This window comes from Mytilus galloprovincialis, chromosome 3, assembly GCF_965363235.1.
Source record: "Mytilus galloprovincialis chromosome 3, xbMytGall1.hap1.1, whole genome shotgun sequence".
In the NCBI taxonomy this organism is placed as follows: Eukaryota; Metazoa; Mollusca; class Bivalvia; order Mytilida; family Mytilidae; genus Mytilus; species Mytilus galloprovincialis.
Genome location: NC_134840.1, coordinates 101,471,094 through 101,759,451, shown reverse-complemented (window position 1 = coordinate 101,759,451; position 288,358 = coordinate 101,471,094). Strand labels below are relative to the sequence as shown.

At 31.9% G+C, this 288,358-nt stretch overlaps 8 protein-coding genes and 1 long non-coding RNA gene across 15 annotated transcripts in view; 5 read left to right on the top strand and 4 right to left on the bottom strand.

Annotated features, from left to right (window-relative positions):
• The window catches only part of LOC143069572 (uncharacterized), a 10,480-nt gene extending 64 nt beyond the window's left edge, over positions 1-10,416 (bottom strand). The window contains exons 1-2 of one of the 2 annotated variants that reach the window (XM_076244275.1): positions 10,314-10,416; positions 1-1,637 (exon numbers count right to left, since the gene is read on the bottom strand). The exon at positions 1-1,637 is cut by the window's left edge and continues 64 nt beyond it. In XM_076244275.1, coding sequence (XP_076100390.1) covers positions 462-1,589 — 1,128 coding nt within the window. In that variant the 5' untranslated portion in view covers positions 1,590-1,637; positions 10,314-10,416 and the 3' untranslated portion in view covers positions 1-461. Of the gene's footprint in view, positions 1,638-1,791; positions 2,163-10,313 lie in introns of those variants that run through there. The other variant, XM_076244274.1, reaches the window with a different exon arrangement.
• A 47,290-nt stretch (positions 10,417-57,706) lies between these two features.
• On the bottom strand, positions 57,707-78,449 carry LOC143069570 (zinc transporter 6-A-like). The gene is made up of 13 exons (XM_076244272.1): positions 78,316-78,449; positions 76,564-76,604; positions 75,929-76,012; positions 75,127-75,211; positions 70,804-70,846; positions 68,206-68,271; positions 63,816-63,896; positions 61,835-61,870; positions 61,018-61,161; positions 59,876-59,995; positions 59,421-59,523; positions 58,731-58,847; positions 57,707-58,272 (listed from the first exon to the last, which is right to left on the bottom strand). Exons 1-13 carry the CDS (start codon positions 78,374-78,376, stop codon positions 57,871-57,873), a joined length of 1,383 nt encoding a protein of 460 aa, XP_076100387.1. The 5' UTR covers positions 78,377-78,449; the 3' UTR covers positions 57,707-57,870.
• LOC143069571 (uncharacterized) lies at positions 71,563-74,208 on the top strand. Its single transcript, XR_012976438.1, has 3 exons — positions 71,563-71,666; positions 72,015-72,093; positions 73,718-74,208. It is a non-coding gene; the product is annotated as an uncharacterized LOC143069571 (long non-coding RNA).
• A 15-nt stretch (positions 78,450-78,464) lies between the features above and the next one.
• On the top strand, positions 78,465-157,600 carry LOC143069569 (xanthine dehydrogenase/oxidase-like). Of its 3 annotated transcripts, none has more exons than XM_076244269.1 (35): positions 78,465-78,594; positions 86,697-86,754; positions 93,823-93,919; positions 96,105-96,213; positions 103,163-103,289; positions 104,161-104,222; positions 104,722-104,793; positions 105,285-105,359; positions 106,173-106,311; positions 107,097-107,264; positions 107,854-107,930; positions 108,802-108,895; positions 111,732-111,844; positions 113,258-113,442; positions 114,215-114,377; positions 115,014-115,224; positions 117,473-117,645; positions 119,430-119,549; positions 119,915-120,136; positions 120,603-120,666; positions 122,144-122,213; positions 126,735-126,822; positions 129,827-129,913; positions 135,909-136,100; positions 137,342-137,487; positions 137,966-138,047; positions 138,837-138,932; positions 144,937-145,065; positions 145,525-145,599; positions 146,428-146,480; positions 146,786-146,903; positions 148,219-148,305; positions 148,647-148,814; positions 153,154-153,321; positions 154,189-157,600. In XM_076244269.1, the coding sequence occupies exons 1-35, from the start codon at positions 78,550-78,552 to the stop codon at positions 154,237-154,239; spliced, it is 3,984 nt and encodes a 1,327-aa protein (XP_076100384.1). In that variant the 5' UTR covers positions 78,465-78,549; the 3' UTR covers positions 154,240-157,600. The 3 variants fall into 3 exon arrangements, with proteins under 3 accessions (XP_076100384.1, XP_076100385.1, XP_076100386.1); XM_076244270.1 differs by lacking the exon at positions 135,909-136,100 and adding an exon at positions 133,140-133,331; XM_076244271.1 differs by lacking the exon at positions 135,909-136,100 and adding an exon at positions 132,780-132,971.
• Positions 157,601-158,952: 1,352 nt separating this feature from the next.
• On the bottom strand, positions 158,953-185,476 carry LOC143069568 (ectonucleoside triphosphate diphosphohydrolase 5-like). Of its 2 annotated transcripts, XM_076244267.1 has the most exons (15): positions 185,350-185,476; positions 182,629-183,069; positions 181,395-181,471; positions 181,034-181,177; positions 180,439-180,517; positions 180,060-180,095; positions 179,516-179,601; positions 174,931-175,010; positions 173,339-173,397; positions 172,963-173,047; positions 172,089-172,237; positions 170,680-170,703; positions 166,017-166,073; positions 165,523-165,629; positions 158,953-163,371 (listed from the first exon to the last, which is right to left on the bottom strand). In XM_076244267.1, exons 2-15 carry the CDS (start codon positions 183,002-183,004, stop codon positions 163,285-163,287), a joined length of 1,446 nt encoding a protein of 481 aa, XP_076100382.1. In that variant the 5' UTR covers positions 183,005-183,069; positions 185,350-185,476; the 3' UTR covers positions 158,953-163,284. The 2 variants fall into 2 exon arrangements, with proteins under 2 accessions (XP_076100382.1, XP_076100383.1); XM_076244268.1 differs by lacking the exon at positions 170,680-170,703.
• Positions 185,477-185,628: 152 nt separating this feature from the next.
• LOC143069567 (basal body-orientation factor 1-like) lies at positions 185,629-202,775 on the top strand. Its single transcript, XM_076244266.1, has 11 exons — positions 185,629-185,786; positions 188,738-188,857; positions 190,810-190,933; positions 191,217-191,426; positions 191,867-191,947; positions 192,118-192,188; positions 192,697-192,910; positions 193,811-194,082; positions 196,631-196,783; positions 200,958-201,134; positions 201,667-202,775. The coding sequence occupies exons 1-11, from the start codon at positions 185,743-185,745 to the stop codon at positions 201,737-201,739; spliced, it is 1,539 nt and encodes a 512-aa protein (XP_076100381.1). The 5' UTR covers positions 185,629-185,742; the 3' UTR covers positions 201,740-202,775.
• A 1,810-nt stretch (positions 202,776-204,585) lies between these two features.
• On the top strand, positions 204,586-217,827 carry LOC143069563 (uncharacterized). Of its 2 annotated transcripts, none has more exons than XM_076244260.1 (2): positions 204,586-204,723; positions 215,473-217,827. In XM_076244260.1, exon 2 carries the CDS (start codon positions 215,727-215,729, stop codon positions 217,155-217,157), a length of 1,431 nt encoding a protein of 476 aa, XP_076100375.1. In that variant the 5' UTR covers positions 204,586-204,723; positions 215,473-215,726; the 3' UTR covers positions 217,158-217,827. The 2 variants fall into 2 exon arrangements, with proteins under 2 accessions (XP_076100375.1, XP_076100374.1); XM_076244259.1 differs by lacking the exon at positions 204,586-204,723 and adding an exon at positions 213,717-213,769.
• A 13,116-nt stretch (positions 217,828-230,943) lies between these two features.
• On the bottom strand, positions 230,944-257,971 carry LOC143069565 (equilibrative nucleoside transporter 3-like). Of its 2 annotated transcripts, XM_076244261.1 has the most exons (13): positions 257,706-257,971; positions 253,789-253,870; positions 252,460-252,620; positions 251,362-251,459; positions 250,637-250,687; positions 249,748-249,833; positions 249,276-249,422; positions 247,847-247,877; positions 245,795-245,958; positions 241,143-241,248; positions 240,040-240,125; positions 239,307-239,509; positions 230,944-233,793 (listed from the first exon to the last, which is right to left on the bottom strand). In XM_076244261.1, exons 1-13 carry the CDS (start codon positions 257,753-257,755, stop codon positions 233,682-233,684), a joined length of 1,377 nt encoding a protein of 458 aa, XP_076100376.1. In that variant the 5' UTR covers positions 257,756-257,971; the 3' UTR covers positions 230,944-233,681. The 2 variants fall into 2 exon arrangements, with proteins under 2 accessions (XP_076100376.1, XP_076100377.1); XM_076244262.1 differs by lacking the exons at positions 252,460-252,620; positions 253,789-253,870; positions 257,706-257,971 and adding an exon at positions 252,163-252,236.
• Positions 257,972-257,987: 16 nt separating this feature from the next.
• On the top strand, positions 257,988-283,947 carry LOC143069562 (WD repeat-containing protein 43-like). The gene is made up of 17 exons (XM_076244258.1): positions 257,988-258,197; positions 267,356-267,499; positions 268,037-268,158; positions 268,466-268,583; positions 269,865-269,992; positions 270,376-270,475; positions 271,017-271,081; positions 271,481-271,643; positions 272,198-272,284; positions 272,798-272,914; positions 273,439-273,573; positions 274,349-274,467; positions 274,837-274,900; positions 275,414-275,527; positions 280,322-280,391; positions 280,623-280,681; positions 281,139-283,947. The coding sequence occupies exons 1-17, from the start codon at positions 257,988-257,990 to the stop codon at positions 281,292-281,294; spliced, it is 1,971 nt and encodes a 656-aa protein (XP_076100373.1). The 3' UTR covers positions 281,295-283,947.
• The last annotated feature ends 4,411 nt before the right edge of the window (positions 283,948-288,358 follow it).

Here is a 288,358-nt window from a genome sequence, read left to right as displayed (position 1 = left end):
ATTTTTAAACATTTGGATGATTTACCAATTAAAACATTTAGCATTAAAAAAGTCAACCTCGCACATGCCAAATTGAGAACAATAATAATTCTCTATTATCTTACATAAATGTCTTAACAAATGGAGGAATTCAAAATAATTTAATACTTTAATTAGTGATTTTTGGTATTTACTGTAAATATGGACCACCCAAAAATAGAATAACTGGACTGGTGACATGAATATAAACTTGTTTAAACAATGTTGTCAGAAAATGCCAGTTCACTGGCATGGAAAATGTGTTCAAATTACCATTTAACTCTCAAGTAACGAGTCATGGTTCACGATAAGGCTGCCTTTGTAATATCGCTGCTTTTCAGATAACAGTACAAAATATGTGAAAATAAAAAATATACCCGCATGAGTCATCATAAATTATCTAACCATTGAAAAAGTTCCTGAGAAATCACAAAACAACAAAATTAACTGTTATACAACATACAACGTAACTTGGCCGTTTCCGTTTTCAGTGATGCCACTTCTACCCGTAGTTTTAAATTCTCCTGTTCGAGCAGAGCCGCTCGGATGGCAATCTCATCTTCTTTAGCTCTTCTCATATCCCTCGATCTTTTAGCAGCTTCATTATTTTTTCGCCTCCGTTCCCAATACGCTCCATCTTTTTGTTCTTCCGGTAAAATTCTTGCACGTTTTCGGGATGATGTATAATTTCTGTGTTCAGTTGATGATGATATACCCATGAGCTGAGCAGGTCTGATGCCATTAGGACTAGGTATATTTCTAAACCCGTTAGGACTAGGTATATTTCTAAACCCGTTAGGACTGGGTCCATTTCTAAACCCGTTCTGACTGTGTTCATTTTTAACCCCGTTTGGACTTAGAGTAGAACTTGAGCTGGGTGAACTTGTCGTAGTTACGTTAGATGATGCTTTTGATTGCGATAGTGGTGATTGAGACGATTCGTGCATTTTCTCGCCCGCTAGCAACATATGATGTCGATACAAATGAAAGAATTCTTCGCTGTTTAAGTTGAGATTCTGAAAACCATGAGAATCTGACGGCACAAGTCCAGGTATGTATCCTCCCATGCCTAATGGGTCTTTAGGGTAAGATTTGAATGGACGGGTTGATGAAGACTTGTTTTGAGGATATTTAGGCGCCATGAGTGCAGCAACTGACGGAAGTGGTCCAAGCATAGGGTTAGGGATCAGTCCAGCTTGAAAAGCTGTCAACATACTTGCTACATTGTGATTCAATGACCAGTTACTGTCAGGTTCAGACTTGATTTTATTTACCAGTCCATTTATTAGAATTTTTTCCTCACTTTCTGATATTTTTCTATCATCATGATCCTGACTTAATCCAGTATCATTAGTTGATGCTGGCGATGGAACAGAGTCCGAACCTGAAATTTCATTGTCACCATTTTTTCTCTTAAACGAAAAATCCAAAGGCGAGTTACTTCTTTCCTCTGATGAATAACCATTCTCATTATTAGTATTATTTATTGATCGATAATGTTCATTATGATTAGCTCTTGAGGTTGTGTAGTGCATTTCTCCGTTATTATTAGGCGAACCATCCTCCGCCATAGCCTTCACATTAATAACTATTTACCAAACCCTTCCGGATTAATAAACCTGCAAGAACAAAAGAACGGGAAGTTTTATATAACGTGGACATTTATTTTAAATACACAACACGACATAACTGAATTATTTATACCGAATACACAAGATTTAACAGGTCGATACATACTGATATATAAATATCTAATAATATAAACTCTCTTACCTTTTTCACATTAGTAAAAATATCCTTCGAAAATAATAATTCAACTGTTACGAAAATTTATCAATATGGAATTGTGTATTGTCGTACATGTCCTTGGAAAAATGATTACGTATATTTATCAATTGCCTAACATATTCCAATTGGCTTTAGACCCTGACCTCACTTGACGCTGGTAACTTATTCTAAACTATTCGATAATTCACGTAATCCAATATTAACTAACCAATCGCGCTTTCCAACTGGATTATGGGCATGTCCATGCCTTCATTCAAGCCTTAAACACATATAAAATACGCCCCTATTGGTCAGTTTCTAACTCATGTTGCGTAAGGTGAAAAACAGTTACATGTCAAAATCTCAAGCCTCGTTTTCAAGTGAGAAATGCTGTAATCGCAAACCTACGCAAACATTTACTCTTGTGGTAATATCTAATTCATACAAATATCATTACGTGTATAAATCAATTATCTATATTCTTCTATTATATTTCTGTTGTAAAAATCAATATTTGAGATTAGAAATTTAAATGTATTTCTCAATACACAAAACGAACTGCATTTGAAATTTGAAATTCCACAGTAAATTATAGTTTGGCCATGTGTTAGTTATTTGGTCACTTAGAAAGAAAAAGGTCAGGTCACATGGCTATTTTTAGTCTGACAGGTAATACACAGTGATATATTATCTCTTGAACCAGATGTTATACACACAAATGTACTTGTTATACGTCGTATGTTGTAATTAGATTATCCAATTAAATAACGTAAACGGTACTGAACATTTTATCATAGTATTTCTATGTATATTTACTTATTATTAAAACACCTGTATGCATTTAAATGCAACATTTTGACTATATTTTTATGGCGAACCTTGTTTGTTATCGACTCCTAGTTTTTTAAGTACAGTCATATATTGTAAATCATTGTAAACAAAAAGAAATAAATGAAATTTACTCAGGCAACGCGGAAAAGTGATCTCCATTTTTGTAATTCAAGATATTCGTTTTAATTTAATGCTACAAGGAAGACGCATATAAAACATGGTAAAACCACTCTTAGATGTAAAGTTTTTCAAAATCTTATTTTTTCGACGAAAGCTTCTCGTTCACCTTCAAATACCATGCGAGCGTTAACCTCCCCCTTTTCTTCATCAACCTTTCCCCTTTTTCTCGTTTAAACAGTAAGACCAATTAAACTGTTTTAGTATCACTAGTAGTCTACTTACATGACTAAAACTGTTGTTCACTTACATATTATCATGTATGTTGGAATATAAAGATTTTTATAGAATCTATCTTTTTTCTCAATTAACATAAACCCTTTTCATGCACAATACATAAGATCACACTTTGAAAAGAAACACAGTCGCTAATTACTTGTAATTTACCAGCACATTTAATGTAAATAAACATAAGGTTTTGGTTTTTATCATTTCCGGAGAGTAATAAATTATATCTAAAGGTAATTTCTGAGATTTATACGTTGTGAAATCAAATTTAGTGTAATTTTTCTTCCTGCTGAGTTTCTTTTGATTAATATAAATAATATAAATTTCCAATAGTATGTACCCTGTAGGTGTCTTTGATTAGTCACTTTGGTAACATTTTATTCCGAAGTTTAATTGTATATTTATAATAAAGTATACAAAATAAACCATCATATCTGATTAATATAAACTAGGAGCAATTACTTTTTAAAAAGAGGAAGAAGATGCCAAAGTTGCAACCAAAAACCGCAAGTTAAAGAACAACGGCAACACCATGACTCAAAATACATGAACAACGGTTTAGTTTAAACATATTTATTTATAGTGGATTGGGAAACAAGTTTTGCAACTTATATTAATCCCTTTCACAACGGTACCAATATGAGTCAAAACATAAGAACAACGGTAACACCATGACTCAAAACACAAGAACAACAGTTACACTATGACTCAATACACATGAACAAGCACTACATCATGACACAAAACACAAGATCAACGGCAAAACAATGATTAAAACACAAGAACAACGGCAACACCATGAATCTCAACACAAAAGAACAACGACAACATCATAACTAAAAACATAGAACAACCAATACTGCATGACTTAAAACACAAGAACAACATCAACTTCATGACTAAAAACACAATAACAACGGTAACAATGTGACAAAACACAAAGAACAACGACAACACCTTGACAAAAAAACAAAATAACAACGGCAACAACATGACTCAAAACACAAGAACAACGACAACCCTTTGACTAAAAACACAAGAACAACGGGAATGCTGACTCAAAAGACAAGAACAACGGAAACACCATGACTCTAAACACAAGTACAACGACAACATCATTACCCAGAGCACAAAAACAACGGCAACACTTTAACACAAATCCAAAAAACAACGACAACACCATTACTCAAAACACAAAAGAACAACGACAACACCATGACTCAAAACACAAGACTAACGGCATTATCGTGACTCAAAACAACTGAAATTCTACAACACAAGGACTCAAAACATAAGAACAACGACAGCATTATGACTCAAAACAACGGTAACAGCAAGACTCAGAACACAAGAACTACAGCACCACTTTGTCTCAAAAAACAAGAACAACGGCAACACTATGACTCAAAACAAAAGATCATTAGTGACATCATGAATCAAAAGACAAGAACAGCTGTAGCATTATGCCTCAAAAACACAAGAACAGCTGTAGCACTATAACTTAAAACAAAAGAACAAGGGAAACATCATGGCTCAAAACAAAAGAACAAGGGAACCACCATGACTTAAAACCCTAAACTTCAACAAAAAACGACTGAGAAACGTGACGAACCCATTTGAAAGACTGAGTTTGACTCGGTTGTTTGCGGGATTACTAGTTTTTGCTCCACCAGTGGCAGATGTAATATTGTTTTAATTTGCTTGTGTTGTCTTTTGGTTTTATCAAAGTCTAACGCGAACCATTTCAAAACGAACTTTATACTTAAAAAAAAATATTTTTGGTGAGACAATTTCTCATTTACGTAATTACTTTTAACTTCATCCAGAGTAATTTTTGTTTATCATATGTTTTCCTGGAAAATTATGACTATTATTCCGGGACTATCCTTTGATATAATTCTAAGAAAAATTGGGTCAAAAATATATAAGCTAATATGGATTACTGTGACAGAGGATTTTAAATAAAGTTTTTATCTAAATAAATTATTTGTAAATAGATTAGATGAAAAATTTATTTAACATTTGAATCTGAGAAACAAAATTTTCAACTAAATTCTAAGTGTTCTTCAGTGATAGTTAACCCACAAAGAGAGAGAAAAAAAAATGAGCAAAATAAACTTAAGAATGGAGGTAATTTTATGATTTAATTTGAAATCAGCGTCAACAAAATGTATACAACAAAGAATACCTACATATATATATTTATATGCACCTGAATATACAGAAACACAAAATGAAATCTGACTGGAATATATAAGTTGGTATACAGTAAAATCATAAATTGTCATGGACAAAATTTTAATTTGCAGCTACTGAATATTTAATACCAGATAGTACATGTATTATAAACCTTGCAGATGATATAGCATTTACATCATATAAAAGCACGATATGAAATTAAACATCAAGATACACGTGATATGAAATAAACATCATATAACACGGGATTGGGAAGTAACACCTTGGGGATTTATAAAACATCATATGTCAACAACGGTCAATAGAATTAACACCACATATGACCTGCCACATAAGCTGTGATGTAACCCCTTAGAAAAACATATTAAAAAGATACGTTTCATAACATGGAGCAACCGCGGTTATTATAATTAACACATATACACCCATCATATATAAATAAAACACCCTAAAACAACCGCCAAATTTAAGAATAACATCATATAACAAAATCGTGATAATAACACCGTATAAAAACCACAGAAAATAAATATAACAGCGTATAACAACAACGGGATATATAACACCGTATAACAACTACGGGAAATAAATATAACACCGTATAACCACCACGGGAAATAATTATAACATCGTATAAAAACCACATAAAATAGTTATATCACTGTATAACAAGCACGGGAAATAAATATAAGATCGTATAACAACAACGGGGAAAAATATAACACGTATAACAACCACGGGAAATAAATATATAACACCGTATAACAACCACGGGAAATAATTATAACACCGTATAACAACCACGGGAAATAATCATAACACACCGTCTGACAACAACGGGATATAAATATAACACCGTATATTAATTACCGTATAACAACCACGGGAAATTAATATAACACTGTATAACTATCACGGGATATAAATATATCACCGTATAACCACCACGGGAAATAATTATAACATCGTATAACAACCACATGAAATAATTATATCACTGTATAACAAGCACAGGAAATAAATATAAGATCGTATAACAACAACGGGGAAAAATATAACGTATAACAACCACGGGAAATAAATATATAACACCGTATAACAACCACGGGAAATAATTATCACACCGTTTAACAACCACGGGAAATAATTATAACACCGTCTGACAACAACGGGATATAAATATATCACCGTATATACAACCACGGGAAATAAATATAACACCGTATAACAACCACGGGATATAAATATATCACCGTATAACAACTACAAGAAATAAATATAACTTCGTACAACAACCAAGGGAAAAAAATATATCACTGTATAACAACCACGGGAAATAAATATAACACCGTATAACAACCCCGGGAAATAAATATTTCACTTTTAACAAGCACGTGATGTAAATATAACACCGTATAACAACCATGGAATCTAATTTATATAACACCGTATAACAACCATGGGAAATAAATATATCACAGTATAACAAACCACGAAATGTAAATATAACACCATATAACAACCACGGAATATGAATTAACACTGTACAACAACCATAGAAAACAAATTAACACTGTATAACAACCATGAAATATAAATGTAACACCGTATAACAACCATGGAATATAAATTAACACTGTATAACAAACCACGAAATGTAAATATAACACCGTATAACAACCACGGAGTATGAATTTACACTGTACACCAACCATGGAATACAAATTAACAATGTATAACAACCATGAAATATAAATGTAACACCGTATAACAACCATGGAATATAAATTAACACTGTATAACAAACCACGAAATGTAAATATATAACACCGTACCATGGAATATAAGTTAACACTGTACAACAACCATGGGATGTAAATATAACACTGTATAACAAGCATGGGATATAAATGATATAAACTATTTTACAACCGGTGCCATCATATAACTAACTTTTCAATTATTGTGTTCTGAAAAAAAATATTCCCTTTAATATATTTTTTGAAAACATATTGTTCCTAACAACATGCAATGCACCAAAATACACGAGATACAAGTTCTGAATGATGAAAAGGGGGTCATAGAGTGCAAGGATATGGCCAATATCGTTAAAAAGAATTCAGAATTGTGAAAAATATTATATCGTCTGTTTCAAAGTTACGACATAAGCTTGTTTCCTATTTGTACCTGTGGCTTTAGAGCAGAAGCTATTTGAAAAATATTACGACTGACGATGGACATAAGCTCATATGGCCCTTGGAGCCATGTCAGCTAAACATTGTGAAAAGGGTTCATTTCATATGTTCATTAATACATTTGTTAGAAGGATATCGATAAAACGGACAATGCGGATTGGTTAGCTACATGTAATACAAAACCCAGTTTCAGTTTGAAACTAGACTCCTGCAGAAAAAATCATGCTTTTTATTATCCAGATTTATTTTTAGCACTGGTCAATATCACCTGCATTAGTGTAGGTATATTTTGTCAGTTTCATAAACTGTCATAGATTTTTTTTATATTGGTAGGGGGAGGGGGAATGAAGTCGGTTATTGAAAAAAACCCATCAAGATATATATTATATATATATATTTAACTGTACTTGAACATTTCATAGGCTCTTCTTTAGTTACCCTTTACCGTTTCAAAAATGCAAATGAGCAGTAACATTTCCGCGTGTTGTAACCTTCGGGAATGAACTTGTTTGTCTATTGCCTCCATTGATGAGTTAAAGCTATATTGTGCTGGGTATTGTGTAAGAAGTCAAGGCTACATCAGCAAGTACAGACGCATCTATGGGATGATCTGATTATGTTTTATTGATTGACGGGTTCTACAGAGAAATATACATCGCTTAATTACAAAATCATTGGTATGAAACGCTAGTGACACAACCTTGAAAAAGGTCTAATAAATTTCAGAGTTAAACGTATAATTTACAGGTAGATTTCGTTTTTAAAAAATATATGTATACATACATATTATGTATGTTTGATTGGTTGACCGATTTTCTTGAACTCCATCTGAACCTTGCGTGGGAGAATTCATCTTCTTTGGCTTGTTACTGGTATTTTAACAACACACGAGAAGAAAATGTAAAAAGCAGGCTTTTTTATCGTTATGTTTCTGATTAGATAATGAAAAACAACTTGTGAAATAGTTTATACAGCAATGAAATAAATATTAGTCATTACAAATAGAAAATGCTTCTCAACATGAAAGAGAGAATGTTTGTATGCATAAGACCTACCAATGAAATTAGTATATTATTTTCGTCTTGACAAACAACAAATAAATTGTGTAATTACGTCAGCGGAAACAAGAAAGGAAGAATTATAATGACATCAATACATTCTCGTAGGTTTGTAATAAGACAGATTGAAAAAATATATTATAGGATAGACACACTTTCTTAGGGAACACTTAAGACGGACAAATCGTTTAACAGATACTTAAAATTCTGAGGATCACTTTATAAAAGATTGAATTAACTGATGTTCTCGCACACGTTGTTAAAATATGGTTTTGTGAATACAATATGAATAGACAAATGGCCCTGAAATCATTGTTATAACCCTATTAAATCATGTTAAAGGAAACACTAAGGATAAAAGACTGTTTGTGTCTCTCTTTTCATCTTCACAATGTTTTGAACGGTAAATATTAGGTTTATGAACTGAACTTAAAGGTTATTTCAAGAGCCGTAAATTTAATTTCGAAAAATCACCCATTTTAAAGCATACATTTTCTTGATTCATGATGTCATCTATGTTTGGGTATAATAGTATTTTTGATAGTCAAATATTTGTAGGACACTTGATCGAGAAATCGCTCATGTCTGTGTTGTTTTCAGTTCTTTTTCTATTGGCATTTACGTGTTGTTCTGTATATATGCATGAGTACATTGGAGATACCAATTCTGGTTTTTACTCAACGGGATTGTTGTGTCCTATCTTATATTTTTACTGTTTTTGTTAGAATCCTTATACCTTGAAAATGTCGTTCAAACGTTGTTCCTTGAAAGTCATTGGATAACCTGAGAGGGGGTGAGGATTTCAAAAATACATATCTGGTCTTATTATAAAAAAAGATATAACATCTGTTCAAGATAGGAGTCACAAAAACAAAAGGCATGTTGTACCATAATACTGGAGATTGAAGGAAAAAGCTACTTTAACACGCTACTACATTATATAATTACAGATACGAAAATAGAAACATCATTTACAATAGCTATAAAAGATATCTTGTTGGCAACAGTTACCAATTATATAACAACTATATCGCTATTGTTCTTGAAGCAACCCTAATTATCTGTTATGGCAAGCTTAACCTATTTTTTTTATTAATATTTCTCCGCAACAATTTTGCCATCTCACACACGTTTAATGATATTTTTTCGAAGCTATTATTAAATCTATATTTTGTATATCAATATGACATGGAAAAGTATAACAGGTACAAAAATGTGTGAAACAAGAGATAATAATGAAAATAACACTCTATCAATTTGGTGCCAAACAAATGGGTTCTTAACGACCCAATAAAAATATCATATTGGGTTGTTACTAACTACTGAAATACTTCTTTGTTTCAAAATAAAAATGTCATCAATAAAAACACAAATTTAAAAATTAAGATGATTAATGTTTGCTTAACGCGAAGTGGTAAATCCAAAAATTAAAACTTGGCCGCCTTCTTTAGGACCCTATTCATTCCATTTTTAATATTGGGAAAAGATAGAAGTAGTAGAAGTTATTGTAGATATAAACGAGTTCACCTCAAAGGATCTTCCGGAAGAGGCTCTATGGATATTCAGAACAAGGCAAAATTTATGAACCAAAAATGTTAGCACGTGACCTTTCTTTTCAAAAGAATTCTTTCTGCTTGTGTACTAGTATCAGTCAATTTAAATAATCTTAAATGGCCGAACTTATAAGGAATCGTGAAATTGAGGAAATTTCCATTTAATTTTAACAATATCTTCCAATTTTATGACATAATGCATAACGAATGTACGTAAAACAAAACAAGCATGCCCATATATACGTTTACCTATATAATAAGTGAAATGAAAGTTAACAGCTACTTACAAAAACTTAAAAGTTGTTTTATCAGCTGTAATATCAGGTAAAACTTCTAGCAGACCATAGAAATTTAAAATGTCAAAACAGTCCTCAGAAGATGGTTCAAATTAACACTGAAAAAAATAAGAATTGCGTATAACGACCATTGAGAAAACTGTGCTATTAAAAAGTAACTATTGGGTCAATATATTATTGAATTACGTTTTTTTTTCTGTGTAACAAGCTGCTACCTGACAGCCAACACCTGTAACATCAAAGAATCGATCACCTTGCGACAAAGTAAACATGATCCCATGTGTTGGATAACAAACATGATATTACGACTTGTTACAGAAACTCTTATTCATTAATATTTTAATACCGCCGCGGTACGTCCACGTGTTCCAGTTAAGTTTCTACGGCGTGCGCATGTCCAAACGAAATGGATATCCAAGTTACACAATTAGGAAAATATATCAGACATATCCTGATTTATTTCTAAAAACTAGGTAAATGGACCATACTTAATCCATACTTAAAAATAGGTAAATTGCATCACTTATTCCAGACTTATATGTTAAAACAAGTAAATTGTAAATACTTATTCCCAACTTTATTAAAATAGGTAAATTGACAATACTTAATCCTGCATTGATTAAACCAGGTTAATTGTCAAATACTTATTCATGACTTGGTTAAAATATGTAAATTGACAATACTTATTCCTGACTTGGTTAAAATAGGTTAATTGACCATACTTATTCCTTACTAAGTTAAAATAGGTTAATTGACAATTATTATTCCTGACTTGATTAAAATAGGTAAATAGATCATACTTATTCCTGACTTGGTTAAGGTGTCATACCACCAATTACTCCCTCAAATTTAAAACGTATGTGAAATTAGGCCTACTCGGACAAAAAATAGTGCATTTGATGTCATTGTTCACCTAAACTAACCAACAAATTTGCAGAAATGAAACTTTTGTTGAAAGAGAAATATATTAAGACCATTTTGAACCAAATTTTACCTGTCTAAGAGTTTGCATTTAAAATTGAGGATTAATGCGCTTCATGGTATACTAATTTAAGATTTCCAGAAAACCAGGGGTTATTTTTAGTGGTACCTCCTTTCGGGAGCTCTCTTCTTTCTTATATGATTTTGAATGTATGTTGAAAATTGGCATGCAGAAAGGTGACACCTGTACAATTCAGGATATACCTAGTTTATATGAAGTTAAACTTAAGGTAAAATATTAAGAAAGCTGTGAAAATTGCAAAATTTGGTTGAACAGATAGGGACTTTTAATTGGTGGTATGACACCATAACATAGGTGAATTGACAATACTTATTCCTGACCATGTTAGTACAGGTAAATGAAAAATGTTTTTTTTCTGACTTGGTTAGTTCAGATAATTTGACAATACTTATTCCTGACTTGGTCAAAACAGGTAAATTGACAATACTTATTCCTGACTTGGTCAAAACAGGTTAATTGACAATACTTATTCTTGACTTGGTTAAAACAGGTAAATTGACAAATATTTATTCTTGACTTAGTCAAAACAGGTAAATTGGCAAATTAGTATTACTGACTTGGTTAAAACAGGAAATTAACAATACTTATTCCTGATTCGGTTAAAATAAGTAAATTGAAAATACTTATTCCACACTTGGTAAAAAAAAGTTAATTGAAAATACTTATTATTGACTTGGTTAAATCAGGTAAATTGACAATACTTATTCATGACTTGGTTAAAACAAGTGAATTGAAAATACTTATTCCCCACTTGGTTAAAATAGGTAAATTGACAATACTTAATCCTGCATTGGTTAAACCAGGTTAATTGTCGAATACTTATTCATGACTTGGTTAAAATAGGTTACTTGACCATACTTATTCTTGACTAAGTTAAAATAGATAAATTGAGAATTATTATTCCTGACTTGATTAAAATAGGTAAATAGATCATACTTATTCCTGACTTTGTTAACATAGGTAAATTGAAAATACTTATTCCTGACTATGTTAGTACAGGTAAATGAAAAATAATTTTTCCTGACTTGGTTAGTTCAGATAAAGTGACAATACTTATTCCTGACTTGGTCAAAACAGGTTAATTGACAATACTTATTCTTAACTTGGTTAAAAAAGGTAAATTGACAATATTTCTTACTGACTCTGGTAAACAGGTAAATTGACAAATATTTATTCCTGACTTAGTCAAAACAGGTAAATTGACAAATTAGTATTACTGACTTGGTTAAAATAGGAAATTAACAATACTTATTCCTGATTTGGTTAAAATAAGTAAATTGAAAATACTTATTCCAAACTTGGTAAAAAAAGGTAAATTGACAACACTTATTCCTGACTTGGTTAAACCAGGTAAATTGACAATACTTATTCATGACTTGGTTAAAATAGGTAAATTGACAATACTTAATCCTGCATTGGTTAAAACAGGTAAATTGACAAATATTTATTCCTGGCTTGGTTAAAACATGTAAATTGACAATACTTATTCCTTACGTGATTAAAATAGGTAAATTGACAACACTTATTCCAGACTTGGTCAAAACAAGTACATTGAAAATACTTATTCCCCACTTAGTTAAAATAGGTAAATTGACAACACTAAATCCTGCATTGGTGCAACCAGGTTACTTGTCAAATACTTATTCATGACTTGGTTAAAATAGGTAAATTGACAATACTTATTCTGACTTGGTTAAGATAGTTAAATTGACCATACTTATTCCTGACTAAGTTAAAATAGGTAAATTGACAATTATTATTCCTGACTTGGTTAACATAGGTAAACTGACAATACTTATTCCTATGTTAATACAGGTAAATGAAAAAGGCTTTTTCCTGATTTGGTTAGTACAGATAAATTGACAATACTTCTTACTGACTTGGTAAAACAGGTAAATTGACAAATATTTATTCCTGACTTAGTCAAAACAGGTAAATTGACAAATAAGTATTACTGACTTGGTTAAAACTGGAAATTAACAATACTATTCCTGATTTGGTTAAAATAAGTAAATTGAAAATACTTATTTCAGACTTGGTTAAAACAAGCACATTGAAAATACTTATTCCCGACTTTGTTTAAACAGGTAAATTGACAATACTTATTCCCGACTTGGTTAAAACCGGTAAATTGACAACACTTATTCCTTACTTTATTAAAACAGGTAAATTAACGATGCTTATTCCAGACTTGGTTAGAACACAACACCCTTCATGTTACTTATTAAGGCAGATACATGGTATATTACCCGACTTAAGTTAAAACTGTCCTTAACAAAAGAATTAAAAAAAAAGGTTGATACGTTTATCATTCATTTTCTTTGTCGAGTTTATACAAATAATTTTGAATCAGATATTTGAAAATATAACAAATAAAAAAGCAAAAATGTAAACATAGGATGAAAAAAGGGAAAAATATAGAGTTTATATAGTTTTCGCTCTGAATAATTAAGGGACGACATCAAAAGATCGATGTAGGATGAAAAACTTTAATCGAATAGTTTGGGGGTGGGGGTCAACATTTTTGCAAGTTTTGTTAATCTAAAATCGATTTTACATATATCCATATAGGTAAATCAACTTTTCCAAAATTAAGTTAAGAAGGGGGGTAGGGGGGTCAGCGAAAAAACTATGTGAATTAAGTTTTTTTATCCTACATTGAACTTTTGATGTCATCCCTAATTGTCTCAATTGCATTCCTTTCAGTACAGATTTTGTTTTATTAACAGTCAGAAATATAAAACGGTAATAGACATGTTTCCAAAGCCATTAGTTTTAAATGTATTTTAAATGTCCATATAAGGATTGTAAATGGACTATAGAGATAGGAGTATAGCTGATGGAAAATAAAGTGCTATATGACATTTCCCCGGGAATTTAAACTACAAATATTGTTTTCATAAATCACATTACATTCAAGCTAGTCGTAAAAATTGTCAATAAAACTATAGTTTTAGAAAGGTTTTTTGTTTGATGGTTGTATTAAATTTCAAGTGTTCTAGAATTTTATGAATGGATTAAAACACGGCTTATTGAAAATTTATTTGAAATAGAAAACACAAAAAGGCAAAAAAAATGTTTTATTCTGAACCACTTTTTCTACCATTTCATAAAATTTTTATTTTTTTTTTTTATTTATGATCAAAACACAGAGATGTAAGAACGTTTTATTATCAATTTTAATCATTCTCAATTTGACCGTCAAAAATCAGTATCTTTCAAACATTACATGCAGGATAAGGATAGAAAATAAACAAATCTGACTGGATAAAAACCAACACAAACATATAGAACCTAAGACTTCTATAAATAGTAGTTTCAGATAGAACGTACTTTTTATAATAAAACTGAATTATCAATACTTACTCCGAAGTGTATACATTTATCAAACTTACAATAAATAAAAAAATATATTTATATACAGGTGAAGTATCCCATATGTTCCATTTCCATGTAATAAAAATTTTCTAATTTTAAATGTTGTAAAAATGTAAAAACCGGAAGTGGGAAGTTGCCGTTTTTCGATATGTACGGAAATGATATTTCGGTTATTATCCTTTTCTCAAGGACCCGATTAAATCTAGTTTGCGTATTCGTCGTTTCCCGTGTTACGTTGTTTTGTATAAACTATTGAACTTGAGTAGAAACCATTGAGATTACATTTCTGTGTCTATAAAATGTACTTAACCGGGAACAATTTGAAGTGACCTTTTTGTGTTATTATATTTTTATTTTACATAAAACAATTTGAAGTGACAGAATAGTTTATTTAAATAGTATTTCACCTGGAAGTAACTTGAATAATACAGTTCATTTTAAGTACGAGCTAATTTGTTATAGTGTTTGTTTTTTATAACATTATTTTTATTGGAGAATTTCTCAATTGTTTGAAGTAAGAGTTTCAGTTGCAAGGCTGTGCCAGAAACAATGTTTCCATTGAACATTCAATTGGAACAGTCATGGAATTTCTGTGTCATATAAAGCATGGAAATTGTTTATTTATTGAAACCAAAATCATGTTCTCTTATCCAAAATTGGGGAATTATCGAAAATGAGACCGGATTCTTATTTTGCTTGATCCGCGTTGTTCTATCTTTAGTTTTATTCATTAATGTTGTATGCTTTATAGTGACCCTGGGTCAGTAAAGTCAGTGTGTATCCCATATTGTAACTACTGTCATAACTATGCAATTTTTTTGCGACTAAATAGTCAGTATATTAAAACAATATAGTTCGCTGTTTAATTAGGCCAAATATAGTTAGTGCCCCGTCATTTAGTGTTAGATTACGACTATATTGCTAGTGTCTCATTTATTATTTATTCTTTTACTGCGACAATATATTGTCAGTGTCAATTGTAATTTCAAGATGATCTTTGACTCCATGTATATAGTCAATGCCCGAATTATTGTTTAATGTTAAATTGTAACTACATAGTCAGAGTCTAATTTATTGCTCATGGCGTTACTGTGACTACGTGTGTAGTGTTCAACTATTATGCAATACGCCAGAGCTCCGGATAAGCTGCGTAACGCACGGGGTCGTGCAATGGCGCGTCCAGGCGTGTTTTGTTTGCATGCTTTAACGATAACAGGGTTAGAACTCGACAAAACTAAATCAGTTGGAACATGAAAGGCCAAACCACTTATATGAAGTCAGCATCGGAATCCAAAAGTTCTAATAAGGGACAAGTAAATCCAGATTTATGTAAATAAAATTAGACAAAAACTTTGTTTATTTTTAGTTCAAGAGTATATTATATATAATATATATTTCATTTTAGTTGATGAGTGAACACACATATTCAATATTGTGTTAATGAAAAAAAAACCTATACAAAGGAGCTTGGTGGTGAAAACCCCAATTTGATATTTGCTTGAGGGGTGACTTGGAATTAATAATGCAATTGAAAAACTATTTCACTCAATTAAAAAAAAATGGAGGGGTAAAAACCCCAATTTGTGAAGTCTTATCTGGAGCTCTTCAATGTTGTAGTGTGGCAGCACAGTCACTGTCCACTTTAATTCAGTGCTGTACTGTGACTAGACCCTCGCTCAGGTACCCCCGAGACAAAAATTTAGAAGCCAAAAATAAAAAAAAAATGTTAAAGAGCAACATTAAGGCCTATAAGCAGAAACTAAACTGTTTAATGCCGAATTTACCAACGCGCGTAGCAATCTTTGTTTTAATACAACTGGATATTTGTTTAAAATAGCTATTTAAAATTGTGATTTCAAGTAGATGTTTCTAGATCGAGTGCATGTATACTTATTTACATTTCCAATCTGTTTTACATATATTTCTATACATATTGTATCGAGCTTATTTTCTTTCACTTCGTTAATCCCGAGGCTTAAGAGCCTGGTTTCTTAGAAACTTAATGAAGAAAGCCAAAAGAATGTTGTTTATGTAACGCATTCTATAAAAAAAAATCAATAACAGTTTGTGTTCATGAGATGGAATTGTAATTATTTGATCTTTGTGCGGAAGCATTACCGGGGCAACTGCTGACCAGAGTGACGCATTGGCTTTTCTGGGGTTCCTCAAGGGGTTTCGACAATCGTTTTAAAATTGTATCGACATAATGAACTACAACTAAACTTAATCCAAGGCCATATCAAGATAAGAAGACGTGGTATGATTACCAACGAAACAACGCTCCATCAGAATACAAATGGCGTTTAAGGTAAAAGTACGGCCTTCAACAATGAGTAAAGCACATACCGCATTGTCAGCTATAAAATGCCTCGAAATGTTAAATGTAAAACAACTAAGACAACTAAAACAAGAAAACTTATTAATGTACAAAACAATAAAAGAAAAACAATATGATATACAGAAACAAACGGCAACCTCCTGACTTAGGAAAGGCATGTACAGAATGTTGTATATTCACTTCAATATGCTCAAATACGCTCTTTTGGATTATGCATGTTTATCCAAAATATCATTTCTATTTAGAAACCCACGTATATTTAGACCATAACATTCAATTTTACAGTTGTGTGTAAATTGAATGGGATGGGAGTCACTTCCTTATAGAGATGTGGGCGCATCAATTAATTCATAGTTAACATTGGATCTATTTATATCTATAAAAACTGAAAAGTTATCAAATTTTCATATTGGACCTCTAATTACGCTTTATAATCATGTCTTATCACTGAAAATTCCAAAATACGTACCATTTCAACTTATATCTCTTACTAGAATAGTCTGACCTTTGTTTCAGTAAAACAACTGTTCATCAGACTCAGTTACAATACATTAATTACAAGTAAAAAAATCATAGTTGTATTTGTTTGCAGTGTTTCGTAATTAGTTATTAATATAGCATTTTTGTCCATTGTTCTACATTCGTAATAAAAACTACACTAAAAAAAAACTAAGTGCAGATTATACGGTATGGATTTTTCTCATTGTTGAAGAACGTACGGTGACCTATAATTGCTCTGTTGGTTAGTTGTCGCATCTGCAATCATACCACATTCCCTAATTTTAATATAATTAAACAAATCTACGAAAATTTATACCCAATCTAAATTAATGAATCCTCATCATTTATTTTTACCATGAATGTATATCCATTATGTTGATGCATTTTTCTTGAGTATGATAGAGTCCTCAAGCATAGTCTCTTATAATCATGTACAGAATGGCTATATTTTATATTTCGCATTGAATGTAATGTTGTATATTATATATCATTGAGATGTGACTTTAATGAAATATTTAATAGCATTGCATGTTTATACCATGGTGTATTTCGATCTTAAAACTTTGGGCTCGCTGCGCTTTGGTGAAAGAAAACAAAGAAATAAACAGTGAGTGCAGCTGAACTCTTACAAGTTCTCTTAGAAACTAAATAATTAGATTTTTTAAAATAATTTTCCATTATTCAAGTCTTTCAAAAGAGTTTAATATATGTATATCTGAATAAATTAACACATAACGGTCACATTATATATATAAAAGTATCTGTTTCCCGAAAGATAAATACACACACAAAAATCAACATTTGAAATTGAGCATATGTCATATGCATCATTTTCTTACAAAATAAATGTCAAATTGTTCTAATACGTGGAGAAAAGGTACTCCTCGTTACAGAATCTTGGGTCGTTTTGAGTTTGGTTCAAAGCCATTTTTCTATGATGTGTGTGGATTCAAATCTAACTTTGAGGAATTATATATATACTAGCAGTAAGAATGCATCTACAAAATATGCACACTATGAAAACTTTTGTCTATATCTTAAACAAACATACGGGAAATAACTGTCAAAATACATGTATGTGTAATCTGGGTACTCTCACGTTAGCGGTTCCGAACATTTTGAGCCTACATTCTTCAGTTTCAATTTGACTCCAGTATATTAAAAAATATTTGGGGTAGTGATAGTAAGTAATATGTATTTTTTTGGTTATATATCTTTTATACATATATATAGTAGTATACATGTAGTGTATTGTACAATGTTCTTAATTATTTTAATTTGATACGGAAGTGCCTTTTGTCATATGGTGTGTTCCTTGTGGGTGCACTACTTAACGCACCTACATATAAAAAAAAAAATAAAACGTAAATTTTACGATTTTCTTTTAATTTTGATATAATTAAATGGTTGAAAATTACAATTTTTTTTTTCATTTGTATTATTCTAAAGAGATGGACGAAATCTATTGTCATAAAAATTTCCTCGGACATTTTCAAAAGCCTAATAAAGACCTAAATTATTCGGATAACAATCTGTTAACTTGTTATATATCATTTTCCTTTAAACGTAAATTCTACACAGATAAATGGAAACAGGAAAAACTATTTGCATTGAAGTTTGGCAAAGATACGGAAGCAAAATTTATCGGGAAGTTTTTTTTAAATATCAAAAGTACCTGACGAGCCTTATCCATTAACTATACCAACTTTGTTTTTTTATCGAATCTTATGATCAATGATCAAATAAATAATTACATTATCTGCTTTGTGGCATGCTGTATATTATTTTAAGCTTTCAAGGTCATACGGAGGTTAAATGTTTAAAATACCTACTTACATATTAAACATCAATCACACAAACCTCTCTCTCCGACATAATTCCAACATACATGGGGGATAGTTAATGAAATCAGTGAGAAAATAATGAAGCATCTGTTAAAAGAAGTTTAAGACGATACATGTCAACTGAAACAAAGAAAATTGTTTTAATAGCAGACGAGAATAGTTGCATTTGCCAATCAAAGTGCACATCGATATGGCACAGACACGGGGGCATTCAAAGGTCACGTGTCCTCGCACTTGTTATAGTCAGTCAGCGCGAGACTGGATTTAGAAACTGCAAATAAATTCCCTGCAAAGTTATTCAGCATTGACCCGATAAAAAATAAAGTTGAAGGGTTTATTTACGGTCAGCCGGCACTGACCGCGGTCTGACCCGTTACTGACCACATTTAAATCATCATTCGTAGATGAAATAAAATGATATTTGAATTACCCAGTTTTATCTTTTGTGGCCGTCATTCAAAATTACTTTTAAAAATTCTAAACTATTAAAACATGCCTCAAATTTCAAGTTGCACTTCTGTTGACCGGTGTCGTGTCCTCGGCGACCTAGCATTGTGTTATTGTCTAGTGCGTATTTAGTTTAATTGTATTGATCTTGTTATTAACTAAGCGTCGTTAGTTCATATGCATCTGTGAAGAGGACATGCTGCATAAATAATACCCATGGGAATCAATCGTATTTCAAATTCACAGAATAATATCTTTTCATATTTTTTCTTTTTCTTTGAATTGGTATTAAGTGGTCCACTTGTAACACTAATATAAATTGTCAAGTTAGGATAAAACAATATAAGTAAAAGTCTCTTTGCAAGAGCCAAAGTTTTCGTATATTCTTGATAGTAGTTTCGTGATGGACTTGGGTAAAACACAAACATATCTCAATAATATTTCAAATATGCAAAATATGCAAAATTTAAGATTTTTAAAAAGATCATTTTGAACGTTAGTCTTACCTATTTCATAAATCATTCATGAGTTTAAATAAAACAAAGAACGATAAAAAAAAAAACTAACAATTGAACCAGAATAATTTTAACTTTGAATAGCATCAAACTGTAAGTGGATGTTTTAAATTAACGTACGTATGTTATATTGTTTGTGTATTTTTTTTTCTCCGTGGTTATTACAAATTACACATCTAGCAAAACAAATTGGAAAACAGACCCAACCTTATTTAAAGCATTTTAATGATTATTTCCAATCTTTTAAATTGAATAAATCCTTAAGTATAAATTGCTATTTTCGCAATTTATGTTCTCGGATTTCAGCTCGTTGAACAGTAATTAAGAAAGGCAATAGAGGTGAAAACCATTTATTAATATTTGTTTACATTTGTGGGGCGGGTATTTGTGACCCATTCGCCTATGTGGTGCGGGCATGACCCATTGGCATAGCATTTTCACTCACAGTCCTATTCCGTATGTCAAAATCATATCCAACTAAAATTAGAATTATTTTAACTTCAAACGATTTTTAGGCTGCATCAAATGGGAAGTGCTATTTTGCAGATTGCAGGTTGTGGGTTGCAGGTTGCGGGTTGCAAGTTGCAAATATGAATATTGTATATGTAATAAGGTCATATTAGGGGAGTTAATACATATAAAATATACCCAATGACTGCTAAATTTAATATTATTTATTTCTTACAGTACACATGCTGTAAGGTAGAAGTATTTTGTTAGTATTTAATTTTGTCCTTTTTTTTTTTAATTATCTTCAAAATCTATAATCATCATTTTAATACATATACAAGTACCCATCTTTTGATGCTTATCATACTGCTCAATTGCTACTAACAGTTCTAAACTTTGATTCTAGTGAAGTTAAAGTAATAAAAACTTCAAATTGACATAGGCTGAACAGGTTCTATAGAACGCATTAATCTGTCTCAATCTAGTTACATAAACAATAAAATCCCAGTGGACATTCAAATTTTTGAGGCTGTAATTAAGAAATTATTCGCTTTAAATAACTATATGCCCTTTTTTGCCTAAACAGAAGCATCTAGCATCTAGCATCTCTAGCATTTATCTGGTTTCTCAAATGTCAAGTGAAACACTGCAACTTTTTTTCTATGAAACTTTATTCGAGGTGAGCAACAAAAAAGTTTCAGAAGTGTGTCCAGCTGCTTCAACGGCAATTTTCTGTATTTCTGTTTGGCCTCCCCAACTTTAAAATGGTTTGTCAGAGACAAAACACAATTATTTAGTTTACGTATAATTTCTCCAATACAGACTGAGTGACGTACTTAGATACTAAGCAGTACAAAGGGAAGCATTTTAAATCAAGTGACGTCCTAGATTTCAGGTTTTATATCTTATTAGTATCTTCCAATTACAAGTGCACATCCTAGACATGTTTTTTCAAATTATTATAACAAGTGAAACAAGTCATCACAGAAGAAACAAAAGCAACGAAACTGATCTTAACAAACATCATATGACTTTGTAGAAATAAACTTATAAAAAGAGGTTATGATAAGTTTCAAACTACTAAAGATATTAAAGATGTGAAATGCAAGATTAAAAGATGCAGTACTGTGTTAAATAGTTTTAGAAAAAAGGAAATTCCATTTACACTGGTAACTAAATATATCATCATACAGTAATAATTCTTAATAGAGCTACAAAAAACCTTGGTAGGTTTAACAAGGAGATGAATATTGTAAAACAATGTTCAATAAAATGTACAATGCCCCCCCCCCTCGCGTTTCACTTATATATTTAATATTTTTAAGTAACTCTTTTTAAAAAATGCGTTGTATATAATATTGCTGATTTTAAACTTTCATGATCATACTAGTACAAGTTTTATGAAAATCTAGTGAATTGTATCCGTGAGAACACTAGCAAGACTGGACGGATGGACAGACGGGCGTACAAACGGAAGGAAGGGCACCCAGTATTTCAATGGCAACGCGTAACGCAGGGTATATATCATGTTTGATGTAAATTGATGGATTATATTGTTAGGTGTTTATTTACTTACATCAGAATGTTGTTTAATTTAAAAGGATACCCTGACTGTAACATTGATCATAAAATTATGTAAATTAAATACACCTTCTCATGTAAATGTCCTCGTGGATTCTGGAATGTTCCATCACATTTTTAGATTTTTGCTTTTTTCATGGCAATGGGAGCTATTTTTTTAATTCCAAAGTCAGGTGCACAACAACACATGGTGGTCAACATTATGTTATAGTTCCATCATAATTGGTCCATTCAATTCCGAGAACTAAGCTGGACAAAAAAGTGTGGAATAAGAATAAGTAAAAAAGAATCTCAGAAAAGAATCGTACAAAAACAATATGTCACCCGACCTCCGTCAGGGTGACACAATAGCAATAATACCGAACCCCAAGGATAATTTAAATCGGGAAGTTCCTAATCATATGTTCAAAATCAAGACATTCTAGCATCTTAACTACAGAAAAGCAATTTATAATTTTCATATAACACATCTATCGTATTGCATTAAATAAATTTGTTATCATTCTAACCAAAATGGAGTTGTTTTTCTTAAATTCAAGATTTTACTTAAATACGTATTTAAAAAGCAGGAGAATGATAGCGTTGTCGATAACGTTACTTTTATACATTCGAGGTACTATATCGTCGAATTCTTTTCTTGTCCCAATGGCAATTAACATGATTTTATATTCTTGTATATATAAGTCTATTCAATACTGTTATTTTAATCCAGACCCTCACCATGCTCACGTTATTATAAATTTCTTATTGAGTAAATCCTTCCAAGGCAATCACAATATGTTATTTTTTGTATATGTTTTTATTAAGGAAAAGAAATAATAAAACATGATATCTTTTTTTTTCTTCAGTCAAGGACGGGATACTATACTAACTTGAAACGATTAATAGATTTTCTTTACTAATTACGAGCTTTGAAATACTACACCTATTTACTTTATAGCTCTACGTAATCATCCAGCGTTTAACAGTTCAATACTAGACTGACCTCCGTTTAACCTATCAAATATAATTGGAAATCAATTGGGAAACGTTCAATATATTGTTTTAACGAGTCGGTGCGTGCTAATGCAATGATTTAATTGTCAACAAATTGTTTGAAAAATAGTTGTGAAATGCATAGTAAAAAGTTTATGCTTTGATTTTTTTTTCAAGGTTAAATTTATCAAGGTTATGACACGTTGTCAAAAGCGCAAGTCATAAAAATGTAATATTTCTTGTAACAGATTGCATGAACATTTATTTAGCTATATGTTGTAATAATTTAAATCGATTAAACATTATTTTTTCTTTACTAAAGTCGGATTATAGGTCAATATAACAGTTAGCTCTCAATCTAAGATATTATGCAACAATTTTTTTTGAAGATTTAAACTCAAAGGTTTTGCTGTTGCTATGAAATAGAGGGGCGAAAGGTACCAGAGTCACATCCAAACTCATAAGTCGAAAAAAAACTGACAACACCACGCAGTGGCGGATCCAGCCATTTTAAAAAGGAGGGGCGGGGTTCCCAACCCAGAGTAAAGGGGGGGGGGGGTCCAACTATATGCTCCCATTCAAATGCATTGATCGACCAAAAAAAAGGGGGGGTTCCAACCCCCGGAACCCCCCTGGATCCGCCACTGCCACTGCTTAATAGGGAAAATAACAATTGTACATAAAACAGAACATATAAAACTTAAGACTGAGCAACAGGAAATCCATCAAACACTGGGGAGATCCAATGTGCTCTGGAAGGGTAGGCAGATCCTGCTCCAAATGTTGCACCCGTTGTGTTGTTCATGTTAGTACAAATCCAGTAACAAGTCTAGTTCGGTAGGCCACATTTATAAAAAGGGGTTAGGATTGTAGTTACGACATTAGGAACTTATCCGCTATCATCTGTGAAACAGATATTACATAATGGTCAACCAACTTAATTGTAATAGCGTCCGTAACATTTATGAAAGAATAATTTCAATTTCATCATTTGCAAATCTAGGTTAGATAGCTTCTTTGTGATCAGCAGCCCTCCATCAAGGAAATCATGATAGGAAATACAAGCCAGGGAATATCATATCAATTGGGAGATATATACTCTGTATACAAGAGCTTCTGGAATGTTGCTACATAGAAATGAAGAGTTCACAATTCGAAAGTTGAAATCATCTCTTTTGTCGTAAAGTTTTGATTAAAGGATATTAATAAACGCTCGTGTTCGAAAGAGAGATGAAAGATCCCAAAGGGACATTCAAACTCATAATTGAAAAATAAACTGATGACGCCATAGTCAAAAACGAAAAACACAAACACACATACACATACACATACACATACAAACAATACATTGAAAATCAAAGACGGAACAACACAAGCCCCATAAAAAAATAATCATTGAGCATTTGGAAGGCCCAGCAATGAACCGTTGTTTGTAAGAACACTTATGTAGTTTAGGTATCCAATACGGTGACGGAAGATATATATAAGTTCTTCGTCCTTGGTTGAAACTCCAAAAGAATATAGAACAGACCTATAACTACCCTGGATTCCCTCTTTTATAAGTTTCATGGGGTATATTTTGTGTTTCGAAGTGAATTGTTAATACACGTACCTTATACATTTATTAAGCAGTTTATGTGAAGTGATTTACACGTAACAACGGTGTTGTTTGTGGCATTGTTTTCGGGACAACAAAATATTTTTCATGAAGGGCATTTAAAACTCTTAAATCGAAGTGAAACTGACAATTTTATGGGGAAAAAAATTAAAGCGAAAGACGAAAAGACAAACAAAAATCATGTTCACTAAGCAAAACATAAACAGACTGAGAAAAAGAAGCCCAACCAAAAAGTAAGTCCACTCGTGTTCGAAAGAGAGGTGTAAGACACCAAAATTAAAGGGACATTTAAACTCATAGTTGAAAAATAAACTGATGACGCTATAGACAAAAAAAAAAACAAAAAAAAAAAACACAAACACACATACACATACACAAATGAATAGAAAATCAAAGACTGAGCAACACGAATGAGGCTCCTGCAGGGTCAAAAACGACCTGCGACCTCTTGGCTTTTTAGAGGCGACTTCCGACCAAAGGGCCTTCTAAAAACGACCTCCGACCTGTAAAATTTGGAAAAAACGACATCCGACCGACTTCCGTCCTCTGTGTTCGGAAAAAACGACCTGCGACCTGTACATTTCCCTTAAAAACGACCTCTCGACGAATTTAAAAAGCGACCTTGCGACCTGAGGGGGTACCCTGTGGGAGCCTCACGAATCTTATTAAAAGGACTGTGAGTGGGAAGGATAAGCTGACCATGTTCCACAGTAAGCTGCTGTCTCAGTCAGATTCTAGGGGTTTAATATTCGAAGAACTATTTTGATTAGAAAATGATATGTTTTACATCTCTGTAAATCACGAGAAATTTTAACTTTCTTAATCTTAAATTTCAAGTTAAGTTTAATGTTTTAAACAATAATATGAATTCGTCATCATAAACAGTAAGATCACAAAAATACTGAACTTAGAGGAAAATCAATTCGGAAAGTCCATAATCACATGGCAAAATCAAATAACAAAACGCATCAAAAACGAATGGACAAGAACTGTCATATTCCTGACTTGGTATATTATATTAACATAGATGCGTAAACTAAATAGACACAATAAATAAAATAGTCAAAATATGGGTACATCAGTCATCATCGTATAACAATTTTAAAAGAACACACCAATAAAAACGATGTCTTAGATAAGATGTTTTGAATATCTTGTAATTGGCAAAAAAATTATTATCCTATCCCTTTATGTGCTTTTTTATTTATATAAATGTTTTGCACATGTATGCTTGAATATAATCCATAAAAATTATATTAATGATAAAACAGTTTTTATCTTTACATTAAAAAAAATATGTATGGACGAACATACTGAGATGGCAAACATAAACTAATCTAAAAATTATTAGACTAAAACATTACTGAAAGAAAAAAGTGACAAGCAAAACATAACAAACGGGATAACACATCCTCATTTTTACGGAAATGTTGTTAACCGTGCCGGAAATTTAGTAATGATCCATGTAAACTTGTCGCTGCTTTAAATAAACTTATTCTAATAGGTTACCTATTCAACACTGTAATAAGATCATTGAATATTGTTTTTATTGGTATAGATATTGATTTTGTTATCAGTAAATTTAAAGCTAACTAAATATTACTAGTATGTTATATGCATATACATATTCATGGATCTACAATCTGTCGATACCTGTAACTTGGCATTGCACAAGGTCATGTTTTTCTCTTGCTGTTTATGACGTCTTTACACTAAATCCATTGGATGTTGGATGTGTACGGATTGATAGTTAAGTCTTAGTTGCATGATTTTTTTATTAGTTGTTAGTGGCTTTGAACTAGCTGTCAGATAACTTCGAGTATTCTCAGATCTGTTCATTGTGTCTTTTGGTTTCGGGATGTATAAGTACCGGGCCACGTCCACTTATATTTTTGTCCATCTGATGAGTTAAGCCTTTTTCAACTGATTTTTATAGTTCGTTCTTATGCTGTACTGTTATACCACTGTCCCACGTTAGGGGAGGGTTGGGATCCCGCTAACATGTTTAACGCCGCCACATTATTTATGTATGTGCCTGTCCCAATAGTTATCAAAGGTACCAGGATTATAATTTAGTACGCCAGACGCGCGTTTCGTCTACATAAGACTCATCAGTGACGCTCATATCAAAATATTTATAAAGCCAAACAATTACAAAGTTGAAGAGGATTGAGGATTCAAAATTCCAAAAAGTTGTGCCAAATACGGCTAAGGAAATCTATGCCTGGAATAAGAAAATCCTTAGTTTTTCGAAAAATTTAAACTTTTGTTAACAGGAAATTTATAAAAAAAAAAAATGACCACATTATTGATATTCATGTCAACACCGAAGTGTTGACTACTGGGCTGGTGATACCCTCGGGGACGAAACGTCCACCAGCAGTGGCATCGACCCAGTAGTGTAAATAGTTATCAAAGGTACCAGGATTATAATTTAGTACGCCAGACGCGCGTTTCGTCTACATAAGACTCATCAGTGACGCTCATATCAAAATATTTATAAAGCCAAGTCAGGAGCCTGTAATTCAGTGGTTGTCGTTTGTTTATGTGTTACATATTTGTTTTTCGTTCATTTTTTTTTACATAAATAATGCCGTTAGTTTTCTCCTTTGAATTGTTTTACATTGTCTTATCGGGGCCTTTTATAGCTGACTATGCGGTATGGGCTTTGCTCATTGTTGAAGGCCGTACGGTGACTTATAGTTGTTAATGTCTGTGTCATTTTGGTCTTTTGTAGTATGTTGTCTCATTGGCAATCATACCACATCTTCTTTTTTATATAACAGTCCAATAACACTACTTAGAAAACTAAAAAAAGCAACAAGAACTGAATACACTAAGGTGCTCTGAAATTATCATTATAGTTCTTGCCCATATGCAGACACTGTTTTGATATAGAGTATTTGTCATATAGTTCACCATTTCACTTGAAGCAGATCTGTATTTCCTGATAGCTATTTTATATTATATTTTATTTTATGTTTTTAACACATCAGAATAAGGAATAAGGAGAGGTTGTGTTACTGCCAATGTGACCAATATCAACCAAATACCAAAAGACTTGGATTTAAATATATCGGTGATCGCCCAGCCCTCCACAAAACTGAACGGGAGTTTGACTGCATAACACAATATCAGACTACAAAAACAGTTAGAAAGGGGGTTTCGAAAGCAGACTAACACAAATCACACAAACACCAAACTTAAAAGAGAATGTTTAAACCGGACAAATCTAAAAGAACTTGCAGCCACTGAAAACTAGTTCAAAGCTCATTGTAACTTATAGATAATCTTTCTTCTCCAAGACTAAAATATCAATATTTATGTACACATTCACCAGATTTAATGTATAGAAGTCTTAAACAAAAACATATCTTTGTATAATGCCATCATATAAGTATAGTGTGTAGGACCATTATTGTTCATAACTGTATATCAATACACATAGACTAAGGCGACAAAAGCTTACCGATGTTTCAATCTCGTCAATTGATAAGGTAGAAACAAATCAAAGTAATAAACAAAAACGGAGGGAATCGCATGAACCCTTATATATCATGTAGAGCCACATTTACCCCTGTAAAAATAAAGTCAACAGTGGTAAACCGCTGTTCCAAAGTTATAATTCGATTGAGAGAAAAAAAAATCCGGATAACAAAATTAAACCCAAGTAAAACACATCATCTATAGCAATACAAGGAGATAACAGAACACTGAAGTGGAACAAAAAACAAACAACAACGCAACATACATAGAAACGAACTATCAGATAACAACCGCCATATTTCTGACTTGGTACAAACTCATTTGGCTTTGCAATAATTCAATATTGCATTTTTAAGATTATAATTTAAAAGAATACAGAACCTTGTTCATGTGACTTTAAAGCTATATAATCAAAAGGTTTCTTTTAAAATATATTTGGTAAAGACTGAACGAGAAAGTTTGCCGTCCAACTTGAAGTCCTTCACATTCATGATGTTTATCGAATAACAATGGATGTGAACGCCATGTCAAATATGAAGGATGTTATTTGTTCTGCAGGGATTTCTAATCCCAACGAAACCATGAGTTTATCCCAGACGATACTGCTGATTTATTAAGCTTTGTTTGTCATTATTGTCTTCAAATCATAACTTGTTTTCAAAATATTAATTTCCGTCCAATCAATGCATTTTTAAACAGTCAAACAATATCATATCAAACATGTGGTACGTAACCGACGTTTGTCACTCCGTTTTAGTTGCCTTGTCATTTCTGAAATTCTATTAAACAGGGAATCTTAGAAGAAGCAAAATATGGAGAGTTTTGGGAGGGCAAGGAGTAATCATATATTATTACTCGATTTATTTCACTTGACTGGGCGGAGTTTAACCGATTCACTCACAATAAACCAGTCCATCTATAGATAGGTGTTTTAGGATAAACTCATCAATGAAGTGTCCAGTCATTGTTTTTTAAATTCCTTTGATGACACTGATAGGTGATTAGAAATCAGTAATAATTATAACGGCTATCATCCTTATCACACACATCTTCAAATAGACTGTCCTTATGCAAATTAAAACGTAAGCTCCCCCGATCAGTTGAAATGACATTGGTAATGCCCGCGTCACACTGTCCCGATTTATATATACGATGGACACCCGAAAGCGAAAATTGTAAGTTCGTACGAAGTTGGTTCCAATCTCGTTAAAATACCAAAAAGTGACCGAAGCAAGTACGATGAATAACGATGTCTATACGATGGTGCCGAAATTATATACGATAGCAAAAGATGGACATACGAAGGTTAACCGAAGACGGGTATTTAAGCTTCATATCTCAGCCGAAGCCTATACGATGGATCACGAAGGCTACACGATGGCTTACGAAGGCTACACGATGGATTATGATGATGCGCGATGGCCATACGATGTCTAAAAGACGTCGTGTACAGCTTACTTTTTTTATGATACGAACAGAATTTCTACAACATATCGTTTCTGTACAAGTCTGCCATGCATGTCGGGAAATCGATCTTTTTTTTTCTAATTCTTATAAAACTTAGTTTATTATCCCCTCGCCTACTACATGTAAGTTGCGTGTAAATAAAATTGTTATGGACACTCTAGAACCAAAATGCTCAAAACTTTGTATGGTGTTACTCATTAAGAATATCTTAAGCGCTATTGACTTCAAAGTTCAAAGGTCAAGGCCACAGTGGCAGTTGTAATACAAGGCAGTATCACCATTGTGGACACTCTAAAACCAATATGCTTCAAAAGATTTTAACCACATTTGGTATATTATTCCTCCTTGTAATGATCTGACATTTTTTACGTTCAAGGCCAAAGGTCAAGGTCATGCAGATGGACTTGTTTTTGCTCCTTGAAATAGCATAATGCACAGGAAATTGGTTGCTCATTTTTTACCTGCTGGTTCTAAAGACAATATTAAAGGTATTTCCAGTTACTGAATGTTTTGGTTGATTTCTAAAAAATAGTTTATGTATCAAATATGCATATTCAATTTACCATTTTCTGCATGTTTCATATACAAATATAGTGTCCATATTTGTCCCCAATATGTTACATACGAGGGGATGCCACGCTCGGCATTGCCTTGTTTGAACTGTAAAATGTGTGCTAGTCTGAAAAATCACCCATAATTATGCCCATGTTTACTGATCGGTCTTAAAGGTAAGTTAATGGGTTCGTTGGTCACTTTTATTCAAAAAGAGCTCTTTCCAGGAGAATATCATAATAATATAGACAAAAGGAAGGATGTGGGGAAAGCAACAAATGCGGCAAAATATGACGTATAGAAAACAAAAATGGTTATGGAGTAAACATTCGTGTGACAACAACTCATACGATAGATAAAAAATCAGAATAATGAAGAAAAAGTTGGTTTCCCTATATACATTTTTGTACGTGTACCTGCAGTGTTGATGTACGAGGCGCGTTTAAGATTTTCATTATGTTACTTGATATGAAAAATTGACAAGAAATAATATTTTACTTGTAAAAGTAAATCCTGAGCCTGTAATAGCTGCTATTCTTGTTCCATTCGAATTAATAGAAACAACGCTGTCGCCTTTCTTGTTCTCATAGAATCAGATGATATGAGCTCCATGTTTTGTGAACGTCTTCTTTCTTAACTGTCGTATTAGACTGACCAGTGCATTTCGCGCATGGCACTTTAAATGTATTTTAGCGCGAAAATTAACTTACATTTAGCTGGATTTATTGCCGTCGTAGTTCCATCTTGTCGCCTTCGTACTTTTATTCGATGGCAACACGACTGGATTACGAGGTCTTCACGAAGTCGTGTTGCCATCGTAAGACCGTCGGGTAGCTTCGTGATTCATTCGTGTAGACATCGTAATGTCAAAACTGCCCGATGGAAACGATGGAAACACGAATGCAATACGATGTTCAAAGATGCATTCCCGGTGACATTACGATGGTGATGATGGTGATACGAACTCAATACGAACCCTCAACATCGGACGCACCTTCGGGGATTTTTTAACATGTTAAAAAATTTAGAACCCTTCCCGAAGTTGTCCCCGAAGGCTAGAAAAGGTGGCCGATGGTTCTACGATGGTTAAAGATGGCACTACGAATAGCCCGATCTGGATACGATTAGTCCCGATTTTGAAAATTTCCATAATCGTGTTGCAATCGGCGTAAAAATCGGGACAGTGTGACGCGGGCATAATAAATGCATATTTGTTGTTCTTGGGTTTATATGATGTAATGTACTATTATTTATTTATGTATTGCTATGTCCTGAGTTTTCTTGCATTTATATACACATGGAAAAAAAGTATTGCAACACCTTGGTTTTTTAAAACTTGAAACATCAGCCTCTTATTTGGATGGAATATGATAAAATATTTGTAAAATAATATAGAAACGTAGTTAATGATAATATTGGCATTAAAACGAATAAAAAAAATGTATGAAATAAAAATGTTTTATCTAACCAAAATTTTTATAACAAAATGAAGTGTTTTTTGTACAAAAAACGTTTTACAACTTTTACTGTAGTCGAACTTTAAAAGTGGCCATAAAAGTGCGAGGTTTGGCATGCCACAAAACCAGGTTCAACCCACCATTTTTTCCTTTAAAAATGCCCTGTACCAAGTCAGGAATATGGTCATTGTTATATTATAGTTCGTTTCTGTGTGTATTACATTATTACGTTGTGTCGTTTGTTTTCTCTTATTTTTGAGTGTAAATTCACATTGCGATAAGACGTGTCACGGTACTTGTCTATCCCAAATTCATGTATTTGGTTTTGATGTTATATATATATATGTTATATTTGTTATTCTCGTGGGATTTTGTCTATATGTGTTACATTTTAGTGTTATGTCGTTGTTCTCCTCTTATATTTAATGCGTTTCCCTCGGTTTTAGTTTGTTATCCCGATTTTGTTTTTTGTCCATGGATTTATGAGTTTTGAACAGCGGTATACTACTGTTGCCTTTATTTACAATTTCAGACATTTCAAAATTAATTTTTAGATGATTGTTCACATCATGGTTGATCGTTATACGCCAAAGAATTAGTACTTTGTGCGCAGCCTCCATTCAAACGGATAACCGCATCTTAACGTCTTCTGATAAGTCGACTAATTTGTTGCTCAGGTAGCAGCACCCATTCTTGACGAAGGGTATTGTTTATTTCATGACATGTTTGAACTGGAGTGTCCTTTCGTGCACTTAACGCCCAATAGTGTCCCATATATGCTCGATATGGTTCAAATTCGGGCTACGATCGGGTCAAGGAAGATAAACCTTATTCCATTGGAACAATGGATCTTCCTCCACGATGCTAATTTCAAACTTTGACGAGCTCTGCACTATCTTGGATACGGGCAACTAAGTGTCTGTTCGTAGGCAAAGGTCCCCGAAATGGTCTTATCGCTCGATAACCAGTAGCAATGAGCCGATCTCGAACAGTTTTTGTGTAAAGCTCCTGTATGGTCATCACTCTCTTTTTAGGATTGTCTTGTTTGCAATGGGTTTCCTTCTGACCAACTTTCATTATGCTTGATTTTCCCTAGCAGATGTTATAGGGGTCTTCTTGATCTCGGAAGGTCTTTAACATCGTTTGTTGCCTGATTTTTATTCTCAAAACGACTTAAAGTGGAATGGTGATGGCCAACAATACGTGCAATTGTTACAGCGACATATCTGCTTCTCTCATGCTGATTATCTGCCATCTTGCTGCAGTTATGAGTTGTGGATGACCAATTACAAGGTGTCAATCACATAACTTTATAAATTTGTTTATTTAAAGTGTTGAAAACAGTGAAGATAAAAACATCTGTTTTATTGTTTACGAGTACAGTAGATGCATGTGCAGATAAGAACTTATCGAGTCGATATTTGTTGATTACACTCACTGACTCAGGTGATATTTAAATAATGTTTAACTAGTTCTATTTCAACAAATTATATCACAAAAAGAGAGTGTTTTTTTAATATGAATTTCAATTTGGTGTTGCAATACTTTTCCATGTTTATATATATTTTATTCCTTTCGCGTACTGTTGTAGTTATTTTACGATATTTTGTTTAGCATTTTCATATCACTGGAGGGTTTGTATTTGGTGCGATACAGGATTTCCGTTGTTTCGTTGTCGTTAATGTATTTCACTGGGTGTGATCTGATTTGTCGATTTATGAACAGTTAAAAGAAAAGCATGTTCAACTTATGCAAGAAATACACAAACTCATCTTGGGAAAACACTGACTTGAGGTAGCCAAGTCCATAGTTTTGTATCATTTGTTCATATTTTCAGCATTTGGGTCAATAACAACCGTACGATAACTGTGTAAAACATCTGGTTTTTGTTTTTATTTTTAACATATTTCCTAATACAAATGCGACTTGCAAATCAAAGGCAACAGTAGTATACCGCTGTTCGAAATTCATCAATCGATTGAGAAAAAAAAAACAAATACGGGTTACAAAATTACACTGAGGGGAACACATCAAATATAAGAGGAGAACTACGACACAACAGAAACACAACACAACATTAAAATGTAACACACACAGAAACGAACTATAATATAACAATGGCCATTTTCCTGACTTGGTACAGGACATTTAAAAAAAACATGGCATTTGTCAAATGTTATCACAGGTTTCATCTCAAATAAAGGCAACAGTAGTATACCGCTGTTTAAAACTCATAAATTCATGGACAAAAACAAAATCGTGGTAACAAACTAAAACTGAGGGAAACGCATTAAAAATAAGAGGAGAACAACGACACAACATTAAAATGTAACACACAGAAACGGACTAAGCATTAGACAAAATCCTATGAGAATAACAAATATAACATCACAACCAAATACATGAATTTGGGATAGATAAGTACCGTGACACGTCTTATAGTAATGTGAATTCACACTCAAAATGCAACCAGGAAGTCGACAACTATATCAGTTTTGCTAACAACAAAGATATACCAGAACTGTTATTGTTTTTTATGCGCATCAGAGAGATACTCATCTTCTCCTTGGTAGTAGTCTCACTTTTCATAATGTGCTCATCGTGAACTGATCTATGTCAAAGAAACATACAGTCTACATTTGAAAATGCCTGTACCAAGACAGGAATATGTAGTTCTTGTCCATTCGTTTTTGATGTGTTTTGTCATTTGATTTTGCCATGTGATTATGGACTTTCCGATTAGATTTTCATCTGAGTTTAGTATTTTTGTGATTTTATTTTAAACTAAACTTAGCTAACGAAGGAAAGATGACAGTATAGTGTTAATGATACTGATAACAATATATTTCTATCTGAACACAGACCAGTTAACCAATTTTGATCTGTGACGGTCATTTTGATCTGTCTAGAACTGAAGCGCGTATAGTGTAAACATGCCCATACATAACGTATCAACTTAATACTGTAAATTCAGAAATTATTGCGTACATTTATTATTGCGATTTTATCATTTTAGACTTAAAGTCGTTTACGATTTTGAGAAAAATCCTGTTTAATTCAAATAATAAATTTCAAAATGCGAGTTTAAATTATTGCGTTTACAACTCTGTCGCATTTTTCGCAAATAATAAAAATCTCGCAATAATTTCTGAATTTATTTGAAATGTATATGAAAACACCATACGATGGAGCAGAGGGTGTGTTACTGCTGAAAATGAGAAATTAACAATCGGAAAGTCGAAATAATCACGTTTGTCATAAATTCTCATTGAAATATGAGCCATTGACTGACAGAGCATAATCAGTATATCTGAAAACGAAATTAAAGAACTTTCCCAATGGCTTTTCTTTTTGTCTTTGAGGAGGATCTGTATGAATTCTTCTCCATATGAATACAATAACAAATTTGTCAGTAGTGGTGCATAATAAGTAACATGACAACCGCTGTTCACCGATTTCCACAAATATGTTATCACTAAAAAAGAGTCTAACATTGTAATTGTATCATCTTAGGTATATCTGTTTTTAGAATCGGCTGTTTTACGACGGGTGACGTATACGTTGCAGGAAATGCTTACCTTTCCAGAGCACCTGATTTCACTCCCGATTTTTAGTGGAGTTCGTGTTGTTTCTTATTTATTATTTATAACTGTTGATGTAAATGTCCTTTGGTTTTTTAGTCTTTGTTTACTCCTTGGTTTTTATTGTTATTGTCTTTCACAAGGCAATTTTTTTCATGACCTAAAACAAGGAATGTGAACGTTCCAAATTTTTGTAGAATACGTTCTACTTAAAGGTGTAACACCACTAATTCGGGCCCACCCAGAAGGCACATACCAGAAAGTAGTTCATATTTAACATAAATAGTTCCTATGCATGAGTTCAACTTTCTAAATATGTAGAATATTTATGTTTTTTTTGGTATCAAATGAAAGCTGAATGACTAGTGATCATTGTAGAACACGTTTTGACTGATAAATTTCGATATTTAAACAATTGCATCAAATTTAAAAAAGAGGCTACATTTTGCCTGTTTGTCAGTACCTGTTTTGGTATATCCGAAGTTCCGGGAACCAGTTCTTATATGCCATTAATGGTATGTTTATTTTTTCAGTACAAGACACTATAAAGTGTAGCTTTGACATGCAATGGATGTCACTTTATTTGAACTTAAAATGAAAGAGTTGTGTCTGCTTGAAAATGAGGAATTTAACATAGAAAGCAATGGGGCCATGAATTAGTGATGAATAAATAAAGGCAACAGTAGTTTACCGATGTTCAAACTCATAAATCCATGGACAAAAAACAAAATCGGGGTAACAAACTAAAACTGAGGGAAACGCATTAAATATAAGAGGAGAACAACGACACAACACTACAATGTAACACACACAGAAACGGACCAAGCAACAGACAAAATCCCTTCTTAAAGAGAAGATGATGTGGATCTTTTAATTGAGCACAGTTTTGAAAATTGAAAGGACTTGCTATCAAGGCATAATTATAAGGATAATGATTAACGATTTTGGGGAAGATCTTTAGGAATGTTTAAAATACACACCTGATGGACATTGTTGATTGACTATATTTCTGGTTGTCATTTTGTTTTACCGTAGAAAGACTCATAGTAAGAACGTGAGAAAGTTCTTGATTGGAACATCTTGACGACCCGGCTATATAGAAATCTAAAGTAATATTTTCTAACCAAATCTGTGAAGAAAAATAATTTGTTACTTCAACTAGGAAACTATCCCTTTTTTCATAACCCTTCACCAAAAATATTGTATCCACTATTTTGAACCACCGAAACGATTTTTAATAGAATTGCTCTAACCAAAACAAAGAAAGCTAGTGACAAAAGGGAAAAGAGTTGTTAGGCAAAGGTCTGAATATTGTAACCCGGATTTGTTTTTTTCTCGATCGATTAATGAATTTCGAACAGCGGTATACTTCTGTTGCATTTATTTATATTGAACAACCCCACTCACCATTGAAAAACAAAATTCAGGTTAATAATGCAGTTGATAACTATGCCAAAAAAATTACTCATTCGTCGTAAAAAATCTGACAAAGCCATAGCAAAAATAAAACCGGATAATTTACCAAAAAAACAACACCATAAATAACTAATAACTGAGCAACACGGAACCCACCTTGGGTTGATTGTGGATACTCCGAAAAGGAATGCAGATCCTGTTTCACATGTGGCGTTGCTCATGTAAGAACACATTCAGCGAAAAGTTTAATTCTGTGATGTCACATTGGAGGATAAGAGGATTGGATTATGATTATGAAAGTTTGAATGTATCCATCGTCATTTGTGAAACAGATATTCCCTAGTGGCAAACCAATTTGTGATAGAGTTCGTAATTTTTTTAATTTTATTTGGCAAATTTTTATTTCACTTTCAAATATATCGACGATTTTTGTCACCAAAAAAGTTGTGCCAAATACGACTAAGGTAATTTACGGCTTGGGAAAGTGTGCCAGTGTCGTTAAAATGGCAATCAGACGTCTAAACAATCCATGACTATTTCGCAGAAACATTCGGTTACTTCAGTTGTCGGGTTGATATTTTTGTTGTTTTTAATTTTTCGTCATTCTGTTTTTCGTTAATTAATGCATTTTATTTACCTCAATGCTGTATCCCTCTTTCTAACAATGACTTACTATTACAATAAGGAATTATGTTTCATGTTGTCACGAAAAATTTGAGTAATGGAGATTTTGTCCTTCATTCAACTGAAAGTATTATTATCATTTCAATAGATATTTTTTACCGAAAGCTTTAGTAATATATTTTCTAAAGCTATGATTCTTATAACGGATTTTTCTTCTTTAAAGTTTTTAATTAGTCATAAAATAAGTAATCTCGAATAAATATAATAATAAAATAAACAATCGTCATTCAAAAAACTAAAATCAATTATTAGCTTATAAGGATTAGATATATCTTTGATGACTTTTGACGTGGTTTTTATGATTAAGTTTTAAGACATATCTTATGGGAAAACAATGCCGCTCCGTATTCCTTCCTGTTTTAATACACCGAATACATTCTGTAACTTTATACTGTATGTGTGTGTGGTTATTTAATACTTGTTGGAATTTAGTTGAATATTTGTGTAAGCGAAATTTTTCATGTGTAGGGTTCGAATAACTTATTCTTTACAGTAATATAACATTTTTGGTTCCTCAACAAACCAATGCTTCGGTCCTGACAACTGCAAATGATTCAATTTAATTGTACTTTAAGTTTTATTTTAAAATGTGTCCCTATGTTTTAATTATTTAATTTGTTTGACTTTCTTAAAGTTTATGTTCAATAGAACCTGATGATGATACTTGTTGGGTCACATGTGAAGCAGAATTTGTTTACCCTTCCGAAGAAAGTTGACCTTAAAACGGTTTGATCCATCTGTAAATATTCCGAGTGTGTCCAACTTCTTATCGTTTCTTATTATTTCTTTGACGAATGACGAGTAATAAATACATAGTTCGAGACAAGTTGAACATCGGTAAACTACTATTAACTATCGTGACATTATTTTCATGACGACTGACGAATACATATATATTAGGAGACAAATTGAGCATCGATAGACTACTATTGTCTACCGCGACATTATTTTCATGACGAGTAATTAATGCATAGTACGAGACAAGTTGATCATCGGTAAACTACTGTTGTCTATCGTGACATTATTTTCATGACGACTTATAAATACATAGTACGAGACACTTTGAGCATCGGTAAACTACTTATTTTCATGACGACTTATAAATAAATCTTACGAGACACTTTGATCATCGGTTAATTACTATTGTCTATCGTGACATTATTTTCATGACTAATGATAAATAAAATTGAGAATGGAAATGGGGAATGTGTCAAAGAGACAACAACCCGACCATAGAAAAAAAACAACAGCAGAAGGTCACCAACAGGTCTTCAATGTAGCGAGACATTCCCGCACCCGGAGGCGTCCTTCAGCTGGCCCCTAAATACATAGTTCGAGACAAGTTGGTCATAGGTAAAATGCTATCTATAATGTATTCTGTAGGCGCAACTGATCTCAATCATTTTTCCTTGGTTCATATAATATATGATACCTATAAAACAATTATGCTCAACATAGTATATATTTTTAAAGGTTTTTATCGATGAAATTATTAATATGAATAGTTTACCTCCATAAAGGTTCCTTCATTTCGTATAAACAATGTCTGTCAAGGTTTATTAAGTACATTCTAATTCTCAGACGCTGTATCAATGAATAATAATGAGAAAAAATACAAAAGATTTCCGTTTTAATTTCTCCTGTTTCTGGAAGAACCTTCAGCAGGTATGATCAAACTAAAAGAATGATTCTTTAGGAACATCCTGTTATGTCTCAAATATCACATAAGTTGCTACTTTTATAATTCCTGGTTTCTATGTACTATATTTATATGAAAGGTTATGGATTAAATACGATCAACGTGAAATAAAATGTTCGTTTGAAAAAATGATTGAGGTTAAAATGGCTTAAGGATGTACTTAGGTGAGGTTTTGGAATATGTGTCAAATGTGTCAACTCCTTGGTGTTTTTCCATACAATACAATGTAAAATATTTTGCCCCATAACACCCATTTATTTTTTTCATATAAGACTTATTAGCTCATGAAAGGTTATTTACCAAAATTTTAAAAGATTCTTGATTTTCTTTCTTTTGTTTTGAGACCCAAATAATACCAATGCAAATATAAGGTAAAAGTCCGAGGCAGCCTTTTCCCGCCATATTTTAAATCTCAAATATCTCGAAAAGGAGGTCCATGACCTATTAATATTTTTAGCTTATCTTTATCCTTAATTGATGCTCCACCAGCTTATAGTATCAATTTTAATTTCTTAATTTATTAATTTTTACCTAACCTCACCTAAGTACATCCTTAATTAGAACAACATTATCCTGGCAATTTTTAAACTTGAAGTTTATTGAATAATTATTTGAGTTTTTCATTTGAAAATAACTTATAAATGGAACGAAACTGCTTCACTTCCCTAAGCACCTGATTTTGTCCACGATGTTTAATGCCAAGCGACATTCAATCTGAATTTGAAGCAATCAAATTGAACAAATTAACAAAATAAAAACGGAAAACGACATTCATTGCTTTGGCGTCCAGATAAACGTATAAGATTTAAACTAGTTCATTAGTTTCACCTTGAAATCCCAATGTAAGCATCATCTGTATACCAAGTTATAATGTTACGTCTTCACCAGGAAGATCAATGCTGTAAGAAGTCAAATTTCGTATAATGATACTTATGTTGACTTTTTGATTCAGTTTGAAGATGGATAGAATGAACCAGGAAGAACGGTGGACGATCGATATGTATATGAATAGGATGATTATTTTAAAGGAGCTACCATTTACTTTTTGTGCGGGGCTAGGATGAAGAATTATGTCCTGTCTTTTTATCTTTCACTCTATTCGGTTCTGCCTTGGTTTTATTAGTTTATCCTGCGTATTTTTTGATTTATTAGTTTATCCTGCCTAATTTTTGTTTTACATAAATTGTCATCGTGCTTTTTTGTTTGGCTAAATGTCCCATTCTTCCTTTTTTACTTAAAACTCATGTCCTGTCTTTTTAAAATCTCATCCTACCCCTCACCCATAAAAATCAAATGGTAGCTCCATAATTCGAATTATTCAGTCAGTTTTGTTGTTAATTCTTTTGTTGTTTATGTTTTATAAAATTTTCCTACAAAACATAGAAAATGTCGTATGAGACAACTCTCTACAAGAGACCGAATGACACAGTAATTAACAACTATAGGTCACCGTACGGTCTTCGGCGTTGAGCAAAACCATATCGCATAGGGTTTTTTTATTCATTCTTTTTTAGAATGAAATTTTCTCTTTTTATATATTATCATAGAACTCATTATGTGGCAGTTGTGGCCTCATTGAAATAAAGTACTAAGCCATGGATGTTTTTGTTTATGTTAAATTCTACAGTTTTTGGCATTTGTAGCTTTTTCAAGTCCGATGCTCCGGAAGTGTAGGCATACCCTGCTTCTTTTGTGGCGCCCGTCTGATTCATGACCAATGCATTCTGATTATATCCATTTGTAGAATTTATCTAATTTTCCCTTCTTGACATTGGTATTTCTGTTTGCTTGTTGTACTACCTTCCTTTTTCTCAAAAGGGGATGACACTGCCTTCTTTGTATCTTAGCATCCCCTTGGGTGTGTCACACTCTGGTCATCACAAATATATCATCAAATTAGAAACAATTTGGTGAAAAATCAGAACAATATCAATCGTCTTAACATTAATACATCTGTTAATTGTTGATGATTTGTAGATGTTGATCAGTAGGCGGTTGCAATAAATTCAAAAACAATGGAAGTTAAGCTTTGTCATCAGTACGTAGACAATGATATTCCACTTAGAAAATAAGTATAGAAAGGCATTCTATACAATCGTTTGTTACGATACAAGCAATAACGCTTAAAATTAGTGAAAATAAACTAAAATGTTAAAAAAAGAAAAAGAAATGACAAGGAATATAAATAAATATATAGAAAATCGGGTGATAAAGTTAACAAATTGAGCATCGGTAAACTTCTATTGTCTATCATGACATTATTTTAATGGCGAGTGATAAAGTTGACACACTGAGCATCGGTAAACTTCTATTGTCTATTATGACATTATTTTAATGGCGAGTGATAAAGTTGACACATTGAGCATCTGTAAACTACTGTTGTCTATTATGACATTATTTTCATGACGACTGATAAATACATAATACGAGACAAGTTAAGCCTTGGTAAACTACTATTGTCTATCGTGACATTATTTTCATGAAGACTGATAAATACATAGTACGAGACAAGTTCAGCATCGGTAAACTATTATTGTCTATCGTTACATTATTTTCATGACGAGTGATAAATACAGAGTACGAAACAAGTTGATCATAGGTAAACTACTATTGTCTATCGATACATTATTTTCATGACAAGTGATAAATACATAGAACGAGACAAGTTCAGCATCGGTAAACTATTATTGTCTATCGTTACATTATTTTCATGACGAGTGATAAATACATAGTACGAGACAAGTTGAACATCGGTAAATATCTATTGTCTATTGCAACATTATTTGTTCATAACGACTGACAAATACATAGTACGAGACAAGTTGAGCAACGGTAAATATCTATTGCAACATTATTTTTATGACGACTGATAAATACATAGAACGAGATAAGTTCAGCATCGGTAAACTACTATTGTCTTTTGTGACATTTTTTTCATGACGACTTATAAATACAAAGTACGGAACAATTTGAGCATCGGTAAACTACTATTGTCTTTCGAGACATTATTTTCATGACGAGTGATAAATACATACTACGAGACAAGTTGAGCATCGGTAAACTACTATTGTCTATTGTGACATTATGTTTATGAAGAATAATGAATTCATAGTACGAGACAAGTTGAGCATCGGTAAACTATTGTCTATAATGTATCCTGTAGGCGCACCTGATCTCAATTATTTGTCCTTGGTTCATGCGTTTTTCTCGGTTGTTTTTTTTTTGGTTTGAAAGTTCAAAATGAATAATTATCTCAATCTTCTGTTGCGATATTGGTAGGATCTATCTGTGATGATTTACAGGCGCGTTTTTCTTTTCCCTGAATCTGAAAAAGTCCCTAGAAAAGCGCATGTAGTGTGCAACTTTATCCAAATCATAGGTATGTAGCTCTACAAATTAGTTAAAACAATATATAAAGCAAATTTCTGGAGCACCTGAAATCTTTTTTTTTTTTTTGGTTCGTTTTCTCTCTGCGATGATTTACTTGATCATGCATGTTAATGTCTGTTTGTCTTTGACTTTTGTGGTACCTAAGGCACTGTTACGCTTTAGTATGCTTAGTCTGAAATATGATGGAGAAAATGTTTTTCTTTTTTGTTTATCGATATAATACCTATTATGCCTAAACATTGTATACATTTTTTAAAGGCTTTTGTCGATGAAAATATTAATATGAATAGTTTACCTGCACAAAGGTTCCTTCATTTCGTATAAACAATGTCTGTCAAGGTTTAAGTACATTCTAATTCTCAGACGCTGAATCAATGAATAATAATGAGAAAAAAGACAATCTGATATGATTTCTGTTGTATTACTCCCTTTTCTGGAAAAACCTTCAGCAGGTACGCTCAAACTAAAAGAACTAATCTTAAGGAACATCCTGTTATGTCTCGAGTATCACATAATTTGCTAATTTTATAGTTCCTGGTTTCTATGTACTACATTATTATGAAAGGTTATAAATTAAATAGGCTCAATGTGAATAAAACTGTTCGCAAGAAGAACATTGTAAGCAGAAAATGATTGAGGTTAAAATTAGCTTATTAGAACACCATTCTCCTTGCAATTTTTAATCTTGAAGTTTATTGAATAATTATTTGAGTTTTTCATTTAAAAAAAACTTATAAATGGAACAAAACTGATTCACTTCCCTATGCATCTGACTTTGTCCATGATTTGAAGTAATAAGCGCCATTTGCACTAAAAAAACCATTATTCAAACATAAAAGCAGACAACATCATGACCAAATAAATAACGACGAATAGTCAAACAATTGATACTGTAGATTCACTCTCATTCGCGGTATATCAATTTTTCGTGGTTTTCGTATGCATAGGGTAACTACGAATTCTAATGTTCAAATCTACAAAGGCTAAAAATAAAAAAATTAACAAATGACAAATTTACTATAGGCGTGTATGCACACTTTAGCATTACCACAAAATCAAATATCCACAAAAATGCAAGTGCTCCAAATTGCTTTAAATGTTTACTAGATATAAAAAAGAGGTAAAGCAAAATCATTTAACAAAGAACAAGCTTCCGAACAAAATCATTATGTGACATTTTAGGAAGACCTACATTGTACCTAATATATCAACTATCAATTATTAATAGATGTTTGTCCAGAATGGGCATAAAATATCTACCGCTGAAATTGAAATAAGCAATCAAATTGAATAAATGAACAACGCAATAACTGAAAACAACATTCATTGCTAATGCGACCAAACAAACATACAACATTTAAACTAATTCATTAGTTTCACCTTTAAATCCCAATATAAGCTTAGATGTTTACCAAGTTATAATATTACATCTTCACCGTTACGATCAATGCTGTAAGAAGTCAAATTTCGTATAATGATACTTATGTTGACTTTTTATTTCAGTTTGAAGATGGATAGAATGGACCAGGTAGAACGGTGGACGATCGATATGTCTATGAATAAAATGAATATTTTAAAGGAGCTACCATTAAATGTTTTTGTGGGGCTAGGATGAAAAATTCAGTCCTGTCTTTTTATTTTTCACTCTATTCGGTTCTGCTTTTGTTTTATTAGTTTATCCTGCCTTATATAATTTGTTTACATAAATTATCATCGTGCCTTTTCGTTTTGCTAAGTGTCCCATCCTTCCTTTTTTTTTTAACTTAAAACTCGTGTCCTGTCTTTTTCAAATCTCATCCTACCCCTAACCCATAAAAATCAAATGGTAGCTCCATAATTCGAATTATTCAGTCAGTTTTGTTGTTTATTCTTTTGTTGTTTTTTTTATAATATTTTTCTACAAAAAATAGAAGATGTCGTACGATTGCTAATGAGACAACTCTCTACAAGAGACCGAGTGACACAGTAATTAACAACTATAGGTCACTGTAGGCCTTCGGCGTTGAGCAAAACCATATCGTTTATATGGATGTTTTTGTTTATGTTCAATTCTACAGTTTTTGGGAATTTATAGCTTTTTCAAGTCGGATGCTCCGGAAGGGTAGGCATACCCTGCTTCTTTTGTGGCGCCCGTCTGATTCATGACCAATACATCATGATTTTATCCATTTATAGCATTTATCTAACTTTCCCTGCTTGACATTGCCATTTCTGTTTGCTTGATGTTCTTCTTTAATTTTTCTTGAGGGGATTATACTTCCTTTTTTGTATATCAGCATGATCCCCTTAAGGTGTTTCACACTCAGGTAATCACAAATATATTGGCAAATTAGCAACAATTTGGTGAATACTCAATATCAATATCAATCATCTTAACATTACTACAAGTGTTAATTGTTGTTGATTTGTATGTGTTGATCAGTAGGCGGTTATGTGTTTGTAAATAGATGTTTTTATGTTCTGTTAAATTGTTCCTTTTAAAATTGTTACATGATGATGACTGCTGTACCCATATTTTGACTATTTTATTAATAATGCCGCCTGTTAAGTTCACGCATCATTGTAAATATAAGGGAATTTGATGAGACTGTCAACAAAGTGAGAGGTTTAGCGTTATAAAACCAGGTTTAATCCACCATTTTCTACATTTGAAAATGCCTGTACAAAGTCAGGAATATGACAATTCTTGTCCATTCGTTTTTGATGTGTTTTGTCATCTGATTTTTCCATGTGGTAAGGGACTTTCCGATTTGATTTTCCTCCGAGTTCAGTATTTTTGTGATTTTACTTTTTACAACAAATTCAAAATCACTGGAAGTTAAGCCTTGTCATCAGTACATAGACAGTGACATTCTTCTTCGAAAATAAGTATAGAAAGGCATTTTATACAAACGTTTGTAACGATAAGAAATAAAAATGTTAAAAAAGAAAAGGTAAAGAATATAAATAAATATATAGTAAATCTGGAGTCCTTTCCCCAAGAGCCTGTGGTTTATTTGTAGATATTGGTCACACGAAAATACAACGTCCATTAGAATTAAAACACCTACATTAATAGCTTTAAGTCAGATGGCATCTGTTGTGTTACACAAATCATTCGGATAATGATGAAATAAGGACCATAAATAGAATGTTTATTTTTCATCGTGTAACTTTATTTAGTTGTTTTTGCCACGACTAAAAATATTCCAATGTTCTGTGTACTAAAACAAATCCGAGGCCGATCAGAAGTGCTCTACATATTTTTAGGAAAAAGTTTATAATTCTATCGGAAAAGCCAAAGGACCTTGTTTTTTTTTATATATATATTTGTTTAGTTATATCTATATAGTGTCGCATTTAATATATTAATCAATTGTTCTCTGATTTATCAGAATTGGTCAATAAACTAATGATAGATACCAGGATTAAAATTTTATAATTACGCCAGACGCGCGTTTCGTCTACAAAAGACTCATCAGTGACGCTCGAATAAAAAAATGTTTAAAAGGCAAAAGTATAGTACGAAGTCAAGGACACGATGCTTCATTGTTCATGGTAGTATTGACTCTTATATCTGTCATCCATATATTGTTTAGTAGACTTGTTCAGGGAGGAGATGATAGATTAGATTGATTGTCAATCCCGTATCTCTGCGAAAAGTAAAATCACAAAAATACTGAACTCGGAGGAAAATTCAAAACGGAAAGTCTTTAATCAAATGGCAAAATCAAATTCACAAACACATAAAACGAATGGATAAAAACTCTCATATTCATGGCTTGGTACAGACATTTTTATGGTTTTATAGCTAGCTCAACCTCTCACTTGTATGACATTGGGCGCATCAAATTCCATTATATAAACAATGATGCGTGAACAAAACAAACAGACATAATAGGTCAAAATGGTCAAAAATAGGGTTACAGCAGTCAACATGTTTTAGTATCTTAATCACTAAAGAAACGAACAAATATGTAACAAAGAGGAGGGCACAAAATGGTATATAGACCAAGCATATTAGCAAATACTAAAGACAAGAATACACAAATTTACCATAGTACAATAACACAATGACGGGATGTATAATAAGTACAGAGCCAAAATGAAAGACAAGCATACAAACATGTTAAACAATAGCACAATAACGGGATGCATAAGTACAGAGCCACATTATGTGTATCGAAGTAACACCAAACGGCATATGGAAAGATCTTTTTACTTACGTGTACATAGAATTGAGAAATGTGTCAAAGAGACAACAACCCGACAAAAGAACATAAAACAGCCCATGGCCACCAGTGAGTCTTCAACACAGCGAGAAAATCCCATACCAGGAATATCTGTAATCTGTAGTAAATGCCATTTGATTTTATGTTAAGATCGAAATATAAAACATTAATTGTCTGTTTTCGTTTTCTTTACCCTCTTTCTATCTTTGGCTGAGTTGTCAAAGAGACGCAGATCCTGATTTTTTTCCCTTAAAAGGAGGGGTGGTGTGGAATGTTCTTCAGTTATTCGTGTTTTAAACAAATCTTAAGAAAATAACGAGGGAATGGTTAAAAGAGTGTAAGACAAAACTTGATTCCATGTTAGTATTAAATTAACACTCATGATATCTTAATAGACTTTTTCATCTGCTTCGCATATAAGTAATGACAGTAATAAAGAAATAATTCTAAAACTGTTATTTTTTGCTCTTTGCATCTGCGTGTATTAATTCTTAAAAGTTTATATATATTCATATGTCTTATAGACTTTCTTTGTCAGTATTAGCGGATGAAAAGAGGGGGACCCGACACACATCTTTGAGAATTGATGCAGGAAAATAGTCTCTTTGCTACTCTCACCACTGCGCCACTTATAGAGTTATAACATAGCCACAACGTATCTTAAAATGGCGAAAACGCTAACTAAAATGTTCCTTAATTAAATCAAATCAAATCAAATATTTTATTTTCGTATAAACTTTACAGTTTGTGACCAACATGTATCAACACAATAAACACAATAAACATATATACATACATATCAAACATACACAATAAAAACATATAATCAAACATATTGTTATAATAATTCTTCTGTTCAAAACGGTGAAAGTCGTTCTAAATATACAATGTGCATGACATATTTTCCACTGGAAGTTACGTTCGAAACAATCTTGAGCATTTTTACATTAAATATTACTTACAAGATAAAAATCAGTCACGTTTTTAGGTCAGAAATGTTTTAGTGACCACAAGTTCATGTAATACATAAAATATTTTGTCCATATCTATATAAAATAAAATGTTGTAATAATGGTCATTGTTAACTCATGCAGGTAAAATATGCGATTAAATCTGTACCTCAAAGAAAATAGTCCATAACTGACCATCGTGGCCGGAGAAAATGAATGTCCATGTGTCAAAAGACATGACAAGAGAGGTCAACTTACATGATAACGACTAATATTAAACTTTTCCGCTAAGTCATATTAAATCATAGCTTACCATTGGTCATTTTTACATCAAAGACAAAAAATGGTGTAAGGATGTGTATTCAGGTAGCCTATTAATTCTTAATGATAAATATATTGCCATTTAGACGTTCGGACGCCATGAATTTTAGTTTAATGTGACAACTGGACAAATGTAATATTTTATAATTAGCTGTTTGGTAATAACATGTATGTTTTGCTTTTCCGAAAGCCGTACTCTTCAAGGACATCATGATGGACAATGTTTATATTACATATAAGTACAGTTATGTCAAAGGAACTCGAGCTAACAGTTAACTGGTATCTCTTCACTTACAACATATGTTATAGACAAAGTTTAATCCAGATGCGGATTTAGGAGAAGAAAGGGAGTCTCGAACTCCCCCTTTTAAGAATCTCAGAATATGGTTAAATTATACATAGGTGGATTCAGGGGGGCTAGGGACTTTCGTTCGAAAATTTTTGTTGATAAGGAATCACTAAAGCATAACTGTAGCGGGCCCCCTCTTATGGCACACAGTGTCCCCCCTAATCCCTTATAAAAAGTTCTGGATCCGCCACTGTTATAATAAAAATATAGATATACATTGTTACTATGCATAGAGTATTTACAAATCCCACCCCTTATGCCGGTTATTTTGTTAGTGGGTTCTCCTTTTTTCAGAATCCTGGATCCGCATCTGAATGGAATCATATTCATATATGCATTGGGGTAACTTCGTGAATAGCTATATTGGTATTTGGGACGAACTCGACTGTCAAACCGCCGTGCTATAGACTTCCATCATCAATTTGCTGAATAGTTAAGAGTACATTGTAAAGTATACATATTTGATGTAATTGTGGTCGATCACCTATATTAGGGTTTCCTGTTTAGTCGGAAGGGGAGAAACAAATATTGTGATTTCCGTTCGCAAGCCCTTGTTTACAAACAACAATATATATGTTAAATAATTTATTTTTATTTCGTATTACATGTAGTTGAAATTGTTGAACCATAAACTTATTTATCTGAAGAAAAGAAAAAACACTGGCGAAAGTCAATAATACAAGAAGAAATCAACACACAAAATTAATAAATAAACTATTCATATTTAAAATAATATATATATATATATATATTGTATATGTAAGCCTCGTTGCATCTAGTTTTTGTCATTTCATGTCGAAGTCTTTTCAAGCTGATTTTACGGTTTGTTTTTGTCCTAGCGTTTTAAGCCTTTCGGTGTCCTAAAGTTGCTTAAATACATTTGTTATATCATAGTCTCAATGCTGATCCTATACCAATCTCCTTACTTATATTGGTGAACGATTTGAATGAAACTCAGTTTAGCCAGGAAAGTCTGTTTCAAAGACCTGATGTTGATTTTATATGGAAAATATTGAGTTGATTTTCGACTTTTTTCATATTTTGTGAGTCTTGGGATGTAAACTCATAGTCGTTTAAATCGTCTTAGCTTTTCCGTTCGCACACCTTCAGTACACCATCACCCCCACAACCTATTGTGTACCCCTATTTTTTAAATTTTTACATATTGTGTCGGTTTGTTTTGTTCACGCATCGTTGTCAATATAATGGAATTTGATGTGACTGTCATACAAGAGAGAGGTTTAGCTAGCTATAAAACCAAGTTCAATCCACCATGTCTTTGCCAAGTTAGGAATATGACAATTTTAATTATCCATTCGTTTGATGTGTTAAAGCTTTTGATTTTGCCATTTGATTATAAGGACTTTCCTTTTGAAATTTACTCGGAGTTCAGTATTTTTTTGATTTTTTTTTATTTGGACGCCATAGTTTTCCCATTCGTACACTCTCGGTTCACCATCAACATCACAACCATTGAGAGAGAATGTAAACGGTTGTGAGGTGCTTCTGTATAACTATTTATTGCTCTATTTAAAGACATTTACTTATTTGCGCTGAGGAAGACAGAATCTGACGTCTGAAAGCAATGTGGCATAATATCATAAAGGAAAATCGGTCTACTAACACTGCAGGAGTTATTTGACGTAAAAAAAAAGTCCAAGGACATAAAGAAATCTCGGTTTAATCCGACTTTAATTGTATAGATTCCATTAATTTCATTTCTATATATGTCTCCTCTTGTCGACAACATCTTATAATCATTACGAGGTTTACGAAACAAGATAGTTGTTTGTGGTAAACAAAAACATGTGCAATTTTCACTTAATCTTACATTTTTCCTTCAAAACAACATTATTACACATAAAAAAATGAAAAATCTTATTGTTTTCTATTTTTTTTTAATTTCATATGTTTGTATTATAAGATTTCATCATTCAATTGTTACATATTGTTTACGTTAAAATACAATTATTTCTTTTTATAGTTTGAGTGGCAGCTGAGACTTAAGTAGTTGTACACAGATTAATTGTATTGGGAGTGGCGTAGCCGGAGTAGACTGGATACTAAAAAGACAGGGGACAAACTTCTGAAAGAAAGAAACAAACAAACATATTTTAACCAAAACATAATCATTTTGAAAATACATAGTCTAGAAGTAAGCCAGTTTCCTCAAAAATGTGTATTTATTAAAATTTCTGGAGATTTTCTAGCACTGCTGCTTGTCAGTATCCTTTAATGGGAAAACACCCAAATTTTTAATCTTACAAAAAAGTCAGAAAAGCCTAAGTATATCATATCTGAATAAAATTATATGCCTAAAGAAATAACTCGGGAGTGGATCGCGATTTATAAAGACAGATATTTTATAATGTCTTCTGTGTATTTTCTAATGTGTATGCGTGTTTAGTTTTTAACGAAAACATGTGTACCTGACAAACAAACCCAGGAAATAATTAAAAAATGTCATGAAATGATACCCTAACGTAATAATAAGTATATATTATTTCGCTTAACTCGGAAGTAGAGCACTGCTCGGTAAATATTTGTTTTCTATGGATTTTTATATAATTTTGCGTCTATTGTATAATAAACAGAAAAATCTATCTATTTTTCAATCACCAAAAAAGCAGGAACTAATTAAAAATGTCACAATCAACTTAAATAATAAGTCAATGTTCGCTTAGCTCTGGAGAGGAGCATGTGTAGAGAAAAAAAAACACCGTTGTTTTTTTAACGTTTTTAATACTTTGTTTTACAAATTATGAGGAACAAAAGTGTTCATATCGGAAAAGTTACCTAAACTTCTGAAAATAAAATCCATTTTTTTCATCGATAAAGACAAAATATTTAAAGATCATATTAAATTATTAAAGTTAAGACCCTTGAACATTTTTTGCCAAAGTTTACAAGGATTATATTTTAATCTACGAGCTCTTTATACAACATCACTGCAAGGTTAAAAAATATGGTGCGAAAAAAAGCCAAATGTCCAAACTAACTCTCTGTATCGACAGAAAGATTATAGTACTTAAATATTTCCAGTAATTTAAGAAAACAAAATCGCCAGCTAATATTTTACCAGTTTTACACAATTTTATTAAAATTAGATGTTTCACTCTGTCCAGCTACATCAGTTTGTCACGACAAACAAATCTAACGGAGCAAAATAAAAGATCTGGTTTAAATCAGATTAAAGTCGAATCGTATACGCCGCGACAAACAAACTAACGAAGCAAAGTGATAGATCTGATTTTTTATACAAAGATTTCGTTCATACAAATTCATAATATAATTTTACAACTAGAAAATAGGGATGGATTAGAACGGACATTTAAAAGCTGTATAGCCAGTCAAAGATAGTTGTTTGTGGTAAACAAAAACATGTGCAATTTTCACTTAATCTTACATTTTTCCTTCAAAACAACATTATTACACCAAAAAAAATGAAAAATCTTATGTTTTCTATTTTTTTTAATTTTATATGTTTGTATTATAAGATTTCATCATTCAATTGTTACATATTGTTTACGTTAAAATACAATTATTTCTTTTTATAGTTTGAGTGGCAGCTGAGACTTAAGTAGTTGTACACAGATTAATTGTATTGGGAGTGGCGTAGCCGGAGTAGACTGGATACTAAAAAGACAGGGGACAAACTTCTGAAAGAAAGAAACAAACAAACATATTTTAACCAAAACATAATCATTTTGAAAATACATAGTCTAGAAGTAAGCCAGTTTCCTAAAAAATGTGTATTTATTAAAATTTCTGGAGATTTTCTAGCACTGCTGCTTGTCAGTATCCTTTAATGGGAAAACACCCAAATTTTTAATCTTACAAAAAAAGTCAGAAAAGCCTAAGTATATCATATCTGAATAAAATTATATGCCTAAAGAAATAACTCGGGAGTCGATCGCGATTTATAAAGACAGATATTTTATAATGTCTTCTGTGTATTTTCTAATATGTATGTGTGTATAGTTTTTAACGAAAACATGTGTACCTGACAAACAAACCCAGGAAATAATTAAAAAATGTCATGAAATGATACCCTAACGTAATAATAAGTATATATTATTTCGCTTAACTCGGAAGTAGAGCACTGCTCGGTAAATATTTGTTTTCTATGGATTTTTATATAATTTTGCGTCTATTGTATAATAAACAGAAAAATCTATCTATTTTTCAATCACCAAAAAAGCAGGAACTAATTAAAAATGTCACAATCAACTTAAATAATAAGTCAATGTTCGCTTAGCTCTGGAGAGGAGCATGTGTAGAGAAAAAAAACACCGTTGTTTTTTTAACGTTTTTAATACTTTGTTTTACAAATTATGAGGAACAAAAGTGTTCATATCGGAAAAGTTACCTAAACTTCTGAAAATAAAATCCATTTTTTTCATCGATAAAGACAAAATATTTAAAGATCATATTAAATTATTAAAGTTAAGACCCTTGAACATTTTTTGCCAAAGTTTACAAGGATTATATTTTAATCTACGAGCTCTTTATACAACATCACTGCAAGGTTAAAAAATATGGTGCGAAAAAAAAGCCAAATGTCCAAACTAACTCTCTGTATCGACAGAAAGATTATAGTACTTTAATATTTCCAGTAATTTAAGAAAACAAAATCGCCAGCTAATATTTTACCAGTTTTACACAATTTTATTAAAATTAGATGTTTCACTCTGTCCAGCTACATCAGTTTGTCACGACAAACAAATCTAACGGAGCAAAATAAAAGATCTGGTTTAAATCAGATTAAAGTCGAATCGTATACGCCGCGACAAACAAACTAACGAAGCAAAGTGATAGATCTGATTTTTTATACAAAGATTTCGTTCATACAAATTCATAATATAATTTTACAACTAGAAAATTGGGATGGATTAGAACGGACATTTAAAAGCTGTATAGCCAGTCAAGGTCGTTAAAATCTTCCATTTGTTGTACCTTAATGACAGTCATATTTTGGATCATTTTTGATGGAGCAAACTCTTTCATTATCTATGCGTCGAAATATGAGGCATTCACAACTTTATAAAGTTTCAGTTTTCCATTCTCGATAAGCATATTATTCAATATTTTTACTCTTTTTTTTATTCTTAAAATATTTTTTAACATTAACAAAAACTACGGGGAAAGTTACACATAAAATCGATTGAGGATGGCCTTAAACTAAGTCTGCTTCACGAATAATTACAGTTGTTCAACTGTTAATCGAACTTTTTTGTCGTTTCTAAAAAAAAACATGCTTAATATAAGGAAACCTTATCTAAATCATTGACAATTTAATCAGACTGGAATTACAGAGCATTTTCTTTTGATTTGAATCTTCTGACAGAGTATTACTACGTCCGGTATTGATTCCGAAAATAAAATTAAATAAAAAAAACTCGTTAGATGGGAAATAAATAAAATGATAATGACCTTTCATTGACGGATTATTATTTTTCTTCTTAACTATTAGATTATTATATTTACAAAACAATTTACAGTTCAAAAGATTATAGGTTCGAGGACGTTAAGTGTATAAACTCGAATGACATATTGTCCAGTGGTAAATATTTCATTGATGTTCAGTTCAAGAATAAACAATTAATCAAATTAGGTAATGACAACCTGACTGAAAAATGTTCATTTGCTTCTTCAAAAAGGGAAAAAGAATACACAGTTTCCCTTCATTAGGTTATTGAATCTTAATGCTCAACATTATTTATGTTCTTTATATAAGACGTGGTATTACTACCAATGAGATAACTCTCCATCAGCAACTATCATCATATGACGGTCGACCTTTGCTTTACTGAAGAACAAATATATCGACTACTTCCATCCAACCAACTGGGGAAAAAACTATCCAAACTGTTTTAACTGAATTGATTCCACATTGAAATGGCCAAGACTGTCAATAAAACACAAAAAGGTTTAAATATTTTACTGACTTAGGAAGTCATACTCTGAGTACTTTGAAAGGTAAATGTTTTTCCCGCTGATAAAGATGTCAACAATAAAGTTATCAATCTGGTGCTGAAACAACTCAGTTTGGATGCGTCTTTTTGAAGAACATTGTGTTTACTTCCATAAAGAACTTACATTACTTCCATCAATTATAAAACTAATAAGTTCTAGGCCATCTGTGTGCAGTTCCTATTTTTCTTCTTTTTCTTCCGTTAAGGAGTTGACCTCATATTTGAGTGATTAACTACCTCCGCTCGGTAAAACAGGAGGCTTCTCCATTGATTAAAAGTAAATATTGACAAAATAATTAAAACTATATACACTGTACAATTTGGCAGGCTGATGTCTATATAGCCGCTGCATCTGGGGTCCAGGGCACACTGGCTAATCTGATCCTGAACTCCTCAAGTGGTGGTGCAGCTGCTACTGTGTCTGGCAGTAGGTTCCGGTCTTTTATAAAGCGAGGGAAGAAGGAGTTGTTGTATACTTCCTTAGTAGCTCTTATCTGTCTAAATCTGTGGCAACCCCTTGTTCAGTTGTCCCCAGGTGTGTAGTAGATAGCTGGTTGTATCTCCACAAATTGGTTCTGTTCCATCTTGCAGCATAGGACGAGTCGCTGTTTCATTCGTCTATACTGTAGGAGATCCCACTAGAGTTGGTCTAATAGTCCAGTGACACATCCTGGGGAAGTGTCTGTGTACTGGTTGTAAACAAATCGTACTGCTTTGCGATACCCGATCGGTATTGGTAGTGCCTGAGACATGTAATACATGTCTCTCTGGTAGTGCACTAACATTTACGGTGTTATAATACACCCATGAGTCGACGGTCAGTCTACCGTGAATCTTTGTAAAAATAAAAAAAAACTTTTTGGTAAATACAATAGTATGACAAACTCAGAATAAAAATGAGAGTTTTCTTTAGATAATTCTACATTATATTCATTATCACTTGTCATACATATCGGGGATCTTTCTTCATACCTTGAAGGTAACCCAAGGGTAAGGGAGATAACCCTTGAAATCCCTGCTACGTTTGTGTTAATAATTCTCACAAATAATTTCTTATATTCCAAATAACACAGATTATTTTACTAATGTCAAAAAACCGTGAGGTCATTATTAGGCAAGGTATACTACCCTTCTTTCGAAGTAACCCAGTACAAGACAGAAAGATTGGTTATCTGTCAGACTAGTCTACTAATAAAAGGAGGGCAGTTTACCTAACCTTATAATGAATTCACGGTTCAGCTAGCAAGCAAGCTAACAATGATATAACCTTTGCCTATACAATGAATTCGGCTTTTAAAATTGAAGTATATGGAAATGAATGAGTGCCAAACCAGACAGTCATATTATGATGAACTTTTGTGAATACTTATGAGGTTCCCACAGGGTACCCCCTCAGGTCGCAAGGTCGCTTTTAAATTCGTCGAGAGGTCGTTTTTAAGGGAAATGTACAGGTCGCAGGTCGTTTTTTTCCCAAACACAAAGAACGGAAGTCGGTCGGAGGTAGTTTTTTTCAAATTTTACAGGTCGTTTTTAGAGGGCCCTCAGGTCGGAAGTCGCCTCTAATAAGCCCAGAGGTCGCAGGTCGTTTTTGACCCTGCGGGAGCCTCATACTTATGTCTCAGATGCACAAGAGATCCTGAATTCATAACTTCAGAGACAAACATGTCTGCTTCATACCTACATTTTAAACTTGGCATGAGGGAACACTTAAAACTAGGATTTATGAAATATTGAATGATTTTAGTTTTTCAGTTTTCATATTGTGAAGTTGCCATTCTTGAGTATAAATATACCGTATACAGAACCTCTGCCATATATAGTAATCAGTTATATTGTAGGTCATGTTATTCTTATTGTGTTTCCTTTAACAAAAGATGAACAGACATTATAAAGCCATAGTTTCTATTGTAAACAATCATAGGGCACAGGTGAAACTTTTGACTATAGCAAAGTGTCGCACTTAAATTGTGGCTTATGATTGTCATAAAAATGCAGTGTAAGCTATTGCTAAGTCAAAGATGAAGAACAGGAATTAATTAACTTTTTCTTTGTAAACTGTTGATAGGAATTTTGTGTCATAAACACCTATACCATATCTCTTTGTATTTTTTGTGGACAGTATGAATGCTAACTCTTCTTTTCTTTAGGAGGTGGTGTAGTAAAAAGTGCAATAATTTGTTGAAAGTTTCTTAAGGAATGACTATAATATTTTTTCTGTCTATGAAGAAATAACATTAAAAATTTGGTGCACACTGAATAACGCGCGTAGCGGGTTATTTAACAGTGTACACCACATTTTTTATGTTATTTCGAATAGACAGAAAAAATATTACAGTCATTTCTTATAATTTAATTCTAAATTCCATTTTAAACCGTAGAAAACCATGAAAAAACGTTGATGACGTCACGGTCACATCACTAAATTATGTCTATGGGCTCATAACAAAATAACCTCAGCCAATCAGAAGACGCGTTACATCCAAAATTAAATTATTGTGAAATAACAATATACCTTGAAGTGTGGAATTTCACTTTAAGGGGGGAAAAAAGGGAGTTTAAAAGATCAGGTGAGAGAAAAAGGTTAGCAAATCCTTTATAAAGTTTAATTAAACAATACTTTTCTAAATCTTTGCTCCTTGATTTACCTAACAATTTGCTTATCTGACTAAAATGCAATTTTGAAAGTTAAGGTGGTACCTAACACTACAGGGAGATAACTCTGTAAAATCAGCTAAAAGTTTTAATTACATCATGTTGTAGGAAATGTTAAGCTTCTCAACGATCAAAATTAGTGTTGGTCAAACTGCTATATAACCAGTGTAATATTTCTGATCAAATGGTTGGTTCAAATTTTTTGAAATTTTAATAATTTTGTCAAAGGGTCAAAGTAAATACTTTGTCAAAATGTTATGAAAATTAAACGAGCCAAATTAATTTTAGTGAAGGTGTTGGGTACCACATTAATTTGGTTGTTTTGCATCAAAATAGGTAAGTATAAAAACAATTTTATTGTTTATTACAGTTTTTTTTAAAACTATTTCACTTTCATGCTGTCAAAACATTTTGATATTTTTACAAGATTTAAAAACAATATTTTTGTTTATAATACATTTATTTTTAAAACTATTTCCTTGTTATGCTGTCAAAAACTTTTGATGTTTATCAAGATTTTGTAAATAAAAACTGAAAAAGAATATATTTATAACTTTATTACATAAACAAAAATATTTGTTCAAGACTGAATCTCTATGGTATCAATTTGATTCTTCTAACGTGATGTGTAATCTTTAAAACTTGCTTTCACTCCTTGACTGTAACTATGACAACGACCTTGAGAATTTGACTTGAAAGTAAGTCACATTATGATTTTCCAGTGACATAGCTTACTCCTCTTGTTGGAGTTGATGATTTAAAGTCTGATGAAACTCCATGACTGTGCCCATGACCATGGCTATGACCATGACCTTGTCCATGACTATGACCATGACCTTGATTGTGACTATGTCCATGACCTTCAACATTTGACCTATATCCAGTGTCTAATATTGGTGATGGCCCACGTTGTTGATATTGTCCTGATGTTCCAAAGCTTTGTGAGAATGCTGGACTACCTAACATACTAAAACCTGAAGCCCTTGTCCAATCGTCTTTGAATATTTGAATGGTCAACATACTGACCATGCTAGATAACCTGCTGTAGACATGAGCTAGGACCATCTGTTCATCAGCATCACGTCTAACTCTTACTTGTACTGATCCTGCCTGAAAAAGATAATGTAACAATTTATTCCTTCAGTTAGAGATGCTGTTAAAATGTACTAAAGAATAAAATAAATATTGAGAGCTACAATGATTTGGATAAGGTTACACTGTTTTCCTCTAACTACAGTTGATATTAAAGAGTTTAAAATATATAATGCTGAAAAATTGTACCACTATTCACTTTGCATTTAATTTGTAAACCATCATGATCTATATACACTTGGAATATTTGATTCCATAATTGTGTGGAGATACTTATTATTGCAAAAAATATCTTAGCAACAGCATGCTGGAATATTTTTTTACCGAACTATTTGAAAGAAAAATATGCAAAGAACTTATCCCACCTGCTGAAATTAGTGTCTCATTGTCTAGATCATTGGAGATAACACATCATGGGAGCTTTTATTATAAAATAGGATACTAAAGTAAACATCAAACTTGTATAAAAGTCTCACCAGTGTTCCAAATGATAACGTCCAGAAATGTTCATGTCTAAACTCCAACACGCCATCTAATGTAGAGGCTTCACGTATTATTTTGTCTAACTGACTTAGTAAATGTGAGGGTGTTGTCTGAAAAATAAATAAAATTTGATCATCAAATTAACTTTCAATGAATTAAAATTTAACTAATCTGTACAGAAACTGAGTTGCAGTATGGGAACATCACTGGTAAAGACATTCTGATTGGCCAAGATGTGTTGTTGCAGTATGGGAACATCACTGGTAAAAACATTCTGATTGGCCAAGATGTGTTGTTGTAGTATGGGAATTATCATTGTTGAATTATGACAAGGGTTACATTCTGTTTAGTCAAGATAAAGTGCTGCATTACTGTAGATTAATTTATTTTTGTGAGAAAAGGTAAAAAATGTAAAATCAATTATTGCTTTTTTATGAAATTTTCCTTTCTAAGCACAGTCGAGTGATAAGAAAAATCATTACTAGACATTAAGGGCACAGGTGTTGTTTTCAATGAAAATTAACAACGTCGTCATAGGTAAAAAAGCAAAAGAAACAGATTATCATTGGACATCTCAACTTGATTGCTTTTCTTAATTTCCCAGTACCCGCTCAAGCAAGAAAATCAATCTCGTTGAGATAATCAACGATAATCTATGAACATCATTATGATATTCTTCATACCTGCAAAAGAATTTTGCCAGTGTATGCACTCATTGGAAACATAGTGCCACATGTCATGATAGCTATAGATACAGCTGCCCAAGTATCTGCTGAGTGATATAATCTATAAATAGAAATCATGTCACATGATATCATACAAAACATTGAGGAATATCAGCTAAAACAGTAAAAAGAAACAGTTCAAGATGTTGTCGTATGAATAAGGTAGTGATGACTTATCATTATTATTTTCTGAATCTAAAATTCCTATCTTTTTCATTAAAATAAATAATTCTTATTGGTTTTTGTATTGTGTTGTTGGAAAGTTATTTCATAGATATTTGTTCTTCGTCCAAAACCACACTTATTCTTATAAATTGATTTATGATATTACATGTACTGATAACCCAAGAATCAGGATAATTTGTTTTGTGCTTGTTTTATTATGTCTAGAGAATAATACAGTCTATACTTACTTGGTGTCAATAAGTATATGTGTTATAATAACTGCTATTCCTCCAGTAAAACCAATCAGGGCCATTGGGTTAATCCTTGGTAACAACAGTTTACTCAGACCAGGTATTATATGGCAGACACTACAAAAACAGAGACAATACTCAAATCAGCTATTTCAGAAATATGTCATGTGTTCTAATAACCAATTTAGACTTGACAAATTAACAGCATGATTGAGTCACAGGGACTTGGTTAGCTGATTAAATGTTTGGTGTCAACGTTAAAAGCAATGAGAACGTAATACAAACAAACAGGAAACACAAATTAAGATTTGTAAAACATTGATAAAAACAAAAATTTAATCAACCAACCAGGTCTCTGTGGGCTCTTTGACTACTGATGCCATTTTGTGCATTTCTGTAACGTAGGGTCCATGATATGCATATCTTCCTTTAAAAAACTAAAACTACAAGGGTTCATGACATTGCTAATGTCTACTCACCTCTCTGACATATCTGTCATGTGTTCCTGTAACCAGCTAGAACAAATCATGGCTACTCACTTCTCTGACATATCTGTCATGTGTTCCTGTAACCAGCTAGAACAGTTCATGGCTACTCACCTCTCTGACATATCTGTCATGTGTTCCTGTAACCAGCTAGAACAGTTCATGTCAACTCACCTCTCTGACATATCTGTCATGTGTTCCTGTAACCAGCTAGAACAGTTCATGTCAACTCACCTCTCTGACATATCTGTCATATGTTCCTGTAACCAGCTAGAACAGTTCATGGCTACTCACCTCTCTGACATATCTGTCATGTGTTCCTGTAACTAGCTAGAACAGTTCATGGCTACTCACCTCTCTGACATATCTGTCATGTGTTCCTGTAACCAGCTAGAACAGTTCATGTCAATTCACCTCTCTGACATATCTGTCATGTGTTCCTGTAACCAGCTAGAACAGTTCATGTCAACTCACCTCTCTGACATATCTGTCATTTGTTCCTGTAACCAGCTAGAACAGTTCATGTCAATTCACCTCTCTGACATATCTGTCATGTGTTCCTGTAACCAGCTAGAACAGTTCATGGCTACTCACCTCTCTGACATATCTGTCATGTGTTCCTGTAACCAGCTAGAACAGTTCATGGCTACTCACCTCTCTGACATATCTGTCATGTGTTCCTGTAACCAGCTAGAACTGGATGCATCAACCACATGGTTCATGGCTCTATTGTTTATACTGTATGTAAGGGTAAAATGCACAAAGAAGGCAAACAATGTACCTATCAACAATCTACCCCTGAAATTAAAAGAAGACACTTATTTAAACAAAAGATTTTCTAAATATATATCCATTTGTTATAAACTTTTTTTTAGCTGTGTTAAAAAAATAAATAAATATGAAATTAAGTCAATACAATGTGAAAGCTGCACTACCTGATTTCACAGTATTGTTTTATTCTTCCTTACTTGTTCAACTTTTAACATATATATTTTCTATGGCAGCTGAATAAAATAGGTTTTAAAAGTCGTATAACAGCTATAGTTTCCTAAACAAATACATATATATGTAAAGGGATCGAAAACAAGTACCGTTTTGGGTTCAACACTTCAAATGGTATCATAGTAACACTTTAATGAAAAAAATATTTAAAGGCCAAGGTCATGTAAATATCATTTTTGATATCAAGAGGAACCTCTTTAAGGGCACAGTAATTAACACTGATCTTCCCAAATTTCAAAGCATCACACAAACAGTTGATGTCATTACCTTTATTTGGTATACATATGAAGTCATCTAGAAAAACAAACAAAGTTTTAGTGTAGATAAAAGTTATATTCCAAGGACTTGTGTGGGTAAAAGTACTAAATCAAGGATTTGTGTGGAGAAACATACTAAATCAAGGACTTGTGTAGGTTGAAGTACTGAATCAAGGAGACGTATGGTTTAAAGTACTAAATCAAAGACTTACGTGTGTATATCAGGTTGTATAAACATTCGCTCTACACTGAAAGTAAACAATATGAATTTCATATTTTTCAATTTACAACACTGAAATAAATAATCAAAAATTAAAAGTTTCTGCTGAAGCAGAATTTCATAGTAATGTCAAATGTACAGGATGTATGGTTTTTTTCCTTGTTAAAGACTGCATGTTGACCTATAGTTGCTGAAATTGAAAACAAACATCTCTGTTTGATTGATGTCTCAATGGCAATCATACCACATCACCTTATCGTTGGGGATTTGGTGGCTGTTTAGTGTAAGTTGTTGCACAACTTGTTCACTAGCCTATCAACACTGAGGATGTTAGTTCTAATCCCACACTGGGCAGGTGTGCTCAACTCCAATCTTAAGTGGCCAGGATTGTTTTCTTACTGATGGTCGATAATTCTCTCAGGGCACTCCTGCGTCTTCTACCAATAAAATTTAAACACCACGAAATAGCACAATAGTGTTAAAAGTGCCCTTAAACACCAATCATTCAATCTATCAATCATTCAATCTATCAATCATTTTCATATTCATATATAAAAAATTCGTAAGGGTTCCACGGAACCCAGTGTCTCGCCTACTTTTGCTGTTAATCGCAGACTCAACAAAAATGAGGAAAAACATCAATAAAAATTTCCCTCTCGATACTGTCTTTTGATTGAAAGAAGCTTCCAAGTTTGGTAAAAAAATCCAGGATAGTTTATGAATCTAATAAATGTTTTATAAACTTTAACTGCAGACTGTATGTAATGTTAACTGGAAGAAAAACTAAGTCCGTTTATAAGTAAAATACGGAAAAAGTGAATGTTTTTTTTACAAAATTTACTTCTGAGTAATATCTTATGATCAGAAACAAGCTTTTGTCTAAGTTTGGTAGAAATTCAGGATAGTTTAAGAACATTATAAAAATTTTAAAAACTTAAACCACAAAGTAAATGATTTGTTTCTGGCAAAAAAACTAAGTCCATTTATAAGAAAAATACGGAAGAGTGGAAATTTATTTTTACAAAATTTTCTTCTTGCTACTATCTTATGATCATAAACAAGCTTCTGTCCAAGTTTGGTACAAATCAAGGATAGTTTATGAAAGTTATTAAAATTTTAAAAACTTTAACCACAGAGTGAATGTAATGCTTCCTTGCAGAAAAACTAAGTCAATTTATAAGTAAAATACGAAAAAAATGGAATTTTATTTTTACAAAATTTACTTCTGGATACTTCCTTATGATCATAAACAAGCTTCTGTCCAAGTTTGGTAGAAATTCAGTATAGTTTAAGAAAGTTATCAAAATTTCAAAAACTTTAACCACAGAGTGAACATTTGTGGACGCCGCTGCCGACGGAATGTAGGATCGCTTAGTCTCGCTTTTTCGACTAAAGTCGAAGGCTCGACAAAAAGAAGATGTGGTATGATTGCCAATGAGACAACTGTCCACAAGAGACCAAAATGACACAGACATTAACAACTATAGGCCACTGTACATATAGTTTATGACAACATATACTTTGACTCTTCTCTCAAGTTCAAAATTGTACAGCACTCTCCTCTTCCAGATACTAGATATACAAGGATTTTTATGTTGTTGGTCATTTCAAAATTATTGGTTTCCAACTTCCTGAAGTAAAGTTGACCTTATAAGAATTTTGTTATTTTTAGGTACTTTTTTTGTCAAACAGCTCTCCGACTGTTTCAGTTCTTATATATTCTTTGGCTTTAAAATATTTGGTTTGAGCATTACTGATAAATCTAGAAAAGTGCTTCGAATGCATAAAATTATTTCAAGATTAGTTTTCATTTTTTCCAGGCATAAAATTAGTGCATGCAACCAATAATTTGCTCTTCACACTACTGGTAACATTGTTCAACTTTATGGCACAACAGATTTTTCCCTTGAATACATGAATTCTTTTTTATTTTGTTCTATAACATTAATTAAGTTCAACACCAAGCCACCAACCTTTCTTTTAAAATAAACAAAGATCCTAACTGTGCCAGCATAGTACTGGCAAATACTCCTAATACTTCATACCTCTCATATCTGTAAAACAAAATGAACAAGTTCATATGTCAACCATAACATTATGTACATACTTGTTTTTCATTCACTATTTTGTACAAAATTTAGGACATTAGTTTTCTCTTTTCAATTGTTTTACAAATTTCATTTAAGGGCTTTTAATAGATGACTATGTAGTATTTGTTTTGCTCATTGATGAAGGCTGCATAGTGACCTATAGTTGTTAATATCTATATCATTTGGTCTCTTGTAGAGAGTTGTCTAATTGCCAATCATACCACATTTTCTTTTTTTATAACTACCATTGCCTTTCTAAACTGAAATGTACTTGATGAAGGTTATTCCAAAATATGGACCATAATTTGCTATTGGGCTCGTTTCCTATAACGATAGAAAAGTGATAAAAATGTGTATTACTGTAAGAAAAGTTGTAACTACATCTAACAATGCCTTTATTTTGTTTCAAAATACAAGTGTATGCTACTCTTCCCTAGAAAAAAAATTGAAATTAACAAATTTCAAAGATTATACGACCGTATTTTTGTGTCGTTTCTCGCATTACTTTTCGCTTCCGAAGTGCATAACCCTGACTGATTTATAGATAATCGTCACCGGCAAATTCGTAACTTTTGCTTTCAAATAATAACGAACATCGACCAATAAGAATAGGGATGTTAGCAAACATAATCTGTAGACTTGTTTTCGTCTTGTTTAAAAAAGGAAAATACAATTTTCAAAGAGATTGCGCCGGGGGTCTATTATTTTTCCTATGCACATAATGTTACATGCGATCTTGTGTGAAAATAAATGCCCAATGACTTGACACAATCGATTTCAGATTTGACAGACGTTATAACACACTTCGTTTCCGGATAACGATGTAAAGGGTCCTTGGAAAATTCAATCGACATTACGTCTCATATCAATGTGCCGATGCTTGTTGGATTGATTTTGCTTCAGCAGTAAATATTACTGGATATTTTAGGTGAATAAAGATAATTTAATAAAAAATACATGTTAATATACCGTTACGCTTTGAATGTACAAAGTTGGTATCTTTGTCACAATTTTTAATTATCTTTTTTTATTCACGTTCTGCAAACACTTTTCAGAAACGCAATAAACTTGTCAAAGGAGAAGTAAACTTTTACCATGCATGACTTGAAAGGAAGTACTTTATTGATTTTAGCCCACTAAAGTAGGTTAAAATGTGGAAACCATGTACAGGGCCGTAACTACCTATGAGGCAGGGGAGGCAAGTGCCTCCCCTGAATTTTCTACACCATTTTTTTTTTTTTTTTTGAAGTTATAAAATGAAATATTTACAATATGTACACGAAGAACTTGAATTTATATTATAAACAATACAAGTTTAAGATTTAACAGTGTTATCATGATACGTGATATATCTGTCATTTTCTGGACTTTTTATCGAAAGTGAACCGTTTCAGTATTTGTTTTTTTTTTGTGTGGCCGTCCGTTAAGCTGGTTATCAGCTGACTGCTACACTTTGTTCATAGAGTTTGAGTGTAGCGTAATACAGGTGGCACGGTAGTATTTCCTGGCCCATAAGGGATAATGATAGCCTTTTTGGAATTTTCACCACTTTCTAACACTGCAAAAAATTCTACATTTACAGTTAACTGAACTACTTTCATTTTATTATTCAGAAATGAATTTGAATATTTATCATGACCGTTTACTTTTTTTGCTATTTTTAAAAACCTAAGGCCACTAGTACTTTTAGGTCATTTATGGTGCAGTGAATACAAAATTTAAAAAAATTCTCAAAAATTCATTTTCATCTGTATGTAAAATTATTTCATATTTTTCTACACCTGATTCATCCCTCAGTTTGGGAAAGTATGTTCAATTGATACTGTATTTTTTGTCCAATCACACTGTTTAGATACATTGACCTAAGTACGTATACACAAACGAGCAACCTAAATTCTGGAATGCAAATACTACCGTGCCACCTACAAGCGGATTCCAGTTTAGCCGTCCGTCTGTTATTCAAACACATATGAAACTTTGCTTTCGACAATTTTGAATAAAACTTAACTATTTACATTTATTTAGGGGCTCATTTAAGCGGAGGAAGTTCCTATTGTATTGTGAATCTTGTATGATATTAGAAATTCGTTACCGGCTGAATCAGCTGTCATCTTTTTAAAACGCGTCTCTCGATCGTACGAGAACATTATGGTCAATGCCCGAGTAGTTAAACACTCCCATTCGTTGTAGCAGGGACTTTCTACACTAAGTAAATTCTAGTATTAAAAGTCCCTGGTTGTAGTTATACACATGTCTGTTCAGCTTTCAACAATATTGAAATTCAATGTCCTCGATAAAGAAAATATCTTGCGATCTCTGATCTTGCTTTATTTATTTTTTTAACTTACCAGTTTGATTTCTAACAAAAAAATCTTTAAATACAGATAATAAATGTTTTCATAAAAATTGCTTCCAGGATCCAGCAATACTGATGTTTCTTAACGTAAGGAAAACGAAGGAAAACGGGTTACTTATAGCCATGTTGAGAAAAAAATACGCGTTTTCAATGTATTTAGTCGCGGTTAATAATTATAGGTCAAAGTACGGTATTCAAGACGGAGCCTTGGCGCACCCGAACAGCAATCTCAGCTTGTTTTTTGCATAAAAATTGCTTCCAGGTTCAAGCAATACTGATGTTTCTTTAAGTAAGGAAATCGAAGAAAAACGGGTCATTTTTAGACATTTTACTGAGATCAAAAAATCGGCGCCGGGCCCCCAAACCCTGCCTCCCCTGCATTCGAACCCTAGTTACGGCCCTGATGTAGATGGTGTACAGGTCACAAATATCACATGGTGCCTATTTTAAAGATTTTAATTCCAAGTTAAAAGTTTTTTTCTTTACTGGATTTAAAGAATTTTACATTGCCAATGATTTGGAATAAATTGTATATAACTGGAATTTCAAAACCAAATATAAATACATTTTTTGGCTAAAACATCAAGAAACAACGATTATGGTATCCTGTATCAATGAAGAAATATGGAAATTTCTGAATAAATTGTACTAATTGTTTTGAAAACAAGCACATATTTAGGAGTTTTATAAAACTGTTACATTTAAGATGAATTTTAAGAAAAAGTATACTGTTCAGATTATTTAAAGCAGATTTTGCAATAAAATAAAACTAAAAAAATGCTTTCGGTTTCTTATGGTTTCCTGTCGCGTTTAAAAAAATCTTTAATTTAACATTGAAAATAGATTTTAAATATTAACATGAAGCAAGGAACACTAGTAATGGTGTTCATTTATGTCTTTTGAAATATATTGTGCAAAATAAAGAAAATAAAGATAGGTTTCCTGTTTGGTTTCCTGTCACGTAAACGGTGAATCAAAATGTATTAATTTTTTCTTGAAAAACTCAATTGTTCCATTAATACTATTCTAACACCAACACAACCCACAGAATAAAAGTTAAAGTTTTAGAACTTATAAAAAAGGATACAAAAAGAAACAAAAGGCTGAATACCAAATCATGGTCCATATGTGTCCTGTGCTTAGACATCTGTGTAGTAAATTGTTTTTTTTTAGATTGGTCTTACAACATTATTTGATTAGGGTTCTAAAAGGCAACCTCACATGATATTTTAAGTTTTTTTTATTGCAAAATAAAATAAAAATCTCTGTTTTTCACTTATTGTAGCTCAAAAATACAATGTGATGAATGTTGATTAAAATGACAGGCTTATTTTCACTAACTGTTACACACAGTAGCATTTGACACTTGTGGATTAACCAATTACCTTCCTTTTTGAATCACCATTTTCAATCTATGAAAAAAATAGTGTTGGGGGGGGGGGGGTTAAAATTAAAATTAAATGGTGAAGTTGAAATCATCCCTTCATAAATTTTACCGACACCATCACAAGTTGGTTGACCATTCTGGAATAACCATTTCACAGATGATATCAGATATGTTCCTCATGTTGTAACTACAATTCACTTCCCCTTTCACCATGAATGTGACCTACCAAATTAGACTATTTACCAGGTTTGTAATAACATGAGCAACAGGATGGGTGCCACATGTGCAGAAGGATTTGCTTACCCTTCCGGAGCACCTGAGATCTCCCCCCCCCCCAGTTTTTGGTGGGGTTCGTGCTGTTTAGTCTTTAGTTTTCTATGTTGTGTTTTTTGTACTTTTATTTGTTTATTTGTCTTATTATTTTTTTGCTATGGCATTGTTACTTCATTTTGGATCTATGAGTTTGACTGTCCCTCTAGTATCTTTTGCCCCTCTTTTATGATGAATTACAATGTATATTACTTTCATACCCAAATGAATATGTTGATGTAGGTTTCTGCATCTGTACCCATAAAGTCAACAGACATACCAATAAACTGAAAAGACAAATATGATTTTATGTTTTTGTTGGATGAAAATGTAAATGTTTAGGCTGTAAATATATACCCACAAATAACTGTTATGCCAAACAAATAAATGATGTAAATTTCTTAAACCTATTTCTTTCATAACTTGATCCTTTAAATAGAACAAGGTTCCGTTCTATTCAGATTCTTCTAAACAAAAGAAACGGTTTAAAGCCTTTTACAGTTTGAAATATTCAAAACAAAAGGGAAAATTAACATGAACTTTAATACAAAAGAAAACAAAAATAAAACAAAAGACAAAAGTTTAGAATAGATGAGAAGGATGGTCACAATATAACATCAATCAGTGACCAGGGATTGATGGAATAATACCGTAGATTACAGTTCATGGTCATCATCTTTTTTTTAGATGTTTGTTTTAAACTGTAAATATCTTCCCAGTTTTAACCAGTTTATGTTGTTAAGAAACATAAATGAATAATAACATGTGTGAAAAACATACCAGATAAAAATATTTGAATTTTGTAAATATACAAACAAACTCGAAACTAACATGGATGAAAGGGCTTAGCTTGTACACTTTTAAGGAGGCTCTCGGGTATAAGATTTTCAGAAAAAAATGAAACATTTATTTTTCATTACAAATTTTATCTTTTACCTTAAGTAGTGGTTACTTCATCATATGGTACAAAAATAATTAAAAAAAAAAAAAAATCAATTTGTGTTGGCCCCAGGTGACTTTTAAAATGTAGATATTAATAAAAAAAAGCTCCAAATTATCTCCCTTTGGTGCAAAAATGCCAATTTTTAGCATTAAAATTGAAATATCTTTTTTAAATCATCGGTGACCTATATTTTTTATTGCTGTTTTCAAATAAGCTGTACATAAAATAAAAAATGGTTAAATTTTAGCGATTTCTGTAATTTAGTTCTTTTTTTATTTCGATATTACCGCTATTTCTTCTATTAGTTCAACAGAAAAAAATGACATCAACAAAAATATATGTTTCTTTCGAAGGCAGATTGTGGGCGTAAATGAATGGTGACCCCATCTTTTTATTTCATTTTTCTATTAAGTATAAGATAAAGTTCATTTGTAGAAAAAGATAGGGAAATCCTATATCAAATAACAAAATTGATTTAGACCCGCGAGCCACCTTAAGTGAGACAAAGAGACTGGTGCATACCAAGCAAATGTTCCTAAGTTGTAAATTTTCATAATCTTTGAACAAGGAATTAAAGAAGGAGTTCTTGATTTTAATATGTTTTGTTAAAATCCAAGCACTATGTATGTATTTTGGTGAGGATTTTCGTAAAAGTTTTGATACATAAAAATATTTAACACCAAATTGCAAGTAAATGTTAACTGAAAAAAAGACGAAGTCTGGCATCTATCAGTAACTAACATGAATTTTTACTCTACAAAATAATACAACATTGCTTTGAACTTTAATTTACAAAATTAGCAAAAACTACCATGAATTTTCGTCTTACACAAGTGTTATTAACAAGACCAGGAAATAACACCTATAACAAGGTGCGATTTCATACGCAACAAAAGTGAAAATTAACATGATCTTTTATCTACAAAATAATTGAAAATTGTATTGATCTTTAATTTACAAATACATGTAATCTAACGCTTCCATAATCTTTAGGGTCTTACACAAGCTTTTTTAACAAGACAAGTAAATAACACCTATAATAAGGTGGGATTTCATACACACTTTAACAGTTTAAAGGTGAAAATTAATATGAACTCTAAATTTTGTAGTACACATGTACGTACATTTTAAGTGAAAACTAACATGAACTTTAATCTACAAAATTATTGGAAATTGCATTGAACTTTAATTTACAAAATAATCAAAATCTAGTGTACTATGATCTTTATTGTCTACACAAGTGTTAATTAAAACCAGGAAATAACACCCATATAAAGGTGCAATTTCACAATGAAGTGTTAATCATCAATATTCATTATCATATGCTGACCTTCTAATGTTGGTTGGACATGAACTTAACTTAACAACCTCAGTCTCTAGTTTCCTTTCTAGTGTTTTGTGGACTGTTTGCTATTTTCTGTTTTTTGTCTTGGTACTGTCAGTTTTTCTACTACTCATGAGTAAAAGCGGTACTTAACACTACAGAGAGATAACTCTGTTAAGTCAGCTAAACATTTTAATTACATTGTGTTGTAAAGGGAATATTGAGCTTCTCAATGATCAAAATTGGTGTTTGTCAAACTGCTATATAACCAGTGTAATTTTTCTGACAAAACAATTGGTTCAAAATTTTTGAAATTTTTATATTTTTGTAAAAGGGGTCAAAGTAAATACTTTGATAAAATTTGATGAAAATTAAACTAGCCAAATTAATTTTAGGGAAAGTGTTGGGAACCACCGTAAGAAAGTACCCTTGCTACCTTCCACATCTTCTTTTTATGTATTTTTCCAGAAAATTATGTGTCTTCATAAATAATTTCCTGAAGACTTATAGCAAAAGATTAAGAAAGTAATAAATGACAATAAAACAACTTACCTTAAACAGTCGAACATTGTGAGATAGGTATAGGCTGTTAAGGCTAGAAAAATAAAGAAAAACAACTTTTCACCAGAACATTATATCTTTTTCTTGTTAAAAAATGCATATTACCTATTGATGTCTATTTTGGTTAACTTTTGTATCTTTTTATGTGTTAGTTTTTGTTATAGAACTGAAGTGATTTTGCTGGTAATTTATAGAATGTGAAAGCAAGAGAACTTTACATTTTCCATGAGTGGAAGCCATTCTTGCTAAATTGTGATCATGGCTTGCTTTCATTTTTTTATAAATTAAACACAGCATTCAGTATTTATATTTACAGTTCTCCAAAATAAAAATATATTTGTTATTAACATTTTGAAACTGAAAAAAGAACAATAAGACAAAACTTTGGCAGAAATTGTCCATTGACCTTCAATCAACAAAAGGTCATAAAGTTCAAATTTGCAAAATGAAGATGATAAGATACATGTAGGTGTAATACCACCAAATCATGGTACGTCACATCCGGTTGCATACAAAAGTAGGCCTAAAAAAATATTCCCTTGAATTTGACAGTTGTAGAAAATTAACCCTGCATTTCAGTGTACTTAAATTTTTTTGAGTCGTAAATATGTATGTTGGATGTCTGAAAGCAGCATTCTTTTTTTATTTGATGGTCTTATAAAATATTTTGGAGCATTAAGGTTACATAGTTACCAAAGCAGGTAACCAGTAAATAACAGTGTAAAAATTGGGTTGTTTACTTCCGGTGCTGGTTACTTTCTTATATGCAATGAAATGCAGTGTGAAATTTTCACTGTATCACTGGAAAGGATTAAACTTTATACATGTAAAGTATTTCTTTGGTTGAAATAAAGGTAAATACTATACAATTTTTTAAAGTGCCAATTTAACAAAGACTAATAGGGAAAAATCAATGGTGGTATTACACCTATTTAGGGAAACTCCATGTGCACTCGTGACCTTATTGTACTTTCATTTTTAAAAGTTATTAATAAACCAGTTCATGCATTGTAAACATGGACTATTCGGAATGGATTTAGACACAGAGAGCACGTTTGAGGTAAAATTGCCTTGAAATGGGGGTTTATGGGTGTTTTCTAAGTCAAATGGGTGGACAGACGAGGCTGTATTTAGTTTACTGTGTTAAATTTTAAATTGCCCTTACAGTTTTGTTTATACACCATGTGAATTTTTTATTTCAGTGTTAACCATGTTCTGAAGAGCATTCTGTTGAAAAATCTTATATGTGAATTGGTCGGCAGATGACACTTCAGCATTAAAGTATGTATCAACTATCGTCATGTTTTTTTTGTTTTGACCGCAAAAGTTTACAATTTGCCAGTGTGCCGTCTACATTTTGCACAGACAATAAATCATTTAAACACTTATTTGCCCTGGATTTATACACATCAGAATCCAGTTTCACATACTTAAACTTTATAATTCTTACCAATTTATTTTTTGTACCAGCATTCCAAGGGACATAACCCTTTTTAAAAACATTTTGAGGTATTTTTTTATTACTCTTTCTCCCCATTTTTAGCTCACATGGCCCGAAGGGCCAAGTGAGCTTATGCCATCACTTGGCGTCCGTCGTCGTCTGTCGTCTTCATCTGTCGTCGTCATCTGTCATCGTAAACTGACATGGGGTAAAATTGATTATCAGGTCAAGATCTATTTGCCCTGAAATTTTCAGATGAATCGGACAACCCGTTGTTGGGTTGCTGCCCTGAATTGGAAATTTTAAGGAAATTTTTCTGTTTTTGGTTATTATCATGACTATTATTATAGGTAGAGATAAACTGTAAACAGCAAAAATGTTCAGCAAAGTAAGACCTAAAAATAAGTCAACATGACTGAAATGGTCAGTTGACCCCTTTAGGAGTTATTGCTTTATAGTCAATTTTTAACCTTTTTTCATAAATCTTAGTAATCTTTTACAAAAATCTTCTCCTCTGAAACTACTAAGCCAAATACTTCCAAACTTTAACTGAATGTTCCTTAGGGTATCTAGTTTATAAATTGTATCTAAAGTTTTGATCTATCAACAAACATGGTCGCCATTGCTAAAAATAGAACATAGGGGTCAAATACAGTTTTTGGCTTATAACTCAAAAACCGAAGCATTTAGAGCAAATCTGACATGGGGTAAAATTGATTATCAGGTCAAGATCTATCTGCCCTGAAATTTTCAGATGAATTGGACAACCCGTTGTTGGGTTGCTGCCCCTAAATTGGAAATGTTAAGGAAATGTTGCTGTTTTTGGTTATTATCATGAATATTATTATAGGTAAAGATAAACTGTAAACAGCAAAAATGTTCAGCAAAGTAAGACCTAAAAATAAGTCAACATGACTGAAATGGTCAGTTGACCCCTTTAGGAGTTATTGCCCTTTATAGACAATTTTTAACCATTTTTCATAAATCGTTGCTAACTTTAAAAAATCTTCTCCTCTAAAACTACTCAACCAAATTCAACCAAACTTCATTTGGTCAGTAGGGTGTATAAAATAAAGTTTGTGTTTTATTTTCTATTTCGTCAAAAAACATGGCCGAAGGCATTGTTTACCAGGAGAGCGATTCAGGCTCTTGAGAGCCTCTTGTTTAATGTAAAATACAAGAAAGTGGATTTTTGTGTAAATCTATTAGAATTAAACTGATATGAGTAAATAAAAAGACTTTAATACCAGTAACAATTAATGATTGACTGAAAGGGAACCGTTATATGTCACACTAGGGGAACAGACCAAAAACTCGTTACACATAAGGGCTTATAGAAACTTCCGTGTAGACTGTTAACATTTATAGAGACAGTTCTTTCAGCTAAAACACTTTAATTATTGATTTAACAGTACATTTATTTCATTTTTGTAGGAAAGTAATCACATTTGTTTTATTTTTTAGACAAAAAATATCAAGTTTTGATGAAAAAGGAAGGAAGGAAGAAAAATGGACCAAAACAGACCAAAACAGACCTTCAAATGAACTCTAAAAGGTGCAATGAAATTGTTTATCATCTTAAAATTGTCTTTTGTCTTCTATTTAATTGTTTGAATGCATATATCATGAGTTTATGATCAGATATTAGTCAACACTGCATTTTATTATGATACACTGAAATTAGGATTTTTCGAAGAAATTAGACTGAAATTGCCGTAGGATATGGCCTTACATTATAGTGATTTTCTCTGAAACAATAGCTCTGACTGAGACAAAACTTGACAGTTATGCTTGAAATAACTTGCAATTGGAGGGAAAAAAATTAAATTAAGTTTATTTGACATTTAGGTGTTCTTTAGGTGTAATACCACCAAATCATGGTACGTCACATCTGGTTGCATACGAAAGTAGGCCTAAAAAAATATTCCCTTGAATTTGACAGTTGTAGAAAATTAACCCTGCATTTCAGTGTACTTAAATTTTTCTGAGTCATAAATATGTATGTTGGATGTCTGAAAGCAGCCTTCTTTTTTTATTAGATGGTCTTATAAAATATTTTGGAGCGTTAACGTTACATAGTTACCAAAGCAGGTAACCAGTAAATAACAGTGTAAAAATTGGGTTGTTTACTTCCGGTGCTGGTTACTTTCTTATATGCAATGAAATGTAGTGTGAAATTTTCACTGTATCACTGGAAAGGATTAAACTTTATACATGCAAAGTATTTCTTTGGTTGAAATAAAGGTAAATACTATACAATTTTTTTAAAAGTGCCAATTTAACAAAGACTAATAGGGAAAAATCAATGGTGGTATTACACCTGTAGCTCCAAAAATATTCATCATACAATGATAACATCAAATATTTGTATCAATTTTTCATATATAGAATAAATATACATGTATAAGTAATGTAAAATGTGAATTGGAAACATATGTGGGAATCAAATGATTCACCTTTCATCCAATAAAAGACCAGCATTTGTATGATTAGGGCATCTATTTAATAGTATTATTATTATAAATGTTTTAAAATTAAAAGTGATTATGAACACCTTGATTTGTTTTTATTACAAATTGATTTATAATTCAATCACATATTATGTAATAACATGAGCAACACAACGGGTGCCACATGTGAAGCAGGATCTGCTTACCCTTTTGGAGTACCTGAGATCACCCACAGCTTTTGGTGGGCTTTGTGTTGCACAGTCTTTAGTTTTCTATGCTGTTTCTTGCGTACTATCATTTGTCTATTTGTCTTTTTCATTTTAGCCATGGCGTTTTTTTTTTTATTTATAGGTTTGACTGTTCCTCTTTCGCTCCTTTTAAATTGCTATGAATAAATGATATAACAAAGTAGTCCATACTTACCCATACTGTTGGTTGTGTGACACCATATTAACAACACAAAGGTACAAATAAAATTAAATACTAAAAATGTAAGTATCTTTTTACTCTGAAAAGAAAAAAAGATGAAAACATTCAGTATAAATATTTACTGATTAAATGCCTTACATATCAGTTGAACATTAGGGGCAGATACAGCCATTTATTTATCATGTCTAAAAGGGAGGTTCCCAACTGGGGACAAATTGGGGGTTTCAACCTTATTTTCCTTTTCAAATGCATTGATTGTAAAATAAAATAGGGGGTTCCAACTCATAGACCTCCACCCCTGGATCAGCAACTGACCCATTGGTAGCCTTTTGCTGTTTTCTGCTCTTTGGTCAGGGCGTTGTCCATTTTACACATACTTCTTTTCCATTTTCAATGGTTTCCTTTGTGCTGTTTTTGAAAATTTGGTATAGAAAACTTCTATTATTTATTACCTGTCATGTTTGATATCATGCTGCTATGTTTTCTTTATCATGTCCAATAGAATAAGCAAGTCAAACCACAAAAAGTTAAACAAACCTTGTGACAGGGGACATAACTCTATTTAGATATTAGGATATCCAACAAAAATAACTGTAATTATCTCCCTTGAAACTGACAAATTTAAAAGTTACTACATGTTTAATAGTTTCACAAATCAAAAGACAGCTTAAGAAAAAATAAAAAGATTGATAAAAATTGCCTATGTATAATAAATAGTTTGAGAGAAATGGAAATGTTAGTATCTGATCCATTTATAATCAAACGGTATAAAAATTTTTGTTTTGCCAAAATATACCTGTTGTAGTCTTGTTACATTAGATATTTCTTTGAGCACTGTTTTGAAGAAAGATTTTTGTGTAGCTAAAGGGTAAATTGTTCCCTGAAATAAAAGAAAAATATACATACACTTCAATAAGCAAAATTGCAAGCAAACAATTTTTGAAAATAGATTTATTTTTTACAGTTTAAGATCATATGATAAATAACTAGTCAATGCTATATCATATATATACAAGAAAAGGTTTGATTGTGAAATATGGAAATTAAACAGACAATATTATAGATAGGTTTAAAAAATATTGGGTTATTAAATTTGAAAAGTCACTAGTTTAGTTTTGTAAACATGGTAAATGCAAGTTACAACATCCTTAGTTAAAAAACTATCAACAGAAAGTCAATAATATATTTCTCTCAGATAAAATAAAATAAATTAAAATCACTTAGGTATTTTCTTTATAATACAATAAAAAACAGCACTTATCAGAAAGACATAATGCATTTGGAGATCCAAAATTAATGTTGACTGTAATTTTAGAGCTATCATTTGTTGGTTTCCCATGTTTTTTTTTTATTTTGGGATGGGAGGTTGCTGAGCTTGAAAAGGGGAGGGGGGACTGTCATTTATAATACTAATTAGTAATAAATACTTACAGAAGTGTAATATTTTGTTCGCTCTCTACTAAATTGGCCATCTGCAAGAAAAATAATATTTTTGTTAACTTAAACCATGTAGACTACATATTTGTAAGAACTATATAAAAAAAAAATATTCTAAAACTTTTGCTCTTTTTTTTTGTAATCAATTTTATCTACTATTAGGTGTAACACCACCATTGATTTCCCCCATTAGTCTTTTTTAAATTTGCACTTTTCAAAATATTGTGCAGAATTTATCTTTCTATCAAATAAAGAAATACTTGGCATTAGTAAAGTTTTATCCTGTCCAGTACTATAGAAAAAATTTCACATGACATTTCATTGCATATAAAAAAATTACCATCACTGGAAATTAACCAATTAATTTCTCCCCTTATTTAACCTGTGTACAAGCTTTAGTAACCATTTAACCTCAAGTTTCCAAAATAGTCTATAGAAACCCCAAATACATGTAAAAAAATAATGGTGCTTTGAAATACCTAAGACATACGTTTATGCCAAAAACCTGGGTTTTATGAGTATTATAATGTAATAAAAATGTAGGATTAATTACCTACAACTGACGTACCAAAAATATATAGGTGCTCCTATTATTGGAGGAACATTACACAGTTGTGTTCACACACATGGCAGCACCGAACACATTGTAAATCCATTTGACAATATTATCTAAACGTTTCGAAACGAAGTGAAAAATATCGTGTGCCATGTACATGTGGGCGCTTACATTTGTCACTGTATGCGCCATTTCTTGTCAATATGCGCTATAGACGCAGGGCGCAGGTCCTTCCCGATCACTGGAAACTTAGTGGGATTGAACAATTTAAAGGTTTATCTTCTGAGTTTCTTTTAATATTAAAAAAATTCCTGTTCCATTTTTTAATCCATAAGTTCTTTTATAAAGACAGTGAAATATATACATGTTACATAATTCTAATTCTATCATCACCACAATTGATATCAAATTTGTGCAATGATTGACATGAAATAATAAATGTTAAGGCTTTTATGGAGAACCTGATACATTGTATATAGAAGGAAAACTTATTTTTTAAAACAGGTTAATTTTAAATTTCTCAAGTTTTGAATAAATTGTGATCATGGTGATGTCAAATGACTAATAACTAGAATATTGAAATATATTTAGCTAAACTGAATTGAACTATTTCAAAGCTATTCTTAAAGTTTCCATTTTCCTATCAATATTAATCTTATTACAAAAAAAGTATCATCCTGTACCCTGTGCCATTTTTTTTTGGCCACTAGCTATATAGACATCACCAATAACTACTAATACATTTAAGAACAGACTTGATGAAGACTGGATGAACCAAAAATCATGTTCGCTCCCTTTCAATTTCTTACCCCACATGTTCGCATGGTCCTTTATAGCCAGTCAAAACAAAATCTTTAAAAAGAATGTGAACATGTGCATGATGTGGGGTGCGAACCTGAAAGGCAAATGTGAGTGGGAGCGATTTAGGCCGAACAGACCAGGATTCGAGAAGAATTTGATGAAGAGACTGACAGTGTTGCTATATCAGTACAAAACCTATATTTTATAAGTAAATCAAAGTTGATATATAATATAAACTTTTTAGAAAGTGTCCAAAAAAACAAAAATACTGAATCACTATTGCATTACAAATGTAACCATACTGATATTTGGAAAGACAAATACATGATATTCATTAATCTTATATTTGGAAAGACAAATACATGATATTCATTAATCTTATTTCATACCATCTAAATCTAACGAAACACTGCTTTGTATGATATCAGGGACTGAGTGGAAAGTACTCATTTCTGTGCATGGATTTGTTTACGTTTCATATTCTGGGTTAATAGGCGCTTGAAATTCTCCGCTTATTGATTCTACTGATAGCAAACGCACAAAAGATAGAGACTAATTTAGGATTATAAGGGTGCTTGCAAAAGAAAACACAAGCTTATAAAACATTAAAAACTTAACGAGTTATGTATAAGAAGGGACCACTGGTATTTTATGTAAATGGTAAAAAGGTAAGAAACATTTAAAATTACTTCACACGTAGTAATGACATTGTTGCTGAATAATTTAATGACTAAAAAATTAGAAATCTGTGTAAAAAGTACACCTTGGGCTGTCATTTGCAGTGTCCTAAAATGGGAACAATACCTGCATGCCTAACAGCCTTTTATTTTTCTCAATAAATATTTAAAGGAGATTAAACCATGTACTGACATAATTTCAATTTTCTCACAAATAAGGTTTTCTATTTCTCTAACTCCTGTTCATACTGTATGTGATGGACTTTGAAAATCAGATCAGGAGATTGGGAAATTTTGGTCAGGAGGTTTTTTATCAACATATATTTTGTCGTAAATGTAACTGTTTGATGTAGAAATTGTCTTTAAAAGTGTTTTTTCTTCAACTTTCCAACAGAATACAATATATATCTTTATCATTTTATAGTTTCATTGTAGCCTTTCTATTTGAATGATATCACATTATTAAAAAAAAAATTTAAGAAGAGTCTGTTTTCAGTTTGTTTGTTTTTTCAAATATTTGTTATTGTCTGCCTATTAATAATACACTATGACCTTGAAGTTTTTAGGCAAGTTAAAACCTTAATTAAGTGATCAAATGATAGACAAATTAATCATAAATGTCAGATTTTTTTTATATTAATTTCAATACAAGCCTTGCAAAGAAGTCTATATTCCTCAAAATTTTTTAAAATTTATGTTACAATGTATTTGTCCCAAGACATTTAAAATCATGTAGTTGCATACCTATTGTTGGTCAGTATTGATATTATTTGAAATGACATTGGAGCTGAGTTATTGTAGGGTCCCTGCTTTCCTGACCTTGAATTATTCATGAATATTCATGAACAATTCATGAATATTCATGAATAATATTCATGAATATTCATGAATATTCAAGGTAACAGTTCATGAATATTCATGAATATTCATGAATGTTAAATGGCACCTTGAATATACATGAATATTGTTTGAACTGAATAAGCTTGAATATACATGAATATTGTATGAGCTGAATAAGCTTGAATATACATGAATATTGTATGAACTGAATAACCACGATTAAACATGAATAATTATCTGTAGAATATTCATGAACATGAAATAGGATGTCTATGAATAATGCATGATTAGAATCACCATGAATGAAAAATATATATCTATCCCAATTTTGAATGCTAAATACATACTCTAGAATAACCTTGAATATTTAATGAATATTGAAAGGTTGAATATTCTAGAATAACCATGAATATTGAAAGGTTGAATATTCTAGAATAACTATGAATATTGAATGGTTGAATATTCTAGATTAACCATGAATATTGAAATAAGTGTCCTTGAGAGGTTTTTTGAAAACCAAAAGCAAATACAGACATTTAAGTTTAAAATATTTTTTAATCATGATAGCTGTGAAATATGAATTTTACAATCACTTTCATTAAAAGCTAGCAAAATTGTCCACTATTTAATCTAGAATTTAATCCAAACCTGTTTAGTCGGATAGCTTTTTGAACATTTTGTAATTATGCAATGATATTTTTTCTCATTTATCTGGGAATTGTTCAAAAATTGTTATTGTCAATAATTCTTATGTAGGCCTATCTAATGCTGGCTTGACGTCGTCCTTTGCATTGGCTTTTCTTCCTTTCATTAACTTTACCCAACCCGCTAGTTTTCTCCAAAAATGAACAGGAAAACATCTATGACACATGACTGAAAGTCACTTTTGTTGCTTATTATTTTCTTGACATCTCAGCCCCTGCGAAATGATTATGAATAGTTCATGAATGTTCATGGATGATTCATGAATGATTCATGAACATAATTCATGAATTGTTCATAAAAGATTCATGAACAGTTAATGAACTAGACATGAACTACAAATGGACAAGCACGTTCATGAACCAGTGAATAATGAACTATTCATGAACAGAAAGTGTTCATGAACTCTTTGGTTCATTAAAGTTCATGAACAAAAATAGTTCTTGAACTTTTATTATTCATGAATTGTTCATGATTTTATAGTTCATGAACACGCTTGTCCATTTGTAGTTCATGTCCTGTTCATGTATAGTTCATGAATTTTTTTATGAATGATTCATGAATTTGTTCATGAACCATACCAGTCCATGAATCATTCATGAACACATGAACTACTGTGTTTATGAACTGTTCATTAGTAATTTAATTCATGAACATTGTCTGTCCACTTGTAGTTCATGAACTGTTCATCTAAAGTTCATGAAATAATTTAAAAGGATTTTTTTGAATTTTCATTTTTTGTGTTATTATCATAAGTAAACTTCTCTTCCTGTCTGTAATTAAAATTGCTGTATCAGGACTTCCAACTAGAAATGCTAAATAACATCTTGGTGCAGTTGTTCTGCTTGAAATTCTTCACAGTTGAACAGATCTTTTAATCAATAAATGCATCTGAGTTTCCCCCTGCAAAATCAAAAATCACTCCACAAAGAATCAAAAGTCCTTGATATTTGTTTTTATAAATAAGCACTCAAGATTAAACAGTTTCTAACAGGTATAATACAATGTAATAATTTAATTTAATAAATGTTGTTTTTATTAAAATATCAATAGAGTAAGATTAATAACATGAATATCACTTCAGCCTTTTCATGACATTTCAAATAATGTACCTACCCCCCTTTTTCCCCTTTTAATTTACCCCCACACAATCATAAGAGTGGCTGAAGCATGAATTATTTTTACCTTGAAATACAATATATTGTACAAATCTATCAGTTATTCCTGAATGGAAATCATTAAACTAACACTGTAAAATGTAAAGGCTACTTTCTGGTGTTTTATATTTATTTTAATTAATCAATAATTATTATAAAATGCTTCAACAAATAGTTATTCAGCAAAAAAATATAATCAAAATATATATAATTTACTTATCTGATAACAAATCTGCTTTGTTTTGACAGCTATATTACTTCACTCCTCATCAAACATCTTCATTTGTATTGTAAGCGTCAAAAACATCATTTTGCTGACGTCATTATGACGTTTTTCTATTCCCAGTCACTTGTAATCATTTGTCTACATTGTAATCTTTTGTCAAAGTCATTGAAGCGTTTTACAATAGGTAAACGTAATTCATTAATAATGATAATTATTGACACCAGTCTGCAATGTTTGGGAAAGAATGAATTGTCATTAATCTGTCCTTATTTTCCAAGTTCCTCTATGTGCCGTATGATGGTTAAGAAAGGCACATGTTTGAACTTTGAGAGACAATCAGAAATTACATCTTTAGAAGAAAGAAATTAAGTTTACCAAATTTGTCATGATTGTAAAAACGAAACATGAGAAACATCTCCAGCTCAAAGTAAGTTACAAAACTTCAAAGTGAGTCCCAAATTTTGTATGACTCTAAAAATGTAACACTCTTCTGGCATAGTATGAAAAACAGAAAAAGGTGCTGAGCCAATATCTGTTGTTAAATGATTTTTTTTTAATGATTATTTTATTTTCTTTAATTTACCACAAAAAAGAGAGATATTTTATTTTTTCATATTTTATTTTTTTTCTCCAACTTTTTCTCTTTCTCCCAGCCTTCCTCTCCTTTCTCCTACTCCCTTTCTCCTTTCTCCTACACCCTTTCTCCTTTCTCCTACACCCTTCCTCCCTGTCTCCCTTACCCCTGTCCTCCCCCTCATACATGTATTTACACTTTTGCTATTCAACTGAATTTTGTCTCAAAATGATCTCAAGATCTGTAAATTAATAAACTAGAGGTCATGCTAAAAGCACTTTAATTGTGATGTCATGATACAATGTAATGGATGTCAAATTTTATGAGAACTTGTATGACAGTCAAATTTATGAATTTTTTTATAAACTTTATGTATTCATTTATTCATTAAAGTTCATAAAATGTTCATGAACATGTGTTATGAACAATTTATGAACATTATGAACTGACTTACAGTTCATTAAAGTTCAGAAAATATTCATGAACTGCATTTTATGAACTATTCATGAACTAAATTCATGAACGAAACTTAATGAACTCATTATGAACAGTCATGCATTGTTCATGAACATTCATGAACAGTTCATGGTGGTTCATCAGTTCATGAATTTCATCTCGCAGGGGCAGTGTTTTGTATGAAGATGTTATGAATATCACCTACATGAGCTATCTATTAAAATTATCATATATTTTTTTCATTTAACTGTGGAATACATACATGTACATGTATGTTATTCCGCATCAACAATCAAGTAAAAATATACGTATACAAAAGTCCTAGAACAAATTTCATTATCAATTTTTATGCCGTTTACCACAAATAGTTCTGAGTCATTATCATGCAGCTTTATTCATGCTTATTCATGTTTGTCACACAATGGAAAAAATATTCTAAGTCCAAAATTTATTCCTCATTATTCATTCTTATTCATGAAATGTATGCAAAAAAATTCTAAGTCCAAACATTCATTCTTATTCATGTTTATTCATATTGACAAAAAGGGTTTTATTACCACAAAAAAACAATTTTGAATGAAGGAAACTTGATTATACTATGATATAGTAAGTGACTAGCATTTTAAGAACATTTATTTGTTGTCTCCAAACAGTTATTAAGAATTCATGTATATTCCACTTAATTCATGTTTCATATTCATGAATAATTTTGACACTGGAATAGTAACCATGAATGGAAGTGGAATATTCATGAATATTCATGAATATTCTACTTTATTCATGAATACATGAATATCATGAAAGCAGGGGGTCACTGCATGGCATATTATGTTTAATTTTTATTACCATAGTTTCATTTAATAAGTTTTTTTTTGCTGTCTTTATCTCTTATTCCGAAGTCGAGAATTTCTCATTTTCTTAAAAATATTTAAAAGTTGGTTTTATTTCTTAATATGCTTATGGGACAACCATTTGATTCTGAGGGGGGCCTGGGAAATTTAAGGGGTCAGAATATCACCTTTCTTGTAGGATACACAAAAAACGCTAAACAAAATAAGTAGTCAAAATGAGGTACAGAATATATCATCTTCTTATTTTTATATACTAGTACTGATAGCATTTTTTTGAGGAATATAGTCCTAGGAAAGAGGGGTGTTATTAAAGTTATTATTATTGCAATGATAAGAATGTGCAATCTAATATCTATATACATTTGTATGGAAGTGTTTAACGACCTTGACTGGCTATACAGCCCTCGCATGGTCGGTCTAATATCTAATACATATGACTGTATAAATGCAGTTTTTCCTAAAATCACAAAAATAAATTTAAGGACATACATGTAGGTGAGGTATATCAAAGTGTCAACAGTTTATCTTAGATTTTGCAAAATTGAAACACTGAATTATGAAAAAGCAGCTCAGCTTTAATTTAAAGCTTTATGTGTTACAGTGTTCTATCTGAAATATGATGACTATAGTCCATTGAAAAGGGAACTTATTTGTGGTAAATCATTGTTTTAAGATTTTGTTGATTGATGAATATAATAAGTCCCTTTATCTATTTTCTAAATTGCGGCATAACTTCCTTCTTTTAGTTAAGATCTAAATGTAAATGATTTGATATTTATAAGCCTTGAATACAAGACAATTTCCTCTTCTCTAATGATTTATATGATATACATATCATTTTCTTGGGTTATTTGATAACCATCTTGATTTTTGTCAAGTACATCTAAAACTAGCATTACAATCCAGCATAACATTAAGTGTAAGTTTAAATGATTATGGAGAATATAACATATATATATATTCTTCCTCATCGCACTTCATGGGATGTAAATGTAATCCAACACATAAAATTTTAGACTTAAGAAAATAATTCTTGACAACCAGATATGTATTTGATTAAAATATTTTATTAAATATTAAAAACCGTTTAATTTAGTTTCTGATAACATTAAGCAGTTTATATATTAAAATTTTGTTATAAATGAATTTCATTTCAAAGGGAAATAACTCCACATCATTGTTTTTTAATATGTTAATTATCATGATTATCAGATTTCCTAGATTTGATCATGATTTCACTTTCTCCCCCCCCCCCCCCACCCCCTCTCCCATTTTTTTTTTAGATAAGTCTACTTAAGTAAAAAAATAATTAAAAGATTCTTTAAATACTTAATGTACATACATTTTTTTTATTTATCATGTTTATATTTCTTGAATATGAAAAAGAAGACAAAAATTTGGGGTAATTTACAAGAAATATTCAAACATCAATAAGAGCTCATTATAAAGTACATTTTATAAATGTTATATGGCTGCCGTTAGTATATTGTCATGTACTTTCATGATTGATTATAATAAATTACCTAGTTCACCATTCATGAATATGCGATTCACATCTGTATGCTTTTTCTGTCAGTGGTTTTTTAGCCTGCAACATTTATGTCACGAAAGTGAGACATAGAGATCTTAAATTCAATTGTTGGCTTATGTGAGAATGGGGTTGGTCAACTTTAAACTTCTGACATAAAAATTTCTTTACAAGGTGTCTGACACCAATAACTTTGTTGAACATGTTGAACTATCTTGGAATTTATAAAATTTTGTACAGAACTTGTTTATGACATATTCATGTAGAAAGGATTCAGAGCACTTGTTTTCATCAATTTTAATAGAAATAGTTCAATATCAAACCATTTAAAACATATAAATTAACTTCAAAAAGATCTATAGGGACAATTGAATTATACATTCACAAGGAAATTAGTGAATTTCAGCTGTCTGCTATCTAGATAACCCTTGATAGCAGGTGCTTTGTGACAAGTTATTTAATTACGGCTTGTTTAAACAGTAAATGTAATTACAAATCTTATAAGTTTGATGACCGAAAAGTATTTTTCAGGTAAAAATGACTACCAGTGCTTTTCTTGACTCACATCTACACTTACAATGCGACAGCTAAAATAAAACAAAAAAATCAAAGAACAATTAAGGTAGTTGGCTTCTCAGGTTCAAAATAATTAACTTTTCAAAACACTAGCATATATTGATAGGGGATTAATAAAGGAATCAAAAGAGCAAAAAAAAAAAAAAATAGGTCACCGTGCTTGTTTTCGAGATAATAGCCATTGAAATTTTGTCGGGAAAATGTTGTCTCTTGACTTTTCATAGCTTTATCATTGACAAGTTTAAGTCCTCAAAAACTATTAAAAAGTTATTAAAATTTTATAAAACTTTAACAGACAGTTTATCAATATACATGTAAAAGAATTATAAAAAGAAAAATGGGGGTCACCGGGCAAAATTTATTAAGGCAGAAAATTCCGAAAATCTGATAAAAATTCCAAAACATGACAAGCAAGCTCCCTTAATACAAATTAATGCAAGTTGTGAATAAATAAAAAAAAAAAGGGATTTCAAAGATTTTAGAATAATCTTTTTTCATGTCATTTTTTATACTTTATTGAATTGGAGATTGAAATCTTAGATGGGCATAACCCAGTGTGGGTTCGTGGTCTAGTGGATACAGTACTGAAGGTCCCGCGTGCGATTCTCACTTGAGACGTTGAATTTTCAGTACATCAGTAGGGTGATTTTCACCCTCCCACACACATCTCTGGTACCCAGACTGGAGTTAAAACTAGATTGGATACTTCGGGGGCCTCGGTAGGTCAAAGTTGTTCCCGACTTGACCTGGAGATCAATCTTCTGAAATCTCATCGGGTTGTCTGTTCCCGCAGAGAAGCCCGGCGGTTCTCTCCAGTACTTCGGCTTCCTCCACCATAATAACAGACTTCCCGGTGTCCTACACGCTTCCTTGGGCGGTGTTGGGTGGGGATTGTTCTGGTGGTGGGATAATATTGTAAAGGACACATCTCCATTAATCCTTAGGGAGTGCACATGGATCCACTGTACCCTTGCAGTCAATCAAGGGGTGTGTCTCAACTGGCGGAATCTCGAAGTACATACATACATTGCTTTTCTATTATATTATTCTATGTTAAAATGAAGGATTGCTGTCTCATTGAGTTATACCCCACTTCTTCTCAAATGATTAAACCAAAGAAATATCTATCGATTTAAAAAAAATTGTTTTAATACCATGTAACAGATTTACATTTCTATTACAGGTAGAAGATCCTGATCCTGATCCAGGTTATACTTTACTGTTCTACCTCAGAAAGAAATGTATCCTTTCAAACAAATAAACACTAAAGCTATGTAGTTTTTGGGTTTAAGATTGCATGAATTTATAACAAAACTCATATGATACTGATTTGATATCATATCTTCCACCCCTACCATGGCAAGGGTGACTTGGGAAAAGAAATATGGTCCCTAAGGATTTTTCCAGACCAACAGTAAATACCTCGCCAAAGTGGGGCATTTGTTTGGCTATACAAATTTGCAGGGATGTCCGATCAATAAACGATAATATAAAAGAAGATGTGGTATGATTGCCAATGAGACAACTATCCACAAAAGACCAAAACGACACAGACATTTTAAAACAACTATAAGTCACTGTACGGCCTAAGGCCCTTCAACAATGAGCAAAGCCCATACCGCATAGTCAGCTATAATAGGCCCCGATAAGATAAACTTGTTATCAGATTTTCTACTCATAGACATCATTCAAAACAACACAATACAGCTAACACAATAGGAAGCTGTTGTGCTTGTTTGCCTAAAAAAAGTTCACATTGTGGCTGGAGGCTGATATTCTACAATAACAAGACCTAGAAAATCTGATAACCTATATGTATTAGTGATGTACAAATGGTGAATGGCTTTTGTAAGATTATTGATATCACCTTTTATCATAAAATTAGATTAGAATATTTTAATCTATTTTTATACCCCCGCTTTAAAAAAGGGGGGGGGGGGGTATACTGTTTTACCTCTGTCTGTCAGTCCGTCCGTCCGTCCATCAGTCCGTCCGTCAGTCAGTCCGTCCTATGAAACTTTCGTCACATTTTTCTCAGGAACTACACATCCACCCTTTCTGTAATTTGGTATCAACATTTATATATGTCAGCCATACCGTGTGATGCGTTTTCAGATTCATCACTTGACAACTTCCATTTTACCGAACACTTGTCTGATTTTACACATGATAGCCAAGTTGAAAATTTTCGTCACATTTTTCTCAGGAACTACAATACAAGGATTTCTGAAATTTGGTTTCAGGATTTGTATAAGTCAGCTATACCATGTGATGCGTTTTCAGATTCATCACTTGACAACTTCCTGTTTACCGAACACTTGTCTGATTTTACACATGATAGCAAAGTTGAAAATTTTCGTCACATTTTTCTCAGGAACTACAATACAAGGATTTCTGAAATTTGGTTTCAGGATTTATATAAGTCAGCTATACCGTGTGATGCGTTTTCAGATTCATCACTCGACAACTTCCTGTTTACCGAACACTTGTATGATTTTACACATGATAGCCAAGTTGAAAATTTTCGTCACATTTTTCTCAGGAACTACAATACAAGGATTTCTGAAATTTGGTTTCAGGATTTATATAAGTCAGCTATACCGTGTGATGCGTTTTCAGATTCATCACTCGACAACTTCCTGTTTACCGAACACTTGTATGATTTTACACATGATAGCCAAGTTGAAAATTTTCGTCACATTTTTCTCAGGAACTACAATACAAGGATTTCTGAAATTTGGTTTCAGGATTTATATAAGTCAGCTATACCGTGTGATGCGTTTTCAGATTCATCACTCGACAACTTCCTGTTTACCGAACACTTGTATGATTTTACACATGATAGCCAAGTTGAAAATTTTCGTCACATTTTTCTCAGGAACTACAATACAAGGATTTCTGAAATTTGGTTTCAGGATTTATATAAGTCAGCTATACAGTGTGATGCATTTTCAGATTCATCACTCGACTACTTCCTGTTTACCGAACACTTGTATGATTTTACACATGATAACCAAGTTAAAAATTTTCGTCACATTTTTCTCAGGAACTACAATACAAGGATTTCTGAAATTTGGTTTCAGAATTTTTATATGTCAGCTATACCGTGTGATGCGTTTTCAGATTCATCACTGGACAACTTCCTGTTTACCAAACACTTGCATATTTTTACACTATTAATATTATCCACTTGCGGCGGGGTTTTTCGTCACATTTTTCTCAGGAACTACAATACAAGGATTTCTGAAATTTGGTTTCAGGATTTATATAAGTCAGCTATACGGTGTGATGAGTTTTTAGATTCATCACTCGACTACTTCCTGTTTACCGAACACTTGTATGATTTTACACATGATAACCAAGTTAAAAATTTTCGTCACATTTTTCTCAGGAACTACAATAAAAGGATTTCTGAAATTTGGTTTCAGGATTTTTATAAGTCAGCTTTACCGTGTGATGCGTTTTCAGATTCATCACTCGACAACTTCCTGTTTACTAAACACTTGCATATTTTTACACTATTAATATTATCCACTTGCGGCGGGGGTATCATCAGTGAGCAGTAGCTCGCAGTTTCACTTGTTATGAACTGAATGATCATGTATATATTTATCATTTGTGTTTATCTCATTAGTAATAAACATGATGAATATGTAAACAATACTTTCATATAAATAAGAAGATGTGGTATGAGTGCCAATGAGACAGCTCTCCATCAAAGTCACAATGTATAAGTAACAGTTATAGGTCAAAGTACTGCCTTCTACACAGAGCCTTGGCTCACTCCGAATAGCAAGCTATAAAGGGCCTCAAAAAGAATTAAGTATAAAGTAATTCAAACAGGAAAACCAATGTTCTAGTCTGTATTAGCTTGATTAAAAAGACATTAAAACAAAAACAAGTAAACATACATTGAAAGAATAAGTGTGAATGGTTCATTGCTTGTGAAATAAAAGTGTGAATTATGTATACACATGTTTGTATCTCAATATTTAGTGTCTTGTCTCAATAAAGTTATGCAAGTAATACTGAGGCCATCAGGAAGCTTTTGTGCTTGTTTGCTGCCACTGCCTCACTTGCCAAGAAAGGTTCACATTAATTGTACCTCAAGTTGATTTTATAATATCAATATATGACAACCTGATAACCTATATATATATTAGGGAAGTACAAATTGTTTATGACTTTTGTAAGATTATTGATATCAATAATGTTTATCATTGATTAGAATATTTTCACCTATTTTTGATGAACTGAGACATGACTAGAGCAGGTGTGATTTGTTATGCCCCATTTATGGACATTATGTTTTCTGGTCTGTGCGTTCGTTCCTCGGTCCCTTCGTCCGTTCCTCAGTCTGTCCCGCTTAAGGTTAAAGTTATTGGTCGAGGTAGTTTTTGATGAAGTTGAAGTGCAATCAACTTGAAACTTAGTATGTTCCCTATGATATGATCTTTCTAACTTTAATGCCAAATTAGAGATTTTACCCCATTTTAACTGTCCAATGAACATAGAAAATGATAGTGTGAATGGGGCATTCGTGTAATATGGGCACATTCTTGTTTAATTGAAGTTATTGTCTAAAAGAAATGCACTACCAAATAACTGTTCTCAGTCTATATAACATTATATTGACACATTCCCCATTTATTTAATGTATGTACATTTTTTATGTAAATATCTCAATTTATATTGGTTGGATACCAGTTTTTATACGACCGCAAAAATTTTAATTTTTCGTCGTATATTGCTATCACGTTGGCGTCGTCGTCTTGCGTCGTCGTCGTCGTCCGAATACTTTTAGTTTTCGCACTCTAACTTTAGTAAAAGTGAATAGAAATCAATGAAATTTTAACACAAGGTTTATGACCACAAAAAGAAGGTTGGGATTGATTTTGGGAGTTTTGGTCCCAACATTTTAGGAATTAGGGGCCAAAAAGGGCCCAAATGAGCATTTTCTTGGTTTTCGCACTATAACTTTAGTTTAAGTAAATAGAAATCTATGAAATTTTGACACAAGGTTTATGACCACAAAAGAAAGGTTGGGATTGATTTTGGGAGTTTTGGTTCCAACAGTTTAGGAGTTAGGGGCCAAAAAAGGGCCCAAATAAGCATTATTCTTGGTTTTCGTACAATAACTTTAGTATTAGTAAATAGAAATCAATGAAATTTAAACACAAGGTTTATGAACACAAAAGGAAGGTTGGGATTGATTTTGGGAGTTTTGGTCCCAACAGTATAGGAATAAGGGGCCAAAAAGGGGCCCAAATAAGCGTTATTCTTGGTTTTCGCACCATAACTTTAGTATAAGTTAATAGAAATCTATGAAATTTAAACACAAGGTTAATGACCATAAAAGGAAGGTTGGGTTTGATTTTGGGAGGTGTGGTCCCAACAGTTTAGGAATAAGGGGCCCAAAGGGTCCAAAATTGAACTTTGTTTGATTTCATCAAAAATTGAATAATTGGGGTTCAGTGATATTGTTTGCCTCAAATAACAGCCGAAATTCGGCCTTTTCCCCTAGAGAAAATTCCCAATTACTAAAAAAAAATGGCTTAAAATTCCTCCCAAAAAGGTCTACATTTTCCCCAAACAGTGATGGCATTGGTAGTAATGTTTGTAAATATCGTATTCATGTTATTATTTTGATATTATGAAGCACTTATGAGATCCGGTTTTCTGATCAGAATCATCATGGTGTTTGTAACACATGTGGTTTTCAATGCATTAAGTACCATCATTGCTTCTGTTTCTTTCCCCTCTCCGAAAAGTACTTTCCGGGTTAAAAATGTCTGACAACCAAAATATACATGAAAAAACAGGGCAAAAAACAGCAAAGGTCAGCAAAAAATCGGAGATGTGTTTAGAATAATATTTCCCAATTTCAATAAAAAATATACATTTTTCCCAATAAAAAACGGTAGAGGTAGTTTTGAAAAAAGACAACAATATCACTGGGGTTCTTTGATATGCCGAATCTAACTGTGTATGTAGATTCTTAATTTTTGGTCCCGTTTTCAAATTGGTCTACATTAAGGTCCAAAGGGTCCAAAATTAAACTTAGTTTGATTTTAACAAAAATTGAATCCTTGGGGTTCTTTGATATGCTGAATCTAAACATATACTTAGATTTTTGGCCCAGTTTTCAAGTTGGTCCAAATCGGGTCCAAAATTAAACTTTGTTTGATTTCATCAAAAATTGAATAATTGGGGTTCTTTGATATGCCAAATCTAACTGTGTATGTAGATTCTTAATTTTTGGTCCTGTTTTCAAATTGGTCTACATTAAAGTCCAAAGGGTCCAAAATTAAACTAAGTTTGATTTTAACAAAACTTGAATTCTTGGGCTTTTTTGATATGCTGAATCTAAACATATACTTAGATTTTTAATTATGGGCCCAGTTTTCAAGTTGGTTCAAATCAGGATCCAATATTATTATATTAAGTTTTCAGCAATAGCAAGAAATCTTCAAGTGCAATAGCAAGCAATTTTCAAATGCACAGTATTGCGCAATAGCAAGAAATCTTCAATTGCACAATATTGTGCAATAGCAAATATTTTCAGTTGCACAGTATTGCGCAATAGCAAGAAATATCTAATTGCACAATATTGCAATAGCAAGAAATTTTCAATTGGAGTTATCTTTCTTTGTCCAGAATAGTAGTTGAATCAACTTAAATCATTGTCATTTCTATAAATTTTCTGTTTACAAAACTTTAAATTTTTCGAAAAACTAAGGATTTTCTTACGCCCAGGAGTAGATTACCTTAGCCGTATTTGGCACAACTTTTAGGAATTTTTGGGTCCTCAATGCTCTTCAACTTTGTATTTGTTTGGCATTTTAACTGTTTTGATCTGAGCGTCACTGATGAGTCTTATGTAGACGAAACGCACGTCTGGCGTATTAAATTATAATCCTGGTACCTTTGATAACTATTTATACAATATACAATGTATATTCACTTTTACTACCAACTGATAAATTAAAACAATCTTTACCATTCAGTGATAACAAGCACTTTATTTTACATTTTAATATTTTATGATGTATTTAAATGAGTAGTTATTGTTGCAAACTTCATTAGGAATTTGAATTGAGATCAGTTTTAGAAAAAGGGAAAGGGGGATGTGAAAAAAAAATGGAGGGGGGGAGGTTAAATTTTTCTCATTTCAGATTTCATAAATAAAAAGAAAATTTCTTCAAACATTTTTTTGAGAGGATTAATATTCAACAGCATAGTGAATTGCTCAAAGACAAAAAAAATATTTTAAGTTCATTAGACCACATTCATTCTGTGTCAGAAACCTATGCTGTGTCAACTATTTAATCACAATCCAAATTTAGAGCTGAATCCAGCTGAAATGTTGTGTCCATACTTGCCCCAACTGTTCAGGGTTCAACCTCTGCGGTCGTATATAGCTGCACCCTGCAGAGCATCTGGTTATTGTTTGGTCTGCTGTGGATACATTATTATTGGTTGGATACCAGTTTTTATTGTTTGGTCTGCTGTGGATACATTATTATTGGTTGGATACCAGTTTTTATTGTTTGGTCTGCTGTGGATACATTATTATTGGTTGGATATCAATTTTCATGGATTTCATTGGTATTGGTAAAACACAAAATTAAACGTTCAACGAATGACAAATTTTCTAAAGGCTGGTATGAGGACCTCAGCAAAACCATGAATTTTAATATCCATGAACATGCAAGTTTTCCTTTATCCCCAAAAATTGTTACCCACGTAAGTAAATGAATCCACAGTCAAGAAATTATTAAACCTATTGTTTTCAATTATTGTGAAGGGAATACCTAGGCAAGCTGTGTCTTTCATTGATGGCAGTCACAGTGACTGAAGATGTGGTATGATTGCTTATGAGATAACTCACCATCCAAGTCATAATTTGTAAAAGTAAACCATTATACATTTTGTAGCTTAAAGTACAGCCTTCAACTATGTCAGTTTAAGAAGAACCACTATGTTCTTACTATTTATATGTAGTGGAAGTAGCATTTTAACACTTCGTTACCATGATTACTATGGAGATTATTTGCCTCCCCTTGTTAGTCATGGTTTATTGATGTTGAAACTTAGTTCAAATCTTGAAGCCTCCAATTGGGTTAGTAAATGTATTTGGATAAGTATTACTTTAGTGTATCTCATATCCATGTCACATGTGAACAGTAAATATTAAAAATATAGTTAGACATGATAAACATAGGGAGAATATGCCTAAATTTAATATAAAATGTAAACTTAGATAATTACTAGCTGTTAAAATTATTATGTCCTTAACAGTATAATAGTATGTTTGACGGGGACAAAGCTTGGTTGCGGAGAAGGGGGATGTGGTGCATGTACTGTCATGGTATCAAAATATTTACCTGACACAAAAACTGTCAAGTAAGTGTTAACTTTGATGTGTTCTTATTATACATACCAGTACTTTTGCTTGCTTTAAATTCAAAATTGAAAAATCAGGATCCTTTCAATGAGTAGTGAATTTTAATTTCTGGTTGCATAATGAATGTTTTAATTTTGGTGTATTTAAATATGGTACTTTCATCAAAAGGCAACATTGACTAATATATAACCTTGACCAAGTTCAAAATAAGCATATAAAAGATTTCAGGTAAGTGTGATACTAAAGCAAGAAAGCAAAATAAACTTAGGCCAAATAAAATAGAATGTGTGGTTCCAGTTACATCTGAAAAAAAGTTAGGGTAGGTAGGTAGGGATTTTTTTTTATTTTATATTTTCTTTTTACATTGAGTCTATTGGAGCATCATTCTGACTTTAACAGTGCTTAATGAAAAATGACAATAAAATCTTTAGGGTAGGCTAATTTCAAGACAAAAAAGTAGGGAAGGTAGGGTCACTGGAACCACACATATATTTTTATTTAGTTTTAAAAGAAATAAATCTTGGGTCAATTCTACTGATATCAAAGTATATCAGTGTTTATATATTGGTTATCCACTAATAGATATAGTTGATAATAGAAGTGGGTAAATGTGTCTAAGAGATAACAACCAAACCAGAAAACAGAAATCAGACCACAGGCACCAATGGGTCTTCAACACAGCCAACATTACTGGTGTGCTTCAGGTGCCTTTAAACAACAATGTATACTAGTCTGCAAAAATAAACACCACACTTAATACCTGTTACATAATTTTCATTGTCATGGTGATCTGCTTTAACTTTCAGACTTCTATATTGGTTTAATGTCTTTGTCAACTGAAAAAATCTAATTCCTTCCACTGCTGTAATTTCTGTCTCAAAACAACCATTAATAATGAAAAAGTATAAGTGGTATATGTCAGCAGACCATAACCTAACAACACAAATAACGAAAAGAAACTTCTATAACATGTATAAAGAATTTATTGCAAATATTTAATTTTGACTGCCAATCACTGTAACAAATACTGACAGTCTTTCTCAACCTTTTTGGTTCATCTTTTACAATCTGTCTGTCTTGTCTGTGTGTACAAAAACATCCCTTTCTTAATTGTTATGAAACTTATACAGATACAAATGTAGAAGAGATAAGAAAAGGAGAGAAGTCTAATGTTTTCCGGTCAGTAGGTCAAAGGTCAAAGTCTTTCTAAAAACTAGAAGGAAAAAATGTAAAACGGTTTCTGGATGGTTACTTGGGTTTACCTCTCTTGATTTAATTAAAATTAGATAGATGGAAGTTATGGGAGATACTTCTTATTGATTATTGGTCAACATCCAAAGGTCAAGGTCACTGTTACTAAAAATAGATAAAAAAAGTTAGTTTTTGAATGGTATCCTACTTTGAATTGTTACATATATTTATACAGGTAACAAATCAGCAATAATGATATATGTTTTACAGAGGCGGATTTAGGGGAGGGGCAGTTGGCCTGGGGCCCCCTTTTTGCGAAAAAATTTGGTTGCTTATATAGGGAATCACTGAAGAGTGACTGGAGCGGGCCCCCTCTTAGGCAGTTAGTGGGCCCCACTTATTAAAATTTCTACATCCGCCAGTGTTTTATGTCCTTATAAACATACTAGTATTTTGAATTGTTACACCGGCATTAGATGTCAAATTTATCCCATTTGAGGTTATTTAAATTCTTGAATTTGATTTGATAAATACTAAGACCTAATTCAGAACTACAAAATGTTTTTAGAAAACAATATACAAATCTGTTGGAACAAGACTTTGTAACGAAGAAGATATGGATATTTATGCATATTAAGATTTGAAAAACATTTGTAATTGCAAGAAATAAAGTTCAATAATTTCACAGAGGAAGTTAAAAAAAATTGTTCAAAGGAATTTTCCATACTTATATTTTAATTACTTTGATAAGGGAAAGCTTTCTTTATATAGTTATCAAAGGTACCAGGATTATAATTTAGTACGCAAGACACGTTTTCGTCTCCATAAGACTCATCAGTGACACTCAGATCAAAACATTTATATAGCCAAACAAGTATGGCAAATATATCACTACCCTAGCATAAGGAGACTGTTACAAATTAGAAACTGGTTAAACATTCAATCAATTATTGATAGTAATTGAAAATGAAGATGTGGACCTTTTATTTTTAGACACTTTTCTGCCAATGCTTGTCTTATACCAATATGTTCTCTACATGGAATGGCAGTCACCACTGTGGAAGGAATTGGCAGTATACAGAATGGACTTCACCCAGTACAGGTAAGATAAGTCAGACGGTATAAGCTTATGTTCAGAATATTGAATGACACACAACTATTTTTTAGCTCACCTGGCACGAAGGGCCAAGTGAGCTTTTCTCACCACTTGGCGTCCGTCGTCCGGCGTCGTCGTCCGTCGTCGTCGTCCGGCGTCGTCCGTCGTCGTCTGTCGTCGTCGTCGTTAACAATTTACATTTTGAACTTCTTCTAGAGAACCACTGAATGGAATGGAACCAAACATGGCATGAATGTTCCTTATGAGGTGCTGACCAAGTGTTGTTACTTTGTAGCCGATCCATCATCCAAGATGGCCGCCAGCGGGGGACTTAGTTTAGCATAGGACGCTATGGGAAATGCATACAAATGACTTCTTTTAGAGAACCACTGAATGGAATGAAACCAAACATGGCATGAATGTTCCTTATGAGGTGCTGACCAAGTGTTGTTACTTTGTTGCCGATCCATCATCCAAGATGGCCGCCAGCCGGGGACTTAGTTTAACATAGGACCCTATGGGAAATGCATACAAATGACTTCTTTTAGAGAACCACTGAATGGAATAAAACCAAACATAGCATGAATTATCCTTATGGGGTGCTGACCAAGTGTTGTTACTTTGTAGCCGATCCATCATCCAAGATGGCCGCCAGCGGGGGACTTAGTTACACATAGGACCCTATGGGAAATGCATACAAATGACTTCTTCTAGAGAACCACTAAATGGAATGAAACCAAACATTGCATGAATGATCCTTATGGAGTGCTGACCAATTGTTGTTACTTTGTAGCCGATCCATTATCCAAGATGGCCGCCAGCGGGGACTTAGTTTAACATAGGACCCTATTGGAAATGCATACAAATGACTTCTTCTAGTGAACCACTGAATGGAATGAAACCAAACATGGCATGAATGTTCCTTATGTGGTGCTGACCAAGTGTTGTTACTTTGTAGCCAATCCATCATCAAAGATGGCCCCCAGCAGGGGACTTAGTTTAACATAGGACCCTATGGGAAATGCATACAAATGACTTCTTCTAGAGAACCACTAAATGGAATTAAACCAAACATAGCATGAATGTTCCTTATGGAGTGCTGACCAAGTGTTGTTACTTTGTAGCTGATCCATTATCCAAGATGGCCGCCAGCGGGGGACTTAGTTTAACATAGGACCCTATTGGAAATGCATACAAATCACTTCTTCTAGTGAACCACTGAATGGAATGAAACCAAACATGGCATGAATGTTCCTTATGTGGTGCTGACCAAGTGTTGTTACTTTGTAGCCGATCCGTCATCCAAGATGGCCGCCAGTGGGGGACTTTTGAATGAAATTAAACATGTTTCTTTCCTTATAAATGAGGTTGTGTTGTCACTTTTAGCCAAATTTTATATTTTTTTATATGATTTCAAAAACCCAAGTAGAATCAGGTGAGCAATACAGGCTCTTGAGAGCCTCTAGTTTTAAAATTTATAGCATATTTGATGGACTTGACTAAGGATAAGATCATATGAAATGTCCATTGTAGTGAATATCCTCTTTTAAAAATAATAGGCATTTTTTGTGAAACCAAAATTTTTATATGATGTTTACCGAATTTTGGTGATGTGTGAGAACCTCTGAGATTAATATAATACTTTAAATTACTTCCCAAAAAAAAAAAAAGGTTGTATGAGGTTATAACATACCATTTCTGTGACTTTAAAAGATGATTTTAAGATTAAAATCAAGAAATTAAATTATTTAATTATTATAATAAAATAAGGGGATGTGGTATGATTGCCAATGAGACCACTATCCATCAAAGTATTTAAGTATTTATAGATTATCGTTGATCATCTCAACGAGATTGGTTTTCTCGCTTGAGTCGGGAGGGCAAAAGCGAGAAAAGCAATCGAGTTGAGATGACCAATGATAATCTGTTTATCGCTATTTTACCTATGATGACGTTGTCAATTTCATGTCAATTTCATTAGCAACGCCACGTGCCTCCTTAGTTTCTAGCGATAATTTTCCATCTCAAGCGAGTAGCATGATATGAAAAATTACCACAAAAAAAGATCAAAGGAAAAATGCACAAAATAGCAATAAAATATTATCTTGGTGTAGTGTATTTGTCTACAGGGTAGATTCTTTTGGTTTTTAAAGGCAGTGCTTTAAGGCCTGACTTTCAAGTCATGAGGTTCATTTTTCCTTACGCAAATCTTTGCTGGGGGTCATTTTGCAAGAAATAGATCCGGAAATTTTTAATTTTCTTCTCTACTTTTTGTGGTATGGAATGGTTTTTGTTCCCTTCATTTACATTGGGAAATAAAGAAACGATCAGTGTGTATTGTTCGTTTAAAAAATCTGTTTATTAATGTGTCTTTTGCATTATAAGCAGTCAATCTGATTACAAACTATCATTATTTGAATTCCGTGTGGAAAGAGGTCCGTTCAATTTCGAGTACTATTTGCGATCTAAAGATATTTTAAAATCATTTCACTTGTTGATATAACATGATATTACAATTAAAAGTAGACTGACCGTGAATTATATTGCATAATATACAATTTAAAGTATTTCTGTACGTGAAGCCGTATGACGTTATAGTTATTTCGGTCTCAGTTATGTAAAGTATGAAATTATCGTTCCTGAATAGGGTTCCACGAATTAAAGACAAAAAGCATCAAAAAGTGATTAGAAGCGACAATAAAATTAATATAGCGATAAGAAGCGACAATACAATTAATTTAGCGAGAAGAAGCGTCAAGAAGACTATAAAGCGACTATACATAAATAAAAAAAATATCATTGCAACAACTTATTCCCAATAGATATTAAAAAAAAACATGCATTATTTTTTTATTATAGGGGCGGTTATAAAACATTTTTTATATTACTGTACATTGATAGATAAAAATATGTTTTTATTAAGAAGAAAGGGATTGTCTAGTTTTTATTAGATATAAAAAAAAATATGTTTTATGCACACGCTAAAATTGGCAATCAAAACAAAAATGATCCAATTTTCTTTTAAAGAATTTATTGAATCAAAACCATGCAATATCATTTCCTTTCTAACAGTGAAATTCTTCTTTTTCATAGGGACATATTTGATAGGTGTAGCTTCACCCTATCACATCAAATGAGAATAGCCTCGTGAGAGAATTACGATTCGCTTGTCCCTTGTTAGTTATTGTCGCTTCGTCACTAAATTAATCTTCTTGTCGCTGTTTGTCTCTAAAATTCTTCTTGTCTCTCATAAGTGAGACCAGTCAGTTCCGTCCTTAACTTCCGTTTTTACACTGCAAAACAACCACACAATTCGCCGTTTCAGAATCTAATGCATCCTGGGTAATATTTTCAAAAGCGTACACCAAAGCGTTTTGATTGGTTTAAAACGTTATAAACAATGGAAATTCAACCAATGACGTAACGTTATTTTCACTTTGGGGTACGAACAATGAAATTACCCATGATGCTTTAGATTCTGAAACGGCCAATTAACGATGCCTAGTCCTTGTTGGTGTGTACCTGAGTGTCATTTAAGAGGAGGACATGCATTTCTAAATGACTTAATAAGAAGGAAAAGTTGGATCAACGCCATGGCTCAACGTGCGATGCAGTCGTAGAGCCCATATCAATCAGCTGTTGTTTGCAAGGCACATTTTACTGACAACGACTACGTTCAGGAAACTATTCATGGTAAAACTTTATTTTCTTTAAGAAATATATACTGTTATTTATATAATCGCCATGCAATAAACCAAAGTCTGTTTGCAACTGCAATTATCGTTTTAGAATAAAAAGGGGGGTGAATTCAAGACGTCATAATTTTTGGGATGTACAATTTCCTACAAGAGATATATCATCTGTTTGACTTTTTTTGGTTAATACTACAATTGTATGGTTTTTCTACAAGAGATATATTATACTGATAATTATTTAAGCAGTAATTATGTTAATTTAGGTTGTAATGACAAGAATTCATGAGCTAATGCCTCCAGCTCTCTTGAAAAATATCAATGACAATGTAAACAGGAACAAAGCATTGACATGAATGATGCTTTCCACCTATGTTATAGTTATTTAGGTATGTGTGTTGCACAAGTCTTTCACCAGTTTCAAAAAAGCTAAGGCAGCAACCATTTGATTTTCTGGGGGGGGGGCTATGGTTTTTTTTGGAAAAAAAAGTTTGTTTCCAGTTTTTGGAGAAAAAAATAATTTGTTTTTGATTCTGAGAAAAAAAATTGTTTGTTTCACCCTCAGCTGCCACTATATGTAATGCTAAAATTGAAAGAAAAAAAATGTTTTCGACTTGTCGCGAAAAAAATAGATTGTTTTTCGCCGCAGGCGAAAAAAAAAGTTTGCACAGAAAAAAAAACCATAGCCCCCCCCCCAGAAAATCAAATGGTTGCTGCCTAATGTTATAAAACTTTTTTCAGGGCACAAACCCCCTTTAAAGAGACTTGTCTACTGCCATTCCCATCCTATTTTCATGCACCATTTGTAAGCAAGAGACTGAATGGTTTGCAAAATTAAAAATCAGGACGGTGTCCTGCTAAACCAAAAGAACTAGACTGGATGAATATTGTAGGAGAAAGCTAGAGGAAAGTTTTGATTTGTGAAATTGGTTTTCCTGAACAGACATTCATCCTGCAGGAAACATTTATAACTGTCCACCACCAACTGACAAGCTAATGTTGAGCTTCACAGATGGATTTACTCAAACACCATCAAAATGATCAATGCCTATGTTTTCAGCACAGATTTCACAAATCATGACACACTGAGCTGTGCATTTTTTTATACCTAACAGAGTCGAAACTCAATTTTATTTTTATATAAATAAACATATACTGTATTGTGTCATTTTAGAACTTGTATTTTGCCAAAGGATGTATGAATGAAAGTAGTGAAATTCATTTTGCTTTGATAATATATAGATTTGAATTACAATTGTTCATGTTATTGTAATGCATAAAATAAGGAGATGTGGCACAATGTAAATATATGATATTCTGTGAGTTTATCAAACTAAAGGGAATAAGAAATGGGTATAAGCAGTAACAGGTACTACTGTACAATCTCCAACAATGAGAAAAACTCATACTGTAAAGAGAATTTCATATTTACAAGTAATATAAAAAAAAGAAGATGTGGTATGATTGCCAATGAGACAACTATCCACAAAAGACCAAAATGACACAAACATTAACAATTATAGGTCACCGTACGGCCTTCAACAATGAGCAAAGCCCATACCGCATATAGTCAGCTATAAAAGGCCCCAATAAGACAATGTAAAACAATTCATGCGAGAAAACTAACGGCCTTATTTATGTAAAAAAAAGAACGAAAAACAAATATGTAACACATAAACAAACGACAACCACTTAATTACAGGCTCCTGACTTGGGACAGGCACATACATGTACATAAATAATGTGGCGGAGTTAAACATGTTAGCGGGATCCCATCCCTCCCCCTAACCTGGGACAGTGGTATAACAGTACAACATAAGAACGAACTATAAAAATTAGTTGAAAAAGGCTTGACTTATCAGATAGACAAAAAATACAAGTTTTGTTTTTGCATTGAATAATTTTCTTCTATTGTCTTAAAAGCAAAAATGGAAAGTGGTTAAAATGCTAATGAGACAGCTATTACGGCCACCAGATGTCATTATTACCTTGATTAAAAACTCCTTTTTAGCTCACCTGACCTGAATCATCACTTGGTTTCGTCGTCCATAAACTTTTACAAAAAAATCTTCTCTGAAACTACTGTGCCAAATTTAACCAAACTTAGCCAAAATCATCATTGCCGTATCTAATTTAAAAAATGTGTGGTTTGACCCGGTCAACCAACCGAGATGACCACCATGGCTTAAAATAGAACATACGGGTAAATTGTAGATTTTGACTCTGAAACCAAAGCATTTAGAGCAAATCTGAGATAGGGTGAAATTGTCTCTTCAGTGAAAATCTATCTGCCCAGGAATTTTCAGACAAATCTGACAACCCGTTGATGTATTGCTGCCCCCAAATTAGCAATTTGAAGGAAATTTTGCAGAGTTTGGTTATTATTTCAAATATTATTATAGATAGAGATAAACTGTAAACAGCAATAATGTTCTGTAAAGTAAGATCTACAAATAAGTCAACATGACCAAAATTGTAAGTTGGCCCCTTAAAGAGTTATTGCCCTTTAAAGTCAATTTTTAACAATTTTCATAAATATTTGTATTTTTTGTTAATTTTTGAAAAATATTTTCAACTGTAAATACTGGGCCATGTTTATTATAGATAGAGATAATTGTAGCACCAAGAATGTTCACTAAAGAAAGATCTACAAACACATCCCCATCACCAAAAACACAATTTTGTCATTTTATATGTGTCCATTGTTTAATATGCACATAGACCGTCCAAGGTGAGCGACACATGCTCTTGAGAGTCTCTAGGTCATTAATACCGGTAGATTACTTTATCATGTTTATACTGAAAAATAATTTTGCTTGGAGGGAGAATTTAAAAAAAGTTCTGTCTTCAAAAGAGTTGACATGTTACTAAGTACATTTACCATTATGTTACTTGATGCAATACACACAGTACGGGACTTGTCAATCTTTGTGAATTATTTTTCATAGGATAGGAGTAATTGAATATGTGTATATAATCAATAATTAAAAATAGTTTTATTTACATTAAAAAGGAAAAGTTCTTATGTCTTAAAAATGCATTTCATGACGAGGTACAGAAAATGTACTGTAAACAGTAGACTATAGATATAGGTGAACTAGGTACAAGAGAACTCTAAATCTTAAATACTACAAACCACCTCTGTTCTATGGAAGATAATGATATAACTGGACTAGAAAAACACACAACCTGTAATTAACTGCCTTTACAGCGCTTTCGCGCTTTGATTTTTCTTGTCATCTGTTTAACCTTTTTTTGTATAGGAGAGAATAGCCAAGTCACATGGTTCACAGTGTGGGTTCTGTACTCCTGGAATTGTCATGTCCATGTACACACTGTTAAGAAATAATCCACAGCCTACTGGAGCAGAAATGGAAAATGCATTTGAAGGTATACTTTGTATTTGAAAAACTGTAAATTCAGAAATTATTGTTTTGTTTTTATTATTTGGAAAAAATGCGACAGGGTTGTAATCACAATAATTAAAACTTGCATTTTGAAATTTTTGATATGAATTTAACAGGATTTTTTCTCATTATCACAAAAATTATAACCGCATTTTAGTCTTACATGACAAAATTGCAATAATAATAATTCCTGCAATAATTCTGAATTAACAGTACTTAATAGTACAAGTTAAAGTTTGTATTGCAGAACAAGGTTTGATAATGGGAAAAAAGAGAGAAAAAAAGTTATATATTACTGCATCAGTCATAGCAGAAAATACAAAGAAGCACTTTTATTGCAGAGAACATTTCAGGAATATATTATAATGATTAATGGCAGATAAGACAACATATATTATTATACACCACAGGTAAAAAAAGATTTTTTTTACGAAAATAGTTCAATGTATCTACATTCTAAATCAAATTTATTTTAAATTTTTTTTTTACCATGGTTACCATACTTCATTTTGAGAAATGTTGGGAGCTTGATCTCAATATTAAATGTTGATTTCCTAGGGGGAAATAATTATCAGTTTAATTTATGATACTATTTGATATTCTACTTGCATTTTGAAGGAGATATTTTTTTAACCAATCCCATGTAGATATAAATGAAAAATAAAATGGGTTCTCCTGTTCATGTTTACATGTTATTTAAAAGAACAAAAGTAATATCTGTAAAATTATCTCCACCAGAACTGATTTTTTGTTTGCTGAAGTCATATCCTCTGATAGTTTCAAATATTTTTTTTAACACTGTAACCACTGAAATTAAATCTATAGACCTATAATTAATGTTTATATACTTACAGGTAATCTATGTAGATGTACAGGCTACAGACCTATACTGGAAGGATTTAAATCATTTACAAAGGTTTGCAGCTGAAAATAATTATATCTTATTATAAAAAAAGCCAAATAGGCGATTTGAATGTTACGGTTGTTCCAGTAGTAAACATGGAGTATTGGGACTCTTTTTTTGCCCCTGCTGCTAGGTGATTGGGAATTAAGGATAACCCCTGTCCCTTCGTCTTTCAGTGTGTTCGTCCATAAATTAATTTCCTTTCCCTTATTATAGTTTGCCTTGAAAAAATGTTATGAAAATTATACACAATGGCTAAACAAATAAATTTTAACAACAATATTGTCAAAATGTCATAATTGGATATAAGAATTTATAGTAGTACTTGTGCAATAAAATTTTGATGTAAATCTGAAGATCAAGATTGATTTTCCTGCTGCACAAGGTGCATAGATCCATATGAAAATTGATTTCATATTGCAAGGATATGCAAAAAGTATTGTTTAAAAAATGAAGAACTAGAGTTAATTATTAAGAATGTATATGTAAATTTTGTTGTTTTTTTTTATAGGAATTTTGCCAGATGGGTGAAAGTTGTTGTAAAAACACAGGAAAATGTTCTGATGGTGTTGTAGAAAATGGAGTAAGTATAAAATGTATAAAGTTACTATTTAGAATGCTACAGAACAGATTGGTTTTATATTAGGCGAGCAATTCAAAAGTTATGAGCTGTCAGACAATATTACACCTTATAGTTTGAAAATAAGTGTATTCTTGTTTGCAGCAGTTACTGGCAATCATTTTGTCATTTGACAAAACACAAAGGTAAAAAATAGTTCCTATTCTTCACACCAAAGTAGAAGTGAGGCCTTCAACCTTGAGCAAAAGGTCATGTTTTATTGCAAGATCATGAAAACCTGTACATTGGTTTGAGCAGAATAACTCACAAGACATTGATAAAAATCAAAATGAACTGTTATGCTTTTCAGGAACACTTAAAGCCAAGAATTTAATTGCCAAGGATGTATAAGACATGAAATATTTTAAGAACTATATGACTAACATGGACTTGAAAACTATATCCAAATTTGTGTGAGTGCTATACTAATATAAAATTGTGTTTTTTTATAAAAGATAGAGAATGGACAGACAAGTGAATATCTACCATTAGACTCAACACAGGATCCTATTTTCCCTCCAGAATTACGGGTAAATATCTGATATTAGATTATACTCAAGATTGTTTTGTTCTTTTAAAATTCAGATATAACCTACAATCAATTCTCATTTAATGTCAAAGTACCCAAATTGCACATAAATCTGCAAAAATCTTTCAAGCTATTTGAAACAAAACAATTTGTGATTTCATGATTTGACATTATACAGGTCTTTCAACATATGAAAATATATTTAGATATACACAAAAGGTCACAGTATCTATCAACAGATGAAGCATTCACTGGAAAAAATAAATTTATGGAAACGTCGATGTTCACAAAAAGTAATCTTTTAAAAATGAGCTAATAAAATATGTTTCATACATTCATTTCTTAAAAAACTGAATAGTAAGCATGAAGTAATGTCAAATAGTTCTAAACAACTGAAGAAATAAAACAAAACATCTGTTATTCAATTTTTAAGGATGTGAATTTAAGCATGAATGCAATTTGGGTACATTTGTGTACTCCTCATTAGACAATCATGGATAGTTTAGAGGTTGTTCTAAACCCCTTTTTCTATGATTCAATTAAGATTCAGAACTGGTGTAACTGTATATTAAATAAGGATACATCTACCAAATAAACACAAAATGGAAACTTAAGTTTAGACCATTTAAAAACTTGGGTGGATAAAAACTGTCAAAATAGGTGCAATTTGGGTACTCTCACGATAAACTCATCAATATAGTTTTATACATAACACACAATCATGCAGTCATCCTATAAAGCTAGTATAAACAAAAAATGTGCTTGAAAAATCATCTGTAAATTTGTTGTTCATTTTTTTTATTCTTTGCTCCAGACTGACCAATTTGATGTAGAAACTATTTCCTTCAAAGGAGAGAAGGTAGAATGGTACAGACCAACAACACTTAAACAACTACTAGAATTAAAAGGCAAACACCCTCAAGCTAAGCTTGTCATAGGAAATACAGAAGTTGGTATGTACCTACATGTATTTTCTGTTCACTTACAATTGTGTGTTCAAACTTAAAAATGTAACATAGAATGTTGTTCTAAAATAGAAGTATTAAGAAGATGTGGTATTGTTGCCAATGAGACAATTCTCCATCAGAGACCAAATGAGACAGAAATGAAGACATAGGTCATCGTACTGCCCTCAACAATGAGTAAAACCAATACTGCATAGTCAGCTATAAAAAACCCTGAAATGACAAATGTAAAACAATTAATTCAAGAAACTAAAAGCCTTATTTATGTTCCAAATAATGTATGAAAAACAAAAATGATACACAGCAACACACAACAACCACTGAATTACAGGCTCAATACTTGGGACAGGATACATACAGGATGTGGCTTTATCACTTTGATTTTTTAAGCAGTATTATAAAATCAGAGATGTGAAGTTCATACTAATTTGACAGCAACCGAACAACAAAGAAACGAAAGAACAAGTCTACTTGATTCTAAAATTGATTTTTTGGGGATATAAATCACCAGCCTACCTTACCTTAGAATGGAAGTACCTAAAATGTTTGAAATGTTTTTAGAAAGCAGGGTCAGCATGTGCTGTATTTTTTTTTAATGAGCACAAAAATTATCAGAAAACTTATGTTTGAATCCCATTTTTGAATAAAGCATCAGTATTGTCAAACCCATTGTAAAATACAGTTTTCTTTTTGATTTAAAAGTAAAATTAGCTTGCGCTTTAGAGATTTCTGTTCTGTTCTGTCTAAAAATATGTAATTTTTTGTTTTCACAGGTCTAGAAGTAAAGTTAAAGAATATGAATTACCCAGTTATAATTGGCTGTACTCACATACCAGAACTAAACCAAATTACAAAACTTGATAATGGGGTCAAGTTTGGGTCATCTGTAACTCTTACTGATATAGAGAATACATTAAAGACACTGATAAAAGAGCTGCCAGGTAATATTGGGTCAAGGGTCACAGATGAGTTAATTCCGGAAGTTTGTGATTTTATTTATTAAGGGGGAATAACTGTGAGATTAATTAAATATAAAGCGTTTAGAATTTTAATGCACAAATTATGCTATCAGAAATAAGTATTTTTTGTGTATTACTCATTCTTTTCTAATTTTTATTCAAATAAAACATCGCAAAAACTATGTCTATGAAAAAAACAGCATACATTTGAATCATAGAATTATTTAGGTATCAAGGTTATTTTGAGATCCAGTTTGAGACATCTGTACAAATCTTCAAAGAAATAGAATGCATATTAAAGGCATTAAAAAAAAGTATGTATATTAATCATTTTTAAAGATTTTTTTTTAATTATACAGTAATAGATAATTTGAATGGTAAAAAAATCATGTGCTTACAATTACAAGGTAGTTATATGATATCACTTTTTTAAAATAACTCGTTTGTATTTCTGTAATATGACTGACAGAAAGTAGTGGAAACTGACTAGCATAAATTTAGTAATCCTAAGTTTGTCAAATTCTACAAAAGTCCTGAAGATGTGTAAAAACATGTTTTGTTTTCATTCCAGATCACCAGACCAGAGTTTTCCAAGCTATTGTAGAAATATTACGATGGTTTGCTGGACACCAAATCAGGAATGTGGCTGTAAGTTTGACAGATAAAATAAGTAACAACATTTGGGGTAAAGATGGCATAAAAATAGCTTTATTTTTCTGGTCCCTTCTCTAATTCTGAGTGCACAAGCAATAAAGTGCATTGAAGGAACATTTTTATCATATTCACTTCAAATTCAAGCAATTTATTTATGATATAATTATACTCATTAATTTGAATTACAAAATGATTTTTATTGAAAATTACATATGATATTTATGTGTAAGGTGTATGGATCTTCGTTTTATTTAGACATAAAACACCCACAATTCCCCTTTAAAAGACAATCAGTGCAAAACATTATTAAAATATTGTATTCATAAAAGTTATGTATACATATCATTTTCTCCATTCTAACTACTAATGATTGACAAACATTTTTAAAGTTGCATTTCTATCTGTACCTCTCTGTTTGATGATCATTTTGAGATATTGCCCTCTATGTCATGGTCCAGCAATTTTGATTTGATTAATAATCTTGCTTTTCAGATTGTCTTTTTCTGAATTTCCTGCTGACAGTCGAGTCATGTCTCTGTGTCAACAGTATATTTTACATTCTATATACCATATATTGTTAGAGTAAGGTCAAGAGATCTGATACAATAAAAAGTATTCATTATCTACACTGAATTAAGAATTTCTTATTAGTATTTTTTTGTGTGAAAATTTTTATACAAAAAAGAATAACTATATATTTGAATGGTTTATACAAATACTCAGGAGTCTGTTCCACAAAAAAAAACATATGACTAAGATTGGTCTTAAGTCAAGAACAAATCAGTATACTTAACAAAATCTTGGTCATACGTTTTTTTATGAAATCGACTCCTGATGTTTAAAAGTTAACCTTGATCTATTTTAGGCTGTTGGTGGTAACATTATCACAGCTAGTCCTATATCAGATTTAAACCCACTGTTCCTTGCTGCTGGAGCTGTTCTCGAAGTGGAGTCTGCAGGTAACCAGTTTTTATAAAATCATGAAGAATCTAAAGTATGAGAGACTAAACAATAGATTATCTTACACCCAATTTTCGGTTTTGGATTATTTGAATAAACACTTTTTTTGTACAAATCATACATTTAAATGGTGTAACGAGTTTAGTTTAACTAACACCCACCAATTAGGATAACAAGAAAAAGAAGATGTGGTATGATTGCCAATGAGACAGCTCTCCACAAGAGACCAAATGACACCGAAATTAACAGCTACAGGTCACCATATTTCTTTCAACAACTAACAAAGCCAATACTACATATAAATGACCCTGAAATCATAAATGTAAAACAATTCAAGCAACAAAAGGCCTAATTAATGTACAAAAACATGAACGAAAAACAAATATGAAACCCAGCAAAAAACAACAACTGAATTACAGGCTCCTGACTTGGGACAGGAAAATACATTCTGAATTACGTGGGGTTTAACTTGTTAGCGGGATCCCAACTCTAATAAGTTCATTCAAATGGATATGGGAGGGTAGGAAGGAAATTGTTATTTTTAGACATGAGTTGTAGGTAACTTATGGTTGTATACAAACTTTATTCAAAGAAAGTTTTTTGTAGGGCTATTTTTAGAACTCTGATGTGTCCACTTTAACTTCATCTGCTCTAGATTTCTGTGTTATTTAGAGCTTATCATTGGTTTTGGTCTCTTGACCATAATTGTAAGCAGTATTATGACTTATGTTTGTTTATGTAAACTTTGTTTGTTTGTGTTAATATATTTGTTTTTTATACGACCGCAAACATTTTAATTTTTCGTCGTATATTGCTATCACGTTGGCGTCATTGTCTTGCGTCTTGCGTCGTCGTCGTCCGAATACTTTTAGTTTTCGCACTCTAACTTTAGTAAAAGTGAATAGAAATCTATGAAATTTTAACACAAGGTTTATAACCACAAAAGGAAGGTTGAGATTGATTTTGGGAGTTTTGGTCCCAAAATTTTAGAAATTAGGGGCCAAAAAGGGCCCAAATAAGCATTTTCTTGGTTTTCGCACTATAACTTTAGTTTAAGTAAATAGAAATCTATGAAATTTTGACACAAGGTTTATGACCACAAAAGGAAGGTTGGGATTGATTTTGGGAGTTTTAGTTCAAACAGTTTAGGAATTAGGGGCCAAAAAAGGGCCCAAATAAGCATTATTCTTGGTTTTCGCACAATAACTTTAGTATAAGTAAAAAGAAATCAATGAAATTTAAACACAAGGTTTATGATCACAAAAGGAAGGTTGGGATTGATTTTGGGAGTTGAGGTCTGAACAGTTTAGGAATTAGGGGCCAAAAAGGGGCCCAAGTAAGCATTATTCTTGGTTTTCGCACCATAACTTTAGTATAAGTAAATAAGAAATAGAAATTTAAACACAAGGTTTATGACCATAAAAGGAAGGTTGGGTTTGATTTTGGGAGTTTTGGTCCCAACAGGTTTTTAGGAATAAGGGGCCCAAAGGGTCCAAAATTGAACTTTGTTTGATTTCATCAAAAATTGAATAATTGGGGTTCTTTGATATGCCAGATCTAACAGTGTATGTAGATTCTTAATTTTTGGTCCCGTTTTCCAATTGGTCTACATTAAGGTCCAAAGGGTCCAAAATTAAACTTAGTTTGATTTTAACAAAAATTGAATCCTTGGGGTTCTTTGATATGCTGAATCTAAAAATGTACTTAGATTTTTGATTATTGGCCCAGTTTTCAAGTTGGTCCAAATCGGGGTCCAAAATTAAACTTTGTTTGATTTCATCAAAAATTGAATAATTGGGGTTCTTTGATATGCCAAATCTAACTGTGTATGTAGATTCTTAATTTTTAGTCCCGTTTTCAAATTGGTCTACATTAAATACCAAAGGGTCCAAAATTAAACTAAGTTTGATTTTAATAAAAATTGAAATCTTTAGCTTTTTTGATTTGCTGAATTTAATCATGTACTTAGATTTTTGATTATGGGCCCAGTTTTCAAGTTGGTTCAAATCAGGATCCAAAATTATTATATTAAGTATTGTGCAATAGCAAGAAATTTTCAATTGCACAGTATTCAGCAATAGCAAGAAATCTTCAATTGCACAGTATTGTGCAATAGCAAAAAATGTTCAATTGCACAGTATTGTGCAATAGCAAGAAATCTTCAATTGCACAGTATTGTGCAATAGCAAATATTTTCAATTGCACAGTATTGCGCAATAGCAAGAAATATATAATTGCACAATATTGTGCAATAGCAAGAAATTTTCAATTGATTGGAGTTATCTTTCTTTGTCCAGAATAGTAGTTGAATCAACTTAAATCATTGTTTTATACAATGCACAATATATATTCACTTTTACTACCAACTGATAAATTAAAACACTCTTTACCATTCAGTGATAACAAGCACTTTTTGTTACATTTTAATATTTTATGATGTATTTAAATGAGTAGTTCTTGTTGCAAACTCCATTAGAAATTTGAATTGAGATCAGTTTTGAAAAAAGGGAAAGGGGGATGTGAAAAAAAAATGGTGGGGGGGGGTTTAATTTTTCTCATTTCAGATTTCATAAATAAAAAGAAAATTTCTTCAAACATTTTTTTGAGAGGATTAATATTCAACAGCATAGTGATTGCTCAAAGACAAAAAAATTATTTTAAGTTCATTAGACCACATTCATTCTGTGTCCAAAACCTATGCTGTGTCAACTATTTAATCACAATCCAAATTTAGAGCTGAATCCAGCTTGAATGTTGTGTCCATACTTGCCCCAACCGTTGCGGAGCATCTGGTTCCTCTTGTTTTCTTCTTAATCTTAATATAATATTTTCCAGATGGTTCGAAGAGAAATATAACAATGAATGATAAGTTTTTCCTGGGATACAGAAAGACAGCTTTAAAATCAGACGAGGTTTTACTCAATGTTACTGTACCATTTACTAAGAAAGTAAGTATACTGCTTACCTGCCAACTTTTCAAAATCTCCACAGAGGATTTGAAGTGCAAGAGGACCTTATCTGTGCCTCATATATTGTAATAAGTGTTCTTAATCTAATACTATAATTTGGTAGAGTAGATATGTGCTTAAATACCCTTTAAATTTGAGTGCCCGTTTTGCTGTCTTCAATTTATACAATGAAGAATTTCAAAATTTAGGTAACACCTCGAATAACATTAACAGTACCAATTTTTCTGCACCAGATGCGCATTTCAACAAATAATAGAGGATACTCCCCATAAATTGGGCTAGTTGGCATGTCTTGTTTAGTTAACCATATTTGTTAGATTTTTGATTACTAGTGAACCAAGAGTTCTTTTTTTCACAGTTAGCGCCCAAAATGAAAAAAACTTCAAATGTATTTTTGAATGAAAATTTCGTATTTGTATACATTTTAACAAAAGTAGATTGTAATAAAGGAGTAGGTTCGGTAAGGGCAGATTTTGGCCTCAAATTTCAGGTTCATCTAACGAAAGATTTTGGACACTTTTTAAACACTTAAGGGTCTATTTCAGTTGATTCAATTAGTTAATGTGAAATATTTTAACTGATTTAGTCATTAAAAACGCTCCAATTCAAGCTTAAATATGAAAATCTATCAAATATGCCAAAAAATGTCACTTTTCAGATGGTTTTTGTCAAAAATGAAAGTGGCCGCATCCGTGTTCATCCTCAACCTTTATATATGTTATGTATTATCATCAAATACAACTTACATTTCAATATTAAGAATGAACACAAATGTGGCCACTTTCATTTAAGACGAAAACCGTCTAAAATTTGACTAAAATGCTAAAATTGTGAAGGTTTCAGTAATTTAGTATGACTTAGTGATGCTAGTACTCGATATATGTGCACTGTATTGTCAAAAACAGCCCATATTTATGTAGCAGAAGCATTCTACTTGCAAGTAAATAACTAAAAGTTTACATTTTCACAATTTTGTAAAACTGCTATATTTCGGGCCAAAAAGGTGTCTAACCGGAACCTACTCCTTTAATGATTTAGGAGAAAAAAGGTGAAAATGAAATTCTGACTAGAAAAACAAATATACTGCAGACAATTCTGTGTCTTTACTCACATTATTTGATAAAATCCAACCATAATTGCCATCAAAATGATTTTTCTGTACCCTGCCATAGGCTAAAGGTGCATTAAGCGTTACGCTTGACTGTCTTTCTGTCTCTGTACGTCTTATTGTCTTTGCAAAGCATGAACAGGGGCGTTCGTGTCCTCGGACACATTCTTATTTTAAGTATGTTATTATATGAAATATAAGTGACCAATACTTGTTGCATAAAACTGTACATTAAACGATATTAATCTTGTACATTGAATATTTTTCAAATATTAATTTTATAGAATGAATACTTTGGAGGCTACAAACAAGCCAACAGAAGAGAAGATGATATAGCTATAGTTAATGCTGGCTTCAGAGTTCTGTTTGAGGACAATACTAATGTTATTAAAGAGATGTCCATGGCCTTTGGAGGAATGGCACCCACGACAGTAATGGCTGTCAAGACTATGAAGGAGGTGGTTGGAAGGTACTGTGTTAAGGTTTGGGTAGTGGTGATTTTTTTACAATATTTACTGGAATATTTATCAAAGATACTGTAAAACAACTCAAATATTTATCAAAGATACCGTAAAACAAATTTTTATGCCCCAACTACAATAGTAGAGGGGCATTATATTTTCTGGTCTGTGCGTCCGTTCGTCCGTCCGTCTGTTCGTCCGTCCGTTCATCCATCCGTCCGTCCGTTCGTCCGTCTGTCCCACTTCAGGTTAAAGTTTTTGGTCAAGGTAGTTTTTGATGAAGTTGAAGTCCAATCGACTTCAAACTAAGTACACATGTTCCCTATGATATGATCTTTCTAATTTTAATGCCAAATTAGAGTTTTTACCCCAATTTCATGGTCCACTGAACATGGAAAATGATAGTGCGAGTGGGGCATTCGTGTACTGAGGACACATTCTTGTTCATCAAGATTTTTTGTTAAATTAGTTTTGCTCTCAGCGTCTTATTTCATAACTTACTTGTTGTGTTAACATAAAGGAATATCAAAGTTTTAAATATAATTGGCTTTTTAAGTTTTGGTTATTTTTCTTATTTAAAAGTAATAGCTTACAAAATTAGTTGCTTTACAATAAGGGCAAATAGAGATGGTTAAAGTTCAGTGAAAGGATAAGGTACTTATTGGTGTTTGAATGATATATAACAATTACTAATTCCTTGTTGACACCCTGCAGTGTGCCTCAAAGTGTTCCCATTTGATAAGAAGTAAGGTGACAGTATGTTTAATTTCTTTGTAACAGGAAGTGGGATGAAAGTTTAATAGATGATGTCTGTCGTCTGATGGCTGATGACCTTCAGTTGACCCCTGGTGCACCTGGTGGGATGGTAGAATACAGACGAACACTTACAACAAGCTTTTTCTTCAAGTTTTATTTGACAACACAGTTACAGCTTCAACAACAGGTACAGTAGACATTTTTCGTTAATTTATTTTCTGTATTTGTCTGTAACAATCGATTATACAGACATTTGCATTCTACATTCGTAATAAGTTTCCTTTGTTTTTTTGTGACTAGTTGTCTCAATGAAAATCATATCACATCACCTTATATTACAGGTATTAGAATTATTTTCAATTTTACTACTTTAGATTTAATTTATTGTTGTGGGTACCAATTTTTGTGGATTAATTAAACCTTACATATTCGTTGATATTTAATTTTGTGGTTTTGCCCAAGTCTGCATACAAGTCTATAGTAATTTTGTCATTTGTTGAAAATTTAATGTGGTTCACCTGTTCCATCAAAATCCACGAAAATTAGTACCCAACGAATAATAATGAATCTACTGTATATTCAACATAAAAAAGAAGATGAGGTATGATTGCCAATGAGACAACTCTCCATAAGATACCAAATGACACATCACAGAAATTAATAATTATAGGTCACCCTACCGCCTTCAACAATGTGCAAAGCCCATGCAGCATAGTCAGCTAAATAACAAATGTAAAACAATTCAAACAAGAAAACTAACTGCCTAATTTATGTACAAAAATTGTCAGATTTCTTTATATGTTTAGACCATTTTTTATTATAGAAGTCAGGACCAAGTAAGAAAGTGCCAAAGTCGTTTACAAGTGCTACACCTAATTTCCATAGAGATGCTAGTAAAGGTTCACAAATCTATGAGGAAGTGGCACCTGGGCAACTGCCACAAGATGCTGTTGGACGACCACTGACCCATTTGTCTGCCATGAAACAGGCCACAGGAGAAGCTATCTATGTGGATGATATGCCATCAATAGAAGGTATATTATCATCCTTAATATAGTGTCTTTTATGATATAGTATCAAATATTGCATGTAAATCTCTATGTACAACAGAAATGCAATATTTGACAATATTTTTACTTCTATTTTATGAATTTAAGGTAGCACAATACAAAGATTTTATACCTCCAATTCCCCAGTTTTAAAATGCTGTAACTATTTTTATAATATTTGAAAATTTATAAAAGTGGGATTTATGGATAGCTAATAGATTACTCTTTCAAATTAACACAATGTTAGTATTATACAACAATTATGCAATCAATTATAATGTTAACTGTGGCTACAAAATTTTATACAAATATATCATTCTTACAAGGGGTATTTGCCAAAAATACCGGTTGAAAGGTACAAATTTCCCGAGCCGTTAGGCGAGGGAAATTTGATTACCTCGAAACCGGTATTTTTGGCAAATATCCCTTGTAAGCATGATATAATTGTTTAATTCCACCGAATGTTCCAACCCAGAAAGATTATTATAATCAGGTATCGTATGAAATTTCGACTTGAATGTATAATTTGTGTATATACTGCAGCTGTGCTATTTGAGCAGTCAAATTGCATTGACCGTATATTCATTTCTTATCATTTTTTTTATGAACAGTCACTGACTGTATATATATATCTCCCTTTTTATGATAATAAGCTGCTTCTCGGCTGACTACTTCACTTTGTTCATCAGTTTCAGTGAAGCATAATTCAAGGGGATTCCGTTTTTTTGTGACCGGTTGACAATTCGTTTCTGTTGAGTTTTATTTATGACGTCATTCCCAGAATGTTTACGTCATTCGATCCAAATTCAATAATTTTTCATCTGGAACCATGAATTTGTCATATTAGAATAGAAATAATTCATTGAGTTATTTTTATACATGGTATTCCCCATCTGCCATGGTATTTGCTAGCAAATACCCCAGCATATGGAATTCCCTAATGACAAATACCCTGGCAGAGAAAAGAAAATCTCAATATATATAAATTGGTGAAAAATACCATGGTTCTCATCCAATCAAAATACAGCATTATTACATAAGGTGGAATTATACAAGAAATTTCCACTTTCTTTTGAAATTAGTTTATTTATGGTTACCCCAAGAGGGTTGATTTTATCATATGTTGTTCCTAGAGCCATTATCTACAAAAGGGTGTCTCAGATTTTGGGTAGAATGTATAGATCAAATTTTACACCTAATCAAACATTATCTACTTTTATGTGGTAAGGATGTTTACACTAATTACAGATTTATGAGAGAATGGAATACGATAGCTATGATTTGAGACATTCTTTAGTAGTTCCTACTGTGTTGATTAAGATTTCGTTAAAATTTCCTGTATAGCTATAGAGATGAAAGACCTAAAATCAGTCAAGTGAACTGACCAAAATTTTGCCATTAATTGCATAATAGTTGATTACATAATGTTTGCATAACAAAAATATTGCATTCATTTTAAAGTTTAATCTTTTATCTATCTATATATACCTCATTTGTTAATTTATATGCATTATTATGAAAGGAACAGCATTTTAAAGGTTGGAGATTGGAAGTAAAAAAAATCTTTGTATTGTGCTACCTTAATAGACCTGAAATATATGTTCATGCAATGTCATATAATGCTCCGGACAATATTTCTTAAAGATTAGGGACCTAGTGGTCTAATTATATGTAGTCAAAAACTATTATATTACTAGCCTGTCAACACTACGGTTGTTAGTTTGAATCCTGCACTTGTTTCAATGTTGGAGATACCTTTGTAACTGAGCAATCTAAATATTTCATCTACAGTGATCACTCTAGTGTCTTTTAGTAACTCTGAGGTTGTGAGTCAATCTCCAACACAGAGTTCATATCCATTCCATACATGCTTCACAATACTACAATAATACTGAGTGTAGTGTTTTGTAGTGTTGAACAGAAAGGATGTGATCTCTGCACTAGAGGTTGGTTGTGAGTTGGAATCCTACTTGTGGCCAAACAAAAATTCAACTTGGATCTTAATTATTGCCAGTTTTTTGCAAAGGTTGTTGTTCTTTCCCGATATATACTCCTAATATAGCCAAGTGAAGTTTATCATCAACTATCAAATAATCAGTCAATTAGTTTTTATCAAAAGAAGATCTCTCCATACAATGCCACTTTAATTTAAAGATTGCAGCTTTTGATACAAAGGTCATATATAGGGAAAAAAAACTACTTCAATTGGTATACATATGGGTATTTTTTGTAGGAGAGTTATATTTAGCCCTAGTTACCAGTACACAGGCTCATGCTAAATTACTGAAGGTTGATCCGACTAAGGCATTGTCAATGACAGGAGTTGTTGATTTCATCTCTCACAAAGATGTCCCAGGACATAATACTTGGGGAGTTATTCCTGAGGAGTCATTTGCTTCCACTGAGGTAACTATGAATATCTTACACTAACCCATAATAAATTACCTTGTATTTGTTATATCAAAGTGTAAGTATATTTTTAAAAAATGACCGATTTCATAAAAACGAAATTTATAAATTCCATCAACTTGAACATTGTGATTAAGAACAACAATAAAATTGATATTTAGGCCGTTTTTATTAAATAAGTTGGTTTACGGATCCGCCGACCCGAATTTTCGCTAATTCAAATAAAAATAAACGCACATTTGTCCTTAAAAATTATTTCCGCCGACCTCATATTTATCGATTTACTAAGAAAATTTTAAACGGAATTTTTGTGTTTACGTTTCGTATTCTGGTTCCTATTACTGCATTAAAAAAATCGTAAACCAGTGCACCGGAAACGTGACTGGTTAGCATTCCCTGACACCCAAAAGCGAAAAAAGGTCGCCCTGTTCTTGACGATACCAGTCGCATCCGTCATCGGACATTTTCAATTTTTAACAAGTTGATGAAACATCATTTTTTTATTGATAATTTAAGAAATTAAGACATAAACGGTTCATTATCTTAAGAAAAGAGGCTGAAGCATTGTATTTGCATAGTGTAGCAGTTTATTTGATAAAAAATACAACTCATCACCTCGAACATTTTTGCAAGTTCCGGTGCTTGTCACTCGTAAACGTACATCAACCTAAATTTCGACGGCAAAATAAGTTTGTTACTTCATTTAAACGTGATAAAAGTTGCCTCTAGTAAATGTTTAATCCATTTATTGCATTAAAAACGTCATGTTCCTTTCCAAATAACTTGTCAAACATCATTTATTTTTGTAAATTTTCTTGCATTCGTCCGCCATTTACCGATTTCTAAACTACGGATTTGAACCGGACCAGCTAAGACCGAAATCCGTACTTTTACAATAATTATTATGGACGCACCGGCGAAACAGCTGACAGACGAATATTGACCACAAAGGGAAAAATTATGTATGTCACATGCATTAAGAGACTTTTAGTTACATCTAATTGATTGGTGTCTATAATTCCCTATATTTTTTTATGGATTAAATTTGTTTCAAACTTGATTAAAGTTGCTTAACTCTGAGACTATCACAGTTAGCTAATATCAATATATTATGGACCAGGTTAATAACTTATATATTTTTTGATGAGAAACACTGAATTTCATACTTAAGATAGTTTTGAATTAAATTGTAATTGATATATTGTAATTTCTTTACATTTTTCAAAATAAAAAAAAACCAATTTAGTGCTAGATATTAAATATTTAGTTGGAAGTTTCTCACAAGAACCTAAGTAAACTTTTGATTTGAAATGTTACTTTAATTGAATACTCAGATATGAATTGAACAATATAAAAAGAACATTATTTACATATGACCCTTTATACTATAGTAAAATCCAAACATTGTAGGGCACCACACGAATGAGCACTTCTCTTTCAAATCTCACCACTTCTCCCTATCAGTTTCAAAAAGAGAAGTCACTTCTCCCTATAATTCTGAAGAAGTGTGAGCCCTGCAGATATCCGTAAACCAAATAAAAAAAACAAACTGGAAAGATCTAGATTAAATTTATTTTTTTTCCCTCCTCCTACCCTAAGTTTTTTGGGCTGATGTCCGTAAACCAACTTATTAAATAAAAACGGCCTTATTTGAGACATATACTGGAGTCGATTTCACCAAAAAAACTTACGACTAAGATTGGTTCTATATCCCATACCTAATCATGTATTTATTAAGCAAAAATGTGTAATATAATTCAGTCAATATTGTCTGTTTGTAGGTGTTGTGTATTGGACATATAATTGGAGCTGTTATAGCTGATACACAGGCTCATGCCCAGGCTGCTGCTAAAGCTGTTGATATTGAATATGAAAAACTTGACAGTATTATCACCATTAAGGTATGAAATGTTTTGCTGATTGCATGTATAGTGAGCTCAACATTTATAATATATTTTCTGGTATTTTAACACCCAACTACAACTTTTGCAACATGATTCATTATTTCATTATGATATAAGTGAATATAAGAAATAGACAAATGAAACTAAAAGTATCCAGGTTTCTTAATTCAGGATGTACCAGGAATAATTCAATTTATATACATGGAAATTCATTTGTCTATTTCTTGTTGAGCTCATTTGATTTATTCAACATCAACAATAAGCTTTAAATTTAGTATGCATTTTGTCAGCAAAAAACTCACCAGTAACTCTTGTAAACAAATATTTGAAAATTATCATTAGTATATTTGTTAAAATTGCAGGAAGCTATAGCAAAGAATTCTTACTGGACTGAAGCTAAAACTGTTAACTGTGGAGACATTGTGAAAGGTTTTGAACAAGCAGATCATGTGATAGAAGGGGAGGTACATGTAGGGGGACAGGAACACTTTTATCTAGAGACAAATGCCACCCTAGCTGTACCTAAGAATGAAGATGGGGAAATGGAATTATTTGTGTCAACACAAAACCCTACAGAAACACAGGTAGGTGGGATCTATATTTTTGATTAATGCAAAGTATTTCAGGGTTGAAAAGTTTGGACAAACCTATCTAGCCAAGGCTTTATAATGCTGATATTTCGCTGGCCTTTTGTAAGGTTTAAATTAACTATATGTGACGTTCTTTGATGATTTATGGTGTACATGTCTGTCTGGCAGGGTTCATCTGACCTTGATCATGTGTTCAGGATCTTGATAATGTTAAATATATGTGATATCTTAAGGATAAACTTGATGGAATGCTTTATTTGTTAAAATTTGATGGGAGGTGGTTATTTTAGACAGATAACCTTAACAATTTTATGAAATAAACAAAATAAAAATTGAACTAATGGCAAGGTAAAATGAAAAATTTAAAAGTGTCTTACTTTAAAAAATGTATTTATTGAGCTCCCTTTGGCTTCGTATGTGTTTTTCTTTACGCTTTCACACTTGACATATTTTTTTACAGATGGTAGTTGCTGAGACCTTAGGTGTAGCAGCAAATAAAATACTTGTTCGAGTTAAAAGATTAGGTTAGTATTTTTCTGTACCATACAAGCAACAAGTAATATGTTTATATAAAGATTAAAACATTTAAAAGACTGCAACATCAGATCAGTACAATAGAACTACTGTATTAATTCTTATAGGCAAAATATTAGGTCAATATATTATTTACAATTTTTGCTGTTTTTTATAAGTGAAGAGCAAATTAGAAATACAATTGGATCCTTGCTGGTTAAAAATTTCATACAAAGATATACTGTGGATTTATTATTATTCGTTGGATACCAATTTTCGTGGATTTCAGGGTTAAAGGTGATCCATGAAATTAAATGTTCAACAATTAACAAATTTTCTAAAGGTTTGAAGGCACACTTCGGCTAAACCACTAAATCAAATATCCATGAATATGCAAGTTTTCCTTAATTCACGAAAATTGATGCAAATGAAAAAAACTGAATCCACAGTATAATTAAGAAATAATTCATGGAAGCCATAGATTTGTTGGAAATTTACACATGGCCTGGGCCGTGATATTCGAATTTTATCCTGAGCATTAGCGAGGGATAAAATTAACGAATATCACGGCCCAGGCCATGTGTAAATTTACAACAAATCTATGGCTTCCATGAATTATTTCGATTCTAATAGGACAAATACTATCATTAAAAAACTGAAGCGATGATGGGTATACACCGTGTGTGTGGCTGTTCTATTTTACCCACTGTTCGATAAATGTAAAACAAATTTAATAAACCTGCATGAATGATTTCTTAACTAACCGCTAGAAAAAAAATGTGATTCCTTTTGTTACTTCTCAGTAAACCCAACATTTGCAATTTTAAATTTACATTTTTTATCGTAAGCTACCGTCAAATTCACTGTTGACATGTTGTAACCAAGGAGCCGCCATGTTGACTTGCTGAAATCAGTAAATGTGCGAATAATGCAATAGAACAGAAAACAAGCAACACCTACCTCAATAATTTATTTTAATGCAATTGTATCCGAGTTTAGAAGGTAAACGCAATAGAAAAACCTACAGCTTTGACGTTTTCATACGTATGACGTCATGTTTTGAAATGACGTTAATGCGCCAAAATCATTACTGGAATTTCGCGGAATTTTAATTTATTTTGTTTTTGTCCATTTTTCCGTTCTCTAATGTGTAAATTCTTTTTGTTATGCGTTAGAATCAGAATAAATGTTCTGTAGGGTTTTATTCAATTGTAACTGTTAATACAACGAAATCCACAACAGTTTACACATAGGTAACGATACATGTGGATTTACGTGGGAGGCATATTTAAACAGCCATTTGTGTACATCTTGGAGTCTGCGCTAAGTATAGATATATCGAGAATTTTATCACGGTGTTGTTTACAAAGCGAAAGAAGCACGTCATATTAGAATGATTTTTAAGACATTAGAGAGATAAAAATGAAAGGGGAGATAATAATTTTATGTGATAGGTTTTATGATAATATTTTTGTGACTTTTTTTTAGGCGGAGGATTTGGAGGAAAAGAAACGAGATCTATCTGCCTGACTACACCTGTGGCTCTAGCAGCTTATAGGTACGTTTTATCATCATAGGTTAGAGGTAGCAATCTGCCTGACTACACCTGTGGCTCTAGCAGCTTATAAGTAAGTTTTATCGTCATAGATTAGAGGTAGCAATCTGCCTGACTACACCTGTGGCTCTAGCAGCTTATAAGTAAGTTTTATCGTCATAGATTAGAGGTAGCAATCTGCCTGACTACACCTGTGGCTCTAGCAGCTTATAGGTAAGTTTTATCATCATAGGTTAGAGGTAGCAATCTGCCTGACTACACCTCTGGCTCTAGCAGCCTATAAGTAAGTTTTATCGTCGTAGATTAGAGGTAGCAATCTGCCTGACTACACCTGTTGCTCTAGCAGCTTATAAGTAAGTTTTATCATCATAGGTTAGAGGTAGCAATCTGCCTGACTACACCTGTGGCTCTAGCAGCTTATAAGTAAGTTTTATCATCATAGGTTAGAGGTAGCAATCTGCCTGACTACACCTGTGGCTCTAGCAGCTTATAAGTAAGTTTTATCATCATAGGTTAGAGGTAGCAATCTGCCTGACTACACCTGTGGCTCTAGCAGCTTATAAGTAAGTTTTATCATCATAGGTTAGAGGTAGCAATCTGCCTGACTACACCTGTGGCTCTAGCAGCTTATAAGTAAGTTTTATCATCATAGGTTAGAGGTAGCAATCTGCCTGACTACACCTGTGGCTCTAGCAGCTTATAAGTAAGTTTTATCATCATAGGTTAGAGGTAGCAATCTGCCTGACTACACCTGTGGCTCTAGCAGCTTATAAGTAAGTTTTATCATCATAGGTTAGAGGTAGCAATCTGCCTGACTACACCTGTGGCTCTAGCAGCTTATAAGTAAGTTTTATCATCATAGGTTAGAGGTAGCAATCTGCCTGACTACACCTGTGGCTCTAGCAGCTTATAAGTAAGTTTTATCATCATAGGTTAGAGGTAGCAATCTGCCTGACTACACCTGTGGCTCTAGCAGCTTATAAGTAAGTTTTATCATCATAGATTAGAGGTAGCAATCTGTCTGACTACACCTGTGGCTCTAGCAGCTTATAAGTAAGTTTTATCATCATAGATTAGAGGCAGCAATCTGCCTGACTACACTTGTGGCTCTAGCAGCTTATAAGTAAGTTTTATCATCATAGATTAGAGGTAGCAATCTGTCTGACTACACCTGTGGCTCTAGCAGCTTATAAGTAAGTTTTATCATCATAGATTAGAGGTAGCAATCTGTCTGACTACACCTGTGGCTCTAGCAGCTTATAAGTAAGTTTTATCATCATAGATTAGAGGCAGCAATCTGCCTGACTACACCTGTGGCTCTAGCAGCTTATAAGTAAGTTTTATCATCATAGATTAGAGGCAGCAATCTGCCTGACTACACCTGTGGCTCTAGCAGCTTATAAGTAAGTTTTATCATCATAGATTAGAGGTAGCAATCTGTCTGACTACACCTGTGGCTCTAGCAGCTTATAAGTAAGTTTTATCATCATAGATTAGAGGCAGCAATCTGTCTGACTACACCTGTGGCTCTAGCAGCTTATAAGTAAGTTTTATCGTCATAGGTTAGAGGTAGCAATCTGCCTGACTACACCTGTGGCTCTAGCAGCTTATAGGTACGTTTTATCATCATAGATTAGAGGTAGCAATCTGCCTGTCTACACCTGTGGCTCTAGCAGCTTATAAGTAAGTTTTATCATCATAGGTTAGAGGTAGCAATCTGCCTGACTACACCTGTGGCTCTAGCAGCTTATAAGTAAGTTTTATCATCATAGGTTAGAGGTAGCAATCTGCCTGACTACACCTGTGGCTCTAGCAGCTTATAAGTAAGTTTTATCATCATAGGTTAGAGGTAGCAATCTGCCTGACTACACCTGTGGCTCTAGCAGCTTATAAGTAAGTTTTATCATCATAGATTAGAGGTAGCAATCTGTCTGACTACACCTGTGGCTCTAGCAGCTTATAAGTAAGTTTTATCATCATAGATTAGAGGCAGCAATCTGCCTGACTACACTTGTGGCTCTAGCAGCTTATAAGTAAGTTTTATCATCATAGATTAGAGGTAGCAATCTGTCTGACTACACCTGTGGCTCTAGCAGCTTATAAGTAAGTTTTATCATCATAGATTAGAGGTAGCAATCTGTCTGACTACACCTGTGGCTCTAGCAGCTTATAAGTAAGTTTTATCATCATAGATTAGAGGCAGCAATCTGCCTGACTACACCTGTGGCTCTAGCAGCTTATAAGTAAGTTTTATCATCATAGATTAGAGGCAGCAATCTGCCTGACTACACCTGTGGCTCTAGCAGCTTATAAGTAAGTTTTATCATCATAGATTAGAGGTAGCAATCTGTCTGACTACACCTGTGGCTCTAGCAGCTTATAAGTAAGTTTTATCATCATAGATTAGAGGCAGCAATCTGTCTGACTACACCTGTGGCTCTAGCAGCTTATAAGTAAGTTTTATCGTCATAGGTTAGAGGTAGCAATCTGCCTGACTACACCTGTGGCTCTAGCAGCTTATAGGTACGTTTTATCATCATAGATTAGAGGTAGCAATCTGCCTGTCTACACCTGTGGCTCTAGCAGCTTATAAGTAAGTTTTATCGTCATAGGTTAGAGGTAGCAGTCTGTCTGACTACACCTGTGGCTCTAGCAGCTTATAAGTAAGTTTTATCGTCATAGATTAGAGGTAGCAGTCTGTCTGACTACACCTGTGGCTCTAGCAGCTTATAGGTAAGTTTTATCGTCATAGATTAGAGGTAGCAATCTGCCTGACTACACCTGTGGCTCTAGCAGCTTATAAGTAAGTTTTATCGTCATAGATTAGAGGTAGCAATCTGTCTGACTACACCTGTGGCTCTAGCAGCTTATAAGTAAGTTTTATCGTCATAGATTAGAGGCAGCAATCTGTCTGACTACACCTGTGGCTCTAGCAGCTTATAAGTAAGTTTTATCGTCATAGATTAGAGGTAGCAATCTGCCTGACTACACCTGTGGCTCTAGCAGCTTATAAGTAAGTTTTATCGTCATAGGTTAGAGGTAGCAATCTGCCTGACTACACCTGTGGCTCTAGCAGCTTATAAGTAAGTTTTATCGTCATAGATTAGAGGTAGCAATCTGCCTGACTACACCTGTGGCTCTAGCAGCTTATAAGTAAGTTTTATCGTCATAGGTTAGAGGTAGCACTGTCTGACTACACCTGTGGCTCTAGCAGCTTATAAGTAAGTTTTATCGTCATAGATTAGAGGTAGCAATCTGCCTGACTACACCTGTGGCTCTAGCAGCTTATAAGTAAGTTTTATCGTCATAGATTAGAGGTAGCAATCTGCCTGACTACACCTGTGGCTCTAGCAGCTTATAAGTAAGTTTTATCATCATAGATTAGAGGTAGCAGTCTGCCTGACTACACCTGTGGCTCTAGCAGCTTATAAGTAAGTTTTATCGTCATAGATTAGAGGTAGCAATCTGCCTGACTACACCTGTGGCTCTAGCAGCTTATAAGTAAGTTTTATCATCATAGATTAGAGGTAGCAATCTGCCTGACTACACCTGTGGCTCTAGCAGCTTATAAGTAAGTTTTATCATCATAGATTAGAGGTAGCAATCTGCCTGACTACACATGTGGCTCTAGCAGCTTATAGGTAAGTTTTATCATCATAGATTAGAGGTAGCAGTCTGCCTGACTACACCTGTGGCTCTAGCAGCTTATAAGTAAGTTTTATCGTCATAGATTAGAGATAGCAGTCTGCCTGACTACACCTGTGGCTCTAGCAGCTTATAAGTAAGTTTTATCGTCATAGATTAGAGGTAGCAGTATTTTAGCCATACATATTCAAATCTCATTGATCTTATAAGCAGCTATTTCAAAAGGAGCAAAACCCAGAAAGTTGACAAGGTAAGCCTCTATTGCTACATGTGAATCACTTGCTATGCAGGTCCACAATAAATACCTACATTTCTTTGCCCCCAACTAGGCAGAATGGGAATTAAGTGTTACCCTTGACATTCCTTACGTACATCCTAAATTGGTTTCTGTTCTCTTAATTAAAGTTGGCATCAACAAAATATTTACAGACTAATACACAATGCTTATTACCTTTAAACACATTTCAAGTTACTTTTACATTTTTCTAGTTATGTCCCTTTATAATGTTATATGCAAGTTAAAATGCAGCATTGATATATTTTTTTCTGATAGAGATTGCTTGTACTTTATAATATTGGATGACCTATAAGAAACGTTTAGATAGATATAAGAAGATGTGGTATGAGTGCCAATGAGACAACTCTCCATTGAAGTCACAATTTGTAAAAGAAAAACCATTATAGGTCATAGTACGGTCTACAACCTGGAGCCTTGGCTCACATCGAACAGCAAACTATAATGGACCGCAAAAATTACTAGTGTAAAAACCATTCTAACAGGAAAACTACAGTCCATGTAATAAACTAGAAAAGAGAAACACTTATAAACATTTAATTTATAATTGAAACATTTAATAAGGTAGTTAACATATTTTACAGACTAAAAAAGCCAGTGCGTTGTATGTTAGACAGAGATGAGGATATGCTGATAACAGGTACCAGACATCCATTCTTAGGACAATATAAGGTATTCTAGATTATAAGACAAGCACCTGTTATTTGTGAATTTTAAATGTACAAATGATAATTTTAATTTAAACTGAAGTTTTATTTAATTAAAAATCCTTTTGTCTAAATATAAAAAAGATGTCTTTTGTTCAAATATTTGAATGTTCTCTCACTGTGGTAAAGTTGTTTTGTGCTGATGCAGCATATAGAAATCACTTATCAATCAACCTATTATTTCATTACCCAAGGTTGACTTTTGTAAAGTGAAATGATATCCTGGACTTTTTCTATGTGGTAGTATGAACTGTGTGGGTGATTGTCAATTTAAATTCACCCCAAAAATTATTATTTACATAAAAATTGCAACAATGTTCATTGAAAGATTTTTTTTTGTTATTCTGGTGCCAGATTTACTTACTGTAAACCAACTAATTTCCGGAAGCGATTTATTTTTCCCAACTTTTGCATGTAGAAAAATGATGCTTATATAAATCCTCGCAAATATGTAGAACTAGAATTTTTCCATATTTAATAACATTTAGTAAATTTGAGATTCATTTAATAAATTAAACCGTGAAATGGGATAGAAAAGGGTTAATCGCGATATAAAGTATCACCGAAAATAAGTTGGTTAACAGTATTATTAAGTTGTTATAGCTAAGATGTTCCAGATGTAGTTTTAATACAATGTATGAGATTATATGTAAGAAATGCATTATGCAATAAGATAGGATACAATATTTTAGCTACCCTCATAATGTTGACTAGATAACTAAGAAACATTAAGTAAGGGAATTATGAACTGGCTGATTCTGTATTGGCCACGGTATAGATTCTCTATCAGCTGTTTATACCTTCATCCCTTAGGATCTATCGGCTTACCAGAAATTGGAAATTTTTTAATAAATGCACGCAATAATTTCTGAATTTACAGTATCACAACTGATTCTAGTTTTTATACGCCCGTCTTTTAGACGGGACGTATTATGGTATACCGTTGTCTGTCAGTCCATCTGTCCGACCGTCATCCACACTTCGGACAATAACTCAAAAACACTTTCACCAATTTCCATGAAACTTAAGTGAATTGTTTATATCTATTGACGTAAGCTCCCTTTCATTTTTTTTTAATTTCAGATTTTAAGTTTTGGATTTATGGGGCTTTATTCATAAAAAAAAGGGGGGATTTTCAACACTTCGGACAATAACTCAAAAAGGCTTTCACAAATGTCCATGAAACTTTGGTGAATTGTTTATATCTATTGATGTAAGCTCCCTTTCAATTTTTATAAATTTCAGATTTTAAGTTTTGGATTTATGGGGCTTTATTCATATAAAAGGGGGATTTTTAACACTTTGGACAATAACTCAAAAAGGCTTTCACCAATATACATGAAACTTTGGTGAATTGTTTATATATATTGATGTAAGCTCCCTTTCAATTTTTATAAATTTCAGATTTTAAGTTTTGGATTTATGGGGCTTTATTCATAAAAAAGGGGGATTTTTAACACTTCGGACAATAACTAAAAAAGGCTTTCACCAATGTACATGAAACTTTGGTGAATTGTTTATATCTATTGATGTAACAAATAATACTTAATAAAATCTGATGAAAACATAAAATTTGTAAAATCTTTAGTTCAATTTAAAACATTAAATTTCTTGTAAAAAATAGGTTCTATGAATGTCATACTATGTACTATTATTGAATGGTTGCAAGGATGAAAGCACATTAGCAGTCCCTGAGATACTAACTGTTCCCTGAGGCATATATCATTTTATGATAACATTTTTACTATCTAAGCTTTTGATAAAAATCAAAGACTGTTTTTGCATATAGGATGTTTTACTCTTGTTAAAATTGGTTGCAATTGAAATCACAAATGATACCTTAACATTGCAGCTATTTTATAGAGTTCGGTTTCGGTGGAAGGGTTGAGCACAATAAAAAATCTTATAAAACATAACTAGTCTACAATAGCACATAATAAGTGAACAAGTGACAACATAAAAATCCTAACATGTGACTAAATATTCCTTAAATGTTAAAGGGTGTCATTTTATGAAAAAAATAAGGAAATCAAGTCTCCTAAACATTTATCAATATGATCATCTTGTGAATATTCTAAACAATAAAAAGGTAATAATCATTATCCACCATATTTTAAGCACCATTTGAACAACTTTTGTATACATCTTTGTATAATTTAGTATGGATTCCTTACTGTGTTCAACAGAATCTAACTATGAGCAATATACCCCAAGAAAATTACCTTCTTTCAAACTACTATAAAATTTGGAAATCAGCCATAGAATTACTAAAACCCATAATCATATATCACTTTCCTTATATTGCACTGAAGACTTCTATGTTATATGCCAATGTTAATGATATTTGTTTTTTATGCTAAATATTGAAAAGCTGAACTAGGTTTAATCATCAGTGTCTTCTTCACTGTAATCACTGTCCTCATCATCAGAAAAATCCTCATTTTCATTCTCAGAAGAGGCCTCCTCATCATCAATGAAATCTTTATCTTCATCATCAATGAAATCCTTACTTTCATCACCTACTTCCTCATTTAGATCATAACTTTCAGTAGAGTCACTTTCACCATCTTCACGTTCCCTGTTATCTTCTTGCTGCTCCTCATTGTCATTGTAGTCTTTTTTGCCATTTTTATACGCCCATCGTCAATGAAATCCTTACTTTCATCACCTACTTCCTCATTTAGATCATAACTTTCAGTAGAGTCACTTTCACCATCTTCACTTTCCCTGTTATCTTCTTGCTGCTCCTCATTGTCATTGTAGTCTTTTTTGCCATTTTTATACGCCCGTCGTCTTTCAAACAACGGGCGTATCATGCGCTAAAGCGCAGCCCTTTATTATTAACTGTAAAAGGGAAGGTTTCGCCCAAGGTGATTTATCTACATACCACAATTTGATTTGAATTTTTACTTACTCTAAAAGGGAAGGTTTTGCCCAAAGTATTCTTCAGTATAACCATTTAATTTCAGGTTGGATTTACAAAGGAAGGCAAAGTCGTTGCTGCAGATGTAAATCTGTATAACAATGCTGGTTGTACATTCGATTTGTCTGGAGCTGTAAGTATCGGATATTCTATATAACATAAAAAAAGGGGGGAAGATTACAAGGGGATATTAAAAACTAATAAAAGGGATAAACTGATAACACCATGACTATAAATTAAACAAGGTAAAATAACAGCATAAGTTCACAAAACACTACATCAAAGAATAATTTAATTTTGGATGTAACACGTCTTCTGATTGGCTGACGTTATTTTGTTATTAGCTCATAGACATAATTTAGGCATGTGACCGTGACGTCATCAACGTTTTTTCATGGTTTTCTACGGTTTAAAATGGAATTTAGAATTAAATTATAAGAAATAACTGTAATATTTTTTCTGTCCATTCGAAATAACATAAAAAATGTGGTGCACACGGTTAAATAACCTGCTACCCGCGTTATTCAGTGTGCACCAAATTTTTTATGATATTTCTTCATAGACAGAAAAAATATTACAGTCATTCCTTAAATAAAAGAGTGAGATAAAATGAACCCAAACAAAAACGAGGGATGATGACAGGGGCTCCAGAAGGGTAAACAGATCCTGCTTCACTAGTGGCACTCATATAAAATTAAATATATTTTGAAGAAATTGTTTCTTTCATGATTCCATACTGAATAGATTTAGAGTTTTAGAGTTATAAAAAAGTCCATGAATTCTTATATTACATATCAGATGTTAGGTCACTTTTGATTGAATCATGTTTGTCGTCACTATGACAGATTATGTCTATAAAAAAATTTTGCCCAATAGAATCCATGTTTGGGTTGCTGGGATAATTCTAGTAGAATATTTAAAAAGTGATCCAATTTTAATATGAATAAACTTAACACAATTATTTTTTTCAGTTAATGTGTTTTTCTAATACTTTTTGGTAATTTTACATACATCAAATGAACAATCATTTGTAAATGCCCGAAGTCTCAAAACTGAGAAAATTAAGGTTCGAAGAAAAAAAATCAAGAATGGTCCCAAAATTTTAACTTGTTGGACCTTTATTCTTTATAAAGCTGTGGTGATTCCTAACCATAATGACCTGTGACCCCACAGCTTTATAACTTTTGGAATAGTCCTATTGTTTTTTTTATTTTTAACCATTGATAGATTTGGGACATTTAATGATTTTCATATTTAGGAGTAAAGTAATGTGTATGCATATAAATATGTATTTTAAACTGTGTATGCATATAAATATGTATTTTGAATTGCATATGCATATAAATGTATATTTTACATTTATATTAGTCTGTCATTATAAACAAACATACTGTGAAAGTACTTATTCTTGTATACATGCATTTTGTTTTTATGCCCCATTTATGGGCATTATGTTTTCTGGTCTGTGCGTCCGTTCGTCCGTCTGTTCGTTCGTCCGTTCGTTCGTCCGTCTGTCCCGCTTCAGGTTAAAGTTTTTGGTCGAGGTAGTTTTTGATGAAGTTGAAGTCTAATCAACTTGAAACTTAGTATATATGTTCTGTATGATATGATCTTTCTAATTTTAATTCCAAATTAGAGATTTAACCCCATTTTCACGGTCCACTGAACATAGAAAATGATAGTGCGGATGGGGCATCCGTGTACTGGGGACACATTCTTGTTCTATATCTATTTTGATATATTATGATCTTTGTAACCTTGATTCTGATTGGTCGTGTTTGAAAATTACAAGCTAAAATCCATCTTTTGGTGTTGTAATTGATGAGAGACTGGCACTATACAGCTCTGGTCAATTTAGTGATATTTAAAAGTGATACGTAGAAAAAGCACATAACATTTAGATGAATCCCAGTGCTAGTCGCAATAACAATCTTTTTTATCATCATACTTTGAATGAATAAGTAAAATTCACATTATTTATTTCTTATCACAGGATCCTTTTCAGACTTGAAAAAAAATAGTCACCTTCATTCAAACTCTCTCTCTTTTTTCACATCACTCACTCTGATAATGTTAATTAGGTACAATACAAAAGAAAGTCAAGCTTTTTGTATTCAATTTTATTTTTAAATCTGAGGGGATGTCATGCATATATGGTGGGAATATTGGAATGTCGAAATTTACCTGAGCTGTTACTGTGTAGATCTAAAAATTGTTCCTATAGTTTTATTTAAAATATTTATTTCTAATCATGAAAAAAATTGTAAACCAAGTTATATTCTCCAACAATTTATTTCTACTCACAACTAGAAAATAACAAGGATATAAATACCGGTAGTCATGAATATGCCAAACTTTGATCTTTTTTTATATGAATATATGAAGTTTGAAAAAATGTGAATATAAATTGCTGCAAAATCAGCTGACAAGAGCTTTAAAGGTATACATCAAAAGAAGTTGGTTTACAGAAGTTTTATATTCTATTGGTATAAAAGGAAGTAAAACAATTATTTTATTCATTTCCAAATTGTTGTCTGCTCATCTTTAAATTCTGCATCATCCATGATAACACAGTTTTCATATCCCAGACTTACATTACTCAACAACATTGCTCCCTATTGGTGACATTTAAACAGTAAACTTTTATTTTCATGCAGGAATGTTATCATGAATCTGCTGTTTCAGAAACTTATTCATTCTGGGTAATATTTTAAAAAAGTGTACACCAAAATGTTGTGATTAATTCAAAAGGTACTAAACAATGGAAATTCAACCAATGACGTAATGTTGTTTTTATTTTGGATTACGAACAATAGAATAACCCATATTCTTTTAGATTCTAAGGAGGTGAAATGATTAATGTTATTACAGGACATAGTTATAAGTAGAAATTAGGATATTCCACAAATTATGAATACACAGTAAAATTTTCTTAAAAATAGAAAGTATTCTTTGCAGGTTATCTATTATTTTTCAAACTATTTTCTGTATAAATACAGGTGGTTGAAAAATGTTTACTACTATTTGATTATTGCTACAAAATAGAGAACCTTGGACTTGTTGGCTATGCTTGTAAAACTAACATTGCATCCAATACTGCTTTTCGAGGATTTGGAGGACCTCAGGGTATGCTGATTATGGAAACTCTAATGGATGAAGTTTCTTCATTTCTCCATTTAGATCCAGATTTGGTAAAGTGATGAAAATCATGATAAATGTTTTTGATTAGGCTAGAGTTGCTTCCCTTTATTTAATCAGAATAATCCTTCTACCACTGGCATAGCTTTGTCATATTTATCTCCTTTTTCCCACCACTTGCAAAGAACTATCCCCTTTGTATATACATTGTTTTCCTTTAGGTACTTGAGCAGGCCTTATTGATGTTTGAAAATTGTTACAAAATTGAGAACTTGAGACTGACTGGTTATGTGTGTAAAACTAACATCCCTTCAAATACAGCTTTCCGGGGGTTTGGAACACCTCAGAGTATGCTGGTCACTGAAACATTCATGGATGAAATATCTGGTTCCCTTGACCATTCACCTGAACAGGTAACATTGTCACAGAAGACAGGATATGCCTTCAGCTTACAGCTCAATCACTAACACATTGTGAGAAACAATCATCCCTGATTTGGTTAGCGATTAAACAGTAAGGTGTTATGCTTATTTCTTTTTTGCTATAGGTGCTTGAGCATGCCTTATTGATGTTTTATAGTTGTTAGAAAATTGAGAACATGAGACTGAGGCGATAACTCTATTGTATTTTAAGCTCATACAGTATTAATTGGTGATTTGATGGTTACAGATCTAGCTAGATTAATTTTACTAGTGACATGTAAGCGGAATCATCAAATCACCAAATGATGCTGTCAGAGCTTAAAATACAATATTGTTATCTCCCTTTAAATGACACTCAAGATTATAACGTCAAAACATACATTTAATATCTGCAATATATTGTCTGCCCGTACTTTTCATAGCATCAATTGTGACTGGTAACAACTAACATCCCTTCAAATTCAGCTTTCCGGGAGTTGCGAACACTTCAGAGTATGCTGTTAACTGAAAAATTACTGATGAAATATCTGGTTCCCTGACCATTCACCTGAACAGGAAAATTAATAGCAGAAGACAGCTTGTGGCTTTAGCTTACAGCTTTCAGCTCAATCTCTCACTCATTACTGTAAAGTCGAAAATTTTAGCCAGGGGTTTGTGTTTTCTGATTTTGTAATCAAGAGAAATATTTATTCTCTTAAAATGGAAGGCAATTTGATTAAAGTTAGTCCTCCACACTTGCTCGTTGATGTTTATATGTCGCGAGTGGGACCCTAGACATAACCCTCAAACTCTCACGCATGACATATAAAAAATGAGGAACAAGTGCAGCAAACTAATTTTAATGAGAAAAACAAAAGAGGACCAAATGGCAAACAACAGACTACAAAAACCAACATAAATGATCCAGAAGGGTAAGTGGATTCTGTAAAGTTGCCAGATATCTCTTTCCATGAATGTGTTCTTTGAGGAACATCTGAATAACAGACAAGTTAAAGCCAAAATTTAGCTCATATGAACTCACTCAGGTACTCCACAAAATTTAAGCTCATGTAACCACAAGATCAGGTACTTCACAAAACTTAAGCTCATGTAACCACAAGATCAGGTACTGTACAAAATTTAAGCTCATTTAACCACAAGATCAGGTACTGTACAAAATGTAAACTCATGTAACCACAAGATCAGGTACTGTACAAAATTTAAGCTCATGTAACCACAAGATCAGGTACTGTACAAAATTTATGCTCATATAACCTCACGATAAAAGCATATATTACCTCACCATCAGGTACTGAACAAAATTTAAGTTCATATTACCTCACCACCAGGTACTGCAAGTATTAAGCTCATATAACCTCATGATTAGGTTCTGCACTAAATTTAAGCTCATATAACCTGACTATCGGGATGTGCACAAATTTTTTTATCTCTTATAACCTCATTATCAGGTTCTGCACAAAATTTTTGATCTTATTACTAACCTCTGGTACTTTGACCTTATTACTAACCTCAGGTACTTTGACCTTATTACAAACCTCAGGTTCTGTGATCTCATTGCTAATGATTACCTCAACTTCAGTGATTTTATTACTAACCTAAGGTAAAGTGATTTATTACTAACCTAAGGTAAAGTGACCTTATTACTAACCTAAGGTAAAGTGATTTTATTACTAACCTGAGGTAAAGTGACCTTATTACTAACCTAAGGTAAAGTGATCTTATTACTAACCTAAGGTAAAGTGACCTTATTACTAACCTTAGGTAAAGTGACCTTATTACTAACCTAAGGTAAAGTGATTTTATTACTAACCTAAGGTAAAGTGATTTTATTACTAACCTAAGGTAGCGTGACCTTATTACTAACCTAAGGTAAAGTGACCTTATTACTAACCTAAGGTAAAGTGACCTTATTACTAACCTATGGTAAAGTGACCTTATTACTAACCTATTGCTATTCTCAGGTACTCAGACACTACTATTAACCTTAGGTGATATGCCCTTATTACTAACCTTATGTTATGACCCTACTTTTTCCTGTGAAATTGTCATTTGTGAGAAACTGGCCTCTTCTTGAATTCTGTTTCTTCTACTGATAGAGAAAGCTAAAATTATGTCGTATAGAACCGCCAAGTTCTGCAATTCATGAAAACAAGGTTTTTCAATAAAAGCTTAATTTTTTTAAAGCTAGTGTTTACAATTACAAGTACTTTCACAGTGGATAGGCATAATTTACATCTCTGGTATATATTTTATAAATTGAAAGCATATACTACTTTGATTTTTTTTTTAACTTCCATGTTTATTAAATTGAAAAAAAATTAAACATGTAGAAAATATATGTTTTGTTTTCTTAAATTTTTGTTTTCAATTTTTTTTCTTTTTATATAATTTTAATTTATTTTTAAATTCATTTTTTCTTTTTCTTTTTATTATTTAAAAGGGACTGGATTAAAGCAAAAACTGTTATCTATATTTTCTATCGAACCATAGAAGTAAAATATGCCTAAATATAAAAATTTCTGCATAACTATCCTTCATACAAACATATATCAATTCTTTTTGACAAAGGTTTTAGACCGAGGTTTGTTTCACTTAGACAATGCCTATAAGATTGCCAATTTTAAAGCAGTCGGCAGGACATGTAAGACCAATATTCCCTCAAATACTGCATTCAGAGGTTTTGGTGGACCGCAGGGAATGGTTGTTGCAGAAACATTCATAGATGAAGTAGCTACTTACTTAAATTTTTGTCCAAGTCGGGTAGGTATTTTGTTTGGTAAAGATTTAAATATTGTACAGGCTTGATATCTATACTTTCCAGGTTTTATCACCACTTTTGAAAGTTGAAACAATGACGTGCAGTGTGTTGAACATTCTTTAGAGTTGGTCTCATTGGGGTCTAAGAGTGACACCTGATTTGCCAATTTTTTGGTAAATTAGTGTGACATGTGAAAGTCAAATTATTGTGAGTGATAACGGGAAACAAAGTCAGGTTGGTCTCGTGACAATACTAGTATTCTGGAAAATAATTTGTTGACTTTTTCAAAGTTGTCATGTAACAGAGAGTCAGTAATTGGAATGAAGTGGTAAGAATATATATTATTACGGTATATTGCACTTGCTTTACACTGCCTAACAGCCCTTCATTAGCAATGATATTTTAAGATTATAAATCTATTCTATTATACAACATGAATTTTAATATGACGTTCTTTTTTGGCTTTGGAAACAAAGCCATGTTCTAATTCAAATAAAACATAGGCTGCACATGATTAAAGTTACAACGCGCGTCTGGCATATATATAAAATTTAGTCCTGGTATCTATGATGAGTTTATTTACAATTGAAATTACAATGTCTGTTCAAACTCAGTTGTATTTTAAACAACACAGGAGATCAAAATGAACATTTGTGTTGGTGTTGCTTGCTAGGATATTAAATGAAATACATGTATTCCAAAAGTAAGTTTTATACATGTAAGTATTCGTTTTTTATCAAAAAAACGGTTGATTTTCTAAATTGTTTTAACTTTGTCAAATAAAATGGTTGCCTTTTGAATATGTATTATATATCCCTTTCAAAGTATAAAATTTTAAACTTTCCTATTAGAATCAAAACAATTGTATCATGCCATGCTATATGTTCATTTTAACATGGGTAGGAATTATTTTTGCCAACATTTTACACCTCACTAAATGTGCTGATTATAAAAATATTGACAAATAAGAACATTTTGTTTATTCCATCAATCCAATTTAATATAACTTTTGAAATTGTAATATTTTTTTTCAAATTTCCGCCTGATACATTAAAATAATTACGATAATATTTTATTTTATTTTAGAAAAGGTAAATCATGAAAACTTTCTAAAATATTTGTTATTTATTTCACTATCAAGTTCTCAAATTTTAAAACCACATCTGAAATAAATTATGTCTTTATTTAAGTCTTAATTAGATAACTTGAAAAACCTCTAACATATCAATTATTGTACTATCAGGTTCGTAAACTAAACATGTACAACGAAGGAGATCTGACCCACTTTGGACAGGTAGTGGAAGACTGCAACGTAAGAAAATGTTGGGAGGAATGCAAAGACAGGAGCGAATTTATAAAGAGAAAAAGAGATGTGGAAATATTCAATAGGTCAGTTATTTAAGAATGAAGTGTAATCATGATATTTCATGATTTGCATTTAATGGATGAATTTTAAGTTTTAATATTGCATTATATTTCCTTATTCTTTTCTTTATATACATCATATTAGAATTTTTAAATTGTATAGATAAAAACTAAGTTAAAAAAGAATGATTGATATCTTGCTGTAAACTTGCTACTTGTTTTCTATGTTCTCCTCCTGTTGTAGGAGGATGATATCTAAGAAAAGGAAAAAGAAGGGGAACCTAGGGATGGAAGTGGGGAGGGAAATGAGAGTAGAGGGGAGGTTGAAAAAATCATGAAAAGTCAAACAGATTCAAAGTAATGCCAGAATCTCAGAATATACACAGTATATACTGTTGGTCCAACTATGCTATGGTAGTAACCAGTTAGTCACTTTAGCATCATTATTCATTTTAAGAGGAATGCATTGGGAAGATCTGACTTATTTTGTCTCTCGTTTCAGTGAAAACCGATGGAAGAAAAGAGGGATCTGTATGATTCCTACAAAATTTGGTATTGCTTATACAGCTACTTTCTTAAATCAGGTTTGTTTAAAACATCTGATTAAATCAGGTTTGTTTAAAACATCTGATTAAATCAGGTTTGTTTAAAACATCTGATTAAATCAGGTTTGTTTAAAACATCTGATTAAATCAGGTTTGTTTAAAACATCTGATTAAATCAGGTTTGTTTAAAAGATCAGATTAAATGCTTAATGTTATATTTAATGTTTTGCTGTTGCACAAATATTTAGTACTTAAATGAATTGCATCCATGTTTGAAGAAATTTAATGTATATAAACTATCTTTGTAAAACAGATATTTGAGTTTTACATCTAATTAGTAATGTAAAGTTACATTATCAGATTAATGAAAAAATTACTGTAAATAAAACTGTAATCAGAGAAAACAAATCTCTTCTAAGTTTTGATAGATAATAATGCAATTTACATGTATAACTTGGAACAAAGAAAAACAAATTTCGTCAGATGAATACTCTGGTTTATTTGATGACTAACATGTTTTTTGCTGTTATAAAAAAAAAATGAATATAGATAGAAAAGTTTTGTAAGACAAGCATTACTCAAATAGTTCAATCGCACTCCATGTCTGATTTTCTCCTTCTCAAATGCAGCCATCTTAGATCAGCAGAAAATTAATGACTGAATTGTTCAGGTAAAGACAATCTAACTGAAATTTCTGATAATTTTTTAATTATTTTTTTCAATATTTTAATTTGTAATTAAACAATAGAAAGAACATTGTGGTAGGTAAAATTTAATAACTGAAAATTTCTGTAAAGTTTTGGACAGTTATTGTTTTTTGTGTTACAGGCAGGAGCTTTAGTTATGGTGTACAGAGATGGGTCAGTATTGGTCACTCATGGAGGTGTAGAAATGGGACAAGGACTTCACACTAAAATGATACAGGTATATTTTATAAGGTAGTTCCATTGAGGAAAAGAAATATGACAAGGTCTTCACATTCTTGTCATCTCTTTAGGTTTTGATAAGAGGGAGATAGGAAGACAGGGGTATGGAAAAATTGAAAGCAAAAAAAAACTAAAATGCTTGACAAGCTGTTTTATAATTTTATAATCTAACATACATGTTAACAAATAGATATATGGAAAAGTAGTAGATAAAAAGGGGATTAAAATGTTAGCCTTAAGCTGAAAAATAAAAGACACCATAGCCAAAAGAAAAAATTACAAAATAAAACTTTAAATAATTGTATGGGGTAATTGTCTTTGATTGCTTAAAGATGTAACTTAACTAATCAATGAAAGGGCTATTCCATTTAATTCCACCTTATGTAATAATGCTGTATTTTGATTGGATGAGAACCATGGTATTGTAACAAACCTAGGGTTACTATAAACTGTTTAACCATCATTCAGGAGGAGTGGAATCGACGGCAGTGTGAAGAAACAGATTTGTAATAAACATAACAATGATATTTATTTCAACAGTATTTTGACTTCTTCTTTCAATATAATAAACATCAAATACACATTCATCATTCAACAGATAAAGCAATAAATCGGGTGGTCAATATAAAAGGTAGTTGACGGTTCAAGAGATTGATTCAGAATGACATGTTGTTCTACAGGCTCCTATTTATGTGTTTTGGCACTTACTATGACGTTAGAGTAAACATCTAATCGTCCAATCAAAAGCAACGTTTCTTACGTCTTTTGGCTTGAAACGTTCAAGAAGACAATCCGATTTCGTTATTACTAAATAAATACTCATTATTGAGTTGTCCTCATTTTGTCCTTCTTGTCCGAATTTTATTTAAAAGCGAATAAAACCAAAAGGACATTTCTACATAATGCTATTTTTAAACGGACAGTAAATTCCTTTCTCGGTACGGCGTATGAACTTGGGTGTAATTTACATAACCTTACGCATTAGATATATCGCTTAAATAAGATCAATGAAAACCCTGTTCTATCATAAATAAACACAATGTTAATGAAAAGGGAGACACAAACATAATAAATACGCAATTTATCTGCATTGATAAAGTGTTAACTTAAACAAATAATAATATGAGATCGTAAAGTGAAAGTACAAAACGGTGTCATGGCAGATGTAAACAAGTTGAATATCACGACAAGGTTTGTCAAAATAAACCACTATATGAAGAGATAATCAAAGTATTTCATAGGTAAACATTACCAAGATATACATATAAAACTGGCCCTTATCGCTTGCAAAGTACAAATGGTTTAAATCATGAGTATGAAAGTCAATGCATTTATCAGTGTTTGTGCACACCCGAGAAGTTGACCACCCGGCAATATTCAAATAAATATATGTCATATACAATAAATAATACATTAAATAATAACAATAATAAGTCCAGATTTGTCACAATTTCCCCCACCCAAGTCTTAAAATACTCCTGTATTTTCTGGAGGTAACAGTATACCAGTACTTTTATTTTTTGTTTACTTAGTCTCTGTGTTCTTTAGTCTTTAATGGAATATATTCACACTGTTTAATTATATCATCCACACTTCTGTGTCTTCAGGGAAATCATCGTTCTGTCATCTGTAGATAATTTTAACTATTACACTCATAGCAATTTCTGATATGACATCGGACACATTTAAAAACCATAGAGAAACACTAGAGCCATTCACGAATTTCTTCCACTTATCTACAAAAACACTGTATCACTTTAACATCAAATAATAATTTCTGTTGACGCTGCAACTATAATTATTAACTACCTTGGAAATATCACAATATTCCACCAAATTTTCTAAAAAACCCCCTCTTTTCAACCAACTCTGGGGTGATCAGTCCCTATAGGCAAATCTGGGCTACGTTTCTAGAAATATCACATAACAACTGGATGCATTCACAACACTGCACCAATACTTCTTCATATACACTATATCTCAACACATGAATAATCTTATTCATAAAAAAAATAAAAATAACGAGTGATACACATTTAAACACATAAGCACAATAAATTTTGAATGACGTCTTGTCCTCTTCTTTGGTTTTAACTTCACTTCTTGCTAGATTATGAGACACTTTCTTTTATCACTTTTAACCATTTTGTGATATCGTTTCCATTATATTCTGCGAGTCTATCTATGTGAAATACTTTTCCTGCTTTCTTTGTCACTTCAATATTCCGTAATTTATTGGTACTGCACGAATTTAAATAATAAATCTTGTTCTAAAATTTTATCAAGGTAATATCACAAATAATCACATTATTTTCATAAAACATATTTTGCCAGAGTTCTCTTATGTTTGTCCATCAACGGAACCATATATACAAAATCCATTATCTGTTATTTTTCTTGACCCCCTATTTGATTTATTCTGCTATTTATAATTTGAGTCTGAATTTCATTTCCAACATCTTAAAAATCATTTAATTAACATAAAATACGACTTCTGTAACCGTCAACTCCCGAGCTATTGAATAAACGGAAGGTTGTCTCCCTGAACCGTTTCCATAGTTGTATTTGGTCTGACATTTCTAAAATTCTGTGAATTCGGGCGTTTATTCTCCCTAAATTCATGACCATTAGACATAGAACATTGTCTATAAAAATGATCAGGCGAGTCACAAATGAAGCAGGTCCTTTGATTCTGTGTATTGCCCCCATTTTGGTAATTTTTGTGGCAAAATCTAAAGTTGGATCGGTTGTTCGTATTCCGAATCTGATTTTCTAACTTATCCATTCTACTTGAAAGCATTTGAATGGTACTGTCATTATTTGGCTGTTGGGAAATTAATCTGACATTTGGGTCACCATTATTTTGCCATTCCATATCTAATTTATTTTCACTATAATTTTCATAAGAATTAACAGAGCGGACACTAGTTTTCTTTTGACTTGACTCCCCTAAAAGAGCCTCATATCTTTCAATTATATCTACAGCGTCAGCGACCGTTTTACATTCTCGATCTACACATCGACATTTCATTTCTATAGGAATCAACTTGTATAACTGATTGAGCGCCAACACTTCGTGTGCCAATGAATCTAAATTACAATAAGCTTTTTGTACCATCTGGCGGAGGTCATCACCGAGAGCAGCAACTGTTTCACCGGAATTTCTTGTTCTCATTTCAAAACGCGATAACCATCTGTTTTGTTGACGGGCACTTCCGAATCTTTCTTCTAAGCGTCGGACAAGAATACTATAAGGTCGGCGTTCATGTGTAGGAAGACTCATATAAAAAGTTCGTGCAGGGCCCTTTAAACTTGCAGCAAGTGTCAATACTCGATCTTCCGTACTCCATCTGCCGAGTTCTGCACAATCTTGAAAATGCGAAAAATATTCTTCCCAACCATCTGATCCACTATAAGCATCTGGACGAATTGTAGCAGGATTTCCAGCAATCGGCAACTGTTCACGGCAAAATCGTGGTGTATTTCCCCATTTTCGTTCATGAACGCTATTATTTTCAAAATACGAAACACCTTGTTCACTTTCAAAATTCCGTTCCGTCTCTACTGTATTTCTCTGTCTAGCTATGTCGTCTCGTACGTTGTTATTAAATTCACTGTCAATATCACCTTGTCCCTGTTTTGTTGTATTTAATGCAGAGTCTTCATTATTTTTCTCGACCGTTTCACGTTTATCCATATTAAACTCGATTTCTGAATCAGATTCGTCAGACATTGAAAATTATTACTAGTTCACTATAAATATCGTTGAAAAATTAAGATTTCTATTCAAACTTAAAAATCACAGGCGAGATATTCGATCACTGGATGACAATTATTTTTGTCATCCCACTTCTGACACCAAACTGTAACAAACCTAGGGTTACTATAAACTGTTTAACCATCATTCAGGAGGAGTGGAATCGACGGCAGTGTGAAGAAACAGATTTGTAATAAACATAACAATGATATTTATTTCAACAGTATTTTGACTTCTTCTTTCAATATAATAAACATCAAATACACATTCATCATTCAACAGATAAAGCAATAAATCGGGTGGTCAATATAAAAGGTAGTTGACGGTTCAAGAGATTGATTCAGAATGACATGTTGTTCTACAGGCTCCTATTTATGTGTTTTGGCACTTACTATGACGTTAGAGTAAACATCTAATCGTCCAATCAAAAGCAACGTTTCTTACGTCTTTTGGCTTGAAACGTTCAAGAAGACAATCCGATTTCGTTATTACTAAATAAATACTCATTATTGAGTTGTCCTCATTTTGTCCTTCTTGTCCGAATTTTATTTAAAAGCGAATAAAACCAAAAGGACATTTCTACATAATGCTATTTTTAAACGGACAGTAAATTCCTTTCTCGGTACGGCGTATGAACTTGGGTGTAATTTACATAACCTTACGCATTAGATATATCGCTTAAATAAGATCAATGAAAACCCTGTTCTATCATAAATAAACACAATGTTAATGAAAAGGGAGACACAAACATAATAAATACGCAATTTATCTGCATTGATAAAGTGTTAACTTAAACAAATAATAATATGAGATCGTAAAGTGAAAGTACAAAACAGTGTCATGGCAGATGTAAACAAGTTGAATATCACGACAAGGTTCGTCAAAATAAACCACTATATGAAGAGATAATCAAAGTATTTCATAGGTAAACATTACCAAGATATACATATAAAACTGGCCCTTATCGCTTGCAAAGTACAAATGGTTTAAATCATGAGTATGAAAGTCAATGCATTTATCAGTGTTTGTGCACACCCGAGAAGTTGACCACCCGGCAATATTCAAATAAATATATGTCATATACAATAAATAATACATTAAATAATAACAATAATAAGTCCAGATTTGTCACAGTATTTTTCACCAATTTCTATATATTGAGATTTTCTTTTCTCTGCCGGGGTATTTGCCATTAGGGAATTCCATATGCCGGGGTATTTGCTAGCAAATTCCATGGCAGATGGGAAATACCCTAGCAAATACCATGGCAGATGGGGAATACCATGTCTAAAAATAACTCAATGAATTATTTCTGTTCTAATATGACAAATTCATGGTCATTCTAAATATATGGTTCCAGATGAAATATTTAGGATAAAAAGCATCATTATTGAATTTTGACCGAATGACGTAAAAATTCCGGGAATGACGTCATAAATAAAACTCAACGAATTGTCAACCGGTCACATAAAACTGGAATCCACAATAGCTCAGCTGCAGTGTATACAAAAATTATACATTCAAGTCGAAATTTCATATGATACTTGATTATAATAAACTCTCTGAGGTGGAACATTCGGTGGAATTAAACAATTATATCATGCTTACAAGGGGTATTTGCCAAAAATACCGGTTTCGAGGTAATCAAATTTCCCTCGCCTAACGGCTCTGGAAATTTGTACCTCTCAACCGGTATTTTTGGCAAATACCCCTTGTAAGCATGATATATTTGTATAAAAATGTATGTGGGGGGTAGGAAGGACAGTTTAATTATTGAATGTTAGGCATGGGTCTTTTTTCAGTATGTGTCTATCACCATTATAATTTAATTTTGGATGTAACGCGTCTTCTGATTGGCTGACATTATTTTGTTATGAGCCCATATACATAATTTAGTCATGTGACTGTGATGTCATCAACGTTTTTCATGGTTTTCTACGGTTTAAAATGGAATTTAGAATTAAATTATAAGTAATGACTGTAATATTTTTTCTGTCTATTCGAAATAACATAAAAAATGTGGTGCACACTTTTAAATAACCCGCTACACGCGTTATGCAGTGTGCACCAAATTTTTTATGTTATTTCTTCATAAACAGAAAAAATATTACAGTCATTTCTTAAATGCAAAATTATCTTAAAAATGGTTCTTGGTTGCATGGATATTTTTAAAGTCCCTTCCTATCCTCCCTCATACATTCTATTATAATAGCCCTAATAATATCTTCATTTCTTTATATTGTAGGTTGCTAGTAGAGTTCTGAAAATTCCAACTACAAAAATACACATCAGTGAGACTAGTACAAATACTGTCCCTAATACTTCTGCCACAGCTGCTAGTGCTAGCTCTGATCTAAATGGAATGGCTGTTAAGGTAAGACTAACAAAAACTAGCTCTAACTCTGATCATTGTGGAATGGCTGTTAAGGTAAGGCTAACAAAAACTAGCTCTAGCTCTGATCATTGTGGAATGGCTGTTAAGGTAAGGCTAACAAAAACAAGCTCTAGCTCTGATCATTGTGGAATGGCTGCAAAGGATTTAAGTCTAATGGACACAAGACTTAGCTTTGATAGTGTTAAATGGCTGCAAAGGGAAGGAAAAAGAAACAGTTCTATAGATTTGATAATTGTTGAATGGCGGATTTCTTATAAGGCTTAATGACAAACAACTAAATCCCGGTGAATTTCTTAATTGAAAAGATTTACTGGCTTGTGGCAGGATATTCTCTTCAAATCTAAATGGAACTCATAATGATAATAGCTGAATGTCATTGCAGGTAAAGCAGTATTTTGTAAAAATGCAGTATAACTAAATAATATTTTATAATTTTAGGTTGCCTGCCAGACAATCTTAGAAAGAATAGAGCCCTACATCAATGCAAACCCTAAAGGGACCTGGGAAGATTGGGTAAGATGTATTATTGTATTGTGTAAGTTCAATGCCAACCCTAAAGGGACCTGGGAAGATAGGGTAAGATGTATTATTGTAGTGTGTAAGTTCAATGCCAACCCTAAAGGAACCTGGGAAGATTGGGTAAGATGTATTACTGTAGTGTGTAAGTTCAATGCCAACCCTAAAGGAACCTGGGAAGATTGGGTAAGATGTATTACTGTAGTGTGTAAGTTCACTGCCAACCCTAAAGGAACCTGGGAAGATTGGGTAAGATGTATTACTGTAGTGTGTAAGTTCAATGCCAACCCTAAAGGAACCTGGGAAGATTGGGTAAGATGTATTACTGTAGTGTGTAAGTTCAATGCCAACCCTAAAGGAACCTGGGAAGATTGGGTAAGATGTATTATTGTATTGTGTAAGTTCAATGCCAACCCTAAAGGAACCTGGGAAGATTGGGTAAGATGTATTACTGTATTGTGTAAGTTCAATGCCAACCCTAAAGGATCCTGGGAAGATAGGGTAAGATGTATTATTGTATTGTGTAAGTTTACTTCTTCATGTTCTTATTCTGTCCAGGTTTTTAGAAATTACTAACTATAGACTTGTGATATCAAAACAATCAGACCTAGATTAAGTTTTACCCAGAGTTATTTCCCTTGGCATGAGCAACACAATTTTCGAATATCATGAGTTAACCCAAATTTTCAAATTGCTCAATGTTAAGATTTTTATACTAATGTTTTTTTTTTGTGTACACTTCTTTAATAAGTTTTGGAATGGCTTATTTTTACCTGTATTTTTTTTACCAGTAGTTTTCTGAACAGATATTTATTTATTTTCCAGGTGAATTCAGCCTACTTTGACAGAGTGAGCTTATCATCTACAGGATTTTATAAGTAAGTGTATATATAAAGTTGTAAGTTCAGTAAGGACCATGTTTGGTTTCCAATAGTAGGTTCATTGGTTTCAAGATTTGGAAAAAAGTTCAAGTTGATAAATAGACATGCAAGCTAGTGAAATGTTAAAAATTTTTGTCATAATTTTTCAGATTTTGTATAGATTATACATGGGAAATCCAGTTTTGTGTGATAAGTAGATTTCATTCAAGAAATTTTGTTATGGGGTTCTCCATTTTGAGTATATATTTTAATTTTGTTATGGGGTTCTCCATTTTGAGTATATATTTTAATTTTGTTTACAGAACACCTGGTATAACAGGATTTGACTTTGAGAAACAGGAAGGAAGACCATTTAATTATTTCACTTTTGGTGCCAGCTGTTCAGAAGTTGAAATTGATTGTTTAACTGGAGACCACCAGGTAAGAGTGAAATAAATTATCTTCTGTTTGTTTTAAGGAGGTACTAAATGCTTTGACTAAAATAGATTTTCTCTCCTTTAACTTTCAAAAAATTAAGGAGGCTCGCAGGTACAAAAATTTCAGCAAAAAATTAAACATTTTTCTTTTCATTACAAATTATATTGATTACACTATTAATTATAGTTATTAATAACTTTATGATATGGTACAAAAATCAACAAACAAAATCAATTGGTTTGGCCCCAGATCACTTTTAAAATGTTTATATCATCAAAAAAGCTCCAAATTATCTCCCTTTGGTGCAAAAATACCATTTTTTGGCATTAAAATTGAAATACCTTTTTTAACACATCGGTGACCTATATTTTTTATTAATGTTTTCACATAAGCTGTACATGAACTAAATAATTGTAAAATTTAAGCGATTTGGGTAATAAGGTTATTTTTTTTATTTCGATATTTCTCCTATTAGTTCAACAGAAAAAAAGACATTAACAAAAATGTATGCTTCTTTCGGAGGCAGATTGTGAGCTTAAATGAACAGTGACCCCATTTTTTTATTTCATTATTTCTATTCAGTATAAGATAACATTCGTTTATAGAAAAATATAGCAAAATCTTACATTAAAAAAAATGATTTAGACCCGCGAGCCCCCTTAAAAGAAATATTTACTTTAACCTGTTGATAGAAATATAAAAATTTCCAAGAAATTTGAACCAGCAGTTTGTTGAACGCTAAATAGAGCAGCTAAAAAAAATTATTCAAATATGAATCGAAAATGACAACTACTAATGGAATATAGATTACATTGGACATTAAAGGTACTGTCAAATCTGTCAAATAAACAGCACCATTGTAGCAAATCTATAGAAGATTTTATAACATTTTACATAAATTATCTGAAATATCAACTTTGGCATTATAATCAAATAGCATGCCTCATCAAACGTAACAAGAAAGACCTATAATAGCAAGGGTCTGAAAAAGGTCATATTTGCCAGACATGACCTAAGCTGAAAGCTATTTGTTCTTAACCAAACTGAAATTTGAAAAAAGGGCACCAATTTTAAGTCATCGCAAAATAACAGAAATTGTGTAAAAAAAATCTGGTTCCATGGACCTAGTACTGATTTGTTTAATTTCATCAAATTCAATAATAGAGATTTTATGTGAGTTTAGAAGCTGCATTACATTTACAATTATCAACACTAAAGGGGTGGGGGTATAAGTTGACATAAAAAAATTAATTAGAATGTAGGTGAGATAAACCATATGTGTTTTACAATGATAAAAATTCTGTATTTTTTGTAACAGGTATTAAGAACAGATATTGTTATGGATGTTGGTTGTAGTTTGAACCCTGCTATAGATATAGGACAGATTGAAGGAGGCTTCATGCAGGTTTGTCATCAAACATATTTTGTTTCATAATAATAAATTATTTATTTTTTTTAAAGCATTCAATGAAAGATATATTTTGTTTCATAATAATAGCAAGAATAATAGAGTACTAGTTTTAGCAATATTTTTTAAAGAGATCTTGGATATACACCCCAACAATGAAAAAAACAACTATTGTACAGTACAAAAGACTGAAAAATTAACCAATCAAAATACTGGATTTGATGTTTCAAGGACAAATTTTGTACACAGAGTACAAAATAAAGTTTTATAACCAATGGCCTTGCAATGTACACCTATGTTTATCTAAAGGACAATGTTTTTCTGGTACTTTTGAACAGGGATATGGTATGATGTTACTAGAACAACAGAAGATATCTCCTGATGGTTTCCTGTTTACTCGAGGCCCATCTAACTACAAGATACCAGGCTTTGGAGATATTCCAGTAGAATTTAATGTGTCTCTACTCAAAGGCAGTCACAATCAAAAGGCAGTATATTCTTCCAAGGTGTGTTAATCTACTAGGCAATATCCTCGCTGGGCTTCCAAAATGTCGCTTATGACTTTTTTGGCTAAAAATACTTTTTGACACCAATGGTCTGGACGGGAGGAAATCTTTGGTATTACAAAACAACATACAGTTAGACCAATCTAAACTTCTGAAGACCTATTACAAAATTGCCAATGTCAGTTGTTTGTAAAATTTGCTTCAAAAATGCTGTATGAAAACTTGAAAATCGTTGTATAATGACTTTGGGAATAAAATAATTGTATATTTCTTTATTTCTGTGAAAATAATTAAAGTTCTCGGTTAAACCAGAAATGTCAAAGATTTTATTTCACTGCTATTATCAAAAATGTTCAAATTCACATATGACATTTTTGAAGCATGCATTTCGTCAAAATTTCCAAAGCCTGTTTGTGAGATATTCTTTAAAAAATTGTAATTTACAACATTTTGGAAGCCCAGCTACAATATGCTGTAAACCAATAAGTTTTACAAGCGATTTATTTTTTCAATTTTATATATGAATGAAAACCAATATGATTAGTAAAGAATATGTCAAACTTGGATCTTTCCTTGTATAAATATGAACCAGATGCTCCGCAGGGCACAGCTTTATACAACCGCAGGTCTTACCCTGAACAGTTGGGGCAAGTAAGGACACAACATTTAAGCTTGATACAGCTCTGAATTTGGATTGTGATTAAATAGTTGACACAAAATAGGTTTCTGACACAGAATGAATGTGGTCTAAAAACTTAAACTTAGAACTTCAAAAAATTAAATTGGACATTTACCTATTATGGTCCAATATCCAAAATCTAAATACATGGTTAGATTCAGCATATTGAAGAACCCCACATATTCAATTTTTGTTGAAATCAAACAAAGTTTAATTTTTGACCCTTTGGACCTTAATGTAGACCAATTTGAAAAAGGAACAATACTGTGCAATTGAATATTTCTTGCTATTGTGCAAAGCTGTGCAATTGAAAATTTCTAGCTATTGTGCAATATTGTGCAATTAGATATTTCTTGCTATTGCACAATACTGTGCAATTGAAGATTTCTTGCTATTGCACAATACTGTGCAATTGAAAATTTCTTGCTATTGCACAATACTGTGCAATTGAAAATTTCTTGCTATTGCACAATACTGTGCAATTGAAGATTTCTTGCTATTGCGGAATAATGTGCAATTGAAAATTTCTTGCTATTGCACAATACTTAATATAATAATTTTGTACCCCGATTTAGACGAACTTGAAAACTGGGCCCATAATCAAAAATCCAAATACATGTTTAGATCCAGCATATCAAAGAACCCCAAGAATTCAATTTTTGTTAAAATCAAGCTAAGTTTAATTTTGGACCCTTTGGACCTTAATGTAGACCAATTTGAAAACCGGACCAAAAATTACAAATCTGAATACATGGTTAGATTTGGCATATCAGTGAACCCCAATAATTCATTTTTTGATGAAATCAAACAAAGTTTTATTTTGGACACTTTTGGCCCCTTATTCGTTGGGACCAAAACTCCCAAAATCAATCCTAACCTTCCTTTTGTGGTCATAAACCTTGTGTTAAAATTTCATATATTTCTATTAACTTAGGTATACTAAAGTTATTGTGTAAAAAACCAAGAAAAATGCTTATTTGGGACCTGTTTTTAGCCCCTAATTCCTAAACTGTTGGGACTTAAACTCCCAAAATCAATCCCAACCCTCCTTTTGTGGTCATAGACCTTATGTTAAAATTTCATAGATTTCTGTTTACTTATACTAAAGTTATTGTGCGAAAACCAAGAAAAATGCTTATTTGGGCCCTTTTTGGCCCCTAATCCCTAAACTGTTGGGACCAAAACACCCAAAATCAATCCCAACCTTCCTTTTATGGTCATAAACCTTGTGTTTAAATTTCGTAGATTTCTATTTACGTTTACTAAAGTTAGAGTGCGAAAACCAAATGTCTTCGGATGACGACGACGCCAATGTGATAACATTATACGACCAAAAAATTTTTAATTTTTGCGGTCGTATAAAAATTGAATAATCATGAAAACAAATCATCCCAAAATTAATTGAAAAGTGCTATAAAAAGCAAGAAAAAAGGTTTTTCTTATAAAGAGTAGATAAATTTTCAGTGGTTCTTGTACACTGTATTCATCTTACCAACTGTTTTTATACGACCGCAAAATTTGAAAAATTTTTCGTCGTATATTGCTATCACATTGGCGTCGTCGTCGGCGTCGTCGTCGTCGTCCGAATACTTTTAGTTTTCCCACTCTAACTTTAGTAAAAGTGAATAGAAATCTATGAAATTTTAACACAAGGTTTATGACCACAAAAGGAAGGTTGGGATTGATTTTGGGAGTTTTAGTCCCAACATTTTAGGAATTAGGGGCCAAAAAGGGCCCAAATAAGCATTTTCTTGGTTTTCGCACTATAACTTTAGTTTAAGTAAATAGAAATCTATAAAATTTTGGTCCAAATGGGGGTCCAAAATTAAACTTTGTTTGATTTCATCAAAAATTGAATAAATGGGTTCTTTGATATGCCAAATCTAACTGTATGTAGATTCTTAATTTTTGGTCCAGTTTTCAAATTGGTCTACATTAAGGTCCAAAGGGTCCAAAATTAAACTAAGTTTGATTTTAACAAAAATTAAATTCTTGGGCTTATTTGATATGCTTTATCTAAATATTTACTTTGATTTTTGATTATGGGCCCAGTTTTCAAGTTGGTCCAAATCAGGATTCCATATCAAGTATTGTGCAATAGCAAGAAATTTTCAATTGCACAGTATTGCACAATAGCAAGAAATATCTAATTGCACAATATTGTGCAATAGCAATTAATTTTTAATTGGAGTTATCTTTCTTTGTATAGAATAGTAGTTGATAATATATGTTGGAAATTTGCCAGACATGACTATGATGTCATTTTCTATTTTTATTTGCCAATAACTTTATGTAAATAACTTCATTGGGAATTTGCCAATATAAAATGTTGCTGATGAAGCTTTTTTTCCTTATCTTATCTAAAATGTTTTTAGATAATGTATGTTGGACATTTACCAGACATGACTATGATGTCATTTTCTATTTTTATTTGCCAATAACTTTATGTAAATAACTTCATTGGAAATTTGCCAATATAAAATGTTGCTGATGAAGTTTTTTTTATTGTTTTATACAATAAACAATGTATATTCACTTTTACTACCAACCAATCTTTACCATTCAGTGATAACAAGCACTTTATTTTACATTTTAATATTTTATGATGTATTTAAAAGAGTAGTTATTGTTGCAAACTCCATTAGAAATTTGAATTGATATCAGTTTTGGAAAAAGGGAAACGGGGATGTGAAAAAAAAGGGGGGGGGGTTAAATTTTTCTCATTTCAGATTTCATAAATAAAAAGAAAATTTCTTCAAACATTTTTTTGAGAGGATTAATATTCAGCAGCATAGTGAATTGCTCAAAGGCAAAAAAAACTTTTAAGTTCATTAGACCACATTCATTCTGTGTCAGAAACCTATGCTGTGTCAACTATTTAATTTTAGATTTAAAAAGTTTGAAGAAGAAATCTTTAATTGATTTGTAAAATCTTGACATTTGTTTTGTGTAAAAAAAAAACATGTAATGTCAAAAATTTGATCACAATCCAAATTCAGAGCTGTATCACGCTTGAATGTTTTGTCCATACTTGCCCCAACTGTTCAGGGTTCAACCTCTGCGGTCGTATATAGCTGCGCCCTGCGGAGCATCTGGTTTTCAAATGCTATAGACACACATGTTCAACAGATGTTGGATTTTTTTCCCCCAACAATCAACATTTCCAAATAAGAGGATCCTAAAATAGAGGGAAAGGGACTATGTACAAGTTTTAGCTGTATCTGTGAAGATAGATACAACATAACAAACAAATCTATGAACATTGAAATATCATAGACATTAAATTATGTTTCTAAAATTCTTTATTTAATGAAGTATTTATGTCAAATTCTTTATTTGATGAAGTATTTATGTCAAATTCTTTATTTAATGAAGTATTTATGTCAAATTCTTTATTTGATGAAGTATTTATGTCAAATTCTTTATTTAATGAAGTATTTATGTCAAATTCTTTATTTGATGAAGTATTTATGTCAAATTCATTTATGTCAAATTCTTTATTTAATGAAGTATTTATGTCAAATTCTTTATTTGATGAAGTATTTATGTCAAATTCTTTATTTAATGAAGTATTTATGTCAAATTCTTTATTTAATGAAGTATTTATGTCAAATTCTTTATTTAATGAAGTATTTATGTCAAATTCTTTATTTTTTGCAGGCCATTGGAGAACCACCATTATTTTTATCAGCAGCAGTATTTTTTGCTGTCAAAGATGCTATTAGATCAGCTAGAGTTGATTCTAAACAAGACATCAACTTTACCCTTCATAGCCCTGCTACTGCAGAGAGGATCCGAATGGCTTGTAAAGATCAATTCACAGAACAGGTACAGAATTGATTTATTACTGTGGAGTCATTATTATTTGTTAGATACCATATTTTGTGGCTTTTGTTGGTGTAGGTGAACCACAAAATTTAATGTTTATTGAATGACAAATTTTCTATAGGCTTGTAGGCAAATTTTGACAAAACCAGGAAATTAGATAATTATAAATATGTAATATGTATTTCTTAATCCATGTTTTCAAAATTCCATGTGGTTAGTCCTTAATCCACGAAAATTGGTACTCACCAAAAAATGAATCCACCGTATGACAATCAGCAAACTGATTGCTCAGATTTATCGGTGCTTGTGAAATGTCAGCTCATTCAAGATTGTTCTTAGTAAATGGTAATAAGATATGTATTTAAAATATTTTTCACTTTGTTGTGAGCATTTAACCTAAAAAGTAAAATCACAAAAATACTGAACTTAGAGGAAAACCAATTTGGAAGTCCATAATCTCATGGCAAAATCAAATAACAAAATGCATCAAAAACGAATGGACAAGAACTGTCATATTCCTGACTTGATACAGGTATTTTCAAATGTAAAAAATGGTGGATTAAACCTGGTTTTATAGCGCTAACCCTCTCACTATTTTTTTATTTTTTTTTTTAAATTTACCTTACACAAATATTTCATCCTTTGTTTATACAAAACTGTGAAATTCAATGAGGAATACAGTAAATATTAACTGTCAGACCTTTTTGGGCCCAAAATTTGATAACCATTTATGTTGTATAATAACTGTTATGATCTTGCTTGAAAGGATTAGGTATGCAGACTTTACTATGCTCCTCAATAATGCGTTTACAGTAAGTATGCAAGTCATTTATGTGCATTCATTACAATTTTTTTTAATATTTACAGTTTCCTGAACCTGAAGAAGGGAGTTATAAACCATGGTTTGTGAATCTTTGAAGACTGCTGATTGGTGGATAACCTTGGTTTGTGAATCAATGAGGACTGCTAGTTTGTGAATCTATGATGACTGATGATTGGTGAATAACTGTAAACTCATAATAAACCATGTTTTTGGATTTCAAATTACTACAAATTGGTGGATTACTGACTCATTATAAATCATAATTTATGAATCCGTAATGACTTCAATCAGTTGGTTTTAATACTGTGGACTTCTTTGTGAATCAAAGATGCATAAAAACTTTACAACTGTATTTTATTATTAAAGTTTTTTAAGTTATTATTTTAAAGTTGTTAACCTGTAATCTTTGTATGATAGAAGAAATGCTGAATTTTAATATTTTTACATTAAATGAAAATAATTATTCTTCTTGAAGAATTTAAATGTATGTTTGTTAATGCCCAAGCCACTCATCAGAATGGGACATAAACTGTGTAAAAACATGTTTGTCATTCTGAAACCAATATTTTTCTAATTTTTTTTCTGTTAAGACTGTTGATATCAAGTTGATTTTTTTAGTTTTTAAGATGGTATTACAAATCTAGTTTGTTATATATCAGATGTAATTAATTCTTTTTATGAATGTGGATACTGTATGGTGAAACATTTTTCACAGTAAGGGCATTAGAATACAGCTAGCTATATATATTTTAAATGTTATGTGTTGGGATTAAGCTGAAAATAGTATTTATATAGAGAGTTATTTTGATGAAGAATTGTTATAATTGATAATAATAATTATTTTAATTAACCAGTTTTCAGGGACCAATTTATGCAATTTTTATTTCTTTCTCAATATTTTTGAAAGTTAATGATCATGAGCAGATAGATACATACAGGTATTGTTAATTGAGACCCTTCAATTTTTTTAACAGTCATTCAATAAGGCTCTATGTCACCAGTGGAGATGTTATCAAATTCTGAATTTAAGGCATGAAGTCAAAATTTTAAATGTGTAAAAGGTTTGCAAAAAGTACAAATCACTCTTTGATTGATCTAACACCATCTTTTTTCGTGTCATTTTTCCATTAGGGGACGTACATATACTTAATTGGAAGTATTTTTCAGATTTTTATGGAATTTTATATTCTGTTTTGGTATATCTGTGATGAAGACAGATTGACTGGCTTGCAGCTTCAAAGGTGCTTTGAATTGTGTGTTAAGGATGCATAAAATTAACATAACATATAGTGTATACCATACATTGCTTTTTACTCAAATTTTTCAAACTGCAAGGTTGAAATAGTTTTTTGAGGTTAAATTGTATTTATAATTAATGAAATGCATTATCTTAACAATTTTATTTGTAAAACTTTTTGAGATTACATAACCAGAATGGAATAATCAATGAATATTATTTTTCAGACTTGTCCTCAAGAAAACAAGTTAAATGACTGGAATTTTTGACTATTTTACAGTGATGACCATTCTGTCCTAAATTGTATTTTCTGACCAATTCATCATATAGATATGTAACAATTAATCCGTCTATTATGTTTTTCTAGTCTGTTTAATTAATTTATATATTTTACTGGAAATGTGTTTTACTACGATAAGTTATAAGTTTAGCTAACAGCATTTTACACCATGTTTAAAACTATCATTGAAAGTGTTTTATCCTTAAAAGATCAAAATAATAGTTAATCATAATCCTAGTCAAATTGAACAAATTTTGTATGGTCAATTATTATTTATAATTTTTTCTTCAATTACCATAGTTTTTCTGTTGACTTTTTCTTGTTGAAAGGACTGGCAAAAATTATAATCACACAACTTGTCTGTAATCCGGTATTTCTTTTTCAATGATAGTTTTAATCAGGGTGTACATATATATATATAGCCTTATATACATAGAAAAATATATAAACTATGCTTGAAGTTGTATTACATATACTTAAACTAGCAAACAAATTTTAGTCTTAAATGGTCATTTTGAATTTGACATCATCTGAAAATCTGAGCAATAAATTCTTCAGTCATGTTCAGTAAATTTTCAGACTTAACCCCTGCAGTAAATTCAGTATTGTTCAAACAATAAGCTTGAAGTCAATTTGGGTACTGTTCATTAGCTTTTCAGATTATTCAGTATGATGTAGATGTGTACTGTATAAAACAACTATAGAACAGCCTGAACGTAAACTTAACAAATCTTAATTGACTGCAAGCAATCAAATTCACCTTTTCAGAATCTAAAGGACTGTGGGTAATCTCATTGTACGTACACCAAAATGGAAACAATGTTACGTCATTGGTTAAATTCGCCTTTTCAGAATCTAAAGGACTGTGGGTAATCTCATTGTACGTACACCAAAATGAAAACAATGTTACGTCATTGGTTAAATTTCCATTGTTTATGACATTTTTAACCAATCCGGACGTGTTGGTGTACACTTTTGGAAATATTACCCAGTATGCATTAGATTCTGAAATGGCGAATTGTCTGAAGTGTTTAAGATGTAACATTTAAAATGTTCACTGACCTCTAACTGTGGTATTTTCAGCAGACATAATTCTATCAAAGTGTGAAATTTGGGATTGATCCATTGCTATCGAACTAAGTTTAGTTTTGTTTCCTTGGTTTTTGTAGATGAATTTATAAAATAAATATGATGCTAATGTATATGCTGAAAGATATTAAGCAGAAGTATTTATATCTATATAGTGTAGACTTTTCTTTTTGCAGTTGTATCTATCTACACTCACATGTAACATTGTTATTTGTGTTAATCTGTCTTAGTTTTTGCAGGACAATTAATTCTCTGTAATAAACAATTATAACCTTTGAACAAAATCCAATAGTTAATAAGTTTGTCGTTTGAAACAAATTATTAGACAGCCTTGACAAATTTTGATACATAAACTAATACTATTTTGAATGCCATTCATCTTTTGTTCATTCGATCAAAGTTCTTATTGTCAAAGATGTTTACAGAGAGAACATTTTATAAAAGGGCAAGTTTTTTTAAACTCACTCAAAGATATTTGGTCTTTTGGGTTATTCCAAAATCTCAGCAGATACTTTTAGTACTTGGACTGTTCCATTATATTTATAGGGTTGACACCTATATGTTTTATCAGTTATCTTTTTAGAAAGAATTCAGTAAGCGAATATAGCTTTAAGCGAAAAATATTTAATTTTGATAACTTCAATATATACAAAGGTCAAAGTTGAATATATATGCGCGTACTACAATCTAAGTTTTATTTAGGCTAATGAAGAGTCTATATATAGCATTTATAAATGTGTATTGAGTTTGATTGATACATTGATATGTACTCCATAGCTTGTATAGATGATTTGTTTGTTTGTTATGCTTACTATATATTTTGGGAATAAAAAATTTATCAAAGCTATAATATTGTGCTGTTTTGACTTTTGTCCCTGGTTATGGGGAGGGTTGAGTGCTATCAAACATGACTTCGTCAATGACTTCGGTTGTATCTAGATTATAGGCCTGTCGTATCAAATATGACTTCAATGCCTGTCGTATCAAACATGACTTCAATGACTTCGGTTGTATCTAGATTATAGGCCTGTCGTATCAAACATGACTTCAATGACTTCAGTTGTATCTAGATTATAGGCCTGTGGTATCAAACATGACTTCAATGACTTCAGTTGTATCTAGATTATAGGCCTGTGGTATCAAACATGACTTCAATGACTTCGGTTGTATCTAGATTATAGGCCTGTGGTATCAAACATGACTTCAAAGACTTCAGTTGTATCTAGATTATAGGCCTGTGGTATCAAACATGACTTCAATGACTTCGGTTGTATCTAGATTATAGGCCTGTGGTATCAAACATGACTTCAATGACTTCAGTTGTATCTAGATTATAGGCCTGTCGTATCAAACATGACTTCAATGACTTCGGTTGTATCTAGATTATAGGCCTGTGGTATCAAACATGACTTCAATGACTTCAGTTGTATCTAGATTATAGGCCTGTCGTATCAAACATGACTTCAATGACTTCGGTTGTATCTAGATTATAGGCCTGTCGTATCAAACATGACTTCAATGACTTCAGTTGTATCTAGATTATAGGCCTGTCGTATCAAACATGACTTCAATGACTTCGGTTGTATCTAGATTATAGGCCTGTCGTATCAAACATGACTTCAATGACTTCGGTTGTATCTAGATTATAGGCCTGTCGTATCAAACATGACTTCAATGACTTCGGTTGTATCTAGATTATAGGCCTGTCGTATCAAACATGACTTCAAAGACTTCAGTTGTATCTAGATTATAGGCCTGTCGTATCAAACATGACTTCAAAGACTTCAGTTGTATCTAGATTATAGGCCTGTCGTATCAAACATGACTTCAATGACTTCGGTTGTATCTAGATTATAGGCCTGTCGTATCAAACATGACTTTAATGACTTCGGTTGTATCTAGATTATAGGCCTGTCGTATCAAACATGACTTCAATGACTTCGGTTGTATCTAGATTATAGGCCTGTGGTATCAAACATGACTTCAATGACTTCGGTTGTATCTAGATTATAGGCCTGTGGTATCAAACATGACTTCAATGACTTCGGTTGTATCTAGATTATAGGCCTGTCGTATCAAACATGACTTCAATGACTTCGGTTGTATCTAGATTATAGGCCTGTCGTATCAAACATGACTTCAATGACTTCGGTTGTATCTAGATTATAGGCCTGTCATAAGAAATACATAACACAAACACAGTTAAAATATTTGTTTCTTTAATAAATAAATGTACACAAAACCATGTACAAATTTAAACATATATATTATTTATGCTAACAACAATTTATAAGTAGAAATCCCACATAAAAAATGGTCACAAAATGACACAAATATACTCCAAAAGTACCTGTATTAGTAATAGAAAAAACGAACAAATGTCACATAAAAAATCTTAACAGAATCCAATCCAATCAAAAATTCCTTTTATGTAACAAAAAAAATTAAATTGAAATTAAGCATAAACATTTTTTACTTCACTACATGTTAAAAACATATTCTAAGACAGTTAAAATCTTAACTGCTGTCATTATGTCTGCAGAACACCATTTTAAAACTATGATTACTGTTAAATGCATTTCATTTTCCTGTAGTAAACACAAACAAGAATGTGTTTAAAATGAATGGATCCCCAACTCGTACTATCATTTTCTATGTTCACTGGACCGTGAAATGGGGGCCAAAACTCTTAATTTGGCATTGAAACCAGAAAGATCATATCATAGAAAACATGTGTACTAAGTTTCAAGTTGATTGGACTTCAATTTCATCAAAAACTACCTTGACCAAAAACTTTAACTAAAAGCAGGATAGACTGACGAACCAAGGAATAAAGAAAGGGATGCATAGACTGAAAAACATAATGCCCTTAAGTGAGGAATAAAAAAATCAGCTTTTCGATCATTAACTATAAAATCAATACCCTTTTTTCAATTTAATTCTCTTGATTAGCTGACATTAGATATTTGGAATTTCATGACTAGGTGAATCTCAGATTAAGAAATGATTGCCTAGATGTGGATGTAATTAAACAAAATCAATTTTGTATCACCTATTAATTAAAAACATTTAAAAATACATGTAAAACAGCAATATACATAATATATTGTCCTGAAAGTTTGTGATTATTCACGACAATACATCATGCAAACTTTAATTTCAACAACAATCAAGAATTTTAACAATGGATTTCATTATTTTAACAATAACATCATAATCATCATATTTAAGGTGGTACCTAACACTACAGGGAGATAACTCTGTAAAATCAGCTAAACGTTTTAATAAGGTTGTGTTCTTAAGGGAATATTGAGCTTCTCAATGATCAAAATTAGTGTTTGTCAAACTGTTATATAACCAATGTAATTTTTCTGACAAAACGGTTGGTTCAAATATTTTAAAAATTTTATATTTTTGTCAAAGGGTCAAAGTAAATACTTTGTAAAAGTTTTATGAAAATTAAACAAGCCAAATTAATTTTAGTTAAAGTGTTGGGTACCACCTTAAGACAAATAAGGCAATAAGCATGATAAGGATAAATATTGACTTACACAATCATATACCATTCATACACAAACAATGTACTGTAAATTCAGAAATAATTGCCTACATTTATTATTGAAATTATTGAAGAATGAACAAAAAAGTGAGATTAATTATTGCGATTTCAAGAAAATTTTCATACAGATAACATATTAGATATCTGAATGTGAGGTCTAATTATTGCAATACTCACTCATTCACATAATTCACAAAAATACAAACTTCAATAATTTCTGCGTCTTCAGTACCAATCATACACAAACATTGTTTTCTCAAACATGAATTTCATCAGATCTATAACCACAAAAATCACTTAATTGTTTTTAACAACAAAAATAAAATCAAGCATTTTGATGTGTTCAAAACACTAAATGAATTACTATTAAATGAACATATAATTATAAATATTCATTTTCAAATTTCATATAACAACCTACACCGTACATGTGTTAACTCGGGTAAATCTTTGATATGATAGTCACCTGAATTAAGTTGTTCCACATGGACAAAATGGATTTCAATGTTTAAATAATTTAGCATATGATTTGAAGTGTACAGTTCATCTATTTGTTGTTTATACATTGGATTATAAATTATCATGAATCCAGCATTAAAATTAACTTGATAAGATTTTTTATAATTCAAAATGATTTGTGTTACATACAAAACTACAATGTTTACCAAAAAAAGCCCTATTTACATATTAACCAAAAGCTGAGCAAATATTTGGAATGTATAATATCATTTTATATACAAATGTACTATCCAGAATTATGCATAGTTTTAAGTCTTATAAAGTCTGTGTTTCTTCCTTGAACCTTATAAGCTGAGTAAGGCCTTATTTTCTGATCACCAATAATAATATTGGTACCTTTCATGCTGACAAATATCAAGGAGAAATCTGGTAAAGGTTAAGTGTTAAAATTCAACCCTAAATTCAATTGCAGCATGATACAAATGAAAACAGCTCTTTCCATCATTTGGCTGTCACATGAAAAAGATGTATAACAAAAGACAACTTTCGAGTTATGCCGTTCCCCATATTTTTAAAATTTCGTTGGTTTTTGACGGAAACGCAACAAACTTGAAAATGGACTATAATTAGGTTTTTTAAACCACTTATAAATTACAAGACATGCATTCAATTCTCCTATCCACAGTTTAAATAAATAATTATAGTATTTCAATAAAAAATCACAATCATAAATAGTGTACTTTCGAGTTATGCCGTTCCCTATATTTTTAAAATTTCGTTGGTTTTTGACGGAAACGCAGCAAACTTGAAAATGGACTATAATTAGGTTTTTTAAACCCCTTATAAATTACAAGACATGCATTCAATTCTCCTATCCACAGTTTAAATAAATAATTATAGTATTTCAATAAAAAATCACAATCATAAATAGTGTACAGATTTACCTCTTGCTTTATATGTGGTTAATGCCTCAAGTGGTGACTGATTTTGAAACCTTGTTACAGCACCATGTGGCAAACATTTCAGCCAATCATACAACAAAGAATATAAATATAAATAGAAGATCACTGAAGTGAAATATTCAGTAAAATTATTGCTTATTACGACTAATATAAACAAGAATGTGTCCACAGTACACGGATGCCCCACTCACACTATCATTTTCTATGTTTAAAGGACTGTGAAATTGGAATAAATTCTCTAATTTGGCATTAAAATTAGAATGATCTTATCAAAGGGAACATGTATACTAAGTTTCAAGTTGATTGGACTTCTACTTTATCAAAAACTACCTTGACCAAAAACTTTAACCTGAAATTTGCACTATCATTTTCTATGTTCAGTGAACCGTAAAATTGGGGTCAAAACTCTAATTTGGCATTAAAATTAGAATGATCTTATCAAAGGGAACATGTATACTAAGTTTCAAGTTGATTGGACTTCTACTTTATCAAAAACTACCTTGACCAAAAACTTTAACCTGAAATTTGCACTATCATTTTCTATGTTCAGTGAACCGTAAAATTGGGGTCAAAACTCTAATTTGGCATTTAAATTAGAAAGATCATATCATAGGGCACATGTATACTAAGTTTCAAGTTGATTGGACTTCAACTTCATCAAAAACTACCTTGACCAAAAACTTTAACCTGAAGCCAAAAACTTTAACCTGAAATTTGCACTATCATTTTCTATGTTCAGTGAACCGTAAAATTGGGGTCAAAACTCTAATTTGGCATTTAAATTAGAAAGATCATATCATAGGGCACATGTATACTAAGTTTCAAGTTGATTGGACTTCAACTTCATCAAAAACTACCTTGACCAAAAACTTTAACCTGAAGCCAAAAACTTTAACCTGAAATTTGCACTATCATTTTCTATGTTCAGTGAACCGTAAAATTGGGGTCAAAACTCTAATTTGGCATTTAAATTAGAAAGATCATATCATAGGGCACATGTATACTAAGTTTCAAGTTGATTGGACTTCAACTTCATCAAAAACTACCTTGACCAAAAACTTTAACCTGAAATTTGCACTATCATTTTCTATGTTCAGTGAACCGTAAAATTGGGGTCAAAACTCTAATTTGGCATTAAAATTAGAAAGATCATATCATAGGGAACATGTGTACCAAGTTTGAAGTCGATTGGACTTCAACTTCATCAAAAACTACCTCGACCAAAAACTTTAACCTGAAGCGGGACAGACGGACGAACGAACGGACGAACGAACGGACGAACGAACGGACGAACGGACGCACAGACCAGAAAACATAATGCCCCTCTACTATCGTAGGTGGGGCATAAAAAGAAGATGTGGTATGATTGCCAATGAGACAACTATCCACAAAAGACCAAAATAACTTAGACATTAACAACTATAGGTCACTGTACGGCCTTCAACATGCATTCTTCAATACCGCAATCAGTTGATTAAGTTAAAGTTCAAACGCAGTACAGTCTCATGATTAACTTTTACATGTTCTATTTTTATCTATAAACTGAGACCACTATTAGCTAATCATTCCAGAGTCTGATAAAAGTTCAAAAGCAGCACCAAGTCCCCAGCTTACTTCTACATGTTCTATTTTCTTTATCACCTAGAAAAAAAAAGAATTGTAAATCACAAAAATCGTCCTCTCTTACACAATAATAGACCTGAACAAGAATGTGTCCACAGTACACGGATGCCCCACTCACACTATCATTTTCTATGTTTAAAGGACTGTGAAATTGGAATAAATTCTCTAATTTGGCATTAAAATTAGAATGATCTTATCAAAGGGAACATGTATACTAAGTTTCAAGTTGATTGGACTTCTACTTTATCAAAAACTACCTTGACCAAAAACTTTAACCTGAAATTTGCACTATCATTTTCTATGTTCAGTGAACCGTAAAATTGGGGTCAAAACTCTAATTTGGCATTTAAATTAGAAAGATCATATCATAGGGCAGATGTATACTAAGTTTCAAGTTGATTGGACTTCAACTTCATCAAAAACTACCTTGACCAAAAACTTTAACCTGAAGCCAAAAACTTTAACCTGAAATTTGCACTATCATTTTCTATGTTCAGTGAACCGTAAAATTGGGGTCAAAACTCTAATTTGACATTTAAATTAGAAAGATCATATCATAGGGCACATGTATATTAAGTTTCAAGTTGATTGGACTTCAACTTCATCAAAAACTACCTTGACCAAAAACTTTAAACTGAAATTTGCACTATCATTTTCTATGTTCAGTGAACCGTAAAATTGGGGTCAAAACTCTAATTTGGCATTTAAATTAGAAAGATCATATCATAGGGCACATGTATACTAAGTTTCAAGTTGATTGGACTTCAACTTCATCAAAAACTACCTTGACCAAAAACTTTAACCTGAAGCCAAAAACTTAAACCTGAAATTTGCACTATCATTTTCTATGTTCAGTGAACCGTAAAATTGGGGTCAAAACTCTAATTTGGCATTTAAATTAGAAAGATCATATCATAGGGCACATGTATACTAAGTTTCAAGTTGATTGGACTTCAACTTCATCAAAAACTACCTTGACCAAAAACTTTAACCTGAAGCCAAAAACTTTAACCTGAAATTTGCACTATCATTTTCTATCAGTGAACCGTAAAATTGGGGTCAAAACTCTAATTTGGCATTTAAATTAGAAAGATCATATCATAAGGAACATGTGTACTAAGTTTCAAGTCGATTGGACTTCAACTTCATCAAAAACTACCTCGACCAAAAACTTTAACCTGAAGCGGGACAGACGGACGAACGGACGAACGGACGAACGAACGGACGAACGGACGCACAGACCAGAAAACATAATGCCCCTCTACTATCGTAGGTGGGGCATAAAAAGAACATCTCTTGGTACCAAAGGCCTATGTAAATGCACACAGAAAACCAAATATTTTTTGTGAGCATTTTCACTTATAAATATATGAGTATTTATCATCGTACTTATGATTGAGTGTTAAACTTAAATCTTTTTGTATGTACATATTATTTCAAGAGAAATTTGTTTTTTTAAATCCTGAAAATAAATAACCACTAAGTCCTTTGGCTAGAATTTGCTTATCACGAAAAAGTAGTAAGGAAAGATTGTTATATTTTTTCTGTCTATGAAGAAATAACATAAACAAATGTGGTGCACACTGAGTAACCCCTGTAGCGGGTTGTTTTAAAGTGTGCACCACATTTTTTATGTTATTTCGAATAGACATAAAAATATTACAGTCATTCCTTATAATTTAATTTTAAATTCCATTTACAACTGGAGTAAATAATGAAGAAACGTTGACGACGTAACGATCACATGACGATATTATGTCTATAAGCTGATAAACAAAACACTGTCAGTCAATCAGAAGATGCCTTACATCCAAAATTGAATTATCAAAATATGTTTGTTTGCTTTAATGAATATCTATCAAACATAAGGAATATCATTTTTATTTCTATCGTCAGCAAATTTTTCTTTTTTTCATGTGATTAAGTGATAAACTTCTAATCACACCATAGACATGATACAGTATAACAAAATTGATAATGAAGTATAGAATTACAATCAAATAAGGCTCTAAGAAGGAAAAGTATTTTTCTAGCCTGTATGGAAAATTAAACCTAGTCACTTTCATGGTAGTCAAAATAACATATTTCACTGGTTAAATCCCAGTATAACAACCCCTATCCCTCTACATTCCCAAATCACCCTTTATTATTGTGTTACTTTGTACTTACAGTAACTTTTGTTTTTGACCTCAGCCTGTAGCCATCGTGTAGTAATGAATACATGTACAGTAAATCTAACGCTAGAAATGGTTTCTTTGAACTTGGATTATCAAAAGCTACAATAAAAGAATTGGTTATATTTTCATGGTGATTTACTTTTAGTTTCTCTTGTGTTGTGTTTTCTTGACATTTTTCAACTCTTTTTTATTTTTCTTTCTTTTCATTTTTTCTTTTTTTTCTTTTCTTATGGTGGTAGTTTTTCTCTACACTTTCAGAGAGACCTGATGAAAGAAAACCCTATATTATCCAGACATCTCAATTTATATATCAGGACCAATACATATATCTTCTAATGATTAAAATTACTGTGGATTCATTATTATTATTTGTGAATTTGATACAAATATTCGTGTCTTTCATTGATAAATGTGAACCATGAAGCCCCCCATATTATATAGTAATTATGTGAACAATTCTCCTTCATTAAGTTTATTACTAAATACCTTTTTTAGCTGCCCTCAAAAAATCTTGGACAACTAATTTTCCGCCTAAATCTGAATCTGTAACAAAAAGAAAAACATTAAAACTGAGACTAAAAGATAAATAATGTGATTAACCCTCCATGGATTTTTATTTCTCTCAAACTTGATTCGCATAGGATTTTTTAAATAAAAATCAAAGCGCTGTAAGCGCTGAAGGCAGTTAACCAAAAACCAAGGCAACCGTAATTATGAAAACTGTGGCAATGTTGCCTCAACGTTAAACATTCATATATAGTACATTCCATAGAATTTCATGTTTATCTAATGATTTATTTATTAAGGCAAATAATTTATATGTTATCAAGGTTTCAAAAGCAATGCATATGATATATCAATGTATATTTTTTATGGTGAGTCTGCAGTGATACAAGTTCCCAATGATTGCAGTTGTTCTACTTGGTAGTTAAACTTGGTTTTATTTGACTGCTAGAAGTTCAATTTGACTTAATATGAACATGTAATAGTATGAATGGACTGGTTTCCCTGGAAAGAAAACTGAGTTTGTGTTCTATAGTACAAAAGTTATGAGACACGAATCAGACAAATGTTCACTACAACAGGGATCAAAGGTGAGGTCTGACTGACCTGCCCATAGTAAATGTAAATGATTTGTTATTTTGTCCCATACATATGAATATATATAATTTAGGGGTGGGGATCTCAACGGTTTTCAAGTTCTCAAACAGGTAGGGGTAGGCAGAGGATTTAGGGGGGCAGGGGGCCCGGCCTCCCCTTTTTGGGAAAAAAATTGGTTGCTTATATAGGGAATCACTGAAGCATGACTGGAGCGGGCCCCTCTTAGGTCAGTGAAAATTTCTGGATCCGCCACTGGGGGTAGGGTGACCCTAGGGACTTCCCCTACATTTCATTTTATTTGTTATATTGTCCCATACATGAATATATATGGTTTAGGGCTGGGGATCTCATTGGTTTCCAAGTTCTCAAACAGGAGGGGTCGGGTGACCCCAGGGACTCCCCCTATATTTCATTAAATTAGTTGTATTGACCCATACATGAATATATATGGTTTAGGGTTGGGGATCTCATTGGTTTCCAAGTTCTCAAACAGGAGGGGTCGGGTGACCCCAGGGACTCCCCCTATATTTCATTTAATTAGTTATATTGACCCATACATGAATATATATATTGTTTTGGTGTGGGGATCTCGACCGCTTCCTAGTTCTCAAACAGGAGGGTTGGGATGACCACAGGGACTTCCCCTATATTTCATTTGATTTGTTATATTGTCCCATACATGAGTATATATGGTTTAGGGGTAAGGATCTTGACCATTTCCAAGTTCTCAAACAGGAGGGTGAACAGTGACCTCAGGGACTCCCCCTATCTTTCATTTGAATTGTTATATTGTCCCGTACATGAATATACGGTTAAGGGGTGGCGATCTCAATGGGTTTCAAATTCTCAAACAGGAGGGGGTGGGGTGACCCAAGAGACTCCCCCTATATTTCATCTGATTTGTTATATTGTCCCATACTTGAATATATATGGTTTAGGGGTGGGGATCTCGACCATTTTTAAATTCTAAAACAGGAGGGGTGGGGTGACCCCTAGCAACTCTTCCTATATTTCATTTGATTTATAATATTGTCACTAACATGAATATATTTGGTTAAGGAGTGTGGATCTCGACCATTTCCAAGTTCTCAAACAGGAGGGGGTGGGGTAACTCCAGGGACTCCCCTATATTTCATTTTTTATTTATTATATTGTCCTATACTTGAATATATGCAGGGGGCGGATTCAGACGGGGAAGGGTTGCGGGCTTGCACCCCCTTAAATTTGCAAAGCATGGGTTGTTCTCAGCTTAATAAAGAATATTCCGATAATTTTACCTCAATTTTTTTTAGCCTCGCTCTGCTCGGCGAAAATTTAAGTTTGCGCCCCTCCTAACCTAAAATCCTGGATCTGTCCCTCATATGGTTTAGGGGTGGGGAGCTCGACTGTTTCCAAGTTATCAAACAGGGGGGGGGGGGGGGGAGTGGCCCAAAGAATGCCACCTATATATCATATGATTTACTTACATTAAGGTATATATAATATAGTTGCATTATTTGTGAAAATAAAGAAACTTTCAGCTACTTTAATTGACCCTTCAAAATTGAGAAAAACAAATAACCCCTCGAAATTGCAGTAATATGTTTACTCTTTAAAAGCATCTCACATGCATTATCATCATTTATCATTTATAAAGAAAATTTAGACTATGAACATGTATATTGTTAGATATACTGTTCCCAGCTGTCACGTTGTATTGGATTTTTAAATTAAAATTTGTCAAAAAGTAATTTTGAGTTTCTGAATAAAATATTTTTCTGCTTTTTCTTTCTTTTACGTATATCTTTTGGTTTACAATACTAGTGTTTATATTCATTTACCATGCATAGATGTATTTTTTCACCTGCTTGGATTTATTTTGTAAATGATTGCCAAACCCGGAATTACCCTTATCTGCTTCCGGAATCGGATCCGATTTTGTAAAATTTTGTCTTCACGGGGCCGTTGTTATGTGTTTACAATGTTGTTTTTATCAATCAGATACGATTTAACTCGAATTTATACAATATTTGTCGGCGATTTTCTGTATAAAGCTAGCGGTTGAACAAAATGAACATAGCCGTCATGAATAATAATGATAAAGATAAGTTTTTAGCTCGTTTAATTGGAGACTTTGGTGAACATGGTGAAAAGGTTTGCAAAGTAATTTTTTATTTTCTTTCAAGTGGAAGGAGACTACGTCGGGTGTAGCTAGAAACCAACTATCCTAGTCGAAATTCCGCTTTCAAAAGTGGAAGGTCGCGGACCTCGGACCACGGCTAATTTGCACACCTGCCTCCAAATTGAAAAGCTCCGAAAATTTCTTTTTTCTAATTTGAAATTGCCGCCAACAGCATGAACAGTTGAACTTATTATATAATAGACTACTGACGTAGTTGTACTACGTATTGATGACAAACAATATTCCTACGACTTTTGTCATTTGGAAAATCTAAACTACTTGTCTTAAGAGATTTTCGGCGATTAAATATTTCATACAATTGTTCTTTGACATCTTAGCTAAAAGCACAAGTCATAATGAACTACACAAGGATTCTTAATAAGCACTACTTCCTATGTGTAACTTTAAAACTTTTGGATAAATCGACGATCATTTAAGGTTTTTCTGGTCATATTTCTTGTAATCCAGAATAAAAAGTATTAAAAAAGTGTTCAATTAGTTATATATAACATAGTAGCAAGCTAGATAATAACAATGGCAAGTATTTCAGGATTTATTGGGTAGAACACAAATCTAGGGTGCTCGCATAATGCAGCTTAACTGCATAAAAAATCATCAGGTTAAAAGTATTAATGCATTGTGAAAACGAATATTTCATCAATGAAATTCAAGTCAGATATTGTTATGAATGTCATATTCATAATGGATGCACATTTTTTAAAGTCTGATGCAGACATTTTGTAGTCGAGGCGTTTCAACTGAGGTACTACACAGTCGTCAGAAGGCGTCATTATGGAGGAAAGGGGTGGCATCAAAAAGCGTCATTATGGAGGAAAGGGATGGCGTCAAAAAGCGTCACTATGGAGGAAAGGGGTGGCGTCAAAAAGCGTCACTATGGAGGAAAAGGTTTAGTAACTGTTGTTTGTTGCTGTACATCACATTGTTTTTGTGTTTTCCTTTTTTTACATAAATCTGACAATAAGTTTTCTCATTTGAATTATTTTTACCTAGGACCTTCCTAGGCCTCTTACATCTTACTATGGAGTATAGGTTTTGCTCATTATTAAAGGATGAAATTGACCTTCTATATTTTACCTCATTTGGTCTCTAGTGCAGAGTTGTCTCATTGGCAATCATACCACATCTTCTTATTTTCATAGGACTAGAGTAGTGGCAGTAAAAGGATCCAAAATAAAAAATGGATGAATTTTTTTATTTTCAAATGAGTTTGGGAAGTTTGCTTACAGTTCATCTAGACTGTGTTAAATATCTTACAATACTTGTTCAGTTACAATACTTTTAAAATAACAGGAAAATTCGATTCTGTATTTATATCACTTATGAATTATATCACTTTGACCTAACAATTATATCCATGCATATTCATCTATAAATATCTCTCATTCAAGTCCTAAATTCACAACAGCTATAGGTAGAAATATAAAACTGAATTCAACTTGCCCTTTTGCACTCTTAAATGTTTGAAACAAAAAGGATCTCAAGGGAGGGGGAATAAATAGTGCAAATAACAACTAATTATGTGTTATTAAGTATCCATAACATGCATTTCCCATTAATGATAATAATAAAACCCCAAGCACATGCTTGAACTATTTCAAATAATTTATACACAAAGACCTACTGTGGAATCATTAATATTCGTTGGATACCAATTTTTCGTGGATTTTGTGGGAACAGGAAAACCATGAATTTATATTTTCGAAGGGAATGCAGGTTTTGCCAAGGAAATTGTATATCCATGAAAATACAAGTTTTCTCAAACCACAAAATTGGTACCACGAAAAATAAATGAATCCACACTTTTTAATGTTCCCAAAACCTTATACATGTACAATATATGTATATATTTCAAAACTGTCAATATACCTTTATGCTTTTCATCTTCAGCAGCTGTCAAAATGTAGAAACAGATAATGTCCTTTTTTTTAGAATTCTAAAAAGTTTGCCTTCTTTTCTCTTTTAGTCTAAATTTATTTTGCCAACCGGTTATCAACAGAATGACTGTGAAGAACAAAACCTACCATACAACTTAACATTTTTTTTAGCACCAAAACCTTGTATATAATTAGGTGATAGATGATAACTATTATATCATCTGCCTTTAAGTCCTGTAGAACTATACTGGGTTCATGGTAGTTACTGTGTAAACATGACAAATTTCCTAATTGGTAGAGGACTAATCTAATCATTAATGACCATCATGCACCATTGTGCAACATTATCATTAGCCAATTCTTAATTTCTTATTAAGGTGGTATCAAACACTTTGACTTAAATCAATTTGGTTCGTTAAATTTTCATTAAATTTTGACAAATATTCACTTTGACCGTTTGATAAAAATATCAAAACATTTCCCAGTAAATTTTATAAATATATGTAAGATTTCCCTCTACATACCTATTAGTTGTGAATCTATGGCAGCATCATAGAAATAAGAGAAAACATAGATCTCATGTATCTATTTATAAAATTTCCCAGTAGATGATATAAATAGATGTGGGATTTCCCCATACATACCTATCAATTGTGAATCTACAGCAGCATCATAGAAATAAGAAAAACATAGATCTCATGTATCTATTTATAACATTTCCCAGTAGATGATATAAATAGATGTGGGATTTCCCCATACATACCTATCAATTGTGAATCTATGGCAGCATCATAGAAATAAGAGAAAACTTAGATCGTGAATCTATGGCAGCATCATAGAAATAAGAGAAAACTTAGATCTCATGTATCTATTTATAACATTTCCCAGTAGACGATATAAATAGATGTGGGATTTCCCCATAAATACCTATTAGTTGTGAATCTATGGCAGCATCATAGAAATAAGAGAAAACATAGATCTCATGTATCTATTTATAACATTTCCCAGTAGATGATATAAAAAGATGTGTGATTTCCCCATAATACTATTAGTTGTGAAACTACGGCTGCATCATAGAAATAAGAGCACATAGATCTCATGTATCTATTTATAACATTTCCCAGTAGATGATATAAATAGATGTGGGATTTCCCTCTACATACCTATCAATTGTGAATCTACGGCAGCATCATAGAAATAAGAGAACACATAGATCTCATGTATCTATTTATAACATTTCCCAGTAGATAATATAAATAGATGTGGGATTTCCCCATACATACCTATTAGTTGTGAATCTACGGAAGCATCATAGAAATGAAAAAACATAGATCTCATGTATCTATTTATAACATTTCCCAGTAGATGATATAAATAGATGTGGGATTTCCCCATACATACCTATTAGTTGTGAATCTACAGCAGCATCATAGAAATAAGAGAACACATAGATCTCATGTTTCTGTAATTCATGCACAGCCTGAATCTTTTGTTTTACAAAATCTTTTACTACACTGTAACAACTGTTAAATGAACTTTGAGATTCTCCACTAAAAATATAAAATAACAAAATGGTTATAAACTGTTAAAAGAATTTTGACATTTTCCACTAAAATAAAAAGGCAAAAAAGTTTCACCAAATGTTAAAAGAGCAATTCAGATTCTCAACAAAAGTAAAGACAGAGTTAACTACAAAAAGAATTCTGAAATCTCCCTTTTTTAAATAGGTTTGAACTTTCAGAGAAAAACATTTTGCTACTTTGAATATTAAAGGGTTGATTTTATGTCCTTGTACTAGGTTGAAACTGCTGCTGGTAGACTGCAATTCCCTGTGTGGTATCATCAGCTCAGTAGTTAGTGTTTCAGTACAGATATAATATTTGAAATACTAAGGATTTTCTTATCCCAGGCATAGATTACCTTAGTCGTATTTGATACAACTTTTTTGGAATTTTGGTTTCTCAATGCTCAACTTTAAACTTGTTTCCCTTTCTAACTATTTTGATCAGAGGGTCAATGATTAGTTTAATATAGGCGAAAATGGTTTCTCTTTGCTCTTCAACTTCATACTTGATTGGCAATCTGACTATTTCGATCTGAGCGACAATGATGAGTTTTATGTAGATGAAACACAAGTCTGGTGTATCGTATTATAAGCCTGGTACATTTGATAACTAATATAACCCCAAAAGGCTATACTTACCTGACAGAGAACACCACCAAAAGTTGAAATTTACATGAGGTTATAGAAAACACCCCCCAATATGAAATTTACCTGACATTATAGGGAATACCACCAAAAGTCCAAAGAGAAACAATATTTGCTGGTAAACATACACTCTGTAATTTTTGTTGTTTTTCTGAAAGTATAAAGCAGATTCTTAATTGAATTCGTAACTTATATAAGATGGAACACAAGATGGTTTAATCTGGATTCCCAATAGAAGGTAAACAGTAAAATTGTCTAATTCTAAAATTTAATATATTGGATAGGGTGAGAATTTATATAAGACAAATTTATTTTAATCATGAACCTGACATAAAAAAAAGTTACCAATTTTATTATTATGATACATTCTTATATCTTGCTCAAAATACAAAAATCTTTGTAGAATGATGGTCGCTAAAAATAAGTTGAAAACATTCTGTACCTTTTTTATTTCCTCCCAACAGTTTAAATCTTGTTGACATCAAACCATATCCTAGGTAACTGTAAAAAACAAACACAAAATAAAGACTAAACATTTAATTTTCAGTTCTATAAATTCCATCTTCAATATTTTAATCTTTAAAAGAGTATTTCTCTTTGCTGTTTCTATGCATTTGAAATAATGTGCTGCTTTTTTTTTTTGTACAGAAAAATTCAATGACCCGGCGGTAAAAAATTGACCTGGTCGGGTTAGGGGAAACCATCAATTATTTTTCCATGGCTTCATATGCTGTAAAATGCTCTCAACAGCTTATGTTTGTACTGTTATATCTGAACTAAATCAAAATAAAACTTTCGAATTCGTATTCATATATTACGACTTAACAAAACAATAACATGACTGACCGTTGGGAAGTTTGAGACAAGGAAAATAACTGATGAAACTAATCAAACTACTTAATAATGAAAATGATTAAATAGATTGATTGCTTATAATGCCTCGTTCACACGTATCTTTAATTCGAATCAAATTCGAATTGAATGCGAATCAAATTCGCTAATCAATCACACACTCTTCTTTTTTAATTCGAATTGATTCAAATTGGCTAATTCGAATTAACTAATTCGCATTAAAAATAGGTTTTTGTTAATCTGAATTAAAAGTTAATGTTGTTAGGACAGTAAAGCGAATTTGACGTGCATTCCAATTTGAATTAGAATTGATGTTAGGACGTTAAACGTTTCGAATGCTAATTAAACTAATTCGAATTAGTTAATCTGAATCTAATTTGAATTAAGTGTGAACTCTGCATTAAATGATCTCTATCTGCATAAGTTCCAGGAGCGAATATCATTTATCTTTCCAGAAAATGATGTCAAACAGCATTTTCTGGTGTCAGGTCTGTTATTATAAGGTAAACCAATATTCGTCTGAGTACAAAGAATCATGAAAGATATGTTACAAATAACATTCAAGAAGTTGTAACTAGTCTTTAGTTTGTTTGAAATTATTTGTTTGTCATTATCTAAAGAGGGACATATTTAAATAAATGTCATTAATGCTGCCTGCAGACAAGAGACATATTTGTCCTTAGAAAGGTCAAATTGTTAACTAAAACTTAGTTTGAGTTCAATATCAAATTTGATAGCTGGCAAAGTAACAGTCCAAAGTTAGTTATTTCACCTTGCCCTGAGTATAATTTCTTCTATGAGCTAACCAGTTGTGATGCAGATCAGCAGTAAATCAGAAATTTTTAATTTCAATATATATACAGGTACTGTAAATTCAGAAATATTGTGAGGTTTTTATTATTGTGAAAAATGCAACAGGGTTATAATTGCAATAATTTAAACTCACATTTTGAAACTTTTTATATGAATAAAACTGTCAATATTGCAAAAATCAAAATCGCATTTTAGTCTAAAATGAAAAAATCACAATATTAAATGCACGTAATAATTACTGAATTTACAGTATTTGGATTAACCAACCAGGGATTTAACCAACAACCAACCAGACTCTAGGCAAGCACCTCTACCATATGAGATCAACAAAAGAAGTAATTATTAATTTAATAACATTATATGAATTACCTGTGAGTGTATAAATTTAATTTCTTCTTGAACAGTTCCATAGATTTTATGAAGTCTTTTGGCACTGTGTCTAATGTTTCCTGGGGAAAAAATATAGATTGATACATCCAGTTTATAAATATTAATAATACTAGAACACACCAGTGATATCGCGGGTCCATGACTGAATTAAAGTATATAACTATGCGTAAGCCTTATTTTAGTATTAGTATTGTGATCTGATAAAGTCATGCCTAAGATACACTGCTTTCAAATCTTTCTGTTTGAACCCGTCGAACTGTAACTTATCAATTATTGGTAATATTAATTATTTGGAAAACAAAAGGTCCTGGAATGGAGTATTTTTTAATCAACAGCATTGTCCTATATTAGTTATAAATAAAGTTGAATTCTTTGATTCGCTGTTTTACGTCATGCCCGCTAACAAATTGGAAATTGCACCTATACGCCTTATTTTTAGTCCAGATTTTTAGTATTCGTATTGTTATCTTAGAAAGTCTTACTGATTAAAATACTACAATCAGACTTGGGGTAATTGTAATTGTAATCGTTAATCAGCTGTAATTGATTACAATTTTTCATTTAATCATTGTAATCATTAATCAGTCAAAAATCTGATTACATGTAATTTAATTTAATCAATTACTTTTCAAAATGCCCTGTAATCCTGATTACATTTTGATTACATTCTGATTACAATGAAACAAATCTTGAACTGTGTTTATGGTCAATAAATGAACCTTTTTGTTATTCTTATTTAATAGAAGATTAACAAGTTAAGATAGTTAGGTTTACTTTATCAAGCATGTTAATTGATTTGTATACTTCAGTAAAAAATAAACTGTTACAATATTAAACAAGAATGTGTCCAAAGTACACGGATGCCCCACTCACACTATCATTTTCCATGTTCAATGGACCATGAAATTGGATAAAAAATATAATTAGGCATTAAAATTAGAAAGATAATATCATAGGGAACATGTGTACTAAGTTTCAAGTTGATTGGACTTCAACTTCATCAAAAACTACCTTGACCAAAAACTTTAACCTGAAACATGCACTTTCATTTTCTATGTTCAGTGGACCGTGAAATTGGGGTCAAAAGTTTAATTTGGCTTTAAAATTAGAAAGATCATATCATAAGGAACATGTGTACTAAGTTTCAAGTTGATTGGACTTCAACTTCATCAAAAACTACCTTGACCAAAAACTTTAACCTGAAAAACTTTAACCTGAAACATGCACTTTCATTTTCTATGTTCAGTGGACCGTGAAATTGGGGTCAAAAGTTTAATTTGGCTTTAAAATTAGAAAGATAATATCATAAGGAACATGTGTACTAAGTTTCAAGTTGATTGGACTTCAACTTCATCAAAAACTACCTTGACCAAAAACTTTAACCTGAAAAACTTTAACCTGAAACATGCATTCATTTTCTATGTTCAGTGGACCGTGAAATTGGGGTCAAAAGTTTAATTTGGCTTTAAAATTAGAAAGATCATATCATAAGGAACATGTGTACTAAGTTTCAAGTTGATTGGACTTCAACTTCATCAAAAACTACCTTGACCAAAAACTTTAACCTGAAAAACTTTAACCTGAAACATGCACTTTCATTTTCTATGTTCAGTGGACCGTGAAAATGGGGTTAAATCTCTAATTTGGAATTAAAATTAGAAAGATCATATCATACAGAACATATATACTAAGTTTCAAGTTGATTAGACTCCAACTTCATCAAAAACTACCTCGACCAAAAACTTTAACCTGAAGCGGGACAGACGGACAACGGACGAACGAACGGACGAACGAACAGACGGACGAACGGACGCACAGACCAGAAAACATAATGCCCATAAATGGGGCATAAAAAGTCATCATTAGCCTAAGAAGGCCTTAGTAAAAGATATTGTACATATATTCACAATTTAAAGATGTACATATATATATTTGATAAAAAAAAAACCTGTTATATTTAAGCAATATAATATTTTTCTTTAACCCTGAATTATAATCTTTTGTTAATATTGTGATTATTGTAAACTTTGAATTGACAGGTAGGAAACCAATTAAGGTTTGTTTTTATGCCCCGTCTACGATAGTAGTAGGGGCATTATGTTTTCTGGTCTGTGCGTCCGTTCGTCCGTCTGTTCGTTCGTCTGTTCGTTCGTCCGTTCGTCCGTCTGTCCCATGTCAAGTTAAAGTTTTTGGTCGAGGTAGTTTATGATGAAGTTGAAGTCCAATCAACTTGAAACTTAGTACACATGTTCCTTATGATATGATCTTTCTAATTTAAATGCCAAATTAGAGTTTTGACCCCAATTTTACGGTTCACTGATAGAAAATGATAGTGCAAATTTCAGGTTAAAGTTTTTGGCTTCAGGTTAAAGTTTTTGGTCAAGGTAGTTTTTGATGAAGTTGAAGTCCAATCAACTGGAAACTTAGTATACATGTGCCCTATGATATGATCTTTCTAATTTAAATGCCAAATTAGAGTTTTGACCCCAATTTTACGGTTCACTGAACATAGAAAATGATAGTGCAAATTTCAGGTTAAAGTTTTTGGCTTCAGGTTAAAGTTTTTGGTCAAGGTAGTTTTTGATGAAGTTGAAGTCCAATCAACTTGAAACTTAGTATACATGTGCCCTATGATATGATCTTTCTAATTTAAATGCCAAATTAGAGTTTTGACCCCAATTTTACGGTTCACTGAACATAGAAAATGATAGTGCAAATTTCAGGTTAAAGTTTTTGGCTTCAGGTTAAAGTTTTTGGTCAAGGTAGTTTTTGATGAAGTTGAAGTCCAATCAACTTGAAACTTAGTATACATGTGCCCTATGATATGATCTTTCTAATTTAAATGCCAAATTAGAGTTTTGACCCCAATTTTACGGTTCACTGAACATAGAAAATGATAGTGCAAATTTCAGGTTAAAGTTTTTGGTCAAGGTAGTTTTTGATAAAGTAGAAGTCCAATCAACTTGAAACTTAGTATACATGTTCCCTTTGATAAGATCATTCTAATTTTAATGCCAAATTAGAGAATTTATTCCAATTTCACAGTCCTTTAAACATAGAAAATGATAGTGTGAGTGGGGCATCCGTGTACTGTGGACACATTCTTGTTATTGCAATTTCCAATTGAGTATAGCTGTAGGACAATATATATGATAAAAGATTAATCAGACATGTGAAAATTTATCTAATTAGCACAAACTAAATTAAAAGTTGGACAAATATCTTGTTCAATATAAGCAAAATTTTGTATGTACTTGGACTGGACATGTAAATTGCATTGACTTATAGTACTTGTATTTTGTTTACAATTTGTTTAAACAATTCTATTAATTTTTTTCATAATTTCCATCTGTTAACTGTATTTCATCCATATTTTAACTTCCAAAAACTGCACCTTGAAATACATATAAAGTCTGGAAGAGGTCAGAAGACAAACAGCAAACTCTTTATAAAGCCATATTCATTTGAAGTTAAAATGATTCAGAGATCAATGATGATAAAAGTGTAATGGGTGACACAATGTTCATGCATGTCTGTAGTGAACTTTTGTGGTTTATTAAATAGATGAAGTTTGAAGTTATCATTTTAAAATATATAAAACAAAATTCTTTCTTAAAAGAACTAACGTTATATTAAACGTTAATTCATACTCATCATTCAAAATGGGGTTTTTTTTTAATTCATTGTAATCAGATGTAATCATGATTACTTTGCTAATGTAATCTTTAATTTAATCAGACACTTTCAGAAATGTTGTAATCATTAATTTAATTTAATCGTACAAATGACAAAGTAATTGTAATTTAATCAATTACATTAAAAGTAATTAGACCCATCTCTGACTACAATAGGTAACAATTTGACAATTTAGTAGTGTCAATCCAATGATTATGACCTGTGTATATAGCATATAAATCCTGAATACACTGTTTGGTGGTGCGCCTGTCAGATGCGGAACGTACAGATAAGGTAATAGGTAACAGGTGAATATACTATTGGTATCGGTATCAGACTCGACCTGGAACTTCTTAACTATTGGCAATATTAATTACGTGGAAAACAAAAGGGCCTGGACTGGTGTAATTTTTAATCTACACCTTTGTACTATATTAGTTATATATAAAGTTGAATTCTTTGATTTGTTGTTTTTACGTGATGACGGCTGACAAATTGGACCTCGTCATTTTAGTATTATAGATAGGGTTATTTATTTATTCATAGTAATTAGTCATTTCAGCAAAATAATTCAAACTGATTGCCTTTAACATCCAAAATTGTCAGGGAAATAATCTTTCAGACTTGATAAAATTAAATATTGACTGCTTCTAAAGGCCAAAAAAAAAATTATTTTCAAATTATTTTCAAATGTAAAAATATTAATATACAAAATTTAGGCCTTTTTCCTAAGAAGTATTTTGCTTCTGTTGACTAGTTGCTGTCTCATTAATGTTTACCTCATCTGTCTAAAAAAAAATTTAACTTTTGAATTTCATCTTCCAAAAATTGTTACGAGAATATCTTAAAACGACAGTAAAATAAATATATGTAACTCCTTAAGTACTACCTGCTTATTAGGTATAAAAGTTATCTGTGAAGATCCGCCTCCCAAGTCTAAAGCTGCAACATTATTCCTCCCAGATATAAAATCTCCTAAAAAGAAAATAAAGAAGGCATGTAATAAAAGTACAAACAGGAAAATCCTGAAAAGGAATGAAAAAAATGTATTTAGGGTTATATCGACTGCTATGTAGTATGACCAAACTTTACCCTTATACCATTTATGAACACTTCAAAAACATACTATTTTATGAGTATTTTTATAATTCATAGTGTTAAATTATGCCAATAATAAATATTCAGGAAAAAAACATGTTTGGATGCTGACATTTGTGGTTTCCAGAGGTATACAGTATATATAAATGTCAATCTTAAAGATGTTCTGTAGTTGTTGCTTGTAGTTGTTTAATGTAATCTTTAAGGTTTTTTTTGTTCAAACATTGACCTTATGTCACCTATTTAAATAAAGAACAGCAATTAAAGCACTGTTCTTTTTCGTATATTGTATTTTGCCTTGTTTTGATGAGATTTATTTCCCATTTTTATCTTACCTGTCATAAAACTAATTGTCAACCAGCTGAATATTCCTGCAATAAATCAAAACAATCTTATTACTTACTTCACAAGGCAAATTAAATGAGTATTCAGGATAAAAATTTGTTACAGTAATATGAAAATTAACAATTTCAAAGTTTTTGGTATGAACCCAGAACCTTCTGCACTCAAGAACCCACAACCTTCTGCACTCAAGAACCCACAATCTTCTGCACTCAAGAACCCACAACCTTCTGCACTCAAGACGAACTGCTACCACAAGACAAATAAGGCTGTAAATAATTTGCTGTGTAAAATTATATACTGTTATATTGAATTTCTTGATACTTAATTTGTTGTGCTGTAACAACAGATTATTTATAAATGTATAATTACCTTCATCTGCTCCTTCCATTATATCAACATCTTCCTCTTCGTCCAATAAGAAAGGGTAGTCTCTTATTAAATTTCGTACCTACAAAGAAGATGTGGTGTTATCCATTATTCAAAAAACAGACATGCCATGAAAGCTGTTTTTGAATATTAGTCAAGGTAAATTTTTGATAGGGCCTGGGCAAAATACATGTAATATATTTGTAGATAAATACTTTCAAAGTTTACCTTCTTTATTCCTTCAAGAAAATACGAAAAACAGGTGCAGGTGATGGTATATAAATGATCAAGCTTCTCAATGAAGGATAAAAATAAAAAATATTCCTCACAGCAACTTCATTCTGTCTAAGGTATGAGTCAAAATTTTCACTTTTAAAAGATGTTAAAACTTTTTCTTATTTCAAATTAATTCTTTTAAAAATATTGAAGACACTTGGCAAAAATTTACAAGAGTTAGTTTTGGCAAATTCTGATAATAAGAGGTAATTTTGATCATCCGAAAACCATGTTTGTATAATCAGATCACTTTTCAAATGTACGGCATTCAGTAAGAATCTACTATGCCTTTTTAAATTAACCTAAAAGTTTGTTAGCTTACCTCTTTTAGTAAAATATCTGCTACACCCTCTCCTAATAACCTCAGACCTGCTGTGGCTAACAATGATACTGGTGTTCTTGGCTGTAATTCACTAGGTACTTCAGCTAAAGCTATATTCAGTAATTGTCGTATACTTTCAGCACCCTACAATATATAAATTAAAATGATTTGGCATAAATCTTTAAAGGTTTGCATTATAATGGACATGTGTAATAACTTCCAAGTTGATACCATCATAACTGCATTGTAACCTATCTTAACCAAACTCTTTTCTCAAATCCAAAGTATCCGTTTTGGAACCAGTACACCTCAAAAGAAGTCTTTCTAATGTACATATTATGACAACCTCTACTAAACCTACCTTTTTAGGATCATCAGCAAAGCTAGAGAGACCAGGTTTAACCTGCTCAAATACTTCTCTCACTAGTTTTAAAGGACCTGTAAAATAGAGAAACAATAGACCACTTTCGAGTTCATCCGTCACCGGAAAAAACTCGTCAATTATACGCGCCTTTATCACCGTCATTTGTGCGTTTAGGGGCGTCGTCACTTCCTTCCAATGTTGAGCGAGTGGTTGGAAAACTATAATTCTATATTGAACGAATTATTCGGCAAATTGAATTCTCAAAATTGATAATCAACACTGCTGTCATTAGGGAATTGTCAGTAAGTACCTACAGAGCAACCATTATTTCTAGTTTATCCTGCACAAAGACGATCACCAAGACGCTTGATGAACGTAAATAGTGCAGGGATACAGGCGAGCCCCTTTATCTGGTAAATGACGTCATAAAGGCGTGCATAATTGACGAGTTTTTGCCGGTGACGGATGAACTCGAAAGTGGTCTATTTGAAACACATCTCAAATTATAGATTCTGATCTTAAATAATCATCTTAAAAACCTCTAACATGTCACACACACTGCATCAATTACAAGACTTTGCACTCTGCATAGATATCAAGGATTTCAGGGAATCAATATGTTTCCCTATGGCAGGTCAAAATTAAAGACCTGAAGAAAAAAATTTCAGTGCCTAAATTCATTATCATTTTTTCATTTACCAGAGACATGACAGAGAGACTTAACTTTAAAGTTAAAAGCTTGTACAAAAAAAAATAATTGTGGTGCCTATTACAAACATTTGACATACATTGACATATAATACATGTAATTAGCAACAATAAACCTTTCATTTTTGCTTATGTGTTTTGTATAAATGCCATTTTGTTTTTCTTTGTTTACATATTAGTTTGTTTTTGTAGTGATTAAGATTATAGCCATGTTGTCTGCTGTACCATTATCTTGGACCTTTTTACGTCTTATATCTGTTTGTTCAGTTGACACATTGTTGTCAATATAATTGAACTTGATGTGGCTGTCATACAAGTGAGAGGTTAAATCCACCATTTTCTTATTATATAAGAAAATGTCTGTACCAGGTCAGGAATATAGCAGTTGATTTCCATTTTTCTATTTGTTTGAGCTTTTGATTTTGCAATTTGATAAGTGACTTTTTGTTTTGAATTTTCCTTGGATTTCAGTTATTTTACTTTTTTCATACAATGTAGATACCTGACCACACTCTTTACTTACCAGAGGTTCGCTTAAACTGGAACACATGAACTCTTGAACCTGTGCTACCAGCATCTAACACTACAGCATAAATGTCTGAGTTCTTTCCCATCACACGCTTGTTATCAATATTTGTTGAAGGTAGTTTCGGCATCCTGACAGGTCGCTTAGCTACAAATTCTACAGTTTCTACGTCTGAAAGGCCATTAGCTGATGGAACGATGTACACAACTAATAGAATCAAACAAACTAAGGCTATAACTGCGATCATTCTCCCTCGTACCTCGTACATGCTCCATGACTTTGTCCGTGTTAAAAATGATGATGTAGATGGCGATAGGCTAAGTAGTGTCATTGATGCTGATTTTTTCATGTTGTCTTCGTTTTCTTTGTCCATTAATACCTTTATAAATATTTTAACTACCAAAACTGTTCCCTACCAACTGTTTAATGATTTGATCTCTGTAATAAATTTAAAAAAAAACTGTGTAAGAGTTATCATCATGATCATCATGATCATAAATTTGTGTGATGAATATTCACTTCCATCTTTTTAATATTCATCCATAATGTAATTAATCACTAGCCAGTCAACACTCAGGTTGTGAGTTCGAATCACGCTCGTGCAGGTGCACTTGACTCCAATCTAAATTGACTAGAATTGTCAGTTTTCCTATAGCTATCATAGGTTAATGTAACAGTTTTCGTTTAAAAGTGTCCAGGGATCCCAGAATTTGTGAAATGTGTAAAAGTGGCGCAAAATTGAAAATGAACAGCACATGCTACTACACCGCCGTGGTTACTACAGTATCAGAGAGACTTTTGTATTCAAAATGTCCAAAATTACAGAAAAAAAGTATAACCGCATTGTGCAATAAAAAATAAAATAAAGCTTATATACATATATTTAATAACATGGGAACTAAGTCACCAATATTACAGTAGAAAAATCAATAACATTTCAGCCAAAGGGTCCACATGAATCTTACATATGTTCGCTGGTCATGTTTTTGGCAAAGTTGGCGCACCGTAAATGGGGTGAAGTCGTTATATAAAAGCAAATAAATATTTTTTCATGATTTGTTTCTGATATGAATTCATTGTTATTAATCAATAAAAAAATTATTTAAAACATAAGAATTTCCGCGATAAGAAATTGTTTTAACTAAAAATATACGATATCTGTTTGTAAACAAAGGTGTCGGCTGCAGATGTTTACATTGAAAAATCTGATTATACACATTTTTAACCTTTTAGATCGCTTTTATACATCTTTATACATTTTACTTTTTATATACATTTATAATCAGTAATGGCTAAGCGTACGCCGGGTTTTAAATCTGTTAAACAGCAGCGTAAATCGGAGGCAGTATCTGAAGCTCAAAGAAGAATATGGGACAGGGAGACTTCAAAATTATTTGACACAATATTTGTTCAGGACCATCCATACGCTGCTGTTTCTAAATGGTCATCTCCAGATATATCTAACTGTGTTAATGAGCAGATAATTGAAATTGACGGCAGTAACATAACAGCAGATTTTTCAGAATGGAGAGTAGGTCGTAGGCTTGTAGAATTGGGAGTTTTGGCATATGGTCTAGCAGCTTGCAAGAAATGTGGTCTTCCCCTTTCTTTGCAAAACTGCAGTACCATAAACTCTCACGGTCTAACTGCCATTTTGAAGATAGTGTGTGCCAACACAGCATGTCTCTACACCAACCTAATCCCCACAGGAAAAAGACATGGAAAAGTATGGGATGTCAATTCAAATTAGCAGCAGGTAAAAATTTTGTTGTAGTTAACATGAACAAAAAAAAAGGGTATACTTAGGACGATGGTAAACATGGAAAAGGGTTATTTTCATGCAACGTTATCACTGTTCAGTCAGTCCTGCAAGACAAGTGCCTCATTCAAGGTGTTCTGCTAATTAAATTTAAAGATAAAGAGTAAAGGCCTATAAACATGTATAAAGGTCAAAGTCTTTATTTTTCAAGCAACATTCATAACAGAAATTATTTTATATATTATTTCCATGCAAGCACCCCTTAGGCTTTACCATGTTTACCATCCTCATATATAACACCTTTTCATTGAGGCAATTTTATTTAAAAGTGGGGCGAGTTGGTAAAACAATTTGTGGCACAAATAGATGTGGGCCGATTTGTCTGTGGGGCAATTTGTCCTACTTCCAACATTTGTCCAAGGTAAGTAAGTATTTGTGCCGATTTGTCAGTGGGGCAATTTGCCCTACTTCCAACATTTGTCCAAGGTAAGTAAGTATTTATGCCGATTTGACAGTGGGGCAATTTGTCCTACTTCCAACATTTGTCCAAGGTAAGTAAGTAAGTAAAACTTTATATGGATTAGGCATATTGACAAACAGTACAAACATAAGCTCTAATGAGCTTTTGACCGATAGTGGTAGACGTGTTATACACCATTGGCATTTTTTTTATACCTGTAAATAAATCATTTCAAATTAAAACCAAGTTACGGCATAAAAGTTTTAGTGCCATAGTTGGGTTGACAACCTAGAAATCAAAGTATAATGGAATTTCGAGACTGGTGACATTTTTTAAAAACTGGGAGTTAAATACCTTGTGCTATATAAAGGATTTTTTTCAGAGACAAGTGCCTGTGCCTGACAAATTATCACCTGAAGGCTGAATTTGAACAGTTGAACACCGGCACCTTATTCAATGAAATCGGAAATTCGAATTTGATTTAAGGATTTTATCTTACCATATAAAATACATCCCATTACCCAAATGTTCCTTATCTCGTGCATGTGTTAAAAAAACGGTTAAGATCCGTGTTGTTGACAAACACGTCGTCACTTGTCTGGTACCTTGCTGAACTGTTTTACGCTAGTACCAGTAATCAGTGTTTTTTTTAATGATAAGAATGTTTTTTATTATAAATATATTTTTAAATTTACATCTTATTTTAACCATTCTAAAAAAGTATCATAACTCATTTGTTACAAGTATTGATTTATCTCGTTTGACGAGACTCCACTGTAACCATAACATTGTCAACAAGATGGCGGCGATCATGTAGTCCATTTGGAAATTTTGGATTTAAGCAAAAGATCTGCATTCCTTTTAATTTAGCTACAAACTATATATCATCATAATGCCAAAGAAGGGAAAAAAAGGAAAGGGGAAGAAGGGCAAGGGGTATATAGCTTTTAACATAATATAGTCTTTCTAAACAAGACAGAATACATAAATAAACAAATTGAAAGTAGGTCAGCTGTAAATTGTATCACCCTGATAAGTACCCATTTTCAGGTGGTCTGCATATTGACGTTGTAAATAGCAGTTGCGAATCACAATGTGATGCTATTTGTGGAGTGACCAAAGTGAAAGAGTACAAAAGGCCTCGTATAATGGCGGTATTGTGTCAAGGAAGCAGGACAAATCGCCCCACTGGCAAAACGCCCCACACCAAATCGCCCCACTTTCCCCCCAACTCTTCCCACTTTAAAAAAATCGCCCAACTTGTGAAAAGAGATAAATCAATTTTTCTCATGTCAACTCACCCCACTTATTGAAAAAGGTAAAATCTACTTCAATATATATATTTTTCAAGTCTACCAATGCAACTAGCCTCAATACACCTTATCGCTATTTAGTCCATTCCGGGAAAAACAGTCATTTATACAACTTCCTGTTTTAGTCACCGACCGAAAAATGGAGGTCATCAGTAGTGAGCTGAGGGAGAAAAAACTTTAGAAAGTGATCATCAAGAAACTGATATAGTATGATCCACTTTTTTCGAAATTAAAATTGAAGTAAAAAAATATTTTGTTTGAAGTATTTACGGTAGTTTAAACAGGTCTCATTAAAAAGTATCATGCATGGTGAATTGTTAAACAGGGTCCCAGATAGCTTCAACTGGATGAAAAAGTTGTGTAATTTTAGAACTTATCCGGAATGGAATAAATAGCGATTAGGTGTATTAAATGAAAACTAATGTACAACATGTACAAAGAATAGAGAAAAAAAAACCAGAAATTCACCCCCAAGTGCACCAACAGTAAATAAAAAAAAAAACCAGTTGGACATTTAAAACTAAAAAAACCCCGGTTGCAAGTGATTTTTTTAAAACACCCACCTTACCTTAGTGAAAAAAAGGAAAACACTGATCATACAGTTGAAGGATTTCAAATAACAGCAGTTTGATTTTTTAGCACTTCACTAAGGTTTTCATAGGTATTGAAGTGGGACAGGGACATAGATATACATGCATATGTACAACGGGATTGCATCTTTTTTCATAAGTGGGGTGAGTTGGCACTCATAATTCCCTCGTGGTTTATCTGCAGGGATTTTCCAACCCTCTTACTTGGGTCTGAATATGGGCCCCTGTCCCAATGAGAAATATGCTCTTTTTTCCCCAATTTTCAGCTATAAAATTCCTAATTGTACATAGACATCTTTGTAAGGTTTTGTTGGTGTCTTTATGTAGTATTTTGTTTAAAAATTTCTTGAAATTGTTCAGGATTTATGCAATTATAACTTATTCCTTCTCAGAATGCAGAATTTTGCTCTTAATTTTTCAAAATTTTCTTGGGGACCAAATTGCACGCGGCTGGTATGAACTAATATATTTTCCGCAAATCCAACATTTCACGAACTTTTATTCCCAATTGCATGGGCCCTGGGCCTCTTCCCTTAAACACTAGGAAAATCACTGATCTGTCATGAGTGGGGCGAGTTGGCAGACCTTATTTTAGTGGGATTTTAACCCTTTTCATAAGTGGGACATGTTATCCAACCTATTTGCAATGGGATTTTACCCTTTTTCATAAGTGGGGCAAGTTGGTTAACAAGAGTGGGGCCATTTTTTTAGAAAGTGGGGCGAGTTTGTGAAAAAGTGGGGCGATAAGGTGTGGGGCGATTTGCCAGTTGGGCGATTTGTCAAGATGCTGATATTTTATCATAATATGAGGCAGGCATTACCAGTGAAAGGGGATGAAGTCTGTATGTCTTTTTTTTTTTTTTTTTAATTCAGACATATTTTAACTTCAAAATCTGTTAAAAAAGAAACGGAAATAGCGTCATGTTTCCGATTTTGGTTTGTTTGCCAGGGAGAAGTGACTTCTCCCTATAATTTTGAAGTGTGGTGACCCCTGCTGTTGTTAGCGATTTTAGTTGTTACTTTATTTAAGTTATACATATATATATGACGTCATATTCAATGTAAATTGTAATTTTGTAATAAAAGAAACTTGATCATCAGGTAATGTTTATTCATATCAAAGACAAATAATTATTAAAAATGAAATTGGTATAGGTCATTTCTGGAATCATGTCTTTCACTGGAAAAGATCGTTAAATTTGGCACAGCTTTATGACGTCATTTACCAGATTGAAGGCGTGTATGTATCCCTGCTCTATTTAATGTTTCCAGCACTTTCATAATTGTCAGTCTGTAGGGTAGTATAGAAATAATTAATGTTCTGTAAGTACATAATCGTGATTGCTGTATGACTGATCGAGGGAGTGTGACCATCCTTTTAGATTTTGATTTCCCAAATATTTATTGCAATATAAAGTAAACTTTTTTCCCCGTTTGCTCAACATGTGTTGGAAATTTCTATGCATACATTTTTGTCACGTGGTGATGGCAGTCACATGACAGATTTGTCTGAAAACCATATCCCAGAACTGGCCTATTGTGTTCCTTGAGTTCCTATATTTTACTAGACTACTCAAAGTCTCATGACAATGAGGCCGGAAGAAGTTAGAGCTGAGCAGAGTGATAAAGACAGTGGGATGACCGATTATGGTGATAATAACAGGTTGTGGACAACCCACCAAATGAGTAACAACACTTTACTACTCCAAAAAATTAAAGAAATTAGCAATATTTTAATAACTTAGTCATTAAATTTAAAGCTTCAAGTTCAGCCATACTGAATCCTGAGAAATCTGCTCAGACATGCAGACATCTCCAAAGTATGATTGATTTACAATTATCATTCTCTAATTGCAGAAAAGATATATACCCGGTAATAGAGAGTAAATAAGAAATTAATTGTTTAGGCTTCACTAGTATATATTGCTTTCACTACATGACATATTTATTAATTCTTTTCTAATTATAAATCTTCTTTTTGCAGAAAGAAAGGGGGAAAGAAGGGAGCAAAAAAGCAAGAATCAGTAGCTAAGTTAGCTGTAGCAAATTCGAAAGTATGGGAAGCCAAACTAGACATAGCAGAGACTGCAAAAGGAGAATACAGGTGATTATTACAATTATGGGAAGCAAAGATATACAAAGCAGAATAATATCTTTAACAATAATGATATAGTTTCCTAGCACATGACACAATCATGACAGTCATGTTTTGGAAATAACTATATATCTGTATATTATGCTCTCAAGACAAAAAGGTTAAAAAGCTAGAAATATGAAAACAGTTGAAGGATAAAAAGCAAAAAATATAAACAGAACAACCAAAAGGCAAAACAATCTAAAATTAGCTTATGAAAAAAAGAAGACATGGTATGAATCTCAATGAGACATCCCTCTACACAGGCCCAAATGACAAACTAGAAAACTAAAAGCCGGATTTATGTATAAACATGATAAAATGATGAACAGGTTACAGAAAAATATAGCCTGAAGAATTTGCAACCTTTAATGTAAAAAAGAAATTGAACTTTTTTATCATGTTTATACTTATTGAATATATAAATGCATATTCAGAATGATTCAGGTAAAAATCCTTCTTAGTGTTTTCAATAGTAAATGCTTTTGATAATGTGAGTGATACACAGAGTGTGTTATTATTAACTAGTAATATAAACCCCATTTACTCAACATCAGCCAACAAAAATTACAAAAACACCTTGTGCAAACCAGGTTGAAAAAAATCATTTTCATGGATACTTGATTCCAAGGTTATAAGAAATTTTGTAAAAAGGCTAAAAAAAATAGAATTTTCAAGTTTTTTTTAGTAAAGATTCATCTTAACCTACAAAATAACAAGAATATGTCCCTAGTACTCGGATGCCCCTTCAGCATTATCATTTTCTATGTTCAGTAATTTGGAAAGATCATATCATGAGGAACATGTATACTAAGTTTCAAGTTGATTGGACTTCAACGTCATCAAAAACTACCTTGACTAAAAACTTTAACCTGAAGCAGGACAGACGAACAAACAGAAGGATGGATGTACAGACCAGAAAACATAATGTCCATAAATGGGCAGGGTTGGCAAAAAGCCAGGTTTTATGAGTATTGCCCAGCCCAGTTGGAAATACTGGGAAAACCCGGGTTTTACTGGGTTTTAGTGGGTAATACTGGGCAATACTGGGTTATATAAAACACTGATCTGAATTTTATAGAGTATTCAGTGATCAAACACAAATTTTATACATTTAAGATATATATAACCTTTTTTGTTTGTCTGGATTAGTAAAACTGTAAATCATCAAGCAAAAAACTTTTTTTTAAATAAATATAACTCCTATTAAGAATTGACAAATACATGTAAGAAAAATCACATTTAAATAATGTGTATGTACTGTCACTAATTAGTAAGTAATTATTCAGATTAGAATACAGATTTGTTTAAATAATAATGTAACAATAATCAGCCCTTTCAATTCTATAAGTAATAATGGCATGACCCCTTAGGGTGTTTATTTAGCAATATGACAAATGTATGAATGTAAAACATTGGAAATTAACAATTCACTTAAACATTGCAATAATTTTTTTTTCAAAGTATGGATTATTGAAACAATGCTTGGTAATTAACAAGGTTTTCTTAAATGTGCAAATCTAGTATTCTGTCTACATAGGAGGGAATAAAATTTAATTTTTCATTATTTTAGAAATGACTGCCAATGGTTATCTGTATAAAAGTATATATTTAGCTGTAATACTATGAAACTACACCAAGACTTTACTATTTTGTGTTAAAATAAGCTTAAAAAATCATATTGCCCAGTAATGCCCAGTATTTCCCATTTCTGGGAGTATTTCCCAGCCTGGGAAAACCCACCCGGTTTCCCAGGCAGGTAATACTTTGCCAATGCTGTAAATGGGGCATAAAAATAAATAATACCCTGTGAATAAAAAAGAATCCAAAGTATTCCCCAAAAATTGTCAAAAGGTTTTATGGTTGAAGTTGAAAGACCATTTTTTGTTTTACAGTAAGATTAATGCTTGATTATTTTTCAGGGAACATGCTAAGAAACTTATGTTAGAGAATGATCAGCTTCAAAGTTCTATGGTACAGAATGAACAGGAATCTATTGAAATATTTACACTGCTGCAACAAAATGAAGAGAAAAAGAATAACCAGGTCAGTTAATTACTTGTACAAATTCACTATACCTGCTATAGGTGTGTATAATATACATTTTTATATAAACTCTGTTCAGTTATTTGTGCAAATTCTATATAAACTGTGGTCAGTTATTTTTAATATTAATGACTTTACAACCTAGGTGTTAAACATGCCGTCTCAGGTTATGACTTCAATGCGCCCAAAATTTTCAATTCTATCAAATTTGAGTCTTTAACAAATATAATTGAGTTTATTGATTACTGTAAAATATAATAATATGTTGAATAACATATTTCAGATGGAGAAAATGCAACAGTCCATTCGTGAGGTTAAAAAAGAACATAGAAAAGAGAAAGAAAACATTGTGGAAGGTTTCAGTAAACAAATAAATGAGCTGGAGGAAAAACTGGAAGAACGAACACAGGAAGTACATGTAATGAGAAGTGAACTTAAAATGGTGACTGATTTCCAGAAACAGAAAACATCTATGATGAGGGAATTAGACAATGTAAGTTTTTATTTGAATGTTCAAAACTGTGAATATTTCTAAAGTTTAAATATGCTGCCAGGTCTCACATTGCAGTTATATTATTTTCAGTATTAAATAACATGATTAAACGTATACAGATTGGAATTTTAAAACCCATAATAAAACCAGAATTTAAGTGTTTGACCATAATAAGTTTTATCCAAAAATAATTGCTGATTTTTTACACTGATATAAAACAAAAATATGTAATGGAAATGTCTTAATGTCTGTTATATTTAGTTTTCAATTTTAGTGTTAATTTATTTTAGACGCCTTTGTCTTATTACTGAAAAAAACTGTGCCTGCCTGCATTGTAATCAGTAATTATCATTCTAATTTATGACTGAAGAGTTTTAGAGTAGAATTTATAATAAAATGTATAATTATGCATTCTTAGTTAGATGTAATTTTTTTTTCAGATTAAAAATGATATGCATAATGCCAACAGAGACCACAAAGGCACATTGGCTAGAATGGAACAGAAATTCTTTGAAGAAAAGGTATGTCTGAAAAACCTACTTTAATGAAAAATATACAAGATCTGTAAAATCAGGAATCATATTCTCTTTTATCAATAAAAAAAACACCTGCCTGATCATCATAATTGAATTTGAATCATCTATTGATGGGAGGGAAACAACTTTTAATTCAAACTTGGTTAACTTTTCAGATGAGGTTACAACAAGAAGCCAATCAAAAGATAGCTGAATTAGCAGAAAGAGCACACACAGAAGCTATTGCGTATGTATATTTACAGTGATAGTTTATGTTGTATTCAGCCGTTTAACTACAGCAATAGATGTGTGCAATTAAACCTATGTAGTATTCATGTTTCATTATTTACTAAAGACAATGATAAAACTTCATATTTGCATTGAAGAACCCAGATGAAGGGTTATACAAAAAGAATCAACAATTTACTATAACAGGTAAAGATGTCTATGTCATTTGGTCTCTGGGGGACAGTTGTCTCATTGGCAATCATACCACATCTTCTTTTTTTATGATGAAAAGTTCAAAATACTGAAATGATTTGCCAGAAAACTACAATCTATATCAACTATGGGGCAAACTATGGACATACTGGTGTACTCAAATTTGTTTTCAAATATGCAAAAGATAAATGATGGTTTTCACTGGCCACTCTGTTTTTTTCTGTATATGAAATTGACCGCCAATAGAATCAAGAGGGTTGTTTCTGTAACTAATAGAAATGATTATTAATTCTATATGTATCTGATTTTTGTAGTAATTTAGATGAAACAACAAAATCGGTGTACAAGGAGAATGTAAGATTATCAGAGGCTCTGAACTATCACATGAAAGAAGGAGAAGTACTGAAGAAGAAAGTAGCCAGGTTAGACGAAGAAAATGAAAGTTTGAAAGGAGATAAAGAATTAAATGATATGTTGATTCAGGAGAAAGTTACTCAAGTTAAAAAACAGAAAGAACAGATCAGAGAGGTAATAATTGGCGAAGAAGTAAAATAACCAAAATACCAAAGTCCAAGGAAAATTCAAAAAAGGAAAGAATATTGATAGAAAACAATTTTGAACAGCCTAATAATAGAAAAGTTGCATCATTTTGTAATAGTAACCTTTATCATTAAATTGTGTGCCTTTTATTATCTCCCCTTAAACTGGTAGGTATCTCCTTAATATTCAATTCCTGAGATATTAGAAATGACCAGTAAATTTTTCTTCATTTTATACATATTTGATACCATGTATTAATGAAATCATAATCTTTCAGTCAGTTTAATTGAAGTCTGGAGCTGGCATGTCAGTTAACTGCTAGTAGTCTGTTGTTATTTATGTATTATTGTCATTTTGTTTATTTTCTTTGGTGACATCTTCTGACATCAGACTCGGACTTCTCTTGAACTGAATTTTAATATGCGTATTGTTATGCGTTTACTTTTCTACATTGGTTAGAGGTATAGGGGGAGGGTTGAGATCTCACAAACATGTTTAACCCCGCCGCATTTTTGCGCCTGTCCCAAGTCAGGAGCCTCTGGCCTTTGTTAGTCTTGTATTATTTTAATTTTAGTTTCTTGTGTACAATTTGGAAATTAGTATGGCGTTCATTATCACTGGACTAGTATATATTTGTTTAGGGCCAGCTGAGGGACGCCTCCGGGTGCGGGAATATCTCGCTACATTGAAGACCTGTTGGTGACCCTCTGCTGTTGTTTTTTATTTGGTCGGGTTGTTGTCTCTTTGACACATTCCCCATTTCCATTCTCAATTTTATTAAACTAACTTTTACATGCTGGTAAATGTGGAGGATTATTTTTCTATTGTATTTTACTTAACTAGAAGCAACATTTCAAAGTTCCAATTCAAAACATATTTTAATTTTAGTTACAAGAAAAGGTTGAATTATTAGAGAAATCACTGAGTCACATGTCTAGAGAGTTTGACACTACGAGGAAAGACTTATTAACCAGATCAAGAATAGAAAACGAAGCTTCCAAAATAGAGATAGCTAAATTACAACGTGTGATTGAACTGAAAAATAAAGAAATGAACAAAGTGAAACGATTAGCCAAAAATATTCTGGACCAGAGGACAGAGTTAGAACGGTTCTTCTTAGAGTCATTAGAACAAGTACGAATGGAAATAAATGCTAATCAGTAAGTAGTTATATCTCTGACAGAAGTAATGTTATTATTATGCTAGGAATATCCAGCATTATTAACATGGACAATGGCTCTCTTAGAAAATATTGTCAAAGTTTGTGATTGTACAGTGTTCTCCCTAGAAATTTTGGATAGCATCACATTTTGCTTTAAAAAAAAAATAACTGTATTTTTTTTTTAATGTCATTTGTCGCGTCGCGTTGATGCTCTATTTCCTTTATATGTTTTAGTTTATATTGTTCAATTCATAACTGAGAATACAATTAAACTATAACAACAAAAACAGTTGTTTCAGTTTATGTTTTCTTTATTCATTTATAGTAACAGAATTATTTTTTTACTCTTGTGCCAAATAAAAATAAATATGTGGTTTCAGTTACCCAACAATAAGTCAAATGAATGAATGGTTCATTATAGTGTAACCTGTATATATACAAAACTAAATATCTAGTACACAAAATTAACTATTTTTTATTTTATATTAAGTAAAGATAAAGTAGCAAAAAAAATATCAATTTAAAAACTTTTTTTTTTATCATGTTTATGAAATTCATTGTTTCATGGCAATGAATTAGTCCCTGTTGTTTCTTATCTTTACATCAAAATGATATGTATTTTTAACAAAGTTATCTAACAAATAGTCTATTAATGCGTAGTTTTCTCTATTGGTATATTTTTTCTGTTTACTGTCCATCTGTTGTCATTATCGTGAAAATGCGGATTTTTGTCATATCTGATCCGGTTCAAATCCGTAGTTTACACAAAAATGTGCAATGGCGGCCGTAGAAAAATTTACGAAAATGATTCCGAGAATAAGCATTGTTTGATGAGAGATTGTGAATGAATAAGACGCTTTTAATGCATTAAATGAATTAAACATAAACTTAAACCAATTATGATAACTTTTTAAAGAAGTATAAAACTTATTTTAGCTCAAAACCAAAATTCTCACTCTCGTATTCACGGAAGAGAAAGAAAGTATTTTTTGGAGAGTTGCACAAATAAACAACCTTTTTCAAAAAAAAATCGATTTAATCTTTGAAATTTCGTAATACAAAACATAGATTTCGAATTGTTTTGTGATTGCATTTTTCCATGTCGAAATTGATGATTGCAGACACGTGGTATTAGTCATGTCACAAGTGTCAGCTTGGGATATTCGCATCCAAACAGTTATCACCCTGAGGGCAATTAACACCTGGCTATTTAATCTCTTAATTGCCTTTAGTGTCCGACTTAAAGGGATTACAATTAAAGGTGATATATAATTTTTATGATCATAATCGATGATAGATGAAAGTTCAAAATTGAGGACAAGTAAAATAGCATCTTCAAAATAATAATAGCGTCACGGGAATAATTATAGCGTAGCGGGAATTATTATAGCATCACGGTAAAAAAATATAGCGTTGGGGTACCGCGACGCTTAAACAGCCTGGGGAGAACACTGATTGTATGTCAATTTAAAAAGTGACTATGAAAACTGATATGCAGTTATATCAATATTGGGCCCTCATTTCAAAAAGATTATCTAGTTCAATCTTTCAATCTTTTCAACTGTATTCTGTTGTCTGTGAACATTTGTAACATTTATCATTAAGAAAGCTAAACAAGTATCTCTTATCATAAGTCTGTGATATTTGGTATGCAGTTGCAAAAATTATTAACATCTGTCTATGTAAATATAAATATCGATCACTGTCTTGCCAAGGGAGATAATTCCATCTTAAAGTAGGTCATATACATCATGTACACCCACGTTGTTATTGTAATTGTACCTCATTTAAAGGTGACATTTTAACAACCATATTGATATCATTTAAATAATAAAATGTATATAGTATAATATGTTCAATATTTTTTAAAGTAGCATTTTTATATCTGTAGCAGTAAGTATGGAAGTATTGTCTTATTTTTTTTACAACTTTTTCAAGATATTGACAGTTGCATGAAATTAAGATCACTTAAAAAATATTCACATTTATCATTGTAAATTCACAAAAATTTAATAACTATTATGTTCTTTGTCACAATGGATCACAGTGTAATTGTTTTTTAAATTGATATGGATTTGTGTATTTATTTTAAGCGAATATAATTTTTATTTAACTTTACAGCTGTAATTTTCTGACATTCACTGTATAAAGAAAACTTGGCCTTTTAGAGGAAAGTAGTTTTTACGCCCTCCTATGAGAGAACAGTGGTGCATCATGTTTTCTGTTCTGTTCCTCTGTCCCATATCATGCATAAGATTTGTTGTTTATCATAAAGTTGTGATCACATCAACTTGAACCTTACTTCATTTGTTCATTAATAGATGAACTTTTAAGATTAAAATTTCACTTTCAACCCTGATTTAACAGTTCACTGAACAGGAAAATGTGATAGTGTGAAGACTTTACATTCTCAGTTTAAAGGTTAAGGTAAAGGTTGTCAACCAAGAAGTTATGGTCATGTCAATTTAAAGTTTTTTAAAAGTACTGAAAATCTCTCATTTTATAATTTACACCCAATGTTAATTTTCCAATATGAATTATTTCAGAGCACAATACAGACAAGATGCCCAGAAAGCTTACCAACAAAAAATGTTGAACGCTTACAGTGGCAAGGGAGATTATCCAAGGATTAGGACATTCAATAGGTCAGACCAGAGTACCAATAACGTGTACTCAGATTTACAGGCTGCTGAAAAAATGTAAGTACCGGAGATTACATCTTATTTTAGCATATTTATAGTTTATAAGTAGATACTGAATTAATTATTCTGCTAAAATTAGCATGCAAAGAAGCTATTTAGATTACATACTATGCACTTTCTTTATATTCAAACTCTAACTAATAATTATATTGCATATATAACTTTCAGTTTACATATTGACTTAATCTCTAGCTTTATGGAAATAATGGTATATGAGGCATATAGTGTAAAAGAAAATAGTATGGAATAAGTTTTTTGCTTTAAGGAAGTTTTCTGGATTCGTGATCAGGAACACTCAAACCCAGACATTTGAAACAACAGATGAGTTCAGAAAGTTTTGCATGCATTTATTATTGAGATTGCTAAACAAAGGACATAAACATCAGATTGATTATTTTGTTTTCAGATATTAATAAACATAAAAAGATGTTGACAAATTTAAAAAACAAAGTGCTTTATTTTTCTGAAAACTACATCAAAATTTCAATATAACAAAACATTGCAAAAATTTCTAAATTTACTGTACTGTTCTTTCATGCATGATTTAAATGTAAAAAGTGGTTATCTTCTGGTATTTTACTGTTTATTACTCCAAGTGAAAAACTGTCAGTACAATGTATTTACTTAAATTTTTTTTGTCGGGTTGAAGCAAAACAACTCAGATTTTTGTTTGTATTGCTATTTTTCATGAAAGTATTACCTAACAATCTCACAGAATATATGATAATTTATTTGATTTGATTTATTTGTATACAGAAATATAGTGTATGTATAGATTTGTTGTTTAGTGGTTACATATTTATATGTCTGCATGGATATGGTTGATTTTGTAAACACAAGACAAAATAGTTTTTGATATATTTCTCCTTACTGATTACACACTGGATATTTTAGGACTGCACTTTTCTTACACTGCAGACAATCTTTAATGTATGGAATTGTTTGATAAATTTGGGAACATCACTGAGAAAACATCTTTTTGCTAGATATATTTTTGGTTCTTATTCCTTAAATATGTGTATTTGTTAGCGTTAGAAAGGGGCACACATTTTAGTATTATTAATCATCTTAATTTCACATAATGATATATAAAGGAACAACTTACTGTGTTATATTAGAAACTTTGCCGAATAAGCTGGCAAAAATGAATGAATTGTTGAATTTGATATTCAGCTGTATTCAAATATGATACAGTCATGGTGACTTCATTGTAAAGGTGTAATACCACCATTGATTTTCCCCTATTAGTCTTTGTTAAATTTGCACTTTTCAAAAAATTGTGCAGAATTTATCTTTGTTTCAAATAAAGAAATACTTGGCATGAGTAAAGTTTTATCCTGTCCAGTTCTATAGAAAAAGTTTCACATAACATTTCATTGCATATAAGAAAATAACCATCATTGTAAGTTAACCAATCAAATTTCTCCCCTTATTCTATCTGTGTACAAGGTTAATAGACTTATTAAGAAGGGATATAATTACGATACTGTTATCAAGTCATTAAAGATTGCATATTTTGGCATTAATATTGAGTCACTGATAAGGTCTTTGCATCGGAACTAAACACATTTATTCTAAAAACAGTTGTTGGCATGACACGGGTTATGTTCTTCTCATATATGTTATGATGGTATGATACTAAACCCCTAACGGGAAGGATTGTGCCTGATGTTCATATGATGAAATCATAATCTTTCAGTCAGTTTAATTGAAGTCTGGAGCTGGCATGTCAGTTAACTGCTAGTAGTCTGTTGTTATTTATGTATTATTGTCATTTTGTTTATTTTCTTTGGTTACATCTTCTGACATCAGACTCGGATTTCTCTTGAACTGAATTTTAATGTGCGTATTGTTATGCGTTTACTTTACTACATTGGTTAGAGGTATAGGGGGAGGGTTGAGATCTCACAAACATGTTAAACCCCGCCGCATTTTTGCGCCTGTCCCAAGTCAGGAGCCTCTGGCCTTTGTTGGTCTTGTATTATTTTAGTTTTGGTTTCTTGTGTACAATTTGGAAATTAGTAAGGTGTTCATTATCACTGGACTAGTATATATTTGTTTAGGGGCCAGCTGAAGGACGCCTCCGGGTGAGGGAATTTCTCGCTACATTGAAGACCTGTTGGTGACCCTCTGCTGTTGTTTTTTATTTGGTCGGGTTGTTGTCTCTTTGACACATTCCCCATTTCCATTCTCAATTTTATTAGTCACCATGTAACCTCAAGATTACAAAATTTTCTATAGAAATCACAAATAAAAAATAATGGTGTTTTGAAATACCCAAGACATATGTTTATGACACAGAAATAGTTTTAGACCTACTTTCGTATGCAACCGGATGTGACGTACCATGATTTGGTGGTATTACACCTAAAGGTAGAACTTTGTATGTTAGCTATAGTCACAAATGTAGCACCATTAGCAGAAATGTTGTCTTCAATTGGGGAATACATTCCAACAGATAAATCATGGACATAAAATAAGTTGAAGTGACCCCTCAGCAATTGTACGGCTGTCCATTAACAATTGGGGTACACAGTGCATAAATAAGTATTCATTAGTTTAATATTTCTTAAATCAAAAGCTGCTTTACAGTTCAAAACTTTTATCACAAATATAAATATATATATATATTGATACTTTTATATATATTTTAAATGCATGTTTACGATTAAATATACCATTTTTTATTTGAATACTAAAAGCTGATAATTTATATAATTAGAAACATGTTTTATGATATTTTAATAATAAGATGAACTAAGATTCATTTTGAAATGGTATATTTAATTTCTTCACTAGAGACAAGTCAAAAGTCTTCCAAGGAAAATAAATTTTGTAGTAGTTTCTTTTCTCAATTTTATCTTTAATATTCATAAAAAGTTATTCATCCCTTTTTGTTAAATTGTGTAATATTTGACGGAAATCAAGAATTTTAGTTTATATTTTCTGTTAATAATTATTTTGTTGGTAATTAAATAGATTACTTAGTTTACCCAATTGAAAATTATTTAAAGTGTACTTATTTGGCAAAAGAAAATATGCATTTATATATAAGTATTAAAGTGTTTGGTCCTTTTAAATGGAAAAATAAAGTAAATGAAATATGGAAGACTTTTGACGTAATGTGTAAAAATAAATGCATGATATCTGTAGTATATTGCCTTCAAACCTAGAAATAATTGTTACTTATCTTCAAATGTAGAAATAATTGCACGATATCTATAGTTAGTTATCTTCAAATGTAGAAATAATTGCACGATATCTGCAGTTTGTTATCTTCAAATGTAGAAATAATTGCACGATATCTGTAGTAAATATTATCTTTAAACTTTTTTCTACTTTGTGCTTCTCTTCAATCATTATCAGGAAAAAAGTCAAGTAAGTTTATCATGTAGTGTTCTTGCTTACTGATTAAGGCTAACAGAAAGTCAACAATGGGGAAGACAAAGATTGGGACGGGAGGGGGAGTAAACTTGGTGAAAAGTCATTGAGTATATCATTTGAAAGGAAGCAGATCACCTCAGGACTTATTTTGATTTATTTAACTAATATATTGTTAGCTAAATGCTGTAGTTTGCATTGCCTCTATATATATTCTCTATTCTAGTACAATTTGTTTTCAATAGAAATTTTCTGATATTTACTACTTTTATTACAAATCATTGAAAAATGGATAGAGCATAATAAAGAAGTGTTTTAGTTACTTCTAAATTCTGAAAGCCTTGATATTTGATTTATTCTTTTTTTTTTGGGGGGGGGGGATTGGAATGTGTTTAGACGAAAATCCATTATGAACTATAATTGAATTTCTGTGATTTAGTTTTGGTGCTAGTGCTTCATTTCCATTTTCTATATACTGAAAATTCTGTTTTCTTTTGGGAGTTATATTAAGCATTCATGAAAACAAAACATACTTGTATTAGTAAGTGCAAATAACCCAAGATGAAAAAAAATTAACTTGTGATAGTTTCTGTGAATTTTCCTTTACAAAAGTATGACACTGTCAACTCATTACAAGTTTTAAGTTGGTTTGAGGGTTGTAGACAAACAGCTTACAACATTAGGCAGCTTTAAAACATCAATTTCAGATCTAACTTTACCTCAACATTCAACAAAATATCACATTTGCATTTGAACTATGAACTAATTCAATCCTTTAATCCCTCTACAGGTATGATATTGGTGGTAAATGTGATGTCAGTGATCTAACATGGGAACAGAAAGAGAAAGTTCTGCGATATCTGTTTGCCAGGATGAATGGGAGTGCCAAACCACCAAATCTTCCCAAGGCACCACCTCTGCCTGCTATAGATAGAAGCCAACAACTCAGTATCACTGGGGGACAAATGTATGTTATTGTTATATTGATCATGAAATAGGGGGAACACACACTACTGTGATATACTGATAAAAATCCTTCTACTTGATGATTATTCTACTGATTTAATGATTTTGTCTGTCTACATTTGTTGTTATATTGATCATGATATGAAAATAGGGGGAACACACATTGCTGTGATAAACTGATAAAAAGCCTTCTACTTGATGATTTTTCTACTGATTTAATGATTTTGTCTGTCTACATTTCTGTCAATTGTAAAAGTAATTCAAAAGCAACTTCGTTTAAATAAAATTGATTTAAGCACAAATATTTCTGAGAATGATATTCATTATTTTTTTAATAAATCTTTGCATGAATCCTCAATATACTGCTTTATTAAGTTATAACTCTGTAAATGATTTTTCACCTTGTTTTGTAGGCCTGACAATTCTTAGATTTTAATCATGTTTTTTTATAAACACTGCCAGGATTATTTTAGTTTACACACTTCATTCTAACGTTCATAAATGTGTTGATAATTTTTTTCCATGTTTTGTAGGCCTGACGAGTCTAAAGATGAAACATTCCTGACACAAACTAGAATGGAAGAAGCTGAACCGGTTGGGTCTTAAAGGGAACACATCATTTACTGAACATTTACTGACTTGTGCTTTTTATGAACCAATGTTATCTATCTTAAATTGAAGTGATGTATTGATACAATCTTTTAAAAATAGAACAGAAAGATTTTGAGTGTTTCTTAAAGAAAAGAACACCATAAGAGAGAAAATAAAGATGGATGCTGTAATAAAAATCTTGTTTATACAAATGTTATGCCTTTAATCTACTTTTGTGTCAATGTATGGGGATAGTATGGAAGATGAATGGGAGTTGAGTACTTGGTATAAAAACAAAAATATATTATGTTACTTTTTGGGTATTCTTTTTGAGGGAAAGACAAACAATGAAATATTTGCTTAACTGTGACGATTTAAGTTATCTCCCCTGGTCATTAAGATCAAAAGATTGTATATTACCAATTATACCTGGGTATTGTGACTGATGTGTACCTTTTCTTGTCTAAAATAATATCCTATACTCATAGATGAAGAAGATAACTATAATTGTACACAATCAAAGATGAAAAACATTTTTTTTTCATCATTGAGAGGTGATAAAAAAAATTGTGAATGTTTGGGTTTATATCTTTTTTATGTAATGTTAATTATGAAAGTTGAATGTGGAGAAATGTTCAGTGAAATGGAGCAGATTTTCTGTAAAACTTAGGAATGAATGTAACTGTTTTGTATCTTTTTTGTCAACTGAACTTTAGAAACTTTTAATTTTTGTTAACATAACTATAAAACTTGCCAGAGTCCCATAGAAGATGGCATTTTTAATGATACTTTGCCTCGAGACATCTCTTTTACCTTTATATTAAGAACATCTACTTGATGTAAGTGAATGCCATATTATTATTGATTTGCCCAGAAGAATTGCTATTGTGTACCTATTCTTTAGATTTCAACATTCCGTCCCAAACAATTACTATAGTGATGATGACAATTATGCCTTAGATAAATGTGATAGTTTAAAATTTTATTTTTATCAGATGTCTATTTTATTTTTGTTTTTATGTGAAATCTGTGATAAACATATTATATAATTATGTCTTTGTTTTACTTATTTATTTCACCCATACAAATGTCTTGATATCTTTATCAGACACCTGTCGATGATGTGATTTATAAGTATACCAATTCCCTGGTTCATCATTTCAGATTATGGGATTTTTAACTTTCATACTTGATGTAATATTCTACTCCTAATGGTGTCCTCATATGACAACAGAGACTATAGTAAGTGCAAAACATTCTGATTTATCTACACTAGAAATATAAAAAAAAATGTTCATTTAGTAAAGTTAACAAAACAAATGATGAGACAAATATATTGACTTGACAATAATACAATGAAGACTTAACAGAGGTAAAAAAAAATCCTGATTGCCCTCCAATAGAAATAAGTACATGTACAATTAACAAAAACAAATGATGGAAATAAGGAGTATTCCATCTGCTGTTGTTTTTTTCTATGGTCGGGTTGTTGTCTCTTTGGCACATTCCCCATTTCCATTCTCAATTTTAAATGTATGTGGGCGGGTTGGAAAGGACTTTAAAAAAATCCCTACAACCAAGAACTATTTTTAGATAATTTTGAAAGGGTATTTAACACATACTGAGAAAGACCCATGACCCACATTCAATAATTAAACTTCCCTTCTACCCTCCACATACATTTTAATGGAATAACCTCAAACATATTGACTAGGCAATAATACATTGAAGACTCAAATAAGGTTAACAGTAGTATTCCACTGTTGTTCTAAAGTAATAATTTAATTTTGGATGTAACACGTCTTCTGATTGGCTGACATTATTTTGTTATCAGCCCATAGACATAATTTAGTCCTGTGACCATGACGTCATCAACGTTTTTTCATGGTTTTCTAAGGTTTAAAATGGAATTTAGAATTAAATTATAAGAAATGACTAATATTTTTTCTGTCTATTTGAAATAACATAAAAAATGTGGTGCACACTGACAGAATAACAGAAACACTGAAGTGCAACATATACATGTACATAGAAACGAACTATTTGATAACAACAGATGCAAAAAAAAACCCTGATTGCCCTACAAGAGAAATAAATACATGTACAGTAAACTAATGATGCAAACAAATATATTGACCGGGCAAGAAGACATTGAAGACTTAACAGAGGCATAAAATACTAATTGCATTTGTATAATGGTTTCTAATCTTGAATTGTTAGATAACTGTCTCATTATTGCATTTGTAATTGTACCCTAAAATAATTTGTTTCATTTAAGGATGAAATGAAAATAATGGGTATGTCAGTCAAAATATGCTATTAAATCCTTGTAGCACTTTCCTGCAATCATTATCTGCTTTCCAGTTAGCCCATACATTCAGAAAATTAAATGATCTACTAGCTTCTGGCAAGCATCTTGCAATAAAAGATGAAAGGTTTTTTTTTGGCAGCATGCTTGTTGCAAGCTTGGTGTGACAAGCATGATATTAGTTTGCATGCATGCAGTTTGCTTGCAGAAAGTACCACACTCATCTACTAGCAATATTAAGATATAATGTTTGCTTGTAAAAGCATGCTGCAAGCTAGTGATGAGCATTCTACAATTGGTTTGGGAACGTCCATGGCTTTAAAATCATTGGAGTTGAAAATTCTTCATGTAGGTACATTCAGGAACTACTTTGGACTTCTGAAAATCTTAAATTGATATTTTCATTTGGTGAGCATTCATACATACCCCACAATTCAACATCATTTATATAGAACAGAACAAAACTTAAATTAGATTTTAAATAATCAGTCAAGTAAGAGATTAGATGAAAAATGTGGTCAACGTGTTATCATTATATCATATTATGTACTATGTACCCGTCTAATGTAGGACCATTAAATATTTACTTCACCTGGATCAGTCATATCCATAGGGGAAGACGACGTTTTGAGAAACTGACGAAAATGAATTAAAGTTGTCATATACTGAAGTACTTTTCCTACAGCAGAAGGTATGTGGTTAAAAGATTATTTGTTGAAATAATATTATTATTCTTTTCAAAAATTTACACCTCTCGATTTTGATAAGATAAAACTAATAATTTGCATACATAGAAAAAATAGTTTAAATCTATTATATCTCAGTTACATCAGTTTTGAAAATAATTGATCCCTATAGCCATTCATGTTAAAACACAGTTCAAATTTAAAAAATAAATTTGTCAAAAGTTTCCTAGAATTAAGTGTCTCAGCTGTTTTCTGTAAACGCATAAGGTTTACTGCCAAAAACTAAGTTTATATATTAGTGAAATATAAGGAAAAATACAGAAAAAATTGTATTATTTCTTCATATGCCATTTCTGGATATTGAAAACTCTTTTCATGACATGCTGTTCCAACTATTGTGAATTCTGTGATGGTTTGAAGAACTTAATGATGCTTGATAATATTTATACTTGGATTGTTTCTTAAAGAAAATATACAAAAACAAAACAGAAATAAGTTCATTTATCAATGAAATGCAGAAAAAAAATAATTGAGACCAATAAAGGATTGACTATTTAGTTCACAGATACATATTGTTATGCCCCATTTAAGGGCATTATGTTATCTGATCTGTGCGTCCGTTCTTTCGTCCGTCTGTTCGTCCGTTCGTTCCTTATCTGTTTGTCCCACTTCAGGTTAACGTTTTTGGTCAAGGTAGTTTTTGATGAAGTTGAAACATGTTCCCGATGATATGATCTTTTTTATTTTAATGCCAAAATTAGAGAAAATACTTTTCTAATGATTTAAAAGTCTATAATTTGAGTTAAACCCGAAAACTGAATATGAAGTTTAATGTTTTAAACGTATTTAAAGTCAATGAAGGGTTTAGTGACAAACTAAATAATATTTTGTATATTAGTATATAAGCCTCAAGAAAAAAAGGTAGATCTTATATGTGTCAAACTAAATGGAATTGACCATACTGCACAAACAAACAAAAATATACTGGTCTACAGATGTGTGCAACAAAACAGATAGTTATGTTTAAATTCAATGCAATAATATCAAGAACAAGAAGTACATCAATGTCAACGATATGTTGAAGATCTTGAAGCTGATGACAGGACCAGAGCATTTAAGATCAAACTCGAGCACAATAGTGACATAGATAAGACAATAAGCAAGTTAGAATCATTGAAAACCTTAGGAGAAATTTTTTGTGGATAAAACCGAAATGGCAGCGAAAGCAGAAACAAGTGTGGGGAGAAGAGCACAAGTAGAATAACGAGAACAATCCAACATAATAACAAATAATAACAATTAATGATGAATGTATTTCCACAAGTCATTCAAAATGTACTCGGATAAAATGTTTAGCTTGCGTGGTTAAGCAAACAAAAATTCAAAAGAATCTTTAGATAAAGATATCCATTCCACTTTAGACATCTTAAATGAAATGGTAAACAACAAATCAGAAAACATCAAACGAGGGGAACAACAATGCGAAAGCATAAAGGGCAGGAAAGCAGAATTTAGAGAGAAAATAAATAAACATTTAGAGTATCTTGAGGAGAAATTATACACCAACTTGAATCAGGAAAAATCAAAAGCATCAAATGTGGTAACTGAAATTGAAGAAAAGAATGTTAATTTGAATGAAATGAAAGACCAACTACTAACAGTCACAATACATAGTTAAAACTCCATACATTTCTAGAGATGCATCAGATTGAACAACAAGTACATCAATGTCAACGATATGTTGAAGATCTTGAAGCTGATGATAGGACCAAAGCATTTGAGATCAAACACAAGCACAATAGTGACATAGATAAGTCAATAAGCAAGTTAGAATCATTGAAACCCTTAGGAGAAATTTTTGTAGATAAAACCGAAATGGCAGTGAAAGCAGAAACAAGTGTGGGGAGAAGAGCACAAGTAGAATCACGAGAACAATCCAACATAAACAACATGACAATGAAAAAAGAGACAAATATAAAGATCAACATGAAGAATATTAATTTTATCAGTGACATGATTTGTCTGATGGATGGAAGATTTATAATAGTTAAACAAAATGGTAAAGTTAACTTCCTTTCTCCAGTTGGTAAACTTGAGAAACAGCTAACATTACCTGGTGAAGCTAGTAGTGTAACACAAATTAACCAGGACTCTATTGCCCTAACTTATAATAATGTAAGGGCCATAACACTTTTCAATATGGAGCAAGAAACAGTAACTAATGTAACCACAGTAGACAAAGCATGCTGGGGATTATCATTCACCAACAATTCTTTGGCTGTAGGATTCGAAAAAGATGAAATCCGTATTATAGATTTTGTCGAAATATTGAGTATCTTTAATCACTGTAATGACAAAGTTATATATACAGACTTTAAAGGTAAAGCTATATTCTGCGTTGATGAATCAGGTGCGCAGATCTGGGAATATAAACAGGATTTATATTCTCCAACAGGAATTTGTACAGATTCATATGGTAACATTTTTGTTGCAGACTTTGAATCAGAAAGAACAACAGTAATATCAAAAAGAGGAAAGGATAGTAAAGTACTGATAAGTGAAGAGGTTGGACTGAATGGTCCTTTGTGTATTTGTTTTAATCAGAATAAGTCATCATGTTTTATTGGCGATTACTTGAGTATATATTTGACAAAATTCAATTTATGTTCTGGATAAAATACACAAAGAGAAATCTAAATGATATTACTAGTGAGGAGATATAAGAAAATGTTTAGTTGTCTTATTGTTGTTGACCAAAATTATAGTTCCAAAATAACCTGTACAGTATTATGAAAATCACTATCAAAACTGAAAATATATATAACCTATTACTTTAAATAAGTTAATGGTCAAAATTTATTCTTTTGCAATCTTATATCTTTGCTAGAATTTCTCCGGGGAAAATTGAAAAAATAAAATCCAGTTGAGACTTAGTAATGTTCATGTTTTTTTTTTATTGTTAAAAATTTATATGATGACACAAATGTTTCAAGGACTCCGAAATATTTCATCCATTTATCATTTTACACTCACTGTAAAAAGTATATTAATAAAAATGTGTTTTGGTTTTAAAAAAAGAATTATAATAATTATCACAATTTCATTTCTTAAATGTTAAGCTACTCAAATCAATGAATCTAAACAGAAGTTAATTCCGAAATTTTTGTGATGTAATTATTACTGGAGAAAATTGTCATATGACAGATTTTGCAGAAATAATATTCCCATTTCCAATTTTGTTATTATTTCTTGTATACAGCATTTGCAGAAATCACAATAACTGTTTTCATTGTGGATAATATTTCACAATCGCAATTAATCAATGAACACAAACATTTTTAAATACTGTGAATTCATTACTTCAATATTCATTGGGTATCAATTATTGTGTAATTCTTGAGTTTAGATAAACTATGATTCAGATGTTCAACTTAGTGTTAATCGTCTATAAGATTGAATGCAGAGTTTACCAAAACCATGAAATCGAACATCCAATAAATTACTACTTTTACTGATTTACGAAAATCGGTACCCACGAAAACTAAATTAATCCACAGTACACAGAATTTTAATGCAGATGGAATATTTTTTCAATTTCATTTAATTTATGAGGGGAAAAAGTACTACAGACGTACACATTATGATACTATAAAAATTATAAAACCATTTGATAACTAGATGAACTGTTGTCTCATCTGTATAAAAATTGGACAGTAGCCCAAAAAATTCTTTTCATTTACGCAACTGTGTCAATTGAGAGACAAATATGCGAGGTCTTCTTTGAGGTGCAGGGGCAAATAAATTAAGAAACAATTAATTAAACTAAACTTGGCCTATACTTACTACGAGTAACTCATTTATAAATTGTATTCAATGACCCGCCAATCAACCAAGATGGCGGCTATGGCTAAAAATAGAACATGGGATAAAATGCAGTTTTTTTGCATATATCTCTGAAACTTAAGCATTTCGAGCAAGTCGGACGGGATACAAATGTTAATTGGTTCTAGGTACTGACGTTGTTTATCATATTAATAACGTGTTATACTATTCATTTATTTGTCAATATGAATATTACTTTTACTATGTATAGTCTGTTTTTATTAGCTCACCTGGTCCAAAGGGCCAAGTGAGCTTTTCTCATCGCTTGGCGTCAATTAAACCAAATTTGGCTTAAATTATCCTTGGGGTATCTAGTTTTAAAATGTATCAGATGACCCCGCCAATCATTCAAGATGGCCACTATGACTAAAAAGTTAACATTGGGGTAAAATGTAGTTTTTGGCATAGATCTCTGACACTTGGCTATTTAGAGAAAATCTGACCGGTTAAAAATCAGGTCAAAATCTATCTGCCCTGAAATTGCATTCAGATGCACCAGACAATCCGTTGTTGGGTTGCTGCCTCTGAATTGGCAAGTTGAAGGAAAGACCTCGTATAAAAGATAAAGATAAAATGTACACAGCAATATTGTTAAGCAAAGTAAATTCTACATAAAATTTAAAATGACCAAAATTATCATTTGACCAAATAGGGAGTTATCGCCATTTAAGGTCAATTTTTCACAATTTTATAGTAAAGGCATAAAATCCAGATTGCTCTACAATTAAAATATGAGAACAGAGACTATAATTAAGGCATAAAATCCAGATTACCCTACAATAAAAATATGACAACAGAGACTATAGTAAAGGCATAAAATCCAGATTGCCCTACAATAAAAATATGACAACAGAGACTATAGTTAAGGCATAAAATCCAGATTGCCCTACAATTAAAATATGTCAACAGAGACTATAGTTAAGGCATAAAATCCAGATTGCCCTACAATAAAAATTATGACAACAGAGACTATAGTAAAGGGACAAATTCCAGATTGCCCTTCAATAAAAATTATGACAACAGAGACTATAGTAAAGGCATCAAATCCAGATTGCCCTACAATTAAAATATGACAACAGAGACTATAGTTAAGGCATAAAATCCAGATTGCCCTACAATAAAAATATGACAACAGAGACTATAATAAAGGCATAAAATCCAGATTGCCCTACAATAAAAATTATGACAACAGAGACTATGGTTTAGGCATCAAATTCAGATTTCCCTACAATAAAAATTATGACAACAGAGACTATAGTTTAGGCATAAAATCCAGATTGCCCTACAATTAAAATATGAGAACAGAGACTATAGTTAAGGCATAAAATCCAGATTGCCCTACAATAAAAATTATGACAACAGAGACTATAGTAAAGGCATAAAATCCAGATTGCCCTACAATTAAAATATGACAACAGAGACTATAGTTAAGGCATAAAATCCAGATTGCCCTTCAATGAAAATTATGACAACAGAGACTATAGTAAAGGCATAAAATCCAGATTGCCCTACAATTAAAATATGTCAACAGAGACTAGTTAAGGCATAAAATCCAGATTGCCCTACAATAAAAATTATGTCAACAGAGACTATAGTAAAGGGACAAATTCCAGATTGCCCTTCAATAAAAATTATGACAACAGAGACTATAGTAAAGGCATAAAATCCAGATTGCCCTACAATTAAAATTATGACAACAGAGACTATAGTAAAGGCATAAAATCCAGATTGCCCTACAATTAAAATATGACAACAGAGACTATAGTTAAGGCATAAAATCCAGATTGCCCTACAATATATATATGACAACAGAGACTATAGTAAAGGCATAAAATCCAGATTGCCCTACAATATATTTATGACAACAGAGACTATAGTAAAGGCATAAAATCCAGATTGCCCTACAATATAAATATGACAACAGAGACTATAGTTTAGGCATAAAATCCAGATTACCCTACAATAAAAATATGACAACAGAGACTAAAGTAAAGGCATAAAATCCAGATTGCACTACAATTAAAATATGTCAACAGAGACTATAGTTAAGGCATAAAATCCAGATTACCCTACAATAAAAATATGACAACAGAGACTATAGTAAAAGCATAAAATCCAGATTGCCCTACAATTAAAATATGACAACAGAGACTATAGTTTAGGCATAAAATCCAGATTGCCCTACAATTAAAATATGACAACAGAGACTATAGTTAAGGCATAAAATCCAGATTGCCCTACAATAAAAATATGACAACAGAGACTATAGTAAAGGCATAAAATCCAGATGGACCTACAATAAAAATATGACAACAGAGACTATATAGTTAAGGCATAAAATCCAGATTGCCCTACAATAAAAATATGACCACAGAGACTATAGTAAAAGGACAAATTCCAGATTGCCCTTCAATAAAAATTATGACAACAGAGACTATAGTAAAGGCATAAAATCCAGATTGCCCTACAATTAAAATTATGACAACAGAGACTATAGTAAAGGCATAAAATCCAGATTGCCCTACAATTAAAATATGACAACAGAGACTATAGTTAAGGCATAAAATCCAGATTGCCCTACAATATATATATGACAACAGAGACTATAGTAAAGGCATAAAATCCAGATTGCCCTACAATAAAAATATGACAACAGAGACTATAGTAAAGGCATAAAATCCAGATTGCCCTACAATAAAAATATGACAACAGAGACTATAGTAAAGGCATAAAATCCAGATTGCCCTACAATAAAAATATGACAACAGAGACTATAGTAAAGGCATAAAATCCAGATTGACCTACAATAAAAATATGACAACAGAGACTATAGTAAAGGCATAAAATCCAGATTGACCTACAATAAAAATATGACAACAGAGACTATAGTAAAGGCATAAAATCCAGATGGACCTACAATAAAAATATGACAACAGAGACTATATAGTTAAGGCATAAAATCCAGATTGCCCTATAATAAAAATATGACAACAGAGACTATAGTAAAGGCATAAAATCCAGATTGCCCTACAATAAAAATATGACAACAGAGACTATAGTAAAGGCATAAAATCCAGATTGCCCTATAATAAAAATATGACAACAGAGACTATAGTTAAGGCATAAAATCCAGATTGACCTACAATAAAAATATGACAACAGATACTATAGTTAAGGCATAAAATCCAGATTGCCCTACAATAAAAATATGACAACAGAGACTATAGTAAAGGCATAAAATCCAGATTGCCCTACAATTAAAATATGACAACAGAGACTATAGTTAAGGCATAAAATCCAGATTGCCCTACAATAAAAATATGACAACAGAGACTATAATAAAGGCATAAAATCCAGATTGCCCTACAATTAAAATATGACAACAGAGACTATAGTTAAGGCATAAAATCCAGATTGCCCTTCAATAAAAATATGACAAGAGAGACTATAGTTAAGGCATAAAATCCAGATTGCCCTACAATAAAAATATGACAACAGAGACTATAGTAAAGGCATAAAATCCAGATTGCCCTACAATTAAAATATGACAACAGAGACTATAGTAAAGGCATAAAATCCAGATTGCCCTACAATTAAAATATGACAACAGAGACTATAGTAAAGGCATAAAATCCAGATTGCCCTACAATAAAAATATGACAACAGAGACTATAATAAAGGTATAAAATCCAGATTGCCCTACAATATAAATATGACAACAGAGACTATATTGTTAAGGCATAAAATCCAGATTGCCCTACAATAAAAATACGACAACAGAGACTATAGTTAAGGCATAAAATCCAGATTGCCCTACAATAAAAATATGACAACAGAGACTATAGTAAAGGGACAAAATCCAGATTGCCCTACAATAAAAATTATAACACCAGAGACTATAGTAAAGGCATAAAATCCAGATTGCCCTACAATTAAAATATAACACCAGAGACTACAGTAAAGGCATGAAATCCAGATTGCCCTACAATTAAAATATGACAACAGAGACTATAGTTAAGGCATAAAATCCAGATTGCCCTACAATAAAAACATGACAACAGAGACTATAGTAAAGGCATAAAATCATAAAAATACAAGAAACTGATAATTGTAATTAACCACATGTAACTGATTATTGAAATTAACTACATGTAACTGACTACTGAAATTTACCACATGTAACTTATTATTTCATTTAACCACATGTAACTGACTACAGTTATAAACCACAAGTAACTGATTATTGTAGTTAACCACATGTAACTGATTATTGCAATTAACTACATGGAACTGATTATTGCAACTAACCACATGTAACTGGCTACTACAATTAACCACGTGTAATGAATAGTGTAATTAATCACATGTAACTGATAACTACAATTAACAACATGTAACTGACTACAGCCATTAACCACATTAATTGACTACTGTATTAACTACATGTTACAACTGATTATTATAATTAACCACATGTAAATGATTATTGTAATTAACCACATGTAAATGATTATTGTGATTAACCGCATGTAACAGATTATTGTAGTTAACTACATGCAACTGAGTGTTGTAATTAACCACATGTAACTGAGTATTTAATTAACCCCATGGAACTGATTATTGTGATTAACCGATTTAACAGATTATTGCAATTAACCACATATAACTGATTATTGCAATTAACCACATGTAACTGACTATTGTAATTAATCACAAGTAACTGATTATTGTAATTAACCACAAGTAACTTACTATAAAAATTAACCATATATAACTTTGAATAACACTTTAATACAGGTATCAATTACTTTTTCTTTTTCTACGAGTGATTTAGTAATATTTCATATTTTTACTATGCTTGACTGTCATTTATTCAATTAACAAATGTTTTAATTAATTACTGGCGTGAGCTCAATGTGCCATAAAATTCTTCTTATTCACTCATCAGTTTCCATGAAGAATGTGGTTATGTTGTATTAAGTATTAAAAAGAATGAAATATAGATATAGTAAAAAACTGTTTGAACTTTACACAGGTTTGATTAGATTTACAACTACCTATGATAAAATGAAGTCAATAAAAAAAGATTAGATCAGATAAAATGAATAAATCAATTTCAAGGAAATGGATTGAAGATGTCATTATAAAGGACTGTTTATACATCAGGTGGTATTTAGTTAATGTGGATATTTGCATTTCACATTTTGAAGAAAATAACTTTCAAACACTCGATACTGACATTATTCATAATTAATTTTTTTTATCAAATTGTCAGTTCTTTTTTAATTTGAACACTTTTAGGAAACTAAGGTTTTAAACTCCCTCAGGCAAAGCTGACCTTGGATGGAATTAGTTATAATGTTAAGGTCCTTTGTGGTCACATAGCTCTTCAACTGTTTCAGTTCTTAAACATCCTTGGCTTTTTGAATATGCAGGATTGAGAGTTCTTATAGACCAAATTTTCCTGTCTCCTGTGTCCATATTTCTCGCTTCCTATATTTCATTTTCCTCATTTTTACCTTTTTTTATCTTATTTTTATTTAACACTATGTTAAAAAATAAAATTAAATATAAAAAAAATATAAATACAAATGATAAAAAGAAAATATGTGAAATGTCAAAAGTAGACACGAAGAGACAGATTATTTGGTCTAGCATTCTTGTAGAAGGTAAGCATGAAAAGGTCTTTGGAAGCATGATATTAATAAAGTGTTGTTTCATATTTTCTTTTATTAATTTTATTTTCATTATATTCCATAAAGGTTTAACAAATTCTCTCATATCTAAAGAATTTGAAACACAGACTATGTGTTAATATCAACAGCCAAAAGAGACTAAATCCATTCATCAATGGAAATGCAGCAAATTAAAAATTTTTTATTTTTTTTCAAATTTAGCCTCCGAACCTGACATTATCTCTTAATCCTAAAAATAATCATAAAACTCTAGGAAGGTTTGACCAAGTTGTTAATATCTTAAAACTTTAACCTCAAATTTATCTTTATGTCAACTGCCAAAAAAAAGTTGTTTTTACGAAGGGAAAAATTTTGTATATCGAAACCGGTATGTACAAATTAAGTGCAATAAAATCCTATTGTAAGAAAAATATTTCGTTAAAACAAATGACTTTTGTCAGTGTAAATATATAGGTATAATGAAATTAACTAAACTTATTAAATATGGCACTTGTTAAGCAGGCTTTATCCTTATGTATCCCGTCATACTTTGAACCACACAATTATTTTATTTATTATTATTACTTTTACTGTTAAGTCCGTTTTGTTATATCTACTTTACGTGACTCTGCATTTATGTATGCCGTCATACTTTGAACGACAAAATTATTTTATGTCTACCTGTGCGAATTTCAAACGCACAATTTTACACCAGTAATGAAAACCTTCCATCCTTTATTGGTAGACTTTACATAGATAAATAAATTCGTATAAGATAAGCTAAATGAGGATGTTAAATTTGATGTATGCCTTTTTGTGCTTCTTCGTTACATTTGTTGTTTTTATAGTGATTGAGATGATAACATAATGTTGACTGTTGTACCCCTATTTTTGACATTTTTACTCTTTGAGTATGTTTGTTTTTGTTCAAACATCGTTTACAATGTAATGGAATTTGATGCTACTGTCATATAAGTGAGAGGTTAAGCTAGCTATAAAACCAGGTTCAATCCACCATTTTCTACATTAGAAAATGCCTGTACCAAGTCAGGAATATGACAGTTGTTATCCATCCGTTTGATGTGTTTGGACTTTTGATTTTGCCTTTTGATTTTGGACTTTCCTTTTTGAATTTTCCTCGGAGTTCAGTATTTTTGTGTTTTTACTTTTTTATAATATATATTTTGTATATTTTAGGTCATGGCGTCCAGTAAACCTGTACAATGTGGACCTTACCAAAAAGGAAAAGTTAAGACTGAAGCTGACATCTGGTGTTACAACTGTGATGAAGGATTATGTTCAACATGTACTGGTCATCACAAAAGATCTAAGTTGTCACTTCATCACAAAACTATTGATATTAATATATTCATAAACCCTCTATTCATGCTATCAAAACAGTCTGTGACAAACATTATCAACAACTTAATTTGTACTGTACCGGTCATTTAATGCCTTGCTGCGATGAATGCATTTCCACAAGTCATTCAAAATGCACTGGAATAAAAAGTTTAGCTGGTGTGGTGGAGAAAACAAAAATTGAAAAATTTAAAGAATCTTTAGATACAGATATACGTTCCACCTTAGACATTTTGAATAAAATTGTTGAAAATAAATCAGGAAACATCAAAAGAGAAGAACAACAATATGAAAGTATAAAGGAAACAATTGCAAAATTTCGAGAGAAAATAAATAACCATTTAGACCATCTAGAGGAGAAACTATTCCACGAAATAGATATCATCTTAAATCAGGAAAAATCAAAAATGTCAAATTTGACAACTGAAATTGAAGAAAAGAAAGGAATATTAAATAAAATTAAAGATCAACTAAATGCAGTCACAACGAAAAGTTCCAAGCTCCAGTCATTTCTAGAGGTACATCAGATTGAACAGCAAGTACACCAATGTCAACGATTTGTTGAAGATCTTGAAGATGATGATAGGGCCAAAGAATTAGAAATCAAACTCAAGCATAATGAGAAAATAGATGAGATACTTTGCAAGTTAGAATCATTGGAATCATTAGGAGAAGTTATTGTGGATAAAATCGAAATAGCAGAAGAGAACAGAGGAACAAGTGTAAGGAGAGGAGCACAAGTAGAATCAGGAGAACAATCCAACATAAACGATATGACCATGAACATTGAAACAAAGATAGAAATCAACAAAAAGAATAACATCATTGACATGATTTGTCTGATGGATGGAAGATTTATAATAAGTCTATACACTGGTAAAGTTAACTTACTTACTTCTGATGGAAACCTTAAGAAACAATTATCAATATCTGGTAAAGCACGGTATGTAACACTAATCAATCAGGACACTATTGCCATAACTTATAAGGAGAGAGCCATAAAAATGTTCAATATGGAGAAGGAGACAGTTACGAAAGTAATCAAATTAGACAAAGTATGCTGGGGATTATCATTCTCAAATAATTCTTTTGCTGTAGGTTTGGATAACAATGAAATCCGTATTATAGACTTGGAAGGAACTACACTGAAGTCAATACCAGTTCAGAGTGAATCCACATTAGAATTCTTAGTTCACTATAATGACAGAGTTATCTATAGTGACTATGAAGATAAAGCTGTATACTGTGTTGATGAATCAGGTACACATATCTGGAAATATAAACAGTATTTATCTTTTCCAGCAGGACTTTGTACAGATTCATATGGTAACATTTTTGTTGCAGACTATGTATCGAGAAGAATAATAGTTATATCAAAAGATGGAAAGGATAGTAAAGTACTGATTAATGAAATGAATGGACCGCAGGGCCCTTGGTGTATTTGTTTTATACATGATGATTCATCAGGTTTTATTTGTGATTTAGTTGGTAAATATTTAACAAAATACAATTTATCTTCTTGATAAAATATGCACGTAGAAATCTAATTACGTGAGAGGAGATACAAGAAAGCATATAGTTTTAATGAATCTAAAAAAGAAAATTTTCAAATTTGATTTCTCTGTTTTACAATTATTTCAAAATAAGATCAATAGCTACAAATACATAAAATTCTGATTTTTTTTGCTGTCAAAAAAATATAGTTGATGTTTTGTCTACTGTCCAAAATTAGTTAGTATACGAATATATTTCAAGAAAATATTCCTCCTTAATTATGTTAATCATTACATTTACTGAAACAGGAAAAATTCTTTTAGGTATTTTTTTAGTAGCAATAAACAAAAGAACTATGTCAATTGGACATGCTTTGATACTATATATGCGCTTGAATTTTTACTTGATAACATTTTTGTTCGCTTTGGAGATTCCGTATATCGTCAATTTATTGGAATTCCAATGGGGACTAACTGTGCACCACTTATAACGGACCTGTTTTTGTATTGTTATGAGTTACAATTTATGACTAAAATTAACAAAGACCCATCGAAACAACATTTGATACAAAAATTTATCAATACATTTAGATATTTGGATGATATATTGGCTCTCAATAATGACGACTTCAGTATGTATACTAAAGAAATTTATCCGGTTGAACTTACTTTAAATGAAGCTAATACTAAAAATGACCACTGACCTTTCCTTGATCTTGATATCTATATCATTAACGGGAAGCTTAATACAAAAATTTATGATAAAAGAGATGAATTTTCATTTCCTATCGTTAATTATCCAGTTTTAGATGGTGACGTTCACTTGTCACCATCTTATGGTGTCTATGTATCTCAACTTGTACGATTCGCTCGTGTATGTAACAACGTATTAGATTTTAGCGAGAGAAATTCATATATTACTGAAAAATTATTACACCAGGGTTTTCGATATCACAAACTGGTCAAAACATTTACTAAATTTTATCACCGGTATAAGGAAATAATTCGTAAATATAACTCAACATGCAGACATTTTATATGTTCAGGTATTTCACATCCAATCTTTTATGGTAATATTCTTTACAAAGCACAACAATGTCAGTATTCCCCTCAAAAGCTTACAAAACCTTTAAACATACTTATTAAGAAGGGATATAGTTACGATACTGTTGTCAGGTTATTAAAGATTGTATATTTTGGCTTTAATACTGATTCACTTAAAGGGTCTTTGCATCGGAACTAAATACATTTATTTAAAAAAAAAACAGTTATTGGCATGACACGGGTTATGTTCTTCTCATATATTTTATGATAGTATGATACTAAACCCCTAACAGGAGGGATTGTGCCTGATATTCATATCATGAAGACATAATCTTTCAATCAGTTTGATTGAGGTCTGGAGCTGGCATGTCAGTTAACTGCTAGTAGTCTGTTGTTATTTATGTATTATTGTCATTTTATTTATTTTCTTTTGTTACATCTTTTGACATTAGACTCGGACTTCTCTTGAACTGAACTTTAATGTGCGTATTGTTATGCGTTTACTTTTCTACATTGGCTAGAGGTATAGGGGAAGGTTGATATCTCATGAACATGTTTAACCCCGACGCAATTTTGCGCCTGTCCCAAGTCAGGAGCCTCTGGCCTTTGTTAGTCTTCTATGATTTTTATTTTAGTTTCTTGTGTATAATTCGGAGTTTAGTATGACGTCCATTATCACTGTACAAGTATACATATTTTTAGGGGCCAGCTGAAGGACACCTACGGGTGCGGGAATTCTCGCTACATTGAAGAATCATTAGTGGCCTTCGGCTGTTGTCTGCTCTATGGTCGGGTTGTTGTCGCTTTGACACATTCCCCATTTCCTTTCTCAATTTTAAATATCAACAATTTCATAAGTGTTTCATCATTCTGTTGACACCCAAAAAGAATACACAAGAAACAGAATTTACGTAATGTTATCACAGGAGATCTAGAGACATGTTCAGTAAGTCTGCATATTTGTGTGTGAGGTGGAGAATCAAATAACTAAACAATTTGAAATTGTTGATGAATTAACATTTGGAAAATGGGAGAAGGTAGATAAATTTTGACATCAGAAACCTCATATTTTACCTGAATATCAATTTTTTTTTTAAATCTCAGTACTCTGAGCGTTTATATAATTTGTTAAGGTGTGATGTAACGATGAAAAAACGTAAAAGATAAGAATTGTGGAACAAAGCCACAATTATTTTTATTTGTTTTTCAATCAAAATATGTATATGCTTAGATACAATTTTTGAATTTGATGTATTCTATCGAAATATAGTTTTACAACCTGGTCTACTGTATCGTTTTTTAAAGAAAGAGAACACCCCTATAATACAAATTATGTAGATTATTTGGAAAGCTCATTTGTGATTATATATTAAATTTCTAAAAGAAATCCAACAAAGGGTTCATAACAGTATAAACAGATACTTTTGTATATTAAGACAACAGTTGAAATAAAAACTGATAAAATTCAAAACTTACAATTTTGTGTGTTTTTGTCATTGGCAAATATGACTGTTACTATAAACATTATAAGAACAATCATCGTAGGGACTCTAAACTTTAGACTAAAGACTAGTCATTCTTAACCTGAAAGGTAAGCTGAAAATTAAAAAGGAAATTGTTTATAGTATATTGTTAAGCTTATAAGATCAGTTATACATTTTCAGCATCTTTTTTATTATATGTCGATGCATTGGTGCATAAAATGACCTTTTTAACTTTTTAGATTCGAGCGTCACTGATGAGTCTTTTGCTGACGAATCTCGCGTCTGGCGTAAATACAAAATTTAATCCTAGTATCTATGATGAGTTTACTTACATTCCAAGATTCCTTCATTTCCAATTCCAGGAATTTCAATATGTATTCTGTGTCGATAATATGCTTACATTTAAGATTGTAAATCCTTCAAACAAAAAAGAAAACTTTTAAAATGGTAATTTTTATTTCAAAATGTCACCTTAAAAATTAAAACAGGAGTATACTGCCAAAAAAAAAACAAATTGGTCTTGGTAAAACTATTGTATGTAAAATTTCAAAGGAAATCAACAAAGGTATATATGTCCTTGGCACTAATTGAATTTCATAGCAATGTTTCTATACTTTTCTTTAAATGTGAGTATTGTACATGTATTATTTATACCTATGTATATGTATGGTGTATTGGAAATAAATATTGTAGACTTTTTGATAAATATTGTATTTAATGATGAATTTAGGAAATTTGCTATAATGAAAAAAAAGGTCATCAACACAATATTTATACTATTATTATGATTGAAAAACAAATATGGCATACAGCAATTAACACCCACTGGATTACAGGAATGGGACAGGCACATAAAGAAAGTGGCTGGGTTTAACTTGTATGTGAGAGTTCAACCATACCCCTAACCTACAGAGGCAGTGACACTGGTGTGATGTTACAACACAACATCAGTTTTACTTCAAAAGAGGGACTTAAAATGCCAGAGGGACGGTCAAACTCATCAATCGAAAATAATCTGACAACACCTGGCTAAAAATGAAAGAAGACAAACAATATAACACATGACAAAACATAGAAAACTAAAGAATAAGCAACACGAACCCCACCAAAAACTATGGGTGATCTAAAAGAGGGACGAAAGATACCAAAGGGACGGTCAAACTCATAAATCTCAAACAAACTGACAACGCCATGGCTGAAAATGAAAAAGACAAACAAACAACAGCACACACGACACAACATAGAAAACCAAAGAATAAACAACACGAACCCCACAAAAAAACTAGGGGTGATCTCAGGTGCTCAGGAAGGGTTAGCAGATCATGCTCCACATGTAAGGTGCTCCGGAAGAGTAAGCAGATCCTGCTCCACATGTGGCACCCGTAGTGTTGCTTATGTTATAACAATTCAACAGTTATCAATAAGTAAAACCTCTAACTGAAATAAAAATCACAAGAGCCATTGCAAAAACAATTGTATAACATTTTGAAATATTTTCCCCAAAATCAGCGTTTAATTTAATCTATTTGTGTATTGTGTCTTTAAAGTAAAAGATTGAAAAGGTTGAAATGTCTAGCCAACGTCACCTATCATGAATTGGTTGAATTGATGTTGAAGATCTGAACTCATAAAACTTAACATTATCAAAGAACCATGTAAATGAGGTAAAAAATCAGAGGAATAATGCCAGACAGAGATGTGCATTTTACAATCATACCATACAAAGATATAGTAAGATTATTGCTTAATTTATCTGAATAACAGACCTTATTACAAATATTAAACTTCGACAAATGAACAATAAAATTGAGTATAAGGTCAAATGAACAACGAGAGACAACGTTTACACTATAAAATAAGTCCTTGCACAAAATAAAGTTGACATATTACTAACATAACTAACAAACTAAACCATAAACACTTAACAGTCACTAATGAACCACGAAATTGAAGTCAATGTCAATTCAAACCTACCAGACAGGCATGTTCAGTTTTCAAGCATTCTGTTTACACAATATAAATTTGCATCTGAGAATTGGATGAAACAGATAAACCTAAACATTGTTTAATTGTCCGATTCAAATGAAACCTTTTAGTCACACATGTTAACCTTATAACAATCATTCGATAAGAAAAATGCAGATGATTAATAAGTAAAATCACAAAAAATTTGGAACTCCGAGGAAGAGTCATAACGGAAAATCCGATCAATTGAAATAGTATCTGAAAAATAGATCAAACCACAAAAAAACTATCACTGACCTTTCAACCGTGACAATGGGGTCAAGGTGAATTGAAACTGCAAGTCAGACATGTACACTTTACAATCATTCTATAAACCAAAGCTAGTTGACATATTGGCTATAGTATCTGAAATCTTGAATGTTTCTATAAGTGAGTTGGCAATAACAATACCTACCGCTATGTACATGATACCTACTGTACCTCATCAAGTACATGATGTAATGACAAAGTTGAAAAAAAATATTTGGAACCATGAAGGCTATAGCTATAAAACTCTAAACGATCAGTTGATACTCTTTTTGGGATCGGATATCTTTGTAATCGTTCCTGGGTACAGATGGATTACGTAACATGAATTCAAAATACAAATAAGAAACAAATACTTACGTAATTGTGACAATTGTGAAACAGAACTTTTAATGTCAATGCCATAAATGATATATGGGCTTATAGGTTTGTGTATGTGGTTTAAATGTGGGCAAAAGTATAAGTTTGTAATAAAATACAACTCTTAAAATTAAAAATTCGAATATTGCTGAAGCTTTGGTTTTATATAAAAAATTATAGAGAAATATTTCATCAATTTTATATCTATTTAGGGATACAAAACAGAATAACCAACAAAACACAGCCCATGGTTCTGATACCCTGACATCATACAGGCTCAAAATGTGGTTGTAGTAAACTATTTCAATTGCTTATTCATCTTCATTTTATAGACCCTAAATAGACCTTCGGTTATTAAACATTTGTTTGTATTTGTTTACCATTGTTATTATAATTTTTTTCTGATACTGTTGTGGTGGTAGATGTGACCCCATGCCAGTGTGTTGGTAATGTCAAAATATTTTGGTAATTTTAGTCCAAATTGTTTTGCTAGTTTGATTCAGAAATGAGATATTAAAAGAATGATTTGCTCATAGGTTTTTATGCCCCACCTACGATAGTAGAGGGGCATTATGTTTTCTGGTCTGTGGCTCCGTTCGTCCATCCGTTCAGGTTAAAGTTTTTGGTCAAGGTAGTTTTTGATGAAGCTGAAGTCCAATCAACTTGAAACTTACTTGTTGCTTATGATATGTCTTTCTAATTTTTAAGCCAAACTAGACTTTTGACCCCAATTTCACGGTCCACTGAACATAGAAAATGAAAGTGGGAGTTTCAGGTTAAAGTTTTTGGTCAATGTAGTTTTGATGAAGCTGAAGTCCAATTCGTCCATCCGTTCAGGTTAAAGTTTTTGGTCAAGGTAGTTTTTGATGAAGCTGAAGTCCAATCAACTTGAAACTTACTTGTTGCTTATGATATGTCTTTCTAATTTTTAAGCCAAACTAGACTTTTGACCCCAATTTCACGGTCCACTGAACATAGAAAATGAAAGTGGGAGTTTCAGGTTAAAGTTTTTGGTCAATGTAGTTTTGATGAAGCTGAAGTCCAATCAACTTGAAACTTAGTACACTTGTTGCTTATGATATGATCTTTCTAATTTTTAAGCCAAATTAGACTTTTGACCCCAATTTCACGGTCCACTGAACATAGAAAATGAAAGTGGGAATTTCAGGTTAAATTTTTTGGTCAAGGTAGTTTTTGATGAATTTGAAGTCCAATCAACTTGAAACTTAGTACACTTGTTGCTTATGATATGATCTTTCTAATTTTAAGCCAAATTAGACTTTTGACTCCAATTTCTCGGTCCACTGAACATAGAAAATGAAAGTGGGAGTTTCAGGTTAAAGTTTTTGGTCAAGGTAGTTTTTGATGAAGCTGAAGTCCAATCAACTTGAAACTTAGTACACTTGTTGCTTATGATATGATCTTTCTAATTTTAAGCCAAATTAGACTTTTGACCCCAATTTCACGGTCCACTGAAAATAGAAAATGAAGGTGGGAGTTTCAGGTTAAAGTTTTTGGTCAAGGTAGTTTTTGATGAAGCTGAAGTCCAATCAACTTGAAACTTAGTAAACTTGTTGCTTATGATATGATCTTTTTTATTTTAATGCCAAATTAGATAATTACCCAATTTCACGGTCCATGGAACATGGAAAGAGATAGTGCGAGTGGGGCATCCGTGTACTTTGGACACATTCTTGTTGAAGATATTGTTTCAGTGGTAAACATTCTGGACTTGTAAGTGATTTAAAGAAAAAGACACTTTAACAAAGAAACTTAATATTTGAAAGGTTTATCTTGTGCACTGTTGATGACCTTCAAAAGTAAACCAATTATAACCTGAAATGCTCATTTTGATTGAAACAGCTCTTAAAAGACTAAACAAATAATTAACCACCAGTGTTTGGTTAGGTTTGTTGTGCTTAGTTCTATGTTGTGATTTGTATACTATCGTTTGTCTGTTTGTCTTTTTATTTTTTAGCCATGGAATTGTCAATTTATTTTCGATTTAGGAGTTTGAATGTCCCTCTGATATTTTTCACCCCTCAAATCATTTTCCGTCTTTTATAGTAATGTTTTATTCAGATGTACTTTCTACAGAGATTCAGTACTGTTCAGACAACTTGCATTCCGTTAAATCTGTTCAGTATATGGTCTAAACGGTTAAGTGACTACTATACCCAAAATCCATTTCTTATCTATGATAAATATATCAGACAATCATATCAGTTACAGACGCACGTAAATCATTTTTATAACCTGTACAATCAACATCTCATCTAACGTGCTACAGTGTCTGTATAATTTGTTTTTGTATGTTTCCAACCTTTACTGTTTAGTCCTTTTTAGGTATACATCCCGCCATTGTTTAACTGTGATATTGCCATTTTTGTATTCTTGTCTTTCATTATTGCTTATGTTTATATTTAATTTTGTTTTTATAGCGATTAAGATTTTAACACAATGTTGACTGCTGTTCCCTTTTTGGGACACTTTTACATATTATGTCTGCTTGCTTTACTCAATATAATGGAAATCTATGCGACTGTAAGCTAGCTGTAAATCAGTCTTAATCCAACGTTTTCTAGATGAGGAAATGCTTGTACCAAGTCTGGAATATGACAGCGAGTTCTTTTTTTTTCTTTTGATTGTTTTATTCTTATTTTTTTTATTTTCGATTCATTTGATGTTTTTGATCTTTTGATTTTGCAATTTAATAAAGAACTTTCGTTTTCAACTTTTTGGAATTCAGTATTTTTGTAATTGTACTTTTTATCGATAGCCTGAACAAGAGTGCACACGCTGAAATGTCTCGCCTTCTTTACTAAGCTTTCAAATTACAACTATCACAAAAACAGAACATTAACCAAGATAACTAAACAAAGACTAATGAACCTTAAAAATGAGGTCAAGGTCAGATGAACCATGCCAGGCAGACATGTACAGCTAACAATTCTTCTCTACAAAATATATAGTTGACCTATTACCTATAGTTTAAGAAAAATAGACCAAAACACAAAAACGTAACACTGCAATGAACCGTGAAAATGAGGTAACGGTCAAATAAAACCTGCGCGACTGACATAAAGATCATAAAATATTTCCATACACCAAATATAGTTGACCTATGGTATATAGAATTAGATAAAAAGACCAAAACTCAAAAACTTAACTATAACCACTGATGACACCTGCCAGTTGGACATGTACACCTTACAGTCCTTCCATACAATGAATATACTAGCCTTATTGCTTATAGTATCTGAGATATGGACTTGACCACCACAATTTAACCTTGTTCACTGATCCATGAAATTAGGTCGAGGTCAAGTGAAAACTGTCTGACAGACACGAGGACCTTGCAAGGTACGCACATATCAAATATAGTTATCCTATTACTTATAATAAGAGAGAATTCAACATTACAAAAAATCTGAACTTTTTTTTCAAGTGGTCACTGAACCATGAAAATGAGGTCAAGGACATTGGACATGTGACTGACGGAAACTTCGTAACATGTGCGTCTATATACAAAGTATGAAGCATCCAGGTCTTCCACCTTCTAAAATATAAAGCTTTTAAGAAGTTAGCTAACGCCGCCGCCGCCGCCGGATCACTATCCCTATGTTGAGCTTTCTGCAACAAAAGTTGCAGGCTCGACAAAAACTATTGAACGTTAAGTCTGAAAATATAATCTGAACATGACTGAATAATTGATTGTTCGAAATATTTTTGATTGGTTTTAAGATCATAATGATAGTTTAGGACTAAAACTTGAGATAAAAATATTAGTTTGAAGTCATAAGAAACCTCAAATTAAAAAAAAAATAATACATATGTTTTTTTTATAACTCAATGGATAGTTTATATTATAAAACTTATGTACATATACTTTTTTCTGAAGAAAATTCTTTAATTTATTCATATTTAGAAGAAGTTTACTTTATTCTAATTGATTCCTTCCAGGAAGCAATTCCCCCGACATATTTTCCGTATGCAAAGTGATCTCAGTGTGACCCATCTCGTAAAAATCCGGTGATCGCAATACGCATGGATGTCCTTAAAATAAACTTTTATCTGAATTTACATGTTAAACACGTGCTCAATTGCCATGCTTTTTTGTTGATTTTTTGTCAAATTGAAAAAAAAATGATGATTATACAAAATTTACACGAAACAATGATAAATTCGTGCACAGAACACTAAGTTTATGACGTTTGTATGCATTTGTTCAAGAATTGGATGAACATTATTTTTCACCGGTCTATCGTTTCTTATGACTTTAAAAGGCTACAATTTAGCTTACATCTCCTTCTTAGACTTATAATAAAACGTTTTATGTCTGAGCAGAAAGTTTATGAACCACGTTATGTCACAGAACGAGATGCTTCGCAAGCTCTAAAACCAGGTTTTATCAACCATTTTCTACATAAGGAAATGCACGTATCAAGTAAGAAATATGACAGATTTTATTTTCATTTGTTTGGTGTATATGAGCTTTTGATTTTGCCAGATTATAAAGGACTTTCGGATTTGAATTTCCCTTGAAGTTCGCTATTTCTGTTATTTTACCTTTCATTCAATTGCTTGTTCTGATGTCAATATACTAGTGCCACATATTATAAGCTAAAGTATTAAAGATAAAACTCATTAAACCCAAGACCTCTTACATTCTTTTCAAAACTGTGAATGAATAATTTGCAAATAAACTGTTATCACAGAGATATGTCTCGCCTTTTTGAAATTTTGATTATGCAAATACCTTAACATCTTACACAAGTTATGCAACCATTCAAAGTCAATGAACCATGACTGAGTTACAAGGCTAAACAATATCCATGTAAATGAATTGGGCCAATGCTAATACAACTGCATACCAAATACCATTGTCTTTATTATAAGTCGTTCACAAATGTAAATACCAAAATTTACTTGTAAACTATGTAAAAATTTCTTAGTCAATAAAGCATGAAGATGGGTGGGGCTATATAATCTCAATGGAAACAAAACTTTCAAATTTGCATACCAAATATCATTGATATAACATTAGCAGTTCATCTTAAACTGATCTAATCACAAACTTATACATGTAAACTGAGATAAGTTTCAAAGTCATTAGACTGTGACTGAAGGGCAAGGCCAAATATTCTCTATGGAAATGAGATGTTCCAATGCTTAGATAACTGAATACCAATTAACATTGGCCTACCACTAATAGTTTCCCTTGAATTGACTTAATCACAAACTAATACATGATAACAGCATACCTATGTCTTGCTTTTTGACTCCGTCAAGGCGAGACAATAAACAAGAGGCTCTCAAGACCCTGAATCGCTAACCTTCATTTTTTGGCATTTATCTTTTGTTTAAGAGATTAAGTGTCCAATTCATCGTAGTTTATTTTTTTTGGTTTAATGTATATTAATAAGTGTTTGAAAATGCAGTTTTGAAGGCCCCTTTAAAGGTTTTGTAGGACTATGACAGCCCTCTAGCATGTTAAACCCCCATGGGCATTTTGAAATGTTGGCAGGTATGCATATCGTTAATCAATTCAAGATTACTTAGAAAAGAGCAAAAATCATATCATTCAACTTAAGTTTGGTTGGAATTGGTTCAGTAGTTTCAAAGGAGAAGATTTTTTAAAGTTAGAAAACATGATAAACAAATTGTGTAAAATTGTCCTTAAAGGGCAATAACTCTTGAAAATTTTGATCATAAAAACTTATTTGTAGATCTTATTTTGCTGAACATATTTGCTGTTTACAGTTTATCTTTCTCATTAATGCTATTCAAGATAATAACCAACTAGAGGCTCTAAAGAGCCTGTGTCGCTCACCTTGGTCTATGTGACTATTAAACAAAGGAAGCAGATGGATTCATGACAAAATTGTATTTTGGTGATGGTGATGTTTTTGTACATCTTACTTTACTGAACATCCTTGCTGCTTACAATTATCTCTATCTATAATGAACTTGGCCCAGTAGTTTCAGTGGAAAATGTTAGTAAAAATTTACAAATTTTATAAAAATTGCTGAAAATTGACTATAAAGGACAATAACTCCTTAGGGGGTCAATTGACCATTTCGGTCATGTTGACTTATTTGTAAATCTTACTTTACTGAACATTATTGCTGTTTACAGTTCATTTCTTTCTATAATAATTTTCAAGATAATAACCAAAAACAGTAAAATTTCCTTAAAATTACCAATTCAGGGGCAGGAACCCAACAACGAGTTATCCGATTCATCTGAAAATTTCAGGGCAGATAGATCTTGACCTGATAAACAATTTAACCCCCATGTCAGATTTGCTCTAAACGCTTTGGTTTTTGAGTTATAAGCCAAAAACTGCATTTTACCCCTATGTTCTATTTTTAGCCATGGCGGCCATCTTGGTTGGTTGGCCGGGTCACTGGACACATTTTTTAAACTAGATACCCCAAAGATAATTGTGGCCAAGTTTGGTTAAATTTGGCCCAGTAGTTTCAGAGGAGAAGATTTTTGTAAAAGATTACTAAGATTTATGAAAAATGGTTAAAAATTGACTATAAAGGGCAATAACTCCTAAAGAGGTCAACTGACCATTTCGGTCATGTTGACTTATTTGTAAATCTTACTATGCTGAACATAATGGCTGTTTACAGTTTATGTCTATCTATAATAATATACAACACAATAACCAAAAACAGCAAAATTTCCTTAAAATTACCAATTCAGGGGCAGGAACCCAACAACAGATTGTCAGATTCATCTAAAAATTTCAAGGTAGATAGATCTTGACCTGATAAACAATTTTAACAAATGTCAGATTGCTCTAAATGCTTTGGTTTTTGAGTTATAAGCCAAAAACTTTATTTTACCCCTATGTTCTATTTTTAGCCGTGCCTGCCATCTTGGTTGGTTGGCCAGGTCACCGGACACATTTTTTAAACTAGATACCCCAAAGATAATTGTGGCCAAGTTTGGATAAATTTTGTCCAGTAGTTTCAGAGGAGAAGGTTTTTGTAAAAGATTACTAAGATTTACGAAAAATGGTTAAAAATTGATTATAAAGGGCAATAACTCCTATATGGGTCAACTGACCATTTCGGTCATGTTGACTTATTTGTAAATCTTACTTTACTGAACATTATTGCTGTTTACAGTTCATTTCTTTCTATAATAATTTTCAAGATAATAACCAAAAACAGTAAAATTTCCTTAAAATTACCAATTCAGGGGCAGGAACCCAACAACGAGTTATCCGATTCATCTGAAAATTTCAGGGCAGATAGATCTTGACCTGATAAACAATTTCACCCCGTCAGATTTGCTCTAAATGCTTTGGTTTTTGAGTTATAAAAACTGCATTTTACCCCTATGTTCTATTTTTAGCCATGGCGGCCATTTTGGTTGGTTGGCCGGGTTACCGGACACATTTTTTTAAACTAGATACCCCAATGATGATTGTGGCCAAGTTTGGTTTAATTTGGCCCAGTAGTTTCAGAGGAGAAGATTTTTGTAAAAGTTAACGCAGGACGACAACGGACGACGACAACGCCGGATGCCGGACGCCAAGTGATGGGAAAAGCTCACTTGGCCGTTCGGGCCAGGTGAGCTAAAAACTGCAAAATTTCCATAAAATTACCAATTTAGTGGCAGCAACCCAACAATAGGTTATTAGATTCATCTGAAAATTTCAGGGCTGATAGAACGTTACCTTATGGTCCGAGAACACAATTATTTCGTAGTGCATTTCTTTTAGAACATAAATGAAAATAAAAAAAATTCCACCTGCGCTTTCTCAAAGAAATTTTTACAGTGTGTTGAACTACTTTTGGGACAAATTATATCAAAATTCAAAATTATAGAAAACTTCATCGGCTCTAACTCAAAATATGGACAATTCTATGTTTAGGGCGTCTTGAAATCTTTTGACAGCTTCCGAAGTGCTAATTTTTAACCTTTTTCAGCTGGACCAAATCACTACTTTCCTTTAAAATTCTGGACCCAAATTTTTTTACAGTGTAATTTCACCCCCTACTTGCAATTTGAGGCATTAAACATGGAGAAATAAATTTGAAAGGGGTATAAAAATTAATGGCAAGTAACCCACTGTCAACACTAGGGACTATATTCGTGAACAACAAAAATCAAGGGACGATAATTGTGGTCTCTGACCTTATGAACACTTTTACTTCATGTCAGATTTGCTCTAACTGCTTTGGTTTTAGAGATATAAGCTAAAAACTGCACTTTACCCCTATGTTCTATTTTTAGCCATGGTGGCCATGTTTTTTGACGAAACAGAAAATAAAGCATAAACTTTATTCTAGATACCATAAGGATCATTCAGCTTAAGTTCGGTTTGACAATTAATAAAGCTCTACGGGTAATACAGTTTGTATATGGCAAAAACTGAATAAAGAAAATTATTTTTAGTAAAATTACAGTTTACATTAGCTACAATTTTATATTGACGTCTTGATTCTTTCAGTCTAAAAAACATTAACATATGTTTTGGTTCTGTATTTTCAGAGGAGAAGATGTTTGAAATAGTTTACACCAGAGGGACAACGAGGAAGGATGACAAAGGACAATGACGAAGACGAATGACGACGAACACCAAGTGATGGCTAAAGCTCACTGTTCCCTCAGAACTGTGAGCTAAAAACATTAATGAGAATATTTCAAATTTTATTGGAAAACAGAACTTACAATACAAATTTAGGATATAAGTTATTTGGAAGTATTTGATGATACAAAGCAGCAAAATATAATGAACATGATATAAATGGAACGCTCGCTTACAGCTGAATTGTTTCATATATTGTACTTTGTGCTTAAAGCAATTAAGTTTGCCTCTTTATAACAAATCACAAGCTTAGTACCATATCAACGGTGTATCATGACAGGAAATAACCATATGGGCAATAGTATAACAGAAAATAACACTGTTGGCTATTACATGAAAGGACACATAATCATGCAACAAATAGTATGACATAGGCTATCACCTTTCAAGTTGACAATTAATAAAGCTCTACGGGTAATACAGTTTGTATATGGCAAAAACTGAATAAAGAAAATTATTTTTAGTAAAATTACAGTTTACATTAGCTACAATTTTATATTGACGTCTTGATTCTTTCAGTCTAAAAAACATTAACATATGTTTTGATTATAAACATACTGGCATATCACTCTATCACAGATCTATGAAATCTACAAAGCTTTTGAATACTCTTTATAGTTTGTAGTTTTTTTTCTTGAAAAGAGAAGATAAATGTTGCTATTTAAGAATCTAAAGCAAATCTCTAATTTTACTGATCCATACAAAAAAGGTTTTTGAAAATATAACAAAGCATGCTTAGATTCTACAACCTTTAATTTGCTTTACTTGTTCCCATTTTAAAGCATTTGCCAGACATGGCTTCGATCTTCTGCATATTTGAAGTTTTTAGAGATCATTTTTTTAGAACATTATAAAGTAGATGGAAATAATAATACTAAAAAAAAGAAAAAAAAATTGGGCATGAAAAGTCCTTAACAATTGACTTACATTTGGTTGAGCAAGTATCTCTCTTGGTATCTACTGGTTTATACATGAGAATTTTTAAACGGTATCCCAACTTCTATTTAGGAAACCAAAATATATATCATTTAGATTACTGAAGAGACAGCTGTTTTATATGAGATCAGATCTAATGAATATCATGATTTGATATCATATATTCACATTTATCCTGCTTTACCCTGAAATAAGGTCTATTCCTGGAAGACCTCACTTTAAAATTATTGAATTCTATTATTTTGCATTAACTACAATATCATGGTGGGAATTATATATATCAGATCAGATAAGCACTCTTAGATGTATATTCCATACTTTATACATAATTGCAATTTTTACATAAAAACAAACTATGAAAATATGTAAAGCAAAATATTGTCCTATGAAATATTGTACCATAAGACAATATTTCATAACTATGTATCATGAAATATTGTCCTCGCCTATGGAAAAATGTCCAGACAAGGACAAATTTTCATAGTGAAATTTATCTGTATATATTTCACAGATGAATACTATGGAATTTTGTCTTTTTAAAGGGAGGTTATATTTTGAGTGAATTGAGACAATATTTCACAGATGAATACTATGAAATTGGTCCTGTTAAAGGGAGATTATATTTTGATTATAATGTGTGAGTTTTGTCTCATGAAAGGGAGGTTATCAACATATATTCATTTTAGAGAAGGTATATAAGAATTTTTTTTCTGCCACACGTGGCTGTGTATATATTTACAAAATAAGCGATTGTCATTACTTATATTTGTATGCTATATTTGTACACTATAATTATATGTAATAAAATGAAACATACGTTAGAAAATTCTTTGATCTATAATTAACCATTTGTAATGTATCTATGCAAATTTGAAACTCATTAGTAATAATTGAAATTCCTTACTATACAAAACAATTTCAATTATAAATCTAAAAATGTGCATGCTGCATGCTTGTGTACTATTTCTAATTGTGTAATAATTCGATTAAAAATATTTTCAAAGACAGTATTTCATAGTGAAGTATTGTCATGAACAGAATTTCATTGTGAAATATTGTCCAGATGGAGGTGACAAAATTTCATGGACAAGGACACTATTTCATAATGAAATATTGTCCAAGACAATATTTCATTATGAAATACTGTCAGTGGACAATATTTTATATGAAATTTTGTCCGACAGACAATATTTCATGGGGGACAATATTTTATGTTACAAATACAAGCCAAAAGAACCTGAGTATTTAGTTGAGCTATTAAAATAGCATACACTCGACATATAATATTGTGAAATTACTTCAAAATGGCAATATGACCTGTGCTGAAAGCCTGGTATACACATATGTCTTAACATATGATTTGCAAGTCATTTCTTATGTGCAAGTCACCAACCTTTTCAACAGTTAGCTTTTTTATGGAAATATTTATTATTTGCTTCAAAAGCCATATAAATACGTCAGAAATATAAATATTTACATAATTTGGGAAAGCATTTAAGTTACAAATGATTAAAACACTAAACTTTACTCATACAAGTTGCCTTGTTTAACTGGTACTTGCAAGTAAACTAAATACAATGCATTCTTTGTGTCTAAAGTTTTACTGTCTCTTCAATTAAGAAAAGATGACCTGCTTGCAATTAGTCTACTGTCCAAATCATCATACAAATTTTTTTCGAACATAATTTACAAGAATGCTTGACATAAGATAACAAATGCTTGACTTATAACAAATGTTTGGCACACAATAACAAATGTTTGTTAAATGTGAGAAATGCTTGACAAATAGATACAAACACTTTTGAAAATCCACGAGAAACATTTGATACATAACTTAATGCAGGGGACTAAACTATTTTAACAAGTAGCAATCCAAACAATGATCCCAATGCTAAACCGACTGTCATACAAACTGACATTGTGGCTCCTGTAAACTCTGCATACTGAGGGAATACCTTCCTAAAAATAGAAAATAACAACATATGATACTCTAAATGCTATGGGTATACCTTTCTAAAAATAGAAATATACAACATATTATAATAACCTCTGAATACTGAAGGAATACCTTCATAAAAATAGAAAATACAACATGTTATTATGACCTTTTCCTACTGAGGGCATAGAAAATTAGAAAAAAAATTGAACATTGATGTATTATAATATTGCCAGGAAAGTAATAGGAGTGTAAGAGGAGTATGTTTTCATGATGTGGTGAGTGACTGGAAAAGCCTTGTGACCAAGTGATTGGAATGTATTATGATCAAGTTACAAATACTTACTAGGCACATTACATTACATATTTGGCCCTGACAAGATACTAAGCAGAAAAGCCAATTTGATAATTCATTATTTCATACCCAGAGCATCTTGTGATCGAGTGAATGGATATTAGTATCAAGTATACTTACTTGAGACCATATGTTACATGTAGTGCTTTATAATGAAAGAAATAAAGAAGAGATTATACTATCATGTAATGAGACAGTGGAGAGAGGGTTGACTGTCTGGTACAGAAGATATACTGTAAACCATTTAGTTTTTATTTTTCACTGTCTTTTGGTTTTTGTTGCACTTCATTGTGCTGTTGTATCATTGTTTTCCTCTTTTAGTTGATGTTTTCCCTCGGTTTTAGTTTAAAACCTAGATTTTTTTTCTCTCAATCAATTTATCACTTTTAAACAGCGGTATACTAATGTTGCAACTTATTTATGAGCTATTTATTGATGCAGCTTTTAAAATTAGAAAAGAAAAAACAAAATATAGGATATTAGCAAATAGGACAAACTAACATCAACAAAATTTAAAAAATCACCAAAATAAATAAAATAAATGACGACAAAAAGAGAAAATCAAAATAAATAGTTGGGTACTTACTTAAGGAACATACATTACATACAATATAATAAAATAAAATAGATGTAAAAAATATGACCAGTTTGGTGAAAGGTAAAATAAACTAGAGGCTCTAAAGAGCCTGTGTCGCTCACCTTGGTATATGTGAATATTAAACAAAAGAAACAGATGGATTCATGATAAAATTGTGTTTTGGTGATGGTGATGTGTTTGTACATCTTACTTTATTGAACATTCTTGCTGCTTACAATTATCTCTATCTATAATGAACTTGGCCCAATGAAAATTGTTAAAAATTGACTATAAAGGACACTAACTCCTTAGGGGGTCAATTGACCATTTCAGTCATGTTGACTTATTTGTAAATCTTACTTTGCTGAACATTATTGCTTTTTACAGGTTATCTCTATCTATAATAGTATTCAAGATAATAACCAAAAACAGCAAAATTTCCTTAAAATTACCAATTTAGGGGCAGCAACCCAACAATGGGTTGTCCGATTCATCTGAAAAAATTTAAGGCCAGACAGATCTTGACCTAATAAACAATTTTACCCACATCAGATTTGCTCTAAATGCTTTGGTTTTTGAGTTATAAGCCAAAAACTGCATTTTACCCCTATGTTCTATTTTTAGCTGTGGCGACCATCTTGGTTAAATGGCCGGGTCATCGAACACATTTTTCAAACTAGATACCCCAATGATGATTGTGGACAAGTTTGGATTAATTTGGCAAGGTAGTTTCAGAGGAGAAAATTTTTGTAAAAGATTACATAGATTTAAGAACTAGAGGCTCTAAAGAGCCTGTGTCGCTCACCTTGGTCTATGTGAATATGAAACAAAGGAAGCAGATGGATTCATGACAAAATTGTGTTTTGGTGATAATGATGAGTTTGTACATCTTACTTTACTGAACATTCTTGCTGCTTACAATTATCTTTATTTATAATGAACTTGGCCCAGTAGTTTCAGTGGAAAATGTTAGTAAAAATTTACAAATTTTATAAAAATTGTTAAAAATTGACTATAAAGGACAATAACTCCTAAAGGGGTCAACTGACCATTTCGGTCATGTTGACTTATTTGTAAATCTAACTTTGCTGAACATTATTGCTGTTGACAGTTTATCTCTATCTATAATAATATTCAAGATAATAACCAAAAACAGCAAAATTTCCTCAAAATTACCAATTTAGGGGCAGCAACCCAACAACGGGTTGACCTATTCACCTGAAAATTTCAGGGCAGATAGATCTTGACCTAATAAACATTTTTATACCACATCAGATTTCCTCTAAATGCTTTGGTTTTTGAGTTATAAGCCAAAAACTGCATTTTACCCCTATGTTCTATTTTTAGCCGTGGCAGCCATCTTGTTTGGTTGACAGGGTCACGCCACACATTTTTTAAACTAGATACCCCAAAGATGATTGTGGCCAAGTTTCAATTAATTTGGCCCAGTAGTTTTAGAGGAGAAGATTTTTGTAAAAGATTACTTAGATTTATGAAAAATGGTTAAAAATTGACTATAAATAGCAATAACTCCTAAAGGGGTCAACTGACCATTTCGGTCATGTTGACTTATTTGTAAATCTAACTTTGCTGAACGTTATTGCTGTTTACAGTTTATCTCTATCTATAATATTATTCAAGATAACCAAAAACAGCAAAATTTCCTCAAAATTACCAATTCAGGGGCAGCAACCCAACAACGGGTTCACCAATTCATCTGAAAATTTCAGGGCAGATAGATCTTCACCTGATAAACATTTTTACCTCATGTCAGATTTCCTCTAAATGCTTTGGTTTTTGAGTTATAAGCCAAAAACTGCAGTTTACCCCTATGTTCTATTTTTAGCCGTGGCGGCCATCTTTGTTGGTTGACCGGGTCATGCCACACATTTTTTAAACTAGATACCCCAATGATGATTGTGGCCAAGTTTGGTTCAATTTGGCCCAGTAGTTTCAGAGGAGAAGATTTTTGTAAAAGTTAACAACGACGACAGACGACGGACGCCGGATGCAAAGTGATGGGAAAAGCTCACTTGGCCCTTTGGGCCAGGTGAGCTAAAAATGGTTAAAAATTGACTTTAAAGGTCAATAACTCCTAAAGGGGTCAACTGACCATTTCCGTCATGAAGACTTATTTGTAAATCTTACTTTGCTGAACATTATTGCTGTTTACAGTTTATCTCTATCTATAATAATATTCAAGATAATAACCAAAAACAGCAGAATTTCCTTAAAATTACCAATTCAGGGGCAGCAACCCAACAACAGATTGTCCCATTCATTTGAAAATTTTAGGGCAGATAGATCTTGACCTGATAAACGATTTAACCTGTGTTAGATTTGCTCTAAATGCTTTGGTTTCAGAGATATGAGCCAAAATCTACATTTTACCCCTATGTTCTATTTTTAGCCGTGGCGGCCATCTTAGTTGGTTGGACGGGTCACGCCACACATTTTTTAAACTAGATACCCCAATGATGATTGTGGACAAGTTTGGATTAATTTGGCCCAGTAGTTTCAGAGAAGATTTTTGTAAAAGATTACTAAGATTTACGAAAAAAGGTTCAAAATTGACTATAAAGGGCAATAACTCCTAAAGGGGTCAACTGACCATTTCGGTCATGTTGACTTATTTGTAAATCTTACTTAGCTGAAAATTATTGCTGTTTACAGTTTATCTCTATCTATAATAATATTCAAGATAATAACCAACTAGAGGCTCTCAAGAGCCTGTGTCGCTCACCTGTTAATGTGTTTACAGATGTTGGCCATCTTCGTTGGTAGGCGGGGTCATTAGACACTTTTTTTTAAAAAAGATACCCTAGTATTATGATTGTGGCCAAGTTTCGTTAAATGTGGCCAAGTAGTTTTAGAAATGATTTTTATACAAGTTACAAAAATGACGAAAAGTTGTTCAATATTGACTATAAAGGGCAATAACTCCTTAAGGGGTCCTCTAACAATTTTGATCATGCTGAATTATTTGTAGATCTTACTTTGCAGAACATTATTGCTGTTTACAGTTTATCTCTATCTATAATAGTATTCAAGATAATAACCAAAAACTGCAAAATTTCCTTAAAATCACCAATTTTAGGGCAGCAACCCAACAACAGGTTGTCCGATTCAATTGAAAATTTGTGAGGGGATATATCTTATTCTGATGGACATTAAAATCTTGAAAGATTTGCCCTAAATGTCTTAGTTTCAAAGATATAAAGCAAAAACTGCATTTTACCACTATGTTCTAATTTTAGCCATGTCGGCCATTTTGTTTGGTAGACTGGGTCATCGGACACATTTTATAAACTGTAAACCACAATGATAATTGTGGCCAAGTTTGGTTAAATTTGGCAAAGTAGTTTCAGAGAAGAAGATTTTTAGAAAAGTAACAAAAAATGACGAAAAGTTGTTAAAAATTTACTATAAAGGGCAATAACTCCTTAAAGGGTTGACTGACCATTTTGGTCATGTTGACTTATTTGTAGGTCTTACTTTGCTGAACATTATTGCTGTTTACAGTTTATCTCTATCTATAATAGTATTCAAGATAATAACCAAAAACTGCAAAATTTCCTTAAAATAACCATTTCACAGGCAGCAACCCAACAACAGGTTGTCCGATTCGTCTGAAAATTTCAGGGCAGATAGATCTTGACCTGATCAACATTTTAACCCCTGTCAGATTTGCTCTAAATGCTTTGGTTTTTGAGTTATAAGCCAAAAACTGCATTTTACCCCTATGTTCTATTTTTAGCCATGGCGGCCATCTTGGTAGGTTTGACGGGTCACGCCACACATTTTTTAAACTAGATACCCCAAGGATGATTGTGGCCAAGTTTGGTAGAATTTGGTCAAGTAGTTTCAGAGGAGAAGATTTTTGTAAAAGTTTACGGACGACGGACGATCAGGTCAAGTGAGCTAAAAACAGTGAAATTTCCTAAAAATGACTAATTCTGGGGCAGCAACCCAATAACGGGTTGTTGGATTCATCTGAAAATTTCAGGACAGATAGATCTTGACCTGATTAACAATTTTACCCAATGTCAGATTTGCTCTAAATGCTTTGGTTTCAGAGATATGAGCCAAAACCTACATTTTACCCTTATGTTCTATTTTTAGCCGTGGCGGCCATCTTGGTTGGTTGGGCGGGTCACGCCACACATTTTTAAACTAGATACCCCAATGATGATTTTGGTCAAGTTTGGTTAAATTTGGCCCAGTAGTTTCAGAGGAGAAGATTTTTGTAAAAGTTAACGACGACGGACGACAACGCCGGACGCCAAGTGATGAGAAAAGCTCACTTGGCCCTTTGGGCCAGGTAGGCTAAAATACATAACTCCCTGCAAAATTCTAACCAAAAAGTCCCTACGCAAATGACAAAATCAAAAGCATAAACACATCAAACAAATGGGTAACAACTGCCATACCATACATGCATTTTCAAATGTAGAAAATGGTGGATTGCCTCGTTTCATAGCCAGCCACTGTTTGACAGTCACAAAAAAAAATTCCATTGTATACTTACTTTGGACCATACATTACACACAGTGTACTTAAATAACCATTAGAAATGCCCAGCAGTATGATGTAGATATACTTACTTTGGACCATACATTACACACAGTGTACTTAAATAACCATTAGAAATGCCCAGCAGTATGATGAACACAAGTGGATACATGTCACTATTGAACACAAGTGTTGTATTATGTCTCGGCATTACATTGCAGAACATCAACAGTGGTATAAACACAAAACGTAGAACAGACAATGTTAACATCAACTTAGTCTGGTTTGGCCGAGGCTGAAAGTAAATACATAATTCATGAAATATGTATATTAAATTTGTTCCATACAATGTGGTTCTGATTCACTGAATATCAATTGAAAATCATTTAAAGCAAAATCAATGCCTTTTTTCCCTACTAATCAGTATATTTATAATTGTACCAATTTTGAAGATTGTATTTTGTTGATACATGTATTACATACTTGATTTTTGTGATTTGTTATCGCTGTACACAGACACAGGACATTTTAGTGAAAAATTCTAAACTTCTAGGGGACATTTTAGTGCTGACATAAGCTAAAGTTGGCATAGAGCATACAGAAAATTGAAACTTCTAGGGGACATTTTAGTGCTGACATAAGCTAAAGTTGGCATAGAGCATACAGAAAATTGAAACTTCTTTGAACATTTGAATTTGTGATTAACTTTCACTTACATTACCAATAAAATTGGTATCCCACAAGTAATAATGAATCACAGCATTTGCAACAAAGCAGCAGTGAGTCACGACTGTACAAAATATGTGAGGCTCTATTATTACTTACAAAATGTACAATTCCAGTAAAAGATCTTCCTGTCCAATCTCCAACATTATATAACAGGAAGCAGATAACAGGAGTGAAATATTTTACTGAAAATAAGAAAGTAAAGTTCAATATAATTCAATTTAGTTCAATATACAAAACAGTCAAACCAGCAATATCAGTTTAGTTCAATATACAATAAAGGTCACCTTTTTAAGGGAAAAGCCTTACTGTTTCCACTGTTATAATGGTAAAGCATTTTTAACCAAATATCAAAGGTATCCACTCTTATACGTCAGTTATTTCTTGTTTAAGGAATGACCTTCAACCATGTTTAACTGCACATGGAAAAAAGAATTACACTTTTACCCTTTTTACCAATTTTATGCTGTTTTGGGATGTACCACAAAAGTGATACAACTTCCAATGCAGTGTCTTTGTGAATAAATTTTCGGTTCACATGAGACCGAATAACCACAACTTATCTAGAACATGAAAAAATTTTGAAAAATGGATTACCAAATTAACAAAGTGTTATTTTTAGTTATTACAATAGTTGCAACGAATTACCATGATTTCCCCTCCTCAAGAATTTGTCAGTTTCTCTGTTATTTGTCTAAACTTCTCCATAGTTCAGTCTTACTAATCATTTATTTTTTTAGATCCTTTGTAATGTTTGGAATTTATAGTAACTTTACAATAACATGATGTCACAATCCTTTTTTATATAAATGAAAGTCAAAGTACTAACAATAAGTGAGTGAAGTTGTGTCTTCTTAAAGAATGCTGCATCCTTGAAATATTTTTGGTGTGCAGAAATTCAAAATGGGAACATACTTTACATTTTTGTTATATGAGAACTAAATTTCAGACATTTTTGGCTCTTCTTTTCTTCAGTTTATTGAATTTTTAATAGCCGTATTATAATGTTTTCTTCCTTATAAACAGAAAATAATCAGATGTACTGTGAGATATTTACGCCTACAAGGCTACATATATTAAGGAGGTTGACTAAGTAGCTCAGAAAAATATGATGAACATATATCCTGTATGTTCATAACATTTAAACAAAACAAGTTTTCAGAGTGGTGTAATTCTGAACATAACAACAAATAACGACATACATCTCCAGTCCCCACTATCACATGACTGTATACTTGATGCCAGGGCAGGAAAACAGGCTAGGGTCACTAAGAATACCAAACATACACTAATTCCCTCTGACCAAATCTGAAAATTAATAAAAAATGTCACATCTATGCAAAAAAGTTTACATAGTTCTACATTTATGATTTTTTAAAGTATAACTTGATTTGGTAGCAAAATTGTACCTGAAAATATTGTATAGCTCGTACTAAAATGCAAGTGATACAGTCAAGAAAAATCATTAGAAACTAATATTAATTCAGTGCAGTAGTTTTGCAATTAAAAAGAAAATAATCTTGCTGTTTTTTTCTGTAGCAAATATAATTTATCATTAAAAAAAATGTTTGTGATTTACCAAGGATTTGTATAGTAAGAAGGATTGGAATCTCGTGGGCTTTTGCATAGACTGTAGTATAATATCTTCTGCGGCGCGAGATTTTGTGAGATTACCCGTGACGCATCTGGAAAATGCTAAACTAGCTCTGATTAATGGCTGACATTTGCATCACCTAAACAAATAGACATCGATATGTAAGTATCTACAATCTATATTTATCAAATATTATGCTTGAAATAAGAAGTTTAAAATGGTTCTGGTGTTATGAATAACTTTTATGATCGCAGTAAGAATACACGGCTCCATAGAATTAATTTGCATATTGACCGAAGTGACCTCACCCTATCCCGCCTTTTGGGCGGTCCTATCATCATTTTCTATTTTTATACTCCTTCCTCAAAAAACGGAGATGAGTGATAAAATTTATATTTTCTGATAGATATATGATTTCTTCGTGTATTGAGTAAATTTCGTAGTGATTGATGCATTAGTTTTCCTATTTTTTTACGTTTCTTTGAGTTGATTACAACAAAAATGGCGTTCTGGAGCGAAAATGGGGGTGGCTTGGGAAAAATAAATAAAGTTCTTCAATTGGCCTAGATTAATGTTCAAACATGTTTACAAACGTAAAACATTGGTGATAAAGTGTATTGAAGAAAGCTCAAACCGCTAAATAAGGGAATTGTGATACTTTTCTGTCTTTAAACATCAATGTGGTTCTCAGATGAATAGCAATTTACCAGGCCTAAATTGGGAGGGGATCCAGTTGTCATAATAATCTGATCAATACTTCCTTCCTGTTTATACCGAAATGAAATCGTTAAACCATGTGTTTTGAAATAGTTTTACATCAATTTTAACTAGCCATGTTCCATAGAAAACTCCATAGATTTGCCTTTGCCGATGTGGAAAGGGACAATGCATGGATGGTAATATTTTCAAATGTTCAGCCCAGTGTTTACCAGCATCATTCATGGTATTGTGAACGTACATTGTGTACAAATGAATGTACATTTTTACTGACATCAAAATAATAATACACCAACAGAGCTCATCTACTTTAATGCCTTTAATGATGTATGGGTAGTGCTGTTTTGGTCTTCATTATAAATCACTGCCCCCCTTTAATTATGCATGTTATTATTATGGACTCCCTTCTTCTCTATCTGTTTATACCACATATCACATGCATTACAAATTTAAGTCCAATTAATTATTATGCCTGTTAATTATGGCATTTTGCTAGGCTAAATAATGTTTTCCTGCAACAACTTCAAATCCAACAATGCAATGAAAGATGTTTTCCTGCAACGGTGTCAAAGCAAAAATCAAAATAGCTTTGCAAGATTTTTTCCTGCAACGGCGTCAAAGCAAATAATTAAAATAGCAAGACGTCATAATTTTTTTAAACCTGTGCATTACAAATGTACCCGAGCTTTATCTTTTCTAGACCGAACTGCTTTAAACTATACTTCAGTCAAGTCCAGTTACAGTTTTATATATATAATATATAAAGGATATTCTGTTATCTAACATTTATTCCTTTTATTGTTATTTTTGATTTTTTGTTTGTTTGCGACATCTTTTGATCCTACAATATTGCAAAATATTTTATTTTAAAACAATAGAAACATTGCTACAAATATAAATTATTCCTGAATTTGCATAAACCCATAGAAATCTAACATACATTTTGCAAATATAATTATTCGAGCAGAGATCTTGAGGTAGTATTGCTATTGTTAACAACATATTTGATATTGGAATTGTTTAAGCCATATGATATTGTATTATTATTGCCACATGTAACTATATTACACCTTTTTTTCAGTATTTTCCAAAATGCTCAAACTGGTGAATGTTAAGAAGAAAAGTCTAGGCACAAGGATTCAAGTCCCCAAAAAAGTCTTAAGCAGTTGTGTGCAAACAGCAGTTGGCCATTCATGCACTTATCATGTGGACTAACATATATACATAATATATATGGCATGCCTTCAAATAGAAATAGAAATACTAGTATACAACTGAATGCCACTTTTGACCAGAATGTTCCTCTGAATATCATTTATGGAGGATATACCAACAATGTTTCATTGGATCATTAACATTTAATCTCTTCTACCTAAACTTGAAAGCTACGCTTTGTGTGTAGGGAACTTTGATAGTGACTTGATAGATAATCATGTGATACCTTGGGTTAAATTGGATTATTTCTATATTTTAATATAAAAATAAATCATTGAACATCTTCTTTTAAATTCCATTACATGCCAGATTCATTTAATACTTCAAATCTGCTTGGTGTTGAGTGTATATTGACGATGTACATGTATGTGTAGTAAAATAAGCAAGGAGACATGGGATATGATTGAAATGAGACAACTATCCATTCAATATCAAATGAAGATTTTAAAAACTAGTAGTCTACATGTACAATGATTGAATCAATGAATGTATGTCAATCACCATCAACAAAACCCATGCAGCATAGCAGGTCGATAAATATTATCACATGAAACCAACAGCCCATACATAATACATGCACAAAAAATTGTTTTTTTACCAAATTTGAAGTTAAGACATAAGAGTTAAGAGATGCGGGATGTGGTATGATTGCCAATGGAATGAGACCGCTCAGTTCACCAAAGAAACAAATGATGTTGATGTAAGCAATTATTCAATCTATTGTTATTTCTTATCTTGATAGACAAAAATTGTTTTACATGTATTATACAGTATATTCGTAATTATGAGCTATAAAATCAATACATGTACAAGGCAAAATTGTACAAAAAGTATCTTCTGTTAGACAATAACCATTTTATAGTTATCATGTACGTCTTAACAAAGACATTTATTGTAAAAATAGTTTTTATACCAAATTTGAAGTTAAGACCTAAGAGTAAAGAGATGTGGTATGATTGTCAATCGAATGAGACAGCTCAGTTCACCAAAGTTCAAATGATGTTGAAGTACCGGTAAGCAATTATTCAATCTTTCCTTGATAGACAAAAGTCAGTGTTGTACATGCATATTAGTAACTGTGCGCTATAAAGTCAATACAAGGCAAAATTGTACAAAAAGTATCTTCTGTTAGACAAGAAACATTTTAGTTATGTTTACAAAGACATTTATTGATAAATATCTATAGACACTACAGTTTAGACCTACCAAGCATGAAAGTTACAAACAGAAAAGTATTACTTTTGTTTTAATACTTGATGTGAACTGCTGTTGCTTACCTCATATGTAAGTGTACCAATGTACAATCAGAAAAAGATAGTCTTCTTTGATATATGACAAGTCGCTCTTTTCAAGTTAATTTCTGTATTATACGTGAATAATACATAACCAGGAATAATTCCATGACTGACTACTTGAGAGACTGTTATACATGTATGACATGTATGACAGAGAGCTGACACTATAAAATTGCCCTATTAATTCATGCACAAATTGATGAACGTGCTCTGATAAGAAACAAAAGTGCATTTAAAGATGTAATGTTATTAGTACAATTAAAAATTTTTGCTTGCATTGATAATTTATAACACACTGGCTAACGTTTCTTTTATGCCTATATATGTTTATGATGATTGAAACCGGCTACAGTAACATGCAGAGGCAGTTTTATAGGGTTTACCAGTGGGCTCCCTCTTTAATAGTACTTGTTCCAAACTTATGATAAAGACTAGCCACTATGTATATAAAACGCAATGCAGTAATTCGTCCTGAAATGTGTTGTCAGTTTTTTTTTGCCACAAAAAATGTTTTGCACCTGTTTCCCGAGATTGAAAGAGTTTCCGAAGATGCAAATTCGCATATAACTATAATGACATAATTTATAAGAATAAGATTTTTTTAAATTTCTTTGACAATTGACTGAAAATAAAAAATTACAGAAGTTAACATACAAACACATTGTCAACTGCCGTTATACACATTGCATTACAATGTCCATCAAATAAAACAGTTAAATTATGCTTTTTCGTCAATTGAAACTTGAGTGAAAATCAATAATTATTACGTTTAAGAATGAATAAAGTCCTTAACCATTACAACATTGTCTATACGTGACAAAAATAAGAACACAACTCGATGCATGTGTACAAAAAATCACGTTCCGATATCGTAAGTGACGAGTAGTAGTAGTAGTAATAGTGGCGAGTACCGAAGTCTCGCCGCGGAAGAGATTACGATAAACCGCGAGATTCCAATCCTTCTTACTATACAAATCCTTGGATTTACCAATTAAGGATGCATTTTAACTAGAATTTAAAAAAAAAATCTTACCTTTTTAAACACATCATGGTGATAAGAGAAAGGTTTTAATTCTACACTTTCACTAATGACATCATCTTTAATAAGAGGCTCTTTCTCATTTTCATCTTCATAACTATATGAATTATTTACAGATTTGTCACCTCCAACTGTCACAGTTTCAGCAGTTTTATTTGCTGAAAACAATATTAGAAAAGATCTCATCTTATTATACAATCTCTAATTCATACAAGTAAATTTCCTTATGGCCATATATAAATAAAATGCCAGTTATTTTTTACAACTGTAAATTCAGAATTATTTGCCATAATTTTGCAAGAAAAAAAAATATATTTTAAATTTTAAAGAGAGTGTTTTACATTCCGACAGCATCAGAAGTTCTGTATATAGCATTAACTGATCTCACATGTTTTTCCCTTATTGAATAATTGAATCATAGCAACATTTAGGTCATTTCTGAACACTTTCTCAAAGTCAAATTTAAATTTTAATTGTTTCACAATTAGATCAAATATGGCATGAGAAATCTTTTGAAAACCAGGTCTGCATTTCAAACTTTGATACTTTGTAATCAGTGGTATTTTATATGACCTTCAAGGAAACAGTAGACATAGACTTATCGTCATTCAAATTTTGGAGTAGGATTATCCATCTCAGACTGAGAAATCAACCAATCAAATACGGATATTTGTCATAAATGTGTACTTAGTACTCGTTCAAATTGTTTTCTTTAGTACAGTATAGTATTAAAAAAATCATGGTTGTAAGCCCTGGTACCAAATTAGTATAATGAGTACATTTTTTTGTACTTTTTAGATACTGAGTAAAGTTTTAAGACTGCAAAATCTGGTATATAGATTTAATTACCCCCCCCCCCCCCCCCCCAAAAAAAAAAAAAGATATAGCATTTTTGTTATCATTATAAAAGTATTGGTAACTTATAGGTTAACTATTATATCTTTTCTATTTTAATAAACACTTTTACTGTGCCTAACCGATCACCTTTGGGGTATTATAATACCTACAGTGTTACCTGGATAAAAAATTGTCACCACAACTTGTCCATTTAAATTGTATGATAGGTATTGTGAGAGCTCATCAACAGGTGGTCATTTAACATCCCAGTGAAAAAAAATCACTAAAAGGTAAAATTTAAATGACTGATAGCTAGCTTGCTTTCCTCATGTATCATGACCAATGTCCTGAATAGACTATTCTATTTAGAGATGGGACATTTTAAGCCATTTCTTTTTGTGTCTCTTTACAGTGAAGATGGAAATTCAAGCAGTGAATTTAGTTTATAAAAAATGGAGAAATATGTTCGCTTCATGGTGTTTTAATGTGGGATATATTTTAAGTTTCTGATTCCTGCATGATATGGAATTAAAGTGTTTGTGAAATGGATTTTTTCGGATAGCCCATCTAATTGTGAATTATTCTACAAGATGAATTATGTGTGGCTTGGTGTTTTCTAATGGGATATATTTTCATGTTATATTTAATATGATTCCTGAAATGGAATAGTAGTGATGCTAAGTTTCATTTAATATTCAGGATCTTCTTCAATTGGAATTACTGTGAAAAAATTATTTTCAATATATCAAAAAAAGTACAAATGGCTTAGTGAATAGAAGTTTCAGTGCTTTATTCTTCATTATGAAAGTGGGATTTACCAGCAACGATTTATTTGTGATTGTTAGCAAAACAAAAATTTTACAATAATTATCTTTATTAGTAAGAACAAATTGTGTATTAAATGTAAAATGTCCCAGACCTAAATAGAATAGTCCATTCAGGACATTGGACATGAGGAAAGCAAGCTAGCTATCAGTCATTTAAATTAACTCTGTCAATTTAAACAACCAGGTAAATCTACAGGTAGTTAAATGACCACCTGTTGATTATAGCTCTCACAATACCTATTGTATAATTTAAATGGACAAATTGTGTTGACAATTTTTTATCCAGGTAACACTGTAGGTATTATAATACCCCAAAGGTGATCGGTTAGGCACAGTAAGTAATATTTTTTTTCAAAACTACCATAACTTTGTAAACACAAACCTTGTTTATTTAAATAATATCTTGAAAATTCCTGAAAAAATAAGACAACAAGTTATTAAGTTTTTCAATTTTCATTCATAGGATACTCATTTGTAAAACTTTGGAAAGAGGATGAAGAGCAAGAATGGTTGAGCTTTTCTTCAGTTTCTTAAAATAAAAATTTATTTCCAAACCTTCAGACATTTAGTAGGGGCCTTCTATAGTATTTTATGTGTTATTTGTTATTTACTTGACTCATTGTTGAAGGAAGTATTTTGACCTATATTATTTTATATAACTTTCAGGTTATACAGTTCAGCATGATTATTCTGGGAATTGAAACATGTTAATCTAATCAAATTAATGCATCAATCCATAAAGGGTTGTTATTTTACACACATTTTGTGTTTTTTCATCATAGCTAAATCCCACATATCTGAGATATCAACATAAGGGTTTCTATAGTATTGTAGATTTACAATGGGAAACAATTGCACCCCTCTTCTTGACAACTTGTTCCTTTATCATTATGAGGCTGACTTCATACAGGAATTAAGAAAGAAAAATAAGAAGTTAGCAATATCCTTCAATTTTATTTTCCGCTCATCAAATAATTAAAGATTTGGTGACTATGTTGAACGCATCTATCCCATTGAACTAGAGATAAAAGATACAACAGATACATGTACATTTAAGTCTGTCTCATATTGGTATCTTGATCTAGAAATTGACAATGAGGGTAGGTTGAAAACAAAACTTTACGACGAAAGAGATGACTTCAGCTTCCCAATTGTGAACTTTCCATTTCTATGTAGCAACATCCAGCAGCTCCTGCAAACGGAGTATATATCTCCCGATTGATACAATTATTACTGAGCTTGTATTTTCTATCATGATTTCCTTGATAGACGGTTGCTGCTCACAAGGAAGCTATTAAACCAAGAGTTCTAAGTGGTGCAGCTGAAATCATCCCTCCGTAAATTTTACGTAAGGCATCACGAGTTAGTTGACAGTTATAAAATAACCGTTTCATTGATGATATCGGACATGTTCTTTATGTCTTAACTACAATCGCCTTCCCTTTTCACGAATGAGACCTACTAATAAAGACTATTTACCGGGTTTTAATAACATGAGTAACATGATGGGTGCCACATGTGGAGCAGGATCTGTTTACCCTTCCAGAATTGAGATCACCCTGACTTTTTGGTGTGGGTTGTGTTGCTTAGTCTTTAGTTTTCTATGTTACGTACTGTGTACTTTTGTTTGTTTGTTTGTCTTTTTCTTTGTTGGCCATAGTGTTGTCAGTTTATTTTCTATGAGTTTGACTGTTCCTCTGGTATCAAATAATCTTTCACCTCTATTCTTTTACAAAGAGTTGCTCCACTGATTTCAATAATAAAATGTTTTCGACAGGATTTTAAAAAAAATATTTTTTTATTAAACTTACATTACTATAAAGAGATAAATATCCTAGCAATGTTATTAGAGTCCATCCTGTTGCTATTAAAAAGAAGATAAAAGCACTTTCAGATACGTCAGTCCCTACAGCTATCGTTACTATATTGGCTACAGCAGCAAATATACCTCCTACCGCCTGAAATATATATAATATCAATATAAATTGTTATTTATTATATACTTCTTAATAATTACAAAGAAATGTTATATCTAATAAAATAATTCATCCTTGGTGATAATAAATGTGGAATGTGTCCATAGGGGCACAGATGATGCCCAGCTAGCATATAACATAATAAAGGGACATGACTCAAGAACTTGATTTCATGTTTTGTTGATTTCCTCTCATAGTTAATGTGTTTCCCATGGTCTAAGTGTGTTACCCGGGTTTGTGTCTTTTGAACAGCAGTATACTTCTGTTGCCTTTATTTGCTTAAATCTTAATATGAAAAAAAACTAACCTGACCACTCATGCTGGCTTGCATGTATCTGTGTGGTAATACACCAGCTAATCCAAACAATGATGTTGTAAATATTGAACTACAGGCTGTGAAATGTAAAAAATAATTATTACTGCAAATGCAGAAAGTATTACAAGATTGTTTTATAATATGGATAATACGACTGATTTGGTATAATTCACATTCTGATTTCTGATACATATTTACGTATGCAGTTTTTTCTTAAATCTCAATAATTATCCTTGCATTTTTGTCCATTCTTGAAAAGCATATAATAAATGTATGCAATCATTTCTGAATTTACAAAAATGAGATTAACCCTGCTGCGTTTACACCTGTCCCAAACAGGAGCCTCTGGTCTCTGTAAGTCTTGTATGTTTTTTAATTTTAGTTCATGTATATGATTTGGAGTTTAGTATGATGTCTATTTGCACTAAACTAGTCCACATTTTTATTTAGTGGCCAGCTGAGGACCAACTCTGGGTGCCAGATTTTCTCCCTGCGCTTAAGACCCATTAGTTGCCTTCAGCTGTTATCTGCTCTTTGTGCAACTGAAATTAGTAAAATGTACTTTTCATGCAACATATTTTATTTCACTGGGCAGGAAACATGCATTTAACTTTTACATATATCCTGTGTTGCTTAACAGAATCAATTAAAACGAACTCCTATAGTGATTTATTGTTTGGTGTCTAATGTCACTTTCACCATTATTATATTTCATGGCAGTCAGTTTTTGTTGGTGAAGAAAGGCCCCATCAGATACCAAGGGCTTTCATTAGGAAAACTCCTATAGTAGAGCCTTTACAAAAATACTTCATCTCTTTCTAATATACTGATTATAACTATTCGCTCATCATATCTGGTTATTAGTATTTAAAAAACTTACCATTTAATATGACAACAGACACTATTGTAAAGGCATAAAATCCGGTTTGCCCTACAATGAAAGTAAAAACATCTACATAATAGTAAAATTTATAAAATAAATATGTTGACTTGAAAATAAGAGGCAAAAGATTTTGATTGCATAATAGTCACATTATTGAATAAAAAATTGACCTGGGTTATAGTCTTTGAAACTATTGACTGGCAAATAGTCTATGGAATGAAATAGCACAAATAGCACATTCTTTTTATATGGAAAAAACATACTGAGGTTTAATAATAACCGACTATTGCAGCGAGAGTGTACACACTAAAATGTCTCTTATTCTTTACTAACCATTATTATCATGTTGGTTGTCCTTAGCATTAAGCTTAATTACAACTATCACATAAACTTAACATGATACAAGCAAATGAGGTCAAGGTGAGATAAACCAAACAAGAAATACATGCACACCTTACAATCATTCAATACACTAAATATAGTTCCCCATTTCCATTCTCAATTTGACTTATTGCTTATAGTATTTAAGAAACAAACTTAACCATGAAAACTTAACATTGACCAACGGACCACCAAAATGAGGTCAAGGTCAGATGTTACCTACCAGACAGACATATATACAGCTTACTATCCTTCCATACAACACATATAGTTGACCTATTGCTTATAGTTTAAGAAAAACAGACAAAAACAGACAAAAAGTGATAAAATTGAAAACTTACAATATTGTGTGTCCTTGTCCTTGGCAAATACGACTGTTAATATAAACATTATAAGAACAATCATCGTAGAGACAGTCATTCTAAACTTTAAAGGTAAGCTGTAAAGAAAAAGCAATTATTTGTTAATCTTATCTTCAGTTATACTTTTTTAAGTATTTGTTATATATATGTAGTTGTATGAGTGCATAATCTAATCTACATTTGTACATTTGATGTATATGCAAACTGACATTCCAAGATTCCAACATGATAGGCGAGATGAAATTTTTAATTTCTATTTGTATTCTGTGTAACATAAATACTTCCATTACAAATAAGATTGTAAAATACTTCAAAGAAAACAGAAAACTTTTCTACTGGTTAATTTTTTAATTTGTAAATTGGTCATTCAAAAAAAGTTCAAAGTCAAATGAAAACTTCTAGACATACATGTACATCTTACTATCATCATGATCATAAAAAAAATACAGCCGACCATTGATTATGGTACCTGAGAAATAGGCAAAACCACAAAACTATAGCATTGGCCAATGAAGCATTAAAATGAGTTCAAGGTCAGATGAAACCTGTAAGTCAGATATAAACACCTTACAATAATTCTATTTAATACACCTAGTTGACCTTTTGATTGTAGTACAATGTATTTGAAATCATGAATTTATTTTAAGTGTGTAATATACTAATTATGTAAACACACTTTGCTCCTTGAGGGTACCTCTTATGGAAATAAAAGATATTTTATTCTGTTCTATTCTATTTTATACTAAATTATCCTTAAGTGTGTTATATACTAATACCTACCGCTGAGTACATAATGCAGTGACAAAATTAAATATAAGATTAGGAACCATTGAGGATACAGCAAAAGAGCTCTCAAAGATGTAATATACTAGTACCTACCCCTGAGTACATAATGCAGTGACAAAATTAAATATAAGATTAGGAACCATTGAGGATACAGCAAAAGAGCTCTCAAAGATGTAATATACTAGTACCTACCGCTGAGTACATAATGCAGTGACAAAATTAAATATAAGATTAGGAACCATTGAGGATACAGCAATAGAGCTCTCAAAGATGTAATATACTAGTACCTACCGCTGAGTACATAATGCAGTGACAAAATTAAATATAAGATTAGGAACCATGGAGGATACAGCAATAGAGCTCTCAAAGATCAGCTGATACTCTGTTTGGAACCGTGTATCTTTGTAATCTTTTTCTGGTACAGAAGTGTTACGTAACTTAAATTCAAAGTACTGAAAAAGAAAGATATATGTGTGTATTCATGACATGACAATTGGAAAATTGGACTTATAATGTTTGGATCATATCAATGACATACATTGACTTATACTTGTCTCAAGTCAGGAAACTCATCAGTTGTTGCCTCGTCATGTTTTTGTCATTTGGAGAATTTTTTGTTTTCGGTAGATATATGATATAACAATTTCTTGTTAAAGGCCAAACAGTTGCCTACAATTGCTGACAATCAGTTGAATTCATTTGCACTTTAATTTGATTTAAAGTTGTCTCATTGGCTATCATACCATACCTTATTTTTATCTTAAATTAAGTGACAACTTGTTTTATTTAGGTGGAGACAAATGTTTCACATTTTTAAGACGCTCATCTCTTGTTGGACTGAATGTTGACCTCTAGAAGTCTTTTGTTTTGTTTTGCTAGGTTGTTGTTTCATTGACATACATTGTGCACTGTATACTCCCTCCAGCTTCTATATATATATTATGTAAATGTTATCATTTTGTACAAATTATAATTTGTAAAAAAAAAATTGTACAGATTATGATTTGCATTTTGACTTTGTACATGTTGTACAAATTGTAAAAAAATTGACTATATGATACATTTTGTAGATTGGTAAATCAGATTATAGGTATTATCTTCAATCGCCCTTTTTAGTTAAAAACTACTTTTAATTGAAATGAGGACATACAAAAATCATTTCAATTTATTGATAGAAGTGATTTAGAAACAAAATTGTTATGTTAATCTGTCTCCATGGTCTCTTAATCAAAGATATTCACTCATATGTGCATGACCATTGATTTGAACTGTACAATTATCATTTACAGAAACTGATGACCTAATTTACACTGCAACTAGTTGTGTTTATTTCCTAAATACAGTTATACAGATATATTTTGTGCAATGTCAATTTCAACTTGGAAATTTTTTTCCACAATCAAAGGTTCATTATTAAAGGCTAAAAATAAGTTTGAAATTTGTGTTACAATTTAAAACCTGATCAAAGTATTAACTAAAGTTGCAGTATTAAAACAATATAAGGTCAATGTCATAAAAAATAAAACTTTTTTGTATTCGGCAGAGTTTCTAAGCCTCATACAAAATAAGTTATCTGACATTGACTTAATATTGTTTTCATATGGAAGAGGTATAACTTACATCTTTGGCTGTTATAAAGAAATTCCATGGCAACAATGAACCAATTCCCAAGACATAAAATATAATGTAAACAATATTCAACCTGCAAGTAGAAAATAAAGTTTGTTCTGATTCAAAAATATAGTTGTTTTAAATACAAGACAAAAGTAAATATACTTCAGGTAGGTATATGTTAAGATAAAATATGATATATCCATATATACATGTACATTACATGTTTATACATGATATTGTTTCTCTACTCTAAACTTTAAATTGTTTACATCCACTTGGCACTTCATACAAACTTTGGTGGATACATGTAGTTGTCTCTGACATTGGCAATAATACCATATCTCCTTATTTTTTGTTAGGCCAAATAAAATAATCTGTGTGTATCCTATTACAGCTTTGAAAGAAATAAGGTAGGTAGGCAAGAAATTGTTTTTATTATACAATTTTTATTTTAATTGAGTCTATCTATGGGAGAGTAATTCGATCTCTAACAGTGCTTATTGAAAAAAGCATAAAAAAATTAAGGTAGGCTTTTACTAAACTTAAAATATAGGGAAGGTAGGGAAATAGGAAATAATCATTTTTCTTATTTGGCCTTTCATATAATAAAGTATATAGATGATGAGTGACACACTGCAGGTTACTCATCAGTAAGGATTTTTCTAGGCCACTTTTTTACTAGAGCAAGTCCAAGGTTTTGTAAGGAATCGATATCATGAATATGATCTAATCTATAGCCATTAGCTAATTATTCGGTATGTGAACATGCATAAAAGACACACAAATCAAATTCCCCAAGATAATTTGCACTAATAGGACATATATATCTCTTAAATTTATCGACTTTAATTATCTATTACATGTAAGTACAAATGTAGTAGTACTGTTGCATATACAGGAAAGTTTTAGGGTAATTTTCTATCAGTTCTCAGGCTCATATTAGGTATTAATTTGGGAAATGGTTGTACCTTTAAACATGTATGGCTATTTATAGACCTTATATTCTCATTTGAATTGTTGTACTTGTATTTGCAATTTCAGGGCCTTTAATAGTTGACTGTGTGTTATGGGCTTTGCTCATTGTTGAAGGCCATACAGAGACCTATAGCTGTTAATTCTGTGCCATTTGGTCTCATGTGGAGAATTGTTTCATAATTGTAACCAGATCTTTTTTTTATACTTATCGCTATTTGGGAATCTGTGCAATCTCATACCACATACACATGTACAACCATTACTTTTCCTTTGAGGTGTCAGACATTTTCCATTATAACGTCAAATTTTATGGGAATGTCCAGTATTGGCACACAAATAGCAATACAATGTAAGGTGTATGTTTTTTTATTACCAATACACCTTTTCGCTATTTGGAAATCTGTGCTGGTTTTTATTGTTCAAATATCAAATGTACATTTAAACAAAGGGATTGGACAAAAGGCAGTGCCTATACAAATCCTTTCCCATACAAGATGGATTGAATAACATGCATGATAGTATATAATTTTCTGATAAGTTAATAGATCATACGTTGTTGCAGTGAGTCAGGGGAGGCAATTCCCCCACTTCTTGAAGTATTTTATTGTGTATATGTATATAAATAACTATGTTAACAAAGTCAAAGCAAGACCTACTGAAGGTGGTGTCGAATTTTATACCACATTAATAAGTGTTGGTAAGGAATCAAGTAGATCATTAAGTGATTTTTTACTCAAATTCACAAACTCACTGCAACAAAGTTGTTCTATTTATATGAATAACAAGAATTGATTGGCCCTTTTTTGCAATACATAAGTAATTTAGTGTACCATCTTATTACATGACTATTAATTTCTTGATTTTTGAAAATATAATTACTAATACAAAAAATAAAATAAAATATATATAAATTTATTTGCAAAAAGATGCTAAACACAATTGGTTGTTTTTTGTGTTAAAAGTTAGGTTGGTCTTTAATTAAGACTAAAGAGTGGTACACTGTGGTTATAAGCTGATTTCTAAACAGTATAGTATCACATGAAATATTATAAAAATCTTCCAGTTTCATGAATATATTGTTGTACATATGTAAATATCTCTGTGTTTTCATCAATATTAAAGTCTGAGCAACCCTGTAGTAGGACATCAAGATTGACATTATTAAAGTTACTTATTTTTCTAAAGAGCTCATATCTCTGATAAATGTAAAATGGACAAACATAAAAGAAATGAAAATTATCTTCTACTGGATCTCCACAGGCACATATAGAGCTGTCTGACAAATGATCACAGAAAAGGTGTTGTTTTAGATCACTAGCCTCATTTCTTAATTGGCAGTGGATTATATTAACTTTACGTGAACCAGTGGAAAAGAAAACAGGACAAGGACTTATGTCCTCATTCAGTTTTCTTTTAAATCCTGTAAAGCTTAAAATATTTTTAACTTCTCCATCAAGTGAATTCCACTTTTCAAGAGTATGTGGAATAAAACTGTTCTTATAGGCTGTGGTTCGACACTGAGGAGTTTTAAATTCCCTTTTTTTCCTCAGTCCATACTGGTCATTAGTGTTTGTATACGACAAGATATCAGCAGCAGTATAACTAGGAATATCTCCAGAAATAGTTTTATGAAGAAACAATAATTTGTTTTTCTGACGTCTATTCTGGAGGGAATCCCAACCTAATTCCTTATATAATTTCCATCTAGGAGTTCCCTTTCGAAGCCCAGTTACAATTCTGGCAGCAGCTTGTTGTACAGACTCAATTAGATCGGATTCTTCTTGAGTGCAGTTATCCCAAATTATGTTCCCATATTCTAAAATAGGCCTTATAAATGCAATATAAAGTCTTTCCAGAGACTGTCTATCAATCTTATGTTTTAAATATCTCATAATATTAAGACGTTTACAAGCTTTTGAATAAATATCCTGTATGTGACTAGACCATTTGGCATTAGATGATAAGGTTATACCAAGATGTTTATGTTCTGAGACATTTTCTAGAGGTGCATCATTCATGCATAATGATGTGACATCAATATTACTTTTTCTCGTAAAGTACATAGATTTGGTTTTGTCTGCATTGAAGGTTACACCCCATTCTCCTGCCCATTGGTCTAATGATTCTAGATCTTGCCCCAGGGATTCAGCTGCTGATCTCTCATCATGTACAACACAATATAGACAAGTATCATCTGCAAACAGTTTTATTTTGTTTGTAACCACATCTACTATGTCATTCACAAACAATAAAAACAGAAAAGGGCCCAAGATGGACCCTTGAGGGACTCCTGCCTTGACAGTATTCCAGTTAGAAAAAAACCCATTTACTCCAACCCTTTGTTGTCTATCAGAAAGATAACTTTTGAACCAGTTAAGCAATTTACCCTTTATTCCATATTTTCTTAACTTATATAGAAGTCCCATGTGCCATACACGATCAAATGCCTTTGACACATCGCAAAAAATAAATCTGACATCTTTCCCTTTGTCAAGATTTTTTACAATCTCATCATATAATAAAAGTAACTGATTTATAGTAGAGTCCTTGTTTCGGAACCCTGACTGTTGGTCAGTTAAAATTGCATGATCATGTATATAGTTATGTAAATACTTAAAAATAATTTTCTCCAATATTTTGCTAAAACAATTAGTAACAGAGATAGGTCTGTGCTGGTTGACCCTAGGATCTGTGCCGCTTGAAATTTTGATGTCACACAACTATCAATTTTCCAGTTTGGCGTCAAAATTTCACTGAAAACCTTTGTTATGTCCAGGAACAGCACATGAATAGCCATAAGGTGTACATGTATATAATGCACCCCACCCCCCTTTTTCAGAAAAAGGGACATCATATATACAAACGAGTTGATATTAAAGACACATTTCCAATAAGCAATAACAGTAAAAACACTTTTCATTTTGTTCAATCGGATTCAATTATTATACCTGTCTTTTGGTTCCGCATTGCGATCAGGTGGTTGTACTTGAGATTCCATATTTTACAAGTGCTTAGAACTGCAGTTCAAAAAACTTTTGTCATAGCAAATAAGGGTACGGCATGTGACTTAGACCCAATGATTGCATTCTAATTTAAGTTAAATCTTTGATAAAAACTTCATCTTTTACTGAACTAATGTCACATAAACTTTTTTTATAATTTTGTAAACAACAAGTCAGCTGAAAGTGAAACAAGCAGGAAACGGAAATAAACCTTTAGAAACTTGACGCATGCGTATATTAGAACACGTGTTGAAAATGGCACTTTCTACACCAGTATCTTTTTCTTCAAATGGAGAATATTGCATGTATTCAAGTCCTGATGGCGTTCTTAAAGTATATGATACATCGACCTCAAAAATCAGTCAACAGTATACTCCAAGTTCACACCTGACAGCAACGTGTACTTGTTTATCATGGGGTCCTAAGAGACCCAGTGCTGTAAGTCATAGAGATAAATTCAAAATCAGCAGTATTTATTTTTTAAACAAATATACTCATATCTACTCAAGAAAAAGTTAACCAATTTCCTTGCATAAGAATGATTGACCACAGTTTGATAATATGTCAACTATTCATGAAGCAATTGAAAAAAGATGTTTTTTTATTGGCAACCTGGGAATATTTTTTTGTACGGGTACACGACAACTCGTACTTTCGGCAAGTCGTACTCAACCAACTCGTACCCTATTTTTACCAACTCGTAACCATGTTTTATTTGATATTATTTATCTAGTTTATATGCATAGTTATTGTAACTTTCTTTCGTATATCATTATATAGCAAAATACAAATGAAAAAACAACTTTCAATGTTAATAAAATGCAATTATAATTGTTTTAAATAAGCTTATGTAATGCTAATCGTTAAAATATGCTAATCAGTGGTCATCTGTGGATAACATACTTACAAAAATAGAATGGATTTGTTAAAAGTCGAATAATCAGAGAGAAGTAAATGAAAACAAAAAATCGGTATAAGTGCGGCACTATGAACATCAAAGACCGTTGAGTTATACTTAAACAATCACCATCCTCACCGAAAAGAAAATGCATGGCTTAAACGTTGAAAAAAACCAAGTTTTGAGAAACCCATATTACTATTATTAATATAACAACAAAGCCTTGTAAAAATGTTTTATGATAAAACTCTTACAATGTGTGTGTAAATATTAGTGATACTAGTAGTTTTTTTTTAATACGTCTCTCATAATTCTTCTAAATATTGGCTTAATTTTTGTTTTAACTTTTATACTTTTACAAGCCAAATGTGCTACTGTATAATTGATGTCAATACGTATATAAATGATAGTAGTATTGTGATGAAATATACATATTAAAATATTGTGCAAACGTACATGCAGAAAGATTAGATCAGACATGAAGTTGTTTTGATAACGGTTAATTAATGGCACACTTCGTGTGTGAATAAGGGCCGATTTACTGGTAATCGACATGCTTCAGGTGTGAAACAATGATCAATGAATCACCGGCACGCGAACTGCAATACATAATTTGTTTATTAAAGTGTCACATATTACTTGTGATTTCTTATAGGTTAAAAAATTATCAATAATGTTTAAATATACGTGATGTCAAGTGCCTTTGCATAGAATTGTAAGTAAATTGGATTATGAAATAAAATTATCTATAATAATTATAAAAAATTAAACCAATACATTTTAATTCTTATAGGCATTTATAAAGAGTTGTATAATCAGCTAGTACAACAGGAAGAAGAGATAAATATTTACTACTTACACGAAAAAACAAGGCCGTAACTAGGCATCTCAGTGTTCTCCCCAGGCCCTTAAAGGACCACGGGCCCGCGATGTATAATTTTCTACCGCGGTGGTATCGTTCTTGCCGCGATGTATAATTTTTCTCCGTGGTGCTAAAGTTTTTTGTAAAAAAATCGTAAATCGGTAAAGATTGAGACGACTTGTTCAACTTTCCGTGAGGTTTAAAATTTTACATGAAAATTGACCAGTTCTAACCAGTTTAATCCAGATCTGACAGGTAGATTGTTTACACCACGTGATCGATTTACCTTTTGAGGTTAACCTTGATGATTGGATTTAATCGATGTACATGATTCTTTTGTGTTTTAATTAATTAAGAGATCATAATTTTAATAACAGACTTGTGAGGGACAAGCAGACATTTGTTAATGAACTCTATTACGCCAGACTTGAGTCAAAATAATTTGTCTGTTGGAAATTAATTGTGGAGTTACTTCCCCTGATTTTGCTTATCGCAAATAAATGCTCCTCAAATATAATTTCTCATTGAAAATAAAAATAAATTACAAATTGAATGCAAAATTATATTAGAATGTTACATTAAGGACAAAAACTTTCTTAGAACATACTAACAAAAATGTTTTGAAAATTATTTTTGAGAATCATACTTTTATTGATGCACAGACATATTATATTAAATTAGTAGATTTTTCTTGATATATGACTGTGCCAGGGCTGACAAGCCTACTGCCAAAATTATATCATTTCAATGTAATATAATCCAAAACAGGACTATAGCTAAATATGAACTAGTGGATAGATATAAATATATAAGTACTCTTCATGTCTGGAACAAAGTATTAACTTTAAAAATAATTTGTTGTTTAAAACAATCAGGTCTAAAACTATGGAAAATAGTTTTTAATCTACTGAAGGTTCTGTATCAAAATTTAATCTTGTTCAAAGTTAATTGTTATGGTGAAATCTAACATGGGGAATGTGTAGTGTAACTACAAGTATCAGGACAAAATGGCTTGATCAAAATATAAGAAGTGACTTTAGTTTAAAGACTAATTGTGCTTTCATTTATTTATTCTTCAAAGATATCAAAGTATACAAACTGTTTATTGATTTACTTTTTCTACCAATAATTTTCTGACCCAAAGTCCATACAACACAGTACCACAGTTAACAAAACAAAGGCAAAAAGGTAATGACAAAAACTAACAAGAAAAAAATAAGCGACGCAACGTGACACAAAATATTGTAAAATTCATTTCGTCACGCGTTACCCTGGTGCTATCCAAAAATCCTGGGGAGAACACTGCATCTTATTTTAGTGAGGCAAAATAATTGAGCCGAGCGAAGCGAGGCGAAATTTTTTTTTTGGAGGGTATGAAATGAATGGTGCAAAATCCTGCATTCTAGGCATTTTTAGAGAGTTTGATAATGTTTTGAATTTGGACACTTTTTATATAAATTTTTCATATTCTAAGACTTTTACTAACACCAAATTTTTAAAAACTTTATTTAAATTTATATGTAAGATAATCATTCAAATATCACTGATTTGAGTCTGCTGCCAGAACATAGAACAAACATCGATTCAGTAGAGTTTGCCAAATTTTTCTATGGCCGGTTCAGTCAAATTATTTCAGAATCACAACTTGGTCTGCTGATATCCTTATCGCGATGAACATGGCAAGCCCGCACAATCTTTCGCCACTCATACATGCTCTTTTTCCAAGTTTTCAGTCGTTTCAGGGCAGTCTGTGTTTCTAAAGGTAGCACATTATCATCAACACAATGATCAATGTCTTCTTCCAATTCCTTCCATCAGCAATTCGGTAGCACCATCGGTAGTAACATTTTTGTTTGCAAAAGGGAATTAAGATTTCTTGTAAGCACCATCATACAGTTGCAGTTACAAAATATTAAACTCGCTTTTATGCTGACAAAGAGTAGACAAACTAGGGATAGAATGAGATAAGATAAATGTAGTATATGATTCTATCTATAGAGTGATCATATATGATATGGGTACAGGGGAATTGGAATGGAGTTTTTGACGTTTACATGTAGGTCCATAATTTCAAATTATTTCTGGAAATAGTTGGTGGTATTTTAGTTCCAGAATCTATAAATTTAGGGGTTAGGGGTATGGGGTGTCCGATTCCGAAACCCCGAATATAAATAAACGAAATTCCGTAGTCCCGAATAAGTAAAGACAAAATCCTGTGTTAAAGGTTCTACCATTCCTCAATAATATCAAATTGGAATATGGGATATTCTTTCAATTTTTAAGGTTAAAGAAACATGGATAGAAACTAATCCATGCATGTTTCATATTATTTATATTTTATTTATCTGTAAAGAGAAAGATTAAAGTTCGTGAAATGAATACGCAGACAGGACTGCCCCCTTGCGATGACTTGATTTGTCAAAAGTTGGTTAAACGGAGAAATGAATACGCAGACAGGACTGTCCCCTTCCGAAGATTAGTACTTGATTTGTCAGTCTACTTATCGTTTTTGGATTGTTCTAATGAAGTTATATGCAATACTCAGACTCTGTTCACAGAAAAACTAGTTTACTAGAATTATTCCTTCTTTACCTTCGGTGTCGCTTTTCCTTTTCTGCAAGAACATGTGTTTAACTAGAGATCCATGATGACTATCGTCACTAGGTTAATGTTATCGAGAAACATCACCCGTTGAGATGCTGAGTTATATCCAGGAAGAATAGTTTAAAAGGAATGATGACAAGTTATATAGAAATTAAGGTTGAGACAGAACAACAAATGACTATTATATTGATCATGTATAGAAAAAATAATCAGTGTGGAAATTTTAGTGAGGCAATTGCCTCACTTGCCTCAAGGGTAGTTACGGCCTTGAAAAACTAAGACAGGCATGTTCAACGCAATGTTCACTAAAAAATATCCTTTTCATATTCTATATGGATCTACCTCAGGATGCATTGGGATACTTCAGGGAGTTAAAATATTCATATCTACGGATATAAACGTAGAAAACTTGTATTATAATGCTAAAAAAATATAGGGTACGACTTAGTAGAAGTACGAGTTGGTAGAAGTACGAGTTGCCGAAAGTACGAGTTGGCTGAGTACGAGTTGCCGAAAGTACGAGTTGACATGTATCCTTTTTGTACGAATCTAATTAAGCCATGACCATATGTTCTGGACGCAGCATCATTTAACCATTTATCTGTGGGATGTGTCCTGATTCCTGTCATCAGATTTAGACTGATTAAGTGGTTCTAAAATATGCTGCCATTTGTTAACTTTGGCCCTTGTGCTGCTGCAAAGGGAAATTACATACAGTACCATTCAAGAGTACCAACTCTCCGACACCCTACACCGAGGAAAATGTCGGAGCCACTCCGAAAAACTCCGATATTCCTCCCAAAATGTTGGGAGGAATTTGGGAGTAATCTCTCCCAAAATCAGGTAAATGTTTATTGTGATAACGAGCTCACTCTCTACACCGAGGAATTAATTGCCCTTATCCTACTTTGATCTATACCGGCACAAGACTGAATGGGTAATTGGATTACCTGACAGGTAAAGGTTGAAGTAATGAAGAATTATATTTCCGGTCTACTGTACCAGTTTAAGTGTCAAACAGGTGTATAATTTTAAATGTCTTTAATACTAATTAAATTTCATTTGTGGTAATAAAAACTAAAGTCAAAATATTTTCGTTTTTTTTGTTAGCCCATCTAAAAATATCTTAACCTTAATGTACTTGCTTTAAAAAAAAAACGATTATAAAATATAGCGGAATATGTGAAAAACAAAATATTCTACTACAAAGTTAGTCTTTATTTAAAAATTATAAGTCTAAAAGTTTTATATATGCAAGTAAAAAAGAAAATTTATTCACCATTCATTAGGCCAACTAAAATTAATTAGTAGATTTTCATCCAAATTTTTGAAAAAAATGGGGCGGGTGGGAGGATTTTATTTTTTAAATTTTATTTCATATGAAACCTTCTTGTCACGTGTTATTCGTATGTGCAGTATAATAATAAGCTTATATCATGTAAATACATCCATAAAGTATTTTATATAAGACGATAACAATCAAAACCAAGGAGTAACCAGAGACTCGTAAAACCAAAAGACATTTACATCAACAGTTACAAATAATAAGTAGGAAACAGCACGAACTCCACTAAATTCCAGGAGTGAAATCAAATGCTCCTGAAGGGTAAGCATTACCTGCACCGTATATGACACCCGTCATGTTATTTCTTTGTTCAGCTCGGTAATGATAGAAGGTTGTTACGACTGAGGAAGAATATCACAGATATATATATGATTGCTGACACACTTTTGTCATAATGGCCTATCAGCTCATGATGGCGACCATGAAATTGCTTGAGTGATGACCTTAATTTGATTGATTTATAGCCCTGTCTTAGCAACTTTTGAGAAAGCAGTATTCCTCGTTCAACAAAAATCAACGTACTTTGAGCTAGATTTAGAGTCACGTATCAATTGAGACACATATACTCCATATGCTGGTGCCGCTTTTTCAAATTCATAAATATATATGATTTGGCAACCACTGTTCTGCATGTAATTGCCGCTTTAGAAACCTATTTTATAGAACACAGCAGAAATGTGGAGAAATGCTCTCTTCAGTTGGACTACCTACATCAAATGTATTTCTTTCTAAGCAATGTTTTGTTGTCCTAATAAAATGAAGCAAATGCATTGGTATGCAATGCTAGTACGATAAGTACAGAATAAAATGAAAATGAAAACGGTGTTGAAATAATAGGCTTGGTCCTTAATATGCAAGATGCATATATAGTTACAATGTAGAACATAAAGTTGTTTAATGACTCTATCATGGGTATTGGGAAAGATAATGCTTGCTGTTTTTTCTACAAAAAACGAAAGACATGGCTAATTCTTAATCTAAGAGCTTGCTAAAATTAATAAATTAAAAATGCGTATGTTTGTCGATTTTCTGAACTCAATATACGGTCACCAATCTAAAAAGTTCATGCTCGTGTCAATTTCTTTATTCCAGTCAAATGTGTTCCACGATTCTTACGCTTTTGGGTTTCATTCAAAGTCCAAATTTCTTGACACAAAGTCATTGTATAAATAAAATAGATCGAAGGTGTGACTTGCGGTGATTTGCGTTCTTGAACACAGCGTATTACTCGTAACCGAATATTTCATGCCCTTCTCGTAATCAATCTCTATTCTCGGTAAATGATGTTGTCATCATAGATCAGCAAAATATATTGACTTAATCGTTCAGTAAGAATACTCTAAAAAATACGAAAACAGGAAATTTTACATGAAACGAAATTATCGACGGTTACCGGTAACGGAAATGAACAAAATCCGGAAATCGTAATTTTTTCAAAAATAAAAAAAATCAGGGCGGGAAGATTTCAGAGGGGCGGGCGGGGATGAAAATCTATCAATTGATTTTAATTGGCCTTAGACAAAATAATTGCCCCGTAATAATTGTGTAAATCTACAGCATTTTCTTTTTACGATTATCTAATTGCTGGAATGAATAAAAGATTTAAAAGCAAAATGTTGTTGTTAATTCTTTCAATTGTATTCAAGTTTTATAAAAAATGAAAACTACTTAATTTTGACCTCGATGTCTTCACCAGTAAATTAATATTTTATTGACGAAATGAGCATACTTGTGTAAAAATAACCGGAAACTTTCGTTAAAATAATTTGAGCAGTTAAATAAAATTACGTGTTTGAAAGTTTTGTATATTCAAGTAAAAAGGAAAATATTATTCACCATTTGTTATGCTTAACAATTACGGCATTTTCGTTTTACGATTTGTTGGCAGTACAGCAGAATAATAATACATTTCTGTTACAACAGGAATACTTCCAGCTGCATTAATTCAACTTTGTTTAATATTAACTTTCGCACAATGAATGTAAATTTGTGTATTTTCAACAAAAGATTTTAAAAACAATTATTTGCCGTGCGAAGACAATTCCACGATACACATCTCAGTTATCAACAGTTTGGGTTGAACTTGAACTTGACTTACTTAACAATGTTAAATGCTAAAAATAGTTAACATCAATGTTATCCACAGCACGAGTTTTTTAAAGGGCGGGAAAAAATATCGCGTACTAGTAAACTCAGGTGACCTTTCTGGCCGACCGTGGGAAAGTCCATTCAAGGTTTCTAAAGTTGCAGAACGACATTTTTGTGCAATCGTATTGAGGCTCCAGAAGGTCCTTTTACAATTGATTTATCGGGAAAATATAATTCTTATCCGAATAAACGTGAACACATTTTTAACTTTTTGAATTTTAATGTTTTATCTTTCAAAAAAGAAAGTACATTTATAGTTATATGTCCATGGTCAATAATATAGATTTACAGTTGGTGATGTATTAATTGAAATTATGATCGAAATTGTCCGGGGTGATTGATTGTATTCAAATAACAATAATCATGATAATACGATAAAGAAATGCCAATTGTAGGCGGTTGGGAAATTTTGAAAATAAAATGATGACTGATTTAACTGGAATAGAATATTATGATGGGCAATTATGAGGTTTGATAAATTTTATTAATAATTAAAGGATTGGTCAGTGACCTATTGGATAGCGATAAGCGGATTACTTATCATCACAACTTTTAACATCTTTTGTAAACGTAAAATGATTGAGCGTCATAAACTTGTCAAACACCGGTAGAATTATGGTACATTTATTATATAATTAATGTGAAAATATTTTTCACTTTCCAAATTCAAATGACGAAATTGATATAAATACTTTCGTCAATTTGAAAACCGTTCCGTAAAATGCGAAAATGACGAGCACTATCAATATCACTTGAAATTATTTTCTTTGTCAACAGAGTTGTCATTTAACAGTTTCTGTTCGTAATTTGAATTATTCAAGTCTGTATAAATGTACCGAGGTGGTGAAACATAATATTTTACATTGCTCAATAAATTAAGTTTACTTGATGATCCGATGAATCGGGTTACCGAAAAAACAACATGATTTTATTAGCCAGTTGATTTTTTAATAATGAACAATTAATGTGCTGATATTGCTTATTGAATAAGTTATAAAAGAAACTAATTGTGGCAAAATCGTCCTTGCTGAAAGAACACAGTTACACAATGTATGACCTGACCAGACTGTAATAGAAACACAAAATAACAATTTTCTTCATACTTTTTCGTATGTACGTTCTATTTTAAAGATAACGGCATAAGACACAAATATAAAGGATAATAATTATCTTATTCTAAATGATATTGTCACATCTTTATCTGTCAAAGAAAGGAAAACATTTGTTCAATTTATAATACCGTGATTTTAAAGCACACCTGTGCAACCAAGATCGATTAAATGTTCAAAGGTAAATTATCTGGGTAATCCAATTATGTTGTCACGCGTCGTTAATTTGAAGTACATCCGATGGGCAATAAACCAATTAACAGCCACGCGGTGTTGGGAGAGAATCTTTGGAGGATTTTAGGAGTGAAATCCGCGGTACTCGGTGTGATTCCGAGAAACACGGAAATCGGAGAAAAAAGTTATCGAATCGATATTTTTGAAGAGTACTGTACGGTCAACATGTGCCACAATACTTTGGGATCACTGTCATTGACATAAAATTTGCAAACCATTTGTCATCTTGTTCTTATGTCAGCATTTTTGAGGGACTTTGACATTTATATGACACCTTTTATTTCAAGGATGAGCTTTTTTCCCAAATATGAATTGATCATGATATTTACGTATACTTCAAAAAGAAAGTTAAAATGTAAATTGCTTGTCAATATGATTTTATCTTTATATTTTAAGAAAACACCAAAGAAAAAGAAAAAAAGGAAATCCTTATCAGACGATTCAGCTGAACAAGAGAAAAATGATATTGTTGCAATAGGAACCAGTTCTGGAAATATTCTATTGTATAGTATAGTAAAAGCAGATATACAGAGTCAGTTGGTAGGTACTAATGCATAACAAGATGTGCTTATATAATATCCTTTAACCAATCAATAAAGGTAGTATCTCACATAATATACATGATGTATGACTAAAAAGTTAAACAAATTGGGACGACCCATCAAATGAGAAATACTATTCTAGTGTTTAAAACTTTATTTTTAAATCAACATTTTATTCATGAAAAATGTAGCAAGTTTCCCATATCATGAATAGTCCTACAAATACAAGACTAAGAAATTTTCCTAATTTTTTTTTTGATTTTTTTTCAAGGATAGTAATTTTTGATACTTAAAGTAAAAAAAATGGCTGTTTGAGAGAAAAAAAAAATTGTTTACTAAGATCGGAAATATTGTGAAATAGTAGTTATTACTTTGAATACTGTAAACCTAGTTAATTTCATGACTTGCGAGGAAAAAAGAATATCTTCCGTTATGTACTTAAATATATTGAGTAATAAAATCCCAAAAAGTGATGTTGAGTAGAAGGTGCACAGATATATATATATATTTATACTATTTGGAAATTTCTTTTCAGGATAAAGGTCACAGTGAATCAGTAAATGACCTCTGTTGGGATGAAAATCAAGGTTATTTGTACAGTTGTAGCAATGACCATAATGTCATCCAATGGGATGTCTCTACAGCTAATGTTAGACAGTAGGTATCTCATGAGGGTTGTCCTCTAAAGTCCAGCTAATCTTATGAACTTAGCCTTGTTCAAAACTTCTCGCAAAATGAATAACAGATTCTAAAAATAGCTTCTGAAATCAAATATAAAATTGCTGATGATACTGGAGGATAATTTTCCTGAGTATATATCTATCTATCAAGTGCATTCTTTAATGTCTTAACTTATGAAAAATATATCTTTGAATATGTTTTTATGATATTTAGTAAGACAACAAAATAGACTTTTACGTGATTTATGATTTCATGTGTAAACAAATTTATTATTGTTTTTCAGCAAATGGAAAGCAGATAAAGGAAGTGTACATTCAATGTGTCTGTGTTCTTCTAATCATTTGTTAACTGCTGGTAGATCAATTAAACTGTGGAATGTAGAAACTAAAGAATTGTTAAAGGTAATTTTGGTCAGAAAACATTTTGAAACATTTAATATATTTATGCCCCTGCCGTAGTGGAGGGGGTATAAAGTTTTACCATTGTCTGGTCTGTACGTACATACATACATCTGTCCATACATCTTCCATACATCCCAAAGTTGTTGTATGTTCTCTTACTTTAGTTTGCCTCAACCAAACTTGTACACAATACTGATTACCTCAAAACAAGGATCAATTTAGAATTTTGGTGGGGTCACTAACTACTATAGTGTTATGCCCCTTTACAAATGGAAAAATTGCTGAATTTTTTATTTCTGTTCTCTAACTTTAGTTTGCCTAAACCAAATTTAATGTAACTTATTTATAATATTTATTACCACAAAACTCAGACCAAGTAAGAATTTGGGTAGAGTCACTTTTACCATTCTTCAGTTATGTCCTTATATAAATTTATAGGATATGCAGGCGAGGGCTTCATCTGTGTCCCATGAACACATTCCCAATTTATTTATTTTAAATGAAATAACACCAAACATATAAACGAGGAAGACAGTCAAAAGTGAATTGTTTCCACACACATTTTTTTCAGTAACAAATATGCCAACACATTTGATTCATATCATTTCCTCAGACTAGAAAAACTCTTTTGCTGCTTGTCTCCTTATTTCTTAGACATGGTATGGATACTGTCTCAATTGATATGTTCTTCCCTTTGGTTTAAACCCAAAAACAAATGACATTGAATGGTGTTTAACATCAAATATATTGACAGAAAGATAACAATTCAAATCAAGTCTATTTGCAAGATTAAACATAATTGTCATATTTTATTTGAAACATAAGTTTGATTGGTTTGCATTGGAAAGCTACAGGTGAACAACATAAAAAAAAAAGGAGTTTTGTATGAGGCAGTAATGAAAATTTCTTGTTGAATTTGCAAGGTTTACTAGAAAGAGAAAAAAGATAATTCATTATATCCACATTGCTGCATTTGAAGAGTTGTGTTACTAAATGTATTCCAAATCATATGGAAGGGGCACATTTAACATCTAAAATTCACTTAAGTGCAAGTTTTTGTTTTTCATCTTTATATGAATGAATGCTGAACAATTCCCACAGTTGTTGGATGATAACCTGATCTACATCTACAATCCTTTCTGGAATTGTTGTGAAAAGATTTGTAACAAATTCCTGTTGATATATTTTTATTGTATTTAGAAAATAGTGTTCTGTCTATATCCTGATTTTACAGAATTAAACGTGGATTTGTTTTTTAACCATTTTGTTTTCTCCTTTCAGACATTTACTGGTCATAAAACAGAAATTTTCCGTCTCCTTCCGTTACCACTGTCAGCAGATGCGTCAGATTCACCAGAAAATATGTATTTTTTATCGGCAGCACAGAATGATAGAATCATTAATGCATGGTGTGTATACAAGTTTTAATTTTGCATTTTTAAAAGAAATGAATAGTAATTTAATTTTGATGAACATGAAGAGAACGGATAATGCAAAATAATGCATACCACAGACTCCCTTAACACACCTGTAAATATCCTAAGCAAAGAATTATCACTTTTATTGTCGTTCTTCATCTCACTTCTTAACAGGAAACAAAAGCTCAAACCTAGATGACCCCTATCACTAATTAGAGTTGATGTTAATCATTAGGTCTCCCAAACAAAATTTGGAGACTTATTGTTTTTGCTCCGTTTTTTTCTTTATCTCCCGCCACTTTAAAGATAAACATAGCGGTTCTCTGCATTTTGATATAACTAACTGGTTAAATATTTAACATGTTTCATTCCAGGCAAATAAACACATCATCTTCTGATAAGAACTCAATAACATCATTTTCACTGCCCGAAGAACCAACATTATTGGATGTTTGTCAGCAGTCGACAGAACAGGTACAGTAGATATCTTATCAATATTAGAGGTCTTTTAGTTATATGAGTATACACCCACACACTCATTTGAAATTCAATACTTGATAGATATCACACAAGAATAAGACTTTAAAAGTAAAACAGTGCCATCCTTTAGTTAAATACTGTTAAATTATTCAGAACTTTTAAGCATGAAGGATCTTAAGCAATATGAAACACCATATTTGAACAATTGACAGATTACATTTTGTAGTTTGTTCATTGTTAATAAATGCTGAAGTCTAAAAAGAACAAATTTGTAATAAAGCAGTTATTTTTTATATGAATCAGTAAATATTGGATATTAAAATTAATGATGCATATTGAATTTATTTGAAAAGAAATGAGGATGCTATCTACAATTTCAAGATCAAACAACACAAAATCAAGATTTTCTGCAATAACTTGCTTATAGTACTGTAAAGCACCTATGGCAGTTTTGACAACACAAGGCCAAATTCTGTATACACACTATTTGAAGAAAAAGACATTTATAATTAAAACTTTTTTTAAACATTTTCAGGTTGTAATGTTATGTGCTGTAACAAGAAGTGGACAGGTTGTAATATTTGAGCACAAATTAAATGGGTAAGGCTTTGTCTATGTTATATGTAAAGCTCTTAATTGCGTCATTAAAGTAAATATCAAAGTTGTGAACAAAGCTTAACTAAAACTTGGACATTGAAAGATCTCTAGATACCATCTGCCTTTTGACAAATTCATGTCACTCTTCCAGTTGCAGGAATTCCTCGCTGCATTGAAGACCCATTGGTGGCCTTTCGGCTGTTATCTGCTCTTTGGTCGGGTTGTTCTCTCTTTGACACATTCCTGGTTTCCAATCTCTATTCTGGTATTAATGATTACAGGAAAGAACATTAATAAATGTGTGAAACTAATTGACAAGTAAAAGCAATCCAGTAATAGAAAAGATACTATTACTGAGAGCAAGCTATAAATAAAAAGAATGATTTATTGCTCTTCTTTCAGGAGATTAAAAAAGCCATTAAAACCTAAAGTTCTCCTTCAAGTATCAACATCAGGTGCCAAGGACAGCTTACCGTTACCTATACCTATACTGGCAGCACAGATTTGTGATCAAGACATTCTAATTGTACATGGAAACTTCCTTAAACCAACATTTGAAAGAGTGGTAAGTAAAATCACAATTAAGTTTTATATGTTATCTCCCTTGCGGTTTAGGAATTGAAATTCAGTTTCATTTCTATTAAACTGACAAGATAAAAAGATTTGATTTGAATTTTTGTGTTTTAACCCACTTTTAAGCACCACATTTAGACTGGTAAGTTTTTATTGGTGGAGGAAGCCTGAGAGCCTGGAGAGAACCACCGACCTACAATAGGAAAAAGTAACAATCCTAGTCAATTAAGATTGGAGTGGAGTGTCCCTTAAGATAAAAAGAAGAAAAATTGATATTAGTTCATACAACAATACAAATTTAGCTGGACAACACTAAACAGGCAAAACTATGCATACGATCTTTCAACAAACAACACTGAAATCTTTTTTAATACCAAGTGATTGTCCTAAAAAAATTCTAAAAGTATATTCTCCGTTTTATATGGAATACCATTGCTTTATCAACCTTTACACATGTGCTTAATACCTGCACATTCATATCAGTTTTGTCTAAACAGTTAACCAGTATGACTTATCTAATAACTTGCCATTTATTATTATTTACAGCGTTATAATTCTGCTGATCCCGTACAGTGTTTAATCAGAGAAGATCCCAGGAAAGTCTCACTACAAACAGATAGAAGTTTGTCAAAGGTAAGCTGTAACATACACAATTTTCTATTTCTCACTTTTCTGCTTTTCTGAATTCACCATCTTCACAAATGCTCATAGTTGTTATATGGAAAGCATAAGATGTAAATAAACATTGAGAGCTACAACAGCAAGAAGCCTTTACAGCAGTCAAACCTGTGTTAAAAGTCACCAACATCTAAGCAAAAGTTTTCAGGTCACACTATTCTTGCCATGCTATAGTAATGATTTTGCTTTTTTATTTGCCATTCAAAGAACACCCCTTTTTAATAATGGGTCCGCTTTCTCTTGTCTAAAGTACTAGTGTGACCTTTATTTATAGGTTTAACTTCTAAAAACTGCAATGTCAATAAACATTTGTCAATCTTATTTGTAAAAAATAAACAATAATTTATTACCCACCTTTACAATACTGGATAATGTAATTTAATAGGATCTGTATACAGTTTATAGTTGACCTATGTTTTTATTATTAATAACTATTACAAATACTAATGATTTCTCTTCCCTAACCAGATACAAACCCCAGATGTTTCCAAAGATTCTACAGTGTTGGTACCTGGTCTGATGGCACCCAGTGGTCCTTCTCAGGAACCTGGAAGGAGGTCCAAAAGAAAACCTTCAATTACAGATGTAAGTATCATGGATTAGGACTATCATTTATCATGACTGGACCCTGGTCTACCACTGGAATCTGAAGAAAGTTTCAAGAACGAAGCTTTCATGAATGTAGAAAATGTTTATTGCCTTTAATTGATTACCAATTTGGGCTTGTCTTTAACCTTTGTCAAACTTAAAAATTCAGTGTGTACATGATCTCGGTTCTAAATTTTCTTAGTCTCTGGTTTAACAGAATTTGTACAATGAGAGATGGTGACCATTTCCTGGGTTCTCAGATAGAATACAATTTGTTTGCGGAAATGAAATCTGCCGATAGTGCATCTTAGGTCAAAAGAGAAACAAATTCTGGATAGAGTTCCATATGGTACAACAACCATTATAAACACAATTACCCCTTTTACTTTATTATGTGGGGTGCCATATGGAATCTTTCCCAGTTTCTCCCATTAGTATGATAATTGTAGGCAAATTATACTTAAATTTAATCATCTTCAAAACACTCCTCAAGATAAATCAAGTTTCTGTTTCTATTACAGATGAGTATGGAAGAAAGATTGAATGCTATTAGTGTAGATCATCCTAGTCACCCTACAAGAGAACCACCCCAGGCTGACACGTTAGCCAGATTGTTAACACAGGGATTACAGAGTCAAGATAAAAAATTAATAAATGTAAGTATAGTAGATTATAGTCACCCTACAAGAGAACCACCCAAGGCTGACACGTTAGCCAGACTGTTAACACAGGGGTTACAGAGTCAAGATAAAAAACTAATTAATGTAAGTATAGTAGATTATAGTCACCCTACAAGAAAACCACCCAAGGCTGACACGTTAGCCAGACTGTTAACACAGGGGTTACAAAGTCAAGATAAAAAACTAATTAATGTAAGTATTTTTAGAACTTGAGTCATTAATTAAAGGACTTTTAAGGCCAGGTATGCAGTCCAGGTGAAAAAGAAATATAGAAATACAAAGTACTATAAACTGTCTTATTTTCATGAGCTATTTATTTACATGATGTGATTCAATTATAAATCCATCTGAATATGTCAAAATTTGATATCTTTTTTATATACATACATCAACAATGAAAAATATGAAAACAGATTGCTGTGAAGCTGGTTAGTTCTTATCTAAAGTACAGCCAAATTAAAACAGTTAAATGTTATAGTTAACCCTTACTGCAAGATTGACTAGTGGATATAAATATGTTCATCCCTGAAGGTTTAAACCTTTGCTATTAAAGTTGAGCATCTTTAAATCTGTAACCTCATCCTGTCAGAATTAGGGAAGTTAATGTAAGTCTTTGTGTAGTGTAAGACGTCCCTGTGCCACAATTTTGTGGGGTCTGTAAGTGGCATATTGATTGTTAATTTGTCTTGTCATGAGAATCAATTAAATATTTTCCACTGTACATTTAGCAATTGTTTTCTTGTAATTTTAGAATGTGCTGATGCAAGCTTCAGAAAAAGTTGTACAGAATACTGTTCGGAAGTTACCTATACAGGCTATTATTCCATTGGTTCAGGAATTATCATCTAGAATGCATACACATGCTCAAAGGTAAGTACTTGTTTGTCATCTTAGTTATCATACCTTTGGTTCATGAACTATTATCTATTATAACAATAAATGTCTATGAGACAGCAACCCAAGGAATAACATAACCAAGAGATTCTAGAGGGCAACATACAGTCTTCAACAATAGACCAGTCTCTTAGAAAATATTTAACGCTCAAAATCTGTTTCAGTTGTTGAAAGTTTGTGAATAAATGTAGATAACATTTTTCAAGGAATATCCATTAACACTAGAATTTATGTATGTATTTATTATTCCACTGTTCAACAATTTTTCAGAATTTTAGATGTTTTTCCGCACTTTTCATAACATGTGTGATTATTTTTCTTATTAGATTTATTTGTGTTTTTCAGTTCATCGAAGATTCTGAGATGGATAAAAACACTGCTGACAATTCATACTTCATATCTTATGACAGTAAGTGACATTAAAGAAAATATCAAGAGGAGTTAGTCAAGAAATTTTGAGGGAGGGAGCAGGAGGGTTTTTAAATTACAACACAAGAGAAAATGTGTTACAGCAGAATTTTATGATATAGATTTGTGGGTGGATTTTGAAAGATAAAAGATCCAAGTTTTCATGAGCCTTTTAGTTTTATTTCAGATTCATGTATTCATTTTCTTCTTTGGATTTTTATCTAAGAAATTTATATCAGCAATATATTAAGCAAGTTCAAAAATGAGCTCAGATTTTACAGCAATACAGGAGTACCACCCTTGGAAATGGAAACAATATTAAAAATAATTGTAGTGTAAGCTATCTTCCATGTTTATTTCTTGGAAAATTATATGGCCTACATAGATATAATTGACAATTATTGTAGTTGCCCCTTTGGAGAAAATATGTGCTGTGGCCGAGGACATTGGAATGTGCTTCTTTCTTATTGTTGATTGGTAAATTTTAATGTTCTTGTATATTTAATATTTGTAGTTTCCTGATATGGTTGAAAATTTAAGTACCTTATACCAGATGATGGATTCAAGAACAATGATGTTTAACAAGCTGTCTCGCTTACAGGGAAAATTAGACCTGGTTTTATCACAGGTAAATATAGGAAAGAAATACCTATATATATTTACAGCCGATTTCATTGAGTGTGTAGGTAAAGCCTACAATAGGTAATATCTTTTGAAAGCTTGTTTGCTAGCTGAACCGTGAGGTCATTAAAAGGTAAGGTAAACTACCCTCCTTTAAAAGTAGACTAGTCCGACAAATAATCTATCTATCTGTAGGGCTAGGCTACTTCAAAAGGAGGGTAGTATACCTTACCTAATAATGAGTTCACAGTTCAGCTAGCAAGCATGCTAACCAAAGATATTCCCTTTACTTACACACTCAGCTGTAAAAAAATGTAAGGTCTTTAAAAATATATTTTAAATTCCAGCCTAATTTGAATAATTAATAGATGTTCAGGGGTGTGGAAATGCTATGCCCGACTCACCCGACTCGTACATTTGAACAACCAGACAAGTAATTAGTTTTGTCTTGGTTGCCCATGGACAAGTAAAAAAATATACAAGACAAAGTTCAAATCCAACAAAAACATAAAATTAATTTCAAAACGTTTAAAGATGTTTAATTTATGTAAAAAGAAACCAATGTTCAGCAAGTAAAAACATAATGTTCATGATGATAAATATTACATGATACCGAAAAAAGATTGATTACCAAAATAAATAAAAATAAGTATGCAAACCCGAGTCGCGTATTATTGCATTGGCTTTGTCCATTGACCTGGGATCGTCGATTAGGTTTTATCCATCATTTACCGGAAGTGTCATTTCTTTAAATTTTGTATCGAGTTCAGATTGATAAATACTTAATAAAAAGGTGGGCAAGCAAGACAAAAAGAGTCATAAGTCGAGTAGAAAACCTTAAATGCAAATGGAGGACACAGAGAATTTCAGACATCGTGGATATCAGATTGCCCCTGGCTATCTATGGAAATTCGGAAAATAAATTAAGTTTTTGTCTAAAAAGTCGACATTATTTGTTGTCAAAGTTGAAAATAGAAGGGACGCTTGCCCATCAAGACAATAATAAATAATCAAGAAAAAAACATGTGTGTCAGTTGAGAAAAACACCACAAAATCAATAGTTTATCTATTATTTAGTTTACAATTCTTCAATCACTGTCGTCAAATTTAGGAGATGTACCTACTGGCTACAATTTTTATTCAAAAACTACTGTAAAATTGTCCTTTGCATGTCATTTCATTGGTTGGTTTGCTGTTAGGTTTCTGTCCCATTGGTGTTAACCCATTTCATACTTTCCTATTTTTTATACGACCGCAAATTTTGAAAAAATTTTCGTCGTATATTGCTATCACGTTGGCGTCTGCGTCGTCGTCGTCGTCGTCGTCGTCGTCGTCGTCGTCGTCGTCGTCGTCGTCCGTCGTCCGAATACTTTTAGTTTTCGCACTCTAACTTTAGTAAAAGTGAATAGAAATCTATGAAATTTTAACACAAGGTTTATGACCATAAAAGGAAGGTTGGTATTGATTTTGGGAGTTTTGGTCCCAACATTTTAGGAATAAGGGGCCAAAAAGGGCCCAAATAAGCATTTTCTTGGTTTTCGCACCATAACTTTAGTTTAAGTTAATAGAAATCTATGAAATTTTGACACAAGGTTTATGACCACAAAAGAAAGATTGGGATTGATTTTGGGAGTTTTGGTTTCAATAGTTTAGGAATAAGGGGCCAATAAAGGGCCCAAATAAGCATTTTTCTTGGTTTTTGCACAATAACCTTAGGTTAAGTAAATGGAAATCTATGAAATTTAAACACAATGTTTATGACCACAAAAGGAAGGTTGGTATTTATTTTGGGAGTTTAGGACCCAACAGATTAGGAATTAGGGGCCAAAAAGGGACCCAAATAAGCATTTTTCTTGGTTTTCGCACTATAATGTTAGTATAAGTAAATACAAATCTATGAAATTTAAACACAAGGCTTATGACCATAAAAGGAAGGTTGGTATTGATTTTGGGAGTTTTGGTCCCAACAGTTTAGGAAAAAGGGGCCCAAAGGGTCCAAAATTAAACTTTGTTTGATTTCATCAAAATTGAATAATTGGGGTTCTTTGATATGCCGAATCTAACTGTATATGAAGATTCTCAACTTTTGGTCCCGTTTTCAAATTGGTCTACATTAAGGTCCAAAGGGTCCAAAATTAAACTTAGTTTGATTTTGACAAAAAATGAATCGGTTGGGTTCTTTGATATGTTGAATCTAAAAATGTACTTAGATTCTTGATTATTGAAGTTTTTTTGGTCCAGTTTTCAAATTGGTCTACATTAAGGTCCAAAGGGTCCAAAATTAAACTTTGTTTGATTTCATCAAAAATTGAATCCTTGGGGTTCTTTGATATGCCAAATCTAACTGTGTATGTAGATTCTTCATTTTTGGTCCTGTTTTCAAATTTCAAATTCTACATTAAAGTCCAAAGGGTCCAAAATTAAACTAAGTTTGATTTTAACAAAAATTGAATTCTTGGGCCTCTTTGATATGCTGAATCTAAACATGTACTTAGATTTTTAATTATGGGCCCAGTTTTCAAGTTGGTCCAAATCAGGATCTAAAATTATTATATTAAGTATTGTGCAATAGCAAGTCTTTTCAATTGCACAGTATTGTGCAATGGCAAGAAATATCTAATTGCACAATATTGTGAAATAGCAAATTTTTTTTTAATTAGAGTTATCTTTCTTTGTCCAGAATAGTAAGCAAGAAATATCCTATTTGTGCAATAGCAAGAATTTTTTTTAATTGGAGTTATCTTTCTTTGTCCAGAATCAACTTAAATCTTTGTTATATACAATATACAATGTATATACACTTTTTACTACCAACTGATAAATTTAAATAATCTTTACCATTCAGTGATAACAAGCAGTTTTTTTACATCTTAATATTTTATGATGTATTTAAATGAGTAGTTATTGTTGCAAACTCCATTAGAAATTTGAATTGATATCAGTTTTGAAAAAGGGAAACGGGGATGTGAAAAAAAAGGGGGGGGGGGGGTTAAATTTTTCTCATTTCAGATTTCATAAATAAAAAGAAAATTTCTTCAAACATTTTTTTGAGAGGATTAATATTCAACAGCATAGTGATTTGCTCAAAGGCAAAAAAAACCTTTTAAGTTCATTAGACCACATTCATTCTGTGTCAGAAACCTATGCTGTGTCAACTATTTAATTTTAGATTTAAAAAGTTTGAAGAAGAAATCTTTAATTGATTTGTAAAATCTTGGCATTTGTTTTGTGTAAAAAAAAAAACATGTAATGTCAAAAATTTGATCACAATCCAAATTCAGAGCTGTATCATGCTTGAATGTTTTGTCCATACTTGCCCCAACTGTTCAGGGTTCGACCTCTGCGGTCGTATAAAGCTGCGCCCTGCGGAGCACCTGGTTTACACATATAAACAAATAGATTTCATTTGTTTGTGATGCACAACAGTGCTAAGTTAGAATCATATATTAGCTAACAAGAAATACTTCAATATTTATTGGGATCATCAGGGCAAGTAAATTTTTAGGTTTCACTTGCCCGGGGACAAGTGCTCAAAACAAATATTTCCACACCCCTGATGTTTAGAAGTCAACAGTAGGGGTAGGGGTATCATTGTCGAGCCTTCGACTTTAGTCGAAAAAGCGAGACTAAGCGATCCTACATTCCGTCGTCGTCGGCGTCGTCGGCGGCGTCAACAAATATTCACTCTGTGGTTAAAGTTTTTGAAATTTTAATAACTTTCTTAAACTATACTGGATTTCTACCAAACTTTGACAGAAGCTTGTTTATGATCATAAGATAGTATCCAGAAGTAAATTTTGTAAAAATAAAATTCCATTTTTTCCGTATTTTACTATAAATGGACTTAGTTTTTTCTGCGGGGAAACAAAACATTCACTCTGTGGTTAAAGTTTTTAGAATTTTAATAACTTTCTCAAACTATCCTGGGTTTGTACCAAACTTGGACAGAAGCTTGTTTATGATCATAAGATAATATCCAGAAGTAAATTTTGTAAAAATAAAATTCCATTTTTTCCGTATTTTACTTATAAATGGACTTAGTTTTTTCTGCGGGGAAACATTACATTCACTCTGTGGTTAAAGTTTTTAGAATTTTAATAACTTTCTTTAACTATCCTGGGTTTGTACCAAACTTGGACAGAAGCTTGTTTATGATCATAAGATAGTATCCAGAAGAAAATTTTGTAAAAATAAAATTCAATTTTTTCCGTATTTTACTTATAAATGGACTTAGTTTTTTCTGCAGGGAACCATTACATTCACTCTGTGGTTAAAGTTTTTAAAATTTAAATAACTTTCTTAAACTATCCTGGGTTTGTACCAAACTTGGAAATAACCTTATTTATGATCATAAGATTGTATCCAGAAGTAAAGTTTGTAAAAAGATTACTCTGTTTTTTTCTGTAATTTACTTTCAAATGGACTTAGATTTTCTTACAATCATAAAATAGTAACAAGAGGAATATTTTTATTGATTTTTTTCCTCATTGTTGTTGAGCCTGTGATTTACAGCAAAAATAGGCGAGACACTGGGTTCCGCGGAACCCTTACAAATTTTTTGATTGTGGACTTCCTATTTTGAATTTACTCTGAGTTTTGTAATTTTGTTATTTTACTTTTTTCAAGTGTATAATGTTGTATTAGAAAGTTAATCTTTGGGGAGGGGGGATGGCACTTTTTTGTACAGATTCATTATTTGATAATTTACAAATAGCATGATTTCTAGTGAATGCTTTGTAACTTCAGATAACTAAATGATTGAAAGGTTCAAAATGTTGATCTTTTTCCTCATATATTTTAGGTTACAGCACAAGACCAACCAGAAGTAGAAACTGAATCATTAGAACAGCCATTGTTAATGTATCAAGAAGGTAGACAATATTTTGCTTTATTTATTCAAGTCCCTTTTGGTCAAATAGCTCCTTATTTATTTAAGTACTAAACCATCCATTGCTCTCAAAAACTTAGGTTCAAACAGTACTAATAAAGGTTGATAAAAAATAATCATTTAGGACAATGTAATTGTTATACCTGCTATATGTTCAAACACTTCTTTACCCTATTATTGTATTAACATAAGAATTATTTCCCTTGTATTACAGAATCTTCGGATGAAGACTTTGGATTGGATGATTTTGCTCCAACACAGTCAGATACAGAGGTAAGATTGGTTTAAAATGGTTATATTTTGTGAAGTTGTGTACTCTGTCTTATCAGATGAAAATAGAAAATAAAAAGAAACTGTATGACTCATTCTGTTGGCTTTCAGGTCAGATAAGAGGAACTGGTTTTATTTGGTAAGCTTAATTTAATGTATGGTGTAGATCTTTACATTCTCAATGTATACTGGTTTTAAATGGATAGTTGTTTCATTGGGTAAATCTTATTTCTAAATATTCAAGAAATGTTCTGTTTTCAATTGCAATACAATAAAGTTTGATTTTTGTGGAGTGCTAGTTTTACCATTTATTTTACAACAGAAAAAGGTTACCATGAAGGAACAGTAAATTATACCTTAAAACCATATAATGAAATGAACACTCACAAATACAAATTGCAAGTAAGAAAATTTTTATATGAATGATATATTGAGAAATATTTTTATTTGATACTTTTAGGATAATGTAGATTTATTTGATGACATTGAAGAGATGGATAAGACACCAGACCAACAGAATGGGGATGAGGAAGAGAAAGATTCTGATGATGATAATGACGACGAAATGGAAGATTCTCCCATGGAAAATGGTGATGAAGAAATGGAGTCTGAATAATTAATGAGAAACAATAATGAAACGGTGCAATATAAATGGCTTCCCAAGCTGACTGACTCGACTCTGCTCCAAGGAACTGGAATAGATTCTGGGTTCATGTTAAAAGGAAGTGTATTCAAGGGCTGATAACTATTCTAAATATAGAATGTTTCTGCCAGAACTGTTCTTTGTAAAGTCAGAAGCGTTCATAAAAAAGTGACTGATATCATTACTTAAAGAACATTCTTTTCCTGGAATGATATAAAATTGTGAACTCAGGGGTTACCTTGTTCAATGAAATTTTAAATTAAAAGTAAAGAAGGATTGTATTATATTTTAAGAAGTCAAACTTATTTGTGTGGCATGTGTATGTAAAGTTTTAACCTCAGAATTCATTTTCCAGTGGTGCATAAGTGTTTGTCTAGAGTTGCTTCCCTTAACAAATGAAATTGTCTTTTCTCCATGGATAATGGGAAGATAAGAAAGCATAAGAGGTTGTAAATTGATAAAAAAAATCATAAAATTGATTTATATATAATTTGACAGCCTGATCAAACAGAAAGCAAGGTATCCCCATACTTACCAATGCAAAGTTTTTTTGCAGTCTGCAACTAAATGCATTTTCCAGAACTTTGACCTGGAAAGTAACTGTGCAAACATTACATAAACATTAAGATTAAGAATAATTTGTCTGTAGGAAATTTTTTAAACAAATAAAAAGGTTACTTTGCTGTATTGTCAAAGTGCTATTATTTTGTGCATGTTGGCATTAATCATAAATCAATTAAGGGTTTCTTAAAGTATTTCTTATCAGGTTCTTTGAGAAGTATTCTGGTAAATTGTATGTATTTTTCTATTAAAGAAATGTAATTATGAAATCACTTTTAGCTGCTCTATTTATTATTATTATTGAAGAAAATACTTGTCATTGAAAATTATCTTTATTTATTAAAAAAATGTTAGGTATAGCAGATTCAGTTTTTAAGGAGTGTTTACCTTACGAACTATGATAATAAAGAACACCCTTACTGAATGTTGCCACTAGGTCAAAGGTCAAGTTCAAAGCAACAGTTGAAAGTCTGAAATTGTCTTAAAATTCTGTTTTCCATAAAATTGAATATACAGATAGTTTTCAGCATGAAGGAGAAAGAATACAATTCGGTTTTGATGTGTTAATTGCCTCATGATAAGTGTTTGAATACAAATACTTGTATTTACCATTTATATTTATAGTTGGTAAAAATACTGTGAAACTTGAGAGGGGTTTTATATGCATTTAGTTTGTCTCTGATGGTTATTAAATAAAACTGGCTTTAGATATGATAGTGGAAAAGATGTTTCATTAGTTTATGCATTTATTTCATGATAATTTGGAATGGGATATTTGTTTTCTGTAAGCTTTGTAAATTGGCACTTGTTAATTTTCTATTGTTCTCAAGGTGCTAGATGATTGAAATAATTCTATGTTATTGGTGCATAATATATACCTGAATTGTATATATGACTACAAATACATGTGGTCACAAATATACAGGTCTATAAAAAGAATTTTATGGGTGTCTTGTCCATCAAATACATGTACTTTGTATTCAGTCAGATATAGTACTAATTATGTGGTCTCCCACCAGTTCATACTGGACTACAAAAATGTTGGAGTTGAATCAGTTAATTAAAGAATAATTTTTGAGAGAGTTCAAATATAAAAAAATAATCTTGCATATAAAAAAATATGCAAGAAGTGATGGCATGAGAGAACTGTCAGAAGTTGAATATTTATTGATATTTCAATTTGCACTAGTTCTTTTTTGTTGCATTTTACTTTAAATATCTTTTCTATGAATTCTTAGTTAGGTTTGATAGCATTAACTTTGGTCTGAATGAATGACGTCAGAGGAGTGAAGTTATCAGTTTATTTATTTTCTTTAACAACATTATTCCACCAATATGTGGGCCATCTTGTGTTCATTTAAACCTACATCATGTGCATTTGTAACATGTGTTTCTTGAAAGGAGAATACATAAAAATAGGGCATTTATACCCTCAAAGATAGGAGGGAATTTTAGTAGGTTTTGGTTTTTTACTTCTGAACAAGAGAATCCTGTATATGTTTACTTTTTGTATATACATGTATAAGTAATTGATAGTCTGAATGCCACTATGGTAAAAAAAAAAAATATAGCCAAAATAATATGAGCATTCACAACTTTTCTTCCAAAAAGGAAATTCTATTTTTAGTTTTGTGATGACTTATTTTGTTTTAACTATTTAAACCATAATTACTGAGATAGAAAATTGTCAAATTGATGGTTAAATTACCAGAGCATTATTAATTGCAATATACAAAAAATAATGAAATATTTATAGGTAAAATTTTAATTGAACGGACCAGAAAAAAATATTATACTGTGTGTGCAAGTTTGAGTGTATAGTTTAAATATATGGACTGCAAATAAACATCAATCATGGCCACTGATCATACTTTGATGAAATAAAAATTGTCATGTCCTTGATCATGTTATAAATAGTCAGACATTTTTTTATGAATGAATTAGTATGTAATAAAAGTTTTATTGTTATTGTTGATGTGTACATTTTGTTAATGATGATGTAAAATACATATATAAATCATGCTAAAATATTGAGTTAAAAAGTCAATAAAAATATTCAGATGAATGTTTGTTATTATTTAAATGGAAACCAAACCAAAAAAAGTTTTCTGGAAAGGGATAGATTTTGAGACACTCAAAAGCCACAAATAGTAGAATAGTCAACATTTATTTAATGGCAAAACCAAAGACAAATTGATAAAAAGGTAAATAATAGTTTACAAAACAGTGCAGGGAAACTAAAGATGAAACAATGTGAAATGGGCAATAAAGCATGATGCAACCATTGCATTGTTCCTGATCTGTAAAGATCTTTGGTTAGTATGTAAATGATGTATGGATTAAGGTTACCCAAAAAGAAAATACCCATTGTATTTGGTAAAATGATGATTTTTTTGTCAAGCCTGCAAATTTTGTTGCAGAAAGCTCGAAATGGGGATAGTGATCCGGCGGCAGCGTTAGCTAACTTCTTAAAAGCTATATATCTTAAAAGGTGGAAGACCTGGATGCTTCATACTTTGTATAAAGGTGTCTCGTGTTGCGAACTTTCTGTCAGTCACATGTCCAATGCATTTGACCTCATTTTCATGGTTTAGTGACTACTTGAAAAAAGTTAAGATATTTTGTAATGTTAAGTTCTCTCTTATTATATGTAATTGGATAACTATATTAGCATATTAATCTATTGTAATAAAAATTCATAATATCTAATAAAATTTGTAGATTTAGCTAACAAGGTCCTTATATTTGTATAAAATAACATTTGTTTATAGTGGAAAGTTGTTTTAACGTTAAATAAGCTACAATTAAAAATTGCTTGCTAGTCCCTCTCTGTGATTACCTTTAGAGAACTTTGGTTCATTTCCCAATCAATCTATCATGAAGGGAAGATAATTAATACGGATTTCAATCATAGTCTTTTTCAAAAATGATGAACGGTTCTTTATATTGGTATGTAATCATTTTAAACGTTTCAAATTTATGAAATTATATTCGTACATCAATGTTTTTGAAACACCAATAACAAAAACTGAAATATATTGAATCGATACATTTTGTAACTATTCAAATTAATATCAGAAACCTAACCTTAATTATAAAATAATGAACCTGTTAAAGGGAGACAATACTCGCATTATAACTTTTTCGAATTGGCACATAATACAACGGAATGTCACTCTTGCATACAAATGGCACATCAATATATTAATTAACTGTGCAATCGCGCTCCACCTTCAATGATGATTCTAAATTATAAATATAACCAAAAGTTGTTAATCTATAGATAGTAAAGACTAATGAAATCTAACCCACTGTTAAAATATTTCTTTGCATTTTTTTAAAACTTCCTCAGTAAAATGCTTGAGCCACTTGACTTTCATAGCTCATAATTAACGTTTTTACACAATATTTAAATAAAGTAGCTAAAGATTATTCGCTTCTCAAAGTGTAAGACGCAATAAAAATCGTATGCTTGCACCATCTTACCCAAAAACAGATTTACTTAAGTTCTGAACATTTCGACATTTCTTCGTTAAAACCGGTTTTAAATAAATCACAAGTACGTGTTAAGATCCGACTAAATACCCATATCCCGATATCGTCAGGTTAATTTGCTAACAATATTTGGTATGTGCGTACCTTGAAAGGTTCTCATGCCTGTCGGACAGTTTTCACTTGACCTCAGTTTCATTTCATGGATCAGTCCATGAACAAGGTTAAGTTTTGGTGGTCAAGTCTGTATCTCAGATACTATAACCAATAGGTCTGGTATATTTGGTGTATGGAAGGACTGTAAGGTGTAGATGTCCAACTGGCAGGTGTTATCTGACTTTGACCTCATTTTCATGGTTCAGTTGTTATTGTTAAGTTTTTGTGTTTTTGGTCTGTTTTTCTTATACGATATGCAATATTTTTACTATATTTGTAGTATGGAATGATTGTAAGGTGTACATGTTTAGCTGATGGGTGTCATTTGACCTTGACCTCATTTTCATTGTTCAGTGGTCAAAGTTAAGTTTTTGAGTTTTGGTCTATTTTTTCGAGTACTATATTAAATAGGTCAACATTTGGTGTATGGAAATATTTGATGATTTAAATGTCAGTTGCGCAGGTCTTATTTGACCTTGACCTCATTTTCACGGTTCATTGCTAAGTGTAAAATATTTGTGTATTGGTCTTTTTCTTAATTTATAAGCAAAAGGTCAACTATATTTGCCGTATGAAAGAATTGTTAGCTGTACATCTCTGCCTGGCATGGTTCATCTGACCTTGACCTCATTTTCATGGTTCATTGATCAATGTTTAAAGTTTTCTTGGTTAATGTTGAGCTTATTTGACAGTTGTAATAAGCTTTATATTTAGCACTATCAACATAATATCAATGATTAGTAATGAAGGCGAGACATTTCTTCGTGTGCACTCTTGTTCAGTGATTTTCCTGTTTTTGCCTTGTATCCTGAACATCCAAATTTTATATTAGCCATCACTTTTAACAACAAAAAATGTCAAATATAGAAAATAAAACAAAGCTACATGATTGAAACCAACAACTCTATAAAAAATCTTTATGGTGGATTTTTTGGAAATAGACCTGTTGCTCCTCTTATATTGTCATAAGTATTCTTAATCACTTTAGTGTTTGAATGTTTCCAAAAAGCAGAAAGCAGCCCAATGCTACCAAGTATGTATGTGCTAAATACCTTTTAACTTTTTTAAAGTCCTCGGTTCATATTTTGAAATTCAGGCCAATGCCTCTCATTGTGTTAGTTGTCAGGTCAATGACCACGGTGCTGAAGAACAATTCTGGCTCATTGGGCTTACATTTAAACAAATTTAGTGTGACTCCTTTTGAAAATCATGGATCTGGCTATGAAAGCTCTTCTAGTGTATAATCAATGAAAGAGTTATGACCCTTGGAAACCTTAATAATAAATGGAAAATTGCATTGGTAGGGCTTTCAAGTGTACAATTTTTGCCAGAATTTTATGAAACATATCATAGGTTGATATTTTTGACGATTTCGAAAATCAGTTCCGATCAATGATATTTTTTTTAAAAGATTTATGTCTTTTGGAAATAATTATATGGGAAATTGCAGTTACTGTTCTCATGTATGCAATCCTTGTCAGATTTTTATGAAATTTGCATGTCATACAATACAATAATAAAAATACGATGTGGTATGATTAATAGTTTCTAGTAACTTTCCATCAAAGACCGAGGGACAATGATAGAAATGTCTGAAAAGTTTTCCTTTTTTTTTCTTTCTTCCAAACACTTTGAAACAAAACTGCTGGAAGGCCTTATGAATTACAATCTTCAAAACTAAATGTATCTAAAGTTATACCAAACTTGGCTATAACTATGCACGAGTTTGGAAAATTTTTTTCAAATTATGTCTATATTTTACAAACCATTCCTATATTTATTAATGATATTGCACTCCCAACATTTCTAAAACGAATTTGCTTAATTGACCTATATTTCACTAAGTTTTGGTTATGACAAACAAAATCTATACGTGACTTCGTTCAACCAACTCATCTTCATTACCGAGTTAAGATGTAATTGTTTTCTATAGACATCTTTTCAAACCACTAGTTCCTATTCTACCCTCTTGGGGATGAACAGGACCCTTGGCAGTGGAATATCGTAAATCCAATTAACGTTTTGTACTATGTCATATGTGCATCATTTTAAGAAACATACGTATATAATAATTTTTTGAGGTGGGATATATTTGCAAAACAATAATCATGAACTTTATGAATAAAAAAAAGATAAATATACTGTGAATAAAGGCAACAGTAGTATACCGCTGTTCTAAATCGATTGCCGAAGATAAAAACAAATCCGGGTTACACACTAAAAGCTATAGAAACACACCAACTATAAGAGAAAAACAAATGAATAACAGGAACAATGAAGTGCAACAAAACAAACGCCAACATATATAGAAACCAACTATTTAATAACAACTGCCATATTTTTGACTTGGATATTTGAAGGGAAAATGGTTGGCTGAACCTGGTTTAATAATGGCTAGCCCAACCTCCTGCTTATATGGCTATGTTCATGACATGTTACCCTAAGAAGTAGAAAGTGTGTAAATAGTATGTTTAAATGGCACGTTAGTATGGCTTGGTGCATGTTATTTTACCACAGTATAATTTGATGGTATGAATTATAATAGTTCTAAGGGCATCCAGACATGTATTTCTTGTTTGGTTTAAATAAGATGAGGCTAATTTATTATGTCACGTAAATGTGTAGACTGAAGACTGACGGCGATTGTAACAATAGTTATCAAAAGTACCAGGATTATAATTTAGTACGTCAGACGCGCGTTTCGTCTACATAAGACTCATCAGTGACGCTCATATCAACAAAATATATCATCGTTTATAGTTTCTACATTATTGAAATTAATCTGGTGTAGTATCATAAACAAATGATTAATAAATTCAAATAAAAAA

Excerpts from the sequence above, each read along its gene's own strand:
- LOC143069570 (XM_076244272.1), bottom strand. The coding sequence starts at position 78,376 with ATGAGTACTTTCCACTCAGTCCCTGATATCATACAAAGCAGTGTTTCG. Across the intron at positions 61,871-63,815 it reads TTGTTTATTTTAAAAGAAAG|TGTAGAGCGAATGTTTATAC; the intron begins GTTGGTGGCTTG and ends GTTTACTTTCAG. Across the intron at positions 58,273-58,730 it reads CGTTATCATTTGGAACACTG|GCAGGATCAGTACAAGTAAG; the intron begins GTGAGACTTTTA and ends TATCTTTTTCAG.
- LOC143069569 (XM_076244269.1), top strand. The coding sequence starts at position 78,550 with ATGTATAAGAAGGGACCACTGGTATTTTATGTAAATGGTAAAAAG. Across the intron at positions 146,481-146,785 it reads TCATCTACAGGATTTTATAA|AACACCTGGTATAACAGGAT; the intron begins GTAAGTGTATAT and ends TTTTGTTTACAG. Across the intron at positions 148,815-153,153 it reads AGGCAGTATATTCTTCCAAG|GCCATTGGAGAACCACCATT; the intron begins GTGTGTTAATCT and ends TATTTTTTGCAG.
- LOC143069568 (XM_076244267.1), bottom strand. The coding sequence starts at position 183,004 with ATGGACAAAGAAAACGAAGACAACATGAAAAAATCAGCATCAATGACA. Across the intron at positions 179,602-180,059 it reads GACAATTAGTTTTATGACAG|GAGATTTTATATCTGGGAGG; the intron begins GTAAGATAAAAA and ends TTTTCTTTTTAG. Across the intron at positions 173,048-173,338 it reads GTTGGGAGGAAATAAAAAAG|AAAAACAACAAAAATTACAG; the intron begins GTACAGAATGTT and ends TTATACTTTCAG.
- LOC143069567 (XM_076244266.1), top strand. The coding sequence starts at position 185,743 with ATGCCAAAGAAGGGAAAAAAAGGAAAGGGGAAGAAGGGCAAGGG. Across the intron at positions 188,858-190,809 it reads ACTGCAAAAGGAGAATACAG|GGAACATGCTAAGAAACTTA; the intron begins GTGATTATTACA and ends ATTATTTTTCAG. Across the intron at positions 190,934-191,216 it reads AAGAGAAAAAGAATAACCAG|ATGGAGAAAATGCAACAGTC; the intron begins GTCAGTTAATTA and ends AACATATTTCAG.
- LOC143069563 (XM_076244260.1), top strand. The coding sequence starts at position 215,727 with ATGCCTTGCTGCGATGAATGCATTTCCACAAGTCATTCAAAATGCACT.
- LOC143069565 (XM_076244261.1), bottom strand. The coding sequence starts at position 257,755 with ATGGAATCTCAAGTACAACCACCTGATCGCAATGCGGAACCAAAAGAC. Across the intron at positions 251,460-252,459 it reads ACTGCATTATGTACTCAGCG|CTTACCTTTAAAGTTTAGAA; the intron begins GTAGGTACTAGT and ends TTTTCTTTACAG. Across the intron at positions 239,510-240,039 it reads TTACTGGAATTGTACATTTT|CCTCGGCCAAACCAGACTAA; the intron begins GTAAGTAATAAT and ends ATTTACTTTCAG.
- LOC143069562 (XM_076244258.1), top strand. The coding sequence starts at position 257,988 with ATGCGTATATTAGAACACGTGTTGAAAATGGCACTTTCTACACCAGTA. Across the intron at positions 272,285-272,797 it reads CAGATAGAAGTTTGTCAAAG|ATACAAACCCCAGATGTTTC; the intron begins GTAAGCTGTAAC and ends TTCCCTAACCAG. Across the intron at positions 274,468-274,836 it reads ATGCATACACATGCTCAAAG|TTCATCGAAGATTCTGAGAT; the intron begins GTAAGTACTTGT and ends TGTGTTTTTCAG.